We start from the raw sequence: 288,358 nt of genomic DNA on the forward strand, positions 1-288,358 counted from the left end.
CTAGCATAAGCTAAGTTCTTTGAGTCTTATTTGTGCAATTCTGTTCAGTACCACAAAATTAATTTACCATTAATACCTTCTCTATCAGAGGCGGCCGGTGACTTATTTTTTCGAGGCCGCACAATGCGAAGTTCGTCACAACATGTATGTAGCCCATCGTGTGTGTGGTTGGTAATTTCAAAATATGTGTTCTGTGTGTCGAGTGTTCCTACAGTATGTGCATCACAAGTCATGTCAAAATAAGTGCCTGCTGCAAACGCGTCTAAAGGGGTTTATGATAAAAGAGTTTGCCAGATACTTGCATAATCTCATGCGTAATCAGAGTTTACTGTTAAGGGAGTGTCTTGTGTGTATTCTGTGAACGTGAGCTTCTCTTTTATCACAAACGTAATTATTAAAAATAATTATGAAACAGAACATTTCCAGAAAAGTAAAATTAATAGCGGGGTTAGGGCTAGTTTGTCATGCTCACATCATGGCATCTTCCTGCAAAAGACATAGTGGCATATCAGTAGAAGATCTGCTGCTGAGCGTTGCACAATGGTTGTTTCTTTCGAAGGTTATGTAAGAGTGCATATGGGAAGTTAACATATCCTGCATCTCTGACATGGCGTGACTGTGGCTGTACTGCATCTAAAACAATTTAAAGCAACATTTAGCTGATTCCTTTGTAATTGTGCATTCATGCACATTTTAGGATCATGTTAATTGGAAACTAACAAAAAATAAAAATCTAAAATGAACTAGTGAAGGCAAAAAGTTAAAAATGTTAATATACTTTGAATATACACACTCACTTTCATATCAGTTTTAACCTAAAATCCTATAACCTCAAATAAACAGCTGCAGTGATGTGCAAGTTGAAAACTACAAAAAATTGTCTCATACATATCTGCCCTTTTTGTTTTTGTGAAAAGAGTAAATTATTTTGCTATTTTCAAAAACAGTGATTGGGAAACTGTTGCCACAGTTTGAGCCTGAGACTAAGGTACATTGTGGTTATAAACCACAGATGGTATCAGCAATCTGAGTTTCTGCAGACTACCTGTTGTCTTACTAAATCAAAGTTTGCACAACCATACTTATTTGGTCTTCGGTTAGGCTTTAAAAAGCAACTTCTACTGGCACTTATTCTTTTACAGCAGTCAGCAGTGTGAATGCTTTCTGAAGGTGGATGGTGTGACAAGCTGTAAATGTGCCTACTTTTTGGCATCTTAAGTGGGTCATTACTGCACAAAAAAAAAGAGTTTTTGGTTTCATGTAAGCAGTAATGACAAGAGGAAGAGGTTTTACCACAGGTGTCATAGAATTCACAGTTGACACTGAACTATGAGTAAAGACAAGGACACAAACATGAACATTGAAACTTGTGAAGATATATAAATCTTGTGGTGAAAAGCAAGATTTGAATAATATAGTTATAGTAAACTTTTGTCTCAGCATTTTACTCTACTGCTTTACCTTACTTATCACAACTGTCAATAACCAATCAGAAGAAAGGGGTGGATTTACAACTGGGGTAATTTACCTAAAGTGCACACTGACAAACTCACCGAGTCACATTATCATTCAGAACAAAATTAGTCGGACTGTGAACCTCTGTGAGTATCATTTTTAGATAATCAATTTTTATTGGTCGACTATCGATAATACGTTATTACTGCTGGTTTTATAAATAAGATGTGTTTTTTAACATTGCGTGAAATGCTTAATTGTCTGCACATGCAAAAATTCTGGTTTGTGTTTGGTTCCTCCTAAAACTTCTATTTCCCCAAACAGTCTCAGGAAAATGACTGAATCTTCCACAACGCTGTCACGGAATGACAGCAACACAAGCCAAACTTGTGATGTGTTCATCTACAAGGAATCGGCTCGGATTCTCTTTCCCATTTTTTACTCCCTGGTCCTCATTGTCAGTGTTGCAGGCAACAGCCTGGTTCTTGGCATCATCTGTCGAAAGAAACAGAAAATGAACTCGACCACGATATACCTGATCAACCTGGCCATCTCTGACACGCTCTTCACCTTGGCTCTGCCCGGCAGGATCACTTACTACATCCGTGGCTTCGACTGGCCTTTTGGAGATCTGTTGTGCAGGCTGACCGCCATGATCTTCTACAGCAACACCTATGCTGGCATTGCCTTCATGACTTGTATCAGTGTGGATCGCTACTTGGCCATGTTGCACCGTCAGAGATGTCTAAGATTGAGGAAAAACAAGGTTGTGAAAAGGATCTGTGCTCTGGTATGGACGGTGGTTATCCTGGAGACTTCCCTGCTGCTTTTCAAAAGCACCTTTGAGGAAAGATCACCGACGCAACGGACATGCATGGAACTCTTTAATTTTGAAGGACCACGAACGGCATATTTTCTTCTGGTTGCTTGCGTCATTGGTTTTTTTGTGCCTTTGGGACTCATCGTGCGCTGCTACAGCCAGGTCAACTCTAAGCTTTCCAGGATAGCAAAAGAGAACCCGATGACCAACAGGTCAGGAAGCAGCGGTAGAGCAAGAAATACGATTCTGCTCATACTTTTCAGCTTTGTGGTGTGCTTTATTCCCTACCACATTAACATCATGCAGTTTGCAATCAGAAGTCTGATTAATGATCCCACTTGCGAGGATAAGAAGAATATGAAAATGTCCCTGCAGGTAACCTTTGCCATGATGAACTTTAACTGCTGCCTTGACCCTGTCATTTACTTTTTTGCCATCAAAACCTACAAGCAGAGAGTGATAAGCCTTTTTAAGACCTACATTTCAACTCCATCTTCCAAAAGCACACAGGACAACAGCAGCAGTAACACATGAGTGCCAACGTTACTTAAATGAAAAAGCAGATAAAGGAGGGCCTGGACTAGATTTTTAGGCTGAAAAAATATGAATATTTTAATAGCTTTACTTTTATTTTTTTGCAAAAATACATTACTTTTAATGGTGTATATCATCTCATTTGTTTTGTTTTGTTTTATTTTTTATTACAATTTATTGGTTGTTTTTTGAGATAACTGACAATTCTGTTTGTATAGGGTGTACAGTTTATATGAATTTGTAAATGATCACATTATTTCATCTATGCCATGGGTTGTTTTAACCAAGTTGGGTAAATATTGGTATCAACAGTACCAACAGCTGAGTTAATAAATAAATATATTCTGGGGTGTTTCCCAGCATAGCTTAATTTATACCAAATTGGTTGCTTCTGTTTTAAACCAACATTAAACATCACTCTTTTGTTTATGTAACATATTTCTCTGAATGATTAATTTGCTATCAGTTTCTGATAACTTGGTGAAATAATTTGGTGGAAAAATCCCACATAAAGGTCAAGAGGACTAGAAACCGATTTACAATTCTAAGAAAAAATGACTGATTGTGTAGGTGTATGATTGACATTCTGCAGGGTGCTGTGGGAAAACTCCTTACATTAGTTTTGTGTAATATTAGTGTGTAACCCAATGGGGTTTTCCTTGTAATGTTTAGCTTAAACTTTTTAAGTCACTTTCACCCACTGAATAAAGATCATCAGTTTTATCACTCAGTTTGTTGTGTTTATTTTTTCATCATCTCTCTCTATAGCTGCCACCCTAATTTGGCCTTTACGTATTAACCTAGGGGAAAACGCAACAAAACACCACAACAAGATACTACTTAATCAGAATCACATCTCAGCGTTTCTCAGAATGCGTTGCGTTTGCTTTGGGTTCTTTGTACTCCTGCATATGAATCATCTCTCGTACATCTAACTGAAATGTTACTGTGCCACAGCGATGACTTCACCGTCACTCAGCACGTGTGTTTGATGGGTGTATGTGGGTGCTGTATATAGCAAACGCGGGAGCGCTGTTCTCTTTCCTGCTTAATTTCACCAGAGCTTTAGAACAGGATATCAGCATACCCGCAAGCACATTAAGCACGTTTTTTAGCGCTACAGGTGGTCTGCTAGGCTTTGTTGTGTATTCCATGTAGCTACGTGTCTATAAATAAATGTGACAAATGTGGCAGGCATGAAGCAGCCCTACAAAAAGCAAGGATGTAGGTGGCATGTGATGTAGGTGATAAAATCATCTTTGTGAAGAATATATGCTCAAACACTCTCATCTAAATATGACATTGATTCTGCTAAAAGATTAAAAATAGGCCTTCACACACATTTAGGGTGAAATGTAGTAATAGCACAACATTTTCTTAACCTCACCACTTATCAGAATCCATATCTTTTAACAAATTATGTAGTAGAAGACGTTCATGGGGACAGATTTGTCTTTTTTTAGTCAAATGAATACAACAACTTTTTTCCATTTGGTTATAAAGTTAATGCAACTTAAATCTAAATCCTAAACCAAAAACAGAACCAGATTAACTAAACTTATGATGAGGTAATATTTAATAATAACCAATATCCCTAAATTTAAATCCCTTTATTCCCTTAAAATTTAAATAAGTTCTCTAAACTTCCGTCTCAACAGAGCTGTGTTTCCTTCTTTTGGATCTGCTCATGAACACCACTATTGTATGCTGTTATACACACATACACAGAAAATAGATGATGAATTCAGATGCAAAAGCCACTAAATGCCACCTCCATCAAAAATGAGATAATGAAAATAACCAAATGCACTAGGCACGTGTTATATGTTCATCAAATGCCACTTTAAAACTGCTTAATCTCGGCCTCAGACCATTCAGAAATACCGGTTTGTTGGCCGAATTTATTAAACACCACGTCAATTTTTCAGCAAAGTCCTCTAAGTGCACGGAAGATTAATTGAATGTATGACGCGCGTAAAACAACCTTGGATCACATTCAAATTGAGTGCCTTGTTAGTACTTGGATCTGAATATGTGCCAAGTGTTGCCAACTATTTTCAAAAGTCATTTTTTAACTCACTGTTATTTATCTTTAAGGGATGAGTTGCTACAACTTATAAAATGAAGTTGACATATTTCAACTATATTTTATAAGTTATAACAACTCATCTGTAGTTATAACAACTCATCTCTAGTTAAGATACATAATAGTAAGTTAAAATGACTTGTAAATCGGAGTTGATTAAACAAAAAATAATAAAGCAGCAAAGTGATTTTTTTTACAGTGTATTAAATATTAACTGAATGTTACCCATTAAAACAGCTTGTCAATGTACACATTGTTAACCAGCAATATTACTTTAACTGAACTGTAAAAGACCAGTCAAAAATTGTGTAAGTAAAGTTTGTTCATGTTTATGTGTCCGAACAGTTTCAGTTTCATCGAAAAAATAACAGATTTGTAGCTAGTCACTTTTTTGTAAAAAAAGTCACTAAAGGGGTCTGAAAAGTCATTAAATCTAGCGACAAAGTCGCCAAGTTGACAAAATGGATCTCCGTACCCCCTAATATGTGGTTCACAATTTCTTCATTTATACATTCTGACTTTCTTTATTTAAAATGTTTCTAGTTGCAACTTTAGTTATTTTGCTATGTGGTTAACTATGTCTAAGTTTTTTTTTTTTTTTGAAGGGGAGATATTTGTGCTCATTGCATCTAAACTCTTTGATGTTATCTTCAATTCCTGCATCAAAACCTTGTGTCTCTTTTACAATGATTATACATTTAGTACATATACAGTTCATACAAATAAAATGCAGCATTAATAAAGATTATAATATCCAGAATATATGGATTCATTTTCTACAAATTTCTAATACAATAGTAACATCAGACTATGTTGCGTCTGTCAGTCCAAGACCAATTCTGGATGTCTACACAATGTGCAAAGTCTGCTATTTGGACATCTTACCATGACCCCACTTAGATACCAACATGCAGTTCAGCATTTGAACGCCTAGGTAACTTTTTTGACGTCTAATAGATGTCCAGAAAATTGACATTAAATGCTGTAAAGGTGACTACTCACACACTCTTAAAACGAATGTGTTAAATTAACACATCTTGTGTCTAGTTAAGGACAACACATCTAGTGTGTTGTCCTTAATTTAACACATCTCTGTGTTATTTTTGGAACAACACACGTTGTGTTGTTTTAACACATCTTGTGTTGTCCCTTTTATTTTTTATGAACTTAAATGACACATAATGTGTTAAAAACAACACATAATGTGTTAAATATTTTAACACAAAATAATGTGTTAAAATTAACACATCCTGGATGTGTTAATTTTAACACACTGTTTTGTGTTAAACTATTTAACACATTATGTGTTATTTTTAACACATTATGTGTCATTTCGTGTTGATTTTGAGTTCATATAAATAAAAGGGACAACACAAGATGTGTTAAAACAACACAAAGTGTGTTGTTCCAAAAATAACACAGAGATGTGTTAAATTAAGGACAACACACTAGATGTGTTGTCCTTAACTAGACACAAGATGTGTTAATTTAACACATTTATTTTAAGAGTGCATGACTTAATGAATGTTAACTACTTTTAGCTGTTGCTGAATTTGTTTGTCACTCTCCCTTGGGAAGGCATGGGCTGAAACGCGTTGGAATGTTTACCTTTTGTATGTCTTGGCTTTTTTATTTAAAAGAGTGCCAGGGTCTTCTAAGTTTTGTTTGATGGACTACGATTAACCCTTGACTTATACTTTCCCCGATGCACTCTCTTCCGTTGGACTTTCTATAACTATAGGTTATTTGTGATTAAACATTATTTGTTATTTAATTATTTAATCCACAATGACCATGTTTGGACTACAATTAGCCCCTATACTGAGGTCCAACGAACGTCAATATTGGACGTTTAGAAGTTTGAAAAAATACACTGTCTGGCGTCATAGTCTGCATCTTCAGGGGAACAAAATTGGACATGCAAAAAGACATGCAAAAGATGTTTTGACATCACATTGCTCAGTGGGTAGCAACCTAACCTTAGTATGACCAAACTTAAGCAAACATAGATCATATCAAGTAATGTCATGCAGTGAGACATCCAAAATGCACCTTAAAATTCGACATCATTGAACCCACAGAACCAAAAGATCACTGGTCAGTGAGTTTGCACATTTTGGATGTCTCAGTCGTGCGTAGAACAGTGACTAGAGAGAAAAACATCCTTAAAGAAAAAAAATACTCTATTAAGACATAAAAATTTTGCTTTCTGCAATAGTGAAACGTGTGTTATCTGCACTGTTAGACATTTCTGTAATTTTTACAGTTATTTACTGTATATCACCCAGTATAATACTGTAAACTATTTATACAGTACATAACTGTAATTCGCGTTGCATTTTGGGAATTTTCGGTGACATCATACATCATATACAGTAATCTACTTTATTTTTGAAAATTGCTGTATGCTACTGTATATTTTCTAACAGTCTTTTGGCGGTATTTTCCTTATTCACACAAATCCTTATTTTATTTTTCTCAAAATCATCATTTTTGACAATTGTATACACACAGGCGTTGACTTATTTTAGCTAAGGAACCATGTAGCAGCACAGGTGTTCAGAGGACCGATTTCAGGAGTGCACATAAACTGAAGAGTTTTCAAACAAGCCTTTCCCTGGGACAGCGGCGCTTTTCAGTTGAAGATACACGAGAGGAGAGAATGAAAAAAGACCAGCAAGGTAAAATAATCTATATAAGTTATTTATTATCAGACCCGCGGTTGTTGTTTACACGAACGGGACATTTTAAAACCGTTAACCGGACGTGTTGCTTAACGTATAACGGTAATATTAGTTTGCAAAGTCAGTATAAACCAAATTAATAAATCATACTATGTGTATGCAAGGCTACGAGGACGCGGGGTGCATTAAATTACACGCTAGTGTTTTCCTTTTATAAAACTATTATGAAGAAATGCTTAACGTAGCCTAATGTAAACGTCAATGATATGAAAAGATCAGATTTAACGTTACCTGAGAGAATAATTTATTAATATAAAAGCATATTTAACAAAGTACCCTAAATTACATGAAGCTGGGAGGAAAACTCTAAATGTGTAAGTTACCACGTTGTGTTTATATTCTCATCCGCTTGGCTTTACCTGTTAACGTTACATAAATTATGCGTTATTAATAAGGTGTATAACTACATTTTATCTTTCAAATTCGTTAAACTACGTTAAGCATTTTAGCGTATGTTATGTGTGTGTGGTGGCCAATCGGAAAAACATTATATTTTAAATGTGAATATGTTTAAACATAAATGCTGAAACCTTATTTGCATAAAATAAAGTTTTAAAATGTGTTTTTGTTTTGTATTAAATTGCTTTTGAGGACAAGGTAGCTGTACAGTAAATATTCAGCCTCGATCAGAAAACCATGTCCCACTGTCACACACAGACCTGTGGCCATGTGTAGTGATTTGAGTAGTGTACATCTACTCTGGTTATCATTTCAAAACAGTATTTACTGAAAAATATGAGTGTTTAGCATCATGTATTAAATGTGTTAAATATGTCCTTTTTTCCCTGCATTTATTCTGCTGTCTAAAATTCTTTGGGAGGATAAATTAAGGAGGATGTAACAAAATACACTGCAAGAACTGGAGTGAGGATGAAGAGGACAACAGAATATCCATCCTTTCTTCACCACCTCACAGAGTTTGAGTGAAACAACTTGTATTAGGTGAGACACTTCTCAATAAGATACATATATGGGTTAGTTAGGTCTCCCTAATTAACTATCAGCTGTAACAAACAGTTCTGTAATAAACTGTGGTTCAAAATAATTATGACCATCTTTCTTTTGCTTACAGGACTCACAGGATTATTTTATAACAAGACTGATTATCTTATAACAGAAGTATGGTATTTTTTTGAAGATACTGTATTATTTCTTATGACAATTCATTTTGATGTGCATTCAGAACTGTAAGTTGGTAAGTACATTTACTGTATTTACTGTAAGTAAAGGCTAAAGAGTATATCTCCTCTAGTTCTAAGTTCTAGTTCTAAGTTCTAACAACGTTCCCAAAGGTCCCAATAATGTTAAGCCAACATAAAAGTGTCCAGTTTTTAAATTGTTTAGGAATGTTTCTTGATTGTGCGAATGTTAGAGGAATGTTACATTTTATTTTCAGACAATGTCATGTTTAAATGTACTCACAATGTTTAAAACACATGTTTAGTATATTTTATGAATGTTTATATGCAATATTTTAACAGAACATTAAGAAATAATGTTTTTCAACAGTTTGTAAATAATAGAATGTAATGTTTTTTTATCATTACAAGCAAAAACAATCATAACGTTATTTGGAACTTTGGGAACATTCAAGGAACGTTCTTAGACCTTTCTCTGTGGTTGAGCATTGTGTTAGCATCATTAAACGCCATGGGTTCAAACAAGGGAATGCACATGCTGATAAAATATTTATACTTTGCATTGCACTGTATGTTATTTGCCTTTTTCTGCAAATGTGAAGATAAATGTAAAGACAGACAGTCATTGTTTCATTTTAAACCAGTTCTATTTTAAGAGAACTTAACTAGACTAAATAAAATGGTCACAAAAAATTTAATTTTGCTATTATGATGCTGATTTTGTGGTGTTATGGGTTTTCTGGTTACAGTGGTAGTGGATCATGATCCCCTCTCTAGCTTCAAAAGTAGGATGCAAAATGTATAACACCAAATCATTAAAGCATAACTCCATGTAACTTGACATAATTTAAAGTCGTCTAAAGGCAGACATGATTGGGTGTGTGAAGTCCTATGCCAAAGACTCTCCAAATACTGCATCTACACATTCTTCCTGATGTGGATATTTTGTTGGTATATCCTGGTTGTTGCAGACCTGACAGTAAACTTGACTGTGAGCATCCTATCCATCAGGTATAGCTGTTTACTTGCATTACTCATTTAGAGAAATGACGGGTCAAAATTGATTATATGGATTATATTTTCATCACCCCTTTTTGTATGTCTTTGGGACACTTGAAATATATAGCATGTATAATGTGGAGCCATTTTATAATGCGGTCACAGACTACTCCCATTGTAACTGGAAAACCAAAGAAAATCATTGTTTAAATTATACAATTATAATTTTTGGATTAACTAAACCTGTAATCAGTGATATATGTATGTATGTTTATAATTTATGTTATTTTAAATGTATTAAATGAATTGTAATTTAACACAACTTCTTAAAGTATTTGTATTGTTTTAAATAAAGGCTTCAATATTTGAAATTGTCTCTTTGAATTAAATGTTAGCAGTATCTGTAGGTTAAAATGTAAAAATTAATTTTATCTAAAAATTATAGCTAATTTAAATATAATAAAAATGAATGTATAAAAAAATAAAAAGAATAGTAGTATGTTATACAGTAGTATACTGCAAACCTGGGTTTTTTACGGTAGCACACTGTATTACATATTTACAGTAGCATTTAAATACTGTAAAATGGAAATACAGTTTAGAACTGTAAATCTTATTTACAGTAGCCTACTGGCAACAGTGTTGCCAGTAGGTTACTGTAAAAATCCTTGAAAATGTCTAACAGTGTGGTTAATGGAAAAAATGAAATGAAAATTGCAGAAGTAGAACAGCTTTCTAGACTCTCAGAAAAAAATGGTACAAAAGCTATTAATGGGACAGGACAGTGCCCATTTAAAAGGTCCTAATATGGTAATTTAGGTATACATTTAAAACCAATATACCTTTGAAGTACAGTACTAATAAGGACTCTTTGGGTACAGAGGTGTATACTTTTTGAAAAGGGAGAGCTATGTGGAAACAAATTTAAATTAGGTCACCAACACTTTCAGGAAACTTTGTTATAAGGATTGGTAAAAATTATTCACTTTACATTGCACATGCACAGAAACATTGCATTTTCTTATGTTTTTACAAAATGCCCAGTACTTTTCAATAATATTTTTTAATTTTAGAATTTACAATGATCATAAGTACACTGCATATTTTACTTTTTACTATCAATTTTATTAGTAGTGCTCATTAAAAAAAGCACAGTTTCACTATTTCTTACAGTATTTTGCTTAAGAACATATCATTATATAATGTGACATAGAAATATCAGGGGGATTTGGTTTGATGGATTGGACTTCATTCTCAACACACGTGCACTAGTTTGTTTAAAATCAAGGTTGTCTTGGTCAGAATTTGTTCGTGTTGATCCGAGTGTGGTTTTGTTTTAAATATGTCTACATGAACCAAACTTAAGGCAAACTGCAACAGATACTGAATCCAAATAAACAAAGCAGGGACTCTTGTACACGCATACAGTGATGTGCTATACATTTCTGAACATCACAGCAATCTTTTCGCATATCAACACACTGGCAGCACACTTTGTGCTCAGGATGTAATATGTCATTGTATTGAAATTTTCAGTGTTGTTATACAATGTTACATTTTGCAGACGCTTTTATCCAAATCTTTACCATGCATTCAGGCTTAAAATTTGATCAGTCTATGCATCAAACCCATGACATTGACACTAGGACCATTCTCTACCAGCTGGGCTATAAGAAAACTGTACATGTGACACATTAAATATTAAACTATCTCATAAATTCAAAATACTTCAAAATCAACACCTTTACCTGTTTACAACAATTCACACTTTCATGAACCAATAACATTCCAGGTTGAGTTTTGGTTGCACATGAAAGCATGTTGTGTGTAAAAGTCATCACAGTAACCACTGTTTATGTCAAAAAAGAAACCTTACTTCCCTTTCTTCCATTCCAAGTCCTACTTGAGAAATAGTAATGTGTTACTGCCATCTAGTGAACTAACACAATAACAGCAAATTTCAGTAGAATTCATATTGACAAATTCTTGGAAAGTTTTCTATTAATAATAATAAAAAAATAATGGATATGAATGCTACCCTTAAAAATGAAAACATATTTTTTTTCTATGAACTGTGACCTGCTTACATGTTATGCTGTTACATCACTAGTTGCTTTACTGATAGCTATGTTTTTGAATAACCCATCTAAAATTGTATTTAAAAGCTAAATATCCCACACTTTAATGTTGTCTTTAGTCAATCAACTGAACTATTTAGGCAAAGTCATAATGCAGGAAATAGTCAGAACAAAAATGAAGTTATCACAGCTATTTCCTATGAGAAAGATTATGCAATTTCACTCTAAAATAGTGCTAAATAGAAGATGTTCACTGGCTCATATAATAGAGGAACTACTTTAAGTGATATATAGCATAAGTATAGCACCTATGTAACCACATGGTCCTTTGTAGAAACATAAGGGTACTATAGTTATGCTATAGCATGACTTAAGGTTCTACATTGGCGCGATATACTCTAAAAAAATGGTGCTAAATAGCACTAAAAGCTCATAATCATAGGGGAACCATTTTAAGTGCTATATAGCATATATAAAGCACCTATGAAGAACCATCCGGGGGTGATATAGCACCACTATAGCACCAGATATGGTTTCACAATATTGTACACAGGTATTACATAGGTGCTATATGTCACTTAAAATGATTCCTCTGTGATTATGAGCCAGTTAACAACTTTTAGTCTTACTTAGCAGTGTTTGTTTTAGAGTGTATAGCAACTAAAGTGGTATCCTATGATTACGAACCAGTGAACCACTTTTAGTGCGAAATTTTTTTTGTGTGTAAACGAATGATCATAAATCCAATATCTAAAAGTCAGGCACATGCCCTCAACCTACAGCTTTGTCATTATAAACATGCACTGAAAAAATATTCTGACCTTAATTAAATGTAACATAATTGAAATTTATCCATTTGAACATATTTTTGGTATTAATGAAAAATATCAAGTGGTTTCTAGCCGTTTTAAATCAGCCTATGAGAACATGACTCATTTAAGTTAGGACATTAAATTTTTTTTTGTTAGCGGGAATGTCCAGTTCCCAGCATGCTTTGCATGAGACTGCAAAATGAGAGTAAATATCAAAATAAAGGGTAATTTTAGGGATTTTTATTTAAGATAAGAAAAGAGGGGGACTTACTTATGTTTAGTAGGAGTTTCTGTTTTGATGTTGGGTTTTTGAATGGTTACCATTGTGCAGGTGAGTAGAGCATTTGCTTAGGATGAGAACTGCCCGGTTGACATGTATCTGTTATAAAGTGTTGTTTTGATCAAAAAGAATTACACTATTGCTTGTTTTGAAAGCATTTAAATTGGAAATGTTTATGCCATAATCAGTTTCCGTTTCAGTTGTTAGTTATGGTTAGCTTGCTACACTGTCAGAAAAAAAGGTACAAAGTTGTTCCTTTTTCTGTCGCTGGGGTGGTACCCTCAAAGGTACCTTTTTGTGCCTTTATGGGTATACAACACATTGAAATGTTGTACCTTATGGGGTACAATATTATACCTTAAGGAACAATTTTGTACCAGTTCAATTTTAGGGGTACAAAACAGTTTATTGTACCTTTGAAGGTACACAATCGATCCTTAAGGAAACGTATTAATGTACCCCAAAAGGTACAACATTGTATTATGTTTATATACCTGTAAAGGTACAAAACGGTACCTTGGGGCACCACCCCAGCGACAAAAAATTTACAGTTTTGTACCATTTTTTCTGACAGTGTAATGTGTGCTGTTGCTGTAGTATAATAACTTTATATTTGTAAATTTAAGTAGAACTAACATAATTAGATAATAGAAGCATTGGTGAATTTAACAAATTTTTACTCAGATCAACTCAATTTAATTGTGCTATGGTAAGTAAAAACAACTGAGTAAGTTCAACTAAATGCATATATCATGAATTTGAGCAAATTCAAAGATTTTTTTCAGTATGCATATGTTGTAATACAGTATTTTACCACATGGTTTTGGAAAATAGATCAACATTTCCAAATGGAACATATCCAGACAGCATCGATCAATCAGGTTGTAAATGATAAGAAAACTACTTGTTCTCTTTTTCCACAAAATGCTATCAGTGAGGTTTCCGGATACAGTGGTAAACATGTTTTCGTTCACCAGCTAACCTAATACCAAGTTGTGTGAAGTCAGCGAGAACATGGTTACCACAAACTCTAGCTTCCTGCAGGGTGTTGCAATCTTGCCTTTACGACCATTGGCCCTTAAATATTGCATTTGAATGCAAAGTATACAAAAATGTGAGGAGTGAGTATACAAATTTAACATAGCTTTTTCAATTTTCAATTCAATTACATTTTGTTACAGTATAAAGTGCCCTTCACAAATCACTACATGGAATATTAACAAAGAAAACACAGAAAAGCAAAGAACAACAAAAGCATGGCCATTTAAAATATAGTTTAAAATTATTTGAAGATACAATTTATTTCTTAAATATTAAACATAGTCTAGGATGGAGTACATGGAGGTATTCAAATTGGTAGAATAATGCAATAATTATAATCCAATTGCAAACGATATATGAGTATTAATGTAATGTACTAAAAATGTGTATGTCATGATGGCATCACCACAAAAACCCAATTTACACATCATATAGTGAGTGCTTCTAAACACAAGGCTATGGTGTGTTTTAATTACAAAACACATACTATACTAGACAATACAATACGTATATTACGGCTTCACTTCCGTAAGCATGTTCTGTTCAGATGGTGTTGAAAAGGATTTCCTATTTCTAACAATATTTGATTCACAGTTCGCACAACTATAACAACTTCTCCTTTTCACTGACCAACAACAAACTAAGTTGTAAACTCTCCAATTTTGCCTTCCTGTGTGAAGTCTAGTTGTGAAAAGCTATACATTTCCACCCAAGAAAGACATCCACTTTATTTTTATGAAGAGTTCATTGATTGTTTTTATAATTGACTTTCATATTAATACTTATTCATCTTCATTTTGAGCTATGATGCCATTTAAAATGTAACATCATAGTCTGATCTAGAGACCTAGCTACTTTCTGAGAAGCCCATGCACATCCATCCATCCATCCATCTTCTGTACAGCTCTTTCTGTGATTGGTCGAGTGCTGGCGCTTATCTCCGCACACCTCACCAAAACAAATTTTATGATGTAACCCTTGTCAAAACTTTCAAAGAGAACGTTTCCTTAGCATTATTATTATTGCCTTTGTTTATGACACTCAAAACAAAGGCATCTGTTTCGCTATGACTCAAAACAGAAACTTTTGACTATAATTCTAAAGAAATGAAAATGTCAGCAGGCACTATGTGATCTCGGTGGTGTCTGTGACCCAAATGACATTGCCACATGAAATTGAAAAAGGTTTTGTATTGGTATTGATAGAAAGCAATCTATGTACCGATGATTTAAATAGCAGCATTTATAAGACAAGCAGACAGACAGTCTGGGTCTCTCATGTGTGTTTGACTCATGAGAGTAACATCACATGACTAACCACCCCCAAACACAGTCATGCAGACTTCTGTAAATAGCCTTTATTAGCAGCCTTCAGCAGATGCTGTTTAATGCCAGCAACACAGATATTACAACCTTCTAACCTACAACCAATCTTTTAAGCACAATGTCATAGTCTTCAAGTTAAAACAATGTGAGAAACAGTATCAGAGACAAAGCATTGTATGCCACACTACAGTTACAGATTCATTTTTACCCATGGGCACAGTGTATCTGTGATCATGTTTCAATTCCGTAGTTGCAGTAGGTGTGAAAACCACCCTGATTCGCAAAACATAAACACATGCCTATAATCTCCCTAATGTGAGGTGTGACCGCTTTACAAGTTAGAAAAAAATATACTTTTGAGTTCTCACCATGGTTGTGTTGATGCAATGATGTTGGAAGGGTGGAAGTGCATTTGAAACAGGGGGTCGTTCTGTGAAAATCGTTACTTTATTGGAGATGTTTCCTGTTTATCACCATAACTTTCACAAACAGTCAAAAAGAGAAACGATCATCTCACTATGAATCACATTGACAGAAAAGCATTACAACAGCCTCATAAGCCTTTCTAATGTTCTAATTTTGCAACTTAACATTAGAAACCAATATAAAATGCTTACAGAGGAAGACACTAGTTGCAGGATTGAAATTTGAAAAGTAAATGTGGAATATTTGTTCATTACACTCCTGCCTACCAGAGAACAGAGAGGTGGGGGTTCAGGAGAAGGACAAGGGGCAGGCAAAAGGTAAATACAGTCCATTGGGCCAGGGCGGTGTAGACGGTGGGAGGAGCCAAGAGCGGAAGATGCCAGGTGAGGACCCAGAAAACAACCAGGACAGTGGCCCATCTGGGAATTGACAGAGTGAGGAGCCATGGTGGATGTAGACAACACCAGGGGGCTGACTGACAGAGACAGAGCCAGTGGAGGAGGAGCCCAAGATGGAGAGCCCAGAGTCAGGGTGACACCAAGTTTCTGGAGTGCCAAGGCGGAGCTGGTGGCTCAGGAGACAAAGGAGGAAGCAGGGATGTGGAAGACTGTGTTGGAGCAGGAGCAACAGAGGAACAAGGTGGAGCTGGAGTAGCCCCACAGAGCCTTAATATTAAGTTAATGTCAACACTGCGAACTCTGAGTCTGGAGGAACATACTCATCTTGGCATAAGGACTGGAACAGACAGGGAATGGACATGGACTGGAGGGATCCGATGGGCTGACCTTAAGGTAAGTTCAAGGTTCGGGCATAGGTTTATGGTGAGTTGGAGCACTCCGCTGGTTTCAAGATGGGATTGGATAGTTGGTCAATTTATCTATCGACAACTTACATGGATCAGGATGCCATCCAGACCTATCCGAAACCATGCACTGGCCATAGAATCACTCCAGCTCACCAAATGGAAAAAATACAAAAGAATCCTCAACATATAACTCCAGAGATCGACTTTTCCAGAGATTGATATCATGCTGGTAAAGTCTGCTATACTGTAAGAGTGTGGCAGAACATAAACGGGAATGTTCATCTGTAAAATTGGAATGGATATGTCATGGCACAGTTCTGTGATATACAAAGCTACTGCCTGGTTAAAGATTTTCAGAATAAGTGTTGAAATGTAGCCGGTAAAAGTAAAGACTTTGGCTTGTGATGCCCAAGTGTGCACTGTTACCTTCTTTGTCCAAGGTCAGATTATTTGCCGCATATTCTTCATTTACATAAGGCAATTCAGCTGTTCCCGCGGTTGTGGGCACACAGTTAGTCTCATGTATTCATACCTTCCTACTTTAGGTCTGGGAACCTTGGCAGCTTTGAATGGCCAAGGACCGCCCAAGAAGCAATATGACTGACACATAAAGCAACCACTCACATTTTTGCTTTGTGCCGTGTCATGTTTAGGGACTTGAAGATGTCCCCACAATAACAGACCAGCGTGCAACCACCATGTTTCGACGTCTCTAAAGTTTTTAACACCAATAGCAAACGCGTTAAAATACCTCAAATCGTTTTTTTCACATGCAGCGTTTATTCGATCTTGATGACGCTGTTGATGATGTTTAAAGAAAAGTATTCCATAAGCATCAGAAATTCAGCCGTGGGCTTGACGTCTAAAACTGAGATTAGTTCACAGTCAGCTTGCTCTAGAAAGTTCATGCACTGGCTTGGCAGGGTTGCCAGTTGCCATAACAATCAAATCTATCCCATTGATCCTTTCTCATATATCAAAACTGCACTTTCATAAATAAAATACTTTTACCTTTATACTGACACCAAATGAACCGAATTCTTCTACATTTTACAAAATGGAAAAACGTCTGCGTCAACAAAGTTATCTGATTCTCTAAGAAACCGCATACTTGGCAACACTGGTTTACCGCATTAGATCGTTCCAAAATGGCGGACTCGCAATAGATTCTGCCCAAAAATAGATTACTGAATGGCCTGAGAACAAGTGGATCAAGTGGATTTGACGCAAAAGTATTTGATACATGTATAGTATGTTAAGAGCGTCTCGGTTACGGATGTAACCCTCGTTCCCTGAAGGAGGGAACGGAGACGTCACGTCGTGACCGACGAATTGGGAACTCGCTTAGAGAGACCAATCTGCTTCGAATACTACTAAAACGCCAATGAACTTGGCATTGAGATATTTGCATAATGCTGGCGCCGCCCCGCCAGGTGCGTATATAAGCAGCAGGTGCAAATGAGGAAATTAGCTTCTTTTTCGCTGAGAAAGCCGGAAAGTGTGACCGGCCGTAACAGCAGGTGGCAGCACCTGTGGCGACGGGACGTGACGTCTCCGTTCCCTCCTTCAGGGAACGAGGGTTACATCCGTAACCGAGACGTTCCCTTTCAGTCGGTCACTACGACGTCACGTCGTGACCGACGAATTGGGAATCCCTACCAAAACGCCACTAGGGGCTGACCTCTTCCAGTGTCTGCGTAAAGCCCTCCGGTTCCACTTAAGGATAAGGAGAATTAGGTTTTAAGGCAGAAGGCCGGGCACTAGATGTTCCTTTAACCCCACAGAAGTGCCAGCGACTGGGAAGCGCCCTACCTGAGCGGGATAGGAACGCTGCGGAAGCCACCACCCGTCTTAAGGGTTAATGGTGGGCGAAAGTCAACCGTAGTTGAGGTAAAATGACAGCCGTGGCTGTGTAAGCAAAGCAGTGCTCTGCTAAGGGAAACGTGGGCTAGTAGGATTAACCCCACGGAAAAATACTCACAAAGGAACCCGGTGGGACACAATGTGGAGCCCGAGCCAACACGTAGGTTCGCGAGGATGCAGCTAGTGAAGGCTGACAGCCAATGCTCCGCAACAAAGGCTGCCAAGGCAGCGGAGGAAGAACAATTCAAACCATTACGCATTTTTGTTCTGAAGGCCTTCCATACTGATACAGTTATGAAGCATCAGATGGAGGCTGCAAGCCGACCTGTGAGACTGTTCTCCGTGCTCCCCCTGGTGAGGAAAGAACACGAGAGGATACAGGCTCGATACGAACACTGTAAAATCTAATGAACGTATTAGGTGTCGCCCAACCAGCAGCTCTACAGATGTCTGTTAGCGAGGAACCACGAGCTAGAGCCCAAGATGAGGCAACGCTCCGTGTGGAGTGCGCTCTCAAATTAAAGGGGCAAGGAATACCCTGAAGATTATAAGCCAGGGCGATAGTATCAACTATCCAATGAGACATCCTCTGCTTAGTGACAGCTTTCCCTTTCTGCTGGCCACCATAACAAACAAAGAGCTGGTCTGAGGTCCGGAGGCTTTGCGTGCGATCCACGTAGAGTCGCAGTGCGCGTACGGGGCACAACAAAGCCATGGTTGGGTCTGCGTCCTCCGGAGGCAGCGCTTGCAAGCTCACCACTTGATCTCTGAAAGGAGTAGTGGGAACTTTGGGCACGTAACCTGGTCTGGGCCTCAATGTTACACTTGAGGCAGCAGGACCAAACTGAAGGCACGAGTCGTCAACAGAGAATGCATGTAAATCCCCTACTCTCTTCACTGAGGCCAATGCTAGCAGGGTCAGAGCTTTCATTGATAAAAGCTTCAGACTCACAGACTGCAAAGGCTCGAACGGGGGGGCCTGCAGGGCTTTCAGCACCATGGACAGGTCCCAGGGAGGAATAGAAGGAGGGCGCGAGGGGTTTAGCCTACGAGCGCCTCTTAGAAATCTAACAACCAAATCATGCTGGCCAACTGTTCTGCCGCTAATAAGTGAGTGATGAGCAGAAATAGCAGCGATATCAACTTTAATGGTGGAGGGTGACAGCCTACCGTCTAACCTATGTTGAAGATATAAAAGCACGGTGTTAATAGGGCATTCTCTGGGGTCCTCGCGTTGCGAAGAGCACCAGGTGACGAAAAGGTTCCATTTAAACGCGTAAGCCCGTCTCGTAGACGGAGCTCGTGCCGCGTTGATTGTGTTAGATACCGCTTGCGGTAAATCACTTAAACCTTGCGCGCGCTCAACGACCACACATGGAGATCCCACAGGTCGGGGCGCGGGTGCCATAATGTGCCCCCTCCCTGAGAAAGAAGGTCCTTCCTCAGGGGAATCCGCCAGGGAGGGGCTGTCGCGAGGAGCATTAACTCTGGAAACCAATTCTTGCTCGTCCAATATGGGGCGATCAGTAAAAGGTTCTCCTCGTCCTGCCTGACCTTGCACAGTGTCTGTGCGATTAAGCTCACTGGGGGGAATGCGTATTTGCGCATCCCCCGAGGCCAGCTGTGTGCCAATGCGTCCACGCCGAGGCTGCCCTCGGTTAGTGAATAAAATAGGCGACAGTGGGTATCGTCCGGCGACGCAAACAGATCTATCTGCGCACGACCGAACTTCTTCCAAATTAGCTGGACCGTCTGGGGGTGGAGTCGCCATTCGCCGGGGCGCGCCGCTCGAGAAAGCGCGTCCGCTGCTGTATTGAGCGAGCCCGGAATGTGAATGGCACGAAGGGACCTCAGATGCTTCTGACTCCAAAGGAGGAGATGACGAGCGAGATGCGACAGGTGACGGGAGCGCAAACCGCCTTGACGGTTGATATACGCAACGGTCGCAGTGTTGTCGGTGCGTACTAGTACATCCTTCCCTCGCAGCTCCGTAGCGAAGCGTACGAGTCCCAGATATACTGCCCACAACTCTCGGCAATTGATATGCCAGTGCAACTGGGTTGCTGTCCACACCCCTGAAGCTGTAAGCTCGTCGTACGTGGCACCCCAGCCCGTGTCGGACGCATCTGTGTGTACAACAGCATGCCGAGCGATCTGTCTCATGGACACACCGGACCTGAGAAACGCGGGGTCCGACCACGGGGGGAATGTTAGGCGACACGCAGGTGTAATGGTTACACGATGGATGCCGGCGCGCCACGCTCTCCTCGGGACTCGATCGTGAAGCCAACGCTGAAGCGGTCTCATATGGAGCAGTCCGAGCGGTGTCACGGCCGCTGCTGCAGCCATATGCCCCAGGAGCTTCTGAAATTGTTTCAGCGGGACCGCATTCTTCCCTCGGAATGAACCGAGGCAAGTCAGAATTGACTGGACGCGCTCTTCTGTTAAACGCGCCGATAAATCGATCGAGTCCAGTTCCATCCCGAGAAAAGAGATCCTCTGCGTGGGGCAGAGTTTGCTCTTTTCCCAGTTGACCCGAAGACCCAAACGGGCGAGATGTTGAAGTGTTAGATCTCTGTGCTCGCACAGCGTCCGTCGAGAATGCGCTATTATAAGCCAATCGTCGAGGTAAGCCAATATGCGAACGCCGCTCTCTCTGAGGGGTTTTAACGCCGCCTCCACTACTTTCGTGAATACACGGGGAGAGAGGGATAGCCCGAACGGTAAAACTTTGTACTGGTATGCCCGTCCCTCGAACGCAAACCGGAGAAACGGTCTGTGACGAGGGATTATGGACACATGAAAGTACGCGTCTTTCAGGTCTATTGCCGCAAACCAATCTTGGGGGCGAATTGAATTGAATATTTGCCTCGGTGTTATCATCCTGAAGGACCTCTTCTGCAGAGATTTGTTCAGAACGCGCAAATCCAAGATCGGTCGCAACCCACCGCCTTTTTTGGGTACTATAAAATACGGGCTGTAGAAGCCCGATCTCATCTCGGTTGGAGGGACCGGCTCGATCGCGTCCTTCGCCAACAGGACTTCGACCTCTGCACGCAGTACGTGTGCATCGGACGCTTTCACCGTGGTGAAACGAATGCCCGAGAATTTGGGTGTGTGCCGGATGAATTGAATTTCGTAGCCGAGGCGAACAGTGCGTAAAACCCAACGAGACGGGCTGGGAAGCTGAAGCCACGCCCCCAGGGACCGTACGAGGGGAATTAACGGCACTGTCGGGGTACCCGCGGTGGGGCGGCTGCGCGGGACAGGTGGTACTGCCGGTACGTCTGCTGGGACAGCATAAGTATCTACAGTATGTGTGTGTGTGACACTGACCTGAGCCCGCTGAGGGTGACGGTCGTCTGGTCTCCTCAGCGGAGAGCACAGACTCCGAGGAGGGTGCTGGTGGTCCCGTCTCCTCAGCGGAGAGCTGGAACTCCTCAGAACACCCGCTGGCGATAGAGGAGAGGGAGGAAGAGCATGTGAATGCCCGCTCACATCTCTCTCGATCCTCTGAAGACCTGGAGAAGGAATAGGAATGCACTCTTTTTGTGGTTTTGTGGGTGCCGGCTGAAAAGCCGGCGGAACAGAAACAAAAGGAAACCAAAGATTCTCCACCCGGCCCTCTACCGGTGGAGGGAGCGATGCCATCACCGTCTCCCGTAGAGTGATCCCATCCCAATCCAGGTCGCCCGTCTCAGGGCCGCTTCGTCTTCCGTTTACCACGGGAAGCGGGTGGGGCGGGCGGGGCGGGCTGTCGACGGCTGTTCCCCCTCCGTGGCCTGGAAGATGTTCTAGTGGGGGGGGCGGAGGCAGCCGCCGCAGGGCGCCCTCGGCGAGGAGCAGACGGGCCCGCCGGCGCTGGAGGGCGAGATGCAGGTCGCTTGCGCCGGGGCATGATCTGTGCGATCGCCTCTGTCTGCTTCTGGGCGGCGGAGAACTGCTGGGCAAAAGACTCCACCGACTCACCGAAGAGGCCAGCCTGTGACACTGGAGCGTCCAAGAACTTGTTCTTGTCCGCTTCCGACATGTCAGCCAGACATAGCCATAAGTGGCGTTCCTGGACCACCATCGTGGACATGGCACGACCAATCGCCTGCGCTGTCACCTTCGTAGCGCGAAGAGCCAGGTCAGTGGCAGCCCGGAGCTCCGAAAGGACAGGCGAGTCGTGTCCTCCCTCGTGCAGATCCCTCAAGGCTTTGGCTTGGTGAACCTGCAGCAACGCCATTGCGTGCAGGGCTGAGGCCGCCTCTCCACATGCCTGGTGGGCAGCGCCCGTTAAACCGGAGGACTGTCTGCAGGCACGAGAGGGGAGGGTTGGGCGGTCCTTCCAAGAGGGAGCGTGTGCCGGACACAGCTGCATCGCGACAGCACGCTCCACGGGAGGGATCCCCGTATAACCCTTAGCGGCTCCGCTGGTGAGGGAGGTGAGGGGGGAGGGCTGAAACGGCCGTAATCTCGTGGAAAACGGCGACTTCCAGGTTCTAGTCAGCTCCTCGTGCACCTCGGGGAAGAAAGGCACCGGTGGAGAGGGTTGTGAAACCCGGGCAGCTCCAAAGAACCAATCATCCAGGCGGGACGGTTCGGGCTGAGGGGGGGGAACCCACTCTAACCCTACGGTCTCCGCCGCTCGAGCGAGCACGGCCACCATCTCTGGATCGAACTCCGGCGTCCCAACCCGACCAGAGGGAGGAAGGGCGTCGGGGTCCACGTCAGGGGGAGGAGGCCCACCCTCGGATGCTGCGGCGTCGGTGGACCCGGAGGGCGGCACGATGGATTCTAGAGACATCGTAGAACACGACGCTGAAGTCTCCATCGGCACATCAACCGGCTGTGGATGAGGAGGCTGAGAGCCTGAGGACGAATCCCCCGCTCGGCTCAGCACAGTGATGCGCAGGTCGTCTTTTGAGAGCTTCACAGCCGCGCCGTGGCGGCGTTCAGCACCCGCATGACGAGGGTTGCGTTTTTCCCGGAGGAAAGACAACCGTCTGCGCAAATCCACAAGGGACATGTTCTCGCAGTGAGAACACTTACCCCCAGCGAACGCTGCCTCTGCGTGCTCGATGCCCAAACACGAAAGACAACGCTCGTGACCGTCCTTCGGACCCATGTATTTGCCGCACCCAAGATCGCACGGACGAAAAGCCATCCTGAAAAGGACGCTGATGTCCGGATATACGAGAGAGTGGCTGCCTTTAACAAGGCACAAAGCTCTCTCGTATCACTCTTTTAGGGAAATTCACTCAGATGCTTAGTTGATGAGCGCACAGGAAGGCAACGCACACACTAAACTCAAAACAAAATAAAGATGTAGAGTCGTGGAATTAAGCGAAGCGTCCGCTGTGGTACTGCTAGTCCAACCAACTTCAGCAATCGAATCCCACCAGAGTAGAGTAGCTTCTCAGTAGCAGATACTGCCGGCTTTCGAAGCGATAAAAAGCTAATTTCCTCATTTGCACCTGCTGCTTATATACGCACCTGGCGGGGCGGCGCCAGCATTATGCAAATATCTCAATGCCAAGTTCATTGGCGTTTTAGTAGTATTCGAAGCAGATTGGTCTCTCTAAGCGAGTTCCCAATTCGTCGGTCACGACGTGACGTCGTAGTGACCGACTGAAAGGGAACATTCGGTTACGATAATTTTCTTATTTTTGACTGAGGTGGCGTTTAGCTGCTTTTATTTTTATTTATTTATTTTTTATTCATTGAGCTGACGCTTTTATCCAAAGCGATTTACAATTGCTATTTATGTCAGAGGTCGCACACCTCTAGAGCAACTAGGGGTTAAGTGTCTTGCTCAAGGACACAATGGTGTGTCACAGTTGATTCAAACCCGGGTCTCTCACACAAAAGGCGAGTGTCTTATCCACTGCGCCATCACCACCCCATGGCTTTTGCATCTGAACTCTTCAAACAGCTGCAAATCACGCATCTATATATACTCTGATCAGCCATAACATTATGACCACCTGCCTTATATTGTGTAGGTCCCCCTTTTGCCACCAAAACAGCCCTGACCCATCAATAGACTCCACTTGATCTTTCTATCAGAACCAGCCTTGGCCACCCATGACCTTGTCACCGGTTCACCGCTTTTTCTTCGCTGGACCACTTTAAGTAGGTACTGACCACTGCAGACCGGGAATACCCCAAAGGAGATGCAGTTTTGGAGATGCTATGAGCCAGTCATCTAGCCATCACAATTACGCCCTTGTCAAAGTTGCTAACATCCTTACGCTTGCTCTTTTTTTTTGCTTTAACACATTCACTTTGAGGTCTAGTAAGTTGATGTGTTAAAAGCAGAAAAGGTGGCTTTACTGTTAGGGTTATATCACCATGGTGTTGGTTTGGCATGCTGTAGACAGCGATTCATAGCGTGTTTTTGCACTTTCGAAGGAGGAAAAATGCATTGTATTGTAGTGTAAAAAATGTAAACATTTAGAGTAGTTGATGATTAAGATCCATGTGAAAGGTCACCTCAAAAGTACAGTATTTAGTCATTTATTCACAACAATCTTTTAAAGCGTTGGAGTGAAGGTCAGAAATTTTGTTTGCGTAAATGTGAAGTGTTTATCGGGAGATGGAAAGATTAATAAAATACCACATCCTCTCAAAGGTTTTATTTTTCAGAAAGGTAGCTGTAAAGTGAGGTAACCATGGGAGCCAGAAATAACCTTTGAAATTAGTTTAATAAACATAGGAGGCTCAGAGTCTATTCTAAACGCAAATCTGTATTGCAGTGAAGTATACATAAAAAAAAATCACTTGATAACAGAAGTTATAAGGATCAGAGCGCCATTTGTATTCTCATCCTTCAAATCTCTTTATTTGATTAAAAATTCATTTAAGAACGTATGACTACAGGTGCATGTGGGACATTCAAACGGGAAGCTATGTAGATGGCAGATGTCATTTTCAACATCTAACAATAGACTGAAGAACTGGCAGTTTCACAACGACAGTCACACCCTACTGATCCAAACCACATTATTAAAAAATAAAAAGTGGATTAATACCTTAGGACTATTTCTTTTTCGAACATGTTGATTAAATAGACTGACATTTCTAAAAGTTCCTTTATTTTGATGATTGTAGTATATTATACATTAATAATTTATTTCATTTATATACCAGTATTTTCATTTAAAAGCTTTTTACTAATCTATGACCCCATTTTATAGCGCTGCTATATGAGGTCTTAAACAAACAAACAAATAAAGAGTGGTTGACTACTTTGTGACTTATGAAAATAAATGATTATTACTACGAATAAAGTTCCATAATAATATGCACATTTCAAATATATATATTCATTTTCTGTTTTCAGTGTAGTAACTTTATCATCTAGCAATTTTTACAATTTCAATAACCAATTGAAAACAAACAATCAAGTTACTGGTCAATACGATGGTCATGCTATACTGTCCTCATGTGTTTATGAAGAAGTACTCCGGCAGAAACCACGTGTAGGATGGCAATGAACACGTGACGTTAACAGATCCTCACTCGACAGACAACTTCTGTGAAAAAGAAAAAAAATGGGCTGATCTTGATCAGCGGTACAGGAAATTGTGTCAATCGTCATGGTTACAAAATCAGACTGGAAACAGTATTTCATGCTCATTTGGGGTGTGTAAGAAAAACGTGGTAAATGCTGGACCAGGAGGTGCCATGATCAGATCGCTGGACAAAACAGAAGCAAAATTTGGACATATTACAACACTGGTAAGTGCTTTGTTAATAGCCGTGTTGGTGAATACTTATTTAACTCATTTAGCTTCTAATTGACATACTTAAAAAATATTTTTTAAACAGGTTTTGTTTTAGACAAGCTGTATTATTTTTTATAAATGTATGTATTTTATGATTTTATATAAGAAATAAAAAAAAAGAAATTAAAAGTCACTAAAGAAGTTAAAATATTCATATTATAGTTTGCCGTACTGGTTCAGGGCGTCTGCCACATGGTGATAAAGTTCATTCCACTGACTCATTGAGATGCACGTTGTGATTACAGCTCCAGTGACGCTATGACGAACTAAAGCAAAATATCAAATAAAATAGACATTTGGTAAAAAAAACTATTGTTTCTCTTAAGTGCATAACAAAAGAAAAAGTGGAGTAAAAAAAGTAAAATCGCCATTACACAATCATTATTACCTCACCACTCACAATGGTTTTCTACTCTTATGAGGTTTCCTCCAGTCAAGGTCTTTGTTGACTATTTGTAACGCAAGTATTGTTGTGAACGTGCAGGTTTTGTGTAGGATTGAGAGGAAACACATTTCACCGCCCAGACAGATTGTTGGGCTTGCCTAAACCGCCGGTCTTTGCATTTGTGCTGATGATTGACATTAAACTTCCTTGCCATTCATTCGGGTATTACAGACTTCCTTAGAAAGCTGTAAATATTTGTACATGTTCTTATAACTTTTATAATACATTTACATGTGAGTGAAAGCTGCAAGTTTTGTACTTCCTTAGTGAAACAACATTGCAAACTGATTCTCGCTTTTATAGTAACGTATCTGTTTTCACCCTTCTCAGATTTCATAACCGCTTCAATGGATACAAAAACAGCTACAAATGGCACATTCTACAATAACTCCAACTACTGTACAAACCTATATGATCATCGTACCTGGGCACAGGTTTTCCTACCTGTGGTGTATTCCCTAATTTGTATTGTGGGATTTTTGGGCAATGCCTTGGCTTTGCATGTCATATGGCCTAACATGAAAAAAATCAACTCCACCACGCTCTATTCGGCCAATTTGGTGGTGTCGGACATCTTGTTTTCGCTCGCTCTGCCTCTGCGTGTGGTTTACTACGGCAAGGGGTTTCACTGGCCAATGGGGGAAGGACTATGCAAGGCCACAGCCCTGCTGTTCTACATCAACATGTACTCTGGCGTCAACTTTATGACCTGCCTAAGCGTCGATCGATTCATCGCCGTGGTGTTACCACTGCGCTTCTCTCGGTTTCGAAAAGTTCAAAACGTGCGGTACATATGTGTGGCCGTGTGGATAGTGGTGCTGATGCAGACTCTGCCTTTGTTGTCAATGCCGATGACGAATATGGAGGAGAGCGGTCACGTGACATGTATGGAGTATCCCAACTTTGAGAAGATTGACAACTTGCCCGTCATGCTCATCGGTGCAGTGTTCCTCGGATACGGCATTCCCTTGATCACCATACTGGCATGCTATTCCGCCCTGTGCTATAAGCTCCGCCTGCTGGCCAAATCGAATAAATTGACAGAGAAATCAGGTCGCAGTCGCAAAGTCATCGGCGTGATTTGTGCCGTCATTCTCGTGTTTGTAGTTTGCTACAGTCCGTATCACATTGATCTCCTGCAGTACATGATCAGAAAGTTGCAATACAAACCAGATTGCACAGAGCTACACAAGTTTCAGATCTCCCTTCACATGACTGTGTCCCTGATGAATCTCAACTCATGTCTGGACCCTTTCATCTACTTCTTCGCCTGCAGGGGCTATAAGAAGAAGGTACTCAGATTGCTCAGGAAGCCAGTGAGCATGTCCTTCTCGAGTGTGGTCAGGACCTCACCTGAGGGCTCCTCTAAAGATGTGTTTGCAAATGATAAAATGACCATGAGCAGCAGAATCCAAAGAGAGAGGAGCAGCGTGCTGCTGGATGAGGAAGGGCAGCAATAGAGAACACACATGGACATGTGTAAGACAATCCCAATTCAAAAGCCAATTTTATACCTCTGGATTATTATTATTATTTTATAAAGTTTAAAGATATGTTTTGCTGTTCATAAATTGCTTATATGTTTTGGTATTACGTAGCTAGTTTGATAAATAAAACTTATTCTGATATTTTAGTCTGGCTTCTTTCAATATCAATTTCAATTTTTGGCTGTATGGTTCTATAAAGAACCTTTAACCTAGTTTATCCAAAGAATGTTTATGTTAAACAAAATGTTCTTTGTATTAAAAATGTTTCTTTAGACTGTGAAATGTTAAAAAAGAAATTGTTCTTTTAAGAACCTTTGACTGAATGGTATATGACTCTTAAAACGGTTGTGTTAAAACAACACATTTTGTGTCTACGTTTAATGTGTTGTCCCTTACTAGACACATTTCTGTGTTATTATTGAAGTGGTGTTTTAACACATCTTGTGTTATCCATTTTATTTATTTCAAAATCAACACCTAGGTAAAAAATACCACATAGGGATGGTTTCCCGGACAGGAATTAATTTAAGCCAGGACTAGGCATTAGTTTAATTAGGAAATATAACTAGTAAGAACAAACCTGCCTCACTAAAAACATTACTTGTGTGCATTTTGAGGCAAAACAAAGGGCACTGATGTATTTTAAGATATGTCAGTGCATTAGTTTTCAGTTTAGACAGCTCTTACATTTATTTTAGTTTATACAACAGTTCTTTCTGGTTCTCGAATCTGATTGGCTAAGAGCTATGCGATATTGTGCTGATAACGGCACTGTAACCGCATCACCTTTCGTATCATTCCGCCACCTAGTGAATGGAGGTCCTAAGCAGGCTCATCTCTGAATGGAAAAACACAGACGCGCTGTTTTGAATCACTCTCCGTGTGTCTCATTAGTTTACTTGCTCATAAATCAGTCTGTGAATCCCCAATCGGAAGTAATTATTCTGTCAAAGATCAGCGCTCTTGGATGTTACGTTAAAGTTAATGGGAGAAATGTCTTGTCACATTGTGTGGACGATTAACACTTGGAAAGAGGAATATAAACACTCGTTTTTTTCTGGAGCTATATCTTTTATCAGAACGCGAAAACACCGTGGAACTGCAGGTAAGCACCGCAGCTTTTAAATGTGGACATTGATCATTTACTTTATCGTGACGTGACTATTAAAACATGTTATGAGATATTGCCACTGGTATATTTATAAGCAGCATGCAAAAACATCTCTCTGACACTTATAAAAAACCGTTTTGTATAGTACTGACAATAACAAAGTTTAATAATAATAATCGAGTGCTCGTATCACGTTAAGAATAAATGAGAAAGCAATAGTAACGTTATACAAGTATAGTTTTATTAACTTTTACCTCGCGCCAAAACAATAACAACACAAAAGACACTAAATATGAATAAAAAACAAGTAATAGTTTGATCATGACACCAAATACTGCTGATTTGGTCTCATTTTGACGATCATAAACAAACAAGGCCAACACGAGAGCCAGGGTATCTCTGTCAGAGATGTAGCCCAGAGAGGGCGGTGGTCAGCGGGGCGAGTGAACACAGACGTCCGTTCATGCTTTGGTTCTCATTCGTACCGAATCTCAGTAAGCAAACGTTCAAACAGGCGCTATCTTTACTAATCGACTGCAAATTTAAATATAATACATATACATTCTCGACTGAACTAATCTTAAAACTACACTTTGTGACCAAGAAACGGTAATATAAAGTAACGGCTTTTCCGTCCATTGAGTTATTATGAGATTCAAAGCAGCCGGAAGTTTTACCTGTCATTCTGGCCGCCCTCAAATCCGTGGCGGAAGAAGTAGTTCTCAAACAAAGAGGCTTTTAAAATAAATCCGTTGTTGTTTTCTAGTTTTCGTTTTTCAAACGTGTGCCATCGAACTGTTGTATAAAAGCAATTCGCTCTCGGAGTCGTGTGATATAGCTCTATATCATCACGGCTGTGATTGCCTCCGGCACTCGGCCTACGGCCTCGTGCCTCTGGCCTAATCACAGCCGTGATGATATAGAGCTATATCACACTCCTACTCGAGCGATATTGCTTCATTAAGACTAGTCTAATCACTGTCTGGAAAAGTGCCCCATAATGTGTTATACACAAAAATGTGTAAAAATTAACACATGCTTTAGAGTGAATTTGTAGCACCTTTATTTTTAAAAAGTGTAATAAACGAAGTTGCTTTTGCTGCTTGTCACGCTACGTCATTTCCACATGAAAAATCACACATTTGTATGTTAAAAATGTAATAGTAAACTGAGTAAAATTCCTAGATACTATAGTGTTTCTGAACATTATATTAGACATTAAACTCTACTACAGCATTTACTCTAAAGTTAATTGATTCACTAATTATAATACAGTTAATAGTAGAATACTGTAGTAAAAATAAAAGCTGTAGTAACTATAATATAATTCAGTATAGTACAATTTACAGTATTTTTATGTGGGGGTTTATCTATTTACATCAGTGGTTCACAAAATGATGGCACAAAGTTTTAAGACATTTTATGAAATATGTGACCTGAGTCTTATAATTAAATGATGAGATTAGGAGCATCAAAATGTAATTACAATTATCGATTTTATATTGATTTTAATCTTTGGCATGGCCTTACTCCGTCAATATGGTTGTGTAAGGTTGTATACATTTTAGACTTTAGCTGAGTTTTATCAGACAGGGTCACATGTATGGATTTATCAATAACTTTGTGTAATAAGACTTTATAAAAAACAAGGCAACCAACCAACAGAACCATTGTTAATTTTGTGAGGAACAGTGTTAATTTACTGGTACAGCGCATTCAGTTGTCCCTTCACCTCTTGCAGTACCTCTGTTACTCACTGGGAGGCTACAGCGCACAAGTTATTGTTAAACTTGTGCAATTACAACAAATTACCAAAAGAGGGAGACACAGGATAAAGGTTAGTTACTGTCACAGACAAGTGGGCTTTTATTTTGTAGATTGTACACAAGGCAAGATTGACGTTACATAAGCCATTACACAAGTTTGACATATCACCCTGTAGCCCAAGACTGGTTGCCCACTAAAGCTATGGTTGAGCCTGGTCAGTACCAGGTTGCTGCTGGTAGAGATGTTTTTGAGACCATCAGGGGGTGCTCACCCTGTTTTCTGTGTGGGTCCTAACACCCCAGTATAGTGACGGGGACACTACACTGTAAAAAGCCTTCAGATGAAATGTTAAACTGAGGTCTTGACTCTCTGTGGTTGTTAAAAATCCTAGGATGTTCATTGAAAAAGACCATTTAACTTTGCAATTACCTAATGTATTCAATTCACCCATACATTTATTTCCTTGGTAAATTGCATAAAAATCCAATTTTAATGTTATTCCATTGGCTTTCCTGAGTGTTGTATTTGGTGCATTTCCTGTTAGCTTCCAGTTAGCATGCTAAGCTAGCATTCAGTTAGGACTACACTTAATCAAATTAAACCTTTATAGACTGATATGATTGGTTGTACCATTTCCCCCTTGAACCCAAGTATGTTCAGTTAGCAAAGGATATACAGCGGCAAAATAAAAGTATGTGAACCTTTTGGAATTTCATGGTTTTCTGAATAAATTTGTCATAAAATGTGATCTGATCGTCATCAAAGTCAAGAGTATTGACAAACATAATGTATCTAAAAATAATTACACAAAACATTCTGATATTTTGCAAATTAACTGCATTTATATAGCGCTTTCAACAGACCCATGGCCATCAAAAGCACTTTACAAGTTGCTTCACATTCACTCACTCATTCATACACTGACGGTGGTGTCAACCATGCAAGGCGCAATCCAGCTCATCAGGAGCAGCTGGGGTTAAGTGTCTTGCTCAAGGACACCTCGACATAGGTGGAGCCGGGGATCGAACCACCAACCTTCCGGTTTGTAGACAACCTACACAGAGGTGGAAGTAACGAATTACAACTACTCACGTTACTGTAATTAAGTAGTTTTTTCGTGTACTTGTACTTTTATGAGTACATTTTTAAGTCTGTAATTTCCCTTGTACTTAAGTACAAATTAAGGTCAGTAATGTACTTCGCTACTTTGAAAATCACATTCGTTACTAAGTACTTGTAGAATTTGAATCAAATTAATATTCAAATCTTTGACAGCATTTGGATATCCAATAGAAATAATTGATCGTGGGCGGGCCAATAAAAACCCTTGTATTTGAACCGGAAAAAAGCCCGGTCTCTGGAGAGCTATTCAATCGATCCTCGTGCGTCCTTCACTGTGACGTTGTATTTAGTGTTTTAATGTCAAAGAACTTTGGCTTTATGGACGCTGAATTAATTAAAAATTCAGAAGAAATACCGGATGATGAGTGCCCATGGCCGCACCTGGGAGTTGTTCAAACAGAGGAAGGAAAGGAGACAGCGTGTAAATGTAATGCAAACTTTGTTTGCCATCTGCAGTGATTTCGGCTTACAATACTTCAGCCTCTAATCTCAAAAAGCACATTATGGTAAGAAGACTTATAACCATATTTACTTGATCGTTTTCGTTTTTAATGTTGGGTAGACCTCACGATAATTTGCCTGAAAACATCACTTGAAACATGTAGGTATGTGACAAAATGACGTAATACGCACGAGCGCTTTGTTCCCACGGCTGTGGCTGTGTTCCTAGCAGGTATTCAGCGCCAGACGCGTTGTTGACTTAGGAAATCTGTCATATCTTTGCTTTGTGAATACCTCTAAAGCCCATATACTAGTGACATAAATTACTTCCTCACGTTGATTCTCACGTTCGAATTTCCAAGATTGCTGTTGTAAGAAGAAAGTTATAAGCGAAGCAAAATTTCTCTCGTGTTTGGCATTGAAATCCTCTATGAAGGCGAGTATTTTTTTGTTTCAAACCAAATTCTTTTGATAGAATATACATTTAACTTGAATTAGGTGAAGTTTGGGATTGATAGTAACATTCGCATGTGCTTTTTTAAGATCCGCAAGTGACGTTGTTGTCAAAAGCAGAATCGCCCATTCAATCATTTTGGCTTCCAAAAATTCTCCGTTTTCATTAATCCGTGCATTATTTTTTAAAGTAATCATACAGAACGAAGGATTAGAATCTCTAGATTACATTATTGGCATAATTTTGTCAAACATATAAATAAATACATGCATGCAACATGCATGCATTTATTGAATTATTATTAATGATAAATAACATAATCATCAATTAATGTATTAATAATATCTGACCATTTAAATTGCTCGCCAGCATTATTATTCAATTAAGAAATATTAAAGAAACAATGAAATGTTTCTTTAATATATAAAAATACAGCTTTTATTTGAGAGGGCTTTGATTTCATATGGAAAGATATGCGTGGATTGATGCTCTCGGTTTCATTAATTAGTGGTTAATCAAAAATAATAACATTTATATATATATCTTTTAAAAAGATGTCATCTTAATCTTGGGCTTTTAATTACATACAATTTGGTGTTTGAATTATGCAAATAGACCAAGAAATGAGAAAGTTATGATATTTTAAAGTGTTTGGTCAAGCGGAAGTTTTTCATAGTTTTATAGTTTTAATTGGGTACAAAAATGCCCCCTAATTTTCGAGTTAAAAAATTCCATATCTTTCTTAATAATTATCCGATTTTAATAATTTAAAAACCATTTTAAAGTTCTTTTTATTATCTATCATATGGTTATAATTATATATGTATTTATATTTTTTGTCACATACCTAAAACATGAGCTTCAGTTACCTAGGTGACGAGCACGTAGACCGTAAAAAAAGATTTAACATTGTAAAATGGCGCTCAAAGTTAAATTTCATGTCATTGTCAACATTGTATTATTCATATTGAATCAGTGTTTTAAGCTTATAATAATAAACAGTCTAAATTAGTCTGTTGCCGCGTCCCACTGGCGTAGCAGTGTAACTGCACTGACAGCCTGTCTAAATTACACATATGTCAGTGCTAAATCATAAATGCTGATAACTTTTGAAATATTGTAGTGTACTTTTGGAAAGCTTTCTTGTCCAATAATATTTTTAACTCTTTTCCCCGCCATTGACGAGTTATCTTGTCAATTAAGAAAAAAAACATTTGCATAAAACGTGTTTCTGAAGAATTTATGTTAATGTGCAATACCGCGATTGTCCACTAGATAGCGGACTTACCCAATTTATGGATAAACTGAAGCCAACACGTTATTTACTAATTTTATGTTTGATATTCGTTCTGAATCTGATCTCTAACTAAATTCCTTCACAAAAATGCAATTGTTTCAGCTTTTTGCTAAAAAAAATGTGTATTTGTAAAGAATAACACCAATATTTAAGAGTTTATAAGCAGGGAAAAAATAGGATGGAACGGTTTTTCACTTTTTTTATTGTTTGTTTGAAAGTAGAGGGTCTGTTCTTTCATTTGATATATATATTTTTAGAAAAAATTTTTCCTGGAAGGCATTTTGTAAAACTTTTGTGAAAATCATAAAAAATGCTGGCGGGCAACTTTTCGAAAAATGGCTGGCGGGGAATGAGTTAATGTAAAAAAATCTGTTTTTAAATAAAATAACCCAACAAACTTATTTATATTGTATCATAATTCATTAATAATAATAACATTAGACCATTTTTATAACTTGATAAAAATTATATGAAGAAACAATATGAAATAATATAGCTGCTGTTAAAATCATTTAACATTCTTTAAACAGACAAAATTCCTCTACTATGTGTTTATTCGTATAAAACACAATTTGCCTGTTTTTAATCCATTCATATCTCTGATTTCATTCAATGGATTTAATATTTATTCAATAAATATCACCGGCTAAAAAGTAATTTGTACTTGAGTAGTTTTTAAGAGGGGTACTTTGTACTTTTACTTAAGTACATTTTTAACACCAGTACTTTTACTTGTAATTGAGTATTTTTTTAGCAACTACTTGTACTTGTACTTGAGTAAAAATTTTCAGTACTCTTTCCACCTCTGAACCTACATGAACTGCCGTCTTTCATGTCTTTATTATGCACACTGATTCAACATTCAAAATGGCAGTGGAAAAAGTAACCACTGCAATAACCTCAACCAGGCGCTTCCTGTAGCTGTGGATCAGACCTCAACATCACTAAGAAGTAGTATTAGCCCATTCCTTCTGGCAGAACTCTGTTATATTCTTTGAACGTCTCATGTGTATGGCCCTCTTCAAGTCAATCCATAGACTCTAAGAAAGGATGTGTTCATTTTAACACATTGCTTTTTTATTTAACACAATATGTGTCATATTGTCTTGAACAAGATGTGTTAAAACAAACCAAATGGTGATGCTCCAAAAATAACAGAGACGTGTTAAGGACAACACATTAGATGTGCAAAAAAAAAACCTCCAAAAAGCGGATATTGTTTTTCTGAAGCCATTCTGTTGTGGACTTGCTCCGGTGTTTTGTCCTATTGCATCACCCACCTTCTACACAGTTTCAGCGTACGTACAGACATTCTCACATTATCCTGAAGAATTGTCTGGTAGACTTGGGAATTCATCTTCCTCTCAATGATTGCAAGCTGGCCAGGCCCAAATTACAATGTTTCCTCCACCATAAATTACAGTTGGGATGAAGTTTTCATGATGATATGTTGTGCCCCTTCTTTGCCAGATACTGTATGTGTGTTTTTTCCAAATAGTTCAAGTTTTATCAGTCCATAAAACATTTAGCAAATACCGCTGTGAAGTGTCAATGTGCTCATTTGCAAACTTCAGGCATGCAGCAATGTTCTTTTCAGTAAGCGGTGTCCTGCCGTGAATACCTGCTTGTTCGTTGTTTTATGTATTGTAGACTCATAAACAGAGATGTAAGCAAGTTTCAATTATGCCTTCAAATCCTTGGCTGTCATACAGGGGTTGTTTCTTTACCTCATTGATGAGTCTTCATTGTGCTCTTGATGTCATTTTGAGTGGGTGCCCACTTTTTGGTAAAGTAGCAACAGTCCCAAAGCGTCGTAATTTGTAGATTGTTTGCCTAACTCTAGACTGATGAATTTCTTACGTCTTTGAAATAACTATGTAAAGCAAAAATTCTTGATTGTAGCTCATCTGAAAGCTCTTTGTGGCAAGGCATGGCTCACATAAGCATGTTCTTCAGAGCAAACTCCAAAAGATTGAAGGTTTTTTTATCAGTCAAAACTGTAGTCCACACCTCCAAACGTATTATCTTAACGAGACTCCAGGTGTGCTTAAACTTCAATTACCTTTTTTTAGCTCATAAACTCAAGGGTTTACACAATGAGACATCACATCTAGAACATATAAGGGTAAATTTAATTTAATGCAGATAAACTTTTTGATGTATATTTTATGTTATCTGTATGGATTTAAGTAATTGCTGTATTTATATGATCTTGTACACGCCTTATAACATGACAAATATTTTTGAACAATCGCAGATACACCCCGAGCTCTTAGAGAGTAAATATTTTTCTACAGCATCCTCTTTCAACTTTACATTTATAGAATATAAATTCTGGGGGATTTTGAAGAGCAAATACCAGCTCAGATCTATGATCCATCATCTCCCTCATATACTCCATATAAGTCTATGAAAACAAATGATTAAGTCACTATGAAGGAATTTACAGAACTTTAAAATTACATTGAGTTTGTAATATGGAGTATGTCATATAAAAAACCGGTAGCACTTTATTTTACAGTAAGTGTACTTACCTTGTACATATATGGTTAATAAGTTGTACCTACCAACAAATGTGTGGTACTTACTTTTAGGTATCTACATGGTAATTAATTGGTATCATTACTGTACTTACCAGTGGTACATACTTGGTAGTTATTATGTAACTCTAGATAAGTACTGGGTAATAACAGAGACATACTTATAGTGTATGTATACTGTAACTAAGGAGAAACATTACTGTACTTACAAATAAATGTACAATATAAGTATTTAGTATTTACAGGCAAGTTAGGGTAAATAACAGGTATATAGTGTACATATATGATAACTAATATCAAACACTACTGTACTTACAAATTGTATAGTTCACATGTGCAGTGAACTATGACATTGTGGTCAATGAAGGAGTAACAGTGGTTTTAAAATTGTTCAAGCTGTATAAAATAAAATTTATATTAACATAAGTTTTTGTTTTACTTAAACTTAACAAATTAAGTTAAATAATTTAAACAAGTTATGTAAACTATTTAAAAAATTAAAAAGTAGGTTCAATTGACTTGCTTTACCAATTTGATTAAACTTGCGTGCAGCATTGTAGCACTTTTTTACAGTGCAATTTTTATGTGTAAGCTACTTCAGTTTTTTTTCTTGTGTTATATTTTTTAGTTCCTCCATCTAACAGACTACCTTGTTTTTAATACATGGCAGTCCACTTATTTAGCCACACTTTTAACAGTAGTAAACTATAACTTACATCTTTTTAATGGTTTACCAAACGTGAGGTTACTTGCTAAATGTTTATAGTTTAAATGTTTAATGCTAAAAGCTAAATGTTTAATACTTTCATCACATTCCTTAACAAAAATTCAAATATTGCAGAACTGTGCAAAGGCAGTCTATCTGAAACCCACAGTATTTACACTACTGTATTTTTACAACTAGAATTTATTAACATTTCACTTCTTTTTTTTTTAGAGGAACCGAAATTAACTCTGTTCACTCACAGACCAAGGATACATTCCTCTTTTTACAGAGTATAAGTTCATTTTCTTAATTTTCACAACACTCTTTACCCTAATCAAAAATTCCCAGGTTTCAGCTGTTGAGAACGATGTTTGTGTGTCAGTAATCCCCTTATAGGTTAGTTGTAACTTCCTGATGTGGGTGGATGTTGAAGAGGGGAAATGTCATAGATCTTTTGAAAAGGTACAGTAAATGAATCAGTATAGAGTAGGTGTAACATTGGCCCACTCGTTGAGGTAGAGTAAATATTCACATTCACAATGGAGCGACGCATACAACTGTAATGATGGAGAATATGAATGTACAAAGGTCTCTATTCATATCTGAACCCATAGTAATGTGTACTTTGTGTCAGGGTCTTGATCACCCCGTCAGGGTTTATTTTGTGATAACAACTGACTGGATGCACTGTACAATTTTTTGTATTACAGAGTGAAACACAGGTAAATAATTGGACACAAAATATTTTTTGATAATAGTTTTTTATATGTTGGCATGAGAAAAGAGACAGCGGAGTGATACTGTACATTAAACATACACTCCCCTAAAGGATTATTACTGTAGGAACGCCATACTAATACTGTGTTGGACCCCCTTTCAACTTCAGAACTGCCTTAATTCTACCTGGCATTGATTCAACAAGGTGCTGAAAGCATTCTTTAGAAATGTTGGCCCATATTGATAGGATAGCATCTTGCAGTTGATGGAGATTTGTGGGATGCACATCCAGGGCACAAAGCTCCCGTTCCACCACATCCCAAAGATGCTCAATTGGGTTGAGATCTGGTGACTGTGGGGGCCATTTTAGTACAGTTTACTCATTGTCATGTTCAAGAAACCAATTTGAAATGATTCGAGCTTTGTGACATGGTGCATTATCCTGCTGAAGTAGCCATCAGAGGATAGGTACATGGTGGTGATAAAGGGATGGACATGGTCAGAAACAATGCTCAGGTAGGCCGTGGCATTTAAACGATACCCAATTGGCACTAAGGGGCCTAAAGTGTGCCAAGAAAACATCACCCAAACCATTCCACCACTAGCCTGCACAGTGGTAACAAGGCATGATGGATCCATGTTCTCATTCTGTTTACGCCAAATTCTGACTCTACCATTTGAATGTCTCAACAGAAATCAAGACTCATCAGACCAGGCAACATTTTCCAGTCTTCAACTGTCCAATTCTGCTGAGCTCGTGCAAATTGTAGCCTCTTTTTCCTATTTGTAGTGGAGATGAATGGTACCCGGTGGGGTCTTCTGCTTTTGTAGCTCAAGGTTGTGCGTGTTGTGGCTTCACAAATACTTTGCTGCATACTTCGGTTGTAACAAATGGTTATTTCAGTCAAAGTTGCTCTTCTATCAGCTTGAATCAGTCGGCCCATTCTCCTCTGACCTCTTGCATCAACAAGGCATTTTCACCCACAGGACTGCCGCATACTGGATGTTTTTCCCTTTTCCCACCATTCTTTGTAAACCCTAGAAATGGTTGTGCGTGAAAATCCCAGTAACTGAGCAGATTGTAAAATACTCAGACCGGCCCGTCTGGCACCAACAACCATGCCACGCTCAAAATTGCTTAAATCACCTTTCTTTCCCATTCTGACATTTAGTTTGGGGTTCAGGGGATTGTCTTGACCAGGACCACACCCCTAAATGCATTGAAGCAACTGCCATGTGATTGGTTGATTAGATAATTGCATTAATGAGAAATTGAACAGGTGTTCCTAATAATCCTTTAGGACAGTGTATAAGTACACTATCAAACAACTGACAAGAGGGATAGGTCCTAATAAATACCTTTGTGCTACTAATATGCACCCTTTAGGAACAAATGTATACTGTTTGGAAGGGCACCACCCCAGCAACAGCTTCAAAAGAAATTGTAAAAAGAAAATAAATCTACTAGTCTCTATCTATCTTACTGGAAAATCTGAAAAATCTATCTGGATGCACTTACATTTTTTCCTGTGTGGGTTTTGTGTTACTTTATAAAGCCACTGTAAATACAGTATTCTCAGATTTTGTGTGAATGTTGGCTTCTCAAAAACTTTTTTTGTCGGTTTTCCACCACAAAAGTTAAGCAAGAACAACAGTGATTAAAATGAAGACCAAAAATGAAAGTAATGTTTAGCACACAATTGCACAATCATCTTTGTCTTGATACCCTGGCAAAGTACCTGTGAATGTAAAAGCATTTGTCCTTTAGCTTTAAGCCTTTTTGCTTGTACTTGAGGTTTAAAGATGGGCTACAGTCTCAAACAGTACAAAGATCTCATTTCCTGTTTATACACCACCAACCTCAGCATCCTGTGTTTAATTAAAACTCTTCAACACCAGATGCCTTCTGTTGCCACCTGCTGTGTACTGCTCCCATGAGAGCTAATGCTGTATGACAAATCCTATTTTCACAATCAATAACCAGCACCAAAATCTGTCACATCTTTACTTCGCCTCCTTTCTAAAACTGCATATGACACAGTGGTGGCCTTATAAGATACATTCTCCACCAGTACATGCGTTACAGGAAACAGAAGGGGCTTCACAGAAACCAAAAGAAAAAAATTCTAATCTAAATAAAGACACAGACTACATGACTTCCTCAATGTTACATCTGAGCTTCAAAGCGATGGCACATTACAGTCGTTGCCCGCACAAGCACTAGAATAGTTATGAGTCGAACACGCTGTGATATCATGGATCGCTGAGGTTGGTAAAATATTTTGTTTTTACGTATCATGTAGTCGTACAGAAAAGAATTAGGCCAGTTAAGCTTAAAGATCATCAAATGCTTTAAATGACTACGCTGTAAAGCTAATGTGGATTCAACATAATGTTCATCTAACAGTATGTAGGTTACATTCAAATATTGTTTTAAAAAAAAAGATTATTTAGGGCACATGATCATTTGATGTAACGTTACATGGAGTCAAGATTCAGACAAAGCAAACAAAAAGCGAAAAATGTCAGCTGCCCTTTCACAACAGCACTCTATTACATCCACTCATGTACAGATTTTATGAATACTTTTGTATAGTTTTTTAAGGTAAAAAGTCATTTAAAACATTTAAACAAATATTTAATTGTATGATTGCATCTCATGCTTTCACTTTCAAGAAGGAATAACTTTTTCTTAGTTTTTTCACTTCGCTATTTTGTCTTGAAAGATTTTACCAATTTTCAGAACAAAAACTTGTAGCATGTCTTTAAAGGTGCCAAATAATGCATTGAAATAATATGTTAAATTGTTCTTTGATATCTACATAGAAGGTATGTGGCTTTATTAAGTGCAAAAATTATCCAGAAATTGTTTTTACATGTCCATTTACAACAAAAGGAAGAAAATGGTCTATTATTACCTTATTTGAAAGGGTAATGAATAATAATGTTGAGCTCTGCTCTGATTGGCTGCCAGTCCATAGCTGGTCCGTCACTGAGTAGCTGTCAGACCTTATATGTTTAAGCCTGTATCAGACAAAGATAAAGATTTTGGGGAATAAACAAATGTTTGTAGATTGTTAATGGGCATTTCTGAGTGGAAAGTTTATGTTTTTTTTCAGTATGGACCTACAAAACATACCTGTAACGTCAATAGTAGAACTTCAGCCTAAATGCTAGCATATGACACTAACTAGCATTTAGCATTAATTTAGCAGTCACAACTTTGTTTTTAGCATTGTAACAACATTGTAATTAAAGGGATAGTTCGGCCAAAAATAACTACCTTCCGGTAGCGCCGCCATCTTAGTCGCGTCCGCATTCAGGATGAGAGCTTATGCAGCCTACGGAGGCTACTCTGCTGCTGCTCTGTGCCCCGGCCCTCCGAATTTGTCATACGCCACTAAGAAAAGTGCGTACACTACGCTAATACTCTCTCCTGAATACAGAGGAGTCTAAGATGGCTCCGCTACCGGAAGGTATTTATTTTCGTTAATAAAGTTTTAAATATGGATATTTCTACAACAACAGCGCGCGGATTACCCTCAGAAGACCTTTGTTTATCATCCTGAAGGCGTTTGGATTTATTTTGTGAAGGATGGACGCACTTTTTTTGGACTTGAAGGTCATGGACCCCGTAACATTACATTTAATCAACTGAAAGATCTAAAACATTTTCTAAAATATTCGAAAATTTGTTTGTCTGAAAAACGATGGACATATGCAACTCGGACAGCTTGGGGGTGAGTAAATCATGGGTTTAATATCATTTTTGGCCGAACTATCTCTTTAATTTAATGTGTATTTCAATGTTGGGCCATACATCTCAACTGTTATGTCACAGTTGGTGTTATGTTAAGATTGGCCTGTTTTTTGCATGTACGAGGTTTCCATAAGCAGGAGGAAACAATTGTGTTTAAGTCTCACAATTTCCCACATGGCTCTCCTGATTTTGCCAAGCGGTTGATGTCCTCAGGGCAACATTATGTTGACCCTGGGACAACATTTCAATCAACCAATCAGATTTCAGAAATAAGTTTACAGTTTGTTTTAAGTTTAAGCTTACAACCAGGATTAGCTGTTTCTAGACCATTGTTTTTCACTTATAATGTCCCTCTGATTTTAGGGTTTGATTATGGTTAGGGTTGGGGTTTGGGGTGGGTTTAGGTTTTATTTTTTACCGGCATTTAGAACGGACGACGTCAGACCATGCTGATAGCTTTGGGACAATCATAACATTTTGATACAGATGACGCGTTTACCCCCGCACTGTTTACGGAGGTTTCCACACGCGCTGCTTAAAAGTCGAGCACACCTTAAGTTAACATCTACATTTCTTCACAAACTTTGTTTAATACAGCTTGCCATCTATTTGCCGAATTACCAATGTCCTTAGCACGCCCTCTGTGAAGCCTAATGTGCAAACACTGTTGTTAAAGACACAGTTTAATGCAGCCTAATGCAATGTTGTTTGGTCACGAGCAACTTCACGACCATCAGCGATTGCCACAGATGTGAAAACAACAAAATACGGACCAAGGATATGAAGTCATAATACGCTATTTTTTACAAATACAACACTGAGCTTGCTGCTCGCCAGAGGTAACTTCCGCTTTCTCTCTGAGTTTACCGGTATTTTTATACTGATGTGTGAATGATGTCTTATTGGTAAAATTACAGAACATCACTTCATGTGTGAACAGCACATTTTAGTTTTTTTCTTGGTAAATTCATTCTGGTAAATTCATGGTCATTTACCGAAATTACTGTGTGAAAGAGGCTAATATGTCATTACCATGGACAGAACTCTTATTATTCATCCATGCCAAGCTAAATACAGTTTTACATTCTATGGCACCTTTAAAGTCTTTGTAAAGTCATTTCAGAGAATTGTTTCTAAACACAATACAAATGTTATAAATGCATTGTTGAAACACGTAAAAAATTGTGAACCATTCAGTCTTGAATTGTAAAAAGCTTTTCCACATTTCTGTGTTCATACATTTTTGGGCGGGGCTAAAACGGTGGCTCGATGACGCACTGGAGCCAAGCATGACCCCCCAACACAATCGCTAACAGCCATTTAGGTTGTAGCAGTATTTGAAAGTCTAGAGAGACCACAGCTTTCCGTGAGTGGGCATTGTTTCAGCACAAACTGTGGGCAGGCAGTGCCGGCGCCAGCCGAGCTCTGATGAGGGGGTGTCAGAAATACTGAGAGGGGGCGATCACATGAATAGATATAATTTTCACAGCTAGAAAATATATATAGCTTTGGTACTTTCCTTAAGTTTTAACGCATTATAAACAAACATCTTGGTAACACAACCACAAAAACTGCAGCTACAGTTTAGTGAGCAACATACAGAGCTCTGAACAATCTCACTTTATACATCAACAAAAACAGAACGCATACCTATATTAACACAACACTGCTTATTCTGAGCTCAGACTAGTGGCAGTTGCTGTAGTTTAATTATTTTTAATCCAGTTTTATATGTCCATGGTGAAATAAGTTCATGCAATATAAAACCTTAAAATGGAATTGGAATGTCCGGAGCCTTTGTTTTGCTTTTTATAGTGCAAGAAATTTTATGTAATGTTAGTAGGGTGGGGGAACACGCTAAGTCAAGCAACCAATCAAAATTCGAGCTTGCCTCACGGACCATCCTTAAATAAAATATTGCTATTTTAGCTTATTATTCACTCTAGAAAGACAATAGGCAAATTTGATTTTTAAATAGCACATTTTATCATTAAAATCCCATTCAATATTATTGATGACAGTGGCGGCTCGTGACTGCTCTTCCAAAGGGACGCAAATTCAAAATAAGTGTTCGGAGTGTCATGTGTGTTGCTTGTGTTTTCAAAATATGTGTTTGTTGCGTCATGTGAAGATGAACCATGTGCATAATTTTTATCATGATTTTGATAACCTATTTTATTTACTTGGTGTGGTATTTTAATCATGCAAATGTGGCTGAGTGGTTAATATCACATGTGTCTGTGGTGTGACAAACTGAGAACACATTTAATATCAGACTTTACACAGACATCTCACCATGTCTATAAGTATTTATATTTATATTGTGTTCTCCATCTACCTTAAAGAGACAGTTCAACTAAAAATGAAAATTCTGTTAGCATTTACTCACTCTTGTGTTGTTACAACTCTGTATTAATTTCTCGTTCTGAAGAACACAAAGGAAGATATTTTGAGTTATGTCTGTAAACAAACCATTTGTGAGCCCCATTCACTTCCAAAATAGGAAAAAGGGATACTGCGGAAGTAAATAAGGCTCACAAAATGTTTGATAACAACATGAGAAGAAGTAAATGATGACAGAATTTTCAGTTTTTGGGTGAACTATTTCTTTAATTTGTCTTTTTTTTCTAGAGCACTAAAAGTTGGCACTAATATCTTACACTTATTTTTATTTTTATTTTAGGCAAACCAAAATGAATCTAAACACATCTTTGCCTGCTTTGCCTGACATTATGGGCCACATTCCACAGGTGTACAGGACTGCTAGCATAGCCTTCTATGCTATTATCTTCACCATAGGCTTGGTGGTCAACCTGACTGCTCTCTGGGTCTTTGCTTTGACTACTAAAAAACGGAACTCAATTACGGTTTACATGATCAATGTCGCTTTAGTAGACTTGGTCTTCATTTTACTGCTACCCTTTCGAATAGTCTACTACAGTCAAGAGTACTGGCCCTTTGGGGATGTCTTCTGCAGGATTAATGCCGCGCTAACGGTGCTCTATCCATGTCTGGCCCTGTGGCTTTTCGCCCTGATCAGCACAGATCGCTACGTGGCCATAGTGCAACCCAGACACACAAGAGAACTAAAGAGTGTCCGAAAAGCCTTACTGTCCTGTGCCGGGGTCTGGATTATGACTCTGGGAAGCACCGTTCCTCTCGTTCTGCTAGAAGAAGATCCAGACCGTGCCTCAAACCATACCACTTGCATCAAGATGCATGACATCATCTACTTGAGGCGCGACAATCCCGTCCACTTCACACGTCTCGTCTTCTTCTTCCTGGTGCCGGTGTCCATCATGGTGGGATGTTACATCACCATAGTGGACAACCTCATTCACGGTCGCACGTCCAAACTGAAGCCCAAGGTCAAGCAGAAGTCCATTAGGATTATTATCACTCTGATCATCCAGGTTCTGGTTTGCTTTGTACCTTTCCATATCTGTTTTGTTGCCCAGCTATTGCAAAGCGGTGGGCTTGGTTACAACACATGGGGGGCCTTCACAACCTTCTTAATGAACGCAAGTACAGTGCTGGACATCATACTCTTTTACATTGTGTCAAAGCAGTTCCAGGACCGCGTCATCAGCGTCATCCTGTACAGGAACTACCTTAGAAGTGTTCGCCGTAAGAGTCGTCATACCAACAGCGTACGCTCGCTTAGCAACCTGACCAGCGCCATGATCTGAGACAAAAAACAGGACAAAAACATCTGTAAAAAATATTAAGTTACCTGGTTGCCTTAAAATTTTGAGTTCATTCAACTTAAAAATATCAGTTGACTTGTTGAACTTTTTTTAAGTTGTATTAACTCAAGGCAACCATGAAACTTACTTTGTTTTTACAGTGTATCTGCTTACAGTGATTGTACATTTATTGGTTGAATGTAAATATTAAAATTGCTTATATTTTTACATGAACTCTTTGCAGGTTCTTTAAAGAACCATTTCTTTCTTACTTTTTATAGTCTGTAGGAACTTTTTCAACTAATCCAAATGTGTGCACTAAATTGATTCTATGGATGGTAAAGGGATAGTTTACAGGAAAAGGAAAATTCTGTCTTCATTTATCAAGTTGATGCAAACCAAACCTGTATAAATTTCTTTGTTGTTCTGAACACAAATGAAAATATTTTTAAAAATATTTATAACCGAACATACCATTTATTTTTATAGTAGTGATGGTGCCCCACATGGTGCTTGGTTTGCAGCATTTTTCAAAATGTCTGTTTAGTTAATATATAGTTTGGAACAACTTGTAAGTTAAACATGACAGAATTTTATTTTTCGGTGAACTATCCCCATTAAGCAAGGTTGGCCAAGCTTGGTCCTTGAGGGCTGGTGTCCTGCAGAGTTTAGCTCCAAACCTAACCAAACACACCTAAAGCAGCTAATTAAGATCTTACTACACTTTAAAATGGCTGGGTTATTTTTGACCCATAATGGGTAAATATTGGACAGAACACATGCTGGGTTTCAAAATGACCCAATGTTGGGTTATTGTTATGCAACCATGGGGTATAATAACCCTGCATCGGGTCAATATTAACCCAGCAGTGTGTTCTGTCCAACATTTATCCATAATGGGTCAAAAATAACCAAGCCATTTTTAAAGTGTAAGCATACTACTTACTTCCAGGCAGATGTGCTGAGGCAAGTTGGAGCAAAACACAGGCCAAGCCAATTTTAATGGCACAACTTAGCACCTTTATTTTTAAGAATGTACTGTGATTTTATTTGCTGAATGTCACTTAATGGCTCAAAAATAGTCAAAAATATGAGCAATGTGTGTTTTTTTTATATAAAAAATGCCATTTTAATTTGACTGGGAAATAAATTGCATGCAAAATGCACATTCTGTAGTGAAAATGTTTAAAGGGGGTACACTTTATAATATTAAAGCACTTTATAATACCTTTAATGCATAATTATGCACCATTTAGCTGTGTTTTAGAAAATGCAATGAAGGTCATTTATCAAGCTGACCACAATGACAACGAAATTAAATGAACAATATGCTGTAGTAGTGCATGAATTTAACTGTTCTGTAAACTCAAACTGCAATTTATAAGAAGCCAATAGGTGGTGCTACTGCACAGGGTACGTCTTTGTTACTGTTACAGCGTTTTGTCTCAATATCACCATCAGGTGGTGTCATGTAATAACAGTCAAATTTAAAGACCATTAGAATGTGGTGCATTATTTCAGGTTAAAGTGGCATCATGTACTTTATTTTTTTTATTATTATTTTGACCGTTGATGTTTCATTCAAATTGTTTTTGTTTTCTTAAACGTCCTATAAAATACATGCCGAGTGCTGACTGATTATTAGTCTTATTTTTATTTAATTTTATTGTTAGTATTATTTTTTACAGAAGAACCATTATCCACATATTATTGTTCCCTGGACAACAGTTTAAAAGGGACCGACCAAATGCAGCTGAAACAAAGCAGACCTCATCTTTACCTCTCTGAGCCAAGTAATTACATTCCTTCTGTTTTGGCATACAGATACAAGACTTCAAACTCCACTGAGCTTGAAGAGGACTGTCACCTGACCTTTACCTGATTAACTACTGCATCAATCATGTCGAGAGGAAAACCATAGAGATTAAATGGGCAATGATAGAAAATCACAGCTAAGGTGCCTCCAGTAAAGGCAGGTTAAATGGGATGCTTGTGTACGCTTAGATCGCACAGAATTTAATAAGCATCAAAGGCACTGCATTAAATACCTTACAGAGAGGATAAATGATAACACAACAGGGGAAGGTGAGTGGTTGGAGAGCCAAGGGACCAATATATTGGTTTATCTTTCAGTGCTTTGCACTGCAAACAAAAATTGCAGTTTTATAAGTATGATTTGTTTTGTGAGGTAAGTGTGTGTGTGTTTTCGGTGTGGTTGTGTATTTAATGAAACTATAGTGGGTGATCAGTTTGATCAGAAATATTTTCTTGTAATTCAGGGTAATTACAGTGTAATTCACAAAATCAACATGTAGCTCTAACACTGACTTGTTGATCAAGATGGTTGAACCTACAGATTTAAAGAAATTCATAATTTTCAACTTTTATGTAAGTGATACAAATTATTATTTTAGGTACAAATTAAGAACACATCTGGAGTAACAAAATATGTGATACATGTATACACACACATAGTGCACTGTAAAAAAAGATCCCTTTAGCTTTCAATGGGGTACCTAAAGAGTTCTTACAGTAGTAGTACTCCAATGGTACCTATTTGTACCAAATGTATACATTTTAAATTCCACATAGGACTGTTTTAAAGGGTACTGTGCCAAAAAAATTTATTGATTCTGAAATTAAGACAAACTAATATTAATAAATGTTGTAGAAGTTTTGTTTATTAAAAGTAAGCTTATGCATTACTTACAACCATATTGTAAAATGTTACCAAAACATGTTATGTATGTGACGTACGGACAAATGGATTTGACTGAATAACAACAATACTGTAAATTAGGGACAGCCAACCACACACACTTCACAAAACCTGATACACATCAAAGCAACTTAATCCCATCAGACACTCTCTGAGCAATTGCAGACTTCTGTCCAGCCCGTATGAGAAATTATCTGGAAGCTTTCTCTGTAATTTCGAGTCTTCATAGCAAGTGCTTTAGCCGTAGGAAAAATTAATGGAAACAAGATTGTCTTTCATTTGAGTTGATTTAGCCGCCTCGGCAGCCAGATGTCTCTCTCTGGGAATAAAACAGTCGGTGCTTAAACAAAGCCCAGCTAAAACTACCTTTTTCTGCCGCTCGTGTTACAAACAAATCAGCCGGCGCACAATGGCCATCTGTTTGTTATTTGATATGTGTGAATACATGTTGTAATGACTTTGTTTGTGAATCAGTCAGTGCAGTGGAACACACGAGAGCTCTCCAAGTGGCGGAGTGTTTGGAGCTAATCATATAATTGGACACAATAGTCAATGACAAATGGAGTTGCACGGAGCCAGCCAGCTGGGAAGTGAATATGTAATCATTGTAAAATCATATCATTTTGCATATTTGAAGACAGCTTAATAGAGTTTGCTTGTCAGCACACTATCAAGTGATGATCAGAGTGGGCCCGCAGTATTTGTTTGGTGCGATATTGCTATGCGCCGTCTCCGGTGAGTTCAATGGAGTGGGTACAGTGTTGTCTTTATGCCTCAGCTGTTGCAGAGTTTTTATTGTGGTATGGGAATTATAATGGGTTTCTACTGCTTGCGAGCACCTAAACCAGAACCGAATTCACAAATCATATAAAATACACGAATGGAGGTGTCAGATTTTTCTTCATCAGGCTACTCGAGGGGAATATGATTCATATGCACATTCAACATAGTGTAATGAGTACAGGTGTTTAAACTGTAGACATGTACTGGTAGATGAATCTGATGGCATTACTGTGATGTTCACCATTAATACTGAGGCACAATTCATGCTACCTTTTCAAAGTAATACAGGGCCAAAAGTAAGTGGACAACTACTGTGCATGGTACTGTAGCTATGTGATGCTTTGCTGTGACTATACTAAACCCTGGGTAATATGCAATGCATCCTTTTTGACAAAGTCAGGACATTTAAAATGTCTATCTTATATCTATATCTATACTGTAACTCTTATAATATTTTAACCTATTTTAATAACTTTATCCAACTAAATGCAATGTCTCAATTTATTAATTCTAATATTATTCATAATTATTATTATAAATATACTGTAAAAACTTTAAAGGGGCCATGACATGAAAATCTGACTTTTTCCATGTTTAAGTGCTATGATTGGGTCCCTAGTGATGCTATCAACCTAGAAAATTTGAAAAAGATCAACCCAGTAACTTAGTTTTGGTAAACCATTCTCTACAAGCACATGAAAAAATAGGTCGTTGAAATTTGGCTCTCCTTATGATGTCATAAGGAGCTCTTATTATAATAATCCAACCCCTTAATCCAACCACAGCACTGCCATTTAGTGCAGAGAGAAAATAATTCACAGAACAATTGAGTTTCAATTTCAACAAACCACCATCATTGTGATCAGTGTTTGCACTTGATCTGCACATGTGCATTTTAGAGGACACACCCAAAACGGCACATTTTTGCACACACCTACAAAGTGGCAATTTTAACATGCTATAATAAATTATTTATATGGTATTTTGAGCTAAAACTTCACACATGTGCTCTGGGGACACCAAAGATGTATTTGACATCTTAAAAAGTCCTGTGACATGGGCCCTTTAATTTGTAACGCTTAAAAATACATTTTTCAACTTAAAATGTAACTTTAGGTGAAACCTTAATTTTCAAGTTTTACTAATTGAAGTATTTTTTTATTGATTTAACTTGTCACTTTTTACAGTGTAGTAAATAATAAAATTGCTTCTCAGAATGTACAAAATTGCAAAATGATTTAATCTTTTTGGCACCCTTTTGAAATGACATGTAGGGGAGAGCAGGGGGAAAAGTAACATTTTTCAGAAAAACATAATTTTAAAAGATAATGTTACAGACAGGGATATATTTTTCTGTTGCCAATAACTCACAAGTGTGTTCTATCAATACCAGGTGGAATTTTGTAAAAATGTAAAACGACTTCAGTATAATTTGACTTTAAACATGAGTAGTGAATTGTTACTTTTGTTCCCACCTGCAGGGATGAAAGTAACACACAGGTGGGTCAAAAGTAACACAACAAAACAAGATAGATTTTTGTGTTACACATGTTTTTATTAACTATACATAACTGTGACCTTGTTAATTTGTAACTACAAACATATTTTGTAATTTATCTTTGTAAAAAATTATGAGATTACATTTTCATTTTAAATTTCAGTTTTATCAAATGTTTCAAAAGCAACCAACTGTACAAACTTAAATTGTTAAGAATAAAAAAAAGTTTGAACACTATGTAAATGAAATTAAATCAAGTTAGAATAATATTATTTTTTTACATATGCAACACTATTAGCAGCGGGTCAAAAGTAACAAGTGTTACTTTCATCCCGACAGTGATCTATTCACATTTAAACTCGATTTACTTTTATTTTGAAAACTCTGAGAAGTCAAACTTCAGGATGTGTTAGGTCACTAAATAACCTGTAGATTGATCAGTACTGTAACACATGAAACGAGAAACACAACGCGTTATAAGAACAAAATTACCGCTTTAGGAATTTACTTATCATGGTTGAAAACACCTTTCTGGATCTACACACGGAAAACTGTGAGTAAATAACACGGTATCTGTCAGCTCTGTCAAAGGTTTGTGTGCTTAAGATGCTGTCATAGTTTGGGATGCAAAGTTATCAGTGCTCTGAGAAAATTGCTTTGTTACTTTGTCCCGCCTTACTTTTGCCCCGGTTCTCCCCTACTACTGAACAGCATACAGTATTATTCAATATATTCACACTTCCCGTCAGGTTGTAGAGAACAGACAGTAAAGATTTGACATTTGACAGAAAAAGCATTTGACTAATAACTGCTCATCCAGGGTCAGCTCATGCATTGCACCATGTGGTCAAGCTTCCGAGAATCTGCTCTGGAAATTCCTGCCAACCTCTGTGCAAAGAAACTCACATCTTGTCTAAAAACATGCCAAATGTTGCATTTTGGCCTAATGAATTGAGGCGGATAATGGTGTTGGAAAACGATTGCATGGTGCCCTTCATTAGCCCTACATTCAAAGAAATCTCAAAAATGGCTTATGTGGAACCCTCACTACCTCACACATCTTGCCTACTATAGTTAGGAATAGAAAGAAGCCCTCTTTAATCTATATTATAAGGCATAATCTCCCAGCAAGAATGCGTTCGGTACAAAGATGAGTCCTATTGACCCATCAGTTAGCAGTGTGGAGGTGAGGAAAATGTATGGCTTTGATTACAGCTGCTGCTATTTTAGTGGACAGGGCTGTTGCTGATTCACACACGGAGAATAGAGGAACCATTAGAGGGCATAAATAATGTACAGTCCTTTTTTCTACACTACTCAGCTAAGTGCCTTGAAACCTTGGGCTCTACTTGTCAGGTTTTCAATAGATTAGGACAAGATTTATTTTAAGTCTGTAAAGTAGCATGTTCCTGACAGCGTTCAGCAGGGATCGAGCGTTGCCCCATAAGCGCGGCGGCCTGGTTTTAATTGTACAGTATAGCGTTGTGAAGCAGACAGGCCTCGTGTCGGATCGGTTAAATATTTAATTGGGTCTCGCTTAAACTTCCCCATGATCCGTTGTATCACACCAGAGTAACACGTAAGGTGAAATTACAGCAGGGATAAGAGACATGAAAGTCGTAATTCCAAACACTGCCCTTGGTAAAGCCTACAAAGACAGATTGGCGTTGAGAGGAATGGATCAGAGATTTAACTCTGTCTCTCTCCATCGCTTACCGAATTCGTCTTTCTTCCACCCACTTCCTTTCATTCTCACTATCTTCTCTTTCAACCCGTCCTCCTCTGCCTGTTATCCTACTGAAGTTACAACTGAGAAAACAATTAAATCCAGTTTCAAATTCGACTACATGTCTGTGTCAAACCTCATTACGGGAAGATTTTGGGTATTCAAAATAATTGAAACCTGACGCGTTAAATGTGCAGGCGGACTCCCACTGCAGGGCCCAGGGAATGGGAGAAAGACGAATGATTATGTATATGTGAGAGAGAAAGAGAGAGCGAACAGTAGACCTCTTCGGTGTGACGGCGCAGCGCGGCCGTGTGTAGGGATCTGACAGCGGGCAGGGTTCTTGTGCGTGCCCGTCACGTAGCAGCCTCCGAGAGCTCAATTACAAGATTGATACTCAGAGAGGAAACTTCATTTTGCTTTACAGATGTCGACACTGCCGGAGAAAAGCGAGGTTGTTGTTTAACATAAAGCGGTTTTGTGGAATGAGAATAAGCTCATGTGAAACTAAGAGGGCTTTTATTTTGTTCTAATATTAAAGGAATAGTTCACCTTAAAAATATCAATCCTCTCATCATTTATCCATTTGTCTTCTGTTGAAGGATTACGAAGTTCTGGCTCCTCTGTTCTTTTTGAGGAACAATGAATGTGAACTAAACTAAGCCGTCCATATTACTCATGTATTATATTATGAAGCCATAAAATAGCGTAAATGATGACAGACTACAGATTTTTCGGGTAACATCTCTTTCTTTCAAAGATGTCGATTATGGCACTAAGAAGCGCTGCAGTACATTTGAGAACAGGCCAACATCTGATGAAGTTCTGAGAACATCTCTGTTTCGTTTCAAACGCGAGAAAGACCAAAGGGCCATCTCTATATTTTCAACTTAATTTGATTACCCGCCATCCTGTCTCCGTGAATGATCTGTTTTGCCTCAAGAGAATCTTTTAATCACTTTTCTTTCGTAGCGTCGTTCCACTAAATGTGCCGCAACTGTCTTGGACCGTTCCCAACCACGGTTGATTGAGAGGTAAAAAGACATTTGGGAGAAACTCTTGCTTGCGGATCGTCAAAAGAACTGACAATTAGTTTACAGTGGCGCTACGGAGACGCTCGCTGCCTGCCTGGTCGCCGGGATGCTTTTGTCTCTCGTCCTCCATTAAGAGAGCCATAAAGGTACCGCGAACAGATGGCTGCTGGCCCGCTCTGTCCTGCATCTATTCGCAACTGCCACTGATCCTCTGCATCCATTAATCTTCTCTTCCGTATTCCTGCGACACAACTATATTAAACAACTCTGGAGAGAGAAAACGAAAAGAAAGAAAAGTGGGAGCGATCCAAACAAACCGGCACAGCTGTCAGGAAGCCGAGAGCGAACCATCAGTCCACAAAAACCTCTCTAAACGCTTCTGTAAAACAGTGCGAAGAAAATCATTCTGCCTTGAACCCGACCCCATAAAAGTGGTATCCATGGCCGGCGAAACAATAAATGCTCATTAAAAGGCAGCTGCCAGAGATGTTGAGGACTTCACAGGCCTGGCTGGAAAACACAAGCACAGCTGATTCCAATTGTAATTGAAGAAGACAACTGTTTCCGCCTGGGCTGAAGCTGGGGAAATTTACAGTGTGGATGGCAGGGCTTGTTAGAGGCTGGACTGCACAGTAGCTGAGGCTTGTTAAACACACAACTTTGACTAATGCGGCGCAACATCTTATTTTTCCCCTGTATTTTAACTCCAACCTTAAAGGGAAAGTTAACCCAAAAATACAAATTCTATCATCATTTACTCACCCTCTTGTTGATCTTTACCTGTACGAGTTTCTTTATTCTGTTCAACACAAAAGAAGATGTTTTGATAAATGAAGGTAACAGCTGGCGGTAGCTACACTTCTTTAGCAGGAGAATATACTATGAAAGTCAACAGGTACAAATAAACTGTGTGTTTACCATGATCTGTCAAAATATCTTTTTTTGTGTTCAACAAAAACTCATACTCATACTGAATGATGACAGAATTTTTATTTTTGGGTGAACTATCCCTTTAAGTTCAGACTGATATGTTTACTACTTTACCATTAGATTGAAGGTCAAAACAGATTATTTATTGAACTACAAATAGCCTAAATCTTTCATTTTACCAACATGATCTCACGAAAAGTTGTGTTATAGTCATGAAAATTTTATTTATTTTTTCGTGTCCATGGCATGAAACTCAGCTTTTTTCATGCCTTGAGCGTGAATGTCTTTTTCGTTTCACCCGCACGAGTTTTGCATTTTTTCCCTATTTTTAAATCATTGTCGCTTGGGGTTGGGGTTAGATTTGGGGTTTGGGTTGGGATGTACTTCTATGTATTGGTTTCTACATCTTTTTCTTCTGCTTTTAAAACTAGTCTCGCCTGGAGTAAATTTGGATTTTGGGTGTCTAAAAATTTAACAGAAAGTGATTCTAACCCCAACCCCAAGCGACAATGGTAAGAAAATAGAAAAAAAACAATGAAAAAACAATGAATAAAATGAAACTAAAAACAAAGTAGTGCAATGGACACGAAAAATTAATTAAAGAAATTTGTGCAAGTGACACATAAAAAAACATTTGTGCTCAAGGCACGAAAAAATGTAGAATTTCATGCCATGGACACGATTAAATAAATAAAATGTTTTGTGACTATAACACGACTTTCCGTGAGATCAGTCTGCATTTTACCACTGATGCAGAGTTTAATACAAAGTGACTTTTACCAGAAACACACTCTCACTCTATGAAAGTGCATTTTTGTGTTTCAGCAGAGTATGTTGCCGGCCATACAGTGCAATTGATTCATGTGAAATATTAGCTGTGATAACAACCTTATCAATAAAAATTAAACTGTAATGATGGGCCACAATTATGGCCTCTACAGCAGCGGCACTTAAACATGTTGTAAGGGAGGAGGGGTGAAAATGGGCAGCGGTGATGGGAAAGATTGAGTTTATGAATATTAATTAGTGTGTGGTTCAGCTTCTTCATTTTTACCTTTTAAATTCTGGCTTTCACCATTTGCAATGTTTCAGCATCTTTAGTGATTTTACAAGTGAAGTGAATTTTTCTATAAAAGTAGCGGCTTTTGCTAAAAAGCTTGCATGTACTTAGAGGGTTTTGCAGGAGAGTCAAATTTGTTAAATACTGATGAAATTACTAAAGTGACACCTCATTTCAATGAATGACTAATGTTTTCATTGGCATTAAAGTGAAATTACTGAACCTAAACATAAGGGCCTGATAATTTTTTTTTTACAAGAAAATAAGTCAGACGCACTTCATTTGTTATTCATTAGCCACCATAATTCTAAACTGTATTGGCATTAACTCTTTCACCGCCAGCGTTTTTTAAAAAAGTTGCCAGCCAGCGCCAGCGTTTTTCATGATTTTCACCAAAGTTTAATGCCTTCCAGAAAATGTTCTTCTTTAAATATATAAACATACAATATACCAAATGAAAGAACAGACCCTCTGCTTTCAAAAAAAAAAAAAAACCGTTTCATCCTACCTTCAGTGGTTCTTTTGTAATCAGCTTTTGAATTTCTGCAAAAACACCACATTTTGAGCAAAAAGCATTGGCGGGGAAGCGTTTTCTCTTAATTGACGAGATATCTCGTCAATCGCGGTGAAAGAGTTAAAGTACAATATCAAACCAGTTCATGTTTTCTCAGTTATTTTTACCTAATAATTTATGTAGTATAGATCATCTAAACATTTGTAATTATTAGCTAAACAGTTAAAAGTTATACTTTTTTATTTAAATGCAAGTTTATGCTTTTAAAATGTGACTTTGATGTCTGGAGATTTTGGACTGTCCATTTCTTTCTCTCTAGATGCTGTTGCTCTGTCAAGTGAATAGACACAAGCAGACATTTGTCTTTAGTGTAGGGGTGTTAGTGCCTCTTAAAAATTACACCAGGTGCTAAAACCATAGAAAATCATTTCTTTCATTCGAAATACAATCTTAACGCGAGCTAACAAGAGTTATTAGGCTCAATATTTTCATATCGGCTGATGAGATCTGTACACAGATTACATACGTGACCACAACATCCTTTCTAGTGGAACAAGCCAGACTGTTTGTCATGATACATTAGCAACCCACATGTTATGGCTTCCTCTGAACTTATGAGAAAAATAAACTCAATCATATTCTGGCAGAAATAAAAATCCACAGGCAGCAGTCCAGTGCTCTGCAGAGTGAGGGAGGTGGCCACTCTTGATGGGCTTTGTCTCCATCAGCATGCTGAGCTAAAAATCTGTTGTCTGCGGCCGCGGCGTGCAAAACACATTAATGCGTTCGAGGCCACCGTGACTTTACGAGGGACAAATATTTTAGAATGCGCCTCTATTCGGCCCCCTCTGCTGCATGTCCAGAGCAGTCACTGGCTAAATTGAAAAATCAATTCCAATTTAAATGATTGGAATAAAGAACTCCTGGAGTCAGAGATAAAAAGCCTGTCTTCTCCTAGATCCCTTTTAATTGGAAAGTCATTTCTTCGGGGTATTCTAATGGTTCGGAGGGAAGATTGCAAAGCAAAGTTGATGAGCGGGAGGAGGGTTAATAGCTTCTGTATGTGTTTTTCTGTATGGATGCACGGCTGAAGGTTTGAGTGTTGTCCTCTCGCAACGCATGCCCAGGCCTTTTCTTTTGACAAGGCAAAATGAAGAAAAATCCCTGGATCAAGAAACATCATGATGGCTTTGCTCTCTAAACACTCTTTTCAGGTCGGTCTAGGAAGGGAAATGATACTTTAAGCACTTACATCTATTCCAACAAAATATTGCTCCTAAGCTTTCTCACCTTAGCCCGAATGATTCCTTTAGAGCCTTGTATTTTTCCTATTGTTTGAATGACGTAAAACACATAAAGGAGTTTAAATGCAATACTATATGTTTTATTTTTTATAATCTTATTTTATTATGATTATATATTGCAGTTCTTCATTTTTCTTTTTAGAAAATGAGCATGCGCAGTTATAATCAGTTCTTAGGTTTATTACAATTGCACACAATAAAAGACAGTTTACTATTTCATTGTTGACACCATATCTGAACTGTTCACTGGCTGCATCAGTACGTAATCTTTAATAGGTTGTGTTCTCACTATTATCAGTTGGTGGAGCACAAAGTGCTAACATGAGCAGTTGTTATTGAAGAAGAAATAATGGTCATTGGAGCACGGCTCTATAAAGTAGATTACAGAGGCAGACAGGATATTTACAGATACTGCGGAGGTCAAGAGATTGTCGGTGTGTCTGTGCTGGGAAGATGCGTGTTAGCCGATGGATAGGGAGGTGGGGGGAAGCAGGCGCACGGAGGAAAAACACACAAGAACTCTGGTTGGTTTCATTTCCTGGGAAGAAAGAGAAAGTTAAAAGGTGGCCCCCGAACAAATGAAACTCAATTTCACGGCACATTATCCTTCCCTGTTCCTTTCTCCTGGCTTTCATTTTCATTAAGACCACAGACAAGCATAAATTAATAATTACTGCCCGAATGTCTAAATGCAGGCCGCTCTCCTGTAGCCTTTCATTTTCCACTGTGGCCTTGCATGTTCATGCTTGCGAAATGTTAATTTAGATAATGTGGCCTGCCCCTTGTCAGATAATTCTGTTTGGTGGTTCCACTAATACATAATGGTCTTTCTGATTAGATGACATTAAGTCTATCTTGTGTTCAATCAAGCCTGTGCGATTTCCTTCCTCGCCGACTCAAAGATGAGCAGATGAAGAACAGAGTCACATGGCCGGCGAGTCTTTGATACCTTTTTACTTTATGAACTGTGCTGAATGTCAAATGAGGATGAGTAATTATGTCTGACTAACAAAGACTTGGACAAAGGCAATGTTATGGTTTAGCGTACCTCTCAATATTTAAAAAAAATGCTGTACCTCAACATATCTAAAACATTCGTTAGTGTTCAGATAAACATTGGAGTGGTGTCAGTTTGCTATTGTCGCCATCTGCCATTTCATTACATATATATGAGGATTATCAGTTTTTATCAGTATGTGTGTTCCCTTGAACCTACGACCTTTGAGTGCAAACATAATTTTCGACCAGTTAAGCTACTTAATTACTTGTAGACTTTTCTGTGATTCCATCTGAGATGTCTATGTAATATAGATTTCAATTCCCTGGATTTCACTAATCCTTCAAGGCTGCTACAGTGATAAATTGACGTTATAGCAACTTTTACTATACGAAATTTGCACTTCATTTCAGATTCCATTAAAGACCAATGCATACTTTCGCTAGCATCACATTTAAAAGATGCAAAACAATGCAAAACATGCTTTAATTATTAATTTTCTGAATTACAGGGACTTTTATGTGGGACTTTTAGCGGAAGCTGTGAGATTGTGAATTGCAACCAACGGCTCAGTCTAGCTCACCCTTCTTTTTCGAAACACATAGTGAAGCTACGCAGCTAGCCACCCCAGGACAAACAAGTCATCTTCCGAGACAACGTAGCGACAAAACCATAAACTGTAAAAAAAAATATGGACGTCACCCATTGGTTTTTGAAGATCGTTTTTGAAGCTTAAAGTAGGCATTGCCTGCCGTCGCCATCTTGGCCGTGCGTCATCACGAATCACTCGCGGATAACCGAAAATAGGTATAGAAGAGGCGAGACATGGGTGAAGCTGAGGTGGCTGGTTGCTTAAACCACGCATGCCTAGCTTGATTCTAGTAACAGCAGTGGCTGTTCAACTGTCACTCAAGTGGCCACGCCCTTAATTATGCAGAAGTTTAAGGCTTAATATAAAGTTACAAAAAAATTCACCCCCCTCACAGTTGTCATGAAGGACAAAATTAGCTATATAGAACAAAAACACTTTTTGTACCAGGCTGTAAACATATTATTTCCTATTGTAAAGTTGGGCATTTTAACATGGAGGTCTATGGGAATTGACTCCCTTTTGGAGCCAGCCTCAAGTGGCCAGTCGATGAATTGCAGTTTAAGTCACTTCTGTATTGGCTTCTCAGAGAGATCGAAAGGTTGCCCCTTGGACAAAACCCACAGTTTGTTCGTATAGGTCGAAAAATTGTGACTTTCATGTAAGGGGACCCGCGGTGTATGTACTGTATATAAAACAGCTAAACAGCTAATTTTAAGGTAATAAAAACAATACAGTTCATAACCACTGATAATATAGTTATGTATATTATATTGCATTTCTGTCAAGAGATCCTTCAAAAAGTCCCACAGTGCATCAATTAAGAATTTAATTGTACTTTTTTGCTTCTTTTATTGTTTCTATTGTAAGTGTAAATAGTGTACTTACACAAATACGTCTATTCCACACAAATAAGTTCACCGCCCAAATTACGTTTTCTCATAAGTGTGTTGAATATTCACTGTAAGAGCTAAGCTATAACAAGAAAACCTCACAGAACGCTTGCACAATAGTAATCATCTTCTGCACTACACCGACCAATAGTGTCAATTTAAGCATGGCTGCATTAGAGACGTGTGACTCTGTGAAATGATCACCTCTGAAGGATGTCTTTTTATGCACACTTGATACGAGAAAAGCACACACTCCACAGTGATGACATTGACACAGTCCATGCTTGGAATGAGCAATGCTTGTTATAAACGCGCTCGACACGGGGCGCGATTACACCATCGTGCATATTTTGGTCTTTGTGCCTCAAAGTCATGTTCTAACTAAAATGAATTTATAAAAATGTGTGCAGCAATACGAAACATCTAGCTGGAGGGGTGAACCTCACTTGAATAGCTGAAGCAGAACAAGACATCAAACAGCTCGTAACTACTGTATATTTCTGTACGAGAGAGAGGTAATACATCTTATTCACAGCTAAAGAGAGTGTATACAGTACAGGCTACTAGACATCTTATGTCTACCAGCCTGCACTGCGAAATACATTTAAACAAGCAGGCGGACAAAGAAAAACAACAAATGGATGGACAACACATTTGTGGCTTCTTTACTGCATCAAACCCCAGCAGTTCAAGTTTCACCGGTGAGTGACGGAAACCTTTTATGCCGGCGAAAGAGCCTAACTTGAATTACAGTCACCATTGATTGCCACTTTATATGTAGTTTTTCCAAGGTTGATAGAAACTTTAACCTCATTTTCAATAAAGAAGAAAAACATGAAACGTTCCAGACCTTGAATTTTTACAATGCTGTGTTGAATTATGCAGCGATCAGTCAATTATTCATCTGGAAGGCTCTCTGTTACAGCCACGCTTTCAAAAGCACGCAAAATGGACCTGTGCATGGCCATGCTGTGTCAACACATTTTCATTAGAATTGCTTACGGCAGGAAATCGTCATTCAGTGTCAATTCTGGCTAAGCTTTTGTAAATTTGAAATAACACTAATATCAATCAGCTTTATTTATCGAATTAAAACAACAACTAAATACAGTTAACTGAGCTGAACAGTAGCTCTCAGTATTACATGTATACAGCCATTTCCTTGGTTTAGAAGAGGTTCGATCCTAACAGTTTATCAGTACAACACTTAAAGAGCAATGAAAAGATTGTAGGTTTTTTATTTCTTTATGCACATGAGGCTTTTCCAGATATATTGTGCCTACTGAGCTGGATAAAATGAAAGGTATTATTTCTCATTCATGTGTTGTGCCAAGCCGCGTGCTCACTGTACTGAGCATGAGTGACTTTATTCTGCTAGATATTGTCATTGCTCAGTAACACATGTTTTACAACTCAACCATGAACAATTCTGATTGCCCTTCAGATTAAAATATAAGCACGCTGCTTAGGCAACATTACATATTTTGTATGCGGCTGAAATTATGCAGTTTCTTTATTAGCATCCAGTAGCAGGATTCTCTTCAGATTCAACCGTGGTAAATTCACGTAACATTCATGAGTTCAACTCCATTAAACACAGTGACATTTAATGGTTAAGTCACTCCATTAATTGCTTAAGAGCAAATATCATTTGTCTTCCGATGTTGCAATTTTTCACTGTTGTTTATAAAAATACAAGCGCTGTCACAAAGTGTGCATTATTATGAAAAACATTATTAACCACCACCCACTCTCAAGTTGTTATAATGACAATTATATAGTCTAATAATCATTGACACAAATATTTTATTTGACCATATATGACACCATAGAATAGAAAACAGACACACACTCATGCAACATCCCACAGACTGAAATGCATGTGTGCAGACACACGCACACATGCATGCAATCGCACACACACGCACGCTCTTACGCACCGTGTCATTACATGAGACAAAGAGGGAAAAGCACTTTAAAACAAGACATACTTGCTATTTCAATATTAATGTTTGCTTTACTGCCATAGAAAGAAATAAGAAACAACGTCCATAAATCTTGCTACAGTGTTTACTTCACATAAAAAGAAACTAAAAGGCAAGTCCTCATTGATGAGGTAAAAGATACTTTCGTTTAACACAATAAACATTTGAATTGTTACACGGAGACAAATGTGTGACAAAATAATGTCTATGATTAGAGTATAAATAGCTGCCCTGTAACACTAGATACGTCCATCTAATAAAATATCCTTATTATTCATTAAGTGCCTTATCATCATCATCATCATCATCATCACACTCATTATGATCAACTAGGTACAATAAAAGCCGCTTTAATGTATTCAATATTGTTAATAATTGGCACAGTGTAATTTTGAACTCATTGAAACAAAGCTCAAATTGTTTCACTCATTGTTTAAATCTGACAGTTTTGGATCTCCATAATTATTTCATTTTAGCCTTTATACAAGCACACTTATGAAGAGAAGAGTTCATGTACATCATTGTTGACAAGTGTTTAAAATCTTGCTGTTTAATTTGCAAGAAATGTTAAAAATAAATATGGACTAGGATTACTATCATTTATTTAATCCAATTCAAACTGAGTAAGCATGAAATGCACATTTTTCCAGTTATCCATCTTATCTTTTAAAGTTAAATTTGGCTGTTATTATTTTCCCCGTAACTTTTGATGGAAAATTGTGTTACCCTGCATTGAAACAATTGACTGGATTGTTAAATATCTATTTACTATGACACAACGAACACTTGTTATTTAAAGAGGGGCGATCACTGAGAAAAACACACTGAATTGAGTGTAATAATCTTTACAACTTTTTTTTTTAAATTAAGCTGAAATCAATCAATATGTGGTTTAAACTGCAAATGTAGCTGTTAAGATAGTAGTGTTTATCAGCTTTTACTGGGTGTAAGTGAATAAACCCTAAGTACATCGTTTTTCAGCACAGTTAAGTATTTATTGAATAACATGAATTCAGGACAACACATTTACATGCCTGCATGCTTCCTCACCATAGTGGCAGCGAATTGAAAGAACGATGGCTCAGAAACAAAACAAATCTATAAATTCAATACAGTATAAACGTTGGTATTGTTTTCCTAATAGATCTACTGCATACACAATACCAACTTTAAACATTATATACAAATACCAAAGTGAGCGAGTCAACCTATCTTCTGTTCTTGTATATACAATAATGATAGAAATAATGATGAAAGTTGATTGTTTTTTCTTCTAGTTTAGAAAACATTAAAAGCAAATATTAGCCATTTCTGTTGATCAACATATATTCAAATTCACATTTTTCAGAGGCTCTCCAAGTTTGAATTTTTAACATCTTGGCAAATAATTGTGACATTAGGGATTTGTGTTTTTTATTCTTCTTTTTTTAATACAAAACAAAACCTCTGAATCAGATTTATTTTTCGAAGCTTTCTCGCTGGTTTAAATACAGTATAAAAATCTTCAGTGCTGTGAATTTGTTGTAAATATTATCACCAAGTGTACCAAATGGTACATTTTACTGTGCTCAAATTGTCACCTTTGAAACAGCCAACTCATGATGTCCAATCCCACAACTGGCATAATGAAACGTTTATTCAGTGAAAATAAGAGTCCTAATACTACATTCCGACACAATCCGTCTTCCGCACCAGGCCCAGCAAACCCCTCTGATGGACCTCTATGAGCGATTGACCTGTTTCTGTAACTAAATTACCCTGCGAGGTGAATCTGGAGAACCTTCATACAACATATCCTCGACGCTACGTCATCAGTACATCACTGTGGTTTTCAGAAAAAGTCTTCCATCTGCAAACAATAAAATACAGAGGAAAAGAAAAGCAATAAGCATACTGTTTATTTACTGTCATAAACTCAAGTTAAAGGTGAAGTGTGTAATTTTGCCACCATCATTATTTCAAATTTGATTTTGCAAATTGCAAACGGAATCAATCAACGAATGCCAAAAAAACACACTTGACCTTTAAGCAAAAATTATGCAATGCAAAAGCAAACTTAGAAATTACCTACATCCTTTTAAACCCCGTTTAAGACTTTTGACATGCTTGTTTGAACGTAACATTGCACTCATGATGTAAAGCGCTTTCAAAATCACATCCTGTGCAAAAATTGCATTTCGCAAAATGCAGCCGTTCTTCTGCAATGTTACAATTTCTCTGACACCTGCAATCTAATGAGCTTTGTCCATTTTCAGAGATCTTTCATGGTGAGTGCATGCCTGAATGGGCCGCAGCTCTCTTTGCCTCTGCTGGTAAAGGCATCTGTTAGGCATAGCTCAGGAGCTTGTTTGACGTTTATTACCAGAACATTTCCTCCATGTGCGGGAATGCTGCATCACTGCCTTTAAGCAGTGTTTCCCCTCTCTGGCACTGCAGCTAAATAATTCAATCCGGATGAGTGAAACGACAACAAAACACATAAAGTAGCGACAAATGGAGGATGCTCTGAGATTGACTAAAAAAAATTAAGCGATTGGTGTTACAGGAATATCTGGTGCAGAAGAATGTAGTTAACAAGTTTTTTTCTGTTTTGGGGTTCGGATATTTTGTGTTTGCTCAGTGATGACCACAGATATAAAATCGGATTTCAGAATGTGTTTTATTTATATAGTTTTTTCAGGACTGTTAATAAAACAACCCACATTAGTAGAATGTTTATGATAAAAAAATAAAAGAAAATTGCAAATTAATTATTTATACAGTATTAATTTAATTTATTGCAGCTTAAAGACTCATGACCCCTGACCTGTACTGTATGCACATTGTGTAAAAAGGATTTTACCCCCATCAACACAATTCAAACTAAAGTACCACCTAAATGCAAAGCACTTTGCGAACCAAACATATGTGTACATATGAGTACTTATAAACAGCACAGATGGAACACAATGTTATATGATCATCTTCTGTGCACATGGCCCATCTGGGGCTTTTCTCAGAAAATAATGATTTATGCAATTATTAGTGATTGCTTTGATTAATTAATCGTCATATGATGTAATTTATCACATTAAAATGTTTTATCAATTGACAGTCCTATACAATACAAAAGCATAATCTGTAAGATTTTCTGACTATAGACGGTTTCATCGGACGCACGTCCGCTAACGCGATACACGTCTGGATCTAAACTTTACTTCCGGTTTCGTTTTTTTTTTTAATGGTCTGACTAGTTGCTAAACTGATCTCTTGAACCAATGTCTCGTCGAAAATAACAAATGTTTTGGTTTCCTAGGTCAGTGGTTCCCAAACTTTTTCAGCGTGCGGCTCCCCTTGTGTATGGTGCATTCCTTCGCGGCCCCCCAAAGAAAATTTGGAACAAAAAACTGTTCTAAAACTCAACATTTTAATTAAAAAAACATTAAATTATACAAAAAAGTAGTGCTTTTGGTTAGTAGCCTTATTTTTTTAGATTTAATTACACAGAATTCATGATAAATTAATGTATTTCATAAAATGTCAGAAAACTGGGGCCCCCCTGGCACTGAAAACCACTGTCCTAGGTAATCTATGTGTTGTTTTTTTGCTTGTTATATAAATAAACTACTTTTAAAGAACTTTGTTGTTAATTATTCTTAGCAAAGTTTACCGGAAGTTACGTGCGGATCACGACTGCTGCTTGTTTATGTTGTTACTGCTGAAACCGTCTATAACTAAAAATGTTCAAAGGGGAAATATTACTGTATGGCTCTATGCTTGTTATTTCAAAGGCAATTCATATACAGTATAGGGTATTATTCAGATGACATCAGATAATGAGATCATCAAATCCCAACATCCTGTCTGATTCTGAGAGCCATAATTTGCTGAAGATCTTCACAATGGGATCAAACAACAACAGGAAAGCACAACAAATAACTAAAACAAGTTTGCCACAGACAAACCCAAAATATAAACAGTACTGTGCAAAAGTCTTAGGCCACCATGCCAGAATTAGATTTGTTGTTTTTGCAATGTTGTAGTGATCATATATTGATTCTCAGTCTCTTTAATATAACACATCAAAAAAATACAGCAAATGTGTATATAGTATTAAAAACTGTATAAAAATATAAACTGATTTGTCAAGTTTTTAGGATAAACTCCCCTTCCACTTGAGCAATAGCAGGAAACTGCAGGATCTCTTAAACCTAAATAGAGAGCTCAAGATGTATTTAGAGGTCACACTTAACACAGACGATGCCTAAAAAAGACATTTAGTCCTGAACATTTTATTTTTAATGTTTTGTACATATTTCCTGTCTTTTCTGTTTGTATCTTAATAAAATAGATTGAAAAATAAATATGGATGAACATTAAAACTTCTAAAACAACAAGTCTTGTGATGGTGGCTTAAGAATTTTGCACAGTACTGTATATCAGAATGAAATGCTAGTGAATTCTAGTGTTATACAATACATATGAATCTGTAATGTAAACATAAAAAACAACGCAATCGGAATTCAATTTTAGTATGTTTGCTAGTATGTTAAATCACAAAGAGCTAATCTTAAATTGACAATATTAGCATATTAATTCCGGGTCTAATGGAGTACATCTAAACCATGGCGTACAAACAGAGCGAGGAAATTTCTTGAGTGGGAAAAATTGAATGACTGCCATGTTGTTTTATGAAAGATCCCCTCATTAAAATATGTTAAAACTTTGGCATTTTTATATTCGAATCAAGATGAAAAGTTCATTAAAGAGGATAAATATTTCATTAGATGCTAAATAAAACAAAGGGAATTTTTGGCTTCTCTCAGCATAAAAGTCCTTTGAAAGATTAATTAATACATGTAAATTATGCAAATTATGCCCATGCAAATATTTTATGAAGACAATTAAGGGAACCATTAATTACTGCCTTTTTTGCTTCAGTGACATTCATTCATTTAATTTTAATTTCACTTTAACTGTTTTGATGCTTAATCTTGCAACAAAGAACTTTATCTCCCCTCACAGGGTCGTGTAAACTTGCACAAAACATTGAGAGGAGAGCGGTGAGAATCAGGAGATACCGGGGAGATATTATGTTCGGTATCACAAGGAATTAGTGGCGAGATGTGCTCCCAGAAGCGCGGAGCCAGGAAAAACAGTCAAGCTTATTCTTGGAATGGATTCAAAACACTGGAAAAGCAATTAATAAACAGTGACTCTGTTAATATAGCAGAATTACAGAGTGTGACAAAAGACAAATAGAAATAATTAGTTCTCTGAAATTATGCTTTCATTATTATTTTTTCCTTAACAGCCAAGTGTTGAAATTATAGCACGTTTCTTTGTTCTTGTATTTTTTCCTTTTTTTTTTTGTATAAGGATCGAGATTACATTTTTTTTTCTTCTAACATGCAAGTGTAATTTATCAGCATCTTTTATGTTTTTGCCATTTTATGAATAATTATTCCTAGTTGTACGCGGTGACATGGACACAGAAAAGCCTGTGTTTAATTAAACAGACATGCATTTTGTACAAACACACACTTTCTGTGGCCAGCTTTTAATTCAATTCTTTAAGGGCACTGACTGAAACTTAAAAACGTTTGCAATAACGAATGATAATGTTTGTTAATGATAATGCAACATGAAACAATCAGACTTTCATGTTCCAATGCCTTAAGTTAGTGGAGGACCAATAAAATACATTTTTTATATTGAATGATACTCATGATATGTGTACTGTATGTGTCAGATAAGGAATATACTGAGGAGAAGCTATATAAGAAATCTTCAGGCCTCCTCACGGCTTATGCCAACATTATGCTATCCTTTCAAATCTAGCAATTAAGGCTGGAATATGATTAGTTTTTACAAAAATGAGCCATCAGAATGAATTTATAAAATCAATCACTTACACACTCATTGTTAAAATCATACTTTCACTGAATTTATTTTTACTAAAATTTTTCTTTACACTCACACAAAAATTAACTAGGCTAATCAAACTGGGTTACTGGGCTTTTCCTTGTGATTAAAATGTCATTTCCACACACTTTTCAAAATGAAATTGAGAGCCGTCCAGACAAAGATTTTCCATTGAACATGCTGCTGGATACAAATTTAAATAGACACCCGAGTAGCGAGTTATTTAATACTTAAGGTGTAGTTTGATAAAGTGTGCGAGTGTATTAAATACCTTTTGGGGTTTTCTCTTAAAAATCCAACTGAAACACCAAACCAGGTCTATAAATACACATAAACCCATAAAGTATCACAGTGTGTATGTGTGTGTGTGTTTATTTGAATGGGTGTGTTGTGCTCCTGTGAGGTAACTCCACTGTGGGTCATCCTCAGATAATGAAACTTCTTATTATGCTCATTAAATTGCATTGGTCTCTGAGGTACACAACATAGTCAGAAACGTACTGTCAAGGGGGTCTATCTTTAAAATGATTCTCTGTCTTACATTCAAAGAATCTTACCTTTCAGCTTCATCGACTGGGCCGAATAGCCATCTAAACTGCAGTATATACTACAAAATTCTTTTTCATAACTTAATAATATCTTAATATATCCCCACTGGTAAAAAACTGCAAAGCAAAAGTATAATTTTAATTGACTCGGTGGGATTGTTTAATGTTTAATCTTCTCTCCTTCCTTTGCTTAATATCCTATCGAATTCCCTCACACACTCACAAACAGCCATGTCTTCAACTTAGCAGACGGGGCCATTATCGTATCACGCATTTTGTGAAAATATAACCTTGATAGGTTTACTATTGACCGGGTACGACCACATCAAAGATTGAAATCAATACGAAATCAAACTTTCATGCATAATTAGATTATGAGACATTAGCCTGGATTTCACAGACACAGTGAGACGAGGTAATTTTCCCCCTCTCTAGAAATGTATTCTTGACAGATCCGAGTGATCTTGACCTTCCTCTTGAACTATAGGATCTGTGGCCCAGATGGCAGACTGCATGCATGAACAGCAAGCCGAGTTAAAGCGCGGCTCGTATACCGAAGCTGCGTCTGGATTTATAGTCTCCTCGAAAACACGTACCTTGTATTGTCCTCTCAGCATCTGTTCTGCCACTGCTGCGGTCAGTCTCTATCTCCTGGGTCAACGAGTCTGGCAAAATGAAAAGATAATGACGATTAAACATCCATGACATCTGTGCTTAATTAGGAAAGTTTTTCTAACCACGTCTTTCGTGATGGGCGGATTGCTCGGGTCAGGGCAAAGTTTCGACCAATCACTGACTGAGCACTGTTACGAATACAGAACAGGGCGGTGTGTTTGTGCCACACATCCTAATCTTACGTGTCTTACGATATATGCAACATTTCGTTATTAAAAATGCTTTAAACCTTTTCAGGGTGCATAAACGCTTCATGTGTCAAAGCAGTGTGATGTATGTTCACATTCACATTTATCAAAATCAATCAGCGTATAACGTTTTGACAGCAAACACTCAATCATACAGAATAAACCAGATTTGGGTCAGATATGTCAAGTTTTTCAGCGGAAGAGAAAGAATTTGTTGTTTTTAGATGACACTTTATGCATTCAGTTGCTTCTTATCGTGCAAGGTTATTTTAATGTTATTTGGGCCTGTTACATGACTACCTGAAGTTCAACCCTTTATATTGCTTTGCATGGTCTCTTTCTTTTTATAGTTTTTACAACCACTTCATCCATTACCATTAGCATTATAATTTGGTTGGCAGCCATATAATAAGTAGGATAGTCTACAGTCATCCTGTCACTACATTTATATATTTGATCACCTTGAAACCAAACAAAATGACAGAGGCCTAACAAGACTATTCAATGTGTGGTAATGACGGGTCATCTGTACATTATTCCTTATTAATTAAAGAAATAAACACGTTCAGATGAGTTGTCATCTTGGCAGGTCTCACCGTTGAGCGATCTGAGACTTTCTGTTGGTGACGTTTGTTTCAAAGATTGCTCGGCCTGCTCTCGTCGCTTTGACTCGTACTCCAACGCTTCCTGCAATTTCCTCTTCGCTTTCTTTTCCTTCTTCAGTCGCTTCTGAATGATTGCTAAGCACAAAAAACACAAAGAAGCATAAGTCAAGGAACTCCAGTCTTACAGAGAAGCGAAACAAACCCCGGCATCTCATATACAGCACAGGACCCAAAGAGATGGAGTTGAAAATATTCATAGAAAGTTGCGGGTCTCGTTCAATGAAAACGGACCGTGTCATTAGCAAAATAATTGAGCCAGCGATAACCTGGATTAACCTAGGTTAAAATGCTAATGAGATGAGGTTAAGGGAAACTTTCTCCAAAGAGGGAGAGAAGGCACTCTGAATATTAAACAGAATAAAGCTGGAGGGCTGGATCACATTTATAACAAACCTACTGTGAAACTGGCTTATTAAGCTCAATTTGATCCATTATCTAGAATAAATACGTTGAATATTAAGTCACACTTAGTCATACGTCTGTGCTTTATTTATTGATGTCAAAATATAGATTCATAATTATATACTCATTCAATAATAGATTACAAAATAGTAACTAGAGGCCATCTCTAATGCACACATCGCTTTTAATCTCAAAGAGAGTTAAATCTGCAGTCCAATCTTCACTTTCCCTAGAGAAATATTGTGGCTCATTTAGCAACAGTTACTCTATAAATGACTTATTCATATTTTCATGAGTTTAAACACACTTCTTTCTAATGCTCCATGTACAATTAGAAGTTGTCTGAGTATGTAGCTACGGTAATATACTGTATTCCCACAAGAAATACTGCAAACATAATCAATATATGCTTATGTATTGATCATAATGTGAATATGCCTCACTTTGCTAAATTTATGACCATCACTAGCATTAGTATGAGCATTAGCACTATAGCATTATTGAGAGGTGCACGCTTTTGTTTACATTTATAGTCATGCATTTGGCAGGCGATATCACTAAAAGCGACTTATGGGGAGTACAAGGTAAGCATTTTGTATGCCTGTAATTAACAAGACTGGCTAATCTGGCTTTCCATATATTTTTATTGTATATACCATGGGGCGTATACCATGCATTTAAGTTAAATTATTAACTAGATTTTAACATTATATAAGGATAGCATATCTGTGCACAACTTTCCACCCTGATGCTTGTGGGTGGTTGCAAGGGCGTGGCTAAGAAAATGCAGGTCATACAAACTTTGCGAAATAATCAAGGATTTTGTCTCTTGAACATGGCTGCAGCAGGCGTAGTGATATTACGCACTGCCCGAAAATAGTCCCCTTGGTTACTTTCAATAGCGGGGGACTATTTTCAGGCTCTGCGTAATATCATTGTGCCTGCTGCAACCATGTTATGGCAGCAAAGTCCTTGATTATTACGCCAGAACGAAAGTACAGTTCCTAGCCATATCAGACTAGAAAATTGCAACTTTTAATTTTTCATCGGTCTTAGTACACAATGTAACTACAGAAGAGTCAAGTTTAAAATAAGAAAAATATTGAAACTCTTTGGTTATTTTTAGTGATGTTAATGGTCTAATCAGATTCTATGCTAAAAGTGGCACCGCCAGACCCGAAGATTTATTTTCTACAGTTTATGGTGTAACGTATTTGTCCTAAATACCACATGAACTGTGTTGGATATACAATAAATGGTGTACATGTGTGGACCTATATGTGGCTGGTACCCACCTCTGTTCTTCTGCTCGACAGCCAGCTGTTTCTCCAGGGTCTCTCTGAGCTCCCTCTCTCTAAACAGCTCCATCTTCAGCTCTGTCTTCTCCAGCTGCACTTGTTTCTCCTGAGCGCGAGCGTTATCAATCGCCACCTTCAGCAGACCCTGCACCAGAAGATAAATGCACCTTACAGTCCACACACACAGTACATGTGTTCATCATAAGTCAGCAACCTGCTAGAATGAATCACTTTATTCCTAAGCAGTGGTTCGTAAAATGATCAGTTTAGGAGGTAGGTTAACAAATGTAATTTGCTTGCAAATATCACAGTTAAAATGCCTTTTTAATGGAGGCTTAGTTTAATGGTGTCACTTTATATTTTGTCTTTTAAACTGTTAGATTATACAAATGAAACAGATACAAAGCACACATTTGCCCACACTACTGATAATGATGTGACATCAGAATCCAAACCCTAAAAATGAACACTGATCAAGAGTGATGTGATATTAATAATACTGTGAACCTCCAGAATGGACCGAATCTATTACATTCATAATGTAATTACACCAACTTTTCAGTTTCTTTGAGAAGTCTTAGTTATTGAGGAGTATGGTAAATATGACCAGAGACAACTACTGTATATAGAAATAGCTGCTTGTCTCAAAAACCACACAAAAATGTGCTCTGCAAACAGCGTGGTGTGACCATTCCAAAACAATTATTCCCTGTACGCAAGCAATTAAGCCAAATGCAATGGGCTATATCATACTAATTGTTCCTGCTTATGACCCCAATTTAGACTAAGTTGCTTTATCTCAATTTTCTGCTTGGGTTTGTTTTGTTGATTTGTGTGGGAATGTTCAATCAAAACCTCACTCGGAAATCATGATTAAAGATGACTGACTGAACTGAGTCCTGCTCATTAACAATAAGGCTGAAAGTATCACAACAGATCTGATGGTCACATAACAGGAGCAATGAGCAAACCTCTCACTCCCTATACTGTACCCACATCATTAGTCTCCGAGGTGATACTAATCAACTACATTTATCTTTCTGACCGCATCTTACTTGCATCATAACCACAGTGGTGATCAAGGGAATTACGTCCAAAATACAGTACAAGGCTGCGTGTTTCTTTTGAATGTGCACAAGGTTTTAAAAAGTAAACTTATTAAATTTATTAAGACCATTAGTCATTGTGAACCCGTTTGTTGTATTTTTAAAGGGATAGTTCATACAAAATAAGAACTCTTTCATCATTTATTCACCCTCATGTCACTCAAAATCTCTATGACTTTCTTCGATATTGAGAAATGTCTTAGTGGTTTTGCAATGGAAGTCAATGGCGGCCAGTGTTGTTTGGGTACCAGCATTCTTCAAAATATCTTATGTTGTGTTCAGCAGAAGAAAGAAAGAAAGTTATACAGGTTTTGAATGACAAGAAAGTAGATGATGAAAGAACTTTCACTGATTGCATTCCCAGCCAATTTTAATCTCTGCTGCTAATATGTTTTAAGGGACACTCCACTTTTTTTGAATATATGCTTATTTTCCAGCTCCCCTAGAGTTAAACATTTGATTTTTATGTAATGATATTACCCACTGCCCGAAAATAGTCCCCTATTTTGGTAACTTTCAATAGCAGTGGACTATTTTCCTGCAGTGCGTAATATCATTGCGCCTCCTGCAGCCGTGTTACAGCAGCAAAGTCCTTGATTATTACGCCAGAATGAGAGTATAGTTCCTAGACATGTCTGTGGAGAAATCCCAACTTTTAATTTTCTGTCGGTCACAATGTAACCACAGAAGAGTCAAGTTTTAAATAGGAAAAATATCAAAGCTTTGGATATATTTTTTAGCGCGATGCTAATGGTCTAATCAGATTCAATGGATTATGCTAAGCTATGCTAAAAGTGGTACCACCAGACCTGGAGATCAGCTGAATGGATTCCAAAACAGTAAAAATCAAATGTTTAACTCTAGGGGAGCTGGAAAATTAGCATATTTTCAACAAAAAGTGAAGTGTCCCTATAAGATTGCCATGAACTGTAATAAACAAGTTGATGCTTTGTCTCCATCCAATACATTTAATCTTGAGAATCACTGGCTTTTATTGTGTTATGACACATGATGTGATAAGACCATGACATTTTCATGTCAGATGGCCAGTCCACAGTGCTCAAAAATGTTACCATGACGACCAGTTGTGTGGACTGCTTAAAGTTAAGGACCTGTGTCCACCAAATGCAGCTGAAAATACCAGGCACACGCCGACTATGCACATGACCGCTCGCCAACATTTCTACAACTGAGCGCTTTGGATGCTACAGTGCTTCTGTTTTGTTTATCAGTTGTTGTACGATTCACCAGTTGGTTGGATTGGTAATTGTCCCGCTCGTCCTCCACTGTGATTGGATGACTAATGCTCCGTACACACCAAACGCCAAACATCGCGTTCCTTGTTCTAGATTACTCCATGGATTCAACATCATGTCATGTGAATTTCCTGCTTAAGTTAAATATTTTTAACTTACATGGAAGAGGTGTTTAAGGTGAATATAGCATGTGTTCAAGGCAATCGCTTTGTCCAATTCGCGTCATTCGCACAAATAGTTAAATACGCTTCTGGTGTGTATGCAGCATAAGTGAAAAGTGACATTGACGAGGTGAGTGTTCTTTCCCAACTATTGGCGCACAGACAAAAACTGCTTCCATTGGAAACAACTAAAAACATAGTTAATCACAGGAAGAAACGCTTCTATGGACATGGGGCCTAAGAGGACAGATCTCCTAATATCATAATTCATTGGAAACATCCTATAACTCGTGTATACATTTGTAATAGAGTTGGCAAGTCTGATTCTTTATACCCATTCGGCTCATTCAAACTTTTTACTTACAGTTCTACTGTTAAGATAATATTTTTGAATTGGTTCAACTAAATCTAATAAATTCACTGATTAGTAGTGAGTACACAATCTGTATCAATAAAAAACAAGCAAGATCATTCACAGTCCATTTGACTTTCTGATGAGGAACTACCGGTCTCTCACCTGAATGTTGGTCAGTAGGGTCTCTATCGATGACAGTCCATCAGGAAAGAGAAAAGGTGACGGAAAGCCTGGAGGTAAAGCCTGACCTGCCAGCGACAACCTCTCATAGCTGTCTCTCGCTGTCGGCGTGCACATTGGGGTTTCTTCTGGTGGCAAACACAGAAACACACACATCAGCACAACAGATGAGGCACTCCATGTAATGCAGCGATGTAAAATAAATCATTATTTCCCTGGATTGGTGTTTATACACACAGATTGTTTGCGAGATGTAAAATTAACATCTATACAAGCATGCCCAATCAAGCACATATGATTGATAGCCCATTCTGTCTGCGTCGCACTGCACTCTGTTATTGATGCTTCTGTATTTATAGCTGCTATAACGCTCGAGAGATTTTACATAGAGACAGAATGCAGGGTTCCTTTAAAAAAATATGCATTTCTAGCCTTTTATGTTTTGGAAAGTAAATTTCTCTGTATTGTCAAAGAGAAATCAGACCCACCCGCTCCATATGGCACCAAAACTCTAATAGGAAAAGGCCACACTCAAGCAGATGCATATGGCAAACTGAGATTATCAAGGGCCCTGGCTCCTCAACAAAGGCCATATGGCACAAGGTGGTGAACCCTCATTGACCATGTTTCAACAATACTACTGCCCCCCTCAGCAGACTGGCAACGTCAATGCCAAATGGATTAAACCCCTTAAAGGAATCGGTGCGCGTAAAAAAATCAATATACTGTAACTGGAAGAGAATCAAGAGGAACTTGGTAGAACAAAAGAGAGGAGTAAAATAAATATCAGTTATTCACTCGCTCTCGCTAGCCGATGGATGACACATAAATGTGCAGGTGTTAAATGTCACAGGTGGAGTTGCTGTTAAAACCCACTGGAAATAAAAGAAAAAGTGTTTTATGTCTTGGCAGACAAATAAAAACAAGGGCTGGCACATTAAAGAGGATATATTTTATCACCTAGTCCATTGGGACTTCTTGAATGTCACACGGAGAAAAAGCAGCGGATGATCAAAGAAAACTGTGTAGCGTGTCTTTAAAAACAGCTTTTCAAGATTAATCGCTATGTCAACTTGTTAAACATTATGCGGTTAAACGAAAGTAATCTATAGAAGCTTGTATTAAAACAAACAAAATATGTGTGCTCGCCTACAAAAATGTATCTTCTTTATGAAGTAATAAACGCTCCATAACATTTCCTTTTTTTGCTTGGCAGATGATTTTATGTTAACCCTGGAAATTTAACCCATGACCATGAACGTTAGTGGAGATAAAGGCCAAGGTGTGCATGCACTGCAATAAAAACAAGATGGGACAAGATGCACACATATTCAACCTTTTAATTTTTTTGAGTAGGCCTACCACAGATGTCACTAAATCTCATCTCTGCACATTTACTGAATGTTTAACTTTGACATGTTATTTGGGAGACTCATTCCTTTAGAAGAGTTTTGAGGTTAATTTAGCAGTTTTATGGTCATTAATAATGATCTGTTTATGTAATGTACATTATGTTAATTTTAATGTCTTGTCAACAGGGGAACATTTGTGTTCACAGTAATTAATTTAGATTTAAAGGGGCACAGTATTACAAATGTATATTTAAAATGGATATTTAAAGTGTGTGTAGGTGCAAAGGAAAAAAGATAATAAACAGCAGATAAATAAATAGATACTGTAGATAGATAAATAGATACTGTAGATAGATAGATAGATAGATAGATAGATAGATAGATAGATACAGTAGATAGATACAGTAGATAGATACGATAGATACGATAGATAGATAGATAGATAGATAGATAGATAGATAGATAGATAGATAGATAGATAGATAGATAGATAGATAGATAGATAGATAGATAGATAGATAGATAGATAGATAGATAGATAGATACAGTAGATAGATACGATAGATACGATAGATAGATAGATAGATAGATAGATAGATAGATAGATAGATAGATAGATAGATAGATAGATAGATAGATAGATAGATAGATAGATAGATAGATAGATAGATAGATAGATAGATAGATAGATTCTCGGTTCTGAACATGGTCACACTTTATGTGAACAACCGCCAGCACCTGTCAGTGCCCTGATTATATCATCTGCCATTCATCAGATCCGTAAGGGCAGACCTTTGCCATCTGCTGCATGGACCATCATATATCTCCACACACACTGGCCATCAAAGCCATATTCCCACTATCATAAGCCTGCATCCATCACTACACACACATACTGTACTGAACAGGCCACATAACCACCTGAAACCATCTACACACACATAAACATGTACACAGACTACCATAACTCACTTTAAACCACACAGGCCTGCGCTGACACTATCTTCACACTGTCATAGTTAGCTGCCAATCACAAGACTGTTTCGGACAACATTCTGCCAGCCACAAAAAAGACAACACACGGGGCCACACCACCAACATACAGAACACATGCATATTTGAAACATGCTTAAAGTCTGTATATACAGTATAATGCATTTGAACAATGAATACATATAATTATATCTCTACATACAGTAAATAATTATAAAATAACTTACTAAATGACTTTAAGTTACTTTAAAGTTTGTTTAAAGGGTTTGCTTCTTTTAAGTGTGTTGCTGTGTGGTTGCCAAATAATTCATTAAACTAGTCCTATCTAAACAAGCACTACTAATTTACAAGAACCGATAGTACAATGCAGTGCACTGTATTGTAAATATCCCTCTTTTAATAAGTACAGCTTCCTAAAAAGTCATAAAAAGTCAACATTCTGCATTTCGGTTTTGAGTACCAAAGCCCAGATTCAGGCACTCATACAGAATTAATATGTGTTTATACGACTCCCTAAATCATGCACAAACACTGCATGACTTGAGGAGCCCCTCTTCTGCCATCAATATTCACTAACGCCAGCCAAGGCTTGGTAACAGCTGGTCCTACATTAATTAGTTTAAAGTATTTATTTCAACCATCTCCGCAGCAGATTGCGGCAAAACATAAGAGATTATTCCGAGCATCTGCAAATGCCCTGGAAACATTCAGCCAACCAACAGTTGAATACCAGCCGCCACTATTAGGATTTTATGATTCAGAATTCTTGGACGCAGTAAAGGCCAGGAATCCGTGGAGGGTCTCCTGCAATCTCTTCCCAATTTAACCAGCAGTTTACTCCAGTTCATTACTGACAATTGCCGGCTGTCTAACGGATGTGCGTGCGCTCCTAATCAAATTTCAAAAATAAGAGTTTTTACAAAACACTTATTACTGATTTGTTCGGTGATAGGATGAACTGAGACTGAATTATATGAATTGAATGCAAGGATTTTAAACACATTGGAATTAGAGATGTTTTACTGTTAATTCTTTGCATGCAAAATGTGTAGCAAATCCAAAACATTTGGATGTCAGAAGCAAGCCTGTACTTGATTTACAGTTGAACCACACAAATTTAGGTTTTTCACGTGTCCAAATAAATTTACAATTTACAAGTGTGTGAAACATGTGGTTTTGAACATCTTTGTGCGAGTACCATTTAAATTCCCATGCAAAAAATTATTGGGATCACATGTTGGTGATATTTTTCACATGTGACCACACATGGACAACCTATCATCACGTTTTAGTGTGATCCCATGTGAATTTCACAGGTGATCACGTTTTTGTGCACACGTTTTTTTGTGGTTCTGGATTAGGCGTTGGCGTTAATAATAAATCATTGCTTAAACCAACGTCTGCATTGCACTCGGCAGGACATCACCACAAATACAATACTGGATCACATTGCTTTGTTACTAGGAAACAATCTGTCATGCATTAAAAAGCAAACGACACATTTCATCTCAAATGACCAGTTCGGCTCTCAAACAGCATTTCGATGGATTGGAATTTGCCATTGTAAATCAAAGCCACATAAACCGAAAAGTAATCTGATTTTTTTATTGCTCAGTGTTTAGTTTATCTGTTTTGGTCATTCTCTATTTACAGAAGGAACTTTAGGGTCGTTCCTGTTATGCACAGTCCTATTGATAATTTACACAATGGAAGGTAAACGAACAGGATGTCTCACAGGATGAAACTAAAGAACCAATACCCAATGAGGGACTGATAGTTATCTTACATTTAAAACGTATCTGTTTGATCTTATATACTTATCTATATCTTATATATCAGAACATAAATAATGTAAACACAAAAACAGACACCGTGTTAAAAATGATCTTTTGGTGCTAAATTGTGTCCCCTAATTCGTTCCTTGTTGTGAACACTACATTTTGGCTTTAGCTGTTTATTTCCTGCCATTGGTCTAGAATCATTGACTTGGACTTAATTACAGTGCCAGACGCCAGCGTGATGAAGAGACCGAAGGAGAGAGCTGTGTTTTCCAGGTGATATTTCTCCACCGAGGCTTCCAGCAGCAGCTGTGACAGGTCCGTTTGCGGCTTTCTGCCTCAAAAAAATCTTTATGAAATCCTTTTAGGTCAGCCGTGTCACAAATAACATTTCATGCGCAACTGTTTCGCGGGATAATAGGAGCCACAAATAAAAATGGGACGCTGTAAATACAACGCATTCGGAATGAAATGCCATAATTTAAAGCAACGCACATACTCAATGCGCACAAACGCACATAAACACACGAGTACACCCCCCCCCTCTCTCTTGGCAGCAGTGGGAGTCCTTGACAGTGTGGTAGCAATGATAAATCACCTTTCTAGTTAATTCTCTCAGTCCTTATGTGTTGTGCTGCTAAAACAGGGGCTTAGAAATCGACTTGACAAACTATGAATGTAAAAAATATCACTTGGAGGGATCTGGGCTTATCTCCAATTTACATGTTATTAGATTTGTATTGCGCGCAGCGTTTGGACAAGGCTGCGGCGAGGAAAAGGGGAGAGCGAAAGAGATGCTGGCGATAAGACAAGATAAAATGTCTCAAACCCATCTCGAAACCCTTTGATATCTTTGATGGAAAGTCAAGACAAGGAGAGCGCAAAGCACTCAACTGATTTTTAATATGATAGACAAGACGTTCCGCGACGAATTGGGAGGAAACCTTGGGAAATTTAGCAACATTCCCGCAATAAATAGCTTTAATTGACCTTGGGAGCTGAAAATCTGCCATATGTTGCGAGTTGCGGTGTTTGAATTGAGGTCCCAGCGGACCTTTCAGCTGATTTCTCCAATGAAGGCACTGAGCCGGAGGAGAAACGGAGAGAGAGAGAAAAAAGAAAGAGAAAGCATTGCAGCATTTTGGCTAGCCAGTCACTGTGATATATTGACAGGTGAAGCCTGTGTCCTTGCAAACCTGTGTTCCTCGCAGCAGGAGAATTGAATGTTTAAAATCTGGAGGATGTCAGTTCCCTCCCTGCAAAGGCTGCCTCTGCCTACAGCAGACAATTACATTTTATTTGACCTGCCAATGGGGCTGAAGAAGTTGCCTCCTTCCGGGGGAGTGGTTATGACCTTTCAGTCTCATAAAAGGGAGACAACACCACATTACACAGAGGCTAATCTTTAAAACTGCATCATCTTCTCTTTCTTCTGCATTCCATTAAATATTTCAACAGCAAACTGATTTTACAGTATTGACTTAAAGCTTTTATAGCCTACATTTAAAGGGCCAGGTTCGGACTGCCACGCATTTTTGAACAAACTTGTTTTTATGGCATGCAAAAACTGATAGCAGGTAAGCATAAGAATGAAGTTTAAGTATTATTAGATAAGCACAGTTTTAGGCTTTTCAGTCGATTGCAAGAAATCTTATGTTAACAAAACTTTACGTTTGTGAGTTTAATGGTTTCTTACAGTAAGGTATTATATTGAAACTGGGCCTTGGTAAACGGTTCAATATATGTACACCAGCTGTCAATTGGGCAGTATCCTTTGAAAAGGTCCTAATATGTACCACTGGGTAGAGATATGTATACATTTGGTTCCACTACTGTATGTACTAATACCTGTATGTATATTTGAGGTACTTATTAGCTCTCTTTGGTACCAATTTGTACCTCTGAGGTACTCATATGAAGTCTTTAGGTGCAAAGCTGTACTTTTTGATATGGTACCATCCCAGTGACAGCTGGGGTACATATGAAGAGTTTGGTTCCAAAATGCAATAAATACATTGTGACTAATTTGGGTAAAATGTGTTTTCTATACCAAGAAAGTGAGAATATAAAACCACTTTTTTCTCTTACAAACTTTCACATAGCATTTTTAGGTTATAATAACATTCAAAAATTCTAATCCATAATTTTCAAAGATTTATTATAAAAACAATTTTTCAGCAAAATGCAATAAATCCATGATAAGTTATTTTTTTCTCGAAATACTATAAATCTATTGAATCAATATATAAGTGTGCATTTATCTTTGCCCTGTTATATTCATTTAGTTGACTAGTGGTATACACGGATTAAATAAACATTAAATGGCATAAATTAAAACACTTACTTTGTGATATTACTGTAAGAACACTGTCATTGCTGCCGTCATCCTTGACGTCGTCGCTGAACTTTTTGGACAGCGATCAGCTGTAAAATGTTTTGGTCCTGCTCGAGTTTCATTGACTTCACTTAAAATAATGAAAAGTTTTTCATAAGATCCCCTGGGGTCAATATGTTAGCATTGATGCTGTCCAGTGAGAACCAGCAACAGCCAGCATTTTTCCTCGGCCAGAGTGCCTCTCACGTAAATTATTCGATTAACGTTTCTTCTACGCCACAGAAAACCACCACAAGTTTAGCAATGTCATTAAAACTATTATTTTGTTTTGTTTGTTTGTTGATCACGAAGTACAAAGTAGATGAGGAAAACTCTGTGTGTATTCAATGCGCCGCCATTGTTGTTTACAATGTTTGGAATGGTGCGCTGTGTTTGTTTAGTGGATTTATTGCATTCTGCAGAGAAGGAGGACTGGCGTTTATCACATTTTGGGAAAAAATGGAGAAAAGATGATAGAATAACATGGAGATAAAGCACTGGAGATTTTGCGTAAAATGAAGAATTTATTTTTTAATACTGACCAGATACAATACTGATTTTGGCTATAACTATTTTATTAAAAATGCCATTTATGGCACTTTGGAACCAAACTCTTCATATTTTGACAACAATTTCTGATTGTACTGAGTACATACCGTAAAAATCTCTATCAAAGTGGTATTTAACACAAAATTAACACATAATGCAACGCATTTTGACAAAGTAAAGGCAGATAAGTTAAATAGTTGCAAGAATGAAAAGCAACATTCATTTTTTATATAAATGTTACATTTATATTCGTTTAATGTAAGCAAGTGCAAGATTTTTAATCTTTTCCCCAAAAGTATAAAGTTTAGCAATAACAGAGAGCACACCTAAGGCTGAAATGACCTAGAAAATAAAGTTTAAATGGAGCCTGTAAGCAGTCCACCCTGAAGTAATTGCAGAAATGTAATACTTCAGTACCTGAACAAACCCGTCATCATAATGCTTGAGGAATATCAAAACATTGCTGCCTTACAAAACAAAGAAATGGAAAATGAAAAATAATTCTACCTTTACAGCACATATACACATTTTAAACCACAGTGAGAAATGTGTGCTGTGATCCGTAATGGGTAAATTCCTTTAGAATGACTTAAAGGTGCATATGTTGTGCATACAGTATGGCCCGGGTGAACACAACAGACACTACGGCATACATGTTATGCGCCTATCTACCGCAGAGTCCGTAACACGCTCACAACCACTCCTCTTGCTCTTTTCTGCTCTTTAATTTTTAGATGAAAATTAGCCATTACCAAATTCCTGCTGAGAGCCAAAGTCAAGTGCTGAAGTCGGTGGGACCTGGATTAGCAGGTAACATTTGGCTTGGAAAGCCTTATCTTTGAGAAATGCACTCTGCTGCTCTCTCTCTCTCTCTCACTTTTCTCTCTCTCCACTAATGTTCCCTACACTTAGAGATTAAATCGCTTGCTGCACAAACCCATTTGAGAGCACAGGGAAGGTGAGGGGGGATAATCAGCACAGGCACTGGGCCGTGTTTCCTAAACGCGCTCCCAAACATTACTGTGCACGGGCATAAAATTAGCGGCGGGACCTTAAAACGCTGACATTTCGCATGACTTTTGGGAAAGTGACACCATCATATTTTCTTGTAGGATATCATTAAATTTCAACTGCCCTGTGGCAGAGACTTTCCATTAATAACCAATTCTGTGTGTCACTCCGCGGCCCTCTTCTGAAATAATGAGTCCTTTGGTTTGGCTTAATAAATTGAAACATATTCTCAAGGCCATGCTGAAGACAGCCGCACAGATGGGCAGGCGAAGGGGAGGAAATCTTCATAAATCCTTAACTGTCGCACGCGGTCAGGGATAAAAACAAAAGCAGCCTTTATGCTGCAGCTAGGTACTATTGCTGGCGGTGACATCATAAAGCAGTTGGGGACTTCGACGTACATATAGTTACACGTACATACAGTAAATGTATAAATAACTACATATACATGAAATAAATAAATAAATATTTTAGCAAAGTTTAAATAACCATATTTTTTTAAATGACCATTCACTTTTTTGGGTGGGGGGTCTTTATAAAGATACAAACAGAAAATACAGGATATGCAAACACACACATAAATGGCTTTTTCTGGCAAAAGCCTGGGCACTAAGCACATATTGAACTCTTTTGAGGAGACTGATGTCCTCAAGTCATTAGATAAGAATTAGAAATTAGGGTTTCATTTAATTTAGTTTAAAACAGGTTCCTGATATTGCTCAAGTGTAACGGGAGGTCACACTAAATACCTGACACTTTAGCTTATGAACAGTATAACTATTAAATTATATTATTTATTGTATGTATAGTATTCTTATAAAGAGACTAAAAAATAATTATATATGGTCATTATACCATTGATAAAATAAGAAATCTGATGGTGGAATCATGGGTGGGGGTCAAGCGGAGTGACAGACAGCCCTTAAAGTATTTTTCCCATTTCAACTATTGCACAAGATTTACATGTTAATCAAAGACCATGTGTGAGTCTTGATAACCTCTTGAAAACTTAAAACAATTGATGTTTCTGGTTTGTGTACAGTATTACAAACATCTTGTTTTCTGATGGTGAACCATACAGCAGAAGCTCGGCAGGGCCTGTGACGCAAGCCCCAGCAGAAGAAGATATCTTGTCTTTTTATACGGCTCGTGGCATATTTATTGCATAAAGGTCAGAGTGTTCATTTGTTCAAAGTCAGCGTTTTTCCTTGCTCCTCAGTGTAATAAATGCAGAAGGGATGTCATTATCGGACCGCTGAGGATTAAAGGCTTGACTGCCTGTGATGGCTGCATAAAAAAGCCCCTCCACTACTTTTGTTTCTTCAAGTGAGTGTCCTACAGGAAGGCCACACTCGCTGCACAATGACAACCATCGTTGTTGTAACCATACCCTACTTGAAGATAGATGGAGTGTTGGCGAGAGAGGGTTGCATAACCCGATTAATGAAGGTAAAGAAGGATGAGTAACTAATACCCTCAAAAGGCTTGACTTTAATTGCTTTTTGAAAAGCAAGCATATACAAGAATTGTATGTAGTGGAGGGTCTTGTTTATGATTTGTGAGGAAGGTGATGATCATCAGGGTGTGAAACTTGAACATGTTGAAGTATATAGTCTAAAAACAGCATGCAATGAATTAAAGCCAGAGTGAGCATATGTATTGATTATTGAATGCTAACTGGCACACAACCTGAAATCTTGATTACTACGGTCACACATCTGAACCTCCGGTAAACTCAAGTGCTAAATATTCTTTTTAATATGGTAGACATAATATGGAAGATTTATGGAGTTGTCCTCATTTCATATTTTGTTGACTTAACATGATAGCTGCTTTGGAGAATGAAGTATTGTTATCTTTACACAACAACAAATGCATTAGAAATAGTTAAAAATTTAAACAACATGGAATAAATCCCTACATAATCAAAACAGTTTGACAGAACAAGCACTTCAACACTGAGAAATGGAAAATAGTCTGCAGTCTGATCACAGTGAAGTGTGTTCTGTCGAAAACGGGCAGACATATTAATGTGATTCCAGGCAATCCTACAGGGAACGAGGATGTTTGGGCGACAATCGACTCTGGCACTAATCCAGGCTCTATGTACTGAGCCGCTTTGGAGACCAAAGAAGAAAGACAAAAGAGAAATGTAAATGTAAACTTTTAAAAAGCAAAGCTTAGGAGCTCTCAGTCTGACGTCCTCGTGTGCAGAGAAAAAAGGATGCAAATCCATTTGTGTGTGGTTCGCAGGAAAAAATCCTTCGAATTTTTAAAAGGGGTGATGTGTTAAACGTGTGGAAATCTGTTTTGATAACATTATTCATAACACTGGCTTTGCGCAGCTTGAATTAATAACACTCCGTTTACAGATGGAAGAAAGCTGGCATGGTGTTTCCAGTTAAAGAGATTAATTTTTAAACACCTAATTGATGGGCAGGGGTTAGGCGGGATAAGCAACAGCGTCTCTAGGCCTGTGACTGCAAAGTCAAGGTGACTGCAACACTCAGACGAGCTTTCAAAAATGCGTCTAGCACTGCGAAAGAATGAAAATTAAGTCTTCCTGCAGTTTTTCTTCACCCACTTTTTTCTTTTATTATGAACAATTTTGTTCGCAGCGAAAGGGTATAAAAGTCCCAAGTATCCGTTGCAAATTAAGAAAGAGTCAAAATTTTTAATTTGACACACTATGCCCTAAAGTCAGCTAGGACTCGGCAGCTTGATAAGACCGTTACTATTTGACAGTAATAAATCACTGTTAAGCACAAATTCAAGTGGCTTATTGGTAAAAAAAAAACCAGCTAGAAACAGCCCTATGATATAAGGGATAAATGTTGAAATGAAATTCACTGTTATATTTATAATTCACAATTATCCAAGTTCTCCCTCCAATAAGTAAAGGATTGACAACGAGCCATTTAATTTTTTGAAAAAAAAAATGCACACCCAAGGTGGTAATGTATTGCAAACAGGAGTATTATTTCCCAAAATTCAGGACCAGAGTACATTTTTCTGCTTATCCCAGGTAAAAAAGTAGTATACTTTAGTATATTAGAAGTATGATTGAAGTACATGAAGTATAAAACAAGTATGCTTCTACTTGTTGTGCTTTATTTAAAGAGTATTTAATATGTACTTTTACTTTTAGTGTATGCACAAAACGTACTTAAACAAATCTATAATTTGTGCTGCAATGCCTTTTTTAGTGTATTTCCATTAGATACAATTCAATTGTACTGTAAGGGTGCTTAATTGATCATGAATCTTGATTTTCAGTAGTGTATTTTAGTGCACTTGAAGTTGAAAAAAGTTGTTCCTTTTTATTATACTACTTAAACTGAAGTGTAGTCATATAGATGTTAAGTTGAATTTAATACATAATTGAATACACTTAACTATACTTGGATTTGATGAAAATAGTACAAATTATAGAAAATGTACTTAGTACACTTTTTTAAATTATATTTTAATATGGGCTACCACTGTTACCACAGAAATTGCTAAGGAAATTGCCTTTTACACCTGGTCACTATATGTGTTTTCTCTGATTGGATTGCTATCTGATTTATTAAAACAGTTCCAATTACATTCGCCACATAAATGCGTCTTGGCTGATCAGATATTAATCCGATCTTCTATTTCCACACAAATGAACTATTCATTACTCCACCTTAAAAAACTTTAGATGAAGCTTATACAACAAAAGGCAGCACTTACTGTATGTTAGGCAAGGGCACGAGGTGGAGTGCACATTACAGATTTACAGTTCCATGACAGAGAAAAGTGCTTAACAGACCACTCTTTTAAAGTTTTATTTCTTTGTCTAATATAATTCGAGTTTATCATTGGACTATTTTATTAGTTCTAGAAAGTTTTCCATAAAGCAACGAGCATGTTGTCTTTGTTTGTCTCTCTCCCGGCTAATGTGGGAGTGACGTTTGAGAGGACCAAAGCGCTGACATATGTGGCTTTATCAATCCGATTTATTTACACATCTGATTTTTGTCCACTTTCGTCTGCAATGCGTCCCAGATCACCTCCTGAAGCGGTTTGAGTGATAACATTTCGGGGGGCATTTATACTTGGTATTTTTACAATCTGATAGCTATCCGAGCAGAGAAAATGCATGAAGAGACCAGTTATAAAAAGGCTCTAAGACATTGGTCTGTTGGTTATTGTAAGACATTTGACAGGTTCAATGTGTGTTTTACAGAAAAATAATCAACACCTATGGAACATTTATCAACCAATCAAAATAAAGCATTCAACAGCCCTGTGGTACAGACCGTTTCATCGGACACACGTGCGTTGTCACGGTTACGTGTTTGGTCGGAACTTTACTTCCGTTTCTGTTTGTTTAATGGTTTGAGTAGTTGCTCAGCTGAACTCTGGAACAAATACCTTGTCAAAAACAACAAACATTTTGGTTTCCTAAAGACAGGGGTATGGCGATCATAAATTACTACTATGTGAAGGGAGGTTTGGCAGCTGGTTTGTAGTTAACATTCTATACATTATAGTACACATTTTACGGAGTTTACGTGTGTTCCACAAAAGCAATTGTTTATGTTTTTACTGCTGAAACCGTCTATAAAGTTAACTAACAAGAGCAACTTTTAAACACATTTAACAATCACAGGTGTGCATTTATCAACATTTTACAACAACTTCAAATGCAGCTCATCCAAACGGAATTTAGGACTATTTGTTATATAAAAAAACTAAATGTAAACAAAATGCACTTTTAAATTGCTCATGTCTTTACAAAACAAAACAATACATTGGTGAGGAGTTTACAGGTTTTTAATTGCCATGTCTAGTACGCAGTAGAGAGGTGAAGAAACAAAGTCAGGGTCAGCCTTGCCTTATTACAACAGTTGTTCATAAGGTTTGTTTTGCATTTTAAATCACACATTAGCAACATCAGAAACGGTATTGCTAATTGTTACATTTCCTCTGTCCAAGGGCAAGCGGGTAAATTTGTTCACAGCAGTGCGCATACAGTTAAGGGCAGATGCTCGAACGTGTACTTAGAATTCACAAAGAGACCGTCCACGCTGCATATGGAACCAAGTTCATACTAATTGCCCTTCGACAACAAAACAAAAAGTCTTACAGAAACTCATTTGCAAATGAGAGATGGGAAAAGGGAACAACTACGAGTGCAGAGTTTGGAAGCCGAGCCATCAAACAGAGAAGCCCCAACCCTCTAGGCCAAAAAGCCGCATCTTGCCTTTTATCAGAGCAGGTGTCTTTGCAGCACATTGCCTCCTTTGAAATGAAGGGTAACTTAAAACGGCCTTGGCGTGTTGTGATGGACAAGGAGATTTCATCTTCTCAAGTGAATGATAATACATTATTAAATTTGCCTCTCTGCTTGCAAGCTACTCTTAGCTGACCACAGCATATTTATCTCTCTATCTAACCCTTACATCTTGGCAGGAGAAAGCATTCTGTCACTTTTAAGGCATTTCAAAGATTAGAAAGAACTACTCTCTTTTCAACATTCCTAAAAGCACCGTCTTTCTCGCCGAATGTGATTAGCAGTCCATGGTATCACGTAATGGAACATTCATGAGGGAGAACAAATATCCAAATGAAGCGGCGTGTCCTGAAGGGACGGCCCACGTTTGCATCATCAGCACTATTTGTTTCACTGCTCGTGAACTTGATTGATCCTCTATTGAATTATTTTTTGCTGCACCCCTTTATTTCGACAGAACATACTGACAAGTTGTTTGATCATACACCGTGATTGTCTGCCAAGTCACATTTCAGATCCCCATGGCTAATGATCCAGCCTTTTGTCTTAGGAAAAGTCGGCCGAGTCAGCACAAACTTCAGTCCGTTTCACTTTTGAAGCCAGAACTGCAAGGACACTTTAAAAAGGAGATGCTGGGAAAGCATGTGCGTGAAGAAAGGAGTGCATATGCAGGTTTGCTGTGGGCAGACGTGGAATTAAAGAACTGGAAGTGTGTGGCTACTTTACAGTATAAGGCAACATGTTACTGTATATCATGGGTCTCCAACCTTTTTATGGGCAAGGGCTACCACAATGGATAAAACAATCTGGAGGGCTACTTTTGGATATAGTCTTGATTTTATTTTATTTTACTTGTTTTTGGTATTGTTTAAAATGTTAACATACAGTACGTAACCAAGACAAGCTAATATAAAAAATATGTAATAAATAAATACTACAATTGAGACTATTAATAGAATTTGCTATGGTGGGCACCTTACAGACCCCAGTTGGAGACCCCTTATCTATATCAATGGTGCTACAGTAAATGATGTCATAGCTGAATCTGTAGCATTACTGTGAAGTACCATTTATTTTCTAGAGTGTGGATTGCTGTTTTCTGTGTCATTTGTTTACTGACAAATACAATTAAAAAAGCATCTTCACATAATCATCTCTGATCATATGATACTGCTTAAAGCAAACATAACTTTGTATTTAGCCAAGGAAAATCACATGATTTGTGCAAATTTCCTGCTCTACGCTAAGAGAAATTAGCCAGATTATTTCTCAAACATTACGCTCAGAATGAAATAAAGCTTCTGTCCTTTGGGTTTGTCAAGACAATTACATCAGCAAAGCAATTTGAGTTTTCATTCTTGCAGAGGAAGAACAATATCTAATTCTGCCAGATGCAAAAATACATCACTGCAGATTTCCCCTCTCCCTTTCCATCTATTAAATTTAATGCGAGGAAACTTGACAAAATCCAAGATCTTACAATTTTAATCAATCTGCGAAACATCAATCCCGCGTTAGCCCAAAAGAATAAAATGTGTGCTTTTTGTACACCGCACTTTCACTTTGATTTGAGTTTTAAAAGAGATGAAGTTTTATTCTGCGTCTTTTGATGTTCTTGAGGATGAGGTATTTTATGATGAAACCATATAATGGCTAACACATGCTTTGCCATTCAATGACCAGCTGGCAAATTATCGGAGTGATACTGCGGCTGCCATGCTCCATTATTCATTTGACTGCATCTTTGCGCTGTCTGTTTGGCCAAATCAGATCCGATTATTCTGCGCACATTTAATGCTGAATTCAGAGGAGGGGTTGCGTACATCAATCACTCTGGTACCCGAAGATGTACTGTCAATAAATGGGCCGGTGATGCTACGGTGTTGCTTCAAAGTCAGACAATAATCTTGATGATGATGTGGTCATTTATGTATTTGAATACGGTGGTAACTATGACAGGGTAAAGGGTAATATACACTTGTCAAGTGGTAATTATTTGTAGTGATAATCTTCAAAAAAAGAAAAGGAATTTTCTAGAAGAAAAAGACTGAATGATTCTTGATAAAATGAGATTGCTGTTATCATTTACCTTCTTTTCAAATCATTTAAAAAATGTAAATAAAGTATAGCAAATACAGTGTACATGTACCCAATGAACTTCTACGCAAATCGGATTTTGTATTACTAAACGCGTGCCATGGGGTACCGACGTTATGTTGCCACTCATCAATGTCATCAAATGTGACTCATCTGTGATGATCAATAATGCAGGAATAATTTATGTGAGAGAAGCTCTCATTTGGTAAAATAAACCTTTGCCATTCCTCTGGGCAACAGAAACAGTTTGCAGTTATTATCCCATAAATTACTTGTCTAGTGTTGTTATTGTGGAGCGCTTAGCTACAGCTCCCGCCCATATGTGGATATATTCACAAGCGGCACCCCCAAGGAGAGGAACCATGTTAAATGTTTGATGTCCAAAATGAGTTTACTGCCAAAGGCTTTAGAGTCTTTCAAATTTCCTTGTTTGTCAACTACCTGCTGTTTCACGAGTCCTAGGCTTGTCAAAAACAATTCTGACAGATTCCCTTTGTGAAGCAATTCAATTAGTCCGAACTTTATAATGAATGCGTGCTAGATGTTTTCTTTGTAGCTTCTCTCTTCAGAGCGAGGTGCCACTAAATCTGTCTAAACTTCGACTGGAACAGATAACCCGACAGAGATTGCTTCGTTGCTCCAAAATCACAAAAGGAAAGCGACATAAATTCTTCAAACACAATTAATGTCCCAAACTCACGTCTGCTACTAATACAGGTGACGTCAACACCTCAATCGTAATATTTCGCACTGTATTGCAAAGTGCGCAGGCCGTGGCATTAATTTAATGCTTTGCCGTGACCATAAAGATCAAACAAGTGTAGAAATATCATTAAAGCATTGAAATGTAATCTCATTTGTCTAAACAAACTGATCCGATGAACAACCCTAATTAAAAAGGCAGCCATAAACAAAAGCAGGCCGAGTCAGGCGTGCCCCTCCTCTTTAACAATGGGCCACATTTATTTTATTAATCTAATGCATCATGTATCATATCATTACAGTTCAATATATCTATCATTAATTTTATTCCCTTCACTTAAGGCTTTTATAGGGATTACTTTGGTTATTAGTTGGTCTAATGTATTGGTTACCTCCAGATCCGTCGCTGCGATCTCTCTCATCTCGCGGCATAAACCTGTGCGTGTTATTCAAATTGCCTCATTTATTATGATAGCTTCCTCATGTAAATTGTGCTGACTGCTCGCCCTTGCACAGTCCTCATTAGACTAATGAAAACCTTCAAACGAAAAAACTAAACAACCTGCCAAATAAAGGTCTGAGGTTATTATGAAAATTACAACTCTGGGAGCCGAGAGAAGCTCTGTTCATTAATTCATGCTCAGCAAATTGGTAACTAATTTAGTTGCACTCCTCTGCATTAATGGATTATTTTATAAAAATGTTTTCCACAGCCCGAGACCTTTGCTTGCACACGTTAGAGAGCTTTGGATTCTAATCAAGAGGAGTAACATATTAAGCATGCCAAGCGTCTGAGCGATAATGCAGCGCTGACGCAAATAGACAATGTGGATTTTCGCTCGGTCGGAGAGAATCACGACCAATCTAACTCAATTGATATCTAAAGAGGCTGGAAGAACGGCTGCACGCTAGGGGATCAGACGGATCCAGACAGAGCCAAAACATCTCTATTGGGGAATGACAGAAATAATGTTTTGCAGAATGATGTGCATTGTGATCACATCATCAAAAAAAATGCTGCAATGTCAAAAAAATGTGAAATCGGAACGGAATAAAAACACAAATTCGACACACACACACTCCAATTCACAAACTGGTCCCCTTAAGACCCACGCAAACACCTCTTCTCCACCCCCACCCATCACACCTATAATTTGACCTGTAAATTCATATCATCATGCTAATTACTTTGATTCACAGGCTTGCTCTATCTATGGGACAGACCTACACAGTGCCTCCTCTCTGGGCAGATCCAGCTGGGAATGTGCAGCCCAGTGATTTCCACCGTGGTTTTAATGTCATTATCACCCTCTCCAACACTTCCCCAGCCCTTCCTTCTGACTGGAGAGAATTTGCAAATCTATTATTTGCTTCAATTTGTGTTTAATACAAAACACGTGAAAGGGCCAGGCCGAAGCAAATAGTGAAAATTATGGAAATTACACTAGTCTGAATTTAACCTTTTTTCAACTGAGGAACTAAAGACTTAAAGATCACTGAAAATGGTGTAATGGAAAAATTATGCAAATTAGAATAAAAATAAAAATTGACTAAAGTTCACATTCAAATGTTTGTGAGAGTAATTTTTCTATTTATTTTGTTTAGGTGAAGAAGGCTAAAGAAGGATCCCTTATTTTATAACCCCGTACAAAAAAGTCACAGTGGTATATCTGGTAATGCCTATGGTTTGCCTGTGCTGGTGGATACAATATAATCAGTTAAAAATGAAATTATTTTCTGATGCTTAATTTTTCAACAGCCTTAAAGGGACACTCCACTTGAAAATGGGCTTATTTTCAGCTTCACTAGAGTTAAACAATTATGTTTTAGCGTTTTGGAATTATTCGGCCGATTTCCGGGTCTGGCGCTACCACTTTTAGCATAGCTTAGCATAATCCATTGAATCTGATTAGACCATTAGCATCGGGCTCAAAAATAAATAAAGAGTTTGGATATTTTTCCTATTTAAAACTTGACTCTTCTGTAGTTACATCGTGTACTAAGACTAAGAAAATTAAAAGTTGTGATTTTCTAGGCAGATACGGCTGAGAACTATACTCTCTCATTACGGTGTAATAATCAAGGACTTTGCTGCCGTACCATGGGTGCAGCAGGTGCCAATGATATTACGCAGTGCCCGAAAATAGTCCCTACGGTAACTTTCAATAGCTGGGGACTATTTTAGATGTAACTACAGAAGAGTAAAGTTTAAAATAGGAAAAATATTGCATGATGCTAATGCTAATCAGATTCAATTAATTATGCTAAGCTATGCAAAAAGTGTTACTGGCAGACCCGGAGATCAACTGAATGGATTGCAAAACGGTAAAACTCTGGGAGCTGGAAAATAAGACTATTTAAAAAAAAGTATAGTGTCCCTTTAACATAATAAGTCACATGACATTTACAGTTTAGGAGAAACGAGTGCCCAGGACAACAGGTGACAGATTTTAGATCCTGTATTTATAAATGATCCTGAGCTAGCCAAGCAACGGGCATTATAATTGGATAAAAGCATAAAAAATAAAAGCATAGCTTTCTCCTTGCTAATATGATGCTTATATACATACAGAAACATGCTATTTAATAATTACCACTGTTGTACCTTGCTTTATAACTGGTAAAAAAACGATTCCAAAAAAACATTGTATTTGTGACTAGAGGACAAAGGTTATATTAAGTTTTTGCTTTCTCAGAACAAAAAAGAAAAGTGTTATTAAAAATACTTCATGTAAAACCTTGTTTAGAGTATCATGGAAACCAATATAAAATGTAACTTTTGTCAAATCAGTGACTGACAATATAAATTAAAAAATGAAGAAGTGTTACTGTACTTCCTGTAGCTTATCTGGTAGAGCAATACGTTTGCAGTGCAAAAGTTAATCAGTTTGATCCCAGGGAACACAAATACTGATAAAATGTATAACTTGAATGTATAGGTCGCTTTGAATGAACGTGTATGCAAAATGTGTAAAAGTAACTTTAAAAAGGTTTTAAAGTAAATTATTTAAAATGCATTTACTAAACTCTGACCTTTCTCCAGATGCATTCTTTTGGCCTCATGACCAATTTCATGAGTTGCCAGGTCACCCTCCTTGGGTCCAGGTAAGATGTTGGGAGACAGGCCCAGTAATGCGTGATTCATTGACAGTCCATTCTGATGCACAGCTTTAAGAGAACAGAATGAGCATTACGCTTACATCCACACACTCTTAATCGACAATGTAAAACATCTCATGTAGTAAACAATGATTCTGGTTTCTTTGAAAAGAGCCCTTTCTTGTCCACTGGCAAGAGAAGGTGAATATGTCCTTGGCTTTCAACTGTTTGTGACTTTTGTGGTATACCTCATCTCTAAATCAATGCGCCAGTCAATCAAAATCACATTTGCCACTCTGCTTGGCGCATGCAATTCTCAGTGCAGTTCTCTATAACATCTGAGATGAGGTTACAGAACTTGTGAGCCAAAAAGAGTGAATATGTTTCTGTTAAATAAAAATGCTTCTTTATAAATAACTGATCCACTTGTGGGGTTTGAATACCAGAAAGCAAAAATTTTAATCATGGGGTGGAAAAGCTTGTTATTTAGATAATAACTTTTGCTTTAATGACAATGAGACTCAAAGCCTGATGTCCCTAAAACCTAATGATCCATGTTATCCCAGTTTGAATCAATAATGTTCCAACAAATGTTTTCAGTTAACGGTATGAAGTCTGAACTTTTGTACAAAATTTTCAATGTCACAAATTAGTTTATAGAATTAGTGTATTTTTATTTGTAACATTTATTTGTCTTTGTATCAAAAACCCAAAACTTTGCTTTGTTTCCTGGTTTAAATGAGATTTCATATCCCCTAACCCTAATTTTTCCAACAGGCACTATTGTTACTCAAATAAGATTCGAATTGAAATAAACTAAATTGTTATTTTAAGGACACTGCTCTCATAATATAACACAGCGTAATAAAAACATGATGCATTATTTCAGATATGGTGTGGAACATGCATACAGATTCTCTCAGTGATTAAGGACATTGTTTTTTATGACACAGTTAATGATGTGTGACAAGCAAGAAAAACATTCGAGAGTTCCACAACAACAGTCAGAGAAGAACAAATGGATGAAGATAATTAAAGAAAGCTAAAATGTGACCCTGCCTGTGAAAACCCAGCTTAAGTCGTTCATATGATTCTTTACAGAAAATCATCCTACATAATGTAAAGAACATTTTGTAAAAAATCTAAATGAAATCTTTAATATTCTGTTTAAGACCCTTTCAAAGATTTCAAAAGTTTAGACTGGCAGGGTCACAGACATCCAGGTGTATTTGCCATAAATGGAAAACATCACACAGTGGGATGGGCCACATATGCTAAGCTCCTAACATGAGCCATTTTTAGTGTAGTATTTAGCAGCTCTTGAGTGAGTGAGTGTGTGTGGTGTTGTTTAGAGAGGCTGTAAGAGACAAGGGAAAGAAATTGAGAGACAAAGAGAGTGGGAGAGAGATTTATGAGGTGAACATACGCATTCTGTCGGAGGAGCTCTCCGTGTGCGCGGGAGAGCTGGAGACGCTGCTGCTGCGCTGGGATGAGGGACGGCTCCCCGGCCTCCTGCCGTCTTCCAGAGAGGGGGCAGGGGAGGGACTGTCGGGTACCCGTTCCTGTAGAGCCAACAGGAAAAACAAACACAGTTACGGCGGCCATTACATGACACACTCTCCGCACTCAACAGCTCTTTTCAATGAAGCGCTTTCATGCTGCCATGGACACAGAAGGGTCTGTGTGTTTTTTTTTTTTTTTAAAGCCCTGTTCCCCCACCACATCGCAAGTATCTGCCTCCTTTCCTTGTTTTCTTTCCCAGGCTATTGTCTGACAGACTGCTCCCTGCAACGCCGTATGAAAGCACGGATCACGCGTCACCCATGCCCCCCTCCACCTTCCCCCCAATGGCTGATGAGAGATGTTCACGACACAATGAAAGAACGGCGCCGTGGGTTACCTTAATCACTGATGTCACCATTCTGGATGGGGCACTCTGTCCCTGTGCTGCGGCGGCCATATTGGCGATGGTGCTGAGGTGGTTCATCTGACTCATCGCCATGGTGACGGATGCGGGAGGCAGGCTGACAGGGATCAGGGGGTGGGGCATCATCATAAACGGCAGTTCTAGGCCTAGAGATGAGAAAGGAGAGGAGCTGATTAATTAATCATTTTTGGCATTAAGTCATGTGCAAATGAAAGACGTGTGTGACTTTAAGGAAAGAGTATTACTAAAGAAAAGATGAAGATTTAAAGGAGACACTGTATCAATTATTCACATTTAACCTATCGTGCGTGCGGTGTGGCTTACAATGTAAATATGCATTAAATAATAATCTACACATTAGACAGTGTATTCTATTAAAATTGTTATATATTAAATATAGTTATTGTAATAATAATTTAAACCATTATAATCATAAATATTCACTTCTGTTGTTAATAATAGATACGGCTGTTAATAATAAATATGGTTATTACAGTTATAATAATCTAATAATTGTCAGTTTACAAAGATTTAAATTATTCTGTGTTAAAGTCAAAATATGGAAATATTTCACCATTAAAAGTAAATGCATTCAACATATCACTGGAAAATAATAGAAACATGAAAGGCATTACTAAAATGAGCCAATTAAAAATAAGCGTGGCTCATGATATGACTTCAAGCTAATTATGAATATTTGTACCAGAAACTCCATTGCTCTTTACTTGTATAATAGACAACATTTAGCTTCAACGTGCCATTTTCAGTCTTTGAAAAATAGAGTTGGCTATGTTTAGCATTCACAAATATGATAGGTTAAGAAAAATCATACTAAAAATGTTAAATCTAATTTTGAAACTTTTGTTTATTGATAGTCAAGATTTATTTTTTCCCTCTTTGTAGTGCATTCTGGGATTGCATGTCCATGGAGAATAAATGCAATGCCTGAAGTCTGGTTTTGAAACAGCGCATTTATGATATTTGCAAACCTTTGATGAATAAAATCTAAATGTATGCTGAACTCATACAGTATAACTGAGGCAAACTGTGCTACTTTCTTAGACAGTGATTAAATAGTTAGAAAAGTAACTGTCCTCCTTTTTCAAAGGACATATTCACATAAATAAGGTCATAGCCTGGTGTGTGTCCCTGAACTTAAAGAACCGCTCACTTCCACTGGTGACTTTGAACTAAAGGATCAAAAGTAACTAGAATTTTTTTGGATTCAGGCATTCAAAGGCACCGCTTGAGCACTTAAAAGCAAACTTCAGTTTGCAGAGGAACAGATCGAGCGATCCATCCCACACTTTCCCTTTATCGCCCGACTCAAGGTAACGGGAACAGAAGGATAATCCACCAAGCAGCTCTGTGTTGTTTTGTGCAAACTATCATTGGCCAAGGGCTACGAATGAGTCTACATCAGTGTTTGAGAAATAGAAAGAAGAAAAAAACCCTCTTCTGTGTCACCACAACTCAAGAGAAACGCTGTACATTTCCATAAGAAAGATGACCAGCAGATGCTCGGGGAAAACACATTCCTCGACATTAAAAAGGAGGTGGAGATTAAAAGAATGAGAGGCCAAGCAGCACCTTGTAAAGGCGTCTCTCCTCGAGTGCCGAGTCTGAATCAATTACCGCTCGCGGGACCCGACTCAATTAAAACCTGCCACGGCGCCAGCGTGTGATTGTAGGATACTTACAGCGCCACGTCGAAACAAATTGAGAGAGGCATTCATGCACGTATCTACCTTTCAGAGCTTTTGAGAGCCGGATTGAGTGCCGGCGCGCCTTTGTGATTCGCAGAGGGAAGATCCGACTGGATTTCAGGAAATCAACATTAACAAGAGAAGGGAGAAATGTATTACAGTTTGATATGACTTTGCTTTTGTGATTTAAATAGACCTCTTTTATCAAACCAGCAGTGAATGATGTCTGTTGTTTGGAATGACTTGTGTGTGAAGAACTGCAGGCTTACAGTAGCAGATTGCCCTCACGGGCCCAATCTCTCTCTCTCTCTCTCTCTCTCTCTCTCTCTCTCTTACTCTCTCTGCCTCTCTCTCGCTCTGTGTCCCACCTCCTTTCATGTTCTGCCATCCTTAAGTGATGTTTCAGCCATAATGGCCTATTCAAAACCATAAGAAAACATGATACAAGCTAAAAGAGGTCAGAGGCTTTTTATACAGCGTGAAAGGCAATGAACTACGGATGTTTGGAATCCAGATGTCCTCTGAAACAGTCACATTGTTCATTAAAAGTCTTTTATCTTCTTTTGTAGTTTAAAAAAATTGCAAAAATTATAAACTGGCAAGGCTATATTATATTGGGGAATATGTGTTGCTGACAGAGATACATCAGCACTGTAAATGAGGAATGCACTGCATGTCTTCCAAATGCATAAATGTATATCTCAAAATTGTTAATTATTAATTAAATTATTAAGGCAAAAATGGCAAATAAAATAAAGATTTTATACTGATTTTAAAGGTTAACCTGAGCTTTACAAGTTTACACTTAAAATCATATTATAAGAACATATTCCATTTAAATATTTTTTTTTTTTTTGTATTGGCAGTTCACTCTTTTTGTGATTACTATATTTAAACTACATCAGAGATGAACTGCTGATATTATAACAACGTTATCATACACGTGAACATTCACAGTCCTTAGAAAGAGACAGATTGAAGCAGCCATTGTCTGGAAAAAGCTGCCCTTCAGAGAACAAGCCTCCTGCGTTATCCTGTGAGGGAGGAAGCTTTCCCTTGACAAAAATTAAACCAGCTCCTACTTGGCACTTTATTATCTCTTCAACTGAGTGATTTATTGTTTGTGGAATGAAAGCAAAAGAGGAGGAAAATTACATTTTCAGCGCAGGCTGGGCCCATTCTGCCTCCACTCCTCTGTCCTGGAAGAGCTCACGACAAACAATAATGTCAGCTGTAATTGATCTGAGGTCGCCGGTTAGCCCTCCAGTAAAAGTCCACTATTTAAGCGACAATCCGCCCTGCCTGCTCCTCAGATGCTGTCTAATGAAGCTGTCCATCTCTCCTATTTACCTTCTCTTAAATGGAAGAGGAAAGATGTACTGTATGAAGCAGAGCCAAGGAAAGATTCGCTTTGCTCCCGTGAAATAAGACCTGCGGATGCCGTTGGAATGCGTAATTGGCTACCAAAGTCGAAGACGGGGGTTCCAGCGCTAATTAAATGACTTGTTTTCTAGCCTATCCATCTTTGTTTTTGAGTGCAAAGCGACAGAGTGCTATGCTGTAGATGCTCTGTAGATCTAAACAGACGTTTCTTTTGGTCATCCCTTTAATACGCAAGCGAAAATCTTTTGCCTTTTGAAGTTGCTATTGAATCGGGATAACAATTTATATTCTTTTTCATCTGACTGTAGAATAGCAGATTGTTATTTGTGCGATGTGCATTGTTATAACAAGGTCTCACCAGTTGCGTTAGCCATAGCCATACACAAAAATCTATTAAAGAGCGCCTATTGTCCGATTCACGTTTTTACATTTCCTTTGGTGTGTAACGATATGTTAATGATATGCAAAAGGTACATACCCCAAAGTAAACAATGACGCGAGTTATCATCTACAACTTAAATCTCTTTTCTTGGACTACAATAAACATACGGATTGTAGGCAACAGTTTACTTCCTGAGATTTGTGATGTAGACAAGACCGACATTATCATAAATCCTCCTGCTTTGACTCACATCCTGTAAGTTAACTACTGTTAGCTTTGCATTGTGACCAAATCTTTCAAACATGGTAAGGAGCATCACACTTCCGGCTGACGTCAGAGGCATTCAGGCCAATCACAATGTACAGATTAGCTGGCCAATCAGGGACACAGAGCTTTTCAAATCCGTGCGTTTCAGTAAGAGAGTGAAATCTGGAGCTACAAAAATGTATGGTATGTGGAAAATAATGTGTTGTTTTAAACCATAAACCACGCGAACACATTGTAATACACAAAATAACGTTGTTTTTAGCAATGAAATAGGTGCACTTTAAAAGATAAACACAAATTGTGAAGGCATACATTTTCGCCCAGGACTTATTTGTGGGATCACTTTGGGCTTAACATTCAGACAGCAAATATTTACAAGCAATATTTTAATTGGAAACATGATATAGACAACGCACATTCTGACTATTATAAAATAACTTCAGTCATAAAAAGAGCAGCGATCCATCTGTGTAAAGGAGGTGTTATTGGAAATAAACCATTGGTCTATTATAAACAGGGACATAAGACTCGTGTAAGGGTTTAAATAGTTTATATTTTAGTCCCAGATGGCATAGTCAAGGCTGTTAAACGCTGTAATTCATTAAGGCCTGTTATTGGAGAAGGTATTTATACTTTGAAGTAGCCACCCACGGTCTTTCTGTGTCATTGAGAACTTTAAAGTCTTCCTGTGTATAATCATAATGCTTATCATAAAAAATAACATCTTGAATTTGTTAATATCCTCAAAAAAATGATATAAAAAACAGACCGGTGTCTTTTCACAAACAAAACGCTCTCTGTGATGGAGGCGATTTCTGAAGCCGCAAACAATCTCAGACGTTGACAGAGCAACTGCATCTCGGTGTAAAACCGACATTTACTACGCTCTGAAGTGAGGGTAGTTAATAAGAAACAGAGGCTAAAGAAAAACATCCATTACACAGTTCTGAGTGTAAAAAATAATGGCAACAAAACATCTCTGGTTTGATGAGGTAGCATAATTGAACAGCCGCACAGCCCGCCACAACCATCAAAGCAAACATGTGGTACGGATTACAGAGCAGACAGCATTGTTTTGTTATTTATTCATTCTTTCTTTCTCCGGGAAGATAAAGGCCTAGCAGCAGTTCTTGGCATATGGTGCAGTGGTTTCAGTCCAGTGCCACTACCTGTTACGCAGGCTGGCCGTTAACAAACGCTTTGTTTTTGGTGAAGAATTATTCATCAAATGCATTTTATCTAAATCTAAATGTCTGCATCCAAAGGCTCAATGAATAAAAAGACATTTGGGGGAAATTCCCTAAGAATTAATTGTGCCCGCTGATAGCGTGGCTCATTTACATGTTCAGTCTGTGTTGTTTTAGCACCCGATTCAATTACGGTATTATGCAAATCAGGTTACGGCACACAAACACTGCTGCCATGACCAATAGAATAAGAAATATTTGTGTTAAAATGCATTTACTGCATTGTCCATAGACAAATGCACCAGACAAACAGCGCTATTTTTGTAAATAAGGGAAAAAAAAATGTCTCAGTGGTGTTTATTCTTTTTCCTATAATTAAAAGCAGTTTTTTAGATATACCTGTAACAGAAACATTGAGAAATAAAAAACGATTACATTACCTATTACTTTTTCTCTAGTGAGCGCCACAGTTTGGTCTCACATAGACTGTAACTTAATCCGGTTAACCAAATTATCCGCATGGTACAAGATGCCCAGACACAGGCCTTCAGGACACATTACCGAATGCACACCCAATTTGGATTTGAATGGGTATCAGCTTAAATTTGTCCCGTATCATTCTCAATAAACTACCGCTGGTTTGGGTAAAGCGGGAGGGAGAGGCATTACTAGCAGCTGTTTCCACTGAGAGTACAATATATTTAAGCCCAATCAATAACCCCCCTTCCCTCTGTGACTGTGACACCCAGGCACAAAAGGAGGGGGATCACTTCCATCTGATACTGAGCAAAGGGTCCCGTTTAAAAAGATTGCTTTCGGTCAATGGCAGGCAGTTGTCATTTGACTTCTACGCTGAAATGAAATGTATCGAACAGCGTTATCAATCACAAAGTGCATGGATCTATGGCAAGGCTTTCCAGAGGATGAGACGGTCACTTGCATCATCTGTTCTAATTACAAAATTAGCATCACGCTGAAGAGGCTGCATGTTTGTGTGAATCTGAAATTCCTTGTGAAGGGAGATTTGTTAAGTATGTCATACTGTATTTGCTTACGAAAGAAATATCACAAATTAGATCTCAATTGTAAATATCTCAATTGCTCCTCCTGGACAGCATTAGGTAAAAACAACTAGGGATGCACCGAATCCAGATTTTGGGGTTCGGCTGAATACCGAATCCACTGTTTAAGATTCGGCATCCTTATTCCATTAACACAGTAAAACACATTAATGAAGTAAACAACGTCCACAGCAGTGTATTTTTCATTTTATTTTATTTTAACTATAATGCGAAATGTGGACCGCCCCTAAGGCTCAACGAAAGAAAAAGCTTATCTCCACGTCAGCACCCAATAATCAACGGCCGCGTGACGTCGACCAGCGTAGTGCAAGCCTAGGGTTCGGTTCGGTGGAAAAAGAATCTAGGATTCTGCCGAACCCGAACCCCGTTAAAAAGCCCAATATTCGTCCGTATCCGAATCCTGGATTCGGTGCATCCCTAAAAACAACTGCCCATGATTTTCTTCCCGAGAGAAAACACATTCGTTTCAGTAGAGGTCTCCCAATGAAAGACATCATATCAAAGTTTGTTTTAAAAATCAGAGATCTGGATTAGGATTGTTCCGATTTCCACACTAGTATTGGAAATGGTGCCAAAACCACAAAGAAATTCTGGCATTGGTATTGGCTAGGGATGGGCATTCGATTAAAATTTTTTAGTCGATTGTCGGTAGAATTAACGATCGACTATCGATTAATCGTTAATATTTTATAATAACAAATATTTATTTAACTTTTATAATTCAAAATTGTTGAATACAAAAATACAGCGTGTTTTCCTCCATGAGACCTTTATTACAAGATCAACTTGTGGCAGCCAGTTAAACTACATTTAGTTAGACAAATGGAACATATATGCGCTTGAATATGCGGTGCTCTAAAGCACCGGAACCTTCAGCTGCAAGCCACATTCCTAAGCAGAGACCTCATTTGTTCCAAAAAATCATGACCTCTTCATGATTATGTTTTTGAAATCAAAACACGGAAGGTCACAGATAACGGAGTATGGTGTCAAATACCGCACCCTGGTGGTAAAATGTTGAATTGCTGCCACATAGTGAAATTCATTTAATTGCTCCAAGACACGCGCTACGCTAGGCAACTCAACCTGCATTAGATAAAAAAAGTATTCAATTAATCAATAACAAATTAACGTCATCGACTAAATTCTTAACGATCAATTATCGATCGTCGATTAATCATGCCCATCCCTAGTATTGGCAAGTACTTGAACCCATGTAACAATTCGATACCATTTTCTTAAACAAGAACTAGTTATGCCCGCTATAGCTAACGCTAAAGCTAACGCAGCAAATCAGAATTCATTTTCTCTTCAATCTCCACACAAGTATTAGCAACTTTGCTTCGAGTAACTTAATATAGCATTTGAAGATGTGTCACCCTGAAGAACACGATGGTTACACAAAGGCTAGGGCAGAGAAGCATAAGCTCTGCTTTATTACTCAAGTCACTTATTTCATTACATTTTTTTAAAGGGACATACGAGGAAAATATGCTCATTTTCCAGCTCCCCTACACTCTCAGAAATAAAGGTACAACAGTTGTCACTGGGACAGTACCCTTTCAAAAAGGTACAGCTTTGTAAGGTCAAGTTTTAAATAGGAAAAATATCAAAACTCTTTGGTTATTTTTTAGCGCGATGCATGGTCTAATCAGATTCAATGGATTGTGCTAAGCTATGCTAAAAGTGCTAGCGCCAGACCCGGAAATCAGCTGAATGGATTCCAAAATGGTAAGAATTAAATGTTTAACTCTAGGGGAGCTGGAAAATGAGCACTTTTTTTTTAAAGTGGAGTGTCCCTTTAAGGAAATTTGTGCGCTTTTATTTTAAAACTGAAATGCCTTTTATTTTTACAAATTTGTTTCTGGACATTTATGTTTTAAAGAGAATATTTTCTTCTTTTATATTATTCATATAAAATATATAGGCTATTCCTAGATTTATTTGATGCAAAGTTTATTCTAAAACTAAAAGACCCTTTCAGAGTTAAAATAATTGTAAAATAATAATAAAATTATGTCAAATAATTCATACAGGGGTGGTAGTAGTACATACAGCCGTATATACAGACACACAGCCAGGTATTTGATCAGTACTCGGTATCGGCCGATACCCTGAGCCCAGGTATCAGGAAGAGAAAAAGGGTATTGACACATCTCTAATATAGATGCAAACATTTCTTATCAAATTCTTCTAAAACTAAATTAGCTCAGCTCTTATATTTACATTACTTATATTTATAGCCCTGCACACTTGTACTGTATTTGTTTTATTTGTGTTTTTGTATTGTAACCATTTTAGGAAAATGAGGAAAACTGGGAACTAATACATCTTCAGAAATAAAAAAGAGAAAATAGTAGAGATAATAAATTTTTTCCACCGATAGCCGATTATTCAGAGTGATATCTGCCATTACTTATGACGATACCGATAGTTTGGTGGTTATATTAACTTTAATTCTGAAGATTACTTAATATTGAAGATAAAACTATGTGTATACATTTTCTAAACACAGAGCTCAAATTTATCGACCATGACTAACTAAATTACATATATACCCGGTACCGATTACTGGCCGATTTATCGGTGCATCTCTAGAAAATAGCAATACATTATCACTGAAAATGTATCACTCCCCGTGCATAATTTGCATGACCATTCATATTATTGCATATTAGTTCATAATAGTCAATACAACTGCCAGGTTAATAAAGATGCACACAAAAGAAATAAGCTGGTTAATGTAAATAAAGATAATATGTTAGATAAAATTTGTACATTAAATGTAAATCATGAACTTGTTTTGTAAGTCATGCATCCCAAAGATTTAACTTGACATACTGTAATCCGACCTAAAAGCTGTATCACTGAACCTTTTATTTCTATGGCCTATACAAGCTTTCTTTTAATTCCAGTTGATAGCAGACATCCTGAAACCAAATTAGGAAGGTTTTTCATGTCTAGAGTATATAATTTCTTCTTACCTACGTGGCATAGTGTACCCCACTAATAGACAGGGCAAGTGCTTTCTGCTCTACAGCATCTGAAAGAGTCTACTTTTGGTAACTTGAGGCACCGGGATGATTTGTTCTGGCAGAAGGCCTGACCCAGAGCAGGATTACTTGTCTAGTTAGGGTTAACAGGGCTCCAGGCATGATTGATACCCATGAGTGATAATGACTGTGCTTTCATTTCTCATGTTCTAATTGCTGCAATGTTATTATCACTGCAATAATCACAGCAATATTCTAAAGGCACTGCATCCTCTCTGTCATCATAAGGCGTGCTGGTACGACGGTTTGTTTATCTCCCGTAATTGAGTGCAATGAGATGACCTATCGGAGGAATATTTTACGCAGCCAAAGAGCACGCATCTTTCGCATTAGGAACTGCAGAAGCTTATCATCTGTGAAAGGTTGAATGTCATTTATTACATGTACCGCATTTACACCATGTGACATTGTCTTTTCAAATTGCGCGGATCTCTTCATAGCTATCTTTGCCTCCAAAGGTCACTCAATTCCACTTATAAATGCAACCTGACAGAGATTAGTAAAGAGCGATGCGCAATGCACCACGTCTAACCGCTGAATAAAACTGCTCCGAATTAATTCATCCAATTAATGAAGAATAAGCTTTAACGTTGATGATGCCTGACAAGTAAACCGGTCACTTAGTTTTTCTTATTTATTTCTTCCCCTCGTGCTTCTGCAGCGAAAAAAAGACGGCCTCATAAATATTTGCATTGCGATCATTTTATGTAGCAAGCTCTCACTCACTGCAATGCCGTGGAGCTGTGTTGCTTTTCAACGATGATAGAGCATGATACGGATCATTACAGAAATAATGTTTAATCAATTCCCATTTTGTAATCTGTTTCTGCAGTTGTAGGCATTTGTGTACACCAGTGCTTTGCGCATTTCTACCCCCCTCCCGCTTCTAAAATCATGCATATTCAATTTTATGCTGATACTAACTGTCGATGCAACCGGAATTAAAACAAGCAATTCGACTTCATTAAAAAAGTAAGTGATTATCGAGTTATCTTTTGAAATTCTATTAAAATGTGTGACGCTCTCCACTTATCTGTCACCTGCTTCCCATGAGCACAACAGCCTAATAGAGGCACTCAGAAGCGAATGCCCATGAGAGACCGCGTCTCTCTAAACTCAGCCCTGCTTCTCATCCCAGTCTCAGAGCTATTACTAACGCTTCCTGCCTTCCCGTAAAGAGCCCCGTCTATGTTTAAGGGTAGACAAAACAGCGTTCAAAAATGTAAACTGACCCAGGTGAGACAGCTTTGAAGAAAACCATTCACTTTCCGCAATGCTAAATGACTTGGTCAATGAGTAATAAGGCCTGGTTTCTACTGGTGTGGCTCAAAAGTAAATTGAGTGTTTTAACCCTTTGATTGTGGGTTGGTTATGGTCTTAGCAGAATTTTAGAGTAAAAAAAGAAAATTATGTCATCATTTTCTCATCCTCATGTTGTTGTAAACCTGTATGAATTTCTATTTTCTGATGAACACAAAAGAAGATATTTTGATAATTAATAGTAAGCACACAGCTGATTGTAACCATTGACTTCCATAGTGGGATAAACAAATACAAAGGAATTCAATGGGTACCATCAACTGTGTGCTTACCATCATTTATCAAAATATCTTCTTTAGTGTTTTTCAGAAAAAAAATTGACAGATTTAGAACAACATGTGGATGAGAAAAAGATTTTTGGGGGTGAACTATCCCTTTAAGAGGAAGAATAAGGCTATGTTCCAAAACCTTGTGCTTATACTTGTAGCCGTGTACCTTTTAATCCCAACAGACACAAAAGGTGTTGCTCACAGGAAGAGAGAATTGATTTACTATTGATCTGAATACAGACAACAATCAAGGTGCCACATAATAATGTAATAAGAATAAATATACATAATTTTTGAGCAAGTAAGTTAATCTTAGTTTTGAGTATTGAGTGAATGATATTTATAATAAACACTTTTCTAGTTTCATCTGCCATACTAGATTTGTTTTTCACTTTTGACATAGTATGTCAGATCTTTTCCATAAAGGATATTTGTGACCATACCTTAGAATTAAATAAAACTAAAACAATTAAATATCTCTATCATCGGAAATAACACTTATGCATTTGGCAGCCGCAGGGCTCGCAAAATGATAAAATCCCTGGTATCCCTTCAGTTTTTAGAAGCCCGAAATTAATGCAAGTAGCCCGAATAAAAAAAGACTTACTTTAATGTAGAATATTTAGACAAAACATCTATCAAAACACAAATGACACATAAAATAATCAAATTACAATCATGAACATTTTTGGGGGTAACGCATTACAAGTAACATGTATTACATAATAATATTTCTTTTCTGAAGTAACAAGTAAAGTAACGCATTACTTTTTAAATGTACACATTAATATTTGAGTTACTTTTTAAAAAAAGTAATGCAAGTTACTTTTTAGTTTAATTAATTTGATTAAAAAAAAGATGTCTGGGAACAGTTTGAGTCAGAAACTGAGATGGCAGGTCAGAGCTCGACATCTTTGTGGATGCAGAAAGTTTTATTCATAAAAAACACCTGCAAGGCCTGAAAGAGACCAAGCCTCAGCCAAGAAAAAGTAACGCGAAAGTAACTAAAAAGTAACGTAAAAACAATACTTTCCATGAAAAATAACTAAGTAACGCAATTAGTTACTTTTAGGGAGTACCTTAATATTGTAATGCATTACTTAAACGTAACTTCCCCTAACAATGATCATGAATACAAATATTTGCTTCTAACTGAACTGACATTTCTATAAACTTGAGATCCTGAATCTGAAATATTAACTGAAGTCACAGATAAGAAAATGGCCCTCAACGTTGTGGTCATAGCCCAGGGTTCCTTAATTAGTTTTCACCAAAGGCCACATTTTGCCAATACAAAGCCTTTAGGGCCACTGACCACAATGTTTGCTTTGCTATGCTTGTTGTTGTTTTTTGATGCTGCTGTTCTTTAAAACAAACAAAAAAATGTCCATGCAAGCTATCTGTTACTGCTCATCTCCACATTGGATATACTTACCATTTAAAAGTGGTTCAAGAGGTCTCAAAACTCACAGTTTGGATCATACAGTGTTTTTCCAGTTACAGATTGGATAATTTTTTCGATCATAAAAATAGGGGCTACTGTCGCTTTAAAGGCGGGGTGCGGAATATTTGAAAAACACTTTGTAAAAGGGAGTCGGGCCGACTAGCAAAACACACTTGTAGCCAATCAGCAGTAAGGTGCGTGTCTACAAACTCGCATCATTGCCTGGGTTGCGTGTGGGGCGGGTCTATCTAAAGAAGGTCTAGAATCCGGGGTAGGGGCGTGTTTGTTTAGGTGATTTCAAATATCAACATTGGCTTTCAGAGATCATGCACCCTGCCTTTTAGAGCAAGTGCTGCATGTTGTCACATATACTGTAGCCTTTTTCGTAATCCTCTTCACTGCACATGCAATCTATATCACGTTAAAGCTTGCAGCGGGAGATTTTATTTTTACGTGAGGACGGATGATGTTGGAGGAAATTTTGCACAACCGATCCAGATCGTCAATGACAAATCAGTACTGCTCGCTTCCTGTACAGTTCGTGGCTTCGCGCAATCCCAGAAGTAAAGTAAAACTCAAGCACGCATTTAAACGCAATTTAAATACCCAATTCCTGAATTACATACACAATAACTACCCATCCAAATCTGTCAGAGAATGCATAAGCATTTAAATATATTTTTCCTCCCAATATGTCAAGATAGCCCGGAGATGCATTTTTATAGTCCAACTGCAAGGCACAATAGCCCCAGGATATCCAAATGCATTCAATAATCGAACCCATAACATTTTGCACTGCTAGTGCAATGCTCTACAAGAAGATTCTAATGGTGTCTATGATGGTGCTGCTCACAAGGTTTTGAAACAGAGCTTTAGAATGAGAGAAAGAACAGACAGAAAGTCAGACAGACTGAGACAATAAAACCGAAGCTTTATGCTGTTTGCCGTAACCTCGCCGCATTTAGCAACGCTAGGCTGCCAGATTGAAAAACAAAGCGCAACCCTTTTGGATTTGTCCTTCCACAGTGTGAGGTTTATTATTAGAAAGGACATAAACAGACTAATTAAATCACAGCAGTCGAGGCTGAGATGACAGCTGGTGTTGTGTGTGACCAAACAGATCCCTATCAAAGAGCAGGAGGCATGGATCGCTCAATCCGTCCTCTATGGGGAGCTATTTTAAGATGCCCGGCATTGAGCATGAGCGTTTTATGCTAAATGAGGGTTCAATGTACATGCTGGCTGATTGTAAAGAGGCAACATTGCCTCAACGCATGATGGATGTGCTTGCTGTAAAGACAATGGGTTCAGGGTCTATGTTTTTGATTGGTGTTGAAGAAATGTGACAGAGCTCATCAGACAGATATCACGCTGCTACCGACTTCCTTTTGTCGACATCAGTGTCAGTTAAAAGCGCCGTCGAGTGCCTGACGCAGTGATGCATTGAATTTGTGACGAGATTGCTTTTGACAGTGTAACAAGTACAATAAGAGGCATGAATTCTTGCAGTTATTATGCGCTTGCAAGCTTGTCCATACATCTTAGCATATAATACGATTTCATCTGCTTCAAAGATTGTTAGTTCACCTTTGACCTCTGTGCATCTAAGGTACACTTAAAAGAAAAATTGCTAACTGTACAATATATTAATATATGTTTAGAATCATTCTTACAAGCTCTAAACACCACCGGTTGACTGGCTTCACATTAAAGTCACAGATGAGAAGAAAATATACAGTCAATAACAGCAAGCACAATGAAAACAACTTAATCAATTGCACTGCAACGTTTGCAAACAAGAGCTTGAATTATAACACCAATAATTGATTCCCCTCCTCCCTGCTGTTTTTTCTCGCTCTCCCGTGATGTCATTTCCAATCGATTCCTTCCTGTGTACAATGATGAGAAGTTTCCCGAGTTTGTTTTTTGCTCTGACACTTTCGCCCCCTGCACCAATGGAAATTTGCAAGCTGCACCAGCAGCTTAACCAAAAAGGATTAACTCCCATATCCAACCGAGAACACAGATAATGCTTGGTAATTGGTAAAAAATGAAGATGAATGGGACAGCAAGATAAGGACCAATTAGCTCCTCCACGCTTACAGCTGCGGTCTCTCTACAGATCCATCTCTTGAGTGCTGGCCTTCACCGCCAAAAGAAGCCTGGCGGAATTAGCGGCCTGACCTCATCGATGGTGGGAAGCCCACCCATCATCTACCGCCCCTTCACTTTTAATATTGTCCCTAACATAGACACCTGTCACCAAGCTTGACGTGACTCCCGCTCCCCACGTCCCCAAACCACTAAACACCGGGTCTGGGCCAGGTCTGAGCACGCTAACTCTGTAAATCAGAGAAACACACACAAACAAGTACATGGATGTGCGCACATGCCTGAAAGTTTGTCGCTTATTTCATTATGGCAGCATCATCTGGTTGGTGATACACACAATTCCCCCATCTAATTACGGCGAGGATTTAAGGTCCATTAACGTTGCCGTGGCAAGGAATCAGATGCAAAATGGCACCCAGTGGCCACCAAGAGAGATATTCTTTCACCTCCTTTCATTTCTTAACCCAGTGGCTGCAAATGCACGAATTCTTTGTGCTTCTCAGCGTTCACATAAAAAACTTATAAATAAGCAACAAATTCCTCTTGTTGAAATGGGCAGGTGATTTCTTTGGTGCGTAATGAAGGTTTTGGTTCAGGTCAACTCAATAGATCACTGTTTGTTTCTCTTCCAGGAAGTGTTTTGTACATGTTTTGCTTAGTTTGTGATCTGTAATTGTGCCATTTCCCGTGAGTCAATGGAACAATCCACATTGTAAAAGAAGGGAACCCCCACCTTCTTAAAAAAAGCTGGGGAAGAATCAAAGTGAACCAAACACTAAGCTAAATCACATTCGCTCAGGATGTTTGGCTATTTGGCTCCAACTTGAATTGGCTGACTGCTTTTCTCTCTTTTTTTGTAATTAATAATAGTGATGCAAGGCAGGAATAGTGATTGAGTTGAATATTTAATGCTGAAGAAACATTAGCCAATCCAATTTGCATCAACAAAAAGACAACAGCAAGTCCAAAGGAGAGTACAATGCCCTTCACACTTTGTACTGTATTATATTTTACATTTGCTGTATTATATTTCTAATCTAATCTACTGATACAATAGCCAACAAACCATAAAAAAGAACAAATCCCAGCGTATGGAAAAAAGAGGGAATTAAATGTAATTCATATTTAATATATACTATTATTCCTACTGTATATGTATATACATAATAGTGGTATTTTTAGTGATATTGGTTGTTAGTGGGTATTGGTATTTTACCCAAGTCAAAATGAAGAGTTTGGTTTCCAAAACGGGTTAACCCTGTATTTTAAATTTTTCAAAAATCTCGTTTTTTTTTATTGTCCATTCCAATTAATAACAATCAAACTGTAGTTGGTTTGTTTTGATTTAAGCCTTTAAAATTTAAAAATTCAGCTAAGTGGCACAATAAAACGCAATAAAAACAAGATAACATAATAAAAAACATGTTTTGACAAAAATAAAAAACAGAGTTATCTAGTTTGAGAATGGACTCTTTTTTACTTGGGCCATTAAGCAAATAGTAAACTACATTACAACCACTTAGCAACCTACTATCACCTATAGCAACCACATAGTAACATTTTAAACCACTCAATACATCTTAGCAACCCTGGCAACCAGTATGTCCAATATACTGGCACAATACTCTAACATTGTGGTTAATATTTTTAAACAGCTAAGCACTTTTCAGAAAACATAATAATAATAAGAGGCACGTTTATTATTATTATTATTACTACTACTACTACTACTACTACTACTACTACTACTATTATTAGGCTATTACAATTATATATACATAATAATTACTGTCATCATTATAATGCATGGTGCATGCACGGCCACACTAATATTGGGTAATAATAATTTGTGGGTAAACCCCCAAGTGACATTTAGAAAGTAATTACAGTTGCATGTAACTATGTGCATCTAAATAAAACCCAATAGCAGGAACAGCTGTTTAATTTAGCACATGTTCATTTCCTGCTCGTGACATTGTCCACTCCTGTTAGGAGAATTGAGTTCCTCTTTTCTAAAGTCATCCCTATATCTGCCACATGATTTCAGACTCTGGACACCAGCTGCATAATGCGCCTGTAAGCAGCACAGAATAGGCCATCACAGTCTAAAACCATTACAGCCAATCACTGCGCTTCAAAAGTCAGCAGAGCACTGTACATAAGAGTTTATTTTCACAGTTGCCTGTTTTCTCTGGCACTCTTTTAAAACACCCTGATGTGATATCTCTCCCGGTTCTCTGGTGAAATGACCTTTCCGTTTTAATGCCGTAATGATCCGGAGCAGTGAGGGAATTTGCTGGAAGAAGGGAATGGAAAACACTGTCTATTTCACTTAAAAACGTAATTTATGTTGCAATTAAATGCTGAAAGGCGCTTGTTTTTCCCCTCTGGCTTGCCGGATAGAACCAGCTATATTTCGCCCTCGTAACACGTGGGTGACTCCTATTGGCCACCCTGTCACAGGAGAGTGCTTGATATAAACAAGAGATTGAAATGACATCCAGTAATCAATATTAGGATGGCTTCAGTAGCAAACATCATTTGTCTCGGCCTCTGTTCTTTTGACCAAACGAAGCATTAATTTAAATCATAAATCTGGGAGTGATTTAAATCCCGGAATGAGGAGCCCGCCTGCCTTTAATGATTTATTTTCTACATTTCTGCGAGCGAGAGATTTGTCCATACGCGGTGACAGGTCACCTTCAAACGCCAGAGGTAGACTGTTCATCACCATGCAGACTAGCATCTCATCGCTGCGAGTAAATATTAAAGTAAAAGAATCCAATTGATTGTGGATGGGCCGGAGAGGCGTCTCGGCCATATATTTCACTCAGAGCCTCTAATGCCTCTCTAGTTCGGCTTTTCCGCTCACTGCTGGGCCCAGAATTATTATTCTTCAGGGAGTCTGCGTGCTCAAGGTTACAATTTAAATTGTAAAATGATAAAAACAGTTTCTTATTAGCTCCATTGCCGCAGCCTCGCCTATTCCGATTCGCATTTATCTTTATTTCTGTGACCTCGTAAGCCCCCCGCCGCTGTTAGCTGTTAGATGACCTCAGCTCCGTGCGCTTTATTTCGATAAATCTGCTTAGAGCACGCCATGTTTTGCAAAAACTCGTAGTGTCAAATGCGGCTGGGAAATCCTCCACGCAGGGTGGATATTCACAATGGAAATCACACGCGCACAGTTCAGCTCGGGGATTATGGTAACTGAATCATTTGTAATGGATTTGTGGTTTAATATAACAGTGTAATTTCCACAAAAAATGGCTTTAAGTAATGTTGCAAAGAGAGAGAAAAAATCTGAATGTATCTCAGAAACGATTAATTGGAACGGGGGACATTCAAAACCAATTTTCTTCACCAAATTGAATTAGCGGCTTGCTTAATAGCTATTAGCTTTGGGATAAAGTGCTCATGAATGCATTTGATGTGTAGCTATTTTAAAAGTGCATTACCTGCTAATGATGAATTTGGAAACAACTAAACAAACGGACTGCTCAAATTGAGATTACACAAAGCCTCCTTGTTTCCTTACAGATACAGAAGAACGCTGTTTAATGTGTCACATCTCGAAAAATTTTAGCTAGGTAAATAGCACGAATTAGGTTTAGTTACACATAAGCAGATGAGTTGCTTTTTCTGTGTATGGGTCATGTTGCTGGTTGATGGTGACTTACCGACACTGGAGCTGAGATCACCATTCTCCGAGTCAATTCCATGCTGGGTGTTGGTGCCATGATAGCTGCTCATCACCTCAAGTTTGATCTTCTTCACCTTCATGGCCTCTGCAATGGCGGCGTTGGTGGCGGCTGCAGCTGCCGCAGCGGCAGCTGTGAGGCCTGCAGCAGCAAACCAGGAGTGTCGAGTCACTGCATCATAAGAACTTATGGGCTTGGTCAAAGATTTCTGCTATATTAGAAATGTGTATTTTTTAAATGAAATTTTTTACACATATGCCCATTTTGATTAATTAGAACTATCAAAACATAAAATGTATTTAACTTCATATTTTTTAACAGTAAAAGTTTTAAAACTGTTACATTAGCAGGTTTCAAAGTCTAAAAAGTGTATAAACTAGCTATTCTGTTAAAAAGATTTAAAGTTGGTCAAATGTTTTAGGTAGAGCTGAAAGCATTGCACATTTATTTATTTAGTTGAAAGCGCAAAAAAATAGCTTTAATTAGCTTAAATATGCAATCCGTAACTTTTTTGCTCACAATGCTAAGCTTATAATAATGAATAATAATTTGAGCTCCAGAGTCAGATATTGTAGGAAATATCAGTTTGTTTTTAAAGTCACAATGAAACAGAAGTAGCAATTGTCCGGGACTTGAATTCGTCCATCGAGAATTGATTGTATTGTTGGAAGTTAGGTCATGTTGCTATTTGCTAATCGCTGGGATCTCTTCCTGGGCACCGCCCCCTGGCCATTCCTCGTGACCGGAAATAAAGAGAGATCATTTCGAGGAGGGGAGGAGATTACTGTATTCTCCGGACTATAAGTCGCTCCGGAGTATAAGTCACATCAGTCAAAAATGTGTTTTGAAGAGGAATTAACATATATACAGTAAGTCGCACTGGACTATACGTCGCATTTATTTAGAAAATGATTTCACAAAATCCAAGCCGATAAACAGACATTTAATCTGGAAAGGCAAGTTATTCAACTAAACAATACAGAACAGCAGGCTGAATAGGTGTCCGTATGTTAACGTTACATTATCAGTTATTTACACGATACACAATATCATACAGAACATACCTGGGAGGCTGAATAAGCTAAATTAACACGACAAGCCAAATCAAGTTCTAAAAGGTCCCGAAGTCATTCCGCATCACTGAATCCATTGAATTACATAAATACAGGAGCAGCATAGAGCTGAATCTCGTGGATGAAGACGGTAATACTGTAGTTTCTCTTGGTTCATATGAAATAATTTTGACTTATAAGTTGTGCTTGACTATAAGTTCGAGGACCCACCACACTATAAAAAAGTGTGACTTATAGTCTGGTAAATACTGTTGCATTTTTGATTATGAGGGCACATTAATTTTTTCACAGAAAAAGTCATTTGTAAAAAATACCACAATATTCCAAACAATTAAGATTTTATTGTGACTTTAATAAGACGTAAATAATTGTAACCTGCAATTTTATGTTTCCAACAGAGATGGAAAAAGGAAAGTTACGGATTGCAGCTTGTAATGACAAGTGTAATAATTTATTAAAATATAATAAATAAAAATAAGATAAATACAATATTGATAAAATAAATAAATAATATTTATAAATAATATACAAAAGGGAGGGGATGCTTTCTGCAAAATTCTGCACCCAAAATCCATATAGGCTGTGTGTGGGTAACATTTTAGTGAGAAGTCTGAATACTTGTGTATCAAGTGATTGACAGTTTGTGTCTTCAGATGCTTCTGGAGCATGTTCTAACTGCTAAAAACTAGACAAAAACTTCTTGCTTTGTAACTGTTTTACACAGTCTTTTCTTCTATCATTAGCGAGTAACTCGGTCCAGCACCACATCCTAACTAGAGCGAATCATTTGCATCCCATCAGTAGCGGTGCTGTTTTGGATTACACAGCTGGCCCCATTGGACTGATTCAACGTTTTCTGTTAGAAGTCTGCCTGTCATATACTGTACGTCTTTTCTCATTTCTGTCTCGTTTTCTCTCTAAATGCAAAGACGACGCTGTTGTGCTTTGATGCTGACAGATGGAGTCAGGAGAACATATCAAAACTGACATGTTTCCATGGTTTCTGTTTGTAAATAAACTGGTTGGGATGTATGACAAAGTGAAAACAAACAGCCTGAAACAGTGGGAAACCAAAGACGTGCTCAAATCACATACACACTCTCAAAGTCATGCAAATGTCTATGACATATCAAATATACACACATTCACCATTCCCACCAGACTCCGATTTCATTATCATTCCCACTGAATGACAAGGAACGATGCAATTCAAAGTCTTTTGGCTCCAGTGGCAATAATCATTTTTCCATTGTTTGATTTGTTTAAAAGGAGCACCATGAAGCTGGGGAGATTGGATAAAGAACTGACTCGCTGTCATTTACTCTTTTTCAATGACAAAACACCTGAACGACTCGCAGAAAGTAAAAGTGGGATCCTTGAAAGAGACCTTGGATCCGTGAATGAAGATTAATGAAATGATGTGAATGGATAAATCAAAGCTGAGCTATTTTTCTAGCGGTGTTCAGTGAATCCTGTGATCTGTCTCATTTTATACGTACAGTGTGTTGAAAGTGGTTACAGTACAATAGCTTCACATATGAGATTATGAGGCAAAAACGATTCTGAGATATTGCCACAAAATATTACAGGACAATTTTCATTGATACTAAATTTGCTAAAATATTTACAAATATAATCTAATACTAGTATCTATTCATCTTTATTTATACGGGCTAGGGTTGATGAATGCATCATGCTGTGATATGAACACTTACATATAATCTTTAAAAAAGCAGTGCATGTGCACGTATGTCTCTCTCTATGAGGTGTACATCAATATATAAAGTTTTGGTAATATATCGGTATGTTTTTTTCCAGCAGGACATGGGATAAATCAATACCGCCTAAATTGGTATGGTCTAATATGACCCTCCTTCTTTGCAACAGAAGCTCTGCCAGAAATGTGCACTGAGGTCATAATCTTTCCAATCTGCATATTGTGCAGCTGTATATTTTTAAAACAGGGAGGAACCTCCTCTTTACCATACCATAAAGGTAAATGTGACAGCTCACATGAGGCTTTGACTTGCATGTAAACATTAATTCCACTTTGTAGAAAATACCGTGATTTTGATCATATATCGAGAAGCATCCCCAAAACTAATAAGATTTGAATTTTGGTTAATACTTCCCAGTCCTAGTGATAAGATTTCTGTTTCATGCTCATGTAAACTTTTAATTTCTCCCATGTGAGAAAAAGCCAATTAGTAAATTTATTCTCACTCCCCTGTCACATTTTTATGACATGACCGTGGCCAGTTGGCCTGTGTCTCTGTCCTGAGCGTGCCGAGATAAGATATCGAACGTGTGGCATTAATGCGCCAACTTGCCTTCCTAGCAGCAGATACGCAGATGGTGCAGGTAACATTGCATGCCACCGGCTTTCTGAGCTTGTTTGCATTTTAAAGTACACCAGTACCATATTGATGTATCGTATACATCATGTTGGAGTGGGCGCTCTCGTTTGCTGTTGCATATGCATGCCCTACAGCTGCGAACGGATCTACCCCCCCCTCCCCGCCCATAATAAATATGGCCTACAGTCGCACTGAAGGTCAATCTTCATTTGTGTCTAATGGGTGAGAGTCAACTGTTTTGTAAATGAGATGTATGCGTAGGATAGACCTAAGGAAAACAACGACTAGAATTACCTTTCGGTTGTTTGCGCGATGAAGGGCACTTGAGTAGCGTTTAAAGGGAATTTTCAGCCCTGCAATTATTCACTTCAACAATGCATTAAAACTGAACTGCTGATACTGAATCTCCTATGAATGTTATCAATAAACGTATCGTAATTTTCTGCTTTATTAGCATAGTCTAATATAGAACAGTGGTTCTCGATTGTTTGGTCAATGTTATCATTAAATGCTGTTCCAGAAATATATCCATTTTATATAGATTACAAATAAAAGTGGATTTACTGTATGTTATTTGACTATATATCTACATCAGAGTACCAATTTAGGAATGTTTTTCACTGCGGCCACTCATTGTGCTCCGACAACAAGCATTCCACTCCTTCCTTAATTAGCATTCATTAGTATGCAAAGCACCAATAGCAGATCTCAACGTTTTAACTTTTGAAAGTCACCTTTATATTCAGACGCCCATGTCTGTTTTCTCACAGACAGAAGGATCTCTTCGGCCGTATATAAACGGCTGGGGCTGAGAGATGTCGAGTGGGCAGACGGGGGACGACGGCGAAGGATGGGGACTCGTTCGACAAATAAAGATCCGCTACCGCAAATAATAGAGATGGGGTCTGATCGTAGCCCTTGGAGCAGCTGTCATATTAAATAATAATGAAGGATCTATTAATATGCAAAAGAAAGCAGCAGCAGACTAGCTTAACGCTGTCACGCCTCTGAATATTGTCAGAATGTTCATTATTAATTAACATGCGGCCTGCCCCATACCTGCTCAATGTCAGAACATTCTTATAACAAATAAGAAATGTATGCGCCTCCTTCCACTAATAATGTAATTAAATTAAGATCAGATTAACTTCACATCAGTACACAAAGAGTGACTTAGCCATGCTGATGATAAGCAAGCGCTTATCTACTGACTTAACGGTTCATGCTCCTAATAGAGACCAAGGCCAAATTTCACTCAATTTATTGAGTGTGTTTGTAGAGATGAGCTTCATTTCAGTGAATGTACAATACAAAGGCGAGGTTGTGCCAACAAGGACCAGGTTAAGTAATGAATTTGAATGATTTCATCTGCATTGAGTGCTTTTTAAATAAGCTATTGGAATTTCAAAAGTTTGCCAGGTTGGTGTCATCAGGTCTTCGAAAGATATTTCAGAAGATATTTACTTCGAATATATTAAAATATTTAAGTACTAACTACTAGCAAGTTAACTAGATGCACAAGAACTATGTATATCATCCACTATAGCACTATTAGAATAAAAATGATCAAAATATGTACCCAGTGTATACATTTGGTACCAATATGTACCTTTGAGATACTAATATATGTATCTCTGAGGTACTAATAAGCACTCTTTGGTACCAGTCTGTACCTCTGAGGAACTATTATGAACTTGCAAAGCTGTACTTCTTGAAAGAGTACAGCCCCAGTGACAATTGGTGTACACATTTTGACAATTTTTTAAGACAGTGAGTACATACAGTAGTCCACTCTTTACTATAAAAAAAAAACACTTTACTATTATTTTTAGACAGACAATAATTAAAAAAGAACTATATCATATTTTCATTAAGTAACATATAATATATTCCACAATTTAGGTCTAACTACTTGTTATTTAGTCAAAGATCTTACTATGTCAGTCTACATGATCACTGATAAAAATGACACTCATTTGTCACTTGGCACTCATTTGACACTCATGATGTAATTTCATGAATTATTAATTTCATGTCATATTATGAGACTATTGTATGCCTCTCATCTGTCTATTTCTAGAGATGCTAGTTTTAAGTTCTACAAATTTAGTAGAATCTTTAAACTTAATCTGGTAACACTTTACAATAAGGGGGCGTGCACACCAAGGTGTTTATGCCGGCAGCAATTATAAAAAAAAAAAATTCCAATAGAAATGGCGCGCTTTTCAAAAACGCAAGCAGTGGCGGGTTTCGTCCACACTGAGCACCGGCACTCCACAGTTTTTCCGCCTTCAGCTGAAAAATTATCAACTTTGAGGGGGCGTACACACCAAAGCTTTTACACCCGCGGCCGGCATATGTTTTCAATTGTTTCCAATCGAAGTGCTGCGTTTATCTAAAAAGCTAGCACCAAAAGTTTTTTTTTTTAGCTGAAAGCCGGCGCTCTGCGTTTTTTCTGCGCTCAGTGCTGAGCACCGAGAGTTGAAAAAGATTCAACTTTGGGTGAAAAGCTTAGCTCGTCAATGTCAGTTCTCTTACGGCCGTCCAATCACAGTGGGGTGAGACAAATATCACAACAACCAACCGCTGCATCGTACAACGACTGTTAAACTGGCAGTCAGCTGAAATAAAGCTGCCAGTCGGCGTCCGCCGGGTGTTTTCAATCCGCATAAAAAAGTGTATGCCGAATGCCTCTATTAAACTGTTTGCTATTGTATTTAGGGAGCTGCAAATAGCTAAGTTGTACGCTATCCGTATGCATATGGCAGCTGTTACAAACACTGGTCATAGGATTAAATAATTCAGACGTTGCCACCACGCAGCGCAAGTACTTGTGGAAAGGAGAAAGCTGAGCGGCTGTGCGCTTCTAGACGCAATATGTGAACAGCCCCTAATTCATAATAAACTGAGAATCTATTTGGTTTAAAATCGTTTTTGTTTTGTTTAAAATGTAGATCACGATTACATTTATCAGACAACTACACAGAATAACATGTAGCAATCTATTTTTTATAAAAATACTTATTTGAATCATTAATTCAAACATGTTTAAAATGAATTAATTCAGTCTCATTCATAAATACTTGTTTAATTAATGGATGATTTTTTTATGAATCTCTTGAGTCTTCTTGAATAAATGATAAAATGATAAAGCGGTATCGGCTCCAAATATCGGCTCAAGAAAATCGGCAGCCCGTATCTGTATCAGCATAAAAAAATCCATATCAGTCGATCCCTAGTGTGCACGCCACTTAAGGTTGTATTTAACATGAATAACTGTATTGGCATTAACTAACATTTACAAAGGGTAGTTAATGCTGAAAACTACAGTATATTGATCATTGTTAGTTCATGTTAGCCAAGGCTAATGTTACCAAGTACAACCTTATTGTAAACTGTTACCCTTGGTCTTCATATTTAAGAGCTTAGTTACAATAGATATCGTCTCAAAATTTTAAGATGTCATCCGCTTGCGCCACGTCGATCCAAAGGAAATAATCGGCTTTGGAGGCCCAATTGTCTGTACATCTGAAAGAGAGGAGTGATTTTGGACCTCAGTGGGGGACATCTGCTCCAAAGGCCAAAATCCACTTTAAATAAATGAAAACAGACACAAATGATGATGTCCTTTCCCAAAGCAGGTGGAAGTCATTTATGAGTAACAGACACGTGTGCAAATAGTGCTGGGAGTAGAATGATGTCCTTTGCCACAAAGCTGATTTGTTGTGTTAAAAGCATGTGCTTTTGGCAAGATACTAAAGAAAGTCTCTAAAAAGAGCCAGTTGTGGGACACATGTCTTTCTATCCCTCAAAACTTGCAAAACTTTTCTGGGGGGAATTTAAGGAAATGTAACACAAATAACATGAAATCACAGCAAATCAAATTGTTCTGCAAGTGATGCCATCTCTGAGGAGAACTGTTGATTTTTTGTTCTCTATTGCTATGTGGGATGATACTGTGCAATTCATATCCTGCCCTTTTTTGGGGGGGGATTTTATGTATAGTTTCTAACTAGAAGAATTAGTTCAATAAAATGCAAAAAAAGCCCTAACAAAAATGTCTATGAAAAAGTCATCACTTGATGCTGCAGTTTATGTTTGTTGTTTCAATCCTGCTGCCGATCAAGATGACAAGAATCCATCAAAGGCGAATTACATTTACTTATTGTATTCTAGCCTATCAAACAACCAAAGTCTCTTCCAAACTAAATTGTTTAAAATGTTACGTTTCTTCAGAAGTTTCAACCAAAATGTCAAGATCAGAGACTCTCTTAAGGTTTAAAGGCTTGGATATCAAAGGGATTTTATTGTGGTTGTTCAAAACTAAATAAGAGAAGACTCTCATGTTGGACTCTCATCCTGTACTGCATGGCCTTTGAGATCCTGCTTCCAAACAAGACACTGATAGGTTGACCTCACTCAAATATGGAGGGGTCGCTGTACCCGGTTTCCCAAGCCGAGAGCCTCAACGATTCTTTGGTCGCATTGTTCAAGCTTCAACCACTTCTATTGAAAAGTTTGAATTTCTAATGAAACACGTCTCCATTCACACCGAAAGAATGCAACACTTGCAAATCAAATTATATAGAAACAAAAAAAAAAAAAAAAACGGTTGGAAAATAAGAAATATAACTTTAATGTGTTTTACTTGGAGATTAAATGAATGTTTACAATCCACATTCCATTCCATTTCATTGTGCACGCTCCCTCCAGCTCTTTTTATAATGCAAACACTTGCCACTGCACATGCACATTTTGCAGCGTATACAAGATATTTAATAAAGCGGCACTAAAAAAACAACAATACCAACAAATGTATCAAGGCTGATGAGACTAAACATACAACTATATGGCTTTGTGCTCAATAATTGCTTAAGAATACGCAAGAGAGCTTTAACAAGAAGAAAACTGTGCATTAACAATGAGTTAACCGTAACCTAATGACTGTGTATTATTAAAAGATGGCAACGGAACAACGGAGACCACAATATGTAAATCAAAACGCTTTCTTGCGAGCGACTTCAAAGCAGCTACAATGAAAGCCAGCCGTAAATAGAACAAAAGCAAAAAGACCTGCTCGAGGCGAACTAAAGGCACAAACGGCTGTTGTTGATTGTTGTGGCGATAAGCTTGCTTTAACATCACAACGGCCTATGTACATATAGCAGTGAAGTGGATTTAATCGGGCTAATTAAAATCCACTCAAGGCAGAATGCAGCATCTCCTATAATGATCTGCGAGAGAACAACTCTCCACTCCAATTTATTCTGGAGTTTTGGCTGCAGAGGGGGCTGATGGGAGGGGAGGTGGTCAGCGGTTTTGGTTAGGCTGTCAGGTTTTGCACCGTGCCATTTAACAGACGGGCAGCGGGCCGCCGTGAGAACGGAGTGGGTAGCTGCGGGAAACCCGTGCGTGTTACCTGTAGGTGGAATGATTCCTGGCGACATGAGGCCCGGCACGGAGTGCGGCATGATGTGAGGGTTCTCCGGCGATGTCACACTCTGGGTCCGTTTGGGAGGCCTCCCGGGTCTTGAGCTAAAACAGAAGTGAAATGGTAGAAAGGGGGATGTGGAAGCAGAGCAGGACACAGAAAGTGTAGAGATGGAGAAAAGAGAAAGGGGAGGGGTTGGCGTTAACATTCGGACTGCTGCAGATGCAATTTCATTTCAATGAGCCAACATGTACTGTAAATAAATTCCTTTTCAAGGACAGTTGCTTTCTGCCGCTCGACATAATAGACTTCCATAACTAATTAGATTACAGCGTGAATTCATTTCCTTTATTGAAGATCAACCACTTTTTGATGCATAATTCATGGCTCGTACCTCGTTACCTGCCCCTCTGTATTAATATCCCTACACTATTTGAATTACCTAGTTTGCATATGCTAAAATCCGGCCAAGCGGCTTTCAGCCTGGAAATTACATGTTAACTTGCTATAATTATTGCAGTCAGGCCACTATTGATTTATGAGACTTTTAAAAACCAAATATGTGTAGTTCTTGTAATGAATGATATTCTAAGGTTCTTCAGGAAATTAAAAGGCAATGGCTGCCTTAGGAAATGTTCTGCTTGCATGATTTAATAGGAGTTTTAGCTGGAAGCTGGTGTGACTGAGTGACTTAGACCTGTTCTCCGTTTATGATGGAAACTTTTATTACTTTAAATGAGTGACCAGGATCACACAGTGATTAATGACACAAAAAGTATAATTCTGACAGTGGGAAAAAATGCCCCTTCGAGCTGATTGTCAAATATGTTTGCGCACATTACAATGTCGTGTTCTCCCATGCATTTCCCTTCACATTTTTTTTTTGTTCTCTTTAAGTTTATCCTTACAGAGAACGTCTCTGATAAATGATTGTATTACATATGTACTCATTTGTAAGGGGCTGTCTATAAATTCACAATGCTTGCATTACAATGGCACATCAAAAAATGATTGAAAGAGACCTTCATTAACTGAAGGTCTTGTTCTCTGCTTTTCCAATGACTAAACAGGACCTCATTCTCATGGTCAAAAGGGAAGAACAGTGCATTCACTAGGACACACAAGGCCTTTTAAAAAACACACTTATTCATGTACCACCAAAGTCTGTCATGTGTATCAGTTTAGCCCATTTACAGATTGGGCAGATGAGCTGTGCGTTTCATTGCATTTTATCATGTTTTATCCCTGACAGGCATGAAATTGAAACGGAAATTCTTTATTCCGCACACTAAAAACAGAGGCCATAAACTCCAAGCTTGGAGTGTAAGCCATGTGAGAGGGCAGCATGGGATAGAGTCCGGCCTCGGGCGAATCACACCGTTAGAAGCTTGAACCATATCAGCCTTGAACCATTGCATCATTTCCACATCACATCACACAAAGGAGAGATAGAGACATCATCCCCTTTATCCTGCATATGAACATTCCAATGAAGTATTCCGATTTTTTTCAGTGGGAACTAAAAATTTTGTGAGACAATGACCCCATAGGTCAATTGTGCAAAGAAGCTTATTACAACATATAGCTACATTTTAAAGATAAGCACCTCTATCTGATGTAAATAAAATGCCAGACGCGTGCATTAAGTCCAGGTGTGTGCGAGAAGGAATCTGTGCGCGTTAAAAGCTTTCTTGCGCAAAGTGAAGCAAACAAACCCTCTAATGCGAGGAAAAGCACACAATGCGCATGTTAGTGTGAAACTATGATGATAATAATAACAACCAGTGGTCACAATCTCAGGTAGGCGATGGTTCTCCATCCTGGAGACATGCCCGGCCCATCGAAGTTGTACCTTGAGAATCATGGCCTCGATGCCAGTAACCTGTGCTAACACAAGGACTTCAGTGTTGGCGACGAAATCACTCCAGTGGATGTTGAGCTCTGATGGAAACCTTCGAGAAGTCTCAAGTGATATAAGTACGTGACCCAGGACTCAGTGCCATACAGGAGGGTGGTCAGCACCACAGCTTTGTATACACTGACCTTCGTGTCTTTTTTGAGGTTTTTATTGTTCCATTACATTTCTGAACTTTTCAAGCGCCAACGCGTGCGTCAGCCAATTAGATCGCCTTATGCAAATAACCTAGGCAGAGCCAGACAATAATGTTTATGCAAGACCAAAAAACACAGAAGCATGTGTTGCAGCCACTGTGATTGGCTGTTGGCCACGCTTTAGACACGCCTTCTGTCAAGCTAAATGCTTACGCCCCATCCGTGTGAATGTACCGTAATATGTGAACTTTTTACATGGTCCCTTACCATTATTCCTTAATTCACTTTGCAAAATTTATACTTATGCACGTGACAGACACTGTTATTCAAAATGACTTACATCGCTTTCAATGTATAGAATTTATTAGCCTGTATCGATAGAAAAAGTTATAGAAATAGCCAATTATGCTGCATTTAGTAAAGCGTTTCTGTGGCATCATCTGCTGCCAGTAGGGGCGCAAATTTTTTTTTAACACTCCTAAGGGTTGTATTTGAGGGAAGTGGAAATTGACAGTACTTTTTTAGATCATTTTCATTTTTACGAATCATGAATATTCATATTTCCAGCTCATAACAGGCATGTATCAAGTTTCTTCATTGCTGTAATCATGATAACCTTTTTAGGCATGTAGCAGGACAGAAACATTCTTTTCTTAAAGGCACAGATGAATGCAGCACTTTATCCGAATTTGTCGCAGGAGACCAACAGAGAATTGGCACAGATGAGATCTTCGAGAAGAAATGATCACATGCCTGACCCACAGAAAGTCCTAAAATGAAATTCCTTCTCCTATAGAAACACCTCTTTGATCTTATGAGGGAGATTGCATGACAGTTTTGCTGTCATCACATTCAATGCACTGGACTGAATTATTTATGAAAGACCTCAATAGACAGCATATGATGGTAAAAGCCTTTTTGCCCTCCCTCAACAATGCCAAAAGCGGACAAAAAGGACAAAAATGTCACATCAACTTTAGCTCGAAGAAGAGCAGGGGATTTGTGAACAAAGCAGGCGTTTAGCCTCTGAGCTGCTTATGGAGTGTTTACATCATATGTGAGGAAGGTATAAAGTGGAACAGAACACATAGATCATGTTTTTTGTAATATTTTAACTTTCAGTGTCAAGAAAATATCTAAAAATGTACCAATAGTTATGTTAATCAATTACTCTCGTGTTGTTTCAAATTCATTTTTAAAGACCTTTTAACTCTTTCACCGCCAGCGTTTTTTTTAAAAGTTGCCAGCCAGCGCCAGCGTTTTTCATGATTTTCACCAAAGTTTAATGCCTTCCAGAAAATGTTCTTCTTTAAATATATAAACATACAATATACCAAATGAAAGAACAGACCCTCTGCTTTCAAACAAAAAAAAAACAGTTTCATCCTAACTTCAGTGGTTCTTTTGTAATCAGCTTTTGAATATGGGTAAGTTTCTGCAAAAACACCACATTTTGAGCAAAAAGCAGAGATAATTCCATTTTTGTGATGGACTTTTCATAGAGACCATTCAGAGCGATCTTTAAAACAGACACGGACATGCAGCCGCTTGCCATAGGGCAATACTTCCGGGTTTAAAAAGTTGCGGAAAGATAATAGGGGTATTGCGGAAAGACGGAAAATCTCGTCATTGGCGGGGAAGCGTTTTCTCTTAATTGACGAGATATCTCGTCAATGGCGGTGAAAGAGTTAAGCATAAAATTAAATAATAAAAAACTATCTTTCTCATACAAAGTTATCATAAGACTTTAAGAAAGTTTATGAGTCATTACTCTTAATGTGACTGTTTTGTAAGTTTTTCTACAAAAATTTACCTTTTGCTTTGTAAAGGAGATATAAAAGTCAAAGAAGGACTGGACTGTAAGTGTAAAAGTCCAAGTAAAAGACATCAGTAAAAGTACTCACTAAAGTATTTTAATTACACAAAACCCACTACAAACCTATGTGGTTATATTTGCTTATTTGCAATCTTGTTTTAATCACAGCACGATAGCACTGTAAACAAAACTGAATCACATCAAGTGCTTAAAACTAAAATCCCCATCATGCGACAACTCGAAATGCTTTCACTTAAAACCGAACAGCCTGTGCTTGTAAATTGAAGAGTACACTGCAGTCATTTAACCAAGATATGTAAGAGTATTCTCTACTGTTTGTCGCTTCTGTAAACAGCGATTATGAGGTCACTAAGGACGAGGAGAGAACAAGAGCTGGACCTTCACTAAAGAACAAGTACAATTTGTCATGTGCTGAATGCTGAGTCCTTAAATAGCCCTGCACAAAACGTCCTCAAAAGTAGGCTATTAGAGCACAACAATGGTTCATGAGATCCACTTGAGTGTAAGATATGCCCTGCGTTTTCATTCCATTTCTGGATATATCACCACTACTAAACTTAGTTACATCTTTTTCCTTTTCATTTATTTTCATCTTTTGTAACTCTAGGGTATATTTCCACACACCGAGAGAAGCTGTGTGTGACGTTTTTTCGAGAGTGATGCTGAGGAATTCAAATACTGTAAATTAACTTTTCAACCCTAAAGGAAGAGCAAAATGTTTGCTTGCATTAATTATTTTTTTTAGTTAAATCTCAGTGGTTTGTATTATTTATAAGACAAAATATTTGCACAAAATGCAAATGAGAATTTTGAGACCATGTGTGTGAAGCTAAAAGTTAAAAGTTATTTAAAGTGCACCTATTTCAATGCAAAAAAACTGTGTTATTTTGTATTTTTGGTAAAATGCAATGTTTATGGTTAAAAAAAACACATTATTTTCCACATACCGTACATTTTTTATAGCTCCAGATTTCACTCTCGTCCTGAAACGCACGGATTTGAAAAGCTCTGTGTCCCTAATTGGCCAGCTAATCTGTACATTGTGATTGGCCTGAATACCTCTGACGTCAGCCGGAAATGTGACGCTCCTTACCATGTTTGAAAGATTCACTCACAATGCAATGCTAACAGGAATTAACTTACAGGCTGTGAGTACGAAACCAGAGAAATTATGATAATGTCGGTCTTGTCTACATCACCAATCCCAAAAAGTAAACTGTTGCCTACAATCTGTGTCTTTGTTGTAGTCCAAGAAAAATTTTTTACGTTGGAGACGATAATTAGCATCATCGTTTACCTTGGGGTGTGTACCTTCTGCATATAGTTAACATGTACTAATACGGCTATTCCCAAACTGTGGTCCGCGGACCACTAGTGGTCCGTGAGGGTACTGCAGGTGGTCCGTGTAAAGGCAAAATTAAGAAAAAAATATATTTTTTAAGAATATGTTTTAAGAATCTGTTGTACTGATGTGATGACCAGTTATAGTTTTAGTGCTAGTAAGCCTATTTAGAAGTGCAGATAAATTCAGGACTTTGTGTAGACATATTTTATTACGAGTATTATGAGGTGGTCTGCGAAAATTCTTGATTACAAATAGTGGTCCACACACATTAAAAGTTTGAAAATCCCTGTACAAATACACACTTACACACCAAAGGAAATTAAAAAACGTGAATCGGCAATAGGTGCTCTTTAAGCACATACATGGTTCATCACAGTGACATAACTGAAGTATTTTGTCTTTTTTTTTAAGAACAAGCCTTTTGAAAAGTCCAACTGAAGCTTACTGTTTCAATAGGGGATACATCAACTCATGTAAAATGTCGTGGATAAGAAGTTTCAGCTTAAACTATGTTTCTTGTGATATACACTCATGTTTTAACGGTGACAGAAACCAACAAAAAAAAAGATGCATGGGCAATCTGGTCAGCCTAGAAAATTTAGCTCTTTTATGTTTACTTTAACTTAATAGAGCTAAATAATAGCCCACCTTTCTCCTTTTATTGTTCATGCCGTAGTACATCAAAGATCATAAATCAAAACTTAAAAAACCTTCAAAAATCGCACTTCCCTGAAGAAACAAAGTGGCAAATTTGCAACAAATGTTGGAATGCAGCTTTTTGTTTTGCATTTACGGTGCAAAGAAAATAAGAGTGAACTTTCCCTGAACCACGCTTCCTTTAATGGACTTGGTCCATGTTGACCCAGAAGTTCACATTGGAACATGATCTCCTCCGCACCACCACACTGAAAAAGCAATCAGATTAGACCCACACAATATACAGCCATCTCACTTTCATAATATAAAAGTCAGCAAATAACTTAATTCACCCTCTCATGTGTGTGTGAATGTTTTCCTTTCCTAAGTGGAAAATTATATTAAGAAACATGTTTGTAATAAAGGAAATTACAGTGGCCTTTATGCGTTGAATAACATTGTCTTTAACAAAACAGCATAGCCTAAAGACTTTATATGCATCTCATATAAGAAACAAGTTGCATTGGTTCAAGGCTTTGGGAAAACTATTAAAAATGCATTCTTTTATAAAACACATATTAAAACATAGATTAAGATGCAAATGAAACATTTTGTCAATATTCCTGACATCTTTTCGAGGCGATTTGGAGACACATTTTGACACTACCTGATGAAACAGTAACCTGAAGTCAATACATGTCTCGCTCAAGTTTACAGAAAGAACATTCCATTTTGATTTGCCTCAAATGGAGCAATTAACCTTTCCCGTCCTCTTTCTGTTTGTCATTGGGAAAGGTAAAGATGAAGATATTTATTCCATTTACTCACAGTCAACCAAAACAAGCGGACAAATCACAGCATCTCTGTCTCTGTAAATAGAGAGCCTTCCAGAAGCCCGCCAATCAGGCCTTATAAAATATTAACACAATGTCATTGCCCTTTTCAAATCTCTCACCTAGAATTCCCTAATTGTTCTCTTTCTTTATCGCGCAAAAGCAAAGTGTAAATAAATTAACAAAATAGCTTTTATCAGACTGAATAACCTTTTAACTGAGGGATTATCACTGGTTTATTTTTCATTTCTTTTCGGGCGATAGCAGCACATGCCTCATTGATTACTTTGCTGAGGTGGTGGCCGGCAGAGAAAACAAGGGCCTGATAACAAACCGAGGTCTCTGCACTACAATAACACACTACGCTCAGATTAGAGCCCCTGACTTTGCAGCTTTGCTCAGCTTGATTAGATGGAATGCTGGCAGGCAAAGGTCCTCCTTTCTACCATTCAATTTTTGCTGTGGACTAGCTGTGAGATTCACGCAAGTGGGACTGGCTGAGAACTGTATTCAATTGAAACTTTTACTGTATGTTGAAATTGTTGATTCCCTGATTCCCAAACAGGGGTACGGGGTACCCCAGTGCTATAGTGGTGCTTCTGTGTGACCATGGACACCTACACTGTCAGAAAAATAAAAAATGACCCAACCTGTCACTGGGGCAGTACCCTTTAAAAAGGTCCTAATGTACAATTTTATTACAGATTTTATTACAAAACAAAATTATTAGCCCCCTCTGTAAATATGAGCATAGAAAGCTGTGAACATAAATCCATGTTTGTTATCTTAAACTTTTATAAAAATAAAAAAAATCACAAAAATATGTTGTTTCATGGAGGTAAAACTATTGAAAATGTGTGTGTGTGTGTGGGGGGGGGTTGTTAGTTAATGTACTTACACTGTAAAACAAAATCAGCATTGATGTCAAATCAACATATTTTTTTTATGTTACTTTGACTTAACAAATTAAGTAAAAAATTTAAATTGTTTTTATAAGTTCTTTCAACTTATCACAAGTCAAAACTTAAAATAGTAGATTGAATTGATTTGCAAAACCAAGTTGTTTTAACTTTTTTAACAGTGAAGTTAGAAGAATAAAAACTATTCAGGGAATTATTTCCGAAAAAAAAAAACTATATATGTGCGCCTAAAACTTTAGTAGAGTAATTTACATTAATTTATTTTTTAGCTGCATGTACATATCATTGAGAGCAAGCTCCGCCCCTGCCCTAGGCGGTACTTTAGACGGTTCCAGGGGGTACTTGCTTTGTTACCTTCTCATTAAAATTACAACGTACAAATGATGGTGTATTCATTCGGGAGTGATATTTCATAAGTTGAGTGTTTATGGTATTTAAATTCCACCACATAAACTGGGTAAATGACTTTACTTTTGTTTAATTGTCCCACCTGGATGTACTTAATAATAAATAAATTTGCCATTAAGTCTTATGTACAATAGAGAAAGTTTCTCTAGTGTTTCTCCCAGAAACTAAACAACAAATAAGGTATCATTAAGATGGTTTTGAAAATTACTGATATTCTCATACACTTAACCAATTTTATCTCACACTGTTAGAAAAATGGTCAAAATATGTGCCCAGCTGTCACTGGGGCAAAACTCTTTAAAAAGGTCCTAATATGCACCATTGGGTACAGATAGGTACACATTTTGTATCAATATGTACCTTTGAGGTACTAATATGAACTCTTTAGATCCAAAGCTGTACTTTTTGAAATGACAGGTAGATATTTTGACTTTTTTTCAACTTATTAAAGTTTCAAGTTATTATAAACATATTTTAATGGATAAATATTGTTAATGTGACAAATCATATACTTTACTTCAACACACATTTTATGTGGTAGGAGTGACAAAAAATACCCCAACCATTACTTTAAAGGGGACATTTCACAAGACTGTGTAATCTTATGTGAAGTTAAGCTCAAAATACAGTTTAGATCATTTATAAGGCTATGGCATGTTAAAATCGCCACTTTGTAGGTGTGAACAAAAATGTGTCCTTTAAAATGCAAATAAGCTGATATTTGCACTAAATGGCAGTGATGTGGTTGGATAGTGCAGATAAATGGGCGGTATTATCCCCTTCTGACATCACAATTTCAATTACCTATGTTAACAGAGAATGGTTACCAAAACTAAGTTACTGGGTTGATCTTTTTCACATTTTCTAGGTTGATAGAAGCACTGGAAACATAATTATGGCACTTAACAGAAAGTCAGATTTTCAAATAATACACTTCATATGTAAAAATGTGTTTGTTTGAAGACCCCTGATCTAAAGATCAGTAATGTCATGAATTAAAAAAATCTAAATTGATACATAAAAGGCTAATTCACACTAATCCAACAACCCACCTAAAATGTCGGTGTTTGTTGGTGTGGTTCGGATCACTTTGAATTAGCTTTAAATTTAATGAAGCCATTCCAAATAGCTTTTTAAAACTTGTAATGCTCTGAAAACTTTAATTGCTTTTTAAAAGACTTGCACCACGAATGACCACGATCGCATTACGAGTCTTAACCGCAGTACAAAACACTAACATCCTCGACCATCAAATCATCAAGTCTCTTTGATTCCACAAACAGACCGCCAGCATCAACTTCAAACTTCCATCCAGTTTGTTAGCAAAACAGTGGAGTCTACAATGTAACTCGATGAACAAGTACCTGTCTCAGTCATTTACACCTGCACATGAATGGGAAGCTCAGGAGGTCAGGCGCAGAGCCACGACCACTGAATTAAACAGCCAAGCCTCAGATCTCAATTTTATCTTTCTCTTTATTTGCATTGAACTGTTGTTGCTTTATCTCAACCAGCTCTCTCTCTCTCTCTCTCTCTTCACACCTGTCACCCTCAACCAGGTAGACGCCTTATCAGATCCACATAGATGGATTATGTGTGAGCACCTCATATAAAGCCCTTTATAAGGGGGAACAGCTGCTTCCGCTGGTAAACTGTGAACTTTTGTGAGGAACAATATATTAGATCAAATGCAGACAATCAAAGGGGGCCGTTACCCTCAGTAGACTACAAACAGTGGCTTTCTATTCCCCAGACACCCTTTTCTTCCCAATCCTTCAACAACCCCGCACCGGTGTAACATTAAGAGATACAGTACACAGAGCGCCCAGGTTATAAAAGCGGCCTTCCTCCTGCCGTTGTCCGCTACGTGGTCTGATTAAAGATCCGCCGGGCAGGGCCATCAGATTGCAGGGCTGCACAGGAACTGGCAACCCAATCTTGTTTCTTCCTTAAGCTATATTTACATAGCTGTGTCCTCATGTGAAATTTTCGCTACGCAGACCAGCTGCTCACAAATAGATAACAACTGCTAATACGACAGTGTTTGAGATAACTTCAGAGAGAGAGAGAAAAAAAAGATCAGAAAACATGATTATTTTAATGCATCATTAATGACAAAAAGCCGATTCCTTAATTGCATTCTATAATTGTGAAGCTTAAAATTGTTTGTATCTGTGCTATTAGCACTAATAAGGAGCAGCAGGCCTGTACATCCCAGGAGCTGATGCAGAATTCCTAATTGGTTGACTTTTCCGTGCTTAATGGACGATTCTCTTAATTAAAAAGACACTGCAGAAAATGTTGTAGATCAGATATGGCAGAATGGGGAAAAACTAAACGTAGCTAATCAAATGTACGAAAACGAACAGTTCCAGGAAAGTTAAAACGAGATCGGCAGATACGATTTCCATCGCAATGTTTATTAATTTCAGTGCCTTTGGTTAACGAAACGGAGATGTCCTTATCTTCAGAACGATGAGGGGAGCGATGATCCTTTACTATGCGTAACCGCAACCCATATGAAACAAGTCTTCAAAACAAGGCTTTAAAAACTTACTAGTCAGGGTGCCTTTGAGGATATTTAATTAAAATCTAATCCTGCATTCATTAAGGCTCACATAAATTAAGCTGTCATTCATAAGATTTATGGATTCTCATTTGCATATTGCATACAATTCATCAATTACTCAAGTATGAAAGGAGCACATTTCCCTTGGAGCTGCCTGCTGCCCTGCCAGCATTTGAAATGAGAGAAAGAGCGATACTGTCAGGCATTCGAAACAAACTTTCCCCACAATGTCTGCCTCTTGATTAATCTAATTTCCAAGGCATCCTTTTACAAGATTGTACACAGTCCAGCTGCAGTTTTCAATTATATGTCCTGTCCTCACCGCTAACTTTGAATGGAAAATAGATATAGCGCGGGGCAAGTATCCAACCCTGATCTCCCCCGCATCACATGCCTGTTTACTCCGATCTTCGTAAATTAAAAAAAGAGGTGTTGTAGAGGCGGGGAGGGGGAGGACGGAGGGAAATGCCGCAATTTTATGTCAGGCGAAAGGCTCGGCGTGTGATAATAGCATATTTCCTGTCACATTTACATCCGGCGTGCCTTCTGACAGAGGGAGGTTTGCCCATCGCATAAAATGACTCCCTGTTCGGAGGCAAGCGGCCGCCGCGGGAGAACGTCGGCGCGAGTGCTTAAACCAAGCCGAGCGTGAATACCTCTAAGATAAAAGGTCAGGCAAAAACAAACAGATGACTCGCGAAGATGAATAGAATTAATTGAGTCATTAATATGCATGGCTAATAAAGCTCGAAAAAATTCAAAAGCATTGTCGACTATTCTCTCTTAATGGCCCATATTTTCAGCTCGAAGGAATACGGGACGTGTACGTATCAATCTCGGAGAAGGGGGGATTTGACGAACAGGTCGGGATAACCCCGGCGCCGATTGTTAAAGTTAGACAAAGCAAACAAAGGGAACTTGTTCTGTTGAGGATATTAATTCCCAATTAATCCCAAATTCTGGCAAAGGGAAAGACCAGTGCAGTAAGTGAAAGTCATCTTGAAGGATACTTAATTGGATCCCTATAGTAAAAGTGCTTGATAACAGAGATCAAGTCGCAGTTTATTAATCCTTCCCCATTGTCTTATGAAATTGTCTTAGAAATAAACTTCAGATAGAGCCCAACGGTTAAGACTTTAATGTGCTTTTAATATTAACAGCAGGAAGCAATTAAGAGGCCGCAAAACAATTGCACTCAGACTGACGCATATTAATTCAGAGAATATGATTTCGGAATCAATACGATTAAGGCAGCGCGCCTCACGGATAAGCACCAGCAAATGCCATCACAACACACACGCGCTCGCAAAACTGAAGGCTTTTCACTTTAATAAAGTGGAAAAACATTAATCTCGCATTAAAAATAAAATTATGTTTTAGAAACACGCTTTCATAAGCAAATGACAGCCCAAACCCCATTCTTTATTTTTGGTTGTTCTTTAATGATTTCAAAGATTGCTCAGATGTGGCTAATCTCACGGCCATGAACTTTGCTAAATCATAGTCAGGGATATTTGTATGAGGTCATTTCCATTCTACAGACATTTGGACACAGTCAGCGTTAAACGGGATGAGTTATAATTACTTCAGTCCATTTTCCTGTAAAAGACGAACTGTAAATGTTTAAATGTGTGTATCCGCTAAAAGGGAAATATTAAAATTTGAATATGTATCTGCTAAAGAGGAATTGTTTATAGAACACTATCAAGCAGATGACTTTAACATACATAGACAAATCTAAAGCCACCCCCACACAAAATAAAATACTGATATATTGGGGAATTTATGTCTTAATCGTAGCTACTAAAACAGACTGTGATGATAATCATTACACGATAGAATATCTAATATTGAAAAAATGAGAGAGGGAGGAAGGGACGTGGGGGTTGAGGTCTGTTTCCTCTCAGGGACAAACAAACTTAATGTCAGAACTAAACAGGAAGTCCTTAATGATTAACATTAATTGGACTGTGGAATCGAAGTCCTGCGTGAAACATTAAACGAAAATGATCCACTGTTTATACTCGCTTGGCTTTTTTAATAATTAATGAAATGTAAATATTCCAGGGAGTCCAGAAGTGATCTGTGGTGGGAATGGAAGAGCGATGTTTACACAGCCCCGCAGAGAAAGAGGTTACAAATTCATCCCGCTTTTTTGGGGGGACTTCTGAGACATACGTTACAGTGTTGTTTGTCCTTTGAAACACGAAGAAAAAGCCTTGCTCTGTGAACTGCGGATTCTGATCAGATCAGCCAGCTGCCGTTTAAATGCTATTTACCTTGAAAACAGCTCAATCCCCCAGTTTGCACCTGGTAAAGAGAAATCAAGGCTTGGCTGCTAAACACATGACAGTCAGCCACATCCGTCCACGTGTCTCTCTTTGATCCTTCAGGAGGAATCACCGACTGCGTATGGAGAGCAAACAACCAGAACCTTTCAAGACAGTCGGAGGGAAAATCGCCCCTCCTGATCACGAGACAAATCGAACGTGGCGCGTACAAGTTTACTTTCATCCTCGCTGTCTGATTGCCATCAACAGCCAAATGTGGCATAATGGCAGGGAGGCGAGGCCTGTGTCGTAAAACCCACCAAATGACAATTACTCCAGACAAGCTTTATCAGGGCCCGCGACCCAGCCGCGGCTCCATCACCGCTGCGCTAACTAAATCACTCGCTTTATTCCTGAAAGCTCTAGATTCCATTAAAAAGCTTCATGAGGAGGTAAGAAAAGTCCATTTAGGCTCAGCGTGAGAGCAAATAGTCCGACTCAGCACATCGTGCAAAGTCTTCACACCGCTTGATGATGTAATTCTTAATGCACGGCCCTGGTACACATAAATCTTGAACGAGACATCACCTGAGAATTTTTTCTTTCCTTCTCCGCTATCTCTCTCTCTCGGCTTTATGATGAATTGTTTGCAACATCTCTGCGACTAAAGCCTTCAACCTCTTCAAACCGCTGCCTCTAATAACTCGTCGCTACAGGAGGGGTGGGGTGGGGGGGGAACATGACAGAATGATGAATATCACAACAGACAGCTCCAATATGGTACAATTTTAGCAGATCAATATCGCACTGCAATATACGAAAAAAGAAGCAGATATTAGTCTACACAGTGTATTACAGATGAGGTACATCTTTGCTCTCTACTCTCGCGCCAGACCTCGCCGATATTTCACGCACGTCTCGTACGCCGTGGCTTGCATATTCACAGACGTCTGTGGAAACTAATCGCTTTGAGGGTCGAACGGGCATCTGCTTAAAATTAGCATGACGCGCTAACACTCTGAGTGACTTCCGCGGACAAGGTTACTTAAACAGAAATAAACTATGGTAGGAGGTGGACGAGGTGCTAGAGGCAATTATTCACGAGAACAGGATTTTTTCTCACAGAGATAATAGCTTTCAGTAGTAGTGGTGTGCAGCTACTGTTGCTTTATTAGCTAATACAGAGAAGAATACAGTGGCCAGGAAGTGCAAAAGTAATAATATTTATCTCATAGGCTTATACAACGCTACCTCATGGAAATGTTTACGTATTTTACGAGGTGGCTAATTCTTATTTGCATTTTTGTACGAGTTGCCTTGACCCCTGTGACGTTGGGGTTAGGGGTGGGTATTTGTTATTTTTTTATGATACTCATACGTTTTTGCACGATTAACTTTGTATGAATCATACGAATTAGCCAACTCATAAAATATGTATGAATTCACGTGAGATTAGGCTGGTTAAATATAATCGACTATAACTAGTGTCCCTGTATAGCTCAGTGGTAGAACATTGCATTAGCAGCGCAAAAGGTCGTGGGTTTGAACCCAGGGATCACACATACAGTACTGATCAAATGTATATCTTGTAATGCACTGTAAGTCACTTTAGAGTAAAGTGTCTGCCAAATGCATAAATTAAATTAAATGAACTACAAGAGAGAGAATGATATCAGTTGCAGAAAACATCTAGGATGTTGATCTATCAGTTGATAAGTACATTTACAGTGAGGTCAAATGCAGCGTTCACACCAGCCGCGGTAGAGGCGTCAAGCATGAGTGATTTAAATGTTAAGTCAATGTAAAGATGCGTTGCGGCACGAATGAGGCACTTAGCGCGGTGCGGTAGACGCGATTCCGCCTAATTCACATGTCTAGTTCACGCGAATGGCGCGAATTGAGCGTTGCCACAGGAAACTGGAGGTGTGAAAAAATTGAACTTTGGCAGAAAAAGTTTTGGCCATGTTAACCAATCAAGAACTTGCTCTAGTAGTGACATGATTACAGGTAGCGAGCGGAGTCGCAGAAGCCCTTTCCATAATACGAATTTCCGCGTGAATGTCTCGATTTATATAATTTTATGCGTGTTTTTCTAGTACACTCAAAATGTTCAAGTGTCCAACTACGCGCAGTAGGGCGTGATTTTTGACACCTCAAACACGTCTGGTCCCAACATAAGACAGCAGGGAAAGTATGAATTTATACAAAATATATTTGTACATTGTATTAGTAAAATGTAAGATAAAAGTACTTTTGGACTCAATTTGAGCTGCATGCACTGTACTAAACATCTATGTGTATCAGACCTCAGTCTAAAAGTCTTACAGTAGTTATCTAGAATCAATAATTGGGTGTTAAACTATAATCAATGTTATAAAAAATCTATAAAAGTCTTAATCTGAAACCCAGATATCTTACACAAATCCAACCAACTACATGAAAAATATTTTTTTCTTTAACCATCTCAGCACAGCATTCATCAAATTCATAAAATTCACAACAGCATGGGTTCCATTCTAACTAGACACCACTGACCATATTGGAACGGGCCGTCTCGCTCTCACTCTCATCAGCTAGACAAGTAAGATGGTCTGGGGCAAGAGAGGGGGATTGCAAATCTTCATAATGCATAATATCTTTTCTCACCAGGGAGCAGCAGAGGGGCCCCTTAGCTGTCACCGGCAATAGGGCCCAGCCATTGTGAGAGCTCAAGGTTCGTTAAATACTATTAATGGAACACAGTAACCGTTGTGCTGCGAAACTTGTCAGCATTTCATTAGAGGCTGATAAACATATAATAGAGAAGTGTCAGACCCAGAGTGGAGCGTGTGACGGACCGGCGGGGGCAGGATTTGGAGGATTTCACCGCTGTGGTCTTTCATTCCCATGATCCACTGCTGACTGACAGAATGATCTCTACCAGACCGAAATGTTACAGGGAGGAAAAAGACACAGACTGTTTGAATCAGGACTCAAACTACAAATACAAAGGGTGATTTGAGTTATGCATCCGACTTTGTATTGCCTTAGCCTTATCAGAGAAGTTTGTGGTTCAGCTGGTTTCACGATAAACTTACAGCATCTTTGGGATTACTGTTAAATGAAAAAAACATGCTTAATCATCTCATAATACGGCAAGAAAAAAATATGTAAGACAACTTTATAAATCAAAACATTTTTAGAAGGCAGAAATGTTATTATTATTAATAGTCTGATATGAGATTAAAAAAAATTAAAATTATGGACCCCAGCTATAACTGGGGCATTACCCTTTAAAAAGGTCTTACGTATATACAGTACTGGTACAAATATGTACCTTTGAGATACTAATATTTATCATTGAGGTATCAGTAAGCTCTGTTTGGTACCAATATGTACATGTGAGGTACTAATATGAACTCTTTATAGGTGCAAAGCTGTACTTTTTGTAATGGTACCTCACCGTGACACCTGTAGTACATATTTTGACAATTTTTATGATAATTAAAATAGAAACTATAACTATTAACAGCCGCAGAACCTTTTTGTTTAAAAAAAAGTTTTTTTTTAACTAAAAAAGTTAAGAAAGAGATGTTTTTTTAAAAAACCCGAACAGTTCTTTGGGAAACCATAAATTATTTTTCTGCATCACTGTGAAGAACCTAGCAATTGAAGTTCACTTCATATCAAAAAATAAACAGTTTTTATAGACTTTTGTACCTCATGCTGATGTTTAACACTGAAGAGTCAGTCTGTCAGACTATCAGCAACTGGTCACCGACACTGTTAATCAGTTAATCTCCTTTTTCTCCCCAGACTTGAGAGAAATATGTAAAGAAAGATAATTAAAAACGTGTTAGGTGAAAGTCCAGCAGTCTTGCTCCGAGTGTATGTTCTCACAATGCACGCTTTGTTCGTCTTATTAACCTTCTCGCTGCTCAGCGTGGCTATAAATGAAATCTTTAGCCCTTTACATGTGAAATTAAAACTGCAGTCCCCTGAGCACTTTTAATTATTCCTCTCCTGAAAAACTTCCACTTTTGTCAGCCCGCTTTATTAGCAAAGCAGCCTACTCCCACTCTCTCTCTCCTAAAGTCTGTCATGGTTCACTCCTTTGAATCTCTCTCTCCTTTTTTCTTTCTTTTCTTCCAGCAGGCCTGTTAAATTCTCACCTTGCACTGCCCTTGTCATCAACCCGATGAAGCACAAAGCTAGGCAGCGAGGGAGTGTTTACTCATTTCCCCAGCACATTATCTATCACATTAATCACAGGCCCAGACCTTCTGGACACAGCGGTCTCCTGCTCTGCCCTGGACTCTCATCAAACCTGACCATCCCTCTCAGTGCACTAGGCGCAGTAAAGACCTGAGCTCCATGCCAGGAAGAGCCAGTGTCTCTTTATACAGCGGAAAGTGTTAAGAAGATAGATAAGAGTCAAATGCCCATGTTTCTCCTTATCAGTTAATAATCAGGGAAAAACACAAGCTGCTTGACATAAATATGCATGATAAATGAAGTCAGTGTATCCAATTAACTAAAATTAATTGCATGTAAATTGCATCTGTAAAGTTTTCCTTTTTTTTAAACAGCACTGTTTGAGTAGGCTAAACAACCTTTCACGTTTCCTGGCACTGTTACGGACAGTCTATGCAAGGCCTATAGGGGAGATCAGGGGAAACTGACACATGTGATGGCTTCATATCTAAAGGTTCTGAATAAAAAATATTTTTCTAATGATAGCTTAGTATGTTTTGCTATGTTTGTGCAAATAGTGACTGATATGCCATTTACAAAAATAAATATAGATATATTTTTTATTTACTCTAAGTGACAATATCAGCATTTTCTTAGCAATATGCTATTTACAGTAAATGAAAATAAGTGTTATTAAATAAATAAAATGATCAATTTTGTGTGTAAAAGTGTAATAAGATGACATATATATTGGCAGATATATATGAAATTTTTTTTATAGATGCTGCATTATTGGGAAAATAAAAAACCTCGCTACACAGACCGCTAACCCTACCCACACTGTAAAAATACATCATAAAGTCAAAACACCTTGGCTATGCAAGTCAATTGAACTTACTATTTTAAGTTTTGACCTGTGATAAGTTGACTTAGGGATGCATAACAATTTATTGCGATTAAACTGTAGCAAAATTAAAGTTTTTGTTTACATCATAAATGTGTGTGTGAACTGTGTATAATAACTTTGTCTAGATAAATGCACACACATGCATGTATATATTTGAGAAATGTTTACATGTTTTATATATATATATATATATATATATATATATAATTTATATTATATATAAAAATATATATATAAAAAAAATTCTTAAAATTATACATGCATGTTTGCATATTTACATATACATCATTATTATACACAGTTCACACACATATGATGTAAAGAAAAACTTTTATTCTGCTACAGATTAATCGCGATTAATCGTTATGCATCCCTAGTTGACATAACCTATAAAAACAAGTTGAAATTGTTTAACTCATATTTTTATGTAACTATAACTTAACAAATTATGTTGATTTAATACAATTTTTACAGTGCAATAAATGCTTTTATCTTAATAAACTGATTTTTAGACACTTTATTTTTAATTTTTTTTTTAAATTAAAATTAAATGCTTTTTCGATGTGATATGAGATGAGAAAAAGGAAAGGAGCGAGCAAGGCAAAAGGCAGACTGAAACAGTGACATTGCGCCAAAAGCCTGTCCCATTGATTTCATCGCAACTTTTAAAACTTTAGTGTCCAACTAGACATTGGTGGGTAGAGCAAGTGTAAATAGCTTTTGCCAACAAGAGACGCTATTTACACTCGGTGTAAATTGACACTGTGTATTTTTTTCAGTATCATCAAATTACTGCTATAGCTACTGGGTAACAGTCAATGACCAATTATAATGAAGTTATGAGAACAATTGTATTTTAATAAATAGCACAACTAATGATGCAAGCTTATTTTTCTACAATATTAAGCAAACAAATCTCAATAAAGGACAAAAATAATAGAGCTAATAATTACTAGTGGGTGGGGCAAGTTGTCACACATTTTACATTTATTGTACCCCAGTTGTACATGTTTGTTTGCTACCTTTAACATTTTTACTGTTTCATTAACTATTCTGTTGGAATTTGACGTAAAAAACAATTACACAAAAAAAAACGTAGTGGAGCCAGAGTTCCACAAAAGAAATAAAAGCTATGATCTGCATCTGTGTCTAAACAAACAATATCCTGTTCTTTTACATGCAGACACGTCTGGCAGCTGCACTTTCCAAACAGATAAACAAATGTGCCCCCCTATTGAACTTTGCCGATTTAAACATTTCCTTTGAAACTGATGTGTTCCAGGCTCCTCTAATAAAGACTGTGGACACAGAGTGTGAGGCCCTGAAACAAGAGCTCTTTAGAGCAAGGAAGAGGATGTTTAAAGAGACGGTTAGCCACAGGCAAGGAGTCGGCCAAAACAGGGCCAAGAACTTGTTTGTGAAATACATTGCAGAATTGCAGGTTCTAATGAGGTCACGGTCAACAGCAACAGTAACAGTATTACAAATGATCTGGCGTCTTTCCCCAAGTCCTCATGCAATTAACGTTTTTGAGCGACTCGCCAAAGGCTGTGACGGAGAGCCCAGCTACATCTGAAATTCAAATAAATGAGCAATGTAAATAGTTTAAAAAGCGAGTTTACCCAGTGAACAATGGCCTGTTATGAGACACAAACGCCCCCCAAAAAGAGGGACACTGGTGTGGGGATAGAAACAGTAGGGGGGTGAAATGAGCCAACACAATGTGGCCCTTCTCCTAAAGCAACTTGTTATCAGGCAGAACACAGAACCTCTTTCAATCTGCATTTAAATACATTTCATTCCACTCGCTCATTTGCATTAATTTCTCCCATTATATTTGGAAATGGCCAAATGTCTAGCTGACACAATGTGGGAGCCTATCACCAGAGAGAGAAGCCCCACACCTGATGCCAATTTAAGGCCCTCGGATCTCTTTAGTGCCCTGGCCCGATCTGACAAGTTCAGTTCTTTGCGGTCCAGAGGACTTTTCAATTGGATTTGCTTGCAGTGACAAAATTGTTTCGCTCATCTGAGAGTTTTTTCTTTCTCTCCGTGAGACCGAGCGTCTATTTGGGTGCCATGGGAAAACCGGTGCCGAATGATTCTCAGTGGCTTCTGATTTCCACTATTTGTTCAGCATTAGGGCCACTTATCTCTCAAAGAAACAGCAACATGTGGAGAGAAAGAGAGAGAGAGTGACAGAGCGAAATACAGCCTCACTAACAGGCCATTGTGCACCGCGGATGGGCATTGAAACACGACGGCCTCGCTCTCTTTTTCTCTCGCTTTCACACAGACTCAGTATTGCTGCAGTCAATTACCACCGCTAATCCTACCCGCAATAGGGAGTAAATATTTCATTACTTTTTCAAATAAACACGCGGTTTGCCTTCGTTGAAGTGTCATCCACGAAGCAGAGAGACAACTGGCGGCCACTTCTGTTTCGTGAAAAAAATGTACAAGTGGGCTTTTCTGTTCACCGAACAAACAAAACAGAAGAGAGAACAAAAACCAGCGAACACTCAACCCTAAAACAGTTTAGAGGATGATAAAAAGGGTAGATTTTGCTAGCTGGTTTTCAGTAAGTGCCTGCGGACTGCGTTCTTTTTCTTGCTAAACCAAACAGTAGGAACGGCCATGTCAAAACCGCCATAGACACCCTGTCATTTCCATCGGCCAATAAAGCGTGAGCTGTCTTGGAGGAATTAGCGGCCTGACTAAAAACACAAGGGGGGGAAATGACAGAGGGATCCTGGCGCTTGGTGCTCATTAATCACTGCAGCGTCTTTGACCTTTCATTTGCCAAGGGCGCTAAGGGAGGAGGAGGCGGGTGGCCGGAGCAGGGGAGGGAGAGACGGAAAGAAAGAGACAGAAAAATAAAAAAAGGAATGACAATAGTCCAGATGCCATGACACATTTTAGACGAAGAGTGAAATTAATCAGCTGCACGATTGTTAGAGGAACCATTGCGTCGTAACAAATCTTAAAAAAAAGTTATTTTTCTTTTTCAAAAATGTATTGTATGCTTAAAGGATTAGTCAATTAAAAAAAAAAAAATCCAGATAATTTACTCACCACAATGTCATCCAAAATGTTGATGTATTTCTTTGTTCAGTCGAAAGGAAATTACGCTTTTTGAGGAAAACATTTAAGGATTTTTCTCATTTTAATGGACTTTAATGGACCCCAACACTTAACAGTTTTAATGCAGTTTAAAATTGCAGTTTCAACGGACTCTAAACAATCCCAAACGAGGCATACGGGTCTTATCTACCATTTTTGGCAATAAAAATAAAAATATGCACTTTTAAACCACAACTTCTATTCTTCCTCCGGCTGTGTGATGAGCCAGCGCGACCTCACGTAATTGCGTAGTGACGTAGAAAGGTCACGTGTTAAATATATGAAGCGCACATTTGCGGACCATTTTAAACAATAAACTGACACAAAGACATGAATTAGTATCATTCAACATACAACAACATCAGAACGGTCCTCTTTCTAAACACTTGTAAACACTGGGGCGTAGTTTTGATACGTCATCTGTGACCTCTTGACGTGATGAAGTATTACGTGAGGTCGCGCTGGCGCGTCACAGGACCGGAGGAAGACGAGAAGATGTGGTTTAAAAGAGCATATTTTTTATTTTCCTTGCCAAATATGACAATCGTTTCGCTAGATAAGACCCTTATGCTTCGTTTGAGAGTCCTTTGAAACTGCCATTTGAAACTGCATTAAAACTGTTGAGTTTTGGGGTCCATTGAAGTCCATTAAAATGAGAAAAATCCTGGAATGTTTTCCTCAAAACACATAATTTCTTCTAGACTGAACAAATAAAGACATCAACATTTTGGATGACATGGTAGTGAGTAAATTATCTGGATTTTTTTTTTTTTTTGACTAATCCTTTAAGTATAGTTTGAATATTTACATTTACCACTCAACAGTCTTTTCAATATTACATACAAATGTAGATATTTTAGATACAATAAAAAAAGATACAGATACAGCTCTCTTTCAAAAGGTACATGTTATCAGTACCTCAAAGGTACATAATGGTACCAAATCGATACATATCTGTACCTAAATGTTACTGGGGCCTTTTAAAAAAAAATTTGCTCCAGAGACAGCTAAAAAATTACCACAAATTTTAGGCTTCCAAAATTCCATATACTGTATATAAAAGTGAACTAGCTAGCTACTATACAACAGCAGATGAATAAAAGTTTAGAAAAGATCTAAGAGTGTGTCTCTAAACATCTCAAAATAAATCCCAGAAACATGCAAATGATTCATAGAGAGTGAGGTGTGGAACATGGCGATTGGTCGTCGTGAGAAATATTTTTGCACTCTTTGAGCTCCGCTCCAGCTGGAGATGAGGAGCGTCTAAGAACACAGCAGAGGAGCGAGGCCCGGGACCGCTGTGCCGTCGGGCTGGGGTTGGGAAGTACATGTTGATTTAAAGCGCTAGATAATGAGACACGTGATCAGACACAAGCTCCAGCTGAAATGACATTGAGTGCATTGCTCCAGAAATAAATGTTTTCACTTAAGCTAACATGTGTTAGGATTCACTACCAAAAAGCCTTTTTACCTAACCATGTAAAAGCCTGTGAGCACAAGCATTCCATTAGTGTCACAGTCAAAGGCCAAGCCATCCTGAGAAAGCTCATTTATATCAAGACTGAGGTCATTCTCTCGATATAAGTGGGAGTCGGGCGGCCATATGGACGACACTCAATCAGAGAAGTTGCTTGCTGCCATGCGGGACCGTGTTAGCGTTCATTAACACAAAACAAATCTGAATACAAAGTAATGAAATTGAAGTTATCATTCATAAAGCAACTGCTGTCAGAGTATGCATATATGTACTGTATACCTAAGCATATTAAATTTGCGACAGATACACATATAGTCTTATTTTTAACACTAATTGCAGTTCAAGGTTAATTTAATCAGCCCATCTCTACCTCTGAAGTGCTTGCTCCAATTTAATTGCCTATTTTTATTGCTTCTGTGAGGTTTTAATTGAAACCAATAGGGATCCAACAACAACTGTGACATGTTGGTGTCTGGGGGGAAGCTATAAATATGGGAGAAAAATATGTGCATTATTAATGCGATTTCTTTATGCATTTTTGCAGAGACTTGGATTTGTATCTTTACAGTCAGGGAGTTAAATTATAATTAGTCATCACTTTAAACGTAAACTCAATAAAGTACAACTAAATATGGTTAAATGACAATCAAATGGCACACGCCACACCTGATCAAACATCAAGTATTATTGGCAAGGGTGATTTATTGGGTTTTTCTTGCATGTATTGAAGTAATCAATCGTAATGGCACCATGTCAGAGTCTTTCTTAACAATGAAAGGCATTATGCATTCAAAAAAGAAAAAGGATTGCATCGCTATTGACCGAGCAGCGAACATCACCGCAAGTGCCTGGTATCAAATTCTGCATAGCAGCTTTGGACATTGACACTATTGATTTGCCGCACAGTAAGCTTTATTGTTGGATCTCAGGTTGTCTTGATGTGTGGGGCGCTTCATGTCCCTACTCCCCTAATAGATTTTCCATAATTCCAATTTAATTTATCTCAAACACAATTTTTTTGTTCTTATGTTGTACACACTTAAACACCATAAAGAAGGAGGTCTGAACATAGTATTGTGGGAAATGTGTGCCGACAGCAACCGATCTTTAAATATCAGCCTCTTTTCGTTTCTTAAAACAGAAACAAAAAGAGAACGGAAAATATTTTGGTGCATTGCTGAGCAAAGGGTCTGGAGCCCTGTAGCTAGAGTGGAAAACAGCACCAACTCAAGCCTGACATCTGTATAAAAACAAAAATAATCTCCTGTCATCAGAATGTTCAATGACTTCTATCACCCCGGTGTCGAGAGAGTCCGGCGGCTGTGAGGATCGGGCTGTTATGCCGGGTTCAGTGGATTGGAATGCATGCTAATTACCATCAAAAACATGTGTCACCGCCCTGTATCTTCACCGATGGTTTGCCAAAAGGTTCCCCAAAAAACTGAAATTAATAAACACGTAATGCTGTGTCAACAAAACACACATTTCATTTCGTACTCTAGTTCACGAAAGGCTGCGTTTTAATGCCATGGTTTAAATTTTACAATAACATATACATCTTAGTCAATCAAAAAAGGCTGGAAAAGCAAAATAAATATTTTACTGGCAGCATACCTCTGCATTATTAATGTAATTGTAATCGCACGCGTAAATACAGCAGTACAGTAGCGGATACACCTAAAACGAGGGCTTGCGTTACAGTGGAAATTCACACAGAGCATTGTCTGCGGTTGTCACTTTAATCTAGACCGTCGCCAAATCATCCAGTGCTAAACAGGAGCAAGCCTTCCCCTTTAAATAATTGATATTTTCTGATTAAATGTGGCAGTTCATAGATAATGAATTCTTTATGGCGGCGCCTTGAGCTACTCCACTGCCCCTGCTCTTGTAGACAGCTTTATGGAACGTGCTGCCCAAATTTTGAAAGTTTAACCTATGTAGATCAATGTGCTTCCTTAAAAGAGTTTAATAAATTAAAGTGCACGGGGCTCTTTTTTTCCTCTGTGAGCAGAAAAAAGCTGATGAGACAGGTTTAGTTTAATCTCAGGCAATAGAAGTCATTAACCATTCTCCTAGGAATTAAAATATAGCTTGCCCTTTTCTTCTCTCACTTATCATTAGCATCACTTTAATCTCCCAGCGTTTCACACTGCTATTTTAATCATTACTTACTGCCTTTTGACAACTGAAGAACATGCCTCACTCTCGCTCAGGCAATATCCCCGTTTTAGCTGACAAAATGTAGGACATCATGTAAAAATATCAAAATTTTCTCTCCCTTCCAATAACACTCAAGAGTCCTTGGTAAAAATGAAACGTGTTTGTATTAAAAACAGCAAGTTGAATGGAGAGGAAAACAAAGCACAATAAAAGATTGAACAATAATGGCACTGGGATTACAGGCTACGTGACAGTATTTGCATTTATCAAGTTGTTTAAGTAGATCATGGATTGCATGTATTCTGTTATATGGGTCATTTGGTGAGCTGGGGCCATCCATTTCTTTGTCCTTGACTCTGAATGAAAATATACAGACAATTGCATTTTTTTTCCCTGGCCGAATATAAATCAAGAGTTATACGCTGTCTTTTAATGTCTTTGACAGATATAGGCCATGTACTCTTAACTTTGTTTCAGCTTTTTTACAAGTTGTAATTTCTGGGGAAAAGTCTGACAATTACAAATTCGAAGACAGTACAGTACATCTTTTCAAGAGCATTTAGTGCTTCAGAGAATTTGAAACAAACTGTATGAAATATTAACTAAAAGAAAGGAAACTTTGGGCACGTGTGTTTTGCTTTGCATGGGTCTTGGTTTAAGCATTGGTTTGCAGACAGACACTGGAATAACACCAGCTCTCTTAAACTTTGTTGGACAATAACAAAGAAAAATGTTTCATAGTGAATGCTCAGGATAAAGTTCTATTCTGCACCATTAAAAGGGTTTACTATTAAAACGATTTTACATTAACATAATCATGAGCACAATTAACATATGAAGAGCTCAGGTGCAAAAGCCGCAAAACGCCACCCTTGGTCAAAAATGAGATAAGGATATTGACTGAATACTCTCGGCACATATTATACGTTCATCAAATGCTTTCACTTCAAATTTGCTTAATTTAAGCCTCATGCCATTCAAAAATACCAGCTTGTTGGCCGAGTCCTTCAAACGCCATGACGCATTTTCAGCAAAGTCCTCTAAGTGCACGAAAGAGGAATTGGATGCACGACTGAGTTATTTACCCTTAAAGGAGGTTTCCCGAATATATTAAAAATGTATCTAATTTTTAAACCTTTTATTCAGAAAGCACAGTAAATAGTGACTTAGAGGGTTCTGCAACAAAAGACAGTCACATTTCAAGGCATTTCGATTACTGACTAATAACCTTTTAACTGACATTAAAGTGAAATTACTGAACCTTAATTACCTGTACCCTATTTACAAGGAAAAATGGCAGGGTTTTGCATCTGAGCTTTTCATATATTTGGGATACATTGGAAAACTCCTGACTTAATACGGTGTAATACAAGCTAACCTAAAATTCAGGCCTTTTTAAAATACTGTACTAAGACCTCCAAATTCTTTAGATTAATGTAAAATAACGTAATCATATTATATTTTACAGACTTTATATTTTGAATATCACCCTTACACATTACTTTTGCCTTGTTGCAGTGGCATTGTTTTTAAATGTTTTTAAATTTTAAGATTGATGTAAAATATGATACACAACACCTAAAACACTATTCTCTTCTCCCTCAGTTCCTCATAAGTTCAGATAACAGTGTATATTTTTGATCACATGCCTGAAGTGCAGTCTCACCCCCCCCCCCCCCACACACACACACACACACGAAAATCGACACCAATCTCAAAATGGTTGGAAACAGTTTATGAACATTTAAACAATCAAATCCCCCCGTTTACATCAAAAAGGAGCCCAGTTCATTTCTGATCTCTATCCAAGTTCAAAGGCAAACTTAAAGTGATACTTCAAAGAGGCGTGTAATCAAAGACACACAGCTGTTAAAACAATCTTTTGTTGGTTCATTGTCTTCAAACCAGACTCTTCACGAATCCATAAACCAAGGAAAACAGAATCAAATAAGTAACGCTCAGTCTCTGTAAGTAGGAAGCTTTGGTGTCTGACTGAACAATGTTTCTTACCAGAGATTTATGTCTATTTACAACAGCGTGAAATAATACAATAAACAAACTGCAGGCTTGCAGTTCTGTGCAAATTAAGAGGTTCAAGCTGAGTCTTTCTGACAGATAAAGCTCGGTGTGTCTGTGTGTGTGTGTGTGTGTGTGTGTGTGTGTGTGTGTGTGTGTGTGTGTGTGTGTGTGTGTGTGTGTGCGTGTGTGTGTGTGCGTGTGTGTGTGTGTGTAGGGGGCTGCGCTTTCATACACGTACCAGCCTGCAATATGAACCCATCTGAGATATGATCAGATTCATTTTGACAGGTAAAGACCAATGTTCTGCAGATAATTCCCCTGCACACAAGTCATATAGTATTTGTAAGCTTTATTCAATGAAGGACGACATTTTCCTTTCTTTCCTTTTAACAATACGACGCAATATTCGGTTTTCTTCAAAAGAGCATGGAGACCTGAAGAAGAGTCTCCTCCTCTTCAGGACTCCGCAGGAATTTTAATGCTGTCTAACAGGGAAATGAGAGAATAAAATCGACTTAATTTTTTAATACACTTTAACACCTTGCGTTAATCCGACGCTCGAGTCCATTGTCGAGGGTTACCGCGGAGATATCGCCAGCAGCTGTCAATCAAGCCCTTGGTCAAATTAAAGCACGGCTCCATTAGGTTAAGAATGGGACCTGAAGGCCCGCTGTGAATCAGTTAGATTCCTGACACATTTATGCTTATTACAGCCAAACATTAGACAGACCTTATTATAGCTTATGTATTTAGATAATACAATAGTAATGCACAATAATGTGGATATTATCTTTGTAATTTAAGTTGTAACTTCCCACTTTGTTTCACGTTAAAACTTTATTTTGCTCGTCTCTGCTGATAGGGTTATATAAGGATTAATACATAATACAAAAAGTTCATCACTAACCTGAGTTTGGAGTTTGGTGACACAGCGATGCCCAAGATGCCATGCAAGAAAGAAGGGAAAGGAGAGTTAGTATAATAATCATAAATAAAGCAACGTCTTGCTGAAACAAAATAAAGTCTAATCATATGTAAGACAATTTGTTTCTCTTGCAAGTTGCTACAAGAATCCTACAACAATGATACATGGAAGACATCTCTCGTGGCCAGACAGGGAGTAAGGTGCTATATCTCAGTTTGAATACTGATTTCAGCACCTTTCAATGGATTAATGCAAAAAAAATATTTACATAAGCATGGCACATATTAATAAGGTGAGTGTTTTGCAAACATAAACATGCTTCTAATGAGTCTGTAAAACACTTATTTAAAGTTGCACAATCATAACTGTAAGGTTCAGCAAATATATACTATTAAAATAAAATTCCTTATTTTAGAGGATTATATCCTAAGTCATATTTTAAACATCCATGATGAATGCTTTCATATAACTGCATCTTCTCAGAGAAATCTCTAGAGTGTAAAACGAACAGCATGTAAGGTAAATAACACTTACGCTAAACACAATTTCTTTAAATAATAATGACATAATTTCTTGAAATAGCCATATATCTTAATAGATAAAAAGTAATCCCAAATGTCTTTTAAACTGTGCATTTCATGTTTCACATTTATATATTAAATGGCATTTAATGTTTGGGAACCATAAATTAAGATCTGTTTAAGTGCCTGTCATTAAGCTGTTAAATTATATTGCACCAGTGCACCTTGACTATAAATTTCACACTAGAGTCTGTCATTAGCAAACTTGGGATCACATGGGATACACTGTGACACATTGTGTTATGACCACCACACAACATCAGAGATCACAGCTTTCACCTGTTAAAACAAAGACTGTTGCATGACGCATGCGTCTCCATATAGTCCATACAGGGTTTGAAATGAATTATGGACACTTATGCTTATGATCAAATATCTTACCGGCCATGCGAAGTATATTTTTGTTCCTACTGTATGACAAAAGCATTGTTTAACTTTACTTCTTGTCAATAACAGCACAGGTCATATCATTATCCCCATCATACTATAAAAGGTATTAGTGAATCTGCACCTGCCACCAAACTAAATAAAACATCATATTTTATATAATTCCCTATATAATTTTTTTATATAGTGTCCTAATTGGAGTAATATTTCACATAGTGTATGGTCAACTTGTTATGTAGATTTAAAATACACTCACCTAAAGGATTATTAGGAACACCTGTTCAATTTCTCATTAATGCAATGGTGTAATGGTGTGGGGGATGTTTTCTTGGCACACTTTAGGCCCTTTAGTGCCAATTGGGCATCTTTAAATGCCACGGCCTACCTGAGCATTGTTTCTGACCATGTCCATCCCTTTATGGCCACCATGTACCCATCCTCTGATGGCTACTTCCAGCAGGATAATGCACCATGTCACAAAGCTTGAATCATTACAAATTGGTTTCTTGAACATGACAATGAGTTCACTGTACTAAAATGGCCCCCACAGTCACCAGATCTCAACCCAATAGAGCAGGGGTGTCAAACTCAAGGCCCGCGGGCCAAATCCGGCCCGCCCCCTCATTTCATCTGGCCCGCGAGAGTTTACAAATTATGTTAATTATGTGGCCCGCAAGAGTTTACAGATTATTTTAATGTTATTATAAGTTTTATTTTTTGCAGGATATTTCCTACATTGATTTTATTAGCAGCCACCAAAACTAATTTTTGTCCCGCCAAAGTCTTTTTGTAATGTAATTATAGTGATAATGTTTATGATTGCATGAGAAAGAACGAGCAGTGCCCCGCACGCGCGCACTACTAGAGTGGGCGTGTCTGAATGCGAACGCTGCAGCCTCCGGAAGTCGCATATCCAGGCTGCATACGTCATCAAGACTGTCTTGTTTCAGAATATTAACAATTATAAAGTAAAATATTATTCTTTGTTTATAGTAAATTGTTGTAATATGCGTATGAATGCAAATGTAATGGTGAGTTAACTTGAATAAACCAGGCTTGATGACGCTGCCTATGCGACCTCCGCAGGCTGCAGCCTTTGGAAACGGACAGTATCTGCTCGTTCTTTCTCTCCCTCTCTCGCGCACGCTCACGCGGATCCAGCGAGAAAATGTTTTCCGTCTCGTGTACAGAAATGTTTCGCGTTGTCCAGCTGGGATTAGTTTACAACGCGTCTATTCCCGCTAAATACGCGAACTAATGACTCATCTGAACCGATTACGTTTAATAAACGATTGAAACTATTGATCTGTAGCCTACAACACTGAACTCATGAGACGTCAGTCAATCAGTCAGACACTCAAAGCCAGGTAAAAAAAATCACAGCTTTTTTGTAAAGAGGGCAAGAAATGACAAGCCAGAGTATATGTGTCTAATAAATGCATAGGCCTATTGTGGTGGAGATTGTAAAACTCTTTATTAGTATCTTAAAATGCCACTCATTTTCTTACCTGCACAATGAAGGATAACAGAACATTTTGAGTGTACTGTACTCACATACTACATGTGTTTTTGTTACCACAATTATTTTTTAAATAATCTATTCTGTACTCTATACACTTTGTCATTATTTGCCTGGGCTTCTACTTTCAAAGCTAGATATTAATTGAGGTATTTAAAAAAACCAATAGTAAGCAAATGCAGAGAAAACTATGCAATGTACAGTAATAAAAGAGTTGATACATTCATACAGTCGTTCAAATACAACCGGCCCTTTGAGATTAACCGTAATGCTGATGTGGCCCGGGATGAAATTGAGTTTGACACCCCTGCAATAGAGCATCTTTGGGATGTGGTGGAACGGGAGCTTCGAGTCCTGGATGTGCATCCCACAAATCTCCAACAACTGCAAGATGCTATCCTATCAATATGGGCCAACATTTCTAAAGAATGCTTTCAGCACCTTGTTGAATTAATGCATGAATTAAGGCAGTTCTGAAGGCAAAAGGGGGTCAAACACAGTATTAGTATGGTGTTCCTAATAATCCTTTAGGTAAGTGTATATTATCATTAGTAGCAGTAGTAGTAAGATGTACTATTAACATTAAACTTCTTATGGTACAAAATTATATTCATGTCAAAGCTGTAGAAGCTGTAAGCTCCTGTTGCTTACAATCACCAAAATCATTTTGCATTTCTATTTATTAGTAAGTCAGCATGTGTGTTTATTTGGAATCAAACCCATAATGTTTTGGTGGGAACAATGCGGTACCACCTGAGCTACGGGAATGCTAAAAACGTCTACGTTTCCATTTAAAACATACTATTATGATGCAGTTCCTCATGCTTTAACCAGCCATTAAGTGAGTCAATGCCAATTTTTACTTCATTTGGATATTAAATATTTTTCGAATGAATATATTGCAAACATGACACAATCATTTCACCTTTACCAAATGCTAAAGGTATTCCCGTCAGTGTGATGTGTGGGTATGCGAGCGTGCGAGTGTGTGTCTCTTTCTGGCTAGCTCCATCTGGAAGATTCAAGCACTAGGCGGCTGTCACACAATAGGGAGACCAAAGCCCGCTGAAGGATAACAAATGACTTCATGGCAAAACAGCTATTGAAATTCTTTCAGTATGTGGCATTAAAAACAACTGAACAAATAGAGATAAGAAGGTTAGTAGGATTTGAAATGAGATTTCTCTCTCTCTCCCACACTCTTCCCCAGCCCTCTGTTAAAGAGCTAAACAAAACAAATGGAGCTTATTACTGCAGATTACCTTACATTGGACAGATTCACGGTGTGGGGCCAACTGTAAACAATGTCTCTCTCTCCTCTAACAAAGTATGTGCCATTTATAACACCGAGCAATCATAGGCACTGCACGGCTAGATAAAGGGAAATGTATGCGGGGTCTGCCATTTGAAAATACAATCACTTAAGACTGTTACTACGTGTGTTACCATAGCAAACACTGATAAACTAATTATTCCCCGCTATACTGCTTATATTATTGCTGTTTAAATAGCACCCAGGGGATTGGGAGGGATTTCAGCATGTACGCGAGTGGCAGAAGGGATTCGGATTTAAAATGCGTTCAAAAACACAAGGTCACTAATTAACAGAACAACATTTGACTTTCATTCAAAACGCTAAGTCGGTAGTTACATCCGGCGGCAAATACGAACAGCCCTGTGGTCATTAATCACACAGCAGGGCGTTTCTCCGCCCCACACCTACCAAACTTTCTGGAAACTTTTAGCGGTCTGGAGCAGTAGCGGCCGGTGGAAGATGAATAGCATTGGACATATATTCTGTTCATTTGCCACTCTTTTTCCTGTCAGCAGCCAGCAAAAGCTCTCTCATGCAATCGGATTTATGATTTATGCCCGGCGCCGTGGAGCAACAGGCTCCGAGCACGGGTAAAGCACCGGTCTCTAGATTTATCATCGGCCCAGTCCATCTAACAATCAGGCGTTAAACAGAACAAAAACCCATTCCAAATAAATTCCCACTGTATTTGTGTGCCGATTTGATTTACTGGCCTTTGGGGAGGCACCATTTGGTAGCGCGAGAGCGGTGAGATGTAGGTGGTGCCTGAGAGAAAAGGGAAAAGGAGGGGGGACGCATGTGCCAGAAGTGTTTATTGTGTCAGGTTGATTTATTGAGTGAGCTTCATTTCACTGAATGTTCTCAGATATTTATTTCCCTAAAGGCCCCACAAAGATATGAACAAGCCCGCATCCACATATGTCATCATTGCCCATTTTACAGAGTCAGGAGATTTCTTTACGAAGATGGGGGAGAGCACCAGGGCACCTTTCCATCTGTATCTCGCCGACAGTGCTTCTTAAAAAGATCTCTACATGCAGTCAGCTTTTAAACAATGCTTCATTTCAGCTCCTAAAGGGACAAATACTAAAAATACTTGAACAGAAATAGCCATCTACTTTACCAGGGCACGGTGAACTTCGTTAAGTTATAATAAAAAACTAATCTCATATAACTTTATATTAGCAATGGAAAGTAAAAACAAAAATCCCATTTTAAGGGATGGCTGGCAGAGCAAAAGGGAAAGGTGTCTGTGAGAGATGGGAAAACAGTGGGAAAGTAAAGCAGATGGCACTGGCCTTTGATTTTCCAGATGGCTGTCCTGATTGGTGAGCTCGGTGACATCGAGTTGTCTCATTGACATGCTGCCTCTACTGTATCTCTGTCTGCAGGTCTCTCTCTCCCTCTCTCTCTCCCTCTCTCTCTCTCTTTTCCCCTTCTAAAGGTACATCAGCCTCCATGCCCACTCACCAACCCGGTCGCTCTCATTTCAGCCAGCCAGCCAACCAACCTGCTGCCGTTGTTTTTTTAATATCAGTAATGAGACGCAATTGTACATGGCACCGTTTATTTAAAGAAGCAAAAGCAATTACTATTGCGAAGCCTGACTGCAGTCATCACTAATTAGGAGATTTAATATAATGTTAATATTAGAGGTAAAAACACATGGCGCATAACAAAATGTTTGTGCTATTTGCTGTTCTGCAGCGGTATAATTAACACAGACTACTAGTTATTTTTTACGACTATATACACATAGACGTCTGCGTTTATTAACGGGCAAATAAGTCCTTGGCTGCTGACACAGACAAACAATACGTCAATCTGCACCCTATGATTAGCTTCCAAAAGGAAAAAATCCATAAAATATGATCCTTTGCCCTTATCTGTAAATAAATCTCCATTTTAGCACACAAGAACTGGAATATTAAATAGTCAGAGGCTCATTTAAATTGGACCGGCAAACAGAAATAAATGCAGGGGTCTATTCTTTGACCTTGCCAGTACCTGATTTTTTAGGGTCATATTGTTATTACCATAGTGCAAGCTAAGAAACGACAACTCAAAATTCTCTAATTACTGTGTGTTTACTGGGGGCCACAGGCCAGCACACAGTTAATGAAACATCACGGCGCAAGCCTTTAGGGCCCAGGGGAGACGGCGGGCCCTGCGTTGCAACACTTGCAGTTCTGCTTTTCCACTCTGTACGCAATTAATTGATCCAGGAGCCATATTTTATGAGGCATTCGAGGATAATCTAGAAGCGCATGGAAATGCACTCAACAAAATGGGAATTTGCCTTGAATGCAACAAAGCTACAACAATAAAAATGCTACGTTACAAGTATCCAAGTTGTTTAAATCTATGTTGCGTGATAGAACACTAGCACATCAACCGGTTACAACTAACTGGGTCAAATGCATTTATAACCAACGGCCAGTGTAACTGAATAGGGTTTGCAAAGAAAAACATTGTCATTTTGTTGTATTGTAACTTAAAGGCGGTTATTACACGAGCTAAAGTGCATATCACTCACAGTCTTAGTTTACACATTTACTAGCCCACGAGCTGTCTCGCATACGCTAGCTGTCTCGGGTTCAGCTGTTACCCTCGCAGAGCAAACCACTGAAAGTGATTCCCAATTGTTGTGATGTCACGTCTAAGAGGGCAGACTATTGATACTATAAAAAGCATGTTGCAAGGGCTAGCATGTGGCAGATTGCTTTCTCGAAGCCAGTTTTAGATCAGTATAAGTACAGACAGGGGCCGCGCTCTACTTCGCACTGGGGACTGAAAATGAGAAATAAGCATTTCCGGATGTATTCAGCCGGCCACAGAAACAATTTGCTGTGGGCAAAAAGCCGGGGAAAATGGGATAAATGGTCTGCACTACCAAAGAGCAGGCTAAAAAAAAGTTATTGCTGAAACCTGAAATCTTTTATTGAATTATGTAATTAAGTGAGTTGAGATGCCAAATTATCCCAAAGTAGGAAGCTGATTTGAACTTTTCAAAGCTAGTGGGATAATTATAATGAATCAAACGGTGTTAGCTGCAAGGGAAGGCAATTTCTGTGCCATAAGCTACACCAATTTTTTTTATTTAAAAAAATAATACTTTGTCCATAACTCCCTTTTCCCAATCCTCCTCATCTTCCATTAGTTGACAAACAAATAAGCTCACTCAACTGGCCAATGCTGAGTTAAGCTGATCTGGTTTACACTTTACGAAGAAATCAACACGCACAGGAATAGGAGAAAACATTTTAACACCTCATCTTTAAAAGCATCAAAACACTTTTCACTATTCAAGGCATCTTAACTGCAATGCTTACTAAGCTACGTAGCCAGCTAGAGAACCGCGTGGCATGCATGATGACATCACATCTACCCTAGAGGAACTCGGCATGGGAGTGCCCCTGTGTTTCAGCCACAAATACCTAGAGGTTGAGATACGGCATCTATATTAGATCAGCTAAGCCTGGGAAACATCACGTGGACATGCTTGGTGTGCACAGCATGAAGAAATTAGAACAGGTGCGATATGCCAGCGCTAAAAAATCCGATGACAACAATCATCGCTAACAGGTCATTTATTAGAAATTTCCGACATCGGGAGATGCAAATGGCTTTAAATAAAGAAAGCAAGTCCATTATCATCACAAATGCACTTGTCTTAATTGTCAAGTACTTCTATTGTAAAAGTTTTTGGATCGATAGCTGTAAAGGAATGCAGTCTCTTTAAGTACTTGGGGGTAGTAGCCAGCAGAAACAAAGAAATGAGAGTCCTGATCTTGGCCAGGCTGTTTTCTCCACTTAAGCAGAGTTGATTGGAGGTGGAGGATTCGTAACGCCGGGGCTGATTTCCATAAGAAGGGGAGGACGGGTTTTTAATGGGGGTCAGTGACAGGGCCGAAGTTTGAATTGGCAGGGGTGCATCAATTAGTGCGCGGGCAAAGCTCAGGCTAACGATAAGGTGAGTGGATGGTAGAGAGGGGTAATCTTCATTAGAAGCACATGAAAAATATTACAGGCCTCACAAAGAGAAGGCAAATGAGAGCGTGGCAAAGGGCACGATAGAAACATCCTCTCATCACAAGCTCATTCCAGAACGTCTCGAGCTCCGCAGTTATGGATTTAACGTCCATGATTTCTGCAGGACGTTTAATAAGCTAATGCTCTTATTTAATAGAGAAATGGCATGGATTGAAAATAATCACTCGAATTGAAAATGTGTTTTTTTTCTGGTTTAAATAGTTAACCATTAGCGTGACTCACTCAGTGGAAAACCTTGAGCACGCATTGGGCTATTAATTGAACATCCAGAACAATATTGACAAACATTTACAGAGAAAACCTTGTAACCAATGCGTATTGTGTCTTTGAATTCTCTCCAGAATAGCATAAACAATTTCCACTAAGCAAGCTCTTTTTTGCTGTTGACAAAACAAAACCATCATCAGCTTGTTTTGATGATGCAGATAAAATATAACCGCCTTATTTTCCATGCAATCTCGCTTCTGTTTTCTATGACAATATCCATCATTTCCGACAGGAATCAGAGACCTTTGATATGCAGCAGCTTCGACTTAATAAGGCAAAACATTAGTGTACACGTGTAAAGAGTGTTCATAAATGTGTGAGAGTGGATGTGGGCCCAGAAGCAGAAACGAATTTGATTACATTGTGTGTCCACCTATCCAGATGAACCCCATCATGTGAACATTGTGCAACCAAGCAGACGAAGACCATCCAGGCAAGTGTATACCATTAAAGTGTATACTGGGAGAAAAAAACACTCTGTCCTATTGAACAGTTTTGTTTCCACGGGGCAAACAGCCACGGCACAATCACCGTGAATTACAGTCGTCTCCATCACATCAACATTACATTTTATGATCTCCTAAACCTGTAAACAAAATCTTCGGAGCAGATAAATTTGAAACGCCACAATGCAATTAAAGCCCGATTCGATTTCGGCAAGCACCATCCATCTGTCAAAAGGAAACCGAAGCGGAGGAGATTTATTATTAGTCAATTCCTACTTGTCGTGTCCACTAACAAAATAGTGTTCTCACACATCCAAAATACCAACTGAATTACTCGTCTAGCTATTAGACGAAAACAAAACTAATTGCCAGCTCTGCCAAGTATGTCATCACGCCGAAAAGTTCTTCGTACAAACTTTTCCTATTAATTATTACATCTTTGGAGATTTGATTCTCCATGCTCACGGGAATCAGTGTGATGTTCTTGGTTCAGCTGAAGTATAAATGTCTCCTATAATCCTATTTGTCCACTTCAGAATCAAGAAGAAGATACAAATCTTCATTATTTACAGTAGGGGGAGGGTTCGAGGGACCTTTCAGCTTGAACTGCTATCATCTTCAAAGGTAAAAGAGGATGTCGATTCAAAATCAGAAATGTATCGGCGATCTCTACGCTCCTTAAAGTACAATGCATCTCCACTGATTAAAATACATCAAAGCCTCGTCATTCGTTCCTCTGAGCAATAAGGGTGGATTTTAATTGCAAAATGTTAAACCTCACAATTAAAGGCTTTGTGCTTCTTAAAGCTAGCCCAAACAGACACAGAGAGAGCGGCATACAAATGAGGCGGCAAGAGGAAGAGAGGAGAATTAAATGATAGCATTAAAAGCGCCCTGTTAAATGATAACGCAGTGGAAGACCAATCGCGGCGTGCGCCGATAATGCTACGGTGAAATATGTCAACAAATTGCACTTTAACACGCTATCATTTTTCTCTCAAATTAAAGCCTTTCCTTTAAAGAAAATACATGTTCAAGTGGCAAAAACAGGTGCCTGTTTGTGAGAACACTAATGCATCTGTCGGCGATAAGCAGTTTAACATGAAGCCATCCTGCTATAAATCGAGAAACATACTGCCAATACAAACAGTTAGTCAATTTGCAGTCTACAGCCACGATGAAGCTCTGTGAAACTGTTATCTGACTGTTGCAATTAGATTACCGCTTCACAATGCAAAACCATTTGAACATCTTATCAGTTTATGAAGGATTTAGTGAACATATAACTTTCCACACTAATGTATAGACCTTTACAATTCATTGACTATAACAATATCATCCATTTTACTACTGTATCCTTTTATTAAAAATAAAGCATGGATTAATATTAAAGGAGACATTTCACAAGACTTTTTAAGATGTCAAATAAATCTTTGATGTCCCCAGAATATGTATGTGAATTTTTAGCTCAAAATATCATATAGATAATTTATTATAGCCTGTTAAAATTGCCACTTTGTAGCTGTGCAAAAAATGTGTCCTTTTAAATGCAAATGAGCTGATGATCTCAGCACTAAATGTCAGGGGCGTGATTGGATAGTGCAGATTAAGGGGTGGTATTATCCACTACTAACATCACAAGGGGAGCTACATTTCAATTACCTATTTTTCACATGCTTGCAGAGAATGGTAACAAAAACTAAGTTACTGGGTTGTTTTTTATCACGTATTATAGTTTGATAGAAGCACTGGGGACCTAATTATAGCACTTAAACATGGAAAAAGTCCGATTTTCATGATATTTCCCCTTTAAACCATGATAAGCTCCACACCCAAATTAGGGTTCACATATATACTTTCTATAATAATAATTTTGCTATATGATGGTAACCACACAGTTGATGATACCCTTCGACTTTAGTATAGGAAAAACAAATACTAAGGAAGTCAATGGGTACCATCAACTGTGTTGTTATTTTCAGTGTTGGGGGTAATGCATTACAAATAATGTGCATTACGTGATAATATTATTTTTTTGAAGTAACGAGTAAAGTAACACATTACTTTATAAATGTACATATTAATATTTAAGTCACTTTTTTTAAAGTAATGCGAGTTACTATTCAGTTTAATTAATTTGATAAAAAAAAATGTACTGAATTAAACTAAACATAGTCATGTAGAATTACGCAATGTATGCGCGCCTTAGCGGGAACAGTTTGAGTCAAAAACGGAGATGGCAGGCCAGAGCTTGACAGATTTTCGCGATGAAAAAATGCAACGCATATAAAAGTACAGTAAGCATTACTTTCCATGAAAAGTAACTAAGTAACGCAATTAGTTACTTTTTTGGGGAGTAACTTAATATTGTAATGCATTACTTTTAAAAGTAACTTTCCTCAACACTGGTTATTATCATTCAAAATATCTTTTTAAATAAAGAAACTCATACAGGTTTAAAACAACATGAGGTGAGGAAATTATGACAGAATTGTCATTTTTGGGTGAACTGTCCCTAAAAGCATTGTAATATTTTGTAATATAATTTCATTGCATCAAAACTTTCATGTCATAATATACGTATATGTTCATTTACATTTTCACATTACTATTATTAGGTTAAAGCGGCCAACATTCAAAGCAAGTCTGAAAGAAAAACAAACACATTGCACAGTATCACATACAAATAATTGCACAGAAACTCTATAAGCATTTTAAACAACACAAAAATCTGTCAACAACTGCAATATTATCATATTTCCGCTGTTCTTTCACTTATCCCATCTACAATCTCTTAACATAAAATGTGTTAAAGTCTTCACGTACACATCTCTACAAGCATTAATTAAAAGGCTGCGATAGACACGGCATGCTTCTAACAGACCTATCGACAATGAAATTAGGATTTGCTGGCAAAAGAGCATTTCGGGATCCCTCGGAGGGACTAATGAAAAACACTTTCATGGCTAACCCATCAAAAAAGCCAGGCGGAGGTGAAGAGCGAGGTAGCACAGGACGCCGGCAGGAAGATGTTATGTGAGGGTCTGAAACGTGCGACCTCTCATTTCATCCTTTAATAAAGAAGCACCCAGGTGGCCTTGATGCCTTACAGTTGCCTGGGGCTCCCGAGTGCAGCACAGGAGCTCGGCTCAGGGTTGTTTTTACCCTGCACCCCCGTTCTCCAGCACAGATACCCGCATGCTTTGTTTTCCATTCCATGTGACAGTTTGGAGGTCTGTTATCAAGATCAAACCACTCCTTAATCTCAGCTGGTGGAACTTGTTTCATTGCCGTACTGATCGACTGGCAGAGCACTTGATGGTAGTGGTGTAATGGTGAAAACATTTCTCAACCAGGACCAGGGAGATGCTAGATAGAGAAAGAGTGTGGGATCGGTTTGTGGTCGCAAGCATTGGGTAAGTCCAGGGACACGATTGGGTACGAATGTTGCAATTTTTGCCTGTTTGGTACATTGCGAATCCTACATTAAGAAAACAACAAAACAAATGAGTCCCAGAAAGAGCCGTGCTACTTAAAAGCCCCATGCTTAAATGATTCCTGCGTCTGACAGACTGCAGCAAAATTTGCCTTGAGCTGGTCATTTTTCAACTACGTTGATTCAAATACAAACATTGTAGAGGCCTGGGATTTCATTGTGCAAATGATCTGTGTGTAATACTTTCATAACTTCCTGTGTAAAAGGAGCCCGTTGGCAAGGCTCTCAACAGGCCAAGCAGTCAGAAGAAACATTTAGGTTATCAGAATTTCTGTAGGCCATTTTTTTAATTAGCTTTCACAATTTCTGTCAAGATAGTGATGAATTTAGTCTTGAAAGGACGACGGAAAGTTAAATAAAGTACGTCTGTGCTATTTCAATAGATATCATAAAAGTGCTTATTGCTTGTATTGACAGATGAAAATACATGTGTGGTCTACTGCTTATTCAGACAGTAACCAGACACCGGCGCGCACCCACACATCTGTCAAATTTAAGCATTATGGTGCAATTGCAGAAATAGGAAACTATTTTCAAACTGTTTTAACAGGCTGCAATTGCATTTATGTGGATGCAGCTTCAACTGTTTCCTGTCCACGACTTATGCATTCGGGTCTCGTCTAACTTTCGAATTCATCAAAGTAGCTTTCGTTTCGAAAACAGACCAAGTACAGCTTCTCAAACAGAGACCTTCTAATTAAAATTATTGTAACGCTGACAATTCCTGGACATAGTTGCCACTTAACTGCATTGTCAGGCCCCGGACTCACAACCTGAATACAGATTTTCCACCTGCCCGCCATTCCGTATTGTTCAAACTTTTCCAACATACACCTATTTCCCCAGTGGGAAGCAGGTGGTGTGTGGAGGTGTTTACGGAGAACGTCTAACTGACAGCTGGCGGGAGGAGACTCAAACAGCTGCAGACGAGTGGAAAAAAAGAGGTAGAGAGAGAGACAGAGAGAGAAAAAAAGAGAGAGAGAGAAGGCAAACAGCTTTAATACCCTCAGGGTTGTCAACTCCAATCCCCCAACCCACAATGCTTTTAACCAAGCAAACAGAAGAAAAACTGTTGCCATCTCAAGACTTCAGAGTCTTTCACCGAACCCAGCGATTTTGGGATGAATTGCAGGTTTGAAATGGATCACAGAGGTTCGGAGAAAAAAAAATGTAATGGGGTAAATTTATTAAGCAGTTTTGCGTGCCTTCACTGTCCACCATTTTAAAGATATATTAATGATGATGCTTAAAATAAATATCATTAAAATGCAATTCTAGCTGTGTTTACCTGTTGTAAGTGCTATAGCAGTACAGACAGCACATTATTAATATTATCAAAGGCCTCAATTTATAAAAAAAACTAACTAAAATGTGGTCGATGAGAAACACATTTCGAAAGCTTGGTTGTGGAGGGGCAGCATTAAAATCAACAAGATCAGCTTCTACCGCTTTGTTTGGTTCTGCCAAGGTTACACGAGACCCATTCCAAATTTCCTGGGGCAGAAGGGGGGGGGAGAGTGTTGAGCGTTGCACGAAAACTGATCCCATGCAGATAAATCACTCGTGCAGATCAAAAGACAAATCAACGGCAAAAGACAAAAGATGCTGACGAGCGGAGAACAATGGAGAACGTGAGACGTGGGGATCACAGCAGACGGCCGCGGGGATCCAGCTGTAAAGGAGCCGTGCCATTTTTGAGCTGAGTGTGGGAGTGCGGCTAAGCAGGTGATCCTTGACAAGTTAACCGAGCGCTTCCGGTAAAACCCGTGACAGCCCTACACGCTTTTGTCGGAGTAAGTAGAGGAAATAAGTACTTGGCAATACAGCATGTTTTATCCACACAAACAAATAAACATGAAACGCATCATTTGTTAGAGAGCCTATAAAGACACCAGGAAGGGTGGCAATGCTAGATCCAGATTCAGAAGTGTTATGCTTTCTCAGGCACACAGGTATATAAGTAACATATCACTTTTATGGTCTGCACTGTCCTGCCATTAACGGCTTGAAAAACAGACAGGGCCACATGAACATAACCTTGAAATTAAATCCATTCCTTGCTAATCAAATACGCTAATCTGGAATTATCTTTTACAATACATTGACCAACACATTTCACAAAGTATGCATTGAAAAATAAATAAATGTAAAGTAGTTTAATCAAATAGGGCCGAGATTAGGTCAGTACATTTCCCAAATAAATTTAGATAGAGTGTCACTTTTAGGATTCTATCGGTGGATTTGCATGCACTTTAAAACACTTCTGGGTTGCAGGACAGTATAAATAGCACAAAGTTTTACAAGCCATCCTATTCCAAGCAGCAGTTATTCATAACAACTGCAATGTTGAAATTAAAGGGGGACGTGAGAGGGGAAGGTTGCTTTAGCCACAACAAAGGAAGGAAATCCCACTTAGGTTTGTACTTGTTTCTCTCGCTCTTCTACCTTTACCGGGTGTATCAGAGAACAAACAGTGCCTGAAGCAGGCAGCCACCTGCAATGCATTCCCCCATCCCAACCCCATTAAAGTCCTTCACAGAAATCAGAATTTAATAAATCACCCGGAGTCTGACAGAGTTTATCTCAAGGGGTTGCTTTGACTCGAGAGTAGCGAGCAGACAGACAAAGCTTAGGACGATAAGACGTGAAATTAAATACAGTTAGCAGTTTAAAACAAAGGCTGAAATGTGTCGCCACTTAACCACGGAAAAGTCCGCTTGCTTTTTTCTGGAGAAAGTGAAGGTGATCCATTTCGGTTTGGGCACGTGTACTGTAACCTCATTTGCATGCTTAGTGTCAACATTTCTCTCTTCTGCAGATATGTTTAAGAGCAATGAAGTTGACATCCTTTTTATCGAGGCATGGCATATAAATCATGGCCATCACACACACATGCACATCTCAATCGGAGATCTCGCTGTATCGCGCTATGCTTCCTTTTATAGACATGACAGGTGCGACAGTAGTCATCGCTTAAGGTAAGGAGAGAGTTATGTGAGCGTGTCTTATCTCCGTGCACGCACTGATATCCTCACTTAACGTGTTGAATCACACAGATTATTTACAGGGACGTGTGAGCTGCGTTCACAGAGCTATGCTGTTAAAAGTTAAGTGTCATTTCTGTACCTCTATCATGACCAAACATAACTGCTTAACTACTGACAAGTTTTATATTACACTCTAAACTGCTACTGGATGACAAACCATTGCACTTAAATTTCAGACATCAACTCAAAATTTTCGAGTGACTTGTTACATCTCAATTTTTTTAGATTGGTAGGTTCTGTAAATGTAACTGGCTGACTGTTGCCACAAATATTTAAATAGTGGTTATATTAACTTGCATTAACTAAATTCCTTTGATTGACAGGATATATTGGCCATGACTCTCTGCTGTTTTTATCTGCCGATAGTGTGAAAACGTCACGTCATTTTTTGTTATTTTTCATGATATTTCCATGTTTTTCATGATCGTATCACAAATTTCTGTTTATGTGTCATTGTCACGTATTGGTTACTCAACTGCTTTTCCCTTTTTTAAACCATTTTCGCTTCGGTTTAGGGTTAGATTTAGTGTTTGCGTTAGGATGTCACTTTAAGTATTGGTTTAAAATCGGAATAATTTTTTTATATTTTCTACATTTTAAACCATTGTCCCCTGCCGTTAGGGTTAGAGTTGGGTTTGGGTAAGGATGTCATTTTATGTAAATCTAAACCTAAACTGAAGTGACAATGGTAAGAAAATGGGACAAAACAGTTGAGTAACCAATACGTGACAATGACACATAAACAGAAATTTGTGATACGATCATAAAAAAACACGGAAATTCGTGACAGTATCACAAAAAAGAATAAAAAATTATGTGAATATAGGTACGTAATTTCGTGAGACTGGGCTGATATATCAGCAAATTTCTAAATTATTTTATCAATAAAAATTTAAACACTTCACTTTCAAATTATAGAGATTAAAACGGAATAAGAATATTATAAGGTCAACTTGTGTCCACAGATAGCAACCTGATGGCAACCTAAAGTTTAATGCATTTGCCACATAAACTAACTTTAATGAAGTAAGTGTGTGTTTGAGATTATAAACGACCCCTTTTTTTAATAACACTCCAGGGTCCCGGAATCCAGGAACAGGCATTCGGAACGCGGTGACCTGCCGGCCACGCCTAATCTGTCCCGACTCAACCCACGCCACCGACGGTTCGACTCGCTATCTGTTTTTCAAACTGATGCCTTCCTGCCGGGACGGCGCGGCTGGAGAGCTGTCAGCGTTTTGCCCTTTCTGGGGCGCTGCGCTATCTCAGTCTGCACCAGTCCAGCGTGGCCTGTTGAAAAGACCTGTCACAGCCTTGCGAGTCTCTGACATTCCTATTGGCTTGACCCTGACCCTTTGAAAAGCATACCTTTAATTATCCTGTCTCAAATCTCCTTCCATGGCAGAATAGAATATACATATCATAGCCGAGACAGCACGCGCTATTCTTTTACATACGCATTTAAGGGCCCCCACTCCGAGCCGTATGACCCTTGGAATAATATTAGACTGTTTGGAATGTGACTGTGAGACTAGCAAGACACACAGCTGTGGAAGAGCTTTCTTTATCAGGAAAAATTACATAATGCCCTAACAACTACGAGCTGTTTCCAGCACAACAGGACAATGCTGGAAGGCTCGGATGCTAAAAACAGAAGACATAAATATGATGTATTGTTTTAGCTGGCTTCCTCAATATCCTCCAATTAAACAGCCATGGCAATGATAGCAGCGTAAAGTCACTTTTGATCCATGTAATCATATCTGCGGGCTTGCTTTTGTATCACATTCCTTTTCTGACATTTGAAAGGTCAAGAGTTAGGGGACATTTGATAACCGCTAAATCCTTGTACCCCATTTTACAACCCTTATTCTATATTCTTGGAATTGGTAACATTGCATTTTTATTTTCGGGGAAGTTAAGACACGAGAAAACTTTGAACATATTTGTTCACCATAATTTCAAGCTTGAGGAATTTTTCTGCATTATGACAAAAAGAGGAAAGACGCGGATAATTCTCTGGCCGTGACAAAAGGTCAAGTCACTGCACAGAAATACAAGCAAGCTTGCTTAGCGAGCCAAAAATCTGAGCAATAAATTATGAATGTGGCAAACTTTGTTTTTTCTTTCAGTTGGAATTTTTGTAGGGTTTCAAAAACTTGTGCATTGTCTACATTTGACCTGACGAATGACTTAAAAACAAACAAAAAAATTAACCTGTAGCCTTCACCTTTTACATAAAGATTGATTTTTTTTTTTATATTTATATTATTAATATTTTTTATTAATGCATTCTATTCTTTAAACAATTAAATTTAATACAAACCTAAACTTTACTATTTACTTTTATGTGCATAGGAAAAAATATTAATGGATTAGCCATCAAAAAAAGAAAGACATTAAAACTACTTATTATTTAAATATGTATTTCCAAAAATAACTTTGCAACTATTTTTACAAGTTTGTTAAAATGTTTTGCCTTTTTTATTTATTTGTTTATTTATGTATTTATTTATTTTGATGATAACCAGATAACTTTACATTAAACATTAATTTAATATTATAATTTGTCCTTATATCTGTAAATAAGCAACAAAAATGGCAACGGTTTAGTAGAATGACCCATCTGATCATCCAGTTTTCTAAATTAACTGAAGATAAAGAGACAGTCACATCTTTTTGTGGCTCTTCCCGTTGTTGTTTTGTCAGAGCATTGACCCCGACTGCTGCTCTCTGTACAGCGTCCCCGGCCCTCCACTGTTCGCTCAGCACGGCTTTCCCTTCTCCCTCCTCGGCAGGACAGTCTTTCCCATTAAATAAGTCCTATTCCACTTAATGGCAACCTTGGGAGATCTGCAGCGCTTGAAAGCACTTGCACTTAACACTTTGTAGTCAGAGAAAACGTTTTTTTGATCTGCTCGTGTCATTTAATCATCCGTATTCTACCGAGCTACTCAGAAACAATTTTGCAGGATATTAACTTCTGGCTAAACCCTGCTTGTGCCATTTGTGGTTCCACTCAACCAGCGGTCCCGTGGGGGCCAGGCCCCTCCTCACAGCTGTAATAAGCTTTACTCAACTGAATAAAACAGTTAATAGAAAGGTAAGATCAAAATGCGTGAATCATGAAATATTAGCCAGAGTTCCATGAAAGTCGCTCTGGTTAAGCAAACCACTGCTGGACAGCTTCAGTAGCACTGGAGACAGTTTGTAGCTTATTGAATGGTTATACCACACCTCCTTTACGTATAAAGTTACTTAAGTGCCTGCCTACAGGGAGAACCACGTCAAATCGCATTGAAAATAACTTTAAGGAGCAAATTGAATGCATTTGTTTAAAGGGAGGCGACGTCTTTGGGGACTGCTGACACTTAATACTAAATATATTGAGTGAAAGAAAAAGGATTCAATGTTCTTTCAAACGCACACAAAAAAAGAGAGAGAAAACCTACTTATTATATGCTTGGCATCATACACAGACTGACAGTTCCATCCCATGAAAACCATTTTTGTTCCATTACACAAAACTAGGTCATCCTCTCATAATTGTCAATCATGCAATAAATCTTTCTGTGCCGCAAATGAATACTGCATTGGGAATGAAACAAAGCTTATTGGCATGCGATGTCAGCTTGACTTAATTCATTCTCCTTTTCAGCTGAGCCCATTCATATGTGAAGTTTACGGACATCACACTGCCTGTTTCACAGTGGAATAATAGATGTGGACAGACACATTATGCTGGGAATGTTGTATTAGCACAGCGTAAGCTGCCTGCATGGAGACACAGCTCACAACAGCGTTTAAACGTGAGATCGTATCAGAAACGCGAATAAATTGTCTCTTATATTCCATAATTCTCTCCCAAGCACATTAAACGTAAATATGTAAATGTATGTACAGTCATGAACCCGCTGTGTTTTCTCAAAAAGAGCTCTAACATGAAAACAGGCACAACTTCCAAGGGAATCATTTTCTATGAATCATCTGTTTGTGACATCTTGTTTTAAAATAAATTCACAATCCAATAAAAATATGTAATCTTTTCTTAGAGCTAAAGACAACAAACAGTCCCGCGGGGAAAATATTCAAAACAAGATCTATTAAATATCTCAGCAATGTGAATAAACAGAGAGCAAAGAGAAACTCCATCTTAGATCTTTCGCTTGGGAAAAAGACGCAAGAAATGTCACAAGCATTCCCGTTTAGGTTTTAAAGGAAATCTAAACAACTTTGCTGAAATCTGCTTGGATGTAAAACAGGAAGTCCTTTTTCATATGAACACTTTCTAATCAGATTCTCCCAAATGATCAGAGTTATTAAAACGTATTTTACAGTTCCTTAATACACCACCATTCTTCCTATCACTTTCCTTCATTTAAATTTATTACAAATTTTCAAGGGGACAACGCTAAAACCACTACACACTTAAAAATAAAAGTGCTTCACAATACCATATAATCATTTTTGGTTAAAGGCGGGGTGCATGATCTTTAAAAGCCAATAGGTGTGTTCGAGATCATTCGGCGCTGTGCAGACCGATCTGCAAGGTTTGCCGCTTGCAGTCGAGGGAGAAGCTGCTTGCCGTAGTGAGGTGTGCGCAGTGTTTCCTTTTTTATCGCGATTGAAGTGAATTAGATGGTGAATTTGATAAAAACAAACATTTTAATAAAAAGTTGCAACCAGAAACATGTTATATCGAATATTTGAATTGCTGCTTATATTGCATGCCCGAAAATAACGGGAAACAAGCCTACATTAATAAAATACCAATATAGTTTGGTATTTTGCTTCTTTTTAGTTTTATTTTATTACACAACACAAAATAACATATTTATGCATATTAACAAGTTTTTTCCTGTTATAAAAATTAATTTATAATGTTTATTCGTTCAACTAAATGCATGCACTGCTTCAAGTCAGCCGCCGATCGATCTGCGCAGCGCCGTATGAAGTCGAACACACCAAATGTTGATATTTTAAATTACCTAAAGAAACACGCCCCTACCCCAATAGAATCTGGATCTTCTTTTGATAGACCTGCCCCACACATATGCAACCAAGGCAACAATGTCAGTTAGTAGACACGCCCCTTACTGCTGATTGGCTACGAGTATGTTTTGTTTCTCGGCCCGACTCTCTTCTCCAAAGCATTTTTCAAAAATTGTGCACCCCGCCTTTACTGTAAATGGATCCACAATATCAGAAGAAAAGTACAAGAACATACAAAAACTGTCACTGGGACAGTACCAATTTCAAAAAATAATTTGGACCATTTTAAAAGTTATCTTTTGTATCTGAGAGTGCATAAAGACCATTTAACATCTGAGGAACCTTTCTGTTTCATAAAATGTGTGGCCAAAAAGATTCTCCAGATTATAAAAAGGTAAGAAAGAAATAGTCCTACTAAGACTGAAAGGTTCTTTGTGGAACCATAAAAAGGTTCTTTCATCGCTGTGACAATTTTAGCACCGTTATTTTTAAGAGTGTAAGTCTTTGTTTTCCTCTGTAGTCAGATCTGTTTCCTAGTATGTAATTGTGTCTTGTATCTTTCCACCACACAAAGGCTTGAAAACAATATCTGTGTCTGCTGCAGCTCTGGGCTCACCATTTACCTTCTCCTGCCAGGTGTCGTCAGTTTACAAATATCTGATTGGACAGACAGGAAATGCAGTGGTACGCCTCCAGCAGACGAGTTGGGTGTCATGTCTCTCTGGAGCAAACTGTCAGTCTTTTAGAAGAAAGTAATAATAGCCGGGTGCCACAGCTTGCTATGGTGGGGTATTTTTTTTTTTTTTTTAAAGAAACCTTAGCAAGACGATGACATTTGAGTCTGAAGCAGAAACTAAAGCGGCGCATCGCATCATAGAAAGAGTTATCAGAATAGCCGTCTCATTGGACTTGCACGACTGCAATGTGAGAGGCTCTGGATTTCTTTCAAAGGAGAAACACCTTTGTTTGCTGATAATGAAATACAGCACAACTTTTGGACAGTTTCAGATATTGTTGTGAGGAAAATCACTACGATATACTACAGTTATTGAAGGTAGCGTTTGTATATGTTTAAGCAGTGCCTAGTATACAGTATGTGTTAAAATAAACAACAAGAGATTCTGAGGTGTTTTCTCCTGCAGAAAGTGGCTGCATTACGCGACACTGTTGGCATGTTGGCCTTCAGTTTGCATTCCCCTGCAATAACATGATAGAGCTACAGTACACTATAAAAGCACAAGGTCTGATACAGTAACTGTTTGCTTTGCTATCAAAACCAGGCCAGTGTGGCAGAAGAAAATGGTTTTTATTTGGAATTAACACATAATGCACATTTTAGTTAAAAAGAACTGTTGACACTTACATTATTTTAAAAAAGCAATCAAACTAAAAGCAACAATGACTTTGCCAAAAAATATATTTGAAAAGATGCTTTTTGCATCTCCGTCAAAATATGGAGAGAATGAGACATAAACACATCAACATGAAACAACTGCAGCCTGCTGCAGCATATGGGATCCTCAGTGGCACAAGCACCGATATTTGGATTTTCTATTATAATTCAATTTTGCTAAATTGACTTGATAAGGTTTCCGTGTGGTCCGTTAGGATTACAGCTTCATAAGCGAGGCCTGAAGTCTCAGCTCTCTTGTAAAAAATACAAACATCAAGCTCGTATTGAGGTCTATTTTCTCAAGTGTCATTAGATGTGGGCCAGGTAAAGATTAGATAAAAATCACAACTTATGAGATACTTTTGGAGGTGTGGAGGAAAACCAATGCTTAGAAAGGAATTTAAATAAAAAACAATCTTTTTTTCTCTCATTCATGATAAAACTGAATAGAAAATTACTGTTGTTTTGGTGCTCCATAATAAACACAAACAAGAAATATCTTTTAGCATGCCTTGTTAAGAATATTTCAAGGACTATTCATACATTTCATAATATATAATTTATGACAGAATTCTGGTAGCAGTTTTATTATAAGGTATTATAATAATATAATTCATTCTCGCAGGAAAGCTTGAAGTGAATTTAATAGTGAGTGCTATTTATTTTGTCCAAGGAAAAGAATCTTAAGCTCTCCGGAGTCCTTTGTTATTCTTTAATAGACTCATGGTGCTCTCATTGCGCTGTAAAGTGTTGCTTGTTCTGACCTAAATGAAAACAGCCTGCAGATCTCAGTGGTCACCTGTCCTTCACTGCAGTCACCAACACTGCTGACTGGCCTCCACCACACCTGCACTTAAACATCCAGCTTTTGTTTTGTATTTTTTTATTTTTTCAAAACCACATAGCTTGTAAACATCCATCATGGCATTCCTTCCTTTATAGTACAGAGTAAATATCACTCTTCCAAGGGTAGATTTACAATCAGGAAAAAATGAGGCTGTTAAGTTCAAACAGCACAGATATTTTCATGATAACATGGAAAAGTTTATATACACAAGGAGATTTGCCATTGGATAGTATCTTGAAACGGGAGAAAAAACGAGAAAAGGAAATTTCTGGAATCCCATATGAAATTGCTTCCCTTAAGTATTCTTTTTCCTGACGGCTTCGACACGAAAATGAAGCCGGGGAAAATTAACTCCTGATACGGCTACGCTGAATTAGACAGTGAAAAAATACTTTTTAAGGATTCCGGCCTTGTCATTTTCAATTTTCTGCTCTTTGGACATGCTTGTATTCAGATTCCCGAACATCTACTCGGCATATCAATCCTAATTAGACAATCTGGGGCTGCGAAAGATGAGAGCGGAGTTATTTGCATAATTTAATCATAAATACTCAGTGATACATATTTCTGAATGCATTTGTACAATCATCTTTTTATCCTAAGGGCAAAAGAATTAATATGATTAGGCAATAATTCTTAAAAAAAGGCAGGAAAATAGGAAACAAGAAAGTATACTCTCTTATAAGCTCCGGCTTTGGGCTATATGAAAAATTAATTAATTTCAGGGGAAAATCAATTTCTTTATGTGACCATATTAGACAGAGCCGAGCTTAGGCCTGAAATCGCTCTCCAATCAAGAAATCTCATCTGCTCCCTCTAACTTGTGTCAGTTGTGGTTAACGTCCCTGTGCGGGCATCAGCGATCTGCACACTGCTTCCTAAATATGCTGTAATGTGGAAGGGATGGTGGCTAAAGACGTGCCAGAGATGGGAGAGCTTGCTTTTTCTACCAACAATTCATCTGAGGTGCCGCTACAGAGCGGTTAGTGTCCCGGTCCTGTCTCATTTAATGCAGTTGGTGCTACGAAATACAGAATATGCAAATGATTTGACAGGCTTACACTTGTTTGATTCAAGAGTGATTGATGACTCACGCCATCACTCGGTTTGGTCACTGCAACCTGTTCTGAGAATCATGAATATCTGCCATCATCTCAGTTAGTATGACATGTAGCAGCTATATAAATTAAATTGAATATGCAGGTCAGAAGCATAAGTATGTGGTAAAGACTTAAGCGGTGTAAACACGCAATGCAGTAAATTCAAGAACGCAGGTTTTTTTTATTTTTCTCAGCAGAACGGCGATATTTGTCGTTTAAGCGTTTTTGTCCAAAAAAAACACTTTAAATTAAACAAAAAGCTTCTCTGCATGCAGCTATCATGTTAATATCAAACTCTGTATGGTTCTACTGTCTTCTTCTACATTGGCAAAGGATGCCAAGCGCACAGTTAATATGAACACACGTGGCTAATCCTATCAAGCAGAGCTTGAATGATTCACAATGGCGGGAAAAAATTAAATGCAATTGTTCACCTGCTTCATTTCTGATCCGTCTGCTCCGTGCACATGCAGGGGATATAGAATCACATATATGATTTGTAAGAAAGTGCTACAATGAATCTGTGATTTAACAAGCCTTTTAACATGCATTCCACCCACCCCCCCATGTCCCCCCTAACTCTTTCATCCTAATCAGCATCTGTCTCTCTGTTTTTTGAAGTTATTATCGCCCCGGCTCCCTCTTGGATGTGGTTGCTGGGTGACGGGTATCTTAGCACCCACTCTGACTGGGAATGATTTGAATTCGATCCAAAGATTTCCCATGAGTACCTGTAAACACATCCGTGCCTTGTCGAAAACAAATATATCAGAAGAGCACTGCAAAGAGAGCGAGAGGGGGGAAAAAAGCGCGATAAAATCTGCCACTGTGTGTTAAGACGCACCCCAGAGTGCTAAACAAAATAATGACGCCTCTCTGTAAATATGGCAGTTTGTATCGTGCACAAACAAAAATATTTTGACAAACGTGATGCTCTTGTGGATCAAGTGTGAATCCAAAATGATTGATATAATATTATGATTGAAATAAATTAAATAATAATTGGTTTAATGAACAGGCTATTGAAGTTAAGTTGAACATTAACACTAAACTGATAGAGCGTACACTTGTATATACTGTGAAAATTCAGAACTAGTTTTGATTAAGCGAAAAAATTATTTTAATATTACTGACTCAAAAAAGTAATTTTTAAGAAATAGCTTCAGCACCAGTTTTTACAGTGTATGGTAATACAATAACTGTGAAAGAATCTTCAAATATAAATTTGCATTCAGATGCATCTATTAAGCTTTAAATTGCTAAAAACGCCTGTCAATTATTTGCTGCATTGCTGTGTGAGCCGTACAAAGCCTGACAAACCATCCGATATAACAGCTGCCTCAGCATCTACCTCCAATCCCACAACCTTAATGTTTTATTAACCTTTCCTGAGAGTTCAAGTGTCACCAGGTGGCAAGAGCCATACCGTCCCACACGGACAAAATTGAAAGGAAAACAAGTAGCTAAAAGTATTGCTTCTCACAGAGCAGAGTCATAACTCCTATGAAAGCAGAGAGATTACAGCCCTGTATCCGTCCAGCAGACGGTGCGCATTAATCTGGGCCGAGGGTCCCCGGGAGAACAAGGGGGTACCAGCGGAGAACGTCCTCTTATAAAGGGGGAATGGGGCGGATCTAACTTGACTTAACAGGGAATTCTTTTAAAGTGAGCGGACAAAGATGTAAGGCCCCTATTATCCCGTTGCAAAGAGGATTATTAACACTCAAGTTGGGCCGCACGCTGGAAAAGTGAGATCGCTTGCGCATGCAGTCTGCGTAAAGTGCTGTGCTGTACACATCCATGCAAAGGTTCACATGGTGAGCAAAGTAACATCCTCCCCCTCGAGAGATAACATTGTATCATAAAAATTAGACTGCTTATGCTACGATCTATCTTTAACGTTCAACATCTAAGCATGCAGCGGCACACTGAGTCACATCCACGCAAGAGTTACGACTCGGTGACCTGACCTTCTCCGTACAGAGAACCAAAACAGATGTAGATACATTAAATCCACACTGTAAATAAGACCATAAGTCACGCCCATATGTTTGTTTTCCATCTCGGCAGATACCTTTGTCCATACAAATGATGTAATCCTCCAAATGGGAAGCAGACATGGAGGAGATGATTGATTTCAGCATAACACCAGCAATACCAGGTGCTTTCACAGACAATTACAGGCCCCTCTACAGTATGCACTAGTAATAGGCCAGCACTTTAGCGTCATTAAAGCAATGTGTAGCACTGCATTATCCTTTAACCCCATCACTGACCACTCTCTCTCCCAGCCCCGGAGTTCAAACCACACACTCGATCACCTGAGGACGCCGGGACGGTCGGCACGGGGAGGGGGACCGGACTAAGTACAGACGCAGGCCCAGAAGGGGCTTGCAGAGACAGCATGGTAAGATCGCTCTATTAGCACTGCTGCTAGATGACACACACACACTGCAACGTCCTGTTGTTCAGATGCAGATAAATATTTGGATGATTCACATAAGTGTACTTTTTTGGAAAAAAAATGTTGCTTTGATAAAGCATTCAAATGTAACACTGATATAGAAAATAACATATATAACCCCTATACTTTACAATAAACTTTTTAAATATTAAAATTAAGAAGATGTTTTAAATAGATATAAAAAGTGACATAAAAATAATTTTCATTCCAGATTCTCAGTAAATAAAAGTATCACTCGTCCAAAACATGCATGCATTAGAAAATAATGATACAAATAGGTGTGAGTGTACAAGTGTTTTCTTTCATTTTATCTTAATGTTTAGTGCAAAGTTAAAATGTGAACAGTCTAAAATAAAAATATTTAAACAAGATCTGCTAAAATTGTGCAGATTACATTCTCAAATCCAAATAGGTTCATTTTTAATTTCTAAATGTAGTGTGTATATTCAGTACTTATGGTCTGATTAAAATTATAAGCAATTAGCCAAGTGATCCGTGATACTTTTTAATTATAAAGTGACGTTAATGAATAACTTTTTAGTTCTCGGTTTTCATCGCTCTGAAGTTCCTCATTATTTGGCAAAAGCATATTGCATTGTACAACACTTGCACTCAATTTGCTGCATGCAGGGCGTTTTATGTTTTCAGACGAACTGTCAACATCCTGACATTTTTAAAATTAGCTTACTTTTTCTAGTAATTATTGGGCCCATTCTCTTGATCACTAAAGGGTGACATTAAAGTTTCAGGGTGAATTATTCACCGATGTTACAAGCAGTAATTGTTTCCTGTGTGATTTTGTACCTTCAAGCACTGCATTACTTCTGTCATTAAGTATACAAGCACTTATTGACTATGATTTGATTTTTCCCCAGAGCAAGAAAAAAACAGAAATAGATTTATGCCTAGACAGATGACTAATAAATGAGAACATCTACAATTATGATTCTGATAAGCATACATATTTAAGTCTAAAATAAAATGTTAAAAACTGACTAGTTAAAGTAATATTTTATTAGCATAATATTGTTTTCATCATGATCAAATACAGAGACTTAATTAATATGATTAACTATTAAGCTTCAAAACAGCAAACATGTAAGTAGTTAAAAGCTCTCAGGCTATGCATACACTGCATTTCTAGCATTTTTAATCAGCTATCACAAATGTATACATTAATTATTCAAGTAATTAAAATAATGACTTATACATATTAATACATTTTATTTATATTTATTGTAACCCTCCAACAATTTTCTCTTGATGCTTACTTGCAATATATTGACTTTGTACCGTCGAAAAAAAGTTTAGTTTGTCAGTAGCAACTATCGTTATCTTTAAACAAACTTTACAATTTGCTTTATTTAGCAGTAGAAACTATTTAAAGTTTTTATTTAACAATTTCTTTGTTTTATGATATGAAACTTTGATGACGTTAAAGAACTGTATAGATGAAGCTTTTCATTTGATACACGTATTACTCTAATTAGGTCAATTGCAAAGTAATTATATTGGTTCCTAACACAGTAATGTAACCAACATGTCCAATTCATGTCTTATCTATGCACATTTTATTTTTAAATGTAGCCTACTTATAAAGACATGTGCACGATCTAGTCTCTCACCTGGCATTAGTGCAATCGTTGTAGAGGGTCTCAAAGTCTTTTCTGGAGATGAGTTTGCAGCGGTTAACCCCGGGCTGGATGGCTCCCAGTCCCCGCAGGATGCGGACCTGCTCCACGTTACACACCACCGGCGTGATCTCGAGCCGCTTGAGTTTGGTGTAGACGGTGTGCAGTCCTCCGACCAGGTGTTTGAGAAACAGGTCAAACGCCTGGGGCAGACAGATGAGCTCGTGTCCGTCCACTGTGAACGAGGCCACCTTGGCACCCCTGAGCTCCACCATCCGACACTCATTATTTTGCGGAGTGTTTTCAACAGGGGACGGGGTAGAGTACACGGGCTTCCCCGGCAGAGGGATGCTGCTGTTGGCGTTGAGCAGATCCGAGCGAAACAGATTCTGGGTCGCCGACTGCGAGGGAGACGCAGAAGTGGCCGAGGGCGAGCATGATGATGCTGCGGTCGCGGAGGAGGATGATGAGGATGCTGATGAAGATGATGAAGAAGTTGCTGAGATCGGACACGGCTGGACCAGAGACGGGGGGATCAGAGCAGCCGGTACGGCCATGGTGTTCTTCGCCTATAAAATAAGTTCAGTTTGAAACGAGAGCCGGTACGTAAAAGTAACGCAAAGAAGAAGAAATCCACCGAAGTGCGCCCCGCCGATGCGCGAACGGATGCAGAGCGGTGTCGGATTGAAATTAGGGCTCTGTGGAAGATTGAGAGAGAATGACAGGAAGAAAATGAGCAGAAAAGTGTGGCTCTGCTCTGTGGATGAGTTGTTGTTGTCACAAGGTACAGAGAGGGAGGAGCCACTATCAGCTCTTTGAAACGGAGACATGCAGGATCTAATGCGACCCTAGAGCGCGACTATCAGTGCAACTGCGTGCAGAACATTTACAAGTCTGCCGCACTTTTAACAATACTACAGTAAACTAAACTTTATTAAGTTATTTTGTACACGTAAAGATGCAGCATCCTCTTTTAAAATGTGGTGTAAAATGTTTTTGTTTGTTATTTTACGCGCACACTTCGTCTTCAAAACGTTAACATTAGACAATTCAAATTGGAAACCTATCATCAATCTACAATGAACATTACCTTTTGTACAGCATTTATTCATTTTGGTTCGTTATGTTAGAAATGCACAGTTTATTTTTAATTCAACATTTAATTAAAAAAATAGATATATAGATGCATTAAAAAGATACAAGTAAATACTATATTGTACATTTTTTTTTAAGATAATCGTTTAAAATACAAAACAAAAGGCAATTACTTTTTTTAAACAGAAACGTCATTAGGCTACTACTTTATCATAATAATGTATATATATATATATTATAATCAGATACTACTGTATTACAGCTATTTTACATTGTGCATTAATCAATGATCTGATCAGGACTACATAATGTTTTGCTAATGGTCATATTGAATTAAAGTTTCATTTCAACTGCAAAAAGTACAGTCAATATTACAAAGTTACAACTGAAGACAAGTAAAAGTAATATGTCTAAATCTAAATTCTGTTGTAAGTAAAGCTATAGAGCCCAACTGTGCCTGTTATCTCTGTAGACATGAGTTAATATTGATCCTTGCAAACTTTTATCAAAAAAAGCTAAATTAAATATACATGTTTTAAACACACGTGTTCTCAATTTAGCTTTTTCTTTAAACAGCAAAAATGTGCATCAAATGTTGATCAACAAAACTTTTCAAAAGCATGCAGAACAAGCCTAACTTTCAGGGGTGGTTTCGCAGACAGGGATTAGACTAGTCCTAGACTAAAATAAATGTAAGAGCTGTCCAAACTGAAAACAACTTGCACTGACATATCTTAAAATACACCAGTGCCCTTTATTTTGCCTCAAAATGCACACAAGTAATGTTTTAAGTAAGGCATGTTTGTTGAAACTAGATTTATTTCCTATTTAAACTAAGGTATAGTCCTGTTTTAAGATAATCCCTGTCTGGGAAACCATCCCTCAGAGTTTAAGAACTTATTACTATGGAACTAGTCAGATTTGATCTTCTTCAAGATAAGCAGAAGAGCATTTCAGAATTGTCATTCAGACACGGAGGTAGCATGTAGTGTAAAAATCAATATCCGCTTAAAATTCAAAGCCAGACAACCCAGCTGCCCTTTATGTTGCTAACCTTTGCTTAAATATGCATCATATTAAGATTTCATTAAAAACAATGAATGTCATGATAGTTTGCCAACTATTTTTCATGTTAGCATGGGGTTAACTGCAAATGATGGCCATAAAATTCCACACACAGAACCGCTGGCAGACATCCGTTTACAGAAGAATGATGATAAGACAAAAAGGCATCCACGAACGCCACAGGACTTCTATGATGTCTTAGATTCAGAGTCTCCTAATGAGCTGGGTGGGCCTGATGAATCAAACTTCCATTAAAACAACAGCCTTTCAATAGACAAACAGCAGGATGCACCATGCGGAGAAATGCTCGATGCAGTTGCATTACGGTACATTCTAACCTTGAACGTTCAATTATTGGATGCATTACCCAATGCCTTTGATCTTTATGTACTGAATAAATACAAGTTTCACTGCAAGAACAGAAGAATTTTTTGTTATTCTACATTAGGTCATTATTCATCGTGCCAGGATTGAAAGAAATGCTGCAGTACATGAAATGGAGAGATAACACGGTCCACCTGAGAGAAGGTCAAGCCAACAATAATCAAGAGGTTCAGGTCAACAGTATGTAAATTGCATTCAATGCATGTCCACCTTGAGTACAGGGTCACACATAATAATGTGTAGACTAATTCAGAGGGAAAATATAAAGAACCTTGGAGAAACCTCCTTGTTTAAACAATTATTCTTACTTTTAAAGCGCGTTGTACGGTTAAGGGATACTTTAGCCATTATTAAAATTACCCAATGATTTACTCACCCTCAAGTCATCCGAGAAACATATGTCCATCATCTTTCAGATGAACACATTTGGAGTTATTTTAGTAAATGTCCTTGCTCTTCTAACGATAGAAAACAGGGATCAGGGAGAGTTATTGTGTAATGTACCTATGGCAACGAACGCTTACTCTAAAACTCCAAGATCAGAGACCAAGATGGCGCAATTACCGGAAGCTGTGTTATTTTACCGGAAGACAACATTATTTCAAGACAACTTTTTAAAGATCTTGGTCTCGTCTTGGAATCGACTGCTCGTCTCGGTCTCAGACAAAGAGGACTCAGAATTTTATTTCAAGACCGGTCAAGACCACAACTGATGGCGCATCACTAATTTATTTTTTATCATTAATTTTATGCAGTTTATTCAGGTTTGGCATATGATGTTGACATTTTATAAGCATTGTTTAAGTTTCTCTCAATGACAATTTTTCTAATTTTATTACTAAAAACACCTGCATTGTGTTAAGTGGATGGCAAGTCATGGAAAGACAGTTCAGATCAATGGTTAAGTTGATTTCAGCTCTTAAGTGTTTGTTCACTTTTATTTGCTTATAGACAAAGATAAATTCCCACAGATCTGCAATGCCTTTGATTATTTTATCAACTTCTCTGATAGCATACACACACACACACACACACACACACACACACACACACAGACAAGAAGTGCCTTATCATATGCATATTCCACATTTTATCATAAGTGTTTTAATGCAGTGACATGCAATGGTCTTGGTCTCGGCCTGTCTTGGTCTTGACTTGGTCTCGACCTTTTAAAGTCTTGGTCTTGTCTCGGTCTCGGCCTGTCGTGGTCTTGGTCATGACTTGGTTTCGGTTTAGGTGGTCTTGACTACAACACTACCAGAAGCTAGTTATTATAGTTTGAAATATGGATATTTTTGATAAAATCGCATTGATTACCCAAAGAAGACATTTATTATCCCCTTGGAGCCGTGTGGATTACTTCTTTTAAGGATGAATACATTTTTTACTGTGGGTTCACACCAGCCGTGTGTACCACGTTTAGTTTGCAGCTTGAACATTTTGAATGCATTCGCGCGTCTAGAGTGAAGTAGACACGCAAAAAAAGCAAGCATTTGACGCGCGTTAGAGGCGAAATTCGCTTATCAAGCGTTCCTCCATGTTGAATGAGTGACTCCAGGCGGGGCTGCTGCCACAACAGCAAGCAGGCTCCTGATTGGTTAACGCGGCACAAAAATCCGCCAAAGTTCACATTTTTCAACTCAGCGTCAGACGCAAATTCGCATGAAACGCAAAATGCACAAAAAGCACCATTTGCTAAACAAGATATGTATCTCAGATTGCTTGAGGGTGAGTAAATCATGAAGTAATTTTGATATTTGGCTGGAGTATCCCTTTAGTACTGCTATGCACTTTACAGAAAAATACTTGATACAAATGCTTGTTTAAAGCGCAGTCTGATCATAGACTGTAAAAATAGATGGACGACGTGAAGTCGCTTCCTTCTATTGTAATGAATTGAGGCCAAAAATGTCCGACCATGAGCGATACCATGTTACGTTAAAACGCCGGTTTGGAGCCAGGGCATGCACGTCAGTAGAGCCAGAGGCGGAGCCGCTGTATCAAACTTCCGCCCAAAAGCTTGCATGCCCAATTCATAAGTATAAATTTCTAGTTAAAATGAAAATAAACAACTGAACATATATCAGGGTGATAACAACTACGTTAAAGGACCAAAACCATCTTTCAGTTAATTTTATTGGAAGTGTAAATGTTTTTTTTTTTATTTAGAGCCAAGTCCTGTTCGTTTGCATGGAGAGGGCGGGATTTATGATTTTTACTGCAACCAGCCACCAGGGGGCGATCAACTGTCTACGTCAAAGAGTCAGCGGCTTCACTTTTCAAGATGTATGAGGCACACCCGAGTCTGACTGATTTGGTACAGCTAATGTTATTGCATTTTGTGCATATATTTAATTTATTGCATATATTTCATTCGCATATAAATAGGGCTGGGTCATGATTCAGATGTTCCAGATCGATTCGATTCCGATTCACGCTTAAATTTTCGATTCCGGTTCTCAGGTAGGTTTTTATACTCGATTCTTGATTCAACTCAATGAATATAGATTTAATACACATACTATATTAACAAAAAAGAACATTTAACAGCAGTTTACAAGTGGGTAATAATAAAAAGAAATTAAAAGCCACAACACGTCTTCTTTGCGAAATCTGAAATGCTTCCATTCCTCCGTTCAATGTTTGCGGAAATAAATATGAAAAAAAAATCGATTCAGCTCTTTGAGAATCGATTTTTAATCGACCACGTTTTAAAAAACGATTAATCAAATAATCGTTTTTTTTTTTGCCCAGCCCTACATATAAAGTATATTTGTGTTTACTTCTCTGCATTTACTGTGAAGCTGCTTTGCTACAATGCAAAGTTGTGAAAAGTACTACAGACATGTGAACTGAATTGAACTGTACACAAACATGCTCAACTTGATGATGTAGAGCTGTCACCAATGTGAGAAATGGACAGATGCTTCATATGTAGGCCTACTGCAAAAATAGTCCCAAACTATGTAGAAATGTCTTCCATAAGAGAATTAATATTACTTCAAAACATCAATTTGTTCGCAACATTGGCATTTACACTAATAGTACTTAAAAGAATCCATAAAGAAGGAAAATGGATAACATGTTACCATGAATGTAACCACAGATTGCAACAATCTGACTGTTTGATCACAGTGGATTAAATGCTACTTCAGATAATTATCTTCTGAAGAATCATAAAGCGTTTTCCTTTTTTTTTGGAAATGGCATTTAAATGGTTTCTAAGCAGTGCTTGAAGTTAGTCAATGAGATGAATAGGTTTCTTCCATGTGTTTACAGTATGTCATCAGAGGCTCATTCTGGCTGCAGGGGTATGACATGACATGTCTAATGAGCAAAGGCCCACCGCAAGAGCGTCTGCAAGGAAGACCACATGCACAAAGGTTTACAGCACTGATGACTAACTCATTACACTTTGTTTATGGTACATGAACAATCAAACTACTGACAACAAAGCAGTTAATTCTCTCACAATTCTATGGATGTTGGTTAAAGGACTTAATAATGGAGACACAAAGGCAACTTACAGCACTGTAGAATGAACGTTGTGCCCCGAGATCCCCCCTACCTCCCCGTCATCATGAATCACCGTAACGTTAATGTATCACGGCAGAGTGTTTAAAAGTAAAACTATGATATGACTGGGGTATGATCAATGGCACTGTATAATGTTTGATATAATAATTTATTCAGCCTATACGGCTTTGATAAAACAAAGCAATTTAAATTAAATTCATTTAAATGTCAATTCTCATGGTTAGGATTTTTCTATAATTGGCTATTTAATTAAAATAATTTTCACAGTCATTAATACAGCCCGCAACTTGTAGTGCACTGACATGTTTTAATTACATGGTATTAACAAAATTGATATGCTTTAGAAAGCACGGTGAATAAGAAATAATTACACCAATCATACATCATCCCCCTTATGGACATTTAGAGTATTTCAGCATAATTGATGAACTTAGAAAAGGGAGATAAATAACTTTAATTGCATGAAAAACCTGAGGAAAAAATAATGCATTGCACGAACGCATTCTTGATTTCTTTTCATCTCATAAATAAACATGATTTCTGAGCAGTAAATATTTAGGTACATCTGCTAGTGTCGTGTGTCTGTCTTCCACCTCACCTTCTGTTGTCTTTTTTTTTCGATGAAGATCCAGCTTATGATGCTGCTCAGACAAACACACTGCGGGCTGAGACAAAAACTTATTGATTTTGAATATTTGTCTCTTCAAGGTTGCATGCCATTGACCCCATCCATCCAGAGACGCCCCAGTCTGACCACGGCAAAGGGCAGATGTCAAAATAGCCACAGTCACTTCCTTCCTCAGCTTACTCAATTGCTTTTGGTGATCAGACGGCCCCTAACGTCACCCTGCGGGGAAAGACAAGGGGACTGCGCATTCCTTTATATTCAGTACATAAGAGTTTGTTTTAGTTTACATGTACACAAAGGACAGGGTTAATACATAAAGCCTCCCAATTAAAGCTCCCTCATTTACAACCGTATGAACGAAAACTTTATGACAGGCAGTTGGGGACTGTCATTAAATCAGATGTAAAGAGAATGATAGCACACTTACTTGGCTTAATGAGAACGGAGGTTCTCCCCAGACTAAAGTTTTCCGACTTCATCGCCATCTGAGTCTTTCACAAAGCAAAACTGCGGCTCGGCCGGTCTTTGTTGTCCTCACATCACAGATGAGATCAGAAAGTAAACAGAGACCAAATGTGCTCTAATAAAACTAAAGATCTTTTAGTCGTCTCATTTCCATAAAGCAGTTCCTGCTCAAATCAGGTATGACCTTCTGAGACATAATTAAATCAAAAACTTTTGTTCTTCGTCGCTTGAATGAAATTTTGCATGTCAATACAATTTGTTAAATAACCTCTGAGGGAAAAGCAGGTTTTAATCTATTAAATGGACAGATATTTTTTTCACAGGCACGTTTTAATTAGAATTTCTGAAATCTTTTATAGAACCACACAGTGCAGTTCTTTATTACTGTATGAAGTGCTGTAAATTTAGTAGGGGCATACTGCATCTCTGTAGAAACTCCCATAGAAACCTTTGTAACGATGATAAAGATAATAAGGGGTTTTCCAGATGCGTTTCTGAGTAAACACCCATGAATTAAACACCATCACATGGCACATTATCTAACATCTTGTCATAAAGCTCAACTCCCCAGGTCAAAAAACTTTTTGTTGTATGAATCAATTTGACATAATTACATTACACCAACAAGCACTTTCTGGAAGTTAGACTAAAGCAATTCCTGAAAGTAACAACTGCATCAACTTTTTACCATTCAAAGCCTTTAAAATTGTTAATGTATGCGACATGCATACTATCTTAAATGATAGAAGTTTGTTTTGTCTGCCTCAATAAAGTTTCATTCTAAATAATAATAATATTACTGACATAAAATCTTGTGCTTTGTAAATAAAAAATGCCATTGCCATATTCCTAACCAGTGGCGGCCGGTGACTTCTTTTTTCGAGGGCGCACAACGCGAAGTTCGTCACAACATGTATGTAGCCCGTCATGTGTGTGGTTTGTAATTTAAAATTATGTGTTTGGCACGTCGAGTGAACCTGTGTGCATGACGTGTCTTGTCAAAATAAGTGCCTGCTGCAGACACGTCTAAAGGTGTGTGTATTTATACGCATTTACCTCACGCTTTTTGGTTATGGCTCAATCATTCAAAAAATATTTGACTTTGATTAATTATATTTTGTCATAAGCAACACAGACATCTCTGCTACAAATGAACATTTGAAGTTTGTTTCTAGTACTTACCATTCTTGGACAATTACACCAAACGTGACAGAAGTGCAAACGTTACAACTTACCCCATAGGTGGGGTTAATTGTAACAGGAAGGGGGTTAGTTGTAACACTTGTTAAAAATTAAGTTTGCATGCAAATATTTCAATACTATTTTGTCTATATACTTGAAGTGGATATTGTTTATATGTCTGTCTATAATAGACAGGTATCCACACTGTATTCATTCATCCAGCCCTTTTCTAACAATAGTTCAATTATAAATTGATACAAATGTCTAAATATGAGAGAGAAAGCAGCACAATTATGACAAAACAATTTTTTTATATGTGAGCCAGTCTGTAATAACCATACTGCAGTTTCAAAATCAAATTCTAAGATAATGAGCATCAAAGTCGGATTTTAGCCAGTCATTTCATTATGATTTCAATTTTTGACATGACCTTAATCAATCAATATTAAAGATATAAACAAAAATAAATTTGACACACAATTTTTGATAAGACAGGCACATTTATTTTGTTGGCAGCCAGCAATCATTCGTGTGTAGCCTATTTAAAACAAAGGCAAGAATTACGCTAACGTTAGCGGTTTTCATATCGTAAGTGCTGATGGGTTAGTTGTAACACAGCGTTACAATTAACCCTGCTGGGTCAAAATATGTTCAACCCCACCAAAAAGTTGCTAAGAGCTGCAGACATATTTCAAAACTATGCTATGTTTTAGTCAACAAGAGACTGATTAATATGACATAGCATGGGATTTGGTATCTTAGACACCCAACTTCGAACCGAAAAAAAAAATACATATGAAGAAATTTACTTACATGCCACCAAAACATTCGTTCATCAATGACTCTCTGGAAAAACATACATTTCCAATAATTTGTGAAAGGTTTGTCTTTTGGCAGCTTGAAAAAATACCAGAAAACCAAAACGCTCAACCTTGTGCAACAATGTAAACATTCCGTGTTACAACTAACCCTGCATACAACTCACCAACTTGCCCCACGCACCCCTACATAATAATTACACACAGTACACACACATATATAATGCAAATGCAAACTTCTATTTTAACTCTAAAAGCTTTATATGCTGCCGTAAAATAATCAGTATGTCACATTGCTATGATGCCAAGATCCATTTGTATTTGATATGATGATGCTGTCCTGCCTTATAAGTCTCTAGCTGTGCATCCTGTCTGCAAATATATCTGCAAATCTCAGGATTCGCCTGGAAAGATGCCAGCCAAGTGTCTTGTGAGCTGAGCTGGCAAAACGTCCAACCGTATGTAAAATACTGCCCCTCTGGTGATATCAGTCTTTAAAAGAGAGCTAATTTCATTTTTTCAAAAGAGCCCGCTTGATAGCTCCACAATTACTCTACGGTGCCCTGTACCCCATTTAAAGCGCACAGACTTTTATATCAGACGAGAGATTTGTGGATATCCAAATTGGAAGGTAAACCTGTATAAACAGCAGTAATTACCGTGCCATTCACAGGCACTGTTGTGCTCGTTCGGCAACAGCCACAGTGATTAAAATGAATCTCCATCGACTTCTCCATTAAATTGCTGGCAGTGGCGATCCTTTGACCTTTCCCATTGATTGAACATAACAATCACAATTCAATTGTAATGCAAAGAGAACATTTGTTATAATGTACATGAGATGCATGAGCCATTTCCTAGAGGCTTGAGGTAATCAATGAAGTGACTTCAAAAAGGAACCTACACAAAGACCGAGACATCATGGTAGGCTATATATCGAACCCAGTAATGTGTCCTCAAACATTCTGATGTCTGGTGCATCACTCAATACATGTGCATAATATGAAGAAACACTTCTGGTGTCACTTGGATGTTATCATTTGTTTTAATTTGTTGGAATACTAAGCCTTCCCAGAATTCATTGCATGTGGTACAAAAAAGCCTAAGAAAATTATTGAGGCTGACAAGTTTTTCCCATTGTTCTCTGCATATCCAGTGATTAGTAACATCTGGATGTGACACTAGTGCGGTACGAGGGACACGTCTGGTTGTTAAAGCCATTAAACTTGTGGTGAAACTGGTCTGTGACTGATTACTTCTATGCAGTCCTGTTCCCTCCCTCCGACCGGAAAGGAAAAAGTCCACGTAATACCGGCTCCTAATCTGCATTTAATTTTGATTTCAAAAGCAGCGCTAGATCGTGCGTTTCAAAAAGTAGCTGAAGAAGAGTACGTGAATAAAGTCCTTAAGGGAATTTTGAGAATTGAGAGATTATAGTTTACACGCACATTAAACAGATTAAACCAGTCAGATCTCAAAAGGCAGTTTATCTAATGGAGAAAATGTACTATGCTAATTGGGTAAAGTCTGGTGCCGAAATTGTGCTCTTTTCGCCGCTTGTAGATTTAAGGGTAAAGTTTGATTAAAATCGGGAAGCTAATCAAGGGTATAAGCTGCAAAACATTCCCTGAATAAAAAATGCGGTCGCCACACAAAACATAATTTTCTGCGATGACAGATTCAATTCCATTTAGTAAATGTTTAATAAATGTTAGACAAACATCGCTGCCTATCTGACTGTATTCAGAAAACAAAAGGAAACTTTAATTGCTTTAATCTTCCGAAGCTTTGACGTTGTTATTGGCTTTAAAAATAGCAGTTAACAGTAACTGTCTTGTAAAGGAAATTGAACCACATTTGCGAAATGATCCCCAATTAAGATACGGCCAATGCCGACCAGCAAAGTTGAACCGAAGTGTTGTGTCTAAGAAAAGCAGTCGATGCCGTCCAAAGCTATTCAATTAGCTGAAAGACCCAAAGAAAAACAGCCAGCCTAATATGTATCACTTTAATCAAATTTCAAGTGATTGCATCCCTTTTGAAGATTCCAGAGCACGGATATGTTCATTAACAGATATCTGGATGAAATGAGGTGGTTTTCCGGAGAAATGGCACTCAGACTTTAGGAAGCGAGAATGAGGGGTGTTTCTGTTCGATGTCTTTACTCTAGTGTTCACTAATGTGTTTCAACAGAACAGTACTACCTTTAATCTGCACTAAAGGGAAATAATGCGTTTCCTGCCTTATTTACCATGCTTACTTAACAAGCGCTGTACAATTAGAATTGTTAATAGATTGAGAAACAAAAGGACTTTGAAGGTGGGAAAGTGCTGACATTATTTCACAGAGGAAAAGCACCCCTGAGGAAAAAAGCACTGTAATAAATGTAGTTTCCTGCAATGTTCAGCAATGAAATGCTGCTCCCTCTCATTAGAAATGCCATGTAGAGGACGTAAATCAAAGACAGTAAAAATTTCATTGCCGCAACGTTAAATTACGCACTTTGCGCATTGGACAGCAACTGTGTCAACATTGTAATTTCCCTTTATTCTCGTTAAATGTATGCACACTTTTTACAATCCATAAACAGATCTGGAATAAAAGTTAATAAATGTCAAAATTTGCATTCGAGAAAAAAGCATCTTGCCGCATTTTCGCAAATATCAATCTATGAACCTTTCAACATTTTGTCAGACAAAATGCTAATTATACCTTTAGGAATTTGGGACACGGTGACAAGAATTGAGACAGCCTGTCCTTTTTTTAAATGTGAAAATCAACTGGGGTAGCATACAGAAACCCAGGCGAAGGCAAAGCAAACAACACGTTTTCTATGTGGAATTATCAGTGCATAATAAAACATCTCTCTTAGATAAAAACTCTCGGTTGGAGAACCTAATAGATTCCACCTCTGTTAACTGAGAATTCACAATGACCTATTATGTGACAAAGATAGCAGTGGCGGCCGGTGACTTCTTTTTTCGAGGGCGCTCGATGCGAAGTTCGTCATTTTCCAGCTCAAGCTTAGAGTTAAACATTTGATTCTTACCATTTTGGAATCCATTCAGCTGATCTCCGTGTCCGGCGCTAGAACTTTTAGCATAGCTTGGCACAATGCATTGAATCTGATTAGACCAGGGGTGTCAAACTCAAGGCCCGTGGGCCAAATCAGGCCCACCCCTTCATTTTATCTGGCCCGCGAGAGCTTACAAATTATGTTAATTATGTGGCCCGCAAGAGCTTAAAATTATTGTATTGTTATTATAAGTTTAATTTTTTGCAGGTTATTTCCTACATTGATTTTTTTAGCAGCCACCAAAACGAATTTTTGTCCCGCCAAGTCTTTGTAATGTAATTATAATGATAACGTTGATGATTGCAGGAGAGAGAACACAGTGCCCCGCACGCGCGCACTACTTGAGTGGCCGTGTCTCAATGCGAAGTCTGCAGCCTCCGGAGGTCGCATTTCCAGGCTGCATACGTCATCAAGTCTTGTTTCAGAATATTAACAATTATAAAGTTGAATATTATTCTTAGTTTATAGTAAATAGTTGTAATATGCGTATGACTTGCGAATGTAATGGTCAGTTAACTTAAATAAACCAGGCTTGATGACGCTGCATATGCGATCTCCGCATAAAGATTAAGAAACGGACAGTATCTGCTCAATCTTTCTCTCGCGCGCACGCTCACGCGCATCTAGCAATAGGAAAAATATCGAAACTCTTTGGTTATATTTTAGCGTGATGCTAATGGTCCAATCAGATTCAATGGATTGTGCTAAGCTATGCTAAAAGTGGTCAGCTGTATGGATTCCAAAACAGTTAGATTTAAATGTTAAACTCTAGGGGAGCTGGAAAATAAGTATATTAAAAAAAAGTGGAATGTCCCTTTAAGGGAGTGTCTCACGTGTATTTTGTGAACGTGAGCGTCTCTTTTATCATTAACAGTTTTGACACGTGTGCAGCAGGCACTTATTTTGACAAAACACGTGATGCACATTGTTTACATGACGCAACAAACACATATTTTGAAAGCACAAGCGACACACAACACTCCGAACACATATTTTGAATTTGCGCCCCTCGGATGAGCAGTCACGAGCCGCCACTGAAAGATAGTCATTTTTAAAGCATTTGATTTTAACCATAGTCAAAATGTGAATTCTAAAAATGTTACGTTTTTATCCTTCAGATCAGATGCTCCACGGTCGATCAGTTTGCTCAAGTTTCTCCTTCATCTGTTGCCTCATCTTATCAACACAGAGGCTAATTTAACAAGCAGAGAATTAAAAGTTTAAAGAGTTTAAAAGTGCTTACACCAAGGTTTCCATGTTATTTACTTGGAATTGATTTGAACACTTAAACAGAATCCTAACTAAGGGCTTATGTTGGCCAGCCCATCTGCATTTCGCCGTAAACACGCTTACATATCAGTCCAAGAATATCTATCAGAAATGCCAGCCAAATCTGGCAATATGTGTTTTCAAAACAAAGCATAATTTGTTTGCCTTTACAAACATGCTCTACAGCGTCCTTATGCATGATTAGCAATGTCGTTCTTCAAAGGTCCTTAAGAGAGTTTGATGCAGTTCTCGCCCGTCTTCCCATTAATCCAAGCTCAGTTAAGAGTCTGCCATCTGGACGTGTGTTCCTAGCGATAAATATGATTTAGAGTTGATTCAGACACGTTCCTCGTGCCGAGTGTGTGCGGATTTCAGAATTAAATGACACAAACAAATGTAGAGTGGAGAGCAAATTAATATCTCTCATTTCAGAGCTCCATAACAAAACCCCACCCTTAATTACAGTCTGTAATCATTTCACAAACGCAAATATCGAGGAATCCAATTATCGTCCGACAGAGACCTTGCACAAATAAACTGATCTTATAAATACAAAACATCTCTTGACACATGTTCAAATGAATCAGGATGTTCCTAATTTAGAAACTGGCTTAGTTGGAAAAACATTCTCCACTATGCCGGGATTAAGTTATTAGAAGATCCAACAGCAGTTTATGAAGTTGTAACTGCACGTGTGAACATCAGATAATGTTCCTAACACGTTACCCTACGCTGAGCCTTGTTGGGTTTTAGCTGTACCAAGCAACAGTGACCTCTACAGGGATTTAAGATTGAACAGCCTGATATAGATTTGACTTCCTGCAGTAAACTCCTTAATGCCAACTAGCAATGTAGAGTCACAACAGCTATTAAAGTCAGTATACGAATACTAAGCACATACAAATAATAAACAACAAATACTGAATAAATACTAAGAGTAATAAACACAAAATATCAGTCAGGTCAAATATAAATATTTTCTGGGTTTATTTTACCCAACGGCTGTCCCTTTTTTGACCCAACACTGGGTTAAAAATAACCCAGCATTTTTATAGTGTAGGCTATAGCATGCTGTTCCTTTGCAGCACACACTATAGGCACGTTTATGAATGCTTTAAAGTGGTCTATCTATCATCATTCCTGTTGTTTGGATCAGAAAACAATTATAAAGACTTCAGCTGTCTACAGTGCAGAAGATGTCTATCAAGACAAAATCTTGGACACATCCAGGTGTAATGGCAGCACAGCCAAAAAGCGTTGCCAACACATTTCTCCCTCGCTTCTAAAGTTTAGCAAGGGAGTACAAGGTGTCTTTTACAGAGAAGGGGTAGGAAAGACAGGGTTCCAAAAAACAAGAGAAAGAGCCAAGCGCTGTATCAAACAGGAGGAATGAATGATAGAAAGATAAGGGACAGACCAAAGAGAGCAGACCAAACAGGAAAAGCAAGCAAGCAGCAAATAAAGGGTGTAGCCTGGGCCGACACGGAGCGCGTGGTGGACGCTCACGTTTCATGTATCTGTTTTTGTTTAGTGTAGACAGGAAAGCATTTTTTCTTTTTCATAAAACATTTTGAAGTGAATTTACTAAGCAGTTGTGCCTCTAATTTCATCTACTTGGGACATGAATATTTGAATGAAGGCATTATTTTACTTTAGGAAAGAGGTCATAGCAGTACCTCAGAGATACATATTGGTACCAAAAAGAGCTTATTAGTACCTAAAATATACACATTAGGTACCAAATATATATAAATCTGCATGTTAAAGTACATACTAGGAACTTTAAAAACTGACATAAATAGTGTATGCCTGAATTGCTTAGTATAGTTACACATAGTCCATACCTTTAATCAGGATTTAAAGAAGGTAACCTACATACGAAAAGAAACTGAATCTGGACAAAGCCTGTGCTGTTTTGTACAAAAGACACACAAGCCATGTTGTGCCCTATTCCCGCTGTTGCTGATTTTTATGTATTCACATTCAGTTCAGCAGTGTAAAATCCTCCAGAGAGGCAGCATTGTACTCCTGCACGTCCCCTGGGTATCACATCACATAGCTGCATCTCTCATCCACACAATAAAACACCCAGAAGATCCAGCAACGCGCTGGCTCCTTTTAAACGGCCGCACGCAATTTGAGGAAGATTAATTAAAATGCTATTAAAGCCTCTGCTGATTGTGTTGATTCTCAAAGACTTTGCGAATTATTTCACTTTTACCGAGGCCTTAAACGAACGGACTCAATAGCCTTTCACTGATTTCACCCCTGGAATAATAAACATCTGTTATGTCATTATGTGCCGAAATAAAGGGACGTGTAAATTCCCCGTGTTGAATGTGGCAATGCGGAGATGACTTTCTGCACCAGCTGAAGATCTGCAGCTAGTGTTACAAACTGTGGTTTCATTTTCACCCTGTTTAAACACTTACAAGGGCCTAGGTGGACTTGAATGTATAATACGTGGTGCAACATAAGGCTAAGAAATATCCAGGGTGTAAAGAATAAAGTGCGTTTGAATCTGAAATACAAGATATCTGGCATATCATAAAGTAGATGCATTTTGATTGCCTTGTTACAAAAATAAACTAGGCCTGTTTATGTAGTGCAATCAGTTAACACAATTGATCACTCCATGATCTTTATGTGAACAGTAGATGTGTCATACAATCTGAACAATTCAAGCTATTCAAATAGCACCTTGAAACTAGGGCGTAGTTTTGATTTGGACATTGGTGGGGACGCAAATAATGTCATTATATTAATCTTAGGTGTCACATTTATTAATGTCAAAAACAACAAATGTAGAATAGTACTATTTTATTTTACTTGACTAGTCATAAATATATATGACTAGGCAAGTAAAATACTGAACCATCAGATATCTTCGCAATCTGCTCCAGCAGAAAAGAAATATAACACTTATACTTATTCAACAGCAATAAAAAGCACAAACTGCAAATCTTCAGGTTAATATGGGATTGCCATGGAAAACAATGTCCCTGAATCATTGTGTGTAAGAATTAGAGAGACTTAAGAAAGGCAAAGCCAATCATATTTGCAATGTGAGTTAAGAAGGTGAGACACATCTGTTAACTGTTTGTGTACCACAAATAGCGCTATTTTTACAGAATGCATAAAAAAGTTTTAATCTCTTTTAGTGATTCCTGAATAAATTCATACATTGTATTAAATAAAATAAGTAATAAGTAAAAACAAAAGAAACAGACAGACATCAGTTGTTATAAATAAATTAAGATTAATTGTATGGTTGAAATTATTGCTAGGGACAATTCAGTGTTTCCTGAATATTGGTAGGGACATGTCCCTTACCCAAATCAACGCTCATGCATTGAAATGTATCATTTACTCACCCTCATGCCATCTCGGATGTTTATTTGTGTCTTGCACAAACTAATAACATTGTATTAAATATGCCATCATATTACATATATGATGGTAAGTTGTCATATTTAGTTAAAATATTTATTGAAAGGGATAATTCACCCAAAAATGAAAATTCTGTCATTTTCTTATCCTCATGTTGTTCTAAACCTGTATGAACAGTGTTGGGGAAAGTTACTTTTAAAAGTAATGCATAGGCTATTAAGTTACTCCCCAAAAAAGTAACTAATTGCATTACTTAGTTACTTTTCATGGAAAGTAATGCTTACGTTACTTTTGCATTACTTTTGCGTTACTTTTGTGTTACTTTTTCTTATTTGGCTGAGACTTGATCTCTTTCAGGCCTTGCAGGTGCCTTTTACGACTAAGAAATTGCATATTTCCATCGCAAAAATGTCAAGCTCTGGCCTGCCATCTTCGTTTCTGACTGAAACTGTTCCCGCTCAGGTGCTCATGCATAGAATACGTAAATCTACGTTAATACGTTCCGTTTAATGCAGTAAACATTTTTTTTACATATAATTAATTAAACTGAAAAGTAATATTATCACGTAATGCACGTTCCTTGTAATGCGTTACCCCCAACACTGTGTATGAATATGTTTTATTTTTTCAGATAAACACAAAAGAAGATATTTTGATAAATAATGGTAAACACACAGTTGATTGTAACCATGGACTTCCATAGTAGGAAAAACAAATATGATGAAATTCAATGGGTACTGTCAGCTGTGTGCTTACCATCATTTATCAAAATATCTTCTTTATCATTTATCATAATACTTCCATAATATGTGTTTTCCTACTATGGAAGTCAATGGTTACAATCAACTGTGTACTTATTCTCATTTATTAAAATATCTTCTTTTGTGTTCATCAAATAAAAAACTCATACAGATTAAGAACAACATAACGATGAGAAAATTATAACAGAATTTTAGGGGTGAACATCCCATTAATGTTTTCGCTAACAGGTCTAGCCCTGCATTGCCAGAATTCAGCCCCAGGAAAAGGCCTGGTGCTTTGCACCCTAAGCTGGCCAAGAACCGCCCACCTAAAAAGAAAGGCCCGTGCGATTGACTTCTAAAGCAATCAATCACAGTTCATGGTCACGGTGCAGGCCTCTCCCTCATACTACAATCAAACCACCAAAAACTAATGCCAAAAGTCTGAGACAATAAATGTAAAAATATTGCAGATGTAACATAAAAGCACAGAAAAGTCTAATTCAGAAAAATATTATATTCAGCCACCAGACAGATTATCCAGTGACACATACACAGACAATGAAGACAGATGTACTCCAGTCACATGTTCAATGATATAGAAATTAAACACAACATATTGACTAATTGCCTTCTTATCTTGATTCATATGATTAATTGCATTTATTTGATTAATGAATCGGTATAGCATGTGATTAATTCAATTAAAAAGATTTATTTTAAGTCTTAAAATAAACAACCATTAAAAAAGGTATAAAAGTGTGCTTTTGTGTTACAATCAATAGCATAAAAAACACCAGAAGTGCTTTATTAGCTAGAAAGTGCACTTGTAATTCCACAACGGCTATATATATATTCCAGTGACTGTTTTTAATTGGTAAAACAAAGTCTATTGTTGTATTATTTGCATGCTCATTTAGCTTTGCAGTATATTAAGCTAGTGGTGTGATGCAAATAAGCTCAATAGTCTGGTTACCCCTACAAAACTATCCCAGAGGATTTAAAACTCTAAGTTCAGTCTCATTTCCCACTCGGCACTCAGCAGTGTCGAGTCTTCTGCTCTCTGATCTTCACTAGACAAAATGAGACGCAGCAGCTCGAACAGAGGGATCCTGGCGTACTCTATTCCCCGCGCTACTTGAATAGATAATGCCTCTCTTTACTTTCTTTATTCCTTCAAAAAAATGCATCAGAGGCCAAATATTAATTCTCCCTGTCATCCAGCAAAGCAAGGCGAGCGCGACGCACCCAGCATACCAGCCTGTGTTTTCACCATGATTAAGGCACACATAAAGGCCTTTTGCGGGCCGCTTTGAACTTTGCCATTGAATTCTTTTTTTTTTGTGCATATTCAACTTATTCCCCCGCACTGCTGGAGGCTGATCTTGAAAGACAACGTTAATGAAACATATAACAGGTAAAGACAATAGTATTAGAGCTATCGTGGCGGAAAGCATCGCCATCCGAACTGGCAGGTGGACGGAACGCCGTCGATCGCTCTCTCTCTCTCTCTCCATTCCCCGGCCCATGAATCTCCTTTAAAAAATGCCAATAGTTCTGATTGCTTAAAGCTCGATCCTTCTGCCCCATAAAGATGTGCGTGGAAAGAATCACATCAAGGAGTGACATTGACAGAGGAACTGCTGACTTGCATCAGTGTTTGTCTTTTGATGTGAGAGATCAAATCGATGTACGCACTCCCACCGAACGACACGCTGGGATGGGGATTAGCATTCCGCAGCCCCGAGTGGCGAAGGTGCCTGCTCGCCTTAAATCATTAGTGTTTACGTTTGCCTGCGCCAAATAATCAGGATTTACCAGCACGACGTTTCGCAAAGAGCTGGAAGGAACGTTCACCCGCGTTCAGTGAACGATCCTCTACACTTCCTCAATTATTAAGTGGCTACATGGGAAAAAGGGAAACATTAGCAGGTGTGTAAAAACTTTAAAAGATTAAGTGCTTCAAAAGAGTCACCCAGGGGAGAAAATAGGAACGTGAAACTGTTTTGGCAGTAGCCATGTAGTGAAACAAACGCTGGAGCAGAAATGCTTATACTGTAGATATGCGCTGCCAAAAGTTAAGTGCATTTTTAAAGTTAATCTAAGAAGTATAAATAGAGGCGAGAAGAGTGGTTATCAAATTCTTACACTGCAAATACACATTTTCTAAAGAAATGGGCAATATCTCCCACTTATTCCCAACAGCATAGTTGAATACATGGAATACATGGAATACATTCCAATATCTTTTTAGAATGACACTATATAATTTAATATACAATCATTTTAAATGAATATTTTATGACCATCAATTTATTTGGTAAGTAGCCAATAAGCAAGATAAAGGACAGCCCACAGCCCGTCATTATTGTAAAATAAATCCTCTCAGCATTATACAAGACCCCTTTCACTTGTCTTGATCACCCTGTCGGGGTTTATATGTCGACGATAATGACCACCTGACTGTACATAATTTCTTACTTTAGATAGAGGCCGTCATTTCATACTAAGTATATTGATCTCAATACTCAATAGCAGAGTAAAGAAGTTCTTATGGGATAAATAATAACTTTTCATTGAATAACCTTGACTACAGTGCAACCAAGCAAGCTGCTAATGAATGTATCAGAGTGTGTGACAGAACAAAGTTGTAAGAGTTGCAGAGGAGTGACTTTGCGGTTGAGTACCGTGCTTTTATACACTATTTGAATTCAAATGGCTCGCTTGTAACTCTACGCTAATGATCAAAGTTGAGGAGGGAAAATTCTCCCGAGTGCAAGTTATGAGGATGAGACGAGCGGAGGAAAAATGCTTTGCTATACCCAGCTTTGAACACTTTTACACTTTCCAATAAGCTTTGTTTTTTAATTGGCTGAAATTAATCTTAGGGATGTAGATGCCTGATTTGCATTCATTAAAACTCAACCAAAGAAGTCATGCTTAATTCCAATCAAATTTGCTTAATTATGCATGGCGAGAGAATCCCAAATGAGCTGAGGATTTTTGTTAGCTTTCCTCCTTTTTGTTTTCTATAGCAAATAAAAAGCTTTCTCTTTTTTTCTTTTTGTTTCCTATAGCAAATAAAGTGTAATGAAGCTGTCTCTTTGTGTTCCACCGAACGCTGAGGATCTGGGCTGCGGCACCTTGAGGCTTTGTTGAAAAACAATATTATGGCTAAAGTAATTATAGGAATCTGCATTTTTCATTGTTAATTGTGGATGTCAGCATCATTAATTTTAATTTACAGCGGGCAATAAAATTAAGAATACTTTGTGCTGATGTTTTAAATCATGCCGGCGAAGGCGATGCATTATGCAACTTAAATTTCAAGAAGATATTGATTAGGGCAGATAGCCTTTTCTATGAATCTTAAACAGGCGAATGGAAGATAAAGCCTGAGGTATCACTTTCACTTGCTGTCACTGCAACGTTAGATGAAGGACCTCTGTACGTAGTCGCTGTGATGTTTTGATGGGAATGAATATATGAGAGATATCAAATTAAAATAGTTAGAATCCATATATTCTATTAATTGAATCTGAAAGACATTTAAAATGCAAAAAGCGTCGCATTATTTGTGGTGAACATTTTTGTGTTATTAAAAATATCTTAATTAAGTTATTCATGTAGAATATGCGTGCATATGTCATACTGTGTATATATGCATTGTCAAGATGACCTAGAGGAAACGCGTGCCTTCAAATATTTTAATCAGCGTTTATTTGATGTCGCCATGATGTGATGTATGTTTCTCCGGTGACAAAATATGTGGGACTGGCAGTGTAACAAGAAACACTTCAGGTTGCTTCTATTGTCCAGGACAACACAATGTGCTCACACCAACACCATTTGATTAATAGCCTCTTTTCTTATGGTGTACAGGATATATCCAGATGCAAGAAGCTTTGGAGCATTGTACTTGGAAAACAAAGGAAGAATTAAATTGATCCTTCTGGAAACAAAAATCAATGAATAGTTATTTCCTGTTTCATGCATGTTATTTAGACAGATTCATTCGGTTGTAAGAATTCCCCTGTTCTTCCACTTTAAGACAGACGGGCCTCAGGACTTCCCTGTACAGGTGATGTATGTTTTTGTATACATGACTTCAGATAGTCATAGTTAATTACCGGAGTTTAAATAGTTCTAGTAGCTCAATGTTGCAGATAGAACCACAACAATAGTCTTAATGTAGATGGCTCAAAGCAATAATGAGAAGGACAAAGAATTCCCACAACCGCTATGATGATAATACATATCTATAATGTGAAATAGACTGAACTTGTATATTTAAATAAAACTGCCAAGAACAGGCTAAGAGTAAGAAAGTAAGTGACTTTTTAAACAAACAGAAACATTACTGCCAAAGAATAAAAAAGACATCACAGCCAGGCACGGCTGTAATTGCCATGTTTGTGCTCCCTGGTTAGATTTATGTCTAGAAAGATTTGTCTGCGCCTGTTATGCACACAAGACTATTATTTCTTGGGGGTGATTGTGTTGCTATCACAAAAGCTCCTCCACTCCGATTGTTCTGTTTCAAAGTTGGAGGGCTGCCCATGGCCTTTTTTATTACTCAGGCAACTGCAACTATCAGCTCCATTTTCCTCTTCCTGCTTTTTTCCTGTCAGACACTGAGACAAGTCAGTCTGATATAACAATGAGGGTGATTTCATTTGACTTATCACACACACTAACTGCTAAACCAGCTGCCCTAACTTTGATCCAATGCACTTCCTGCAATGAACAGGCGGTAAACAAGCCGAAACTATGCTGTCATTTCTTCAGACCGGTGAAAACATTTCAAATTGATTATTTTACCTGTTGGCGCTGTCCTTCTGGACTCAGTATAGCAGTTATCCAACCTCCACATTTCCCTAATGCAAATCAAGAGAGACACTGGCGTTAAAGCAACCATGTGATCGTTTAATACCGCAGGGGCATTAGCATAGGAAACCATATGAACGTGTACTGTTAGCATACTTGCTGGGGGGGAAATGGCCCTTACGTTTCGGGAAAAGCCCTTTTATTCATTCCACTGTACCTCGTTCTCCCAAAGGTTAACACGCGGCCATTACTTCTATTGTATTGTGAATGAGAGAAAATAAGTCACACGTGCTCAAGGGATTTTTTTTCTCTCCATTAGCCATTCTTTTTTCATGAAGGGCTAAATCACTGACATTGCTTTAGGCTTTTTGGTCAACAGAGGCGAATATAAAAGCCCTAAGATTAATTCAGCAATCTGTGAATAATTCATTCTGAAGGCCAGATAAGAAATGATCTGTGTGGAAATTAATAGCGCTTATTTAATAACATTCTCCCACTGATTCTCACGGCTACACGACGGTGCCCGAGTAGCGGAGACCGTGTTAGAAAAAAATCAAGGCGGATGATTCATTCGCGCTCCTCCGCTAGTTGAGTTTGATGGATCATTCTTAAAAGCGTTGCTGCTAATCTTCGGCTTCTCTTTTTTAGGTTACTCACAGATCAGTGAGTTTTCCGGCTAATCCAGGTTTTGATGCTCCCCTGTCTGTGTACATGGCATTCATCATATCTTGACAAGAGGAGTCCTTCAGACAACAAATAACCTTCAGTAAGGGGACGTGAGCAGTGGATGCGCAGCTATTTTGGATATGTATCACAGAGGGGTAAGAACACAGCGGGAGATGAATGGCGTCCTTGTTGGCAGTGGGAATGGACCCCTTTTCAGTTCCTCCGAATAATCATTCTGAACCCTAGCCATGCCTTCGACAACTTAATCAGACAGCCTACTACCTGTAAAGTGGCTGGGCTGATTTGATTGCCATTTTTATTGGATCCCCCGCCCATAAATCAAAGCAATGGGGACGGTTCTACAGACATGACCACTTGTCATTCGCTAGTAGCCTTGGAAACATTGTTGCAGGAGTTGTGTGACTGTCAGTGGGGGTAAATCAGACTTTGGAAATTTTGCCCCTTCTCCAGAAAAGCGTTATGGTTAGAGTAAATCATCTTGAAAATTGATGTCACTTTCTTAAAGTGGTTCACCTATTCCTCAACGGGGCTCTGTCGTGCCATGTCAATGTCAGCACTTTCATCTTACTTTTAAAAAAGTGTCTCTTCCACATGATGGGTGACTAAAAGATTACTAAACTACATTGGGGAACTTTGTCTCAAACAAACTGCTCGGGAACAACAAGTCTTTGAAGCTTTACAAAATAAGTTCTAAAAGGAACAGTACACAAGAAAACTTTTATTTATTTTATTTTAATAAAAAAAAAAGATTATTTGCGATTAATCGCATACAAAATAAAAGTGATTTTTTGCATAAGATGAGTGTGTGCTGTGTTATTATTATGTATATATAAATACAAAAACATTCATTTATGTATTTACAGTAAGAAACATTTACATGTGTATATATATATATATATATATATATATATATATATATATATATATATATATATATTTATTTATTTATTTATTTATTTATTTATTTATAATTTTATATATTATATATAAACAAAAAATGGATATATAAAAAAAATTTCTGAAATGTATGTGTGTGTGTCTGTGTTTAAATTTACATAATTATTACACACAGCACATACATTATGCAAAAATGCACTTGTATTTTGTATGCGATTAATCTTTTCCCAGCACTAATTTTAATAAAATAAACGTTTATTTTAATAAAATTAACTTTAATTTTAATAAAACTTTAATTTTAGTTTTTGTGAGAAATGAAAAGGAGACCATTTGCAACAAAACAATAACCATAAAAATACTCATGTGGGGCTCAGATGCAAAAGCCTCTAAACGTCAAAAATGTGATAATGATATTAACCGTCAGTTTTTGCACATATTATATGTTCATCAAATACTTTCTCTTCAAATCCACTTAATCCCGGGCTCATGCCATTCAGAAATACCAGTTTCTTGGCAGAATTTATTAAGAGTCTGATAAAAAAAATCTAATTTGCAAGAAAATATGTCAAACGCACTTAGCGGGTTTTGCACCTGAGCTCATTATATAATGCGCTATCTCATGGCATTTCATATATATTTTACAAGGTGGCTAATCTGTATTAATTCGTAGGACCACATTCGTACATTTTTGTGCAAATAGTTTTTGCCCCTGTGACGTTGCGTTTAGGGGTGGAATAGGGTGCAGGTTTCGTTATTGTGTTTTTTTCTGATAATCGTATGTTTTTGTACAATTCACTTCATACAAATTCATCAGTGATGGCTCGTGCCTGCTCATCCGAGGGGTGCAAATTCAAAATAAGGGTTCGGAGTGTCATGTGTGTTGCTTGTGTTTTCAAAATATGTGTTTGTTGCGTCATGTGAACCATGTGCATCACGTGTTTGGTCAAAATAAGTGCCTGCTGCACACGCATCAAAACAGTTTATGATAAAAGAAACGCTCACGTCACAAAATACAAGACAGTAAACTTTGATTAGGCATGAGATTATGCGAGTATCTGGCAAACGCGAGCATCTTTTTTATCATAAACCCTTTAGACGCGTCTGCAGCAGACACTTATTTTGACAAGACACGTGATGCACATAGGATCACTCGACACGCAGAACACATAATGAAATTACGAACCACACACATGACAGGCTACATACATGTTGTGACTTCGCACTGAGCACCCTCGAAAAAAGAAGTCACTGAAATTCATACAATTAACCAACTCGGAATAAATACATTAGAAATTTGTGAGATCAGGCTGTCCATACCAAAAGTCACACGGTTGCTTTGAGTGAGGTAGAGACTAAAATTTTAAGTGTAAATCTCATTCTCTATTTTGCATAGTGCCTGTGAGGATCAATAAAGTTTGTTCAGTGACATTAATCTTGGCACAACATGGCTAAAAGTGCCATGTCTGATTTAAATACAAGCACAAAAATAGTAAAAAGTATTAAATTAAGCCTTTAGCATTACAAGTCACTTCCAGCCCTGACACATTTGAGTTTATATAAAGAAACATTAATAACCGAACAAATTGTCTGTGTATGATACATCCTTCAGAAGAATTAAGCAACAAGTACAAGACAGTAATGTGAGAGTAACTATGATACACTCGCTGTCCTGCAAAATGCCCAAAAACAAAATCACTACACCCATAAGACAGATGAAAGTAATTAAAATTTCTATGCTATCACAGGCGCTATTGAGATGTCCCTTCCTTTATTGTGTCTAAAGTGAGAGCACTAATGATATCCTAAGGACTGAAAATTACCATCTCGGATATGTCTAAACCAGTAAACTGGTAAACAAGTCTCCTGTTAGGAACAGGGATGATTTGAATCAACAAGGGTGAACAGATATGGATACTCCCTGCATTAGTGTTAATAGGAATAGATTATGGAGGGATTTGGCGATGTGACCTTCAGTGTACTAATTGAAATAGTATTCAGAGTCAGCAGTGGAGTAATCAAGTTAAACACAGAATCATAAATCATCATGAGAAGCGCTGTCACAACTAAGCCATTAGCCCCCTGTTTTTCATCCATGCACCCTCATGGAAATATCTGCCATAGCGCTCCGTAGGTTAATAGGAACAGAAATGGCATTTAAAGTCTATTTGGATCAAATGTACTGTGTAGCTGAAAGTAGAACTTCGCTAATTTGCAGGTAATATGAATTGATGTGGTTATGGAAAGGGATACTTCAGTCGACAGTGGAAGTGCACTTGAGACTGCTGGAAGTTTGAGACACGATGACTTTAGCTGGCATAATACAACAGGTAGTCCTACTATATCTATATTGTCATTTTGGAAGTCTAATAATTCTGCATTTAATTACAGTCCTACTTCACTAAAAGTCACATATTTGTTGGGCATAATAACAAACATAAATAGAGGAATATAACTGTCCAACTTTTATTCACGTTAAAATCCGCTATGACTGCTGCACCCAATGATTCTGTGTATTACTGCGCTACACCCTTATCATTGTAATCATACAGTATGTGGCCTATTTTTTCAGGCTTTTAGTGATTTCCTTGAAAGATGCGTTGATATTTATTACTGTTTTAATATCTGTACTGAGTAGTAGCAATTTTATAAAAGCATAAGGTGCGAATAAATCAAAGGTGAAGGGCTCGCAGGCACTCAATTTCACGTCATGCCCAACAGCACCATTTAGCCGTGAGTTATTTCACTATACAGCACAGCCTCCCGTATACCTTATTGCTTGCATATGAAGAGCTTGGATGCAAAACCCTCTAAGTGCGTCTGACATGTATTTTTTTATCCAGCCCAGTCACGCGAAATTACATACCTATAGTCACGTAATGTTTTTGATTCTTTTTTGTGATACTGTCACGAATTTCCGCGTTTTTTCGTGATCGTATCACAAATTTCTGTTTATGTGTCATTGTCCTGTATTGGTTACTCAACTGTTTTGTCCTATTTTCTCACCATTTTCGCTTCGGTTTAGGGTAAGATTTACATCAAATGACATCCTTACCCAAACCCAACTTTAACCCTAAGGCCAGGCGACAATGTTTTAAAATTAAGAAAATATAAAAAAATATATAAAAAATAGTATAAATCAATACTTAAAGTGACATCCTAATGCAAACACCAAATCTAACCCTAAACCGAAGCGAAAATGGTTTGAAAATAGGAAAAAGCAGTTGAGTAACCAATACGTGACAATGACACATAAACAGAAATTCGTGATACGATCACGAAAAACGCAGAAATTTGTGACAGTATCATGAAAAAGAATTAAAAAAGAAATACTTGACTATAATTTTGTGAGACTGGGTAGTTTTTATCTGACTCTTAATGGATTCTTCCAACAAACTGGTATTTCTGAATGACCTGAGTCCATGTTAATAAATATATAATATGTGCCGAAAATATTCAGTAATATCATTATCTCATTTCTGACTTTTTTGCATCTGAGCCTACCATACTGACAGTATATGTATTTGGTATGCATTGATTCAAATTAGTTACTGTACAGATATGCTTCCATACTGAATGTGCTATACAAATGATTGCAAGTATACTTTAAATATTGTCTTATCCAAAAAAGCCACAACATTGGCAACCTGATCTCACAAATTTCTGTGAAATAGCCACGCATTTATTTTGCTCAGTTTTGCGTGACATTGTCACGTATTTCCACCATTTTACATGCCCCTGCCATGACTTTCTTTTCCGTGTCAATTTCACGTATTGGTTACTCAATTGCTTTTTCCTATTTTTAAACAATCGTCGCTTTGGTTTAGGGTTAGATTTGCTGTTTGCGTTAGGATGTCACTTAAAGTATTGGTTTATAAAACAAATTCAAATGCATATTTAAACCATTGTCACCTAATGTTAGGGTTAGAGTCGGGTGAGGATGTAATTTTATGTAGCAGAAAGTTGTTCTAACCCCAAAACGAAGCGACAATTGTAAGAAAATAGAAAAAACAGTTGAGTAACCAATCCATGAAACTGTTTTTTTTAGATCAGGCTGACATTGGAGAAGTACAGAAGGGGTATTGGCATAGGGTAATTCTTTTGCGATTTCAGTTGACATAACATGATGGTCTCTAAAACGATCATAATCCATGTGTAACAAATTGTTTTATACGTTATATGTTTATATGTTATGCATGCTGTTATTTTCTTTATATTAAGATCTTCATATGTTCTCACTACTTGTAACTGAGAAGTCAAAAAAATCCGAGAAGGGTTAATACAAAGTATGGCTTAGTATTGTGGTCACTTTTGCATCTTATGACACACATTACAGCAATGTGACACAGAAACTGGGTGGTTTGTCAAAGTTTGGAACATCTTTATTGTTATCAACAAGTCCTCTCTAAGCAAATTGCTTTTTAATTGTTGCAAAATGAGTGAATTAGATACAAAACAGTCGGTTAGCGTCAATGAAATGTCTTTCACACAACAGTGACCACCAAACTTGTCAAAATCCTGATAAGAGGCTGAGCCGTAATGCTTACATGGCATTAATCAAATAGCTACGTCTAATTAAACGGGTTTAAAACGCGGCTTTTACTAAATGTTGCTCAGGTATCGCAATAATTTTTGATCACCCAAGCCTGGAAGACAAATAATTAGAAGTGCCACACCATTCTGATGAGTGATGTCAGCGTCTCGGAGTGACCTTCCCATTGCTAATTAATTTTCATCCAGAGGAAAAAAAGACCCTGTTGTTGCACATTATTAATTGAGTTCATGAAAAGATGCGGCTGATTAAGTTTTGTTGATAATACGTGTCATTCTAGAGAACGCTGGCTATCATTTTATGGATTTTTCTTTTAGTATTTTACAAAGTTGATCTGAGTCATCTGCAGCACGATTAATTTGTTACAAAGCCTGGCTGGAGCCGAAACTGAAAACGTTTTGTGTTAATTAGAAATGTGTAGATTACTTTGCTTTCGGAGCGTATTTACCAGCCAAAAGCAAACAATTTTTTTTTTCATTTTCAACCAGGTCATTTCAGGATCACTTTGACACACAGTAAACAACCAAAGAAAGAGTATCAGATGCACTTATCTTTGATGCAAAATGATGCACCTATTATTTGCATATGCTGCACAACTTTGTAAAGGTTTGGAGAATAGCAATGTTATCTTATGTAAACGAACTGCAGGGAAACCCTTTGAAATGATCTGAAAGTCTGTGGAATAAAATCCCCTTAAAAATCCCTCCTCCATTTCCAGTCATCAATATTGTACAGCTCTATATTGTCACAGTGCGGCATATAGGCTACTCTCAGAACAAATGGGACAAATGTCACTGGGCGGTACCTTTTCAAAAAGTACACATTTGTACCTAAAGCTTGCATATTACACGTGTCGTGATGGACAGTGGATAAGATACTCGCCTTTGGTGTAAGAGACCCGGGTTCGAAACCACTGTGACACACCATTGTGTCCCTGAGCAAGAAACTTAACCCTAGTTTCTCCAGAGGCGTGCGACTCTGACATATATAGCAATTGTAAGTCACTTTGGATAAAAGCGTCAGCTAAATAAATATTAGTAACTCAAAGGCACATATCCGTCTCAGAAAGCTTTGTACCTTTTTTCTAGCACATGCTTCTGGGGACACAGGTTTAAATCTAAATGATGTCATGACCCCACATCCTTGCATTTCTCTGAAATCAAAATGCCTCTTAAAAATAAGATTGTATATTGACATGAGAATCTGATCATGCTTTACTAAGAAAAAATCCAGAATAGTCTATACAGTATGTAACAAAGCTTCATCACACTGTCTGCTGGCACTTACAGAAATATTGGGGTTCTCAGGAGGCCTTTCTCAACATAAAATGAGTTTCCAGCTCAGAAGGGCTGCTGCTCTTTGATAAGGTATAGCTGCAGAAATGCTGTAGAGAAAACCATTATGCATTGATAATGCTAGGCACAGTCTCGTTAATAGAAAAAATGTCATTTATCTGAAACGTCTCGCAATCATCAGTGAAATGCAAGATGTCATTGAGCGGGTACAAATGCGCCCCTTAATGAATATTCTGACAATTTTCAAGTATTGTCCTTGACAGGCTGAACGTAGAGTATGTGAACAGCACAGCATGTTGGGGTTGTAAAATTATATTAATAGAACTGTAATTATACTGGAGCACTTTTATATTTCACTGCTGTACTTTATTATGCTCAGCATAATAAAATAATACTTGAGGACCAATAAACTGAATTCTCTGTATAACTGCTATAGTGACATATAGTGACAGTTTACAATCAGCAATACTGCCCGTGGCCTGAAGTCTTAAAAGTGCTAGGAATACGGTGATTTAAACTGGATAAATACACCTTAATTAAGTCTCGGGTGAATTGATTACACCTCAATTGAAGCTTTACAATAGCAATTAATCCACTGGTTTGCGGTTTTACCTTAATTGTCATTCCCAGACAACTTTAAACACACAACAACACACATTCAAAATAATTACACACCTGCATGTTTCTAGGGAAAAGCTCTGAGAGAGAGAATGTCACTACTTTGGTTAAAATTGACTACAGGTATTGGTAATGCCTTACCCAACAGGTATTACTAATACTCTGGGGACAACTTGATTGACATTAGCTAGAGAGAGAGAGAGAGAGAGAGAGAGAGAGAGAGAGAGAGAGAGAGAGAGAGAGAGAGAGAGAGAGAGAGCGCATTCTACTAATAGACTCAATTTTCATATCTATTTATTATATTCCATTTTTTATATTAGCTTGGCTTCTTTTATGTATGTGAACATTTTGAAACAAAATAAAATAAAATCAACAGGAAAGTTTTGAGTAGACTATGTCAAAAAGTAGCCCACCAGATTGTTCTTTCCATTGTGGTACCACTTGCTTACAAAAAGGTTGGAGACCCAAAAATTAAAATTCTGTCATCATTTAGAGGCTGTTTACACTTGGCATTAACATGCGTTTTCGTCAATCGGATCACAAGTGGACGACGTTAATGCCAGGTGTAAACCATGTTCAAAATGTTTTGAGCTTGTCCACTTTCGACCACTTTCAACCACATTCAGAGGTAGTCAAAAATCCTTTCGATCGAATTGCTTTTGTAGTTTAAACGCACATGGTTAAATGTTATCGAACAGCCACACGCGACCCATTTATCTAATCTGAGCAGAGCCGGACAGTGACGGCGTACATTTACTTGAGTACAGTACTTAAGTACAGTGTACTTTACTCGAGTATAATTTTTGGGAAGTACTCATGACTTTATTTAATTTGAGAGGCAAATATTGTACTCTTTACTCCACTACATTTCTATTCATGACCGTAAGTACGTTACTTCTAAAAAAATAATGAAAAAATAAAAATCTCGGAAACCATCAATTTGTTGTTTCCCTCTCTTAAAGGTGCAGTGTGTAAATTTTAGCGGCATCTAGTGGTGAGGTTGCGAATTGCAACCATCAGCTCAGTCCACTGCTCACACCTCTTGCTTTTGAAACACATAGAGAAGCTACGGTAGCCACCACTGGACAAACATGTCATCTTTGGAGACAACTTAGTAAAAAAGTTTGTCCGTTAAGGGCTTCTGTAGAAACATGGCTGCACAAAATGGCGTCTTCCATGTAAGGGGACCCTCTGTGTATGTAGATAAAACGTCTCATTCTGAGGCAATAAACACATAACGGTTCATTATGAAAGGTCTTTATACACTCTTGATAATTTAGTTTTGTGTATTATTTTGTATTTCTGTCAAGAGATCCTTCTAAAATTTACACACTGCACCTTTAAACGTGATTGGATTGTGCAGGTGCCATTGATTGGGACAGCCTATCAGCAATCACCTTCAGCTTTCCGCCAAAGTCACCATGGTCAGATTTAGATAAGAGATGAAACCAATGGATGAGGACGCAGCAGGTTCAGCAGGAATGTGTCAACCTGTGGCCCCACCTCCAAAGACCATTTTTAATTTTCTGAAGTTAATGATAGTTTTCGCTTCAATTGTTTGCTGTGTTTACCAAAACAAAACTTCATCACCGCCTATAAAATTCAACACCTTGAGCAGCAGGGATCACTGGTGATCCAGGATTATTGTTGTTCAAAATTAATTACTCGTCAAAACATTACACTCTTACTTGATGTGGACAAACTCAGCATCACAAGAAAGGTTTAAGACTCCAGCTTCGATATTTGACAACTGTTTATGATTAAACTGGTTTGCAGTGACATTAATTTCTTAATTTATGTCAGGAGTGCAAAAAAACTAATCTGTAACGCTCGTTATTTTGAATAGAAATCATCACTCATAAAACATCCATTCTAGTGTTCTCCGTTTTTTTTTGTGTTCAGATACATAAAATATACAGAATATAAAAATTATCACATGTTAGTAAAATATTTAGTCATACAGAATAACATTTCTATTCATTTTCCACTGAATGATGCAATCTGAAGAGCTCAAACAGCGAACGGAGCGAGATGTGTGTGTCCTCTTCCTGATTTGCGTCAGATTTGACCTCAGAGCAATATCATTTGCTGTACAGCTGTCAATCATCTCACGTGCACTGTGGCAGTAGTAATGCAAAATTTAGCAAGGGGTATATGTACTTTTACTATAGTAATTAAGCTGTGTACTCTGTCCACCTCTGAATCTGAGGTATTAAACACAATGCTTTACGTCTTTTCTGACATCTGGTGTGAACACACGGTGTACAGCGCTATTTTTAGCCTTTCATTGATAAAACTAAAGCGGCTGATCTCCGCAGTTTCATTTTGCAAGCGTGTGAAAGTTGCGGCATCTTATTTCATCAATTGCACTGAAAATTCAGAGAAAGTTCTAACATATTTATGTACAAAACACTGTGCAGCAAGTTTACTTACAACACAAGCAGTGGACTATGACATAATATTAGTTTGCGTCCATATAAACTCATCCATACTCCCGCTCACGTTTAAATGACAACAGAGAGACTGGCCCGCAGTCTCAACAGACCACAGTATTCAGGACAGAAGCGGTCAAAAGTGACGGATTTAAATGCAACATGATCTCACAAAGTTCCGTGGGATAGTCACGGAATGTTTTGCTCATTTTGCCGTGGCATTCTCATGGATCTCCGCATATTTCCGTGGCCCTGCCACGGACTTTCTTTTGCATGGAATTCTCACGGATTGGTTACTCAACTGCTTTTTCCTATTTTTAAACCATTGTCGCTTCGGTTTAGGGTTAGATTTGGTGTTTGCGTTAGTAGTCACTTTACGTATTGGTTTATAACATTTTTTCGGATGTTTTCTTTTATATTTTCTAAACTTTAATCAATTGTCGCCTGGCGTTGGGGTTAGAGTTGGGTTTGGGTAGGGATGTCATTTTATGTAAATCTAACCCTAAACCGAAGCAACAATGGTAAGAAAATTGGACAAAACAGTTGAGTAACCAATCCGTGAGAATGCCACAAAAAAGAAAGTTGAAAAATGCGAAGATCTGTGAGATTGCCACAGAAAAATGAGCTCATCTACTTGTGATCTGATCGACAAAAACACATCTTAATACCAAGAATAGACAGCCTCTTACTCATCCTCAAGTTATAGTTAGTTACAAATAAAGATATTCGTAATCAAGCAGGAAACAAAAGCACCATTGACTTCCACTCACAATAGAAAACTACTAAGGAAATTAATGGTGCTCAAAAACGTTATGGTTACAAACATTGCTCAAAATATCCCCTTTTGTGTTTAGCAGAACAAAGAAATGTATACAGGTTAGGAACAAACATGACAGTGAGTAAATGATAACAAAGTTATAATTTTGGGGTGAACTATCCCTTTAAGTACACATATTTACTTGTCTAAATGAGGACATAGATTTTTGTTATGCATGTGTCCAACGTTTTCTTTAGGATTTTAGTTATAACAAGCATTAAATAAAAACTATTCTTATAATATAATATTTAGACAGCCAACTAAATGGTTGAAATCAAGCCAAAAAGATTTACATATTTTTGGAATTCATTTTACCAGAAATAAACAAAAAATAATTCAATTAAAATGCTAAACAGTTGAATGGAAGTACTGAAGAGCAGTCAGGAGTTTAAACAGAGGGGACATTAGGGGATAAATGACTGATTGCCATTCATCTGTTAACCTGAAAGAGGTTGCTTGAATCTTCCTTCTCTAGAGGTAAGCATATGGACAGTGCATCTGTTTTTGTAGAGAGTCGAGTGATACAGCATCGAGTATAAACCTGGGATTGTGTCCAAATCAAGAGTGAGTTGTCCCCACTTGATATACGCTGTATGCTTTCCAGATTGCACGTCTGACCGTTTAAACTTAATTAATCGCGAGTGTTCAAAGGTTTTGGAAGTTATATTTATTTTGCCTTAAGCCGTTTATTTTGCTGCAGACACAAGCAAATTTCGAAGGTAATGATTGGTTTGTTTTTGCTTGTTTGTCTCCGCAAAGTAACTTGGGATTTCTGTTGCTGATATGTTTTTGCTATCTACTGTATGATGCACTTTGTTATTTTCCTTGGAAACACTGAGAAGGAAACTTAAAAAAAGTCAAACAAAGTCCACCATAAACTGAAAGCATCCAGTAAACACTATAGCTTTCAGCACCACCCACTGGTAAGAAATGTACAATACTGTATAAAATTAAACCCGAAAGACTTTAAAATGATATTCTCACATGCCATAATCTGACAACAGTGAACCCGCTGCCATTTTTGACCTCTCGCTCACCCCTTCGGAAACCATTCACTCAATCATCTGCAATGGAGATCACACATCATCCTTAAAAAACAACTGCTGCAAAAGCAATCTATAACTGAACCTGAACCGCAGAATGGAAATCCCATTCCTGGGAGCTCAAAAACAAACAATGGCCATGTGCGGTGCGAGTGCTATCAGCAACCTCTATCCTGAGAGGACAAGGTTAACATCAGCACACCGCCAATCGGTGCACCCAAAATAACAATCGCACCGAACAACACAATCAAAGCGTCACCGCGTTCCCTCATTGTTTAATTTTCTCCTTTTTATCTCAGATATCTCCCAGTGCGTTCTTATCTTTGACCCTCAGCTTGTAGCTTTGTGGCAGCTTCCCTTTTAGATGGCTGATGACCTTGGGAGGGATGTCATTAAACCCTGACCCATTTGATGATCCCCTCATGTGGAATACATATGCCGAACGGGAGCCGCTTTCACACAGCAGGGGTGACGTGAAATCCTTACAAAAATATGACTTGACACACTTTATCAAATGGGGAAAGATGAAGACAAAACAGATGCCGGCGCTGTCGTAAGCAATCTGGCCGTGATTGAATAAAAGTGTCAAGAAAAGGGCCGCTTGACGGTCTTTTGTTCTCTCCCATCCAGGTTGATGTTAGTTTGAGCTGTCAGGTGGGAATCACAGCTGCGTGATTTATCAATACTCCAGTGACCTTGTAGCCGGTGGAGGATGAGGGCACAGCACCTCCCCGTTTGAAATCTTGCTGAATGCCCGGGAAATATATGGACTTTGGGAGGCAGAGAGAGAATTTGCTGGATTTGTTATTTTAAATACAAAACAAATGAATGTATAACAGCAAAAAAAAATATCTCGGTAAGCAAGAAGAATAAAGATGATTATGTACCACTAAAAGAAATCACTAATCATAAAGTGATTAATCATAAAGACATTCAACTTAAAGTAAAAAATATGAATGAGATTTATTCATTGCAACTAAAATGGATAAAGTGCAAAGAATATTTTGTTTGGTATTCTTAACACCGTCTTTATTAAAGGCAACATGTTTTTTCATTTGCTCTCCAAAGGACAAGCATTGTTATGATGAACCAGATGTTATATCACAGGATCGCACATTCATTACTCCCATAAACCCATCTGTTAAATAGATTTTTATGTAAATTTTTTTAGGGATCTGCATAAATAAAGTCCTAATTAATACCTCTGAACAAACGTCTGGATTGTTTGGTACAAAACTGCTCTTTTTAGGTGCCTCTCAGGTAAAGGTAACAAACTAATAGTGATCAAGAAACAGACAGGGTTTAGATTAAGCCAGGACTAAGCCTATATTAGGACATTTAAGTAGTTTTTACAACAAACCTTACAAAAACATGCATTTTAGTCTTGGATTACACTTAAAGGGGACATTGCACAAGACTTTTTTTAAGATGTCAGATAAATTGTTGGTGTCCCCAGAGTACGTATGTGAAGTTCTAGCTTAAAATACCATATAGATAATTTATTATAGCATGTTAAATTTGTCACTTTGTAAGTGTGAGCAAAAATGTGGCGTTTTAGGTGTCCTTTAATGCAAATGAGCTGATCTCTGCCCTTAAATGGCAGTGTCATGGTTGAATAGTGCAGATTAAGGGCCGGTATTATCCCGTTCTGACATCACAGGGGGGGGCAAATTTCAATGACCTATTATTTCACATGCTTGTAGAGAATGGTTTACTGGGTTGATCTTTTTCACATTTTCTAGGTTGATAGAAGCACTGGGACCCAATTATAGCACTTAAACATTGCAAAGTCACTGTTTTCATAATATGTCCCCTTTAAGGGAAACTGCCCAGCGAGTTTTGGAGAGAGAGAGTTTCATTCTAGACTGACCTGTGGTAGGAAAAATATTAAAATAACGGTTTCTAATATGACCTAATGTGATCATCTCTGATTGGACTATTGGCTATTTGAGAGATTAATGCTCCCATTATTTAAGTGAAACACCAGCCTGCATGTTTAAAAGAGTAATGCACATATGACTTCATTATGTATTATGGCAGTGATACAGCGATATATTTTTAAGCACTAATAACACTTTATGTATACATTTACTAATTGTTCCAAACATTTTTAATAAAATAACCGGGACCATTGTTAACCCCAAAACAGGTCTAGCTATTTATCATTTTGAGATGGCATTATTTTGTATTTGTGTTATCAAAGCCAATGAAATACACAACTAAACTGTCAGAAATAAAGGCACAAAAGCTGTCACTGTGATGTACCCTTTAAAGGGGACATTTCACAAGACTTTTTTAAGAAGTCAAATAAATCTTTGTTGTCCCCAGAGTACATATGTGAAGTTCTAGCTCAAAATATTATACAGATAACTTATTATAGCATATCAAAATTGCCACTTTGTAGGTGTGAGCAAAAATATGCCGTTTTGGGTGTGTCCATTAAAATGCAAATGAGCTGACCCTGCACTAAATGGCAGTGTTGTGGTTGGATAGTGCAGATTAAGGGGCTGTATTATCCCCTTCTCACATCACAGGGGGAGCCCAATTTCAATGACCTATTCTTTCAGATGCTTGCAGAGGTTTACCAAAACTAAGTTACTAGGTTGTTCTTTAACATATTTTCTAGGTTGATAGAAGCACCTGGGACCCAATTATAGCACTTAAATATGGAAAAAGTCAGATTTTCATGATATGTCCCTTTAACAAGATCCTATTATGTACTATTTAGGTAAAAAAGTGTTTTTCTAAGAGTGTATATGTAAAAACCCTTTTCTTCAATGCACTGTATGGCTACTATAGAAATGATGCGGGCCTATTTAACACATTCTGTCAAATCTGGCTACACCCATTACTAGCAGATGCATAAAATCATGCATACAGCCAACAAAAAAACATTTTTGTAGAAAGAGCAACTTTAAATAACACTACCACAGGATCTCACAGGTAAAATGTTTTTTTAAAGCTGCAAATGGAAAACCAACACTCTATTTCTGGCCATGGTCTTGAAATTAAATGATCAACAAGCACAGGTGGCACATTTTAACACGTGATGTTCAGGTGTCCACACACTTTTCACTGTTAGTGTTGACTGCACTGTATTCAGAACAATCACCTAAGCCAATTTCCCAGGGTACACTGGACCTATTTATAAAATCCTTAAATAAAACTAACTTCCCCTTTTAGACTAGGAATGCACAACATGTTTAACCAAATGTATGTGGGGCAGTCTAGAGACTGGCAGGTCTGTTTATCATCATATACTGATGGCTTTAATGGTGAAGGTGCTCCTTTGTTCAGATTTTATTGACTGGAGTCAGAAGAGGCTTAGCGTTCCACGTCAGTTTCAGGGTTTAACTACAGAGTTACCTCATTTCACATGACAAGATATAATACCGTTGGTCAAATAATTCATTAGCACAACAATAAAGAGAAAAATAATAGGCAAGGAAGTGTGTGTACTTGAAGCTGAACAGGAATGAGCGAAGGGAGGGGTGGGCAGAGGCTAATAGAGACAGCTTTGTCACATGATTAGTGGTCTGTTCTCAAGGAATCTGGCCAATGACTAAAGAGGAGGAGGTGTGGACAGATGAGCTAATGGCTGGGAATGTAGCGGCTAAAGATTGGTTACCTTTACCTCAGCCATTTTCTTTAGCAGCTCATATACAACTATTTATTTTAAGAATAAACCATTTGTTTATTAAAATTTACAACAATGAAAAAAGTAAGTTCAATATTGATTAAGAAATATGTGACTCAGTCAGTGAAAACTCATGTGAAGTCATCTGCTGTTTTCTACATAAATCATCCTATATGTTAAGAAAATTTTGTAAAATTATAACCTTGATATTTAATATTGACTGAGGCCATGTGAAGCATTGAAAATAATTGAAATAAATCCTTGATGCTCCTATTATTATACAACTATACAATTTATTATACTTATCATACAAGTATAAAAGTTATACATTAACTTTATAAAACATTTTAGGCATCAATTATACTTTAAAAAAAAATCCTGGGTTATTTTCAACCTAGCGCTGGGTCAAAAAGGGACAATTGGGATGTATTATAACACAATTTTTTATAATAAAAAATAGATTTTTCGATCAATCTTTTTTTTTTTAAATGTGGGCGATTAAAAATCGATTCTCGAAGGCCACAAATCGTTTTTTTTTTTTTTTTTTAATGAAATAACCTGATCCTGTTTGATCAAGGAATGCGACTGTTTTGACTTTTTTTCAGCATACATTTTTCATCTTGCATCAAAATTATATTGTATTTAACATAATTGTATGCATTTGAAAATTAGAGATGGGTTCTGTTTTAATTTACCCAAGTGTACCTAAAATAAAAGAGTTTAATATACAGGTTTGTGGCTCTTCATTTCTTTTTATTAATTACCCACTTGTAAACTTATGTTCACTGATTTCTGATTTTTTTTTATAAAGTATTTGTATTAAATCTATATTCAAAGAGTTGAATCGAGAATCGAGTATAAAAATCGGTCTAAGAATCAGAATCGAACCGAGAATCGAGATCGATCCGATAGCTTATGAATTGAAATCGAATCGATCCAATAGCTTATGAATCGAAATCGAATCGATCCGAAACATCTGAATCGATACCCAGCCCTGATTATAGACGGTTTTATTGGACGCACGTGCGCTGACGCGATACACATCTGGATCCGAACTTTACTTCCGGTTTCGTGTTTTTAATGATCTGACTAGTTGCTAAACTGATCTCTTGAACAAATGACTCCTCAAAAATAACAAATGTTTTGGTTTCCTAGGTAATCTATGTGTTGTTTTTTTGCTTATTATATAAATAAACTAAGTTTAAAGAACTTTGTTGTTATTTATTCTTAGCAGAGTTTACCGGAAGTTACGTGCGGAGCACGACAGCCGCTTGTTTATGTTGTTACTGCTGAAACCGTCTACAACCTGTGCTGGGTTGTTTCAACCCAAAATGCTAGTTTGTTTTAACACACTGTTGGGTCAAATTTGAACCGTTTCTGGGTTAATTTAACACAGTGGCTGGGTTTGAACAAATGTAACCCTGCCTATAATCCTGCTCATAATCTAATTTTCACTCATTGATTTTAATCTTTGACATGGCCTTACTCAGTCCATATTAAAAATAAAAAGTAAATCACAAAAAAAAATGACAAGCTGGGTTTTTACAGACTGTGTCACATAGTAAACGATGGGAACTGACTTCATACATATACTATAAAGACCCAGCATCAACTAAATATTTTGTAATCCAAGCATCAAATATTTTTTCTAGTGTCTAAATATTTTGGGAAAAATTTTAATCTCTTTCTATTTACAGATAACATGTGCTCAATAGGGAATTTCTTCAGTTTCCCTGCGACTGTGCATATCCCAGCATTATAATGCTATTTGTTCCATTCAGCAATCTGACAGATGTTCTTGTGCTTTGCATGAGACACTTTTTGGGTTACAAACATCCTCCAAGAGGCTTACAAATATTTGCCCATGTAGCAGTGGGAAACTTGTTATGCTGCCGCAGATAAGCTGTGAATGTTTAAGCAAAACATTTCCCTAATTGCTTCAAGTATACAAGCTGTTCAAAGATCTAAATACATTGTTTTGAAACAATGAGTTAGTGATAAGACCACAAATTTAACTCACTGTTTCAACACTCAAATTAGGAATTGTGAAGATTAATGAGTCACTGCTCTTTGAAGACACATATTTTCAAACAAACTGTATTGAGTGTGATGAGAAGATTAAGTAGGGGAATTATTACTCTCTGCATTTCATAAAATTCCAGGCACGCCTGTTCAAGATAGCGGACTCTTGTAAAATGAGGTGAGCAATTATGATTGTTTATATATCTGATAACTACCTGTTTAATAAAATCTCTAAAAGATTCACAAGACTAGAATATCACTAGACCTGATTACTTTTTTTTTTTTGCATGGGTTCCCAAATGATTTTGTTCATTCCAGCATCTGGCTATCAGATAAAAACCGTCTGATTCTTTCTCTCTTTCCTAAACAAGGGCCGGGTTGTCAACCCAGAAGAACACCTGTAAGACAGGGGAGCTCACCTGAGCCAACAATCCCGGCCGAGTCAGCGTGCAATTATTTCAACTGAAGATCCACCACTGTCCACATCAAACGCTCAACATTCCTCGAGCAGATTAGCCAAAATTATCTTGTTATTTTGGCTTGCATGGACGAATTGAACTCTATCTGGTCTGCTTTGCGATGAAATTGGAGACAGCTTGAATGGCAGTGGTATGTTTGGAGTTTGGATAATACTTACCTTTTATGAAAGGGCCAACGGCGGTAGGAGATTAATAACAGAACACTGAGTGGCTTTCACTGATAGTATCCCTCTGGTCTTCTTGTAAAAGCCTGTTGAGAGGTTAAATTAAATTGCTGTAATAAATGTTTGGTTTCAACGACGCTGTATCATTGAAAATCAAACAATCACCGACAGGCTTTTGTGCGATGGGGATCAGAGAGGGAAAATGAATAAGCGGCGAGGGGCGGGGAGCATGTAGGGAAGTATTATGTACATTTGAAACTGACTTGTTTTTACTTAAACATTAATTAAATTGGAGCTGGAAGAATTGTTATTTTGATGAATGTTTTGGAGCTACTGTAATTAAATTAATCCATTTAATTAACAAATTATATTGAACTTTTCCCCCTGAGAGAAACATTAGGCCCATGTTCTCTCTTACCAACAAGCAAAAGTAATGTTGTGGAAATGATCACAGAGATCAGAAGGAAATGAAACTGTGTCAGATAACATGAAGAGGCAAAGACAAATCGATGGCGTATGTATTATCATCTGTTGTTAAATATGATGCACAAGGGAAAACATAATTGGATTAAAACTTTTTCATATGGGCGGTTTCATTTGCAAATTAAATTCAATAGCATTGTGATGGCACATTGTTGTCATACAAATATATTTAATTTAATAAAATATTCAAACAACTAACATAATGCTCAAATCTAATGTATTTAAAGGTGGTTGACACCTTTATGCACCATGAACAATTTTAAAAGTGTCTTTAATGTGTACTACTGTATATACTACTGCACTCCTGTTTCAGGTACTACCAATAATAGTAATATTGTTAATTCAATAATAATATAGTAATAATATAAATTAATATTTATGCAAATGCAGTTGTAACTTAATTGCATAGAAAACAACTCTTAAAGTCAAATAGAAAAGACCAGACTAGAATAAAGTAAACTGAACAGAATATGTCTCTATAACTATGCTTTTTTTAGACAGACCGGAGATGCCTGTGTCTATGACGACTAAACAATGTCATCTAGAGGAAGCTGGCTGCAACTACATTACGGCCCACTTAAAAAAAATAGGCACAGTTTGTAGCTGAACTCTGCTGGAAAGTGGTCCAGGGCCGATGGTCATGTTGTTTATCGCGAAAGCTAGGTAAGGACCCTCGCTTACTACATATGGAGACACTGGCAGCATAACTATATCACCACTGTCTCTGACATTTGTTTATGTTTGAAAAATGTTAGTCTGTAATGTGACTGTCTTTTTGTTCTTTTAATTTTGTTAAAAGCATCTTAGTTGTGTTTAATCGTGGTATACAAATAAAATTGGCGTGCGATGTGTGTTAATGCTTATGTTGAAATAATTAAATAAATGCCGGGGTTTTTTTTCAAAAGATTTTGAAAAATTGCTGTTTTTATGAAAGTGACAGTGTGGGACTTTTGGGAGGTTTTAGTGCGCTGAACGTAATTTTAGATTGAGATGGCCTTAAAATAGCTGACCAGTGACCACATAACGGCAGCTGTTATTTAAGCCTAAGTTACATATTGATCAAGAATTCTTTGTTAATGCAAACACTAAAAGTTCAATGGAGACTTTCAGTAACAAAATAAAAATAAGTAGGGTAAAAAATAACTCACCCTGTGTGAAGTTTTCTCCGGAAAAGTCCGTTGCTTTTAAAAGTATCTCTCGGATCTGTTTTAAACGTTAAATATGATTTTTTTTTATGTAGTGTAGGCCTATCTAAAGCCTGCATGAAAAGTTACTAAATGTTTTAAATGACGTCATACGCGAATTAGCATATTCGTGACGACATACGTCGAATTGGGATTCTGTAGCACTGTATGCTACATTTGTTTTGCTTCTTTTCTACTCTGTGCTAAATTAAGCCAAAATTCCGGTAAAGCTGTTCTCAATCACATAACTTGGAAAAAATACCTATGTTGGCTGCATTGTAGTAATGACATGACAAATAAAAAAACTGAATAAAAATTGAATATATACTTTGAATATAAATGGCATTACTTTTAAATAATAATAATAATAAATAACTGGTAACTGTGACAATAAGGTTTTCTGAAGAAAAATGTTTCGGCCTTTAAATGTAAAAGATGATTTTTTTAACAAGCACTGTACTTCAGACCACACAAACTTAAAGTATACCTTAAATGCACTGGAAGTAGCTTTAAAAAAGTATTTGCCAAATGTGTAAATTCACATACACTGTGTTTACACTGTATACTTCTAGACAATTATTTTTATAGTTTAATATTTCCTTCAGTGCACTGTATATTCAATTCAACATGACATACTAGCATTTACACTATGTTCACACTGTGTAGAAAGAAACATCTAAGATGTTTAAAATACATTAAAAATAATAATAATAATTAAAAGCCAGGTATAATAAACAGTCAACTGAGCCTGTTTAGCTGTTTGCATGGTTTCAGAACTCAATTATACAAATCGGCATGAATTTAATTTTGATGAGTTTGATTGTGGGAATCCCTAATAATGGCTTTCACACAATTCAAAATTCTAATTATTTTTAAATGAGCATAATTTTGCCTAATCAGGTCCAAAATGAATGGCTTTCATCGAGCTATGGCTTGGTGAATCAAAAAGATCAAAGATCCATGAAATTTAACAAAAATATGCAAATTTCATGACTTTTCCCCCAAATTAAGTATGCATAGTCTTCATCAGGGGTCTTCTTCAACCATTTTGTGAGCAAGGGCTACCACAATGGATAAAACAATCTGGAGGGCTACTTTTTGATAGTGTCAACTTTAAAAAAAACTTTAAGTCTACTCTAAAAAACTTTGATTTTATTTTAGTATTGTTTAAAATGTTAACATACATAAGCCAAGCTAATATAAAATATGTAATAAATAAATATTACAATTGAGACTAATAGAATGTGCTTTGGCGGGCACCTCACAGACTCTGTCCGGGCACCACGTTGGAGACCCCTGCTCTACATGCATCTGAAAATAAAACATTTACAGAAGACTTAATTCATTGCCACCAAAGAGCATCATAAACGGTCTACTGGTGTGTATATAGCAATAGTTCTATAATTTTATTTTGACTCAAATTGTTACCCAATCATATAATCTTTTTTGGGTTGGGCTCATCTAACATTTAGTTTGCACTCCTGAGATTTATGACTTTCAAAAGCATCACTGACTATTTGTTAAAAGAATACTGTACATAGTCTGCTTAGGTTATACAAATAACCTAAGAACTATGCTGTCAAAAGGTCCCATGATGTTTATTTAAAACTTAACACATGAATGCACTCATTTGTCATTGGCCAAAATGGATCTGTATGTCTGGGCAATACTATAGTAATTACTCTCTTAACAGTTTGTAAGTCCTTAAGACGCCTGTGTTCACTTATATCTCTCTCTTTCTCTTGCTTCATTCTTTTTAGTTTATTTACATTTATTTTTTTAGAAGACATCTCTGTGCTACGCTACTACATAGGCCAAATAAACACATAAAACTTCTTAACCAGCACTTTCCTTAAGCCTACCGCTAATCCCACTGACTTGATTTTTCTCACACACCACACCCTCTAAAACTACAACCTTCCACTGTTGACTTAAAAACTTGCTGTTGCTGAATGCATACAGTACGCAATCACTGTTGAATATAATCCCATAAGTGAAAGCATAAAGAAAAATATCTCAGATTTGGAGTTTACACAAAATATTACACGTACATTAAATATAAGAAATTATTAATATCCTGCCAAAATACAGTTTTATTTTAGTATTAGTATTTGATCTTTATTCCAAATAAAGCACATATTGGATGCTCACTGTCTCATGCTTTAAATTTTCTAAAATCTGCTATGCATTTGTTAGGCATATTGTGTGTTTTAAATGACGTACGACATGAATCGCTTGCATTCATATGTGGATGTCCATGTGCCAGCATCAACAGATGCTCCCGTCTGCTATGATCCTCAAATTCTCCAATGAGCAAAAGAAATGCTTGTCTTTGATGCACATTCAATACAAGGCTATATTTAGAGCGCTGGGTCTTTATTTGACATTTGGCGATAAAGCGTGTTCATGTGAATATATATATATATATATATATATATATATATATATATATATATATATATATATATATATACTGATCAAACAAAATGTCACAAATTCAATAGACCAATAGAATAGTTGACGCATCAATGCATTTGAAAACTTATGCACTTATTTTTTTTTATGTTACACACGTATACTTAAAAGTCTTTTTGTTTGTTTGGGTTAAAGTACTTTATAAATAAATCATCTCTCCATGGCAATCATGAATGTGAATTTAAACCACTGAGGTAAAAACTTTAAAAGTCTAAAATTATAATCAAACAATGATTTCACTATGCAAAAAATAACATCAGAGTTCTGACACATTGTTTAGATTCAGTGGTTTGTTTGGTCGCAGAACAAATCTCTGAACCTGTTTGACATGTGCCTTTGTTTTTTTGAAAATGCCTGTGTTTGGTTTTTAAATGCTTCTGTGAATCTAGACAATGTAGGTTCAAATATGAATGATGGGAATGGCCTTTATTTTGACATCACAATTCATTTGCCAAGCACATGCATACATTTTACTTATTGCAACATTGATTTCCTTTCAGAATGAAATGAGACCGAATTTCAGGCACTTGTTCACTAATAACTCACATTGCGAAGAATAGAAATGAGTTTTTCATTGAACAAACACGTTGAACCTGCCACAATCATTCAGCGAGTCAACCAAACAAACCTGTTAGGCTTCCATCATTTGCAACTGTAAATTTACATTTTTACATTAATATACCATTTCTGTTCTCATGAATTACATTTAATCCAACCTATATGTGGATATCACAAATGGTGAGGTATTCTGTGTGATCTTTATTTCTATTTTCATCGAAACATCTCTGATATTTTTCCCTGGCAGCAACTTTGCCTACTTCAACACTTCTTCTAGCATGTTGGCATAGGACACGCAATCCACACAGGCAGCTGCAGTGCAGTCAAGCAGTTTTGCATACCAGCACATATGGCCCAAGGGGGAGAGAGAGAGAAAGATAGAGGCATAAATGTGATTTAACTCATTCCCTGGAATTTCTGACTGTGTGGATCTCATTTATAACAGAAAAACAGTTGCTTATGTGATCTGGGTTTGCAACCATTGTGTGTTAATGCATGACAGTAAGATTGAAACTGAATATCATTCATTTGATTTGTACATGCTCAGTTTCACTTTAATTGTATTCCTATTTTAAATATAGCTCCCTAAAACCAGTTTGGGTGAATTATTAAATGTATGATGATGATAAAGCCCCGCCCCGTTTTGAGGCATTGAGGCAGTTGCGTAATCTGTCTTGTCAAACGCTTAAAGCGCTCGGGATCTCATGTTGGGTGTCGTGTCGTTTTCATTTGCGGCATATTGAATGACGTGATCTCCGTGTATTCAGCGGAGGACATGCGTTTACGGGCAACGCTTTGTTGAGCAAGATCCACGGCCAGAATAACACAACAGCCATTAAGAGAAGACGATCACACTGGATTTAATGACACTCCATCAAAGCATCACATTCTGGTACAGTCAATCTATACATCGCGTGTGATATTTGTAACACATGCTTTACGAAATGCGCCTTTTGTTTACGCTTTTAATCTTAAAGAAGACATGATCGCTGCACAGCCTACATTTTATTATAGTGTCTTATAAATACGGTATGGATGCGCATGTGTGTACATACAGTATGTGGATGTGTTTCATAACAGTATTAGGGTATCGTGAATGGTTTTTGGGAATGTAGGTGTTTTGAAATGTTTCAGGACATGCTGGATGAATTCTACTGAACTCTAGACTGACCTTAATCTGAAAACTCCATAACAGCAGAGCAGCTGTAGGCTCTAAATTCAGATGGAGTATTTCCTAGTTTATGGATTGGAGAGAGAGAGAGAGAGAGAGAGAGAGAGAGAGAGAGAGAGAGAGAGAGTTGGGTACAACACAGTAACAAGCACGTGTATTCAGAGTTGTTACCCAAAAATATAAATGATATTAGGCAGAATTTGAGAGGGTGGTTACAGTGATATTACAATGACACACAAAAATGTAAAGGGTCAAATAAAACAAAGCAAACTGCGTTCATGTGAACTTGTCTTGTCATTCTCAGGAATTGTTGCTTTGTTATAGACAGCTTTGGGTTTTTGCCACAATTCCAGTCCCTATCCTCCGATACAGCTGGATAAACGTGTTTACGTTCGACTATTGTGTGATCGTTTGATTGAAAACTTGTTTTCTGTTCCTCAAACAGATCAAACAAGACATGGATGGATACTTGCCACCACAGTTCCAGACGCTGACAGACCATAAGAAGTTTTGTCAAGACAATTCACTGATGATGGACCAAGGCGCACCGTACAGCATAAACATGAATGTTTACTTACCCGATGTCACCTACCTGCGGACTGGCATGTGCAGGCCTGTGAGATCCACGGTGCCGCAGATCAAGACAGAACCTATGCATTCGTCTTTCAACTACTCCGCTTGCCACGGTGCGGTTGCGCCTGCTGTGCCGCACCAAGAGTACACAAACCTCTACAGCCCGGGTGCAGAAACCGGAAACGTTTATGTCAAGCACGAGACGTCATCCCTCGAATTTCCAGATGTTCCTTTGTTTCAGCTGTTGAACTCTGAGCTCGACCCTAATGTGCCTGGACCGCACGATTCTCACAATGTCGTATGCCCGCAGATGTCAACATATAACAGCGTTCATCCACCGCCCGGTCATATTGCAGAGAGATCCCTATGTAACATGGGAAGCAGCGGTTACCCTCTACCTGCTCAGGTGGGCCAGCAGCATCATCCTCAGAAGAGAGCGGCTTATCTTCCGCCCTCCCCTCCGAATTCAGAACCCGGCAGCCCGGATAGGAGGAAAGAACTTATACAGAACCTGTCTCCACCTCCGTCGTATGCTGTGAGCATGGCCTCAAAAATGGCAGGTCTTACCCCGGGCCCAGGTCTTGCTCCATCTGTGCAAACGCAAGCAGTTCCTGCTCAGTTCACCCGAAGGAACAATCCAGATCTTGACAAACGAAGAATACATCACTGTGATGTACCAGGTGAGGCAAGTGGAGTTGATGGACTGAGTCATTTAATGTACAGTTGCATTCATGTGTTCATACATTGTAGGTTATAAACATAACTCTTGAATGATAATATTCATACGTGAAATGATTTTATGGAATGACATCTTACATTTACTTATTTGGCTGTTGCTTTTATCCAAAGCTGCTACAGTGCATTTCAAGTTATACATTTTATTAGTATGTGTGTTTCCTGGGATTAAAAGGACACTCCACTTTTTTTGATAATAGGCTCATTTTCCAGCTCCCCTAGAGTTAAATATTAGATTTTTACAGTTTTGGAATCCATTCAGCCGATCTACGGTCTGGCGGTACAACTTTTAGCATAGCTTAGCATAATCCATTGAATCTGATTATACCATTAGCATCATGCTCAAAAATAACCAAAGAGTTTTAATATTTTTCCTATTTAAAACTTGACTCTTCTTTAGTTACATTGTGTATTAAGACAGACGGAAAATTTTAAGTTGTGATTTTCTAGGCAGATATGGCTAAGCTATGCTAACAGTGGTACCGCCAGACCCAGGGATCAGATGAATAGATTCCAAAACGGTAAAAATCAAGTGTTATTTAAAAAAAGTGGTGAGTCTTTTTGCGCTGCTAACGCAATGGTCAGATTTGGCTAGGATGCTTATGTTTATGCAATGGAAATGAGCTTTAATTGGAAATGTTATAATATTAATATTTTTGTATTCTCTTCCATTAGGGTGTAAGAAAGTCTACACCAAGTCTTCACATTTAAAGGCCCATTTACGGACTCACACGGGTGAGTTATGATATAAGTAGCACGTTTCCAAGTACTACCAAGTGTTTCAAACTTGTTCCTATTTTAACTATTTCTGCTCTTTGATCAAACCATAATGTTTTAATGCTATGCATACTTGTGGTTTGTGTGAATGTTTACAAAGCTGGTGTCATCCCCTCACATAATTTGCGTGTTTCGTTTCAGGCGAAAAGCCATACAAGTGCTCGTGGGAGGGGTGTGATTGGCGGTTCGCCCGTTCTGATGAGCTGACGCGCCACTTCAGGAAGCACACGGGAGCCAAACCTTTCCAGTGCGCCGTATGCAGCCGTTGCTTCTCGCGATCGGACCACCTGGCCCTCCACATGAAAAGACACCAGAACTAGAGCCGCCCAGTCTCGTTGTTCTGACGGTGCTGCGGGAGAGCTATCGGGACCTCTGATGATGATACTAATTAGGATTTGGGTGTGTCGGTTAATCTTGGGTTTTGGCAGTTCATCAGGTACAACAGGACCAAACCCTGCCGCCGGTACGGCTCCTGTGGTCACGAAACCAGCTAATTGATGAGAACATTGCTCATCTGCCAGTTGAGACATTCTTTTGTTTGTCATTCGATTCATTCGTCTGCATACTTCGAGGTGATTATTTATGACGCAACTACTTTAAATGTGCCTTTTTTACCTTGTAGATTTAAGGTGCCACAGGAAAATATACAATTTAAGATGTTGTAGGCGGTTTTTTCTGCTCTTTAAGTGAACACTGTTAGTCGTGTCACAAGGTAAATTATATCGTAACAACAGTCAGCTCTTGTTTGATTTCATTTTAGAGTTGTCGAACCAAACCCACATTAATGACACGAGCCGCAAATGCTAAGTCAGAACAAATTAACATTTCTCAAAAGCTGCACTTAAACGTAAACGAAGCCGCAGAAATTCTTGCGGGAACCACAGAGTAATTCGAAAATCAAGTGTAGCTTCTGTAAACCAAAGAAACAGAAAGAGTGGAGATCAGTTCGAATTATAAATGGTTTGATGGTGATTTAAAAATTCAGCGCCTGGTTTCACAGACAAGGCTTAAGGCTAGTCTTAGACTAAAACACATGTTGGAGCTGTGATCTTAAAATGTGCCAGTGTCATTGATTTGTCTAAAAATACACACCAGAAACATCTTTTTCGAATGGATCTTTATAAATGATGCTTAAACATTTAATTTAACTAAAGCCTAGTCCTGGCTTTAGCTAAGCCTCGTCTGTGAAACCAGGTCAAAGTGTTTTACAGAGCACAATCTGAAGTTTCATATACTGATACAAACTCCTGTCAGTGTCAGTTTCGGTGTTTTACCGAAAATGCAATAAGAGATAAGACGAATGCTGTATTTTTCTGGACAGATCAGATATCATTTCCTTCCATAGTGTAATTGTTTGTTTACCTTACTATGCATTTGTTTGGGATAAATGATAGCTTTAAATGTACATATTCCTCCGGCGTGTATTTATTTTGCACAGATTTGTTTTCTATTTTATAAATGTAACTCGTGCTCACATCAAATGTGGCGCACGTTTGGGTTACAGGGACGCGGTTTTAGAAATCTTTGCAGTAATAGTGCTGTAAGTGGCTGCATTATTTGGAACAATGCAGCTGCATGTTTACATTACTTTGTTTGGCTTACGGTGTGCGTTACATCTGTATGTGTGGACTCATAAAACCTTTAATTTTACATTTACAAAGATCAAATGTTTCCAGTCTTATTTTTATTTTAGAGATCCAGTGTACAGTGCACTCTTCAAACTAAAGGTACTTAAAAGGTTCTTCACATGGATGCCATAGAAAAACACATTTTGGTTCTTTAAAGAACCATTCAGTCAAAGAACCATTTCTTTTAAACCTTTTTATAATCTTTTGGTTTCCTTTGGGTATGGGATGTTAAAGGTTCTTTATGGAACCGTTCACCAAAAAAATGGTTCTTCCTTGGCATTGTGAAGTACCTTTATTTTTACATGTGTAATGCCAAGATTTGTAGTGTTTATACAGTCATTATGCAAGATAAGACATGTACACACACAGTAAGTCCTCCATTTTCTGATTAAAACCAATGAAAACCTATAATAGCTGTAATTTAAAGTTTAAACTGCTTAAGATTAAAATGTGACAGCACACCCACTAATAGCACTAATTTCCTGCACTTAGATAAATACAGGTGCACACATCATCATCATTATTATTAAGATTCTTAAAATAGAGGCATTTAATGATACACAGTAAACATCAGTCTGTCAGGTAAAACTGGAGTGTCCTGCATGTGCACTGTCACATGTGATTTCCCAATGTCTGGTCACATCTGATTGGTGTGATTGGTGTAGGTGTGGTGCGTTAAAGTGTAAATGAACGAAACAATACAGTTGATGATGTAATCTGTAAGCCACTGAGCTAAAAACTGACATTTAAGTGTTAGCAACCACTTTAAAAGATACAGATACTGTAATTATCTATACTGAACACAATAACAGCCGATTCACAGTTAATGGCCATTGTCAAGGAAATAATCCGTAATGCATTTTTCATTCATTCATACTGTGTATTATTTTGTAAATTAGGTCTTAATCATGCTTAGTATTTGTTTAGTTTACTATTGAGTTAGATACCAACAGAGCAATACAATCAGACCAGAACAAATGTACGGTGCAGTAAACTGTATATAAATTGACTACATGCCATGTTATTGTTATAGCCTACCTATGGTGGTACATTTGATCAACTCACATGTTGAAATGTTTAGAATTTGGGTTTTATAAAACACGATTCCTGAATGCTATAAAGCGCATTACAGCTGATTGAGAAGACTTGCAAACAGAGTGATGTTATTGGATTATTGCCGATTATCGGGTAGCAACTAAGAATTGATGTTTTTTTATGTAACATAATACTTGTTAAACATGGCCAGAATCACCCCGACTGCTTTGTCTCCAAGGAAGATTGTTATCACGGAGCCTACGCCTTCATGTTTCTTTGAAATGCCTTATGTCAATAGGGAACTCATTTATTTTCTTTCATGGAAAGGAACAATAGTTTAATTCACTATTTGACCTGACATTTAGATGATCTTTGCAGATGAGAATATGGATCAAACAGTAGCTTAGCTGTGATCCTCTTAAGTGAATGCCATTTGCTGAAAGCACTTATATGCTCAGTGTGATATCTTAAACCCTTAGGAGAAGAGCCACGAGATATTGCCAAATAATAACATCAGTCCTGTATGAAAGCAACAATAATAAAGATAGCTTTTTACATACAGTACACAACAAAATATTATTTAACTGTAAACAGTGTTAATGAAAGATTATAAGATTTGTTTTTGCTCAAGTATTGCATGTCGCATAATCAGTGTGTTATAAAATGTTTCAACCGTGAGCCACAATTGTGCAATACACCCAAATGAGTCACTTAGGTGGGCGGTACTTCTGTATACTGTTAGAAAACAACAACAAAAATGTACCTTTTCTGTCACTGGGGTGATACGCTCAAATGTTCCTTTTTGTACCTACACACTTAACTGTTAACTTTTAGGGTACAGTATTACACCATATGGACCTACCGTGTATAATTTAAAGGGACACTACACTTTTTAAACAAAAATATGCAAATTTTCCAGCTCTCCTAGAGTCATAGTAGTTATAATAGTCCCCTTGGAAACTTTCATAGCATGGGACTATTTTCCGGCAGTGTGTAATATCACTACGCCTGCTGCAGCCATGTTACGGCAGCAAAGTCCTTGATTATTACACCAGAATGAGAGTATAGTTCCTGGCCATATTGGCCTGGAAAATCACAACTTTTAATTTTCCGTCGGTCTTAGTACATGATGTTACTACAGAAGAGTCAAGTTTTAAATAGGAAAAATATCGAAACTCTTTGGTTATTTTTTAGCGCGATGCTAATGGTCTAATCAGATTCAATGGATTATGCCAAGCTATGCTAAAAGTGGTACCGCCAGACCCGTAGATAAGCTGAATGGATTCCAAAACTGTAAAAATCAAGTGTTTACCTCTAGGGGAGCTTGAAAATGAGCATATTTTAAAAAAAGTGGAATGTCCCTTTAATACAAGGGGTACAAAACATTTAACTGTACATTTAAAGGTACACAATATGTCCTTAAAGGAATATTCCATTTTCTTAAAAGAAAAATCCAGATAATTTACTCATCACCATGTCATCCAAAATGTTGATGTCTTTCTTTGTTCAGTCGAGAAGAAATTATGTTTTTTGAGGAAAACATTGCAGGATTTTTCTCATTTTAGTGGACTTTAATAGAGCCCAACATTTAATACTTAACTCAACACTTAACAGTTTTTTTTCAATGGGGTTTCAAAGGACTATAAACGATCCCAAATGAGGCATAAGGGTCTTATCTAGCAAAACGATTGTCATTTTTGACAAGAAAAAAAATGCTCTTTTAAAGCACAACTTCTCGTGTAGGTGCGGTCCAGCGCGACCTTACGTAAATGCGTAGTGACGTAGGGAGGTCACGTGTTAAAAAGCACATTTGCGGACCATTGTAAACAATAAACTGACACAAAGACATTAATTAGTATCAGTTGACATACAACAACGTAGGAACGGTCCTCTTTTAACACACTTGTAAACACTGGGGCGGAGTTTCGCATTGGTCCTCTGTGACCTCTTGACGTCATGACGTATTGCGTGGGGTCACGCTGGTGCATCACGACCGGATCTAGACGAAAAGTTGTGGTTTAAAAGTGCATATTTTTTATTTTTCTTGTCAAAAATGACAATCGTTTCGCTAGATAAGACCCTTATGCCTCGTTTGGGATCGTTTAGATACCTTTGAAACTCCGTTGAAAAAAACTGTTAAGTTTTGAGTTAAGTATGAAATGTTGGGCTCTATTAAAGTCCATTAAAATGAGAAAAATCCTGCAATGTTTTCGTCAAAAAACATAATTTCTTCTCGACTGAACAAAGAAAGACATCAACATTTTGGATGACATGGTGGTGAGTAAACTATCTGGATTTTTCTTTTAAGAAAATTGACTGTTCCTTTAAGGTACAACACTGTATTGTGTTTTGTATACATTTAAAGGTAAAAAATCAAACCTTCAACCACAGAAATAGATATATGACGGTGTAAATACAGTTTTGTATTCTGTTTACCGTTTGAAATGTTTATGTATAGTAAATAGGAGTAAGTGGAAATAATAGTTTATGCAGATTCATGTTCCATACAAAATGCAAGTTTATTAACTTCCATGCCTCCGATTAGATTATCAAACAAGTGTAACCTCAATTTCAATTCACAGCTCAATCTTCTGGAAAACGAAAATACAGAGAATAGCAAAAAGCACAGAATATTTAGACGACCTCTGAAGAACCGAAATAAAGCTGAAAACATCCGTTCAACCTTTGAAATGACTGGGACGTGACATCCTCCAACAGGGTTTAATGTAAAGGGACTCCCTTTGAAGTGTATAAGGGTAAAATATAACAACTTTACAGTAAAACAACAAAAAACCTCTGAATATATTTACAATACACACACTACTATACATAAATACAAGAAAGATAATTACAGAATATCAGCAAAACAAGAAACAAAGGCAACGGAGTAAATATTTTGATTCCAAAGTAAGTAAATATAGAAACAAAAGCAATATTTTACAGAGACTCGAGAGGGATCAATGTTGTTCACAGAGGAATTACCAAAATAACAAACGCTGTACCACCAGTGTCTTAACATTCGGTTCTTGTGACTGCTCTATTATAACCGGGGACACCCGATTACCATAGTCCTGTTGATGCATCCTTCCATAGGGGGGTAAAATACAAATACCATACAAAATAAATGTAGGACACACAGAATGTTCGAACAAATACTAACTGGAAATTTCACAGCTTAACCTTCTGATGACAACAAATGGTACATAAGGCTCAGTGCATTTCAACTATTTAATTTTTTTGTGTTGTGTTTGGGTACTTTAACCAGGCAACTTGAGGTGCTCTTGTTTGTAGAGCACTTTCTTTTGTTAGTATCCGTGCACAAACGTCCCATATGAGATAATGTTTATAATACTAGGCACTCATTATTATTGCATAACTTTGACCCTGTTTGCCTTTACAAAATTATGCCACAAAAAACTTGAGAATGCCACATAAGAAGGGTAAGTAATGCAAACCTGTATAAGTTAAACACATACTGGTGCAAGAATATTTACTATATACTGTATGTAAATTTGTTATTGATGACTCTTGAATACTGTGCAGGGGAGATTCATTTCATCGGGTTCATGCTTGAATCACATTTTATAGAGTCAGTACAAAAACACTGAAAAAATGCTAAAAATTACCATCTAAATATACTATAAGGCAGCACTGCCCGAATACTGTGATGCACATTTGATTCGATTATTCATAGAAATGGCATGCAACTAACTGTGCGTTAAAGACGACAGAGCCTTCTGCATTCTCTCGCACAGCCCAGTTGAACGCTTTTTATCATATTACCCAAAACAGCGTCTCTGAAAAAATCTGCATATGTATAAAGATAATCCCTTGTATTTTAAAAAAGCCCTATTTTTGATAGGTATTTACAGCCTGTAAAACTGAGCGATAGCTTTTCACTTTCACATATATTACACCATTTTTAAAAGTATTTTTTTTTGTACAGAAAATAGTCATATGCAGATGAAGTGTCTCACGATACAGACACACATCAAAAATACAAAATATGATGATAAGATACATTGAAGATTAATGTGTCATGTTTTAAAATAATTACTTCATAGAAACAAGGTGCTCATGTTATGTTCAAGCCCATATACAACACACGCATGTGTACACACAAATACATACATGTACTAAAGAACATGGTAGAATGTAATACTTCAAAACATACAAAGTAACTAGAAACGAATTGGTCAAGTTATCTCTAAGTTATCTCAACGATGTTGCTTTTTTATGGATTGATAAGTCCCTTATACAGCGTTTCACCACATTTACCATTAATTTACTTTTGATGTCCCAGCATCTATGACTTTATCAGCATATTTGATCAGCCATGCTTTATGTAATCTGCTGGTTTCCCATCATCGGAGAAGTGATCGTGGTGGCTTGCCACTTAAAAGTGCTTATGGATCACAAGTGCAGAAGGCAGCTTGCGTGACAGCTCTCCTCTTACAATCCATGTCAACATAGTTTAGTGAAAATGTATAGCTATAACACAAACTGTATTTGAATTTACAGTTGCTTTATTAGCTGTATTCACAACTGGGATGTATTGCTTCATTCGAGTATCTTTGTTATGTAGTGTATGCTGCTGTATATACAGTATAGATACTGAATATTGGTACAGATTCTAATAACAATGGATATGGCTCAGTAAATCATTTAATCTCTTTACATCATGGTACTCCAACATGGGAGCATGAATGCATAAATGACTTTAGAAAAAAAGAAAAAAAACATGAAATACACCAAACACTAAGAATTCTGGAATCTATTAGATCACTTTTTAAAACTCACTGCACTGCCCTCTACTGCCTGCTTTGGGAATTGGTGAATTGGTGTGATGCTTATACCAAAAGAAAAGTTGTTTTTGCATTTAGTCCCGTACATAAGATGACCACTTGTTGAGTTTATGGTAAATATAGGGTTAAGAACAAAGCCAGTTTTTTACATTTGGGCTGTTAAAGCTGTTAAACTGGCCATTAACACTCACCGCTGAGCAATTCTAAGCTTCATATTTCAAAAGAAAGAAAACAGAGACTTCCTCTGCATACTGTATAAAGATATTACAGTACATATACTCCTTCAAAATGTTGTAGCTAGAAATCCACTATAAATAGAGGTATTTCAAAAGTGGCACTGATATGAATCGTAAGTTTTGTCCATGTTTCAAAGCCACCTGATATAAGTGGACCAGGCCAATATTTCCTCTCATGAGCTCAGAATGAATATATTGCTATTCTTACCTGTCTAAGCAAACCCTCATCCCATGGATTGACTCAAATTAGCATTCAGTTAAAGGCGGGGTGCATGATCTCTGAAAGGCAGTGTTGATATTTGAAATCACCTAAACAAACACGCCCCTACCCCAATAGAATCTGGACCTTCTTTTGATAGACCCACCCCACACATACGCAACCAAGGCAATGATTGCGGTAAGTAGCCATGCCCCTTACTGCTGATTGGCTACAAGTGTGTTTTGGTATTTTTTTTAAATCATCCACCCCACCTTTAATATTACGATAATTTGTTTAATTCAGGAATCAAATTTAATGCAAATTGTATCAAAGCTAACAATTTCAGAACCTAGGGGAACAGAAGATACAATGAGCATAAATAAAAATGTTGATTGTTTGTTTGTGTCATGGTGTTCGATGGAGTGTTGACCTGAAGATGTTCACCTCCTAACGTTCTTCCCAAAGTCTCTCATCCATCATTACATCGTTCGGATCATCCTTAGATCTTCCAGGCTCATGATTTTCTAAAAGGTGAATTGTGCAACAATACTATTCATGATCCATCTTCCCATCGCCATGTCAAGCATATTCAATCCGTTCTGTATTTCTTCACATTGTAGATGGTGGCTAAAAAGCAGCCATTTTTTGAGAGCGATGATTCGAAAAGACAAACCAGAAAACAAACCATTTGTACAAGTGAAGATTCTTCCAAATGCATGATGTGCCCAAGCAGTGATTGAGATACAGACATCCTGGACTCCAAATTTTAAGCCTGTAGATGAGCCATCCTCCGTTCCTGAATGAATCATGTTTGACTCTTCTGTGTGAAAAGCATTATACTCCTTTATATCTGTAGCCCGATCTTCACTTTCAGGCAGGGGCGGCCATGTCTGTGGTGTCCAGCCCAGCTGAACACTATTGGGGGAGACCCAGCTCTCCCTTGTGTGTGTGTGTAAGTTGAAACGAGTTGAGAAAACCCAGATCAGACCAGCATGTGTCTGCGGCGGTGCAGGGCCAGATGGTCTGAGCGGGAGAAGCTTCGGTCACAGTCTCCGCATTTGAAGGGTTTGACTCCTGTGTGTTTCCGGTAATGCCGGGTCAACTCGTCCGAGCGGGCGAACTTCCACGTGCAGCCGTCCCAGGTGCACTTGTATGGCTTCTCACCTGGTGGAGATATGGGCCATTAGCACACATAATAGATGCTTGCATCATAAATATTGAAAATACCAGGGACATTTTTTTTTCAGAAACATTTGAAAAACATTTGAGTTTGACATTTAAGATGATACGAAGTAAAGAATGAGTGTTGACTAACCTGTGTGTGTCCTCCGGTGTGCCTTTAAGTGTGAGCTCTTGGTATAAACTTTATTACAGCCTGCAAAGTCACACCTGTGGATGCGTCTCTTCTTGGAGTCTGGTGATTCAGGTGGCTGTGGTCGTCGAATGCTCTCAATACTGAATGGTGACATGGAACTGAGAAAAACAGGAGGGGTTTAAACCATAATGAATATACCAGTGGTCTCCAACATGTCACCCCCAGGCACAAGGTTTCCCGCACGGAGTCTGTGAGTTGCCCGCCAAAGCACTTCTATTAATAGCCTCAATTTTAATATTTATTTATTACATATTTTTTATATTAGCTGAAACAATCATAAAACATATCAACAAATAAAATCATGTATTTTTATAAAATAAAATCATGTAAAACCTACTAAGTTTTCTGTCCATTGCATTAGAAGTGCAGAGGTTATAGGTTAGTTTTCCAGTGGACACAAATACTAAAAGTTTATAACTTGAATGCACTGTAAGTTGCTTTAAATAGAAGAATCTGTAAAATGCATAAATCTACTAAGTACAGCTTTTTAGCTGTAATATATGGCTCACTGCTGCCATCATGTGGTAACACACAGACTTGGAAAACTACTGAAACATTAAAGACTACTGAAGCAAAAAGTTTGTTTACGAACTGTAAACAAACACACATTCAGCTTCTTTATTTTTGTTATGTCTTTATTTGGTATTATTTTATGTTTATGTTATTAGGTTTGCTTGTTTTGTTCAGGTGTACTTTTTTATTTTTATGAATCGTAAAGCAACTGTGGACAAGACAATCTCACCCAAACCTTTTCAAATGGATCTAAAATAAATAAATGTGAAACTTGTCCCATGTTGCATAACAGATGGAGTTAGAGTCTAATGTGAGAAACCTTGGTGTTATTTTTTACTCTAATCTTAAATCTGAACGACAGATTAATGTTGTTGTTAAGAACAGTTTTTAATCTTAGATCAATATCTAAATTAAAGTCTATCCTCTTTTTTGAAGTTATGGAGAAAGTTGTCCATGCCTTTGTGTCATCCCGCTTGGATTACTGCAATGTGTTGTATCCTGGGGTGAGTCAGCCCTTAACGGGTACTAAGAAGTGAGAGCACATTACTTTTGCGTTAATCAGACTGCACTGGTTACCCATATGCTACAGAACACATTACAAAATGCTGTTGTATGTTTTTAAAGGAAAACACCACTGTTTTTCAATATTTTACTATTCTTACCTCAACTTAGATGAATTAATACATACCTATCTTTATTCAATGCGTGCACTTAATCTTTGTACAGGGTGTTGTGAATGTGTTAGAAGCTAGCTCCATTCATTCCTTAGGATCCAAACAGGGTCTTTCTTTCTTAAAGACTTATTTGTTTTTTAGCATTTGAAAATGCTTTGTGAGCGGTGTTTGTCATTGTTTTGAATTAGTTTTATGCTTGTTTATTTTATTTTACTTTCTCTTTTATCCTTCTCTGTACAGCTCTTTGGTTCCACTTTGGTGGTGTTGAAAATGCTCTATAAATAGTTGAGTTGAGATTAGATTAGATTATTTTAAATTTTTGTAGTTTTTTTATACATATGTAAATACATTTTTTCTTTAAACATTGCAAAAAACATGATTCCAATTATTTGTTTGGTTTCTTTTTTTCTGTACAAACTATTAACAATAATATCAGAAGTGTGACGTCTCCATCTAACCTGTTTTACAAATGTCTATCACTAGATGGCGCTGTAGGCCTGCAGAGTTGTGACGATATCAAAATATATTTTTCTTACATAAACATACTTTTCACCGAGCAGCGCAGTTTGTTTTAGCTGGTAAACTTTGGGGTAGCAAAAATGTAGGGCTGTGTCTTTACATTTATATTCCAAATGAATATTAAATCGTATTAAGAGATCAAATGAACAAAACCGGCAGTATTAATATGCTTTGAAAATGAATGAATTACTGAAATTCCAGAAGGTGGGCACGCATTCAACGGAGATTGTACACTTGGCTCTAATTGTACGGATTTGTACAGGAAATCAACCAATGAGCTCACTGAACTGTTGGAAGAGCAAAGAGCCACGTCAGTGTGAGGACATGCTGTGTGTTTGTGTGCATGTGTCTGAAAGTGAAAGACGAGAGGGTGCAAGTCATTTTCTTCCATAGGTAGAGACTGCGGAGCACCTAATTACGGTAGATTGTCCTCGCTCCCCTTCCCTTGTAAGGTAATAAGAGCTCTACGTCCCCTGCTTTGCTTATTGGCAAGGGCTGGGCCTAACAGCAAGAGGCCAAGGTGGGCGGGGCCAGACAACCCCTCCAGTGAACTGTCTCCACCACACGCAGCCCACTTCCTGTTTCTCATCTGCTCCCGGGATCACCTGTTGGTGTTGGCATGTTGCCGAGCGAAGGCCTAGCGGAAATGAGCCAATGTGTCAGAAATGAGGCTGAACTCTCTCACTGCCTAGAGCTAATGCGGGGAGTGAAAGAGAGAGAGAGAGAGAGAGAGAGAGAGAGAGAGAGAGAGAGAGAGAGAGAGACAGGAGGGGAGAAGTGAAATTGAGAAGTGGATACAAAGAGAAGCAGAGAACGAGGCAATGAGCCAAACAGTTTCTCAGAGAAATTGCGAGAGAGAAAGAGCAGAGAGAGCATCATGTGACCATAAAAGTTGGTGGTGAGATACAAATGGGGAGGGGAAGGAGCGCTCAGAGGGAGTGGTGGGGGGCGTGAAGGGAGTGACAGGATTTACAGTGGAAAGACTTTCAGTGGCGAGGTCTCACAGGATGTTTACAGTCTGATATATTTCAGAAAGGACGCCACTTACATAAATAACGGTAGTGTAGTCTGAGTCATGGAAAGTGACACCAAATAACAGATTTACCTGACAGGTAGACGTTTAGTTTCTTTACCGCAATGGACGATCTGTGTCAAATCACTGTGTTTTATCAAATGTCGAATTGACAGTTTATCTGCTTGTGGAAGTCAGATATAAAAGATCAGATATTGGCAATATGGAATGTTATAAAAAGAGACATATGCACATCTAGTGTTCAAAAATGTGGTTTGACACCTTATTTTGGGTGCAATAAATACATTTTTTGTGGTGGTTTATTTATTAAACCATTGACTGAATGTATGTTTTAATACAACAGCAGATTACCAGACATTTATAAGGAGAAAATGCTGAGGATTTACTGTTGATCTGTTTGTAAGGAGGTGCTGTTAGGAAGCCCCTATTGAATTTTATGCTATAAATTGTCAATATTTTAATTTCTTTTGATTACTGTTAAGTTTGTGGTCACACAATAAACTGCAGCTAGGATTTCATACATTTTGGGTGGCAAACGCGGCTACAATTTTTTTAAACATATTTTTAACAATTACATCCCTGGCTTTGTGCTTTAGTGCCTGAAGGAGGATGGGTGTGTGAATCTTCTGTATGTGGAAACGGCTCTGAAATGTGTTTCAAATTGAACTGAATTGAGCCCTTGCTCCTTTTATATCTGTACTCCTGTCCAAGTCTTTCTTCGGGGGACTCTGGTACGCTCTCCTAAACATGTGTCACAACAAAACCTGCATTTCATCTAGGATTTGCACAGAGAGTGCAGACTGCACAGAGGAATGATCGAGTGAGATTACTGTAGATCCAATACAGTTCAGGAAAACACTTCCATGAGAGTTTTGTTATTCAGAGATGAGATTTCTTGAGAACAGCATGAAAATAATAAGACTTACTCTAAAACTTTACATATTCAAACACAAGCGCTTTTTTCAAGCACCTAGTAATAAGTTGTTTTTTACTGTGACCGTAATGAAAGAACAGACTATGCTTCTTTGACAAAAGGCCATTTATCAGATAAATGGTCAAAAAATTGTCTTTAGCTCTCACTGGGGCAGTACCCCCTTTAAAAAGGTCCTAATATGTACAGTTAAGTTACAGATATGTAAACATTTGATGCCATTATGTATCTTTAAAGGGACACTTTACTTAAAAAAAAAAATAGGCAATTGAATTTGATTGTTATTGTTTTGGAATCCATTTAGCCAATCTCTGAGTTTTAGCATAGCTTAGCATAATCCATTGAATCTGATTAGACCATTAGCACAACGCTTAAAAAAATGACCAAAGAGTTTCGATATTTTTAAAACTTGACTTTTCTTTAGTTACATCGTGTACTAAGACCGACAGAAAATTAAAAGTTTATATTTTCTAGGCCAATATGGCTAGGAACTATTATCTCATTCTGGTTTAATAATCAAGGACTTTGTTGCTGTACCATGGCTGCAGCAGGCACAATGATATTAAGCAGTGCCCAAAAATAGTCCCAAGCTATTGAAAGTTACCAAGTGGACCATGGAAGTGGACTAGTTCCTAGCCATATCGAGTCCAGTTTTAAAGAGGAAAAATATCGAAACTCTTTGGTCATTTTTGAGCGCAATGCTAATGGTCTTATCAATGGATTATGCTAAGCTATGCTAAATGTGGTACCGCCAGACCCGGAGATTGGGTTTCCAAAATGATTAAAATTAATTGTTTAACTCTAGGGGAGCTGGAAAATGAGCATATTTTCAAAAAAGTGTAGTGTCCCTTTAAGGTACTAATATGTTATCTTTGGTATATACCTCTCAGGTAGGGCTGGGCAAAAAAAAAAGATTTTTCGATTAATCGTTTTTAAAAAGGTGGTCGATTAAAAATCGATTCTCAAAGAGCAGAATCTATTTTTTTCATATTTATTGCCGCAAACATTGAACGGAGGTATGGAAGCATTTTAGATTTCGCAAGCAAGACGTGTTGTGGCTTTTAATTTATTTTTATTAGTTACCCACTTGTAAACTGCTGTTCACTGTTAAAGTAAAAAAGTATTTGTATTAAATCTGTATTTATTGAGTTGAATCGAGAATCAACTATAAAAACCTACCTGAGAACCGGAATCGAAAATGCAATCGAGAATCGAAATCGAATCGATAGCTTGTGAATCGAAATCGAATCGATCTGGAACATCTGAATCGATACCCAGCCCTACTCTGAGGTACTGATATGAACTCTTAGGGTACCAAGGTGAAAGGGTACTGCCACAATGAAAGCTAAAGACATTTTCTGACCCTCTTATTTTTAGTCAGTTTAGGGTTGTAAGATAAATATATAGCAAATGTGTATACAGCATACTTCAATATCCATATAGCAATGGTTTTCACAAACTAAATTATAATCAAAGTTTTAGGTTGATGCAGAGTTTTCATGATGTTTTCTTTCCCCAGAAACAATGCAAAACATACACTGAAAAAATAGTTTTTGCCCCCATTTTTCATGAGCTGAACTCAAAAGATCCAAGACTATGTACACAAAAGGCCTATTTCTCTCAAATAGTGTTCACAAATCTGTCTAAATCTGTGTTAGTGAGCGCTTCTTCTTTGTCAAGATAATCCATCCATCTTACAGGTGTGGCATATCAAGATGTTGATTAGACAGCATGATTATTGCACAGGTTGGCCTTAGGCTGGCCAAAATAAAATATTCAATCACGGCCAACAGCTCTGGTGGGCCCTACTGCAGTCAGCAAGCCAATTGCATGCTCCATCAAAACTTGCGACATCTGTGGCATTGTGCTTTGTGATAAAACTGCACATTTTAGAGTGGCCTTTTATTGTGGCCAGCCTAAGGCACACCGGTGCAATAATCATGCTGTCTAATCAGCATCTTGATATGCCACACCTTTAAGATGGATGGATTATCTCGGCAAAGGAGACGTGCTCACGAACACAGATTTAGACAGGTTTATAACCAATATTTGAGAGAAATAAGCATTTTGTGTACATAGAAAAAAGTCTGTTTTTAGTTCAGCTCATGAAAAATGGGAGGGGGGAGTGTTTAGTTTAATTTTCTTCAGTGTATGTTGGTTATAAAGTATTAAAATCTAAAACTTGTAGCACTATTGTATCTCAGATTGTATACTGCATTGTTTAGCGTATTTCTCTCCAATATCTTGCAACCCTATGAGGGACCTACTGTAATAAACTGCCGGGCCATCCTAACAATAGTTCAGCTTCGTTTCCTCAGGGATTTGTAGATACCCGGAGGCCAAAGTATTTTAAAACACTCTTCTATACACATTTATCAGAGATGTTGATGTTTAAGGTTGTACGCTTGTACGGGTATACGCTCTATGAAACAGTTATCAGCAACTCAACTCTGAACAAATGACTGCTGATAATGGCATCTGGTCTCTTGTTTGGAGTGCTGCTGTATACCATACACAATCTCTTTAGTCACGTGGACATTTCAATTAAGTGCAGAGCTGGCAGTTATCGCTCTCCTAAATTGGTTTGCCTGCTGGTGAGGATGGCCTTATAGTGGAGACTGACTCATTTAGGACTCTGATGGGTCTTTGAGCCGTGGGGGTTATTTTAGTCCCAAGGGGCCCTGCGATGGCGTGGCCAAACTCTGTGTCCACAAATTCGAGTCTAGATTCTTACTGTTGCACTTTAGTCCGTGTATATTTTACATGCATGCATTTGACAAACGCTTTTATCCAAAGCGAATTCAAGGAATACATTTTATGTGTGTGTCTTGGGAATTGAACCCATGACCTTTTGCAATGTTAATACAATGCTCTACCAACTGAGTCTTAAATCACCAGCCTTTCTCAATGTGGAACCATCGTCATTTTCTAGTTTAAGTATTGCACAAAAACAGTGACCCAATTAAACGGCAATAATCTTCATCAAACACTTCTTTGATGTGATAAACGCTTGTTTATTCCCATCCGTTTAGGTCTGCAATGCTATCGCTCTTATTCTTGTGGATACAATGGCCACGGATCTTATTTTACATGCTAGACTGAACCCAGCTGCACATGTGTCCTCTCTCTCTCTCTCTTTCTCTCTCTCTCTCAATAGCCAAAAGCAGCTCTCTAATAACACCATTTCTGTGAACCTGCTTAAACTGTGTTTTGGCATTTTACTGCACTGGGGGGTAAAGTCCTACTTCCACTCTCCAACGCTCCCAGCAAAGCGAAACATTTACTTTGTGTCAGTCCAGGAGCTCTGACATACAGAAGAATCCTGAAATACTTTCCAAACCATTTGCCTAAATAACAGGCGGAGTACAGCGCTGCTAGGGTGCAGGCTCATGGAAAAGTCTGGGTGTTTGGGAGAAGACCTTAGTCGTTTTTATTATTTTACAGCCCACAGGCTCGAGCGTGCTGAGAGAGTCTTCTGGTTTTGATCATGTCACTGTCTTTAATGGGAAGGCTACCTCATCTGAGGGAGGACGCATGCCGTTGTAACGCCAGGAAAGGAAGATGACGGCTAATGTTACCAGAGACAAAAAGATTTAAGAGCTTTAGACAAGAGCTGGTATTTAAAAGAATGCAACCGTAGGGCCCCGCAAAGGACCTTCTCGCTTTTTCCAAAAGTCCTGTTATGAAAGGTTACATTTGCATTTTATCCAAAGCAACTTGCAGTGTATTTAAGAAACATTATCACATTTTGTTAGTATGTGCGTTTTATAAGAATTGAACCCACCATGACCTTTGTGTCGTTAGCATATGAGCTAAAGGTTCAGACAGTGATTATGCATTACAGTTGAATTTACATTTTTGCATTTCGGTAAACACAGTGCATTCAAGGTGCATACATTTTATCAGTACACTGTATGAATTCCTCAAGTTCGAACTCCTAAACTTTTGCACTGCTAATGATGAATTCAGCTACAGGAACATCCCAAATACAAAGCAGAATCTTCAAATAAAAATAAATCATTATCATGAGCATTACTCTAGCATATCAGATCTGACTTTTAGTACAATGTATATATGCTATAGGTTGCAGTGTGTTTTTGAGAGTTTGTCATAAGAGGCTACTCACTCTTGCACGGCCCGTGCTATAGACAGCGCTGTGGATCCTGTTTCATTAACACTGTCCAAGGTCACGTTTGGCAGGTCGTCATCATCACTGTCACTTTTGATTTGTCTTGGCGACAGGCCATTGGGGCCTGTTTGTGCTGCCGCGGGGGGAAAACAAAAGAGTGGGTTAGTTACACGACTACAGTATGATATGCGTACTGCCTGGGGTCATTCTCAATCCTCAATCCGATTCATATGCCACATGACTTAATCATGAAAAAACACAGCATTCATTCAGTCTACAGGAACCCAAACCTTTTTCCAGCATTAAAGGGATATTCCACTTTTTTGAAAATGGGCTTATTTTCCATTTAAACAATTGAGTTTTACCGTTTTGGTAAAATCGGGTCTGGTGGTACCACTTTTAGCTTAGTACAATTCATTGAATCTGATTAGACCATTAGCATCGCGTTCAAAAATAACCAAAGGGTTTCGATATGTTTCCTATTTAAAACTTGACTCTTCTTGTGTGCAAGCGCAATAATATTACGCAGCACCTAAAAATAGTCCCTTTGGTAACTTTCAGTAGCTGGGAATTATTTTGGGGCACTGCGTTATATCATTGCCCCTGCTGCACACATGGTACAGTACGTCAGCAAAGTCCTTGATTATTATGCCAGAACTTTGATTTTGAACATATTTGCTAGAAAATCTAAACTTTTACATTTTCATCATTCTTAGTACACGAAGAGTCGCGATTTAAATGGGAAAAATATAGAAACTCTTTGGTTATATTTAAGTGCAATGCTAATGGTCTAATCAGATTCAATGAATTATGCTAAGCTATGCTAAAAGTGGTAGCACCAGACCCGGAGATCGGCTGAATGGATTCCAAAACGTTGAAACTCAACTTTAGGGGAGCTGGAAAATAAGCTGGAGTATACCTTCAAATAATTTACTTTATTACATTTTATAAATGCTCACTGAAAGTACAAATGTGTTATGGTGTGACAAAATCATGACCAATAAATGACATAATAAGAAATAACATTTATATACAGTATTGTGGAAGAAATTTCCGACCAATGAGATTTAACTTTAGGCTGGGCCGCCCAGTGGACCAAAGTGATTGGCAGGGACCAAGTGATTGGCCAAATGCCTTTTTGTGGTCGCAGCTGCTCAGGAGGAAAACTCAGAGTATCATAGGAAAAAATTTAGGATGTGTCTCTTGGTAATTTATTGCACGGTTAGGATGTGATGCTGAAGCAAGAATTAATTATGGATGATTCAGCTGTGGTGTGTGCATGTATGCGTTCTGTCATTTGTCCCCAAATACATGTTTTCAATAGAGACACACCTTTGCGTGTGTTACAGTGTGTACACTATTCTCTAATAACTGTACGTCACTGCTCACTCAGGGTTAGCCTGTACTGAAGGGCTACGGTTCTAATTCGCTGCTTTCTCAGCAGTCTTGTCAGACCTGATCCCAGATCAGAGCTACTCATGCTGTCTTCCAGCCAGCCTAGGGCAGTGTGTCCTCTGGGTATGTCACCAGCGCAGGTGATTAACACTATCACACATTTCTGCACCCAGAGACAGTCTAAAGACAACAGCACTAGGCTGTCACTCGTACTTTTATCTCCAGGGTAGTGGACACAGCTATAATATAACCCTCCAGTCAAGACACACAGAGAGTTAATCACATGTCTTCCTTTAGGTCTATTGCTTATTTTGCAATAAGAAAATATTGGTATTAGGATATTATTGTCAAGACTGACAGCCTCATCCCCATTCATATTAAGTAATATGTAAGTCCATGTTGTGTTTAACCAGCACAAAAGGTGTTCTTATATTGTAAACATAATCTCTGCAGTTTAAATCCGTTTTGTAATTGTAACTTCCATTTAAGAGCACCAGAAACGCTCCGCAGAAGTGAGTTTTCATTTTGATTAAAACGATTTCAATGAAAGATTAACTGGATTTATTACAGACGTCTAAAAGCATCTCTCTCCTCCTTCATTCCATCATATCGGGCTAGAAATAAATCAGTAACAGGCATGTATGTGGAGTTACCCAAAACAATTTACAACTTTGCATTTACAGCAAGATGTAGTGTGGTACTAGAGTCAATGTTCAAACAGATGCAATGATATTAGTTTTTATGCATTTGGCTTTTCTGATGTGTGGATCGAGCCCATGAACTTTATGCTGCCAACAAAATGCTCTACAAATGAAGCTATATGGCCACATTCGTATAAGCTTGACTAACTTGATAACTTACTTGTTAACTTTGTTAAAACAAGACTTTTTAAGATGTCAAATAAAACTTTGGTGTCTCCAGAGTACATATCTAAAGTTCAAGCATATAGATAATTTATTATTGCATTTTAAAATTGCCACTTTGTAGGTGTGAGCAAAAATGTGCCGGTTTTGGGTGTGTCCCTTTAAATGCAAATGAGCTGATCTCTGAACTAAATTGCAGTGCCGTGGTTGGATATTGCATATTAAAGTGTGGTATTATCCCCCTCTGACATCACAAGGGGAGCCACATTTCAATGAACTATTTTTTCACATGCTTACAGAGAATGGTTTACCAAAACTATGTTACTGGGTTGATCTTTTTCACATTTTCTAAGTTGATAGAAGCACTGTGGACCCAATATTAGCACTTAAACCTGGAAAAAGTCAGATTTTCATGACATGTCCCTTTTAAATATATAAAACTATTTAATAATAAAATGCAATTCATTTAATAATCATGTGTTGTGAATGATAAATACAATACTTTTATTATGCACATATACTTTTATACTTTTATCATGTGTCCCTGTAGCTGAATTCGTAAAGCATTTTATTAGCAATGCAAAGATCGTCGGTTCGACCCCAGGGAGCACACATACTGATAAATGTATAAATTAAATGCACTGAAAGCATCTGCATGTGTAATTGTAAGTGCACAGACTACAGCGAGATATTATAGACAGCCAACATAAATGAAACCATAATTTCTACCTTTCATCCTACCTACAAAGTTATTCACCTAAATGTCAATTTAAAGGCAATGACAAAAGCGTAGTTCACAAGAGGTAGTGAAGCAAACCCCCTGATTTCTTTCTCCTGTTGTTTCCAGCCATAGCCTGTTTCCATGGTAACTGCCAGAGACAGAGCTTTGGAGAAGGGCACACCCCCTTACACCTCCCCCTGGCAACCTGTACGACAGTATGCATGCAAGTAAAAGTGTGCAGTGTCCATTGTGTTTCCAGCTGTCACTGCCCATGACAGAGACATTTATTGGCGCTTATTTACTTGTGCGTGTTAAAATAGTCTATCGAAGCCTTTAACATACTTCCGTACTTAAGCAATGTAACAGAGTAGCTTAAGAGTAATGCAACAGACAAGCACTATCATGACACTCATGTAAGCATATCACAGTCTTCTACCCAGTGGACCCCACCCAGGCCTGACCCCATTTCCTCTGTGCTGCTCCAGTGCTTTCTGGGTGGAGTCCATGTTGCTATGTGCCTGACTGCTCACGCTGCCACCCATCTTCAATATCCGTCCCACCCCATTATGCAAACCTTGTTTTTCCTCTCTTTCCTCCCCTCCAGCTGAGAGAGACACCCAGCACTTAAATCCTTCTCTTAGCAGGACACCCAACCCTGCCCAACCATTTGGGACAGAAACCCTTCCCAGATAAACAAGAGGTTAGCAACAAACAGTTCCCTTGTGCCCTTTGCTTGGGCTGAACACTATTTGATAGCAACACCCAGAGCATCATGGATTGGTGCCAGAGAAATAAAACTAGCCCTACAGGAAACCGACTCTAAACATCAGCTCTAGAGTAAAGCGCTTGAGGTCTTGAGAACTTAGAAAGGCAGCGTGCGAGATGTGTGCTTCAGATTAGGGCATGTGGCAAGAGGCCGAGACCTTTCGACAACTCTTTCCTTGGACTTGAGACCATATGACAGATCAGATCCAAACTTTAAAGAAGGAAACACTTTCATCCTGCCATAAAACACTGCCTGGAGACACTCCGCAACGGGGCAGAAGTTTGTTTTTATTGACTTTTTATTACAAGGGGTTTTACTTTATACGCTTAACCTGAAGTGTGCACTTCAGAGGCCCAAACGCTCAGACAGACTGCGTGCACCGCCTGACAAAGCGCATAATTCCTAACGCTAGTGCACAGGCAGCTGAGGATAATCAGCCACATATCTGCTAGTGATTATGAGTACTATGGTGTTTTTCTGTGAAGAAGGGCTAAGTAATGCTGTCTGGTGTCTAATGTCTGAAGCTAGTCTTTCCTAAAACAGATGTGAATGCACAGACGACTTATCGGCTTTTGTTTCTGTCCAATGCAGCTGATTTGCTTTCTCCCGAGGCCAGCGTGAGAGACGATTGGGCCAGTAAACAGTATTGTCATTGGCCCAATCTGTCACTAAAATATTTTTTTTTGCCTGTTGCCGTTTGTCTGTATGTATTCTTAGGCAATGTTACAATCGTGAACGTTAACGTCTCAGCAATGTCATGACGTTTCTCCTACCAAATTGGTTGTTGTGGACACTGTTGCATATTACGTCAGCTGCTAGAGCAAAGAGACGTTAAGATGCCGGCGGCGTCCTCCAATTATGAAGCCAATGAATGAACGTAATTATTTAACATCTTGGAAGCAGACATTTACTTGCGTAAAACACGATGAAAGAAACAATACAATGTTTTGCACAGTTTGCCGTCGGTTTCCAGGTAAAGTCGATTTTTCGTTGGAACAAGCAACTACTGAAAACAAAACCTTGAAACTCATGAAAAAAGCAGATAGCACATAGTGTGCACGGTGTTACCAATAACCCTTCATCTGGTCCACTGAACTTAATGGCGAGACGTATGAAAAAAGATTTTGGTTCATTATCTTACTTAAAATTCCTTCCCGACTTCAAGATTCCAAATGGATGACTCCATTTCTGTGCAGAGTTAATCCTGATTTTTGTAACATTTTTAGAATTAGAGTTTACATTTAAAATTGACAATTGTCTGTACAAATGAATTCTATTTGACTTTTGAATTGTTATTTTAAGTATGTGACACTAAAATCTTATTTTGGTGGGGCCAGTAAAATGTTTGGCTGGACAAGTGAAAACCTGAACCACTGCGTTGAGCCCTGCATTATGTCGGACATTAACAAGGACTTTATGGCCACTAAGAGGCTGTTTACACTTGGCATTAACATGCGTTTTCGTCGAACGGATCACAAGTGGACGACGTTAATGTCAGGTGTAAACGGTGTTCAAAAAGTTTTGAGCTCGTCCACTTTCGACCACTTTCAACCACATCCAGAGGTAGTCGAAACAACTTTCGATCGGATCGCTTTGGAGTTGCGGAACGCATATGTGGTTGAATGTGTTCGAACAGCCACACGCGACCGCCTTCTCTCCGCCCATTTATCTAATCTGAGGTATTAAACACAAGTTTTACGTCTTTTTTTGACTTCTGGCGTGAACATACGGTGAACAGCGCTATTTTTAGCATTTCATTGATAAAACTAAAGCGGAGGATCTCCGTAGTTTCGTTTTGAAAGCGTGTGAAAGTTGCGCGATCCTATTTCATCAATTGCGCTGAAAATTCAGAGAAAGCTTTAATATATAAACGTAGAAAACACTGTGCAGCATGTTTACTTGCTAAACAAGCAGTGGACTCCGACATAATATTAGTTTGTGTCCATATAAACTCATAATTACTCCCGCACGGGTTTGAATGACAGCAGAGAGACTAGCCCACTGTCTCACGGACCACCCCCTCACAGTATTCAGGACAGAAGCGGTCGAAAGTGGACAAAAGAGACGGATTTAAAAACCAGGTGTAAACGTAATGTGTCTCTCTCGTCCACTTGTGATCCGATCGATGAAAACACATCTTAATACCAAGTGTAAACAGCCCCTAAGTCACAATTACACATAAAAAATGGCAACTAACATTCCTCACCTTTACCATGAAACTTGGCCTCGTCCAGAAGAGGTAACATGATGGTGGAGTTGATGGTGGAGGGGGAGCGTACTGCTGTGGTGTACATAAAGGGCATTGACTGCACCACCACAGGGATACGGTGCACCTGGCTAGGTAGTTTACTTGGGCTTGAGGGTGGTACGGGGTGGATGATGTGCAAAAATTGCTGGCCCCTTACTCCTTGAGAAGATCCAACCAAGGGCCCGGGTGTCAACACGGATTGCATTCCCGAGGAGACCGAGGTGATTACTGAAGGTGACGATGATGATGAAGAAGAGGACGGAGAGAAGGCTGAGGTAATGGGTGAGGTGTTGGATGATGGAGATGATGTCCGTGTCTTGTTGATGGACAGGTCCACGGGTTCGGTCTGAGTCTGGAACTGCTCATGAGAGAGCAGATCTTCTGGAGGTTCCGCCTTCACTTTGCTGAGAAGAAGTGGCATGGCCTCCATATCAGGGTAACTGTGCACTCTGGGTGACTGTAAGAATAAAAACACAAAAAAAATGAAAAGTACATAAGTGCAGAAGTACTCTGTGGCTCAATTCAATTTAAGATCAACTCTGATGACGATTTGTTTGTCATGTTGTGTTCGTTCTGTTTCTTCTCAGTAGGTACAATGGTTGATTGGCAACACTTTCTAATCAATCTGTCCTTCAGTGCTGCAAAAATACCACATGGGCCAGACATCCTGACCTGTCACGTTCCTTTTATGACTGCTGGTGTTTTTTTGTGTGTTTTTAAGTGTAATTTTACCTAACACACACACACATTCAAAACATACAGTACACACAGACAGACACACAACTCTTTATGATAGCATATGGGTCTTAAAATAATACTGTGTACTAGTCAGTATAAAATACAGAACAGTAGTACTACAGGTAGTTGCTATCTGCTAGATAAACATTTTGATTTTTTGAAGAATTTTCATATTAATACTATTTGCATTCCTTGACTCTTTTTCAGATTTACAACATGATTGTCAACGGTGAAAACAATGACAAAGTGATTTGTGGTTTGTTGTTAACAAGAACAAATGATGCATAAATGATGCATGGTGCCTTTTCGAAATCGACATACAGTACTGTTGTTTTAAAAGCGGTGGTGCAAGTACCATCATAATAAATGGGTGAACAAATGTCATTGGTTCTTCTGCTAATGTAAGAATGACCCAGATTTACTGTAATTTTGCATTTACATTTTAATGGTTCAATGGAAAGGTGGGCATGTGATTTTGGGCCTCTATTGTGTTTTTATTTATATACAGGGCTTAAAAATTTATTAGGTCACCTGTCTATTTGTCCTTAAAGGCCTTCCAGCATCGTGAAGTGCTTTAATGGAGACTCTGGGCCCTATCTTGCACCCAGCGCAATTGACTTTGTCAGTGACGCATGTATCATTTGTATTTTGCACCGGCGCACAGCGGGTTTTTCCCTCCACAAACGCAAGTCGGCAAACTAGGAAATGAACTTGCGCTCCCTGGGCGGTTCAGCGCAAAAAAAGAGGCGTGTTCCGGCGCAAACCATCCGTGATGCTATTTTGCAGTTTCAAAAAACAATTGCGCCACTGACCAGAAAAAAAAAGTTTAAAGTCAGTGGCGCGTTGCGCGTTGTTCATTATGCTATTTTAAGGGCGCATGCTTGACCATAATGTATAGCGTGCACAACGTGCATACACTTTGCATCTAATCTACACAGATGCAACAGTTATTTTTGCAAATCATAAATTGTTACACTTAAAAATATTAATACACGAGATAAGGGGAATCATAGTGGTGAGCATTGTGGTGATAGTTTTTATTTATTGTGTGGCTGCGTTAAAAAATTCTCATGCAAATAACGATAAAAATATTTTCATAAGTTTGTTGTGTGGCTGTATTACGTTTATTTTATGTAAATAATAATTAAAATGTTTTCATAAGAAACCTTAATGTATATGAACTTGATTTGTAAGAGTACTTTGGGGTTGGACCTTGCTTGCGTTTCTTGGGGCCGATTTCAAAGCCCCCAAACCCTTTCAGCGGTGAGGGTGGACGCAGCGATGTCCTCTGCTGGCGTCTGTATAGAGGCAGATCCACCACCCGTTACACGGCGTGCCCGATTTATGCTGGCAAGCTTGGGATTCCCCCGTCTCCTGACATCATTCTAGCGCTTGGCGCAACGATGGGGATGCCAGCTGATGAGACAATTGTGGCTATTTCCTCTCACGCCTGTTTAACCTACGCTGATTTGGGCGGGTTTCTCCTATCCCCATACAAAACAACTTCTCTGTCTTTACTCTTACAAGAACATGGGTCTCCTCGGCTGTAAACCCCTCCTGGCGTACGCCTGGTAAATCCGTCATAATAATAGCAACCCGCCATGGAACTTGCGCCCTTGCGTTTAAAGGGAATGTTGGATAGCGTTCTGATTGGTTTATTTGACGTTACGCCCAAACCACACCTATGAATAATGAACCTTCTTCAGACCAACCCCTTATTGATTTGCGCCCCGCCGCAAGAGTTATTTCTCACGCCGGGAAAATAGCAACAGCGCCCAAGATCCGCCCACAAACTCACTTGCGCGTTGCGCTTCGCACTTGCGTTTCAGATCGTTAAAATAGGGCCCTCTTTTCTTTTTCAGAGAGTTCTCAGTATTGAACAGAAAAGTCAAATTGAATTTATGTTTTCATACCCAAATTTAAGCCAGCATATTCAACTTCTTTCAGAAGTGTAACATTCAACATATTTTTTTATTAAGGACTGCAAGTTAATAACTGTAATTGGGCATCTGAATAAAAAATAAATAAAGTCACTACACTATTTTTGTGAATCAGTAACTTCATAGATAACAACAAATAATGATATTTTAGTATTAGAAATACTACTGTGACTAAAAAGCTTACACATCTTGGTGGATTAAACATTATAGAAACCTAAAAAATGATTTTGGTATCACCAGTACTGTTAGTTCAGAGTCAGATTGGTGGTCTAATACATTTGTTAAGCACTGTATATAACTTTAAAACTGGAAATTGTATGTTAAAAATACAGCGTGAAGTGTCAAGTCATAAAATGTCAAAACGGAAACAGGATCTGTAAACAGTGCACCGTCATCCGTGTGCAAGCGGATAAAGCGTTGCTCACTGCAGTAAAAGCATGCAGTATAATGATCACTACTGAGCAGGCGGCTAATCATGACGGAGCAGCTCATTAAACCAAAGCAAAGAGTTTTCCAATTGTGGGCGGCAGATGTGATAAACGGTCTGCTTGGGAACTGCAATTCGACTTTGTTTATATGCTCACATTTCTTTATGTTACCGTAATGTGGACTAAGCGGTCTGCAGTAAAGCTTTTTTCCCCTGAGTTCATAGTATTTTTAATTCGGTTGCATGGAGTCTCTATGCATTGCTAACCTGTGAATAAGCAAAATGCATCTAAATCCAAAAACAAACAAATGACATCCAATTAAATGTGCAATGTGGGAGTTTTAGAATAATCTCTTAAAATTATCTCTTAACAGAAATGCAATATAAACATAACTATATTATCATTGGTGTATAAAGACCTGCATTGTTTTTATAACCTTAGAATGAGCCGTTTTATCTACATACACTGCGGGTACCCTGACATGGAAGTCGCTGCCATGTTTCTGTTACAGTAGCCCTAAACGGACAAACTTCTCAACAGAGCACGTTTCGTCCCTATGTTGTCTCAGACAATGATACTGTATGTATGTCCTGTGGCAGCTACTGTAGCTTCTCTTTGCGTTTTGAAATTGAGAGGTGAGCCGTGGACTGAGCTACTGGTTGCAATTCACCACTAGGTGCCGCTAAAAAAAGCACACTGGACCTTACTGGAAATATGCTGACATGATGACACACTCAGGTCAGGTCATTCAGGGATCAAAGGGCATTGTCACAGGCCAGGAAAAATAAGCTAAAGGTCAGGGTTACAATACTGAATTGACTGGGAAGTATGAAAACAGCATTATCTGAACAAAGGGTTCCTTCTCTGCAAAGTGCGATCATGACAATGCTTCAGTAGTGATTCTGCCTCTTTTAGCACCTTTTAGCCAAAAGGAAATGGACAATGAAACATTTTCACAGTTCTACTCAAATGACTGGTGGGTCTATTATGGGATTATGAAAATATCTTAAAGTCAGATTTTAACACTTAAACAGTTTACCCTAATGTTTAATTCAACTACCCTCCAAACATTATTCAAAATAAATGATGTTGTACTCCATAAATACAAGTCATACAAATTTATAATGCAACATTTGGAACGATTACATAATTTCTGATTTCGAGTGAACTATTCCTTTGAAGGATTAGTCCATTTTCTTAAAAAATCTAGATAATTTACTCACCACCATGTCATCCAATATGTTGATGTTTTTCTTTGTTCAGTCGAGAAGAAATTATGCTTTGAGAAGAAATATTGCATTTTTTCATTTTAATGGACTTTAATGGACCCCAACACGTAACAGATTTAATGCAGTTTAAACTTGCAGTTTCCACAGAGTTTCAAAGGACTCTAAACAATCCCAAACGAGGCATACGGGTCTTATCTAGCGAAACTATGTCATTTTTAGAAGAAAAATTTAAATATGCACTTTTAAACCACAACTTCTTGTCTATCTCCGGTCCTGTGACACGCCAGCGCAACCTCACGTAATTGCGTAATGCCGTGGAAAGGTCACGTGTTACATATATGAAATGCACATTTGCGGACCATTTTTGAACAATAAACTGACACAAAGACATTAATTAGTATCATTCGACGTCAGAACGGTCCTCCTTCTCCACACTTGTAAACACTGGAGCAGTAGTTTCGTATTCGTCATCCGTGACCTCTTGACGTGATGACGTATTGCATGAGGTTGCGCTGGCGTGTCACAGGACCGGAGATAGATGAGAAGTTGTGGTTTAAAAGTGCATCTTTTTTATTTTTCTTGTCAAAAATGAAAATCGTTTTGCTAGATAAGACCCTTATGCCTCATGGAGGCCTTTGAAACTCCGTTGAAACTGTAATTTTTAAACTGAATTAAAACTATTATGTGTTGGGGTCCATTAAAGTCCATTAAAATAAGAAAAATTCTGGAATGTTTTCCTCAAAAAACATAATTTCTTCTTGACTGAACAAAAAAAGACATCAACATTTTGGATGACATGGTGGTGAGTAAATTATCTGGATTTTTTTAAGAAAATGGACTAATCCTTTAAGAAATTTCATTTCTTTTTTTAGTAAATTCTGTACATTTAGTGTTCAAAAATGCAGCACAGCTGCACAGACATGGTAGTAATCAAACCCAATGAGTGAAAGTCTATTTGCATAGCATGCAATCAGCAACCTGCTAATGAGGGTTGCATAAAAGAAAAGAGAGGTGTCCCTGATGACCAATCAGCATCACTTTCTCAACCCAATTAAAAAACCGGCCGCTGTAATGCCAACTGTATGAGCTCTCACACCTTTTCTAGTAAAAGGCATTTAACATCAACCTCTGTGATGAACTCTCATTCAGACACTATTGAATTCTGTGATGTACCCTTCGGGGTATGCTTAAGAGGCTTTAGACTGCATTTGTATTTTTTTGTTTGTGTGCATGTATATAGGACGTTGTGGGAAGAGGCCCCCGTGGGCGCTGTAGCCTCAGGCTTTGCGGTCCAATGAGATGAACTTTCTTCTCAAACTAAGTTCCTCTCTTTACATTGTATTCAATTTGGCTTTGGAGAGCTCTGCATTTAAATCATTTGTTAAATTGTTTTTAACTCAGGTTTGAAGCACAAAAACAGCCAATTATTAAAAACATCACCAGCATGATTATTTTGATTGTATTACTGGTTAATCTACAGTATTAGCGTTTATACGTCAATGTGATCTACTATAGTGAGATGAATTGTCAAAAGGAAAGATGAAACTGTAGCAAACTACGGTAAATGGAGCATATGCATCCTTTTACACGTAAACCCCCAAGCAAATCAAAGGCTTCGGGTTGGTGTGTGAAAGCTGGAAACCTTTTGTTTGCATGCTGATCCTTTTCCTTGTCTGAACAAATGTTTCCGAACCTCAACCACACATTTATTTTTGCTCAAAGCTGTGGTTTCCACCTTCGCTCTTTACTGATCGTTTCATTTCTACATGAGATCTGAGGGCAGAAGATAAGACCAAAACCTCGTTTTACAAAATCACTGTATATCAATACTACATATAAATTTAGCTGGACAAGATTGTTAAGCCACTTTGATAGTGAATAACATTAAATTTTAAAATTCGTAATGCCTATTTTGCTATAGCGTGCCTATTTTCGCAGGCCTAACTGGGGCAAACCGTTCTCAGCAAGCCCCTGGCATGTGGCCACGTGAATGTCGGCCATGTCTGAGCGATGAGATGCACTTCAAAGAGGCATTGTGTAGGTTGCTCACTTCCTGCCGCTTGGCAGCATCTCGACACATATGGATAAATGTGTCTCACAGCCTTTCGCAGGAAGCAAGCAAGGTGTTGTTAAGATGTTCTGATTTGTGAGACATACTATTGGCTCAAACTTTTTACAGCAATAAGAAAAACCTACATTCCCTTGTGTGCATTTGCTACTGGCTTTTTGGTACATTAACTGAGTAATTATTAATGAACGGTTCACAAAGCAGTGCATCACTGTCAATAATGAATACTTATAATGAGTCTGATCAATATCGCTTGACTTATATGGCACTCAATCAATGTTTTATGCTAAGCCATGCATTTCTAAGGCAAGTGCTTAATGATAGTCAATCTGATGTGTGTTTGGATAGTCGTGGTCACGTGTACTTAGGCAAGGAACATGTGATGTAAAAAAAAGTAAAAAGAATGGCTTTCTACAGCATCTGTGCTTTCGCCCTGCCAAAATGGCTGCCCTGGCTGCAGTGGCCCTGACTTTGAGCCCGGGGAGCTTTACTGCTCCAGCTGTGTCTTCTTTCCACAACCCTGCTCTCCATCGGGTCTGTTTCACACACACACCATTCCTGTCCAATGCCTGGGAGTAATTAGGGGTATCAGCATGAGGGGGTGGGTGGGAGTTAGGGGTGAAGAAATTGTACGGCAGCGTGGATGGGAGGGTAGAAATTGTATCAAAAACAACTGTTCTCTTACCCCTCTCTCAGATTCCAGAGGTTCTGCTTTGACTCGGACTGCAGGCATTCCGTCTAGCATTAACATCCTGTTTTTGATGGCGTCTGCGAGTCGAGAGAGAGAAAAAGAGAAAAGGATGAGAAAGCTGCTGCGTGTGACTCCTCTCACCTTTTCGGGATTCGAGTCAAATCTAGAATGCTCTAAACAATAGCGCAGACTGCAACAGAACAGGCAATGATGTCATGGTATGCAGTTAGTAAACAGTTCGGATTTAAGTCCGAAAGTACACAGACGCATCTGGTCAGTATTTTGGCTGGTATTTTACACCTCAGGGGCTTTGGAGATCGACCGGAACAGAATGCAGAATAGAATGAAGTTTGCCCCACTTTTGCAATAATTAAAACGAGAGGTCACGAGTTCGATTCCCAGGGAACACACATACGTATTAAGTAAGCACTGCAAGTCACTTTTGGGTTAAATTGTCTGCCAAATGTATGCATGTAAATATTAACCTCTAAATCCGTTTGTTGTGCATTCACATTCCAACAGTATGCCTGGTGTAAAACATATCCTGCAGAGCTTCCGTTACCCGCAAATAGGAAAGAATGTTCAGCGTCACCTACTGTACGTGACCTGCTACAAGTCTATGGGTCAGAGCTATCCAAGCAAATGTGCACAAACATACACACACACAGACACGCACATGTATGCACACACACATTCGATGCTCTATTCCCTGACATCTCTCTTCTTGGATATTCACACAAAAGATACGGCTTTCAAACAGAATCCACTTCTCTATGAAAACCCCCCTCAGGCGTCGGAGTATTGGAACAAAAGCTACAGTCTCGTTACAGCTCGCCGCTTCAGACACTCTCGCACATGAAAAGTGGCCACCTCCCTCAACATCCAAGGATGCATGAGGAGACGGCTTTAATGAACTGGTGGAATCTGATTACAAGTTAATATAGCTCTTACACCACTGAATGATGGTAAGTTGAGATGTTGCAGCACTCCCACTGAGCCAGTTTCTCTTCCCTGTCTACTCAATTTACCATGTTTAACACCATAAAGGCACAGTAATAGACACATAAGCATCTTGGGAAATGCAATATTCATGTTTCCTCATGTTTGTTTGGATTTCTCTCGTTGGAAGGGACAAGCGTAAATTTTAACGCGGTAAAATGGAAAAGAGTTGCCATCTGCGGCGATGACTTCAATGCACTTTTTGACATGGCAATTTTTTATTTAATTACTGTTCTGAAGTTAAAAACTCATAAAAGTGAGCACAAATAACAGTCTGTGTTAACAATCTAGATGATGACAAAAAAGATGGATCTTGCAGATGCTTTTTCCCCCAAACAGACTTACAGTACAGTGCTTTCAAGGAATACATTATTATCAGTGTGTGCATGTGTGTGTGTGTATTCTCAGAGGATTGAATTTATATCCTTTGATCAAACCCATGAACCCAATGCTTCATCGATTGAGATACAGAAAATCAGAAGAGCATCTGCCACACGTACTGTGAAGCGCAAACAGTGGACAGTCAAAATTGTTATGAAAAAAGGGAACCTTATGAAACCAGCCAATCAAAACAATGCGATTCAGCCTCAAATGGAGTTGTCCTGAAGTAACCCATGCACTTATTATTTTAGCAGCAGCACATGAAGGAATGCAAGCAAAGCAGATATACTTTAAACATCTCTATTACAGTACACTTCACTCCTGGCGTTGGCAGCAGGAAATGAAGCCCAGATCTCGACTCAGCACTTGGACTCGTTCTGGTGAAGACGGGACAACACTACCCACCATATTAACCCTTATGAAATACCCATGTTTATATTCATGCTGGTATATGAGCCATTAGTAGATGCACAGTTTAACTTAATGAAACAAGCATTCTGGCTGTTCTTGAAGAGATGCTGAGCCAGGCGCAGTGAAAGGAGAAACATATCACTGTGAATTGTAACCGTAGCCTCTTGTCGTTGGCAAAGCAGGCTTCCAAGCAAATCTGTGTGCGTTGGATTGATATTGGGATCAGGATGTCCAATGGCTCCAGGTAGTGGTGGGCTGAGATAATGTTGCCATGGCAACCCAAGCCGGAGCTCAGAGGTTTATTGTCCTTCTGGATTGACGTGTGAGGTTTCACAAATGACCAGGGCAACAGCCTGATGTATTTTGTGTCTAAGATCTAGCCAGGGAGCTGTCACCACGCTCTTGTGTATCACGCAAGCATATCACTCCAAGACGTTGATCATTAGATCAGATAAATGAACCAGGCTCTTGCCTAACTAGCCTTGTCCCTTAAGAGAGCTCCAAATGGGAAATCAATACCAAGAGCAAGGTCTCAGTTGTTTCATTAACCATCAAATGAACAGATTATTAGCATAATTGAGTACAGCACCATGAGGTTAACATTTAGGCATCATTTGTCTATCTTAACTTCAATTGATTAACACTTAATCAAGGAAGATGGTGTATCGTAAACTGTATTTAACAGCGGCAAGGTGATACGGGAGTAATGATGACTAATTTTCGATTCATCTTCCTGTCTTCTCCAAAACGTGTAATAGCTCCAGGTTGGATCTTTGTGATTTATCTAAACCAGTCGACTGTACTGTCAATGCATTAAACTGGAGAGCCTAACAAAAGATTGAATGGACACAACACTGTGTTTTATATAGAAATCAAAAACACACCAGTGTATGCACTTGTTTTCCTTGACAAGCCTTTGATCAGATCAATCATGATGTATTCTGATGCACACCTACTGACTGGATGAGCCGAAGAGATGGAAAAAGAGTGATCGAAAGAAAGATTAAGATCACCTTTCCATTTCACCAAAGCTCTGAAATTGCGATCCCAGGTGTTATGAGAATGTGTTCATGGGAGGTGCAGTAGCTGAGTGCTCAGGCATCTCATTGCCATGCACGGCTGGAGCCATCCCCCAAGAGGCTCCCTGAGAAGAATGAGGCCAATTCAACTGGAAACGGGGCAACAGGGAGGGGGCCCGCCTGGGATTTGATTCCGGACGAGGATGGGGAGACAGGGGAGGGGATTGGCTGGCACTTCTATGCCCAGTCGTAGCTTTAGAATACCCTGATGGCCATGGGTGCAGGCTGAGGCACAGTACAGGGGGTCAGGACCTAGAGAAATGACAAGCGGATCAATATGAGGTGACAGGCTTGGGTGGAAAAGCCTGACACTCTGGGACCCCACGCCGACCTTGCCACAAAATGATTTAAAGAGCATTCAACTTGCCCCCCTCTGAAGTTGAGTCCAGACCTCATTGTGCAGCTTTCTGCCTCTCCAAGCCTTGTGTGGACTTGATGTGAGGGACGTTACAGTGCATGGCAGGAACCTCCATTTAAGAGGTTGGTGGTTTGTTTGGAAAAATCTAAATCTGTTAAAAAAAAAACATTTGGAGCATTTGGAGCTTAATGTGGGGTATAGAATACTCAAAGCTGAGAAACTTCCAAGTAACATGAGGAGCAGGATTACATTATACATCATCTGAGATTTTAGGATTTTGCACTCGAGGAGTGGCATGCTAACATACGGGTTCCCGCGGTTCTGCCAATGCTTTGTTCCCCTGTCGAGGGCCCTGAGCAACTGTGGGCATCTGTGACACAGAGGTTGGTCCTGCTGCCATGGGCCGAAGGGGGAAATGCGGATGGGGTGAAAGGAGGAGGTGGGGAGGGATGTTGGGATTTGAGCAATGGAGCTCGGCCAAAAGCCAGACAAGCACACTGAACTCTAAAACATGCCAACATATCCTCTCTCGGTCTCAACCAGAGCAAAAAAACAGCATTTTATGTAACATCAGACTTCACATTGAGGAGAAGGGCTATTGAGAGACACTCCCTGCTGAGCTCTTGTAAATAGATTGCCTTGCATTCTGAGCTGCAGAAATACTTCGGAGACACTTTAAATGTAAACGGGTGTAAGTGCACCACTAGTGTCTCCAAATGAAATTGCAAATATAAAAGCAATTTCCTTGCTATTGTGAAGACCTGCCTGACAAACTTTTGCAACCACTAGGCTCAAAAATCTTTTTACATGCACTTTTTTTTACATTACTTCCTCTGGTCACTTTCACACATTGTCTGCAAGACAGAGCTCAACTCTGCACTTCCCTTTTTGGAGCCCCCTAAAAAACTGCCAAAAATGACGAGTCAGCGCTCTCCCATCCCCAGCAGTGAACATCCAAGCTAAATATTCAGGCTGAATACCGCTTTTCCATCTACAGACATTTTGGAAACTATTCATTGGTTTGTGGGCATAAACTTTTGGTTTACTTGACTTTATTGCACTGACAGAAAGTACCATGGTATTACTTAGACTGTATTATTGTTTGTTAATGCTGTAGTATTTAAATAATGTAACCAAAGTTCCTGTCACCTACCTCAGAGGTTGCCAAGTTTCAACCCTGACCTGCATCTAACCTCACATCCCAACCTCATCCATATCTAAAGTCAGCCATACACTAACACAATGGACTGCCAGCCTACTTTATTAGATTCAAATCTATACATGTATGCATGTGTTGTTTAAATACATGTTTGTGTCCGCCTGGGTAGGCCGGGTTGTCCAGCCCAGTTTGGCTCCTCCCAAGGTTTCGTCTTTGTGTTATCTAAACACAAGGGTGTAGGGAGAATCTTTAAATTGTGCTTGACTATATATTACCATCTGATAATATCAGTGTATCATTTTGTTGCTGTAATATTGCCTGCATGGCCCACTTGGAAACAGATAAAATCATTAGAAAAGTTTTAGAAGTTTAAAACTCAAGAGTTGCAAGATTTCATGCTTAAAGGACTAACATTGAACCTTAAAAAAATCTTGTGTTGGACATTATCCAGCATAAAAAAACGCTCACATCCAAGCAGATTCAAACACACTTTGCCCCGTGGATATTAAGGAGTGTAACCTTAACACTGCCCAAACTTCGGTGTGGACTGTATTGCTTTGGTTAATCTTTTCTGGCACACTGTGAATGACTTCAGACTTTCCATTTCATAAGGCGCATTTTCCTTGGCAGGCGAGTCTGTCTTAAGACTTTGGCCGCTTTCGGGACATTTTTTGATTTGAGCTCCAGAGAAATGAGCTGCTTCTGTAACAGCTGAGTTTGTGGATGTTATTTGAGTGTGCGTTCTCTACCCCGCGTACCCAGACGGTAGCGACTCACCTCAGGGAGCCCGCTTTGCCATTTTCCTCTGGCTAAAAACAGCCACACAACAATACTTGTCATTCACTCAGCCTTCCAACCAAATAGATTTTCTGACTTGTAGCTCTGTTTTGCTGAGTGTGACAAATGAACTTTGACAGAGAAATGAGTATGGGAAGTGCCAAAAAAGACCAAAAAAAGTTCCGAACAGGAAAACTTAGGTCAAGAATATAAAGCAGTCTTAAATCAAATGTTTTAGGGCAATATCAATTCAATAAAGATACATAATAAAATCCAGTTCACTTACAAAGGAAGCACTAAAGCCCATCAGCATTTTTCTTTTTCCACCGAAAACAAATGGCAGGGCCTATGCAAGATGCCAGCAGCTAAAAGACACAAAAGTACACCTATTTTACCCCCATCACTATTGGATCTTTTCCATTGCATATTAGCCTACCCCACTATTCGGTATGGGCCAGGTCGGTTCAGCTCACCTCACCTCACTTTGGCTTGTTTAGCTTTTCCATCGCGTTTATTAACACTTCATAGTGGGAGGGATTATTGGCGTGTTGTTATATTTGCGCTGCCTACTGCTGTGACATCATACAAGTGAGAGCGTCGTTGTACATCCCCATACATTTATTTATTTCTCAGTCTGCCACAAAATTAAAATTGACCACCACAAATAAACGTTTGCACATTGCATTTATCACTACCTCTGTCTCACATGACAGTTTCTGTACAAACACCTGTGTCGTCAGTCGACGCACTCCGCTAAGCCTCATTTAAGTTGCATTTAAGCATAAATGCGGATGTGCGCATCGCAAATGTACCGCCACAAACTGCATGGCTGGTAAAAACTGTTATGTGTTCCTGATTTCCAACCTGTGGATGTTTTTCATCGCTAAAATACAGCAAAGCACAGATGACAACAGGTTTACTTAAGACAGCGCAAGCTAGCATGAAGGTAAAGCTAATCTTTTACATTATAGCGATGACACTGGTAGTGACATTTCTCTTAGACCAATCCGTAATCTACAGTGTTTTCGCATCACGTTCTTGTATCAGCTAAGGTCGCTTGGAACCCCAACCGAGGTGGTACTAAAAAAAAGTATTGGGTACTACGTACTGCACCCAGTGGAAAAGCCCCCAAAAGTAAGCTGACCTGACCCAAACCGTGGGGTACTATGCAATGGAAAAGTGCCATATGCCTCACACACTTCATAAGAAGTTAGAGACCTTTAAAAGGAGGCTGTGGCTCCGGTAAACATTAAGCCAACTTTCCAAAACACAGGCTGATGGAAGCACCCACAGTCCAGCAGATTGCCCTTGGGCTCTGGCTATTTCTGCATAGGGAGATCCTGTGTCAGTGATTCAATGAGGATGAGACAGCTCGGCCGTGAGATATGGCCTACCACTCACAAACACAAGGTTGGAAGCAGTTAATACACTCCAAGTTGATGTTACAATATAAAGTATTGAGCAGGTATATTTACTGATTGGTCAATTCTAAGGAGGCAAAATGTCAAAAGTTGTATAAGTTAGACTATCATATTTTACAGTTTATTTTTAGGACAATCCAAAACAGATACTGAATTAAGTGGATCCTATGCTGCAAGGTGAATTACTAAAAAAATGCTCAGTAATACTATAAATATATATAAAAAAAACAAATATATATGCATCACCATCTCAGTTGTGCAATAACTGCATCCTTTCCCCCGTCAACATGAAATGTCTTCTGTCAAAATTTGTGAATACAAAACGAAATGGTATGGTTTACCAAAATACATCTAGAACACGTTAGCTATTCTTTTTGAAGGTTCAGGATGTAGGGCACCTTTAACTAAGCAAAGGGACTTTTGTGCTTTTACATTGTGGGTTTTTTCAATCCCAACATTGTTTTGTAGTTTCTCGTAAGACTATACTTTCTGGTTCCGTCTTTCATCTATTTATGACCTCTGATGAACTTCGTTTTATTTTTCACTATATCACAGCTACACACATATGTAAATACATCTTAAATTTATACGCACATACTCAAGTACACTTCTCTGAAATGAGTGTGCTGAGCTCAGCAGTGTCACACTATTTTAAGCATAGTCCATAATAGGAAATTGGATTAAGTGGTAGATAAAATTCTCACTATATATTTTCAAAATCTAAATTTAAAATGTGAATAAAATAATTAATTTAATATCCTGAACCTGTCATTTGTTTTTATGCAGTCTCTGAAGGAACAATTTATGTGAATCGGTGTTACTGTCCGCTAATCGTTATATATAAGCTAATCTTTATTTTTTATATATGCCTATGAATCAAAATATTTACTGTTCCAATAACAATATGTAGGATTTTTTGTGTTGACTACCATGTATTGCTAAATGACTAAATCTTCATGATTAAACATCAACAACACATTTATTTCTAATATGAATTGTAATAAATCTCCTGTTACATTTTGCGCACACACTCCTCTTATATCGTAAAATGGTGGGCTGCCCAAGAGAGGTGTGACCCCAGTCACTGTAAGCACACCTACTCCCTCCCCCCTTTAGTTAAAGTGCAGTGGTCTCAGCGGCCCATGCTTTAAAATAGACCTGACACAAAAACCTCAATTGCTCCAAGAGGTATGGCATGGGTAGATTGGTCACCGCAGAGGGATTTCGCTCCAGAGAGCTGGACATTCATACTGATGATCTGTGTTGGATCAATAAGGAATGTGCATTTGCTGATACGCTGCCTCTGTTCTGTATTTTCTCCCTCCGAGCCTTCAGTGAACACAGGAACTGGAAATCCAAACCTCATCTCCAATTCAGAAAAGAAAACTAATGAACTGCCTCTGACCAGCACATGCCTCACAGCTCTTTCTCTCTCTCTGTGTGTGTGTCTCCGAGTGTCTGCATTTAAAGTATTGTCTATGTTACAGTATTGTGCACTGTAACAAAAAGATTATTTTACTGTATGCAATGTCATCAAATCAGAGACCTAAAAACATTAAACCTAAGTGTTGTTTTTTGTTAAAGGTCATTGTGACTACAGAGTTCATTCATGTGTCATTCATCCACTTTTAATGAACCCAGCATATTGTAATTAATTAGTCTCGTCAGTAACAATTGATTGATGCTTTAACTTAAAGCTTGTATGTCAGCTGCTGTAAAAAATCCCTTTGGTGTCTCAGAGGACAGATGACACGGCTCTTTTACCATCACAATTAAAAGCTGCACCTTTCAATACAGCAAGGTATTGAGGTAGGGTAAGCCCTGCCTGGCCATCCCTAATGTATGAATTTAAAAAACGCACTTCTCCCAATTAGTAATGCACGTCCTGTTTTTGTCATCCAACGACAATTGTGCGTAATGTGATTGACAGTTAAGAAGAATGCCCCGCCTCTTAAAGTCTACGCCTGCTAAGAAGGCTCTCACAGCTGTCCCCAACATTTAAGTAAATCCATTTAAAGGTGTCCAAAGCGAACTTTTAAGGGCCATCTGTGTTAGCACCAGCTGTGGACCGCAGGGTAGTTGTGCATGCGGGAAAGGTGGAAGTTGCGTCCAAAGACAACACAGATGCACAAACAACAACACCATTTCACACTCAAGCTGTGTACCCGGTCAAATTATTCTCGCAATACTAAATAACAGTAAGGGTAACTCAGATAAAGACTCTGAATTGTGATTCAGTCTGTGAAAACACAAAGTCAAAGTCAATTTAGGTAGTTTACTGTTTTTTATATAAAATCATCCTTGATTAACGGTAAAGAATTTTCTTTGAAAATATAATCTTAATAACTTTAATATAAGGTTGTAAAATGTGAAATCAATCTAACTTTGATGCTTTAAATCTTTTAATTAGATTATAAGACATCAGCGTTCACAGACAGGGTTATTTAATTAAAAAATATTTTAAATATACACAATTCAATGACAATCTTGAATGACACTTGCAGTTGTACAAATGTTATCAAAGAGATTGAGCCTTTCATTCATAGCAGGTCAATGTACCACACCTGGAAATAAGAGCAGTCATACTTTGCATAGCAGTGAAGGTCGTACAGTGCTGCAGAGTCTGAAGTATGTTTGTGGAGGTGTATTTGAAGGAATGATGAGGGTTTGTGGGTGGAGGTGGTGGAGTCTAATACAATCAGTACAATAACCCACTCCTCCAGTCTCAATGGGCCTGACTGCATCCTCCAGCTTTAATGGTGGATAGATTCTTTAAGACGCCACCCCTACAGCATCTGAATGTTTTGCACACTGACCCCCTTCCCCCATATACATCGATGGCGCTTTTCCATTGCATAGTACCCCACGGTTTAGTTTAGTTTGGGTCGGGTCAGCTCACCTCACTTTGGCGTGGTTAGCTTTTCCATCGAGTTTAGTATCACTTCGGAGTGGGAGGGATTATAGGCGTGTCGTTATATTTACGCTGCCTACTGCTGTGACATCATACACGTGAGAGCGTTGTTGTACATTCCCATACATTCATTTATTTCTCAGTCTGCCACAAAATAAAAAGTGGCCACCACAAATAGATGTTTGCACATCGCGTTTATAACTACCTCTGTCTCACATGACAGTTTCTGTTCAAACACCCGACCCGTGGCGTCAGTCGACGACGCTCCGCTGAGCCTCATTCAAGTTGCATTTAAGCATATAATGCCGACGTGCACGTCGCGAATGTGCCGCCACTGCAAGTCTGGAAAAAACTGTTATGGTGTCCCGGATTCTCAACTTGCGGATGTTTTTCATCGCTAAAAGGGTGTTTGGAAACTTATAGCAGAACACAGATAACAACATGTTTGCAAGAGACAGCGCAAGCTAGCAGTAAGCTAAAGCTAATATTTACATTATAGCGATGACGCTTCTCTCAGACCAATCAGTGACCTACAGTGTTTTCGCGTCACGTTTGGTATCAGCTCGGGTCGCTTGGAACCCCAACTGAGGTGGTACGAAAAAAAGTATCGGGTACTACGTACTGCACCCAATGGAAATGCTCCCAAAAGTAAGCTGACCCGACCCAAACTAAACCAAACCGTGGGGTACTATGCAATGGAAAAGCGCTATTAGTGTTTGAGAAATATATGCTGATCAATAGCCATAGTTGATGTATGATAAAACACAGTTTTGACAATACAAAATCCTGTAGTACTCTACATTTTAGTATTTACTTTAGAAAACTGTAGTAAAAATTCCTAGATACTAAAGTGGTTTTGAACCGTACCATAAGAATTGAAGCATACTACAGTATTTAAGCCTATAGTTAATAGTATATAGTATATTACAGTATACATTCAAAGTGTATTAATTACAAAAATACTATGTATCATACTACAATTTACTATGGTAAATACTAAAGTATACTATAGTATATTTTCATCTGGCCTCTTTTTATTTACTATGCAACACTGCTAATTGTTATGATGAATATTATTTTTCTTTTACTATATACACATAAAAAACACATCATAACTAAAAAACAAAATTTTAATGATATTTATAACTAAACTGTATGACCGTTGCCCCTGACAACATTCTCCTAGACAATAGTCCCCTATACCCCTACACATTCACTATTCCCAAACATTACTCCACTAATATAGTTCGCTGGAAGGAGTAAATTAAAACGAGTGGGTAAATTCGGACGCTTGAGCTCGCTGGAGACGCTGCAGTTTGGGCGCCATTTTCCGCAGAGATGTGCAAACCTCTGTGGACGAGCTAGCTGTGAGTTAACATCGGAAGTACACTCATTATTGCAGTGCATCGTGGGGTTGTGTGGGTGCACTCATTAATGTCCACTATGATTTCGGACACCACTAAAAATAGATGTTCCCTCAAATAGTGCACCCAAAGTACAGGGAGTTATTTTCATACACAGTCCTAGAATATTGTAGTCTCTTGAAGCACACCATGCTGTTGTCTAGGGGTGGGCGATAAACCGGTAGACAAAATTAACCGGTAGAAATTTGTCAACCGGTAGAGATTTTGGACTATCGTTTCTATCGAGGTTACGTGCCCACGTCATGCTCCTGTGCGTGTGGTCGCGAAAACGTAACGTTTGTACACGTATTTAAGCACTGCAGTTTTAAAACAAGTTATTTTAAGCCATTGAAACACAGACAACAGATCTGTATGCGTGCGTTCTTTCTGTGTGTCAGGAGCGGACAAGTCGCGCAACCGCTGCTCTTTCTGTCTGTGAGGAGCGCGCAAGTCGCGCGACCTCTGCTTATTAAGCTCATTAAGCTCGTGAGCATTTTTCCCGCTTTATTGGCCTTAAATACACATATGCGTCAAAATTCCCGTCTTTGCAAGCATCATCATAAACACGACCAGTAAGGTCTTAAGAGAAAGTAAACAGCTAAAAGAGAAAGCGCATGTGTAACAGTGTATTGGATCCGGACTTTGGTCTTAAAGGGGAAGTTACCTAATTTTGCTCCTGTCTGTCACTCGTGTTAATCAAACAGGATTGAGAAAAAAATCTCTCACTGCTCCTGATTAAATCACTTTTCTACCTTAAATAAAAATATATATAGGCCTATACATACATGCATAATTATTTATTATCATTCTTATTGACTGTGTATCTTCAGAGAGCTTGAGTTTTGTTTGTTTTTATCTTCTTTCTATGCTTGTATATGTTTTTTGTGAGAATTATGAACATTTCTATGGTATTAAAGATTTAAACCTTATTAAAACATAAAAAACTCTACCGTGATACATATCGTTATCATGATATAAAATTAATCCTATCGTGATAGAAGATTTTGGTCATATCGCCCACCCCTACTGTTGTCACATAATCAAGTAATATAAACAGAAATCAAATTTTCATGTCCATTTACAGTATTTATTTGTTAAGCAGTCTTGTATTAAGCAGGATTATACCACGGGTCTTGAATGCTTTATTCTTATTGGTTGAAAAATGTTCCAAGGGTATGCATTATTTTTCGATAATCGCACACCTAACTTGTCCAATGTCTTAAAAATAGTCACCAGAGCAATGTTTGTGGTAACCATCAGTAATGCGCTGGTTGATCTGAAATGGTTACCTGCGGTTATGAGTCATCCAAAAATATTTTTTATGATATTCGGGTCACGGTCGGTCGGGTCGTTTGAAATAAAGATGGCAGTTAACTATTTAAACAGTTACTACTTTTAAAAAATGCGGGCCAGGGAGCGGATCGGGTACACTATTTATTTTTTTTGCGGTCTGAGTTGTGGGCGGTTTTGTTGAAAACGTCAGTCGGATGCGGGTTGTTTATACATTGACCCACGCATCACTGGCAACCATGGTATAAGTGGAATAATTGCAGTACCACCTTGGGTGTGAATTATTTCTTATAATTCAATGGCCCGTTATTTTTTCCTTACTTAAAGCTGATATCAAGCTGATCAGAAAAGGATTGCCACAAGACGGCAGAAGTACATTTGCGGATTTGAAAAATGCTTTTGAAGGCACATGAAATACACACAGATAATGTGTTTATAATAAATATTGCAATATTCCGCTAAAAAATAAGAACTGTCAGTTTTGATTTCATGGGTACTTTTAAGTGCAGTCAGCCAGTAATTTTTGCAAATGAACCCCATTAGGATGAGACCCCCAGTCCATTTTTTTCCCTAAGAAGTAAACATGAACTCAAATGTACAACTTAAGAAACACACAAGGATAACATCCACTTGTGGACCCACCTAGTGTTCTGTACACACATTCTCTGATTGAGCAATGGCACTGATGTCAAACAAGAACCATGTCACAACACATGAAGTGAGGGACACGTAATCTCACACGCTCTGTTTTTCTCTGCAAATCTTAAATCTCCTGTATTGCTACATTTAGTAAAATAACAACTACAGGCCAAAAATTCAGGGGTTCAGGGTTCAACCAACTTAAACATTAAGTAATACAGGAAGTCCTTGCAAAGGTATTTTTAAACAGAAATTTGACCCATCCCGGCACCCATAGAGCTGCTTAATAGAATAAGCAGCTGGGTTTTTATTCATGCTTCACATGCAGTGACAGTCTGATTTTCAGTTTAATTTTCCATGTTTTCTGATAATATCCAGCTTTCTGTGCCAGGTACGAGTCATAGTGAGTCGATGGAGGGATATATGACATGGACTGGGGAAGTCTTTAAAAGCTGAGCCATGCATGCTGTGCTAAACCTTTGCTTCGTAATTGACTCCACATGTTGTTTGCATAATTCCCCAAACACCCCCCTCCAAGCCAACTCCACCCCCCAACCAGAGACCTACAAGTAGTTACAAAGTTCACAGACACAGATATCCAAATCTTCCACCTATCTTTATATACAAGCATCAAAGGAAACCATCTAATTCTGTCAAAATCACCAACACAATTTCTGTAAGCAAGAGGACTGAGCCGTGATTGGTCAGCTGATGTTTGCTTTACAGTGCCCATACACCAACCACGCAGGAGAAGAGTGGGTGAAAGATGCGAATGTGGGTATGAGGGTACAACTATGTGGGTGTGAGGTTCTTTCTCTCCCTCGTTCGTTTCAACATTTTCGCTAAACTGACAAAATGTTCTGCTGCGTGTCCTCTGGTGTGTTCAACCCTTGACCCTCATGTCCAGCAATGGTTTGTTTACTGAAGCTGTGTACGGGAGGGGGAGGAATGACTGCTGAATACTGACACAGTAAGCATGCAAAAGTCTACATCTGCTTCAACTATAGTTGATCCTCAGCGCAAATGATTTATGGCAACTGTCAGAATCCTTCAATAGTAACTCTGTAAATATACTATGCTCTGTGTATCCGTCATGTAAAGTGTTCCAAACAGGCTTTATGATATAAAGATGTGAAACGAAATTTACGTAGAGACATGATGTCGTTTTTTTAGGATAATTAGACATCGAATCGCTCTGCTTGATGGTGAGAAAAATTAAGATGAAAAGAAATGCACAATATACTGTCTATGTGCTGTTCTCTGACTGCCTGTCGTCATGACAACACAGTTAGCGCACCTTGCTGCCGTCTCTTAACCTGAGATGACTTTTATAAACTTAATGGAAAAACAATTAGTCTATATAGTTCCTCAAGGCATTAAGATCCAGACAAAATTTCTTCTGAATTGTATTATTTACAAGTAACGATAAAAATTTCAACACTGTACATACATTTACATTTATTGGTCTACCAGAAGCTTTTATCCAAACAAAGTGGAATCATTTAAAATTTTGTCGTATGAGCCAACAATAAGCATACTAGTCTACAAAGCTATATAAGTAGGAATAGAGTTGACGCTATGCAACATCTCAGCATTGCCAGCCTGATCTTTACAAGTTGGCTAATTCGGATGAATTCGTATAAAGTGAATTGTAGAAAAACGTATGATTATTTATTAGCATTAATAAAAGCACTAACAAAGCCCCACCCTTGACCCCTCCCCTCTCAATGTCACTAAAGCAGATCGTACAAAAATGTATAAATGAGATCGTATTCATTAGCTACCTTGTAAAATAGTTATGAACTGCCACAAAATTTTTCTGCATGTTACGCTTTGATTTTTACTGTAATTTACAGTGTTTTTTATTTTTTAAGAATTTACATCATCGACATCGTCCTTCTTGTATTACCAAACAATGGAAATGTATTCTCGAAACCAAACATATATTGTATGTACTGATGCAATAAACAACAACAAATAATTTTTCATTCAGTTCAGTGTGATGAGCAAGAGCACACCTGTATCCATCTCTGCAATGAAAGAAACGCTCTGCATGCTGTTGACTAGGATCAGTGACAGACTGAACATAAACTGAACATGTCCACAATAAATATGCCGTTCTTTAGTGGTTTGCCGCTGTAGTGTGATTAAGGGCAATGCTAAACATTAAAAAGACACGGGGGCATTCCTCCGGGTCAAGCCAGAAACAGACGGGGCCAGTTTGGGATTCAATCCTAGTACCGCTGCCTGGCCTGGAGCTTTCGAAGATTTCCTAGATAATCCCTTAAGGCGTCCAGTCTAAAGCAAGTTCCATCAATAATTCACTACCCCAGCCCACCTGTGCGAACCTCCTCCAAGCAGAAATCTGCTAACCTTTAATTCCTGATGCACATGGCTAGCATGGTCAATCGAGAGACCGTTTTAATAGAAACCTCCGGTGCAATAGAAAGTAGTGCTGATAAGCAGATATGCTGTCCTGTGATTATTGGCTCCTATTATTGAGCCCTCTATCTGGCCCTCTATCTGTCATCTCAGGGGCATGGATAAAATCCTCCAATACTCTTCTGATAGAGATTCTAAAGCAATCAAATATACCCTACACAGTCAATAAAATCGGATTTTGACTTTTCTCTTTAAGCTTTAAAGTCCTAATAAATGAAAAAATGAAAAAAATAATATTTTTATTAATAAACTACAAGCCTATTGGATGTAAAAGTCTCGCATTTTCTTGTGAATGCAGCTTGTTTGTGCAAAACTCACCACAATACTAAGGTGTTCTGGGTTGTTGCCATGTTTCTGGTTGCCAACGGTGTTTTAAATGGTTTGTAAAGCATTGTTATGGGGTTGCTAAGGTGTTCTGGCTTATTTCAAGAGTGCCAGAGATATTGGATATAACAAGATTGAGCATTCCTGTTAATATGAATAGAGGACAATGCAATGCTCATTATGGCCGCTCTGGCAACAGAAGTCCCGCCTTCCAGTTAAAAGAACCAATTATCATTCGATAAAGACTGACGATTCTCTGGGGGAGGGGCTCTGTACAGAGTCGTGTGAACTTGTGCGCATGCGCAGTACCTAAAATGACCTCGACAAAAATGTGTAAATGTGCGCAATTTAGGCTTAAGAAACGAAAGGTATTGTACAGTTGATGTCAGGTTTGATGATGAGAAATATGTTGTTTAATTGTGATTTTAGCAGCTGGTTTTAGAGATAAGTAGATAGGACTTTAGTCTTGCATGACTGAAATAACTCCCCAGAGGTAAACATTGCCACCTACATTCCCGAACTTAATTTCTGCGCACCTCGTTTCACTTCTGTTTGTTTTGTTGGTTTTGCTTGGCGCTTTTATGGTTTGAGGACATCACGCAAGTTGCATTGCTACGTAGGCCTACGTATTGTAACCTTATTAAAGAAGAACCTAATAAAATATGAAAAGATATATTCTGAAATATTTTATATAAGCTATAGAAATAGACGCAAAATGCATGTCATTTTTTATTTTGTTTTTAATGACCAGCCCTAACCCGCCCCGCCAATTATGTGACAATTTCTTTACCCGCCCTAACCTGACAGGTTATGAGATGACTCGCACATTACTAGTGACTTTTCTAAACGGACTTTAGGTGCACTGCAGGGTGTTGCTAGGGACTTTTGGGTGGTTGCTATATTGTGAATTCCTGGTGACATTCTGGTCTCTAGATATTACCAGGGTTCAATGCAAAATCCTGATTGGCTTATAGACATATTTAGACACTCCTCGAAAAGCAGCACAAATGTAATAGTTTTGGTTAGAGGTTTGAAACAAACCCCAAGTATGAACAATCATGAAGATGCTTGCCTAAGCACTAACTACCATTCATACCTATAGTCTCTGCACCAATAATGATTTGCTTGGTGGTTTTGAACAATACACACGCAATTGTGTTGCAGTAAGTGTGTGCATTAAATAAGCTCATCTCTGTGCCAAATAGCCTTGAGCTGCAAAGGTTGTAGTCTCACAGTTTAAGGTTGAGTGACCAACATTAGCACTGACAGTCTCAGACCGAGACACACTGTATCAAAGTACACACACACCACCCAATCCCAATTACACACACACACACACTGCCTGCACTTGCACAAAAGCACAACGACCTCCACACCGCTTCACTGTCTTTTGCGACCAGGTCTGCCGTAATTGAAAAGAACAGCCACGGGCCAGCCCACAACCACATCACAACAACCCAGGAGCCCGACACTGACAGCCAGCCATCAATACCGATGTCTGTTCCTTGAGGAGCAGATGACATCCACGACACCACCCATGTAACACCCCGGTGCACACATACAAACGCACACCTCTCGCCCACTCGCTGTCCCTCCTCCACCACTTCAGTCTCTGATTCCTACCCCCGTTTGTCACCACGGTAACTCCGCTCACCAGGAAGCCTGTCATCTCTTTGGAGATACACGTGCCATCACCAAACACACGCTCGCGCTCACACGCGCTTACGCTCAATGAATGCATGAGCGCCTTTAACGGGATCAAACTTTTCCAGCGAGAGAAACAGCGGACACCAGGAGACCTCTAACTGGCTTCTCACACAAGCACACACTTTTCAGACTGTGTCAATATTTAAACCAGAAAGCCATTTGCCTCTCCAATAAAAATAAAAAACTCTGGAAAAATATCCTCAAAGCATCTAAATATGCCAGAGAAAACACTTTGTGAACCGAAGTGATGCAACAACAACTAAACTCAAAACAATTTAGACGACTTTACAAAAGCCAAATTTCTATTGTAAAATAGATGTGTATAAGTAAATAACACTGTTTATAAGTGCACGTAATAAAAATGACATCATGCTTTTTTGTAATGTCTTCGGCCACCTGCATTGTACGGTGGTTAGAATGCTGGACAGCATCAGACTTGTCATCTGCCGTAACAGTACGATGACAGCTAAACAAGATGCGCAAAGCAGATACAACCAAGCAAGTAACAACATTCAAAGTACAGAAAAAATGACAGCAACAAAAAACAAGAGAATAATAATATATAGACAGACCTGAGCAGAAGCTGCCGAGCGACAGAAACTGTCTTCCTTATACAGTCCGCTCTGTCTCTCTGTGACTCCCTCCCCTCTCTGCTCCTCTCAGCTGCTCAGGGCAGTTCTCAGGAAATGAATGGGAGCTCACAGAGAACTGTTGTACTTGCAAATGACTTACCACGGTCACATGATCCGCTAAATGTAGGGTGGGCCGGTGGGTGGAGGCTTCGTAAGCAAGAGAAGACAATATACTCTAAGCTTTAACAGCATGCATCGAATTACACGGGGCCCCTCGTGGGAGGTTTCCGACATGTCTCTGAGCCCAGGCAGCGGAGAAACGGTACCTCCCCATTTAAAGGGGAAGAGAGAGAGAGACAGGGGAGAAGAGAGACAGGTAGAAAAAGACTACTGTAAATGAGCGCATATTTTTCCACACCTTTCTGCCTTTCTGTGGAAAAATTGTGTTGGAATTTGACAATAACAGGGGGAAAAGCAGAAAGCATGTATGATGATAAATACATTAGATGTATATATATTGTATAATGTAATATATATATTTAGTTCAGTGTCTGTTGAATTTCAACAAATGCAAACCTCAGGAGTGACATAAAGTCAATGTAAAAGAGACCCATAAAAGATGTGACTAAAAAGTTACTTTTTTATTTTTTCCTAAAATTAATTTAAAGAGCACCTATTGTCTGATTCCCATTTTAACATTTCCTTTACTGTGTAAGTGTGTATTAGTACATGTTAACGATATGCAAAAGGTACATACCCCAAATTAAGCGATGAAGCAAGTTATCGTCTCCAACATAAATCTCTTTTCTTGGACTACAACAAACACATGGATTGTACGCAATGGTTTATTTCCTGGGATTGGTGATGTAGACAAAGCCAGTATTATCATAATTCCTCCCGCTTGGACTCACAGTCTGTAAGTTAACTCCTGTTAGCATTGCATTGTGTCCGAATCTTTCAAGCATGGTAAGGAGCATAACATTTTTTGGCTGATGTCAGAGGTATTCAGGCCAATCACGACGTACAGGTTAGGTTTTTTAGCAATGAAATAGGTGCACTTTTAAAACATTAGTATTTTGTTGTTGAGAAATTATTTCCAGTATTGAAGATCGGAAAACAATGCATCTTTGGAAAAATGTGGAAGATATGTTGTCGGTAGTTGACAGAATGAAACAAAAAATATAATTTTACTTAAACAAATACCTATATTTTTTTCTGTGGCTGTATATAAATGTTAATTTGGACACAAAACCTGATTCATATTACTTCACATTAAAAAAAGTTTAAAAGGGAAATAATATATGTATGTACAACTGAATAAAACTAAAAATACTTTATATTTCATGAGTTTGCATTAACATGTAATCAATAGGGTAATTAGTTAAAGCATATATGGTATGCTGTACAAGAGGAGGGCTCCAAGTTCGGAATATTAGCTTAGTAACCAAGGGTACTACCTGTACCACCTTTTTAACTGGGGTAGATGTACCAGCAGAGAGTTAGGTGATGGGGTGGAGGTGGGATGCTGCAAAGAGGTGAGGGACGACCATATATAGAGACCTTTTCATGGCCTGCTGATTGGTTGGATTATTGACCATGCTCCTCCCGAACTTAGTTAAATAAACTTTATTTAATAAATCTAAGAATTGTTTTTATGCTTTACATTAATTCGAAATCCCCAGCTGCAATCTTCTTTTCCTCATTACGTGCAAAACCTAAACATTATGCACATATGACTATAATTTGTCTCTGATGACACTTGAGACATAAAAAACACACAAAGCCTCCGGTTGGTTTCCATATTACGAGTTGTTTTGGTAGAAAAGCATCTGCTATGACTGTAAATAGACACGTCAAGCACATCTCAACAACTGCCTGAATGTCACATTTTTCTCCTTTAGAATGCATCTTTTTCGATTACGACTCAATAAAAGCTATTTATGTCTGTTCGGGCAAGCATTCAGAAGGGAACGTTGTGATGTTGAAATAGCAACTACAGTTTTCAAGTTGCAAATTTGCTCTTCTGGGAATCCTAATTAATGTATAGAAAATAGAGCTAATTTGCATCTCTGATAGACTTTGTGTTTTGTGTACGCACACACATACTGCTGGGGTTGATAATGCTGATTTTAAAGAACACCTTGCCGATGTGATCCTTTACATTATATTTTTTAAAGAATCATATGGATAGAATTTATTGGAAAGACATAAAGGCATTCCCAAAACAAACTGATTTTAAATACATCAGTTTGATTTAGTCTGTGAATTATGTCAAATTATGTTACATTGCTATAGCACAAGAAAATGACCCATATCCATTGTAAGGACTGCTAGAAATTTTATCCCATCGTATTTAACATACAAAACAAAAACTCGAACGGTACAAAATAGCCATTCAAATATCTCTGCTGATGCTTTTCGTGTCGACCAACCCCGATGCGTCTTTATGAAATGCTATACCACCCAGCTGCAGTCTCTGACAAGAGCAGCAATTTCCCCTGCAATAATGACATCTTGAGGAAGCAGAACTGCTCTGCCCGCATACCCGGCCCAGCCTGGCGCACACAGGGTCCTGGCATGTCTTGTAAAGGGTTGAACTGGAATCAGGCGTTCCAGTGGGAGGGTGAGCTGTTTGTGGAAATGTGCCAGGGAACATGGCCCTTCTTAACTCCCCAACAGAAAAAGAGAAAGATAAAAAGAAGAGAGAACAGTCAAGATTACAGCTGTGGCAGAGAAAGGACCCACAGCGATTAGGTGGGTTCCAATGTCCATGTTTACTACGGTTAACCACACAGCAGGCAAGCATTTGTTGTAAGGTGATAAGATTAGCCAAGCCGATGTAGCCAATATACACAGAAATTGGCATTTACACTTTAATACTAAATTACATGGTTACAATTATTAAGGGTTTCACAAGTATTGTCTGATGTATAGACTGCTCTCTACCACAACTAATGTTTTACACATTTTAAAAGACATTGCAATTGTTAAAAGGCACCGATTATTAATCATTTTATTTTGAAGAATATACAAGCCATTTATTTCCACAAAATGAAAGAAGTAGCCTACTAAAGACATATGATAACTTGTGCAATAATATGCTGCAGATCATTTTTATGATAGTTAAATGGTGATTTATTCACTATACTTTAGTCACAAAAAAAAAACATGGCCAGGTTATTCTCTAAAATTTCACCTTTTGAGGTCCAGGTAAAAAGATAGAGAGTTTATTTTACCATTTAGACAATGGGTAAACGGTAAAATAAACATTACATTTATGAATGAACTCCTTTAGGGTTTATATAGCTTTTCTTCAAAGAGTATGATTTAAAAAGCTTCCCAACAAAACAACATAATACTCATAAGTACGCATCCTTATAAAGAACGAGCCTGCGATGAAGGCAATGGTGTGCCATCAATAAAGAGACGAACTTGGGAAGTACAGCGGAGCGTGTGAGAGCTGGGAAATGCTTTGATGGCGCATTAACCACAAAGATTTCCCGGTAGCATGAGGAACCCAGTCGCTACGCAATAAACGTTTCTCCTGCTGGGTAACTTATCGCTGCCTGGGAGTCTGCCCTGAACATTTTGCCCAGAATACAAGAAAACATGAATCACTTCTGTGCTATTTTACTTTCAAGTTTTATTGGAATGCCAATATCATAACATTATGTGAATGCTCTTTGTAGCCGTAATTGAGAACTGCTATCACAAAAATATGTTTTAACTTGGATAAAAGTGTGTTGTTTGATTAAAATGATTAAGCATTTATTTTGTCAAATTTCAGCAAAGCCATTTTAAAACTCAAAGGGTTATTTTAAGTTTTTTTTTCCAGGTGGCTAATTCTTGTATTTGGTACTGTATAGACAGTTTCAGCAGTAAAAACATAAACAAAGGCTTTCGTTGATCAGTAAAAAGAACAAAGTCCTTTTATTTATGATAACAGGCTAAATAAACAACAAGTACATTACCTTAGTTCTTATTTCATAGCTAAAGCGTATAAAAAAACGAACTAACATTGCTGTCTAAAATATGTTCTATAATGTACAATGTTAACTACACACCAGCTTCCAAACCTCCCTTCACGTAGCGGTGATCCATGATCACAGTCTCCCCATGTCTTTAGGAAACCAAAACATTTGTTTTAATCAACGAGTTAATTGTTCCAGAGTTCAGTTTAGCCACTAGTCAGACCATTAAACAAACAGAAACCGGAAGTAAACTCCGACCTGACGCGTAACCACAACAACGCACGTGCATCCGACGAAACCATCTATAACCACGTTGGTCTGTTTTTGTATGATTTGCTTTCACCCCTGTGACGTTGGGGTAAGGGGTTGGGTTTCATTATTATTTTTTATAATAATCGTCAGTGGCGGCCGGTGACTTCTATTCCGAGGGGCGCAAATTCAAAATATGTGTTTGTTGCATGATGTGAACAATGTGAATTATGCATCTTGTCAAAATACATGCCTGCTGCACACGCGTCGAAAGGGTTTATGACAAAAGAGACGTTCACACTCACAAAATACTTGCAAGACACTCACTTAAACGGACAATGTGTAGCTTTTAAGTATTTTATTAGTCAAGATCACTGTCTTTATTCATAAATATGTCCTAGTTGGTGTCAAATGACCTCTGCCAATGATCTGACTTTTCTTTGTACACTGCAAAAAATCAAGAAAAACATTTCTTAGTATTTTTTTCTTTTTTTCAGTATAAATATCAAAAAATTCTTAAATTAAGATGCTTTTTCTTGATGAGCAAAACGACCCAAAAAAATAAATCTAGTTTTTAAACAAAAATATCAAATTTAAGTGACTTATTTTCTTGGGTCGTTTTGATCATCAAGAAAAAGCATCTTAATTTAAGAATTTTTAGATATTTTTACTCAAAACCAGACAAAAATACTAAGAAATGTTTTTTTTTTTTTTTTTTTTGCAGTGTAGGCTTAGAAGTCTTTATTTACATTGAACGAGTAAGTCCAAGGAGGCTTCCATGTCGTTCCGCCATATTGAAAACTATAATAGCAGAGAGGGACAAAAAGCACTAGTCAACACGTTTCCACAACAGAACACGTGAACCAGCTGAAACGGACAAGGAAATCAGTGAGTACATAACGGCTACCGTAGTTGCAACACCCATTTGGAAGTGAGGCGCTAGAGAGCACTATTCGATTGAATGCAAAATATAATTTCATCCAGTGGCAGCTCGTGACTGCTCATCCGAGGGGCGCTGATTCAAAATAAGGGCGTTTTCACATTATTACTTTTGGTGTGCACCCGGGTTCGATTGACATCAGAGTTCGGTACATTTGGATGAAGTGAACGCTGTCTTCCGAACTCGGGTGCGCACCCGCAAAACGTACTCGAGTCCGCTTAAAAAGGGTGGTCTGGGGTTCGTTTCATGTGAACTCCAGATCGGTTCGCTGCTAATGTGATCGCAATCGCACCAAATCGCGGAAGTGAACCGCTGTTAATTACGTATTATATGGAATGTCCCACCAAAACAGACGTGTGTGTTTGTGTGCGTGCACTTACCTTGACGACAAAATGCATAGAATCCTTGCTTGAGTTTTGTTCTTATTTTTTTAAACCTTTGGTTTTGTTTTCAAAGAAATAATACAGAAACGTACTTTCGTCTGTCTGCCGCAAACATACTAAAGTCGTTTCGATGACAACGCGGTCTGTTAGCCGACGTCAATTTTTGCGGAGGCATTCAGAAATCATCTCTCTGCTTGCAGTTAGTCAATCACACTTGTCGTCTTCTCGTTTACAGCGGTTGCCAAGCAACATGAGAACGCGCCGGCTGCAGCTTGATGATGCAAGCGTACCGCGGTTCGGATTCAAAAATAATATGTGAACACAGTCCATGGGGGGCATGGGGAGGGGGGAGCAATCGAACTCGGGTTCGGACCAGGCAATCGCACCAAATGTGAAACCGTCCTAAGTGTTCGGAGTGTCATGTGTGTGGTTCTCTTTTCCAAAATATGTGTTCTGCGTTTTGAGTGATCCTGTGTACATCATGTGTTTTGTCAAAATAAGTGCCTGCTGCACACGCGTCAAAACCGTTTATGATAAAAGACATGCTCACATTCACAAAATACATGCAAGACACTCACTTAACAGTAAACTCTGATTACACATGAGATTATGCGAGTATCTGGCAAACGCGAGCGTCTCTTTTATCATAAACCCTTTAGACGCGTCTGCAGCAGGCACTAATTTTGCCAAAAGACACGTGATGCACACAGGTTCACTCAAAGCACAGAACACATATTTTAAAAAAGGAACCACATACATGATGTGCTACATATATGTTGTGACAAACTTCGCATCGAGCGCCCTTAAAAAAGTAGTCACCGGCCGCCACTAATTTCACCACTAGATGAGGGAAAATCTACTTACTGTCCCTTTAACACTACCCTCTGATTACACGAGTTTAAGCGAGTATTTGGCAAATACAAGCGTCTTTTATCATAAACCCCTTCGAAGTGTCTGCAGCAGGCTCGTATTTTGACATCAAATAAGTTTACATAACACGCTGAACACATATTTTGAAATGAGCCACACACATGACAAACTACATACATGTTGTGACAAGCTTTGCATCGTGCACCCTCGAAAAAGAAGTCACCGGCCGCCACTGATAACTGTACGTATTTGTTTGATTCACTTTGTACGAATTCATATCACAATTAGCTAACTCGTAACACACGTTTGAATTTTCAAAAGATCAGGCTTATTTTTAAAGGTACAGTTTGGGTTTTATCGGCATCTAGTGGTAAGATTGCGAATTGCCACCAATTGAGGTTGCATTTCGAAATGCAGTGAGAAGCTACGGTAGCTGCCACAAGACAAACATGCTGTCATCTGAGACAACGTGGGGACAAAACATGCTCTGTAAAACAGTTTGTCCGTTTTGGGCTACTGTAGAAACATGATGGCGCCTTCCATGTAAGGAGACCTATGATGTATGTAGATAAAATGGCTCATTCTAAGGTAATAAAAACAATACAGTTCATTATGTAAGGTCTTTATATATCACTGATAATATAGTAGCCTAATGTAAATTATATTGCATTTCTGTCAAAAGATCCTTCTAAAAGTTACACATTACACCTTTAAATGTAAGATAGCACCTAAATCATGTAAGACATAGGGCTCTATCTTACACCCGGCGCAATGCAGCGCAATGCGCGACGCAAGTGTCTTTCGCTAATTTCCACCCTAATTTTCACGTTTAGCGCCGCGTTGTTTAAATAGCAATTGCATTTGCGCCCCCTTTTGCGCCCATGGGCGTTCTGGTCTGAAAACGAGGTGTGTTCAGGCGCATTGTTGGCGCGTTGCTATTTTGAGGCAACTAAAATAGACTACGCCATTGACCAACAAAAACCTGGTCTAAAGTCTAAAGTCAATGGCGCAATGTGTTTTATGTTATTTAAAGAGCGCATTAGTAAAATGCGCCTAAACACGGGAGGACAACGCGGGTTTGCTTATCACAAGGTACATAATGCGCAGCAGCACAAAAATGCTTTTAAATATGAAAGATTAAAGGATTGAATGTAAAAGATTATTATTGAATCTCTTGGACATAAATGAGGACAGATTATGAGACGTTAGAAGGCGCAAAGAGCTGCTTCACCTGCAGCCTGCTAAGTAAATAAATGCTTTGCTTTAAACAAATGCGTCTGTTTTTAAATGTTTTTTTTTTAATGCTACCTCACGGATTTATTGTCTATGATGACTCTGTACCTGTGGATATGGTGAGATGAGAAACATTTTTAAGTAATGCTTAAAAAAACTCTTTGCTAAAAAAAACGCTGTCCAAAGTGCTGAAACGTGAGGAGAGCCGTTTGTAAATTCTTTATCTCCTGTTTATTACAAATAAAGTATTTTTAGAGTACAAACCTTATCTTACATGCTTGTAAATAATTTTTTGATGATATTGGATAGCCATACATTAAAAGCAATTACAAGCCTGCTTTTTACTTCCATGACTAAAAGAAAACGGGTTTTAAAGGTTTTGATAAAAAAATAACAATTTCAATACAAGTGAAAAACAACACAATTATTTAACATTAATCTTAAACTGGGGATCTTCTTCCTCCGCTTATTTTTTCAGTTTACAAAGTCCGTCATCTAAATAGGGATTAGACATAACGCCAGCGCAACTAGCTTTTAAAGGGGATGAGAGCAGAGACTCTCATTGGTTTATTGCACGTTACGCCCAAAATACTCCCATTACAATAGGACCTACCCTTTTCGACCATGCGCTCGGCGCAAAATCCATTTTTCCCGTCGTTAAATTAGCAAAAGTGGATTCGGACACGCCCATTTAGATGTTGCGCTGTGCGCTTTAGACAATGCGCTTAGATCGTTAAAATAGGGCCCATAAGCTGCATTAAATTTAGTAATGGCAGTTTTTTAGATGTTTTAATAAATCTGACTTCACTTATTAAAACAATCTGGAAACTTTTGTAGTTGGCGTCATGCTGAGAGGCCCACACCTCAAATCACACATTACGCCAGTGGATATAAAAGAGAAACAGGGCTATTGTGACAGGGTGTTCCTCCATGTTGTCTGGTTACTTCACTTGTATGTGCTCTGATCTTAAGCTTTGATGAACAGCTAGCTACAGTTAATTTTGGGCAGATTCTACATCCTGACAAAAACCTTTAACAAACCTTTATTTTAAGAAGTGCATGTTTCCTCAGAACAAAACCAGTTAAGCTCAAATGATTAAAATGATTCAACAAAAAGGTGAAATTCACACAAACAACAGGTGCAACTGGATACAAAACGTGCGTTTGTTAATTTTGCACACATAACGTGTGCCATGAGTTAGTATATGCTTTAATATAATACATACTGCATTTGCATTCATTTGTCCTCATCGTTTTGTTTCACAGTTGTTAGACCGCTCTGAATGATTGGTAAGGCGGGCTAAGCCGTTATACACTTCTTGCCAGCCCGAGTCAAAAGAGCCCATCCCCACCTCTCTACGATTTTCCGATGCCGATATACAGCTAGGTTATGTTGCAAAACGGTTGCTAGGCTGCTCTGAATGGTTTCTAGGGCAGGCTAGGCTGTTTCCAGGGTGATATTTAAAGACTGCTTGCCAGCCGTCAAAAGAGTCCAAACACTATACAATGTTTTGATAGTGAGAAATCCCTTTGATCAATTTCTGTGTAGGTCTAAGGGGTTAGTTCTAGGGTGCATTAGCTGGTAGCAAGGGTGTGGCTGGGAAGTTCGTAGGTTGCAACTTACTGGCAAGCTATCAAATCTCTATCAAATTCTGACATGGGATTGGTGAGATCATATCTCTGGATCTACTGTGTCTATGGGATTTTTCACTCATCAGGTGAACATTGTACAGGCGATTGCTTATAAAAGTGTTTTCTAGTAAGTTTGTCTATAAGTATGTGAGATATAATGGTGATGCTTTGCTAAAGTAGTTAGTCAGGCTTACTGTTTGCTATTTTCTAGGATATGAATTTTGGCTGGTGGATGATAAACAGACAAATTATACATTGAAGAAGAGATTTGATCAAAATGTTTGGGATCTTTTGACTTAAAAAAAATTTATTTTGTCATTATGTGCATTGGTCAAAACTTTCATTAAATAATAAACTATGTTCCAGTTTGTTTCCAACAAATTCAGTTATGCCTTTGAAAGACAGAAAAATACTGCACGTGTCACTGGAGTTCATAATGCTTTTGCATCATTTAAAACCTTGAAAAGAGGTATTCACAATAAAACACTTTTTGTTCTTATGTCCTGAAGAACAAAGAAAGCCATAGGGGGTTTGAGACCAAAAATTTTCAATCACCAAAAACAGCCTAGCAAATGCTTATCGACATGCTAAAAACCAGTCACAGCACCTTAGCAACCACATAGCAACAGCCTGGCAAGCACTATTAACACCCAAGCTTTGTGGTGACGGGCCTTGCTCGATTAAGCACCACTTACAGTTTCTTTACAGAATGCAAAAATCTAGTCTGTGCACGACCAGGCCAACTACTGTAGTGTATTATTCCAGTAAATGTTCGAGGAGTTCAGAGGAACATGACATGTGCAAGCTTGAGGGCCAGGGCTTTTCAGCAGGCTGTGTGTGCGTGTGTGTGTGTGTGTGTGTGTGTGTGTGTGTGTGTGTGTGTGTGTGTGTGTGTGTGTGTGTGTGTGTGTGTGTGTCCACCTGCACAGGCCCTGGCTGCAGAGAAGGGTATCTGGCTGGTGTGGCTGCGGGGTTTGCATCTATGAGCTGTGGCCAAGGTCAGCACATCACCGCAGGGCAGAGGAAGGGGTAGGGGCAGGAGCGGGGGCGGCCGCCTTAACACCACCGCCTCTTCTGTGTCCAATAGCAACTGCAGCAGGAGGAAGTGTGCATACTTTGGGCGACTGCAAACACAAGCACACACAAATAAACATTAAAATCACTAACTACTCAACTAGTAGTCCAACAATAACTCAACGGACTAATTGGTTTTTTGCTGCAAAAAAGCTTTGGATTTTTTTCTTTTATGAGCCTATGAGCCGTTCTTTGTTTCTAGTCGGAATTATGTCAAAAGGCTACGTGCAAGTTAGTGAGGTTTATCTTCTATATGTATTAATGTGTACACCTTTTTTTTGGTTTTGGGCTTTAGACACCTGTTTAAAGGACACATACGTTTCTAATGGTTATTAGATGCGCTCAAAAAAACAAAATATGGTGCATATTATACCCTTTAATAAAAGATTATGTCAAATATTACTTTTCAGGGCTCCAGAAAAATTTGAGAGTGTGCCATTGAATTTTAAATCCAGTCGGACATGTGCGACCAGTAAATTTGACCTTTTTTTGTGATGTGACAATGAATTAGAAACAGCCATTGTACTTTCTGCATCTATCATTCAAGTATTTATTAGTAATACAGTGGAAATTTGTAGAAATGTGAATATTTGGTTAGCATGTTGATTTATGGTGTGTGCCCCTAAATTTTCTGGTTGCGCCCCTAAAATTTCCAGTTGGGGGCCACTGTGCTCCTAGTGAAAAAGGTTAGTCTGGAGCCCTGCTTTTAGGTATAATAAAATAGAAAAGCTGGGAAAAGAAGTAAATGTTACATGAATGTTCTCCACTTTGTAAAGGATTCTTGTGAAAGTGTCAGTGAGAGCGATGTGCTGTCAGACCAGGGCCTGGGTATTATGTGATCTCTGCTCGGATCTATTACCTGGATCATTTTCCTTCACAGAGGTTGACTAAGCAAAGGTGGGACTGACACTTAACCCACAGCAAACTGCACCAATGTCATCTGAGCAATGGCCTGACGTCATTAAATAATAAAACACTTCAGTTATTTTCTTCTTTTCTAGAAATTTACATTATATGGTCAATTACCAAGGGTTGAGGTATATCCTAAGCAAGGTCTTTTAGGGTAGGGTACCACCATTGCTTTATTCTTCTCCTCCATTTACTAATAGTAACCCTAACTGCATCAGCTGTAACCATAGTTACAGTGGTCTCCACATGTCAATATAGAGTTATTTATAAATTTACATAAGGTGTACTGGGGTTTAATTACAATAACCATGGTTACCATGCAAATTGACACCTTTTCATAAGTGACTTTTTTGCAAAGTTGAATCCAAATGGCGAGTTTCATTGCTAATGTCCATTGACCTGTCACACAGACCGGTAACAGCCCCTGGCATTAGCTCAACGCAAAACGGTCACATCACATGGACACAAGGGAGCATTGGGTTTGTGTTGAACCTTTTGTTGCTCTTTCCCCAGCTAGCAGCCTTGGTTAGTTCAAGAGAGACCTCCCCTTGTTTCTAAGCAGCTCCACCCCTCCCACCCAGATTCAGGGTTGGGAACAGCCAGTGCTGTTCATTGTGGGGGCTTTCGGTACACGGAGGAGGCTGCCAGCAGGTAGTCATGGCAACAACATTGCTTTCACTCTCGACTTTTTTGTGCTTTAAAAGGGGACTGTGGAGAATTGGAGGGGCCCTCATCACAGGCCAAATTAAAGAGGTCACAGTCATTTGCTGGCACCAGTTGAAATAATCATAGAGACGGATGTGTTGCAAAGCAACGGTGAAATGGAGGGAAAAAATGAGCATATTAAGCAGACTGCTCGTTCAATTGTAATATGATTAATTTATCTTGCAAATGGGAAATTGGAAGAGAAATCAAAAGAAATGCATTTGTCATAAGAGTTTGAGGTCATTATGGATACAAATATCCTGTGCTTGCATGAGGGTAGGCTGAAATGACTCTCATTTAGACACCTAACTTTAACAAGTGCTGCAGTCAATGAGCTTTGTCACTCAATGAACTCAAATCAATAGCCATGAGTAATGTTTACTTAAACACTGCATATGCACGACCACGAGGGAATGACTGCTCTGTGTGCACGCTTTACAACGTTCTGCGCATTCCTATTTTTATGAAATTTCTTGCATACTCTATGAGCCAAACCCTGTAATCCAGATCATGTATATTTACATTTTGGCAAGCGTTAGAAATCCACAAAACCCTTGACTCTGACTGTGTCTATTTCCTGCATTTTCATCAGCTTTTTGTTTCTTTAACTCAGCAAGGGTGTAAAACAGGAAAACTGATATCACTGTAAAACACTGGAATGTCTCATACTGACGAATGCCATTTTAACTTTATGATGCTGACCGGGGCAAGTCAATCAAAGCTGCTTATTTTGATGAAATCAGGAGCAGGGTCTGATTTAAAGCCACTTGCAGAGGTGCAAACAACCATGAATAGGGTGAATTGTTGTAACTAATTTTATAGTTAGATTACATCACAACCAAACTATTTCTATTTTTATATGCTAATTAAGCATAGTGTTTAGGAATGTCCAGGGACATTCCAAAACTTGACCAGGTTTCCTAAATACGTAACAGTTAGCTCATGATAAAAAATAAATATATGGAATATTTTTATAGTGAGTATTAAAAATTTGGCAAAAGTGTTTAGTCAAAGCTTGATGCACTGAATGTTTGGCAACCGAACTCTTTGGCCGAAAATAGCAAAAAAGCATCTTTCTTGGACACTGCCGACAATTTGTAAACATGCGCACCTTATACTACTCTGGTTGCTATTTGATTAGGTCATCCAAATCCTTATTGTCCGGTAAAATGTAATTGGTCTTTACACTTATTTTTTTTCTATTTTCAGCCAAATAGTTTGGGATGCCAAACATTCAGTGCATCCCTAAAACACAGTGTTATAGCCTAAAACACTATTCTGCTTTATTTTAAAACAAGAGGACAAGCCAAAACCAGCAGCACTGCCTCAACTAATGTCTACTAAAGGCCGAAGTATGGATAATTTTTTTAACATATGCGAGGGTCCGCGGACATGCACATGATGGAATTTTCATCAGAGGAGGAGTGTGCGCATATTGTGCGCCAACCGCCAGATATTCAACTGTGCGAGTACGTTTGCATACACATAAAAAACAGAAAACTATACTCTGTGCTTAAGTGTGTGGTGAGACTATATGTTTGACCAATTGCAAACATTTCATTGTGACAACATGCAATATCAAGCCAAGATGCCACTAAAATTAGCATCACATCTAAGAGCAAAAACACATTTTAGGAAAGTCTAGAACTTTAAAACCATGTTAGACAAGCACCACCCTTTTTATAACAAATTTATAA

The 288,358-nt window shown here is 38.1% G+C and overlaps 6 protein-coding genes and 1 long non-coding RNA gene across 13 annotated transcripts; 5 read left to right on the plus strand and 2 right to left on the minus strand.

Annotated features, from left to right (window-relative positions):
• The first annotated feature begins 1,088 nt into the window (after positions 1-1,088).
• Positions 1,089-3,528, plus strand: LOC135733053 (G-protein coupled receptor 183). The gene is made up of 2 exons (XM_065251369.2): positions 1,089-1,601; positions 1,780-3,528. The coding sequence occupies exon 2, from the start codon at positions 1,790-1,792 to the stop codon at positions 2,807-2,809; it is 1,020 nt and encodes a 339-aa protein (XP_065107441.1). The 5' UTR covers positions 1,089-1,601; positions 1,780-1,789; the 3' UTR covers positions 2,810-3,528.
• Positions 3,529-25,975: 22,447 nt separating this feature from the next.
• gpr183a (G protein-coupled receptor 183a) lies at positions 25,976-28,252 on the plus strand. The gene is made up of 2 exons (XM_065251770.1): positions 25,976-26,132; positions 26,955-28,252. Exon 2 carries the CDS (start codon positions 26,972-26,974, stop codon positions 28,082-28,084), a length of 1,113 nt encoding a protein of 370 aa, XP_065107842.1. The 5' UTR covers positions 25,976-26,132; positions 26,955-26,971; the 3' UTR covers positions 28,085-28,252.
• A 12,139-nt stretch (positions 28,253-40,391) lies between these two features.
• Positions 40,392-47,351, plus strand: gpr18 (G protein-coupled receptor 18). Its single transcript, XM_065251769.1, has 2 exons — positions 40,392-40,534; positions 44,710-47,351. The coding sequence occupies exon 2, from the start codon at positions 44,720-44,722 to the stop codon at positions 45,713-45,715; it is 996 nt and encodes a 331-aa protein (XP_065107841.1). The 5' UTR covers positions 40,392-40,534; positions 44,710-44,719; the 3' UTR covers positions 45,716-47,351.
• Positions 47,352-61,754: 14,403 nt separating this feature from the next.
• On the minus strand, positions 61,755-178,358 carry dachd (dachshund d). 4 transcript variants are annotated; one of them, XM_065251766.2, is made up of 11 exons: positions 177,581-178,358; positions 122,383-122,498; positions 113,513-113,704; positions 95,601-95,773; positions 95,127-95,262; positions 93,635-93,769; positions 74,465-74,607; positions 71,422-71,569; positions 69,656-69,799; positions 68,793-68,861; positions 61,755-63,593 (listed from the first exon to the last, which is right to left on the minus strand). In XM_065251766.2, the coding sequence occupies exons 1-11, from the start codon at positions 178,141-178,143 to the stop codon at positions 63,556-63,558; spliced, it is 1,857 nt and encodes a 618-aa protein (XP_065107838.1). In that variant the 5' UTR covers positions 178,144-178,358; the 3' UTR covers positions 61,755-63,555. The 4 variants fall into 4 exon arrangements, with proteins under 4 accessions (XP_065107838.1, XP_065107837.1, XP_065107839.1 ...); XM_065251765.2 differs by having other exon boundaries at positions 74,465-74,610; positions 177,581-178,357; XM_065251767.2 differs by having other exon boundaries at positions 74,465-74,610; positions 113,513-113,674; positions 177,581-178,356.
• A 712-nt stretch (positions 178,359-179,070) lies between these two features.
• On the plus strand, positions 179,071-182,416 carry LOC135733052 (uncharacterized). The gene is made up of 3 exons (XR_010526876.1): positions 179,071-180,072; positions 180,195-180,310; positions 182,300-182,416. It is a non-coding gene; the product is annotated as an uncharacterized lncRNA (long non-coding RNA).
• A 41,646-nt stretch (positions 182,417-224,062) lies between these two features.
• klf5b (Kruppel like factor 5b) lies at positions 224,063-228,312 on the plus strand. Its single transcript, XM_065251763.2, has 4 exons — positions 224,063-224,294; positions 225,019-225,826; positions 226,557-226,616; positions 226,800-228,312. Exons 2-4 carry the CDS (start codon positions 225,031-225,033, stop codon positions 226,976-226,978), a joined length of 1,035 nt encoding a protein of 344 aa, XP_065107835.1. The 5' UTR covers positions 224,063-224,294; positions 225,019-225,030; the 3' UTR covers positions 226,979-228,312.
• Positions 228,313-231,821: 3,509 nt separating this feature from the next.
• Positions 231,822-274,985, minus strand: klf12b (Kruppel like factor 12b). Of its 4 annotated transcripts, none has more exons than XM_065251761.2 (6): positions 274,696-274,985; positions 256,817-256,899; positions 249,687-250,185; positions 243,733-243,859; positions 235,877-236,034; positions 231,822-235,725 (listed from the first exon to the last, which is right to left on the minus strand). In XM_065251761.2, the coding sequence occupies exons 2-6, from the start codon at positions 256,880-256,882 to the stop codon at positions 235,544-235,546; spliced, it is 1,032 nt and encodes a 343-aa protein (XP_065107833.1). In that variant the 5' UTR covers positions 256,883-256,899; positions 274,696-274,985; the 3' UTR covers positions 231,822-235,543. The 4 variants fall into 4 exon arrangements, with proteins under 4 accessions (XP_065107833.1, XP_065107832.1, XP_065107831.1 ...); XM_065251760.2 differs by having other exon boundaries at positions 243,733-243,868; positions 249,693-250,185; positions 274,696-274,984; XM_065251759.2 differs by having other exon boundaries at positions 243,733-243,868; positions 274,696-274,978.
• Between the last annotated feature and the right edge of the window lie 13,373 nt (positions 274,986-288,358).

This window comes from Paramisgurnus dabryanus, chromosome 15 (genome assembly GCF_030506205.2).
Source record: "Paramisgurnus dabryanus chromosome 15, PD_genome_1.1, whole genome shotgun sequence".
Taxonomy (NCBI): domain Eukaryota; kingdom Metazoa; phylum Chordata; class Actinopteri; order Cypriniformes; family Cobitidae; genus Paramisgurnus; species Paramisgurnus dabryanus.

Coding starts and splice junctions, on each gene's coding strand:
- LOC135733053 (XM_065251369.2), top strand. CDS start 1,790: ATGACTGAATCTTCCACAACGCTGTCACGGAATGACAGCAACACAAGC.
- gpr183a (XM_065251770.1), top strand. CDS start 26,972: ATGGATACAAAAACAGCTACAAATGGCACATTCTACAATAACTCCAAC.
- gpr18 (XM_065251769.1), top strand. CDS start 44,720: ATGAATCTAAACACATCTTTGCCTGCTTTGCCTGACATTATGGGCCAC.
- dachd (XM_065251765.2), bottom strand. CDS start 178,143: ATGGCCGTACCGGCTGCTCTGATCCCCCCGTCTCTGGTCCAGCCGTGT. Junction 122,499..177,580: donor AACGATTGCACTAATGCCAG/GTGAGAGACTAG, acceptor CTTCTGTTTTAG/CTCAAGACCCGGGAGGCCTC. Junction 68,862..69,655: donor AAGTCTCAGATCGCTCAACG/GTGAGACCTGCC, acceptor TCATTTTGCCAG/ACTCGTTGACCCAGGAGATA.
- klf5b (XM_065251763.2), top strand. CDS start 225,031: ATGGATGGATACTTGCCACCACAGTTCCAGACGCTGACAGACCATAAG. Junction 225,827..226,556: donor ACATCACTGTGATGTACCAG/GTGAGGCAAGTG, acceptor CTCTTCCATTAG/GGTGTAAGAAAGTCTACACC. Junction 226,617..226,799: donor CCATTTACGGACTCACACGG/GTGAGTTATGAT, acceptor GTTTCGTTTCAG/GCGAAAAGCCATACAAGTGC.
- klf12b (XM_065251759.2), bottom strand. CDS start 256,882: ATGTTAATGCTAGACGGAATGCCTGCAGTCCGAGTCAAAGCAGAACCT. Junction 250,186..256,816: donor CTCTGGAATCTGAGAGAGGG/GTAAGAGAACAG, acceptor TTATTCTTACAG/TCACCCAGAGTGCACAGTTA. Junction 236,035..243,732: donor ATAGCACGGGCCGTGCAAGA/GTGAGTAGCCTC, acceptor TGTTTTTCTCAG/TTCCATGTCACCATTCAGTA.